This window comes from Mobula hypostoma, chromosome 14, assembly GCF_963921235.1.
Source record: "Mobula hypostoma chromosome 14, sMobHyp1.1, whole genome shotgun sequence".
NCBI classification, from domain to species: Eukaryota; Metazoa; Chordata; class Chondrichthyes; order Myliobatiformes; family Myliobatidae; genus Mobula; species Mobula hypostoma.
This window is the reverse complement of record NC_086110.1, coordinates 30,776,837-31,065,194: the sequence shown is the minus strand read 5'-3', so window position 1 is coordinate 31,065,194 and position 288,358 is coordinate 30,776,837. Positions and strand designations below refer to the sequence as shown.

Sequence of the window (288,358 nt, the reverse complement as noted above, 5' to 3'; positions counted from 1 at the left end):
AGTGTTTGAGAAGGGTATTGGTAAACTCAAAGGCATGAAGGACAGAATTTTACTGGATCACCAGCAACATCAAGATTCCATAAATTGTGTCCAGTGCCTTACGAATATCTCCTAAAGTGGATGCTGAACTTCAGAGTCTGGATGCGCCTGACATTCTCTCCAGGGTTGAGCAGATTGAGTTGGCCACGCCCATTGTCCCGGTGATCAAGAAAGGGAAGGCCGGAGCTGTTCGAGTATGTGTGGAGTTTAAAGTGAGCATCACTGCACTGCGTACTGTGCAGTATCCCCTGCCATGAATAGAAGACATTTTTGTGGCTTTGGCAGGTGGAGAGAGAGTTTCAAACATCAACTTGTCAGAAGCCTATCTGCAAAAAGGGATTGAGGAGTCAAGCAGGAAGTTCCTCACAATCAACAATAACAAGGGACTGTTCCAGTATAATTGTCTCGTCTTTGGCATCACATCAGCTCCAGCAGTTTGGCAAAGAGCAATGGACCAAGTGCTCCAAGATATCCCAGAAACACAATGTAATCTTGATGACATCATCATGACTGACATGATGAAGAGCACCTCGAGAACCTTGGTAAAGTGTTTACCAGACTGAGTGAGCGTGGTCTGGGTGCAAAGAGAGAGAAATGCGAGTTTTTCAAGAATGAAATCTCACATTGTGGATATGTCATCGACAAACAAGTCTTATATAAGTAGCAAGAGAAGACTGAAGCAGTGCTACAGGCACCCAAACTGAAAAATATGTCACAACTCAGGTCATACTTCGGCCTTGTAAACTATTACCACAGGATTCTCCCAAACATTGTAACAGTGCTGCACCCATTGAACGCATTGTTACAGACTGGAGCAAAATAGGAATGGTCAGAAAGATGGGAAAGAGCCTTCAAGGAAACAAAGAGACTAATAACGTCAGATGAACTGCTTGCCCATTATGACCCATCTCTGCCCATTAGAATGGCGTGCGAAGTGTCCCCTTATAGTATTGGTGCCATTTTGTCATACACTATGAAAAATGGATCTAAACATCCAGTTGCATTTGCTTAAAGGTCACTGATGAGTGCAGAATGGAACTACGCATAGATTGACCGAGAGACCCTTAGTCTAGTATGGGGAATAAAGAAGTTCTACCACAACCCCTATGGACAAAAGTTTACTCTAGTGACGGATCACCAGCCCCTTGTGTCCATTTTCAATTCCAGGAAGGGAATCCCAGTGAGGTCTGCTACCCGATTGTAACATTGGGCACTTTTCCTAGGAGCCCACTCTTATGACATAGAGTTCAAGGATACCAAACACACAGCAACACTGACAGCTTGTTACAGCTTTCACTGTTGACAACTAATGAAGAAAAGTCTTCATTCTGTGACCCAGCAGAGACGTTCCATGCAACATTGGTGGACCAGTTACTGGTAACAAATTCTGAAATATAAAGAGAAGCAAGGAATGACCCAACATTGTCAAAAGTCTACGACATCACCATGCAAGGATGGCCGGCTTATGGTAATCCTATGTTTCTCTGTGAGATGAGACCAATTGTCAAAGAACATCGATGTGTTGTTCTCATGTTGTGGTTCCCTCTAAACTGCATGCCAGAATGTTAGAGAACCTGCATGAAGGACACCTGGGTACAGTCAAGATGAAGAGTCTCACCCGGAGCTATGTGTGGTGGCTGGGAATAGATAAACAGATTGAAGACTTGAGAAAAAGCTGTTTGGGATGCCACAAAGTTCAAAATGCACCCCCACAGGTGCCTTTACACCTGTGGGAGTGACTGTCTTCACCACGACAAACAGTGCATATTGTTTTTGTTGGGCCATTCAGTTTCTGATTGCTGTAGATGCTCATTCGAAGTGGCCAGAGGTCATACGAATGAAGTAAACCACAGCAGAAAAGACTGAGTTTCCGCTCTGAGGACTACTTTCTCCAGAAATGAACTACCAGACAAATTGTGCGTGACAACAGACCACAATACACATCAGAAAGGTTCTGATTATTCATGAAGAAAAATGGCTTCAACAACTCCTCACCACCCAGCAACAAATGAGTTAGCTGAAAGGTTTGTTCAAACCTTCTAGAAGTCCATTAAAGTGATGGACAAGGAGGACATTTCTCTTCAGCACAAGGTGGACATCTTCCTTTTTGGGTATTGGAACTCTGTTCATGCGATGACAAAGCAAACATCTGCTACGTTGTTCATGAGGAGGAGTCTGAGACCTCGTACAGATGTCCTGAAACCAGATCTACGGAGGGAAGTGCAGAATAAACAATTCAGCCAGTTGCCAAGTGAATCAGCAAGGAGCTTCGAAGTTGGACAGCAAGCCCCAGCGCATGATTGCTGAGAAGACAAGTGGATACCCAGTAAGATAGCTACAAGAACTGGACCTCTGATGTATACAGTGGATGTTGGAGATCATACCCGGATACATCATGTGGGCTAGATACTGGATGCTCAGCCAAAGAACACACCTGGGTCATCTGTATGCAGCAAGACTGGCAAATTACATCCTCCAGACTCACTAACAGCAACGTGACAGCTGCAACTGAGGAAGTTGTCTTTGACAAGACACCTGTCAAGTCCTAGAGCCACTCCACAAGTCCAGAGGCGCTATCCTGAAAGAAACAGAGCACCACCAAAAAGACTGAATCTTTAATATAGTGAAGTTAGTTATAAATCATTGTTTAAAAAAATCAAAAAACAATGTTATTGTGAAAGCATAGGTTTAATCAAAAGAAGTAACAAAATATACTATCAATAAAGAGTAGCTAAGAACACTTAAAAAAACATATTGAAGCATACAACGCTCCCTCGGTTGACATCTTCCAGATAGCTCATGAAAATATCTTTTTTACCTCTTTTACAGCTGTTTTTCTGCCTTAAATGTGTTCTGGGACTCTTCAAGCTCGCGATTTACAGCTTGGAGATCATTTGAGCGATCCAGCGCTTTGCTGTCTCTGAGAAGATTCCAGAAGGTGAGGGCATACTTGGACGGCCTCGTGGTGAAGAAACTTTGAGATGGAGCATGAACTGATGTTCGACTCCATTTTGCCGTTTAAAGTGCCCATTAATTGCCGAGTAAAACATCAAGGAAGATTGCTGCGACCTGTGAGCGGCCTTTTTTTTGTGCGGTTTACTGCGGCAGGCGGGTAGGCCTCTCTGCCTCCTGTGCTGTCCCTCTCTTTCAATGAATGTCGATGATATTGTAGGATGGTATTGTGGTTCTGTGTTTACAAATTGCACTATCGCATTTATGGACTGTGGACTTTTTTCAGACTTATGGTTTTTATACTTTGTGTTCTTTTGTTGCCCGTTTGTTTTCCATATTGTTGTGCGAGGGGAGGGTGTTTGGGGGTTGATGTTTTGTTGTGTTCTGTTAGATCTTTGTGTTGGGAAGGAGTTGTTTTTTGGGAGTCGATGTTCCTGTTCCGCTTGTGCGTGGGGAGGGGGATTTTTGGGGGGGGTTGATGATCAGGATGTCATTCTTTTTTGTATGGGGATGGATGGGTCTGAGGCTCTCTCAGAATGACTTTCATATTCTTTCTTTGTTTCGTGGCTATCTGGAGAAGACAAATTTCAGAGTTGTATATGGATATATGCTTTGATAATAAATGAAACTTAGAACCTTTGAAATATTGTAAAATAATCTGGGAAATTAGAATTCTATAATACCTCTTCTACCATTGTCCTTAAAATGTAAGTGAGTGATTTGATACATTTGTGCACACAGTGGAGAGCATTGTCCACCAGTTCTATGGCACGGACATGCCAGTCCACTCCTGACCTGCCTCCATGATTTGATAGGCAGCTTATTTTGCTGAAAATGTTTAAGTTCTCAAATAACTCTTCTGAATAATACTGGTCTGCATGGGAATACACACATGCACATTTTAATTTTATAGGAGGCAGGCAAATATAGTTTTGCAATGTTTTATTTTAATCCTAATATTTTAGGGGTAACATGATAAAAAACAAAGTCTCAAAGTACAACAAAAGCATTATTGTAAATCTGTGTAAAAGTAAGTCCCATTAACAATATTTCTTTTCTTACTTTTCTGCTGTGATGCCAAATGTGTTATCCTGGTACCTTTAAGAAAATAAATCTATACAGTCATTGCTAGCTCCAGAACAAACATGTCAAAGGAAGGAAAAATGATTGATATTAAATTTTAAAAGTGGGAAGTAGGTATTATCCTCACTTAAAACAGAGCTGTGAATGTGATTAAATAGATTTGGTAAGTTCTTCCCGCATTCTGGGTCATTACTTAAAAGAAGAGGGATAAGATGCAGTACAGGAGCTTTATCGGCCAAAGTTGAGTGTACACAGACAAATGAGTCTCGTAGGCATTTTGCACATACCGGAGATTGCTTATCGATCCATATCAGAATATTCAGGCTTGCCCAAGGGAGAAGCCAGAGTATTTTCTGAGAGAGTTAATAACCTGACTGTGCTGCTGTCTTGTCCAATTCGCTGAAATGGAGCCCTAATCAGACTCAGATTTTTTATTTTGAGATTTCCTGCCATATATTGCTGATGCCCTCACTCAATCCTGCAGTAGTTGCACTCATTGGAATGGCTGTGGACAAAGAGAAATCAAATTGTTTTATCAGATAGAGTCAATATATATAGATTGTAACAACTGTCACTGTTATTCTACAAATGAGAGCAACCAACTGCTGGATTACTGACAATAGTATCTGCTTTGTTCTTAAATATACTTGTGATCAATTTTCAGAAATTTTCCATATACTATTTCCCAATTGTTTTGCGATAGAGCATGTGTGTGTAAGAAACACAGAGGTAAATGTGGATAATGCTGACTATTTTGTGTATGTATGATGATCCATATAAGGCTTCCAATATTTTCTTCATGAACAGACATCTCTAATATACAGAGCTGATCCATTATGCCCAATCGCATTTTCCAGTACCTGAACCAGCAGAGGCATGGATAGAAAACTCTTTTGAAAGAAAAAGTGTTAGAAATAGAAGCTGCCATAAGCCACTGCTAACAGCTCAGGCATAACACTCATTAAGGGGAAAGGTGGGACTTCCAGTTGATAGTTTTAGTGATGTTAGTTTTTAAAGAAGTGGTTGCAAATATTATCAACTACATGTCCCAAAGAAACAGGTGTAAACTCAGCTGAATTAGTATCCACAACAGAATGTTTTTATTGACATCAATATTGTACCCAGGTGTTCTGAAAATAGAATGCTTTTATCTCACAAATAAAATAAAATTAAATCAGAATCAGATTTAATATCACTGGCATATGTCGTGAAATTTGTTGTTTAGTGGCAACAGTACGTTGCAATACATAATAAAAAAATCTATAAATTACAGAAAGAAATATATATCTGTACACACACACACACACACACACACACACACACAATTAATTAAGTAATGCAAAAAAGAGCAAAGAAAAGTGAGGTTGTGTACATGAGTTCATTGTCCATTCAGAAATCTGGTAGAGGGGAAGAATTTGTTCCTAAAACATTAGCGTGTGTCTTCAGTATCCTGTACCAACTCTCTGATGGTGGCAATGAGAACAGATCATATGCTGGGTGGAGGGGCCCTTAATGATGGATGCTACCTTTTTGAGACATCGGCTTTTGAAGGTGTCCTCAGTACTGGCAGACCACGGCACGTGTGTCCGACAGAGTGATCAGCAGCACTGGGGCTCCACAGGGGGCTGTCTTGTCTCCCTTTCTCTTCACCATTTACACCTCGGACTTCAACTACTGTACAAAGTCTTGTCATCCTCAGAAGTATTCTGACGACTCTGCCATAGTTGGATGCATCAGCAAGGGAGAGGAGGCTGAGTACAGGGCTACGGTAGGAAACTTTGTCACATGGTGTGAGCAGAATTATCTGCAGCTTAATGTGAAAAAGACTAAGGAGCAGGTGGTGGACCTAAGGAGAGCTAAGACACCGGTGACCCCTGTTTCCATCCAGGGAACATGTGGACATGGTGGAGGATTACAAATACCTGGGGATACGAATTGACAATAAACTGGACTGGTCAAAGAACATTGAGGCTGTCTACAAGAAGGGTCAGAGCCGTCTCTATTTCCTGAAGAGACTGAGGTCCTTTAACATCTGTCGGACGATGCTGAGGATGTTCTACAAGTCTGTGATGGCCAGTGCTATCATGTTTGCTGTTGTGTGCTGGGGCAGCAGGCTGAGGGTAGCAGACACCAACAGAATCAACAAACTCATTCGTAAGGCCAGTGATGTGGTGGGGATGGAACTGGACTCTCTGACGGTGGTGTCTGAAAAGAGGATGCTGTCTAAGTTGCATGCCGTCTTGGACAATGTCTCCCATCCACTACATACTGTACTGGTTGGGCACAGGAGTACATTCAGCCAGAGACTCATTCCACCGAGATGCAACACTGAGCATCATAGGAAGTCATTCCTGCCTGTGGCCATCAAACTTTACAACTCCTCCCTTGTAGGGTCAGATACCCTGAGCCAATAGGCTGGTCCTGGACTTATTTCCTGGCATAATTTTACATATTACTATTTAATTAGTTATGGTTTTATATTGCTATATTTATACTCTATTCTTGGTTGGGGCAATTGTAACGAAAATCAATTTCCCTCGGGATCAATAAAGTATGACTATGACTACTATGACTGGCTATGTGATGGGCACCTATGATGGAGCTGGCTGAGTTTTGAAACCCTCTTCAGCTTGTTCCAATCTTATGCAAAGCTCCCTCTACACCAGACAGTGATGCTTCTACTTAGAGTGCTCAGCACGGTAAATATGTAGAAATTTGTTGACACACCAGATCTCATTACACTTTAAAACTTTTAGTGCCAATACTCGTTCTCCACAGAATCCTCAGTAGCTATTTACTTATTTACTGCTCATTCTGCCATTGGCATTTAGGGCAGCAATGAAGGTCCTCCATCTCTGGTGGTGCTCAGAGCTTCCTTCATTATGTCAGTAGCTCGGATTTTACTATTGTCAGTCACGCAAATTCCAGGTGGAGACTCAGGAATACTGTCGCACAACAGGTGTAGAAAGATTCTTCATTGCTGTTGCCCTAACAACTTTGTTTTAGCAGTCAGGGTTGTTAGGCTTGAGTTGAACACCCGAACCTGAAGGACCAGTGGACCACACTTATTCTGGCCTCGACCTTATGACCTGTTTGGCATTGGTGACCCTACCAGGAGCCAAAGCATAAAGCCCTGACTCCAGCCAGCATAGCTCTCATTGAGGCACACAAGCCTCCAAACCTCAACAAGGTTGTGATCCTCTTGGAGATCTGTAGATAGAATCAAATGAATCCCAAAATTTTCAAGGGAAACAAAAAATTAAAATACGTAGCTTCTGAGAAATATTCTTCACCTGATATCAACATTTTGGAATCTGCAATTAGTAGAAGCAACCATACACTTCAAATATTTCTTATATTTTCTGAGTAAAGACAGATTTGCAGGTTAATATGTATTAAAAATAAAATATCTATTCTAATCCACTGAGGAGCTGCTGCAATAACTCTAAGGATACTGCAAATAAAAAGAAATAACAAAGTACTGTGTACGTCATAATGTTTAGCTTTGAAAATTGATACAGTACCTGGTACAACAATGGTTAATATTTAATGTCTTTGACTAACAATGCAATAACCTCAATTTGATGTTAAAAAAAGATGTAATCTTGAAATAAATCACCCAGCTTTGTCAGTTATTCTACAAAACGTACTGGTTTTATTCTCAAATGAACTCATTACATTGGGTGCTTTACTCAATATTTTCACTTGAGGTTTTCTTTACTTTTCATGAGAAACCTGTCTGATACTTCATTAAGATTAATTTTATAATTTGCTTTACTTTATAATGCCATCTATACGTCTGCTGATGACACTACTGTTGTAGGCTGAATCAAAGGTGGTGAGGAATCGGTATCTAGAAAAGAGATTGAAAATCTGGCTGAATAGTGCCAAAACAACCTCCTACTCAATGTCAACAAGACCAAAGAGCCAATCAGGAGGAGCAAACCGGAGGTCCATGAGCCGATCCTCATCAGAGGACTGATGGAGAGGGTCGGCAATTTTAAATTCCTCGGTGTTATCATTTCAGAGGATCTGTCCCAGGTCCAGCATGTAGATGTCAAAATGAAGATAGCATGGCAGCACTTCTACTTTCTTCGAAGTTTGCGAAGATTCAGCATGTCATCTAAAACTCTGACAAATCTCTATAGATGTACGGTGGAGAGTATACTGACTGGCTGCATCATGACTTGGTATGAAAACACCAATGCCTTTGAGTGGAAGATCCTTCATAACTTAATGGATATGGCCCAGTCCATCACAGGTAACACCCCCTCCAACACTGAGCACATCTACAAGGCACGTAGTTGCAGGAAAGCAGCATCCATCATCAGGAATCCTCACCATCCAGGACATGCTCTCTTCTCACTGCTGCCAACCGGAAAGTGGTACAAGAGCTTCAGGACCCACACCACCAGGTTGAGGAACAACTATTACCTCTCAACCATCAGCTTCTTGAACCAGAAGAGATAACTTCACTCACCCCATCACTGAATTGTTCCCACACCTATGGACTCACATTGAAGTACTCTTTATCTCATGTTCTCGATATTTATTGCTTATTTCATTTGTTATTGTTTTTATTTTTCTCTTTTTGTATTTGCTCATTTTGTTGTCTTGTGCACATCGGTATTTGTCTGTCTTGTTCTGTGCAGTCTTTCAGTGATTCTCTTGCGTTTCTTTGTATTTATCGAGGACATCCACAAGAAAATGAATCTCAGGGCTGTATATAGTGACAGATACGTAACTTGATAATAAATTTACCTTGAACTTTGCCATTTGAGAAACTCTGTCTCAGCAAACTTGAACTTGTACCTTGTATGTGAGCCTCTGCACTACATAAGCTCACTCTTTTATTCTATTCAATCTATTGGCATTACCGGAAATTGGACAATTTGTGTTGTTAACAGACAATTAACAAGTTTCAAATTTGAGTTTCTAAGAAAAAAGTATCCCATAGTTATCCGATTTTATATTTGAACACCATTTGTTCAAATAAACATTACTAAAAGTGAGGGCAAGTTTCAAAAATCAAAATAAGCAGAGAACTGCAGATCTCATTGAAATCGTATGTTAGGTTTTATCATATGAAAGGTTGATAATTGCCACAAATCTACAAGATAATAATCATTAACATATTTGAAAATATGTTCAATATTTTGTTCACATATTTGAAAAATCAAAGAACTAACAGATGCTGAATATCTGAAACAAAACCAGAAAAGGCAGGAAGTAGCAGGTTGGACTGTCTCCATGGAAACAGAAACAGAGTTAAACTTTTAGATTGAAAAGCCTTCATCGTTATCATCTCTGGTGAGAAGGGTATTGTGGCATTCAAGAGCAAATAACTGATCAAGTAGGTTAAGTGGCCAATTAGTTTAAGAATTCTCACAGACAAGAAACCAGGAAGTTAAAAAAAAACATTATAATTCACCTTTAGTTTAAATAGGGAGAAAAATAGAATGGAACATGTTGGATAATAAAAAGCAGAAATAACTTAAAAATTTGTTAAAAATATCTGTTTTAAAATTTCTATATCATCAAGGGACTGGAGCAGTTGGAATGGTACTGAGTCCTGGTGGCAGGACGATGTCAAAGCTCAAATATAAAGGGCAGGAGAAGTTCACCAACTTCTAAACTACTTCATTAATGTGTTTCACCAAGTTCTTACTACCCCACCTGCGGCAAAATCTCTGGGTTGGACATTGACGTTATTAGAGCCCACCAAACAGAAGAGGAAGCAAGTCTGCCACAATCCTGAGGAGCAACTAAAGATGAAAAAGAATAGTACTACACACATAACGTTAGTATTTCAGGGCCTTAGAGATTACTTAGCAGGACGTATGAACTACTTACACCTAAGTCAACAGGGCTTGATTTAATATGGTGAATTGCACATAGAAAGTTGAAGAATGTGTTGTATCACTAATACTGTCTCTCAATCTATCTAGGCACCTTCTGATAGAATAGAAAATAGTTTCTGTATTTTTGGCTGTAACTATGGTAACTGCTCCGCCAGTCTGCAAGAAACTGCAGCAAGCTGCAGTCATACCTAAGCACGTCACAGAAACTTGCTTCTCTTACGTAGACTCAATGCTTTATACTTCTCATTACCTCAGTAAAGCAGCTAGCATAATCAAAAGCTCCATTCTCTTTTCTACCTTCTCCCATCGGGCAGAAGATTCAAAAACCTGAAAAAGTTCTGGTAAAATGGTAGCGCATGCCAACACAGTGACCTCTCGGGGACCAAAAAAAAGGTACTTTTTTCTCTGTAAAATTTCTTTATGATCCAAAGACAATTTTGTTCCAAGAACATCAGATAGTGCAGGGCAACTCCATGAGTGAGCTGCTCGTTGATCAGAGTAGCTGGACTGGTGTCGGTGGCAGAGCCAGCCGAGGTGTTGAAGGAACCGGTCGGGATATTGGAGGTTCACTCTGATCTGTTGGGGAAGCCGGTTTGCGCTTGGAGCAGCTGATCTGGGTGAAGACCGTGTTGCTGCCTGCTACTCAGAAGCATCAGAGTTGGTGCAGTTTAACTATGGGAGATTGTCTCGGACATTTCACTGCAATCGCAAGACTCTATTGGACAGTGATATTGTAAGTTCTCGCAGGTCTTTCACTCTTGTCTGGTGGAGAGACAGATGACATGGGAGCTGTGTAGCCTCAATTGTAGAGAGAACTGGTCCTCAAGCCTCGGGCTTGCCTGCTGCTGCAAACCAGGTGAGTAGACGCGGAAGCACTATAGTGTGGTTGAAATTGGTGCTGCACTCCTATGTTCGAGCGGTGAAATGACAGGCTGGATTGCACGTACACTGCCAGGAGTCTGTACCATCGATTACTGGATATTGTCGCTCAGGGTCTCGGACTACATATGTTTCCTTTGAGTGAATATGCTTCTCTGCTTATTATTTTGAATTATGTTACTTGCTATTTTTGAATGTTTGCTTGTTATTTTGGATGTTTTGCACCTTGGCCCCCCAAGAATGTTGTCTCGTTCAGCTGTTCTGTGTATGGTTGGAATGATAATTAAACTTGATTTGATTTGATTTAACAAACCACCAGGCTCAAGGACAGCTCTATCCCCCCATAGTAAAACCATTGAATGATTCCTTAGTACAATAAGATGAACTCTTGACTTCACAATGTACGTCGTTATGAGCTTGCACCTTATCGTCTACCTGCACTATTTCTGTAACTGTACAACCTTATTCTGCACTCTGTTACTGTTTTCCCTTGAACTAAACCACTGCACTGTTGCAATGGTATGCAAGACAAGTTCTTCACTGTACCTTGGTATGTGCAACAAAAGTAACCCTAGTTACCAACTCTCCATGCCAAATGTGATTGAAAGATTGACAAAGCAAGAAGAGAAAACCCAATTTCATCACCATTACATGTGTAAATTCTAGGTTACCCAGTTAACTCCAACAGATCATGAATAGCTCAAGTCTCCATTGGTCACATCATACCAATTTTTTTTTCCTTTTTAAATGTGCTGAAACAGCATTTAAATTTAAAGTGAACTATGCTATTTTTGCCAAGGTACTAAGTCAAACGTGTAGGATGTGCTGTCTGTAAACATTATTTAAACAGGAATCCCTGGGATTTCTTCTATGAGAATTTTTTTTTGTTATATTTGTTGTTTGTCATTTGTTTTCCACATCCAAGTTTATGTCAGCCAATGACTCTTCCTTCAGGGTTAACGGCCTAGGTTAAGTACCCCTGGGACTGTGCTAAGATGAAAAAAAATCTGCTATTTATAAAACATCTTCATTCTTATTAAGTGTTCCCACTGAAGTGTAAATTAGTTGGTGAAGGATAGTTTTATATTAGCACATGGTAGCAACAATATATTGACATTCTAACAAAGAAATGGTCACCTAGTTCTCCTCCTACCAAACGTTTCCATTCCATTTCATATATAAAGTGAAGCTACTCACATTCACTTATTCATGAGATATTATTTTGACTGACTAAATACCTTCCTTCTGGCTGCTGCAGCTACTCACATCTGTAAGAGTTTCTTCTAAACATACTAGAAAATAATTGATGAAATTTTAACATTTACCTCTAAATTCAGTGTTAATTGGACATCTTTTTTTTATCTCAAAGTTACATTAAAATTTCTATTTGTTCTTTAGAGTTGTGAGATATTTCAACATCTAATAATGGAGAAATCAAGCAATTTAACTGAAATTTTCTGTGCACTTATAGGTTTAATTCATAAGAAACTTGAAGTGACAATGAACTTAGCAATAATTAAGCGTACAATTCTGACACTATTTCTATTCACCGTCAAACCAATTTGATATTCTAAATAGAATAATTAGTTTGGAATAATATGACTGCATTGATTTTTATTTACTCTAGTCAGAATAGAGAATATTTAATCACTACTCATTCGGAACAACAAAGCCAAGGAAATGCCTTACATAAAACATTAGAATTTCTTTTTCTTTTAAGGCTGACCTCCTTCTACTTTTTATTTCCATGAGTCATGAATTTTATTTTAATATAGCCCCCCCATTTCTATCGTAAAACTCCTTCTAATACTTGATTTGATATGTTTCTTCTTAAAACAAAGGGTTTGGATGTGTATGATTTTCACGGGTAAATACTGTGCCGTAAATTAAATAAGAGAAAATCCAATCCCAATCCTAATAACTTGCAGGCAAGTTAAGAGAAATGTTAGATAAAATAAAAGTTTCACAGAATAGTCACATGGAGCTTAATTATTTTTTTAATATTACATCGAGCATAAGGAGGTACTCCCTTATCATAATTTTATTTGCTTATTGCAGTTCCTGAATGTGTACATGATAACATGTTACTGTATTTTGTCTAAAGTTGAATGTATTATATTATTTAATCCACTCAAAGAAAAGTCGAAATACTTCAACTGTAGTAGAAAGGCACTGTCAATTCATAAAGAACACACATCCATTAGTTCTTTCAGGGTTAATATTGATGCAGATATTACTACAATCCATTGTGCCATTTATTTGAAATATTATGATCAAGAGTAGTTACAGCAGTGAATCAACCCAATTGATAGAGCAGTTAGCCTCGAGTCATGGCTGACTTTACATTGCAGAGTGAGCATGAAATATTATGGAGATTGTTCTTTAAAGTGATCGCTTTATCATCATTTGTCTATGGTCGAGGCTATTTTATACTAGCTCACTTCCCTCTCCGGTTGCAGCTGTCATAACTCAATCAGCTAAATAATACCATTTAAGGCAACCTCTGCACCTACTATCGAACCTGTCAGCGGAAGTGGTGCAGGTTATGTTTATGTGTTTTGTCATGTACTAAACCTGCAGATATTTATATTAGATTCGGTATATGGCACGGTTTATCCAAATGTAATTATGACCTAGTTGAATATGATAGATATGGAGCGCCTGGAGCTCATTGTGGCTCAGTCATTGATTTCAATCATTTCAGATCACAGCAGACAAGGATATGACAAGCTCCATCACTCATCTGCTTCTATAAATATTCACAGTGTTATCCATGACATCAAGCTGTCAAATACATTTATGCAGCTAAGAAGAATGTACTGTAAATAAATGTCACAATGTATTGAAAGGACACTTGATGTGAATAGAGCACAAATGTCAAAAATAGCATACTTAGTATTAATTAAGAACATTTGGAAAGTAATTAATAAAACCCTGAATATTCAATATACCATTACAATTCTTCAAAAACAAACATGAAGCATTAAAAGAAATTCTTCACGTGTACAGTATCAGTACACCCTGTATAGCTTCAACAATGGAAGCAGAACAGGTCAATATCCTGTTCTAACATTTGTGTGGCACCCAAATTTCCAATGAACAATATGTGAATTGTAAATTATTATAATCAAAAAGCTTTTTAGTCATAGACTGATATATAAATACGGTCTCGCTTGCTTGAACTGTCAAGTACGCATTTTCAGCTAAACCTTCATCAGATTTTGAAAACCTGCACTAATGTATTTTGCGATTAAGTTCCTTCTTCCACACTGAAATTACTGGAATAAAGAACAAGGGATGAGAAAATGTAAGCAGTCTGATTAGTTATTTTAATGATAACACAAAAATCCGTGCCTGGCAAATTGTGAGAAAGGTTGCCAAAAGGATAACAAGGTATCAATTAGTTGGGAACTTGGGTGGAGAAATATTAAATGGAGTTTGATCCAGAGAAGAGCAAGACATTGCACTTTTGGAGGTTTACTGCAGGAGGGAACACATAGTAAATGGCAGGACCCTTAGAAGCACTGATGTCCGGAGAGATCTTGAGTGGCAGGTCCATAGCTTTCTAGAACTGTCTATGTAAGTGGATGTGGCATGCTTGCCTTCACCAGTTGGGGGGAACTGAGTATATAAGTTAACAAGTCATATTGAAGTTCAATAGAAGTTTGATAGGGACACATTTCTGAGTATTGTGTGCATTCTGTTTGCCATGTGGTAGGAAGGATGTGGAGGTTTTGGAAAGGGTGCAGAAGACGTCCACCAGGGTGTTACCTGTTTGGAGAGTAATAGATATATGAAGAGGTTGGGCAACCTTGAGGTTTCTCTGGAGGGCCAGAGGCTGAGGGAGCAATTTGATAGGTGTCTTTTTCTCTGGGTAGAAAGGTCAAATACTCGAGTATGTAGGCATAAATGAGAGGGAGGAAGTCTCAAGGAGGTTTGCTAAGATGTTTTTTACATGGAGAATGTTAGAGTCTAGAAAAGGAGTCCCCAACCTTTCTTGCACTGCGGACCAGTTTAATATTGACAATATTCTTGCGGACCAGCCGATCCGGGGGTGGGGGGGGGGGGTGGTGGTGTTCAAGTAGGGTTAAAATCACCTCAACATGTCTTTTACAGTTAGGGTTGCCAACTTTCTTACTCCCAAATAAGGGTCAAAAGTAGCAGTCAAATTCTGGGACACTTTACCCCAGGAAAGTCCACCATGACCATGAAGCTTTGTGCGGGCACCTGTTTGCGCATGCGTGACTGCGCATGTAATATCCGCATGCGCGTATGTGCTGATTTTTTTTATCCACAAATAGGTTCTGCCTTTATCTTCCCGACTACATTGTACATACATTATTTCTACTTTATATAGGCTGTGTATTTATCATATCATTCCTGCTTTTACTATACGTTAGTGTTATTTATTTTCGGTTTTATGTGTTATTTGGTATGATTTGTTAGGTTATTTTTTGGGTCTGGGAACGCTCAAAAATTTTTCCCATATAAATTAATGGTAATTGCTTCTTCACTTCATGCCATTTTGGCACGAAAGGTTTCATAGGAACACTCTACCTTAGCGGGGGAAATACAGGACAAACCAATTTAGCCCAATATACTGGATGTCCCGACAAATACGGGACAGTTGGCAACCCTATGTTCAAGTTCAACAGTGCGTGACAGGGAAAGAGGAAAGGTGCCGCTGACTCATATCGTTTCCTCACGGCCTGGTAGCACATGCTTTGCGGCCCCGTACCGGTCCGCGGCCCGGTGGTTGGGGACCGCCGGTCTAGAATGCTTTGCTAGGGAGGACGGTAAAAGCAGATATAAGAGCAATGCCTGAGGGATCGAGGTAGACACCGTGAACAAGTAGGGAATAGAAGGGTATGGACGACATACAGGCAGATGGGATTGGTTAGATTGGATCAATAATCAGCATAGACATAGTGAGCTGAAGGGCCTGTTGCTGTACTGAACTATTCTTTGTCCTATTTAACCATTAATATACCCAATGCTTTACAATAATGGTCTTGTTAAGAAGTAGCTGATCCTTCCTATCGAGCCACCCTCTGTGCTTTACCCAAGTAATTAGTTATACAGAAGTACAGGGGAGAGGATTTGCCTGAAGCTTGACATTGCTCCATTGTAATCAGAAATACTTCAGAACATCAAAAAAAAAGTGGTACATGGGTAAAAATTCTTTATGCTTATGAAACACATATGCAATAATGCTGCTTGCACGTTTGTCTAACAACTAAATTCAAACTATGCAGTACAAAGAAGTATACAGAAGTAAGCATAGCTGTTTAGAGAGGTTCACCACTTAATTACCAAGTGCAAACTGTGGGGCTGGATGTGCAGGTAGAACCAATTAAGAACTGAAGAAACTCAATACACACGGCTGTCAAAAATAGCTACTCTTTAAGAGATGACTGGATCCTGCCATAAACAGGTGACTTGCACATTTATTTCACTCATTTAGAATGGGATTGAATTCACTCTCCAAGTGTCACTGATTGACTATGGGTCATGACTGTTTGTCACTGGTTGGGACTGTCTGTTTATTACATAATGAGGGCTGCAGATTAACTAGCAGTTATCCTTAAAGCATCCTCTTAATTCTTGAACACGAATGCTGGAGTGACACGATTGGCTAACACTTCTGAGGTAAAAAACAAAAAACAGAACATCTGCAAATGCTGGAAATCCAAGCAACACACACAAAATGCTGGAGGAATTTAGCAGGCCAGGTAGCATCTATGGAAAAGAGTACAGACGACATTTTGGACCTAGACCCTTCATCGGGACTGGTAAGAAAAGTCAGGGTTAGAAAGTGGGAAAGTGGGGGGGGGGGGAGGGAGGAAGAACCACAAGGTGATAGGTGAGACTGGGGGTGGGGGGTGGTGGTGCAGTGAAGTAGAGAGCTAGGACGTTGATTGGTGAAAGAAATGCAGAGCTGGAGAAGGAGGGATCTGCTAGGAGAAGACAGAAGGCTGTGGAAGAAAGAGAAGGGAGAGGAGCATCAGAGGGAGGGAGGTGAATGGCTTTTAAGGAGATAAGGTGAGAGGGGAATGGGGAACGGTGAAGGGGGGTGGGGGTATTACTGGAAGTTCGAGAAATCGATGTTCATGCCATCTGGTTGGAGGCTACCCAGACAGAATATAAGGTGTTGCTCCTCCAACCAGAGTGTGGCCTCATCGCGACAGTAGAGGAGGCCATGGACTGACATGTTGGAATGGGAATGGAAAATGGAATTAAAATGGATGGCCACTGTGAGATCTCACTCTTTCTGGCGGATGGAGCATAGGTGCTTGGCGAAGTGGTCTCCCAATCTATGTTGGGTCTGATATATAGGAGGCCACACCAGGAGCACCGGGTACAGTAGATGACCCCGGTGAACAGGCTCACAGGTGAAGTGTGGCCTCACCTGGAAGGACTGTTTGGGGCCCTGAATGGCAGTGAGGGAGGAGGTGTAGGGGCAGGTGTAGCACTTGTTCTGCTTGCAAGGATAAGTGCCAGTAGAAGGGTTTCTGAAGTAAAAGTTCTTCCTAGCTGGAGAGAGAAACAGATTTAATACCTCAGCTTAATAACTTTCAACTGATAAGTCTTCAACCTGAAATGTCAACTTTGTTTCTCTCCCACACATGCTGCCTGTCTGTGAATACTTTTATCACTTTCTGTGTAAATTTCAGATTTCAAGCATCTGTAGTTATTTTTAGTTATTTTTGAAATCACAGCCAGTGTCTCCAGTATTTCCATCTGTCTCTTTTACCTTGTTCTGCTTTTGATAAGGCATTGACCAAAACACATTTCCATAGGCTGCATCTCTTTCCTGGCTTTGACTCGTTTCATGGGGACCGCTACTGAAATTTCACCCTCCATATTCCAGGTACACCCATAATCACAGCTATTTTGAGTCCATCAACTTTCTTTCCACCATTTGACATTTATCATCACCTTTAGGTCTTGGGTCACTTGCCGTCTTTGAAGGACAGAGTTACATAGATCATCAGCGAGAGATGAAAATCTGACTGTAACTCTTTGCAGAGATTACCACTTATGCTTGTAGAGGTCCTCAAGGAACAAGTCAGATTATTGGAGGTTAAAAGATGGGGGCCTCACAGGAGTTTGGAGTCAGAATTTTATCTCATTCAACCACACTCCATACATCACTCAATTGCACAAACCCAAGGTAAGTAAAAGTCACCAAATGCACAATGGAAGACTTAATCACTCTTTGCTTCATAGTCCAATTAATGTCTTTGACCCATTCTGAAGGCATGCAACAGGACAATATCAACTCCTCAGAAGAGTTTATTCAAACAGCTGTACCCCCTGACAGGACTCATGCCTATTAGTACAGACAACTGGTGAATCTGAAAATAACCTGGATGGGCTTTCACCTGCTGATTCAGACAATGTCTTTGTCCATGGAAAGGATGGTCACCTGCATGGAACATCAAAGGCAGGAGGTACCACACCAAGAGCTTGGATACAATCAATGGCACATGAGATTCCAGTCTTGGCTATTCATTACCCTACTGATCCATGGACCAAAATGATATGCTGTCCATTGCCAATGGAAAAGTTCAGCAGGGCCATGAGAGGAATGATGGTAAGAAGAATGTGGGGGCTTTGACCAAACTATTTTCACTCTTCAATTCCTGCTCTGCCACCTCACCAGCACCTAACTCCAATCACAGCTTAGTCCAGGGCCACATTTTCCCACATGGTTTTAAGTGGTGCAGTTAATGGTGGGGACCCCAAGGCCCCAACGCTCAGATGAAATTGGCCAAGAGCATTTCAGCTATCACAGCAAGGAAAAGGGTACATTGCCATTACCTCTGCTGATGCTACAGGGATTGCAACATAGAAGAGCAACAGTAAGGATATGCAACTACACATTGTTAACCAAATTGGTATTCCACTGAATGACTGTGTACAGGCACACCATGCATGATTGTTTAAAAGTCTGGATTGTATTGGTGTTAGGAGGCTGAAACACTGGCATTGTAGATAGAGTAAGTGAGCCTTGCATTAAAGATGTCACAAGGATTACCCTCGTTGATGTGCTTGCATCTTCTCTTTCCTTCTAGTGATCAATTACTCCTCTCCAGCCATAGCTTCTGTAGGTATAGCTTCCACTGCAGTATTCTAATGTATAGTGTTCCTTTACAAAAGGAAAATGGTGCAGATGCTGAAAATCCTAACTTGAAACAGAAAATGATAGAAACACTCAGCCAAACAGGCAGCACCTCTGGAGAGAGAAACAGTTTGACTGTGGGACTTTGACCTGCAACGTTAACTACTTCTGTTTCCACAGACGCTTCCTGACCCGCTGAGTGTTTCCAGTATTTCCTGTTTTTATTTTGCTCCTTTTTGGTAGGCTATTTTGTGGATCCTGTCTGCTGCATTTGGCTAGCTGCCTCCAGATCGGTTAAGGTAACTGAAAAGCAAGTTCAGCGAGATAAGCTGAATCAGACTTCTGGATCTGGAATCACCTTGAATGCTTTGCTCCTAGGTCATACTGGTGTAGTTGAAAGGTTGGAATGCAGCTGCACATAAAGATTATGACGTGTTTCCAAAAGAACATACATGTGCCTTCAGAATTGGGCTGCTGGACATTTTGCTACAATAGGGAAATGAACTGACAAATTGGGAAGTTCATGTATTCAAGTGGCATCAATGTGTGTAAATCCTCAGTAACAGTCCATACAGATGATCACTTTTCCAGTGCAGAGAGACATCATTATAAAGCCCCTGCATCAAATAGACACTTTTTTAATAGTTATATTTTCACGTTTGTCATCATACATAAGCTGAAGTGATACCAATTTCATCATGTATCTCAGCACTCACTTTACCTACTATGAAATAAAGTAGTTTATAAATCAAACTGACTTTCATTACACCCACTGTTATTTCAGTCCCCCTCTGAAAAGTATACAAACTGTGTAAACCAAGTCCAGAACACACAGAGACTTATGCCATATACTGGGTCCTGCTATTTTACGTTAGTGTTATTGGTGTCAAATTCCGTAAGATATAGATGACCTCAGCACTTAAGGACATTGGTGAAACCATTGATCTGGCATAAATATTTGCAACAGATCTTAATTTATTGCCTATCAAAGCCATAATTTCTATTTTTTTCCTTTTAATCATTAACCCCTTCCGTTTTTAAAACCATTATATGCTCTGCATTTTGCTAAATGTGTCCTTTCTTTGTGATGTTTGGAAGTTTCTCTAATGGCCCTTAAAGTATTGACTGCCGAGAAGGAGGGTGGAAGATGGATTATTTTGCAAAGGGGATACTTGCTGCTAATATCCTAAATTAGACTACAATGAGCACCAAAATAACGAAAAGAATTTCTGCCAAAATTTATTGGGAAAATAAATAAGCTTGATAGTGAATGGGAAACAGGAAGGTCAGTGGCTTATTCTTCTTGAAGATTCATTCTGACAGAAAAGCAGAGGACATCTGATCTGAAGATTTGTTTTCTTTCCCTAGATATTCTGACCTGGATTTTGAATTGTGCAGTAATTGTAGAGCCTAGCTGAAGCTTTCATTGGTGCATCCTTAATCTATGATCACTTGCCCACATCAGAGCTAATTTCAATGCATTACTGCCTGAACTCTTGCCTCATAGAGCTGCCTGTTTCCCGGTATATTGATTTATTTCTCAATGATCTTTCTGATCTTTAATCCATGATATAAAGCAAGTGGACTCCCCAGCTATCTGTGAGTAGCCTTAACTCTCTACTATAGTTAAGCCTTTCAGCTGATGTGATCCCATGGCAATAAACATCCTTGCAGAAACTCTGTTTAAATGTTTAGCTTGTTCATAGAATCTAACTTTTGAGATGGTGTTGAGGTGTGGCAAATACGCAAAGAATTTATCATTGTGGTCATATTTTCAAAACACACCCTGACCTTACAAAGATGTATAGCATCCAATAATTACTTCATAGTTAAATAAATCATTCCTTTCACTCATACTTCAAACCACTGTTTTGTTGCATTCTAACTGATAACTTGGTTGTTTTAACACAATAAGGTTAAGTTGGCATTAAAGATCTAACTGATTTCAGTTAGAACACCATATCTGAGACACTACCACTTAAAGTTGCAGTCCATTTCAAGCACTTTTATACATGTGAGTTGAATACTGGAGGACCCATAAGGCTATAAATTGATGAGCAATAAGGTTGCTGGTGACATCACTTTTGAGACTAGGTGGCAGCAGCGTGGATTCTAACATGAATCCTAGAAAACAGCAATCACCATTGTATTGAATGAAATGGTGGCGGGGGGAGTTAGAATTCGGTAAGGTAGGCTGGAGGACTTCTTACTTCTTTCAGTGCAAGGCACAAAAGGTTATGGGACATCATGGATTTGTGTAATTCCACTTCCCATTCTCATTCCGATATGTCCATCCATGGCCTCCTCCACCGTCATGATAAGGCCACATTTAGGTTGGAGGAACAGCACCCTATATTCCATTTGGGTAACCTCCAGCCGGATGGCATGACCATTGATTTATCAGACTTCTGGTAATACCCCTTATCCCACCTCCTTCACCATTTCCTATCCCCTTTTCCCTCTCTCATCTTATCTCTTTGCCTACCCTCTGGTGCTCCTCCCCTCTTTTCTTTCTTCCATGGCCTTCTGTCTCTTTCACCAATCAACTTCTCAGCTCTTTACTTCATCCTCCCCGCTGCAGGTTTCTCTCAGTATCATCTCACTATCATCTTGTGTTTCTCTCTCCCCTCCCTCCACATTTTAAATCTACTCCTCAGCTTTTTACTCTAGGCCTGTCGAAGGGTCTCGGCCCAAAACGTCAACTGTTTACTCTTTTCTTAGATGCTGCCTGGCCTGCTGAGTTCCTCCAGCATTATGTGTGTGTTTCTCTAATTCCCTTCCTGCATGGTTTCCCCCTTCAGTTCTACTTGGTTTGAAATTATAATGTCAGAAGTCCCTTGGAAAATCTGAGAAACTTGTTCATGTCATATGAAATGAATTGCATCAGCCTGCATGCAGTTGCCAGAGCACAGGATGTCACAATACAAAGTTAGTGCATTGACACAAGGATGCTCCAATGGGAATGATGAATTGTGCACAAATGTCTGGGAAGTGAAGTATGTTGCAGCATCGGGGATATAGGGAATGTTTTACTCTGCTTATTCCTAAATCAGACCTCATCTCTTGTCACTAATTAGTCCCATATTCCACAGCACTAATACTTTCACACTGAAAAAAACCTGAAAATCTTTCCATTAATAAAAATGCCATGATTGCACCTAAAGAAGAAAACAAAATCTATCAAAAACAATTTAGACAAAATATGAGAGTGGGCAATTACGTGACAAATGCTGTATAATGTGAATAAATGAGGTTATCTACTTCAATAGGGCAAACAGAAAAGCATAGTTTTATCTAAAATATAACAAGTTGGGAAGATTCAGGAAATTAAGGAGGCAAATGGTATGTTGACCTTCATTGCAAGACATTTTGAGTACAGGAGCAAGGGTGCCTTGACACAGTGTTAAGGAGCCTGGCTGAAATGACACTATAGTATTGTGTGCGTATTTGGTTTCCTGACTTAAGAAAAGATAGACTTGCTATAGAGGGAATGTTCACCAGACTGACTCTGGGACGACTGCCATATGAAGATTGATTTGGTTGATTAGTCATATATTCACCAGAGTTCAGAAGAATGAAAGGGGATCTCACTAAAATAGTCTAAGTTCTGAGAGCGCCAGACTGACTAAATGTATAGAGGACATTTCACCTTTACTTAGGAGGTCAAGACTAAATTTCTTTCCTCAGAAGGTAATGAAACTGTAGAATGCTTTACCACTGAAGATGGTGGAGACAGTGGGACTAAACAGATTGTGAAGCAAGGCAAGTAAACTCCGACTTTTGATGTTTCCAGTATGTTGTATTTGATTTCTTTAGAGATTCAGCACAGTGACAGACCTTTCCAGCTCAATGAGACCCCTTATGTCTTTGGGACATAATTAATAATGGGATACATTTCTTTTCAATACAATTGATATCATCGCAAGGGGAAAATGTGCATTTAAGCATGTGATAAGTAAAATCAGGAGCAGGCTAAGTGGTTCCTTGAGTATGTTCTGTTATTTTGGTCCAATATTGCAACTTTGCTTCTGTGCCTTGAATCCGAAACTCTTGATTCCTCATGTTTCTAAAAATGTACTAATCACAGTTACGAAAATACTCAATAGCAGCTTTGTGCTTAATTAATTCCCAAGGTGTACAACCTCAGAAAGAAGTTTCTCATCCCTGCCCTATTTTCCTGACTCCTCTTCCTGTGGCTGTGAACCTGGAACCTACACACTGACAAAATTGCCTGTCAGCACCTAACCTGACCACCTTCCTTTGTGTGTCTTAATGAGACCACGTCTCATTCTTCTAAATTCCATTGAGTATACACTAATTGAATTAAGCACACTCCACCCTGCAACTGGCATACAAATCTGAAGTTCAAAGCAGGAAGAGCAAATTCCAATGTTGAAGACTTACTTTTTATGTTATGTTTGGAGTAAAGTGAGAAACACATGGAAAATAGAGTCACATGGTGTAGAAATACAAATCTCAGACCATGTAGTTGATACTAAATTGGTTGTTGACTACATCTGCAATCACATATGCACACTGTCGTGGAGCTACAGCCAATTAATCAGATGAATCTACTCAGGTGAAAAATTAAATCCTACTTCAAATTACCTTGGCCATTGTATCAGTTACTCTGAAAGCAGGCCGACAGTTCTTGCCAGGTCTTTGCAGCCAATACATCAACCTGAGCAAAAAGTTTCACTACTGGTTTTGTATTCCTTTGAAGCTGAAACTGATGTGTATTTGGCTTTATAACTGTGTCAAATTCTTAGCTGAAACACTATCCACATCGACTTGCAGTGCAGAAAATAACATAGCATAACAAGAAATATGAAGAGCTCCTTTTAGCAAGTTAAAATATTTTCTATGAATTATTTTCAATATTTATCATACCCAGAGCAATTGTTAATGGTTTAATTCTTTTTACAAATAAGACAAACTGATATACTTAGCACATGGCAGCTACACTCTCTGCATTATCTAAAATTTATATTGTAAGCTGATGAGAAATGTGTGCCTTATCAGCAACAGACATCTATGGGACTTTGGAGCAAGATTAGTAGAGAGAGGCTAATTTTTATAGCTGAGGGCAAGGCATTTCATTGACCCTCAGTGACACATGCCAAAGACAGAGAGACAGACTTTTTAATCAGATTGTATTACTGCATCTTTCACCATATTAATGCTAAATAACTTGCTAACCCTATGCCTATGTTCTTAATTATGATAAACCTTTAGACAAAGGGCATCAGATAATTGCAATATCACGGCCAACACAAGATTTATAAGCTGGTATTCAAGGAGTAATTTGCTGCATCCATGGCTTTTGGTGGTGGTGATGATTCCAATGGAGCTACTTTAATATCCATTCAGTTCTCCAATGAAGCAATATCTGTCAAATGACTGTAGATCATGAGCACATTTACCCTGCAGTATCTTATGCTTATGAGTAAAATCTGTCCTGGGTAATAATAGCTTTATATTCCCCAGCTTAATGCTATTAATATTTTACACCAGTCCAATTGTCAGATTTGTGAATTTTCATATCATGAAATAATTACCTGTCGGTAATTGTGAACTTGTATCAATCATCAAACTACACCACAACTGATATTATTTAAATAAGAATCAAAGCTTAAGTTTACAAGGGATATGAACTGACATAATTATCGTCACCATTTCTCAATTAAGCATCTAAGAAGCTGGATTATTCTGGACCCGCCCTGCAGCCTGATTCACAATCAGCCTTCTTACCCGCACTTGATGGGAGGGCTAGGCGAGTTGACCCCCAGTACCCAGAGGAGCTCCAAGTGCCGTAATCCTGAAGCCTCATCCCCAAATGCTCAACAGTTTTTGAAGGCTGATAGGCAGCTAAAGGCTTTCTAACAGTGACTTTTGTTAACATATTTCATAGTCACAAGCATGTAAATACTACCGGAATAATGTAAAATATCATAATTTACAAAATACAATTAAATCAGTAGAAGACTTGCTCCTTTCTATATGGCAGAAATACTACTTGAATGGACAGGTTTTTTTTTTTGCTTGTCCTTCCTGGGATAAAGTGGATGGATGTTAACTACAGCTGGTAACTCTGATGTTAACTCTGTAGTGCTCAGTTAATGGCAAATCCAGAGGAAGGTGGATCATACAATGCACTAGCACCTGATTTTCAATACAGCTAGGACTTCCCCATCTGACCACACATGTTGAAATACAAGTTATTCTAATAGATGAATGCCTGATAACAAACTCTTTCTTCGAAATCTTGGGCTGTTAAACATAGAACATAGAATAGTACAGCACATTACAGGCCTTCGGCCCACAATGTTGTGCTGGCCCTTAAACCTTGCCTCCCATATAACCCCCCCCCAACCTTAAATTCCTCCATATACCTGTCCAGCAGTCTCTTAAACTTCACTAGTGTATCTGCCTCCACCACTGACTCAGGCAGTGCATTCCATGCACCAACCACTCTCTTAGTAAAAAACCTTCCTCTAATATCCCCCTTGAACTTCCCACCCCTTACCTTAAAGCCATGTCCTATTGTACTGAGCAGTAGTGACCTGGGGAAGAGGCGCTGGCTGTCCACTCTATCTATTCCTCTTAACATTCTTCTTAACATGATTCAGTCCATTACTTTAATGTTTTATTACCATCCTATATAAGAAAATCAAAACAAAATATAGAAGTGGAAGTGGGTCATTCTGCTTGTTCTGCCACGCAGTAAGATCATGGTCTCTCCTTGAACCCAGCAACACTTCCCTGCACTAACCCACACCCTGTGATTTTCTTCTCCGGCCATACCTCAAGGTCAAGGATAATATTCTGCCACTCTGTGGGTTCATTATGGGAACCAGAGATTCTTCCATCGATTTGGCAGATACTAAGGGACGGCTGGGTGGGGAACTGGTGAGTTGGGCCCCTCCTTTCATCACTTACACAGCGCACCATGTGTTTTCAAAGTATGTATTTCAGATTCTCAATACTATCCCAAATATTCATCTGTCCCTTTTTGAATGGAGATGTCAGAAATTTTTAAGGAGTCAGTGGGGATAGAGTAATAGAGTTACCTAGCATGGAAACAGACACTGTGGCCCAAATCCTCCATGCTGACCAAGGTGCCTTCCTGAACGAGTCACATGTGCCTCCCATATCCCACTAAAATGTTCCTATCCACATATCTTTTAAAATTGTAATTGTACCACTTCCTCTGACAGTTCGTTGCATCTACACACCATTCTCTGTATGAAAAACTAGCCCCTTAGATCCCCTTTAAATATTTTCCCTTTCCATGCCTTTTAGCTTTGGATTCCCCTGTCCTCGGTAAAACACTGTGACAATCTAACTCACCATTATTAATTAATCCTTTATATACAAGTCTAAACATATCCAACTCTTTCTCATAACTGAAGCCATCCAATCCTAGTAACATCTTTGTGAACATTTTCTGCTTCCTCTCCAGCTTAATCACATCCCTCTTAGAATATGGCAGCCATAACGGCCCACAATATGCTGGGCGCACTCTCACGAACATAGTGTACAGCTGCAGCATGACATACCAACCCTTGTACTCAGCATCCTGACTGATGAAAGGAAACATGCCCTAGGCCTTCTTCAGCAGCCTGTCTACCTGTGTTACTACTTTCAGGGAATTATGTACTTGTACCGCTCAGTCTTTCTGTGATACAATACTCTCTAGGGCCCAGCCATTATCTGTATGTTCTCACCTGGTTTAGTTTCCCAAAGTACATACTTTTGCACTTGTCAGAGTTAAATTCCATCTGCCATTGCTTTGCTTACTTTTCCAGTTGACCTAGATCCTGTTGCAAACTAAAAATCCTTCTTCAGTGTCTATTCCATCACCAGTGTTGATATCATCTGTTTACTAATCATGCCACCGGCATTACTATCTGGATTGTTAATATATAGGACAAACAGTGCGTACAGCACCAATCCCCGTGCACAGCAGTGGTCACAGGCCTCCTCCCTCTGACTTTGCCCACCAAGATAACTTTGACTAGATCACCCTTGCTCCCATTTATCTAACTTATGGACATTGCAGTTGATCAAAATGCTTTGAATATATCTTGGAAGTTAGCTCACAATTAGTGGTACAAGAAGAGATCTGCTTTATTTACATCTCAGAAACCTTTTTTTTATTGTCATCCTGGTAGTCACTTCCAATGAGAGTTGAAATAGGTTGTTCATTTCAGGAATCAGGAAGGGAAAGTTGGGAGCACACACACCAGTCCTCATTGAGGGGTTGGCAGTGCAGGCTCCTGGGCCTCAATATCTCAGATTTATCCGGGGGCACAACATGTTGATGCAATCATGAAGAAGGCACACCAGCGGTTCTGCTTTGTTAGGAGTTTGAGGAGATTTGGTATGTCGCCAATGACTTGACAAAATTTCTACAGATATGCATTGGGGAGCTTTTTGACTGGTTTCATCCCGGCTTGGTCTCTTGGCTTCAGTGCACAGGTTCGCAAGAGGCTGCAGAGGGCCATAGGCTCATTCAGCTCCATCATGGGCACATCCCTCCCTGGTATCAAAACATATTCAAGAGGCAGTGCTTCTAGAAGGAAGCAATGTCACGAAAGACCTTCAAATCCAGGGCATGCCCTCCTCTCCTTACTACCATTGGAGTGGCGATATAGGACCCTGAAGACCCAAACTCGTCCCTTCCACCATTTGATTTCTGAATGGTCCATGAATCCATGAACACTGCCTCTTCATCCCTCTTTTGCTTGGGCTATTTATTTATTTTGTAATTTACAGTAAGTTTTATGTCTTTGCATTGAACTGCTGCTGCAAAACAAATTTCACATATACTGTAAGTCAATAATAAGCCTAATTCTGCTTTCTCTTATAAAGCAATAAAAATTCCTGTTTCTTTCAACACCTAAAAGTTCAAAGTCAATTTATGTATGTCACCATATGCTACCCTGAGTTTCCTTTTCTTATAGGCATTCACAGTAGAATAAAGAAATAAAATAGGATCGATGAAAAACTGCACACATAAAGACTGATAAATGATGTGCAAGAGAAGACAAACTGGGTAAGTACAAAAGAAAAGAAAGAAAGAAACAAATAAATAAATAATACTGACAACTTGAGCTGTGGAGTCCTTGGAAGTGAGTCCATTGGCTGTGAAACCAGTTCAGTACCGGGCTGAGTGAAGTTATTCACTCTGGTTCAGAAGCCTGATGGCTGAAGGGTTCCTGTACTTGTAACTGTTCTCGTACCTTCTTCCCGATGGCAGCAGCAAGACAGCACGGTAAAGATCCTAGATGATGGATGCTGCTTTCGTTTTGTAGCGTTCCTTGTAGATGTGTTCAGTGGCGGGAAGGGTTTTTCCTGCGATGAACTGGGCTGCATCCACCATATTTTGTAGGCGTTTCCATCCTTGAGCATTGGTGTTTCCATACCAGGCTGTGATGCAACCAGTCAGGAGACCCTCTGCTGTGCATCAACAGAAGCTTGCCAAAGTTTTAGATGACATCCGAATCTGCGCAAAGTCCTAAGGAAGTAGAGGTGCTGCTGTGCCTTCTTTGAAAGGTCACTTTTGTGCAGATCCCATGATTTCTGTCATGCTCTCCCTGCCTTCTGTCTTTGTGGTTCCTGTGGGCATGTTTTCAACAGCTGTGGTCAGGTCTGGTGTGGCTGGCTGTTCCCTGTTAGGTACTCTGTATCTATAGGGTTACTGGGAACACGATCTCCTGCTCTGTCTGTGGGAGCAACAAGAAGGCGAGTCATTCCGTTAACCAGAGTCTGGTGTTTCCACTGGCTGCCTCACCAAGTCTGCACACAGACAGACCCAAATGTCACTTGTTAGGAGTAGTATCTGCGGCCCGATCCATCTGGAAGCAAACCGTGCCCCTTCAGGCAGCACCCTCACCGTGACCTGGTCGCCAGGCTGTGGGAGAACTACCTCCTTTCCCGCCGGCTCTCTCTGATCAGCAACGTGCTGCTGTTTTGCTCGGTCCTTCAACACTTTAAGTTGGTTACAAAGGTCTTCCACATACTGTGCCATTCTATTCCTGTATGCCCCAGGAGCCCTGAAACCCTTAATGACCCCATAATGAAGCCCCATCTATAATTCATAGGGGCTGAGACCCAGCATGCAGTTTGGGGTTGCTCGCAATATCATCAGGATTCCTGGTAACGCATCAACCCATGTCTTTCCTGTCTCAGCTATAGTTTTGGTTAAGGCATTCTTGATTGTTCGGTTCATCCTTTCTACCTTTCCTTTCCTGAACTTTGAGGTTGGCAGGGTACGTGGAACCCAGAAATATGCTGGAAGCTGCACTCCACTGATTTCGAGTATTTGCGACTCGCATTTTTCTGTTTTCACTGTTTTCCCTCTCACACCCATAATATAAATAGCCTCTCCAGTTGTTGGCAAGGGTAGGTCAATTATCAATACGGATAAAAATGTGTCAACTAAAACATTGCGTTGCTGGCCCCTATCAATGATGCTGTGGGCTCGATGTTTACATTCTGCATAATCCATGCTGTCTCATCGACTCTTTGAATGACTGCCATTATCGTTCCCCAGTTACTCTCACCTTACCCCCAGTCTCTGCCTCACATCCCCTTTAAAAAGAAGTAATCTTTCTTCATTGCTGGCATTCCCAGTAGTTGCCCATGTACTATCCCACACTCTCTGGCCCATATTGTCCCATATATTCCTTGGGCACTTCGCTCTTACCAACATGTGAATATATTTAGGCTGCATCTGGTGAATTTTAACCATTTCCTTGAGTTTGCACCAGAATTCCAAATTCCCACATGCAGCTTTAAGTGAGGGCAGCTCTTACAAAATGAATGGCTTATGAATGGTTGTAATCTGAGTCACTGGCTAACTCTGGTCATCAGGGTTCTTGGCCTGATGTTTCCTGACTTCAATAGGTGCCATCCTAACATATACGTCTCGGTAAAACCTCTCCCTGAAGTATCTCCGCACTAATTCCCACACTACGCAAAATATAAATGACGGATACCAGTTAAACAGCACACACTTAAAACCGCAGAGTATGTATTCCATAAACTGCCACTTTTGAGCACCTGAACTCACAATGCCTGCTGTATTCCTTTGCATCACACTTGCAAAATGTGGACGCTAAAATGCAGCTCACCGAACAAATATTAGGGTCCGAGTCCATAGGACACTCAAAGCTGCTGCACAGGTTTTCTTACAATGCACCGTAAGAAGGCATACAGTGCATTGGCCTTCATCAACCGTGGGATTGAGTTTAAGAGCCGGGAGGTAATGTTGCAGCTATATAGGACCCTGGTCAGACCCCACTTGGAGTACTGCGCTCAGTTCTGGTCGCCTCACTACAGGAAGGATGTGGAAACTATAGAAAGGGTGTAGAGGAGATCTACAAGAATGTTGCTTGGATTGGGGAGCATGCCTTATGAGAATAGGTTGAGCGAACTCGGCCTTTTCTCCTTGGAGTGACGGAGGATGAGAGGTGACCTGATAGAGGTGTACAAGGTGATGAGGGGCATTGATCGTGTGGATAGTCAGAGGCTATTTTCCAGGGCTGAAATGACTGGCATGAGAGGGCATAAGGTGCCTAAAGCAGGTACAGAGGAGATGTAAGGTTTTTTACACAGAGAGTGGTGAGTGTGTGGAATGGGCTGCCGGCGGCGTTGGTGGAGGCGGAAACGATAGGGTCTTTTAAGAGACTCCTAGATAGGTGGGGGTGTGTATATAGAAACATAGAAAAAAAACCTACTGCACAATACAGGCCCTTCGGCCTTCAAAGCTGTGCCGAACATGTCCTTACCTTAGAAATTACCTAGGCTTACCCATAGCCCTCTATTTTTCTAAGCTCCATATACCTATCTAGGAGTAACTGGTGGCTCAGTCTCACCAAATCAACACACAAAGTTTCCTCGGTTACATAAACACACATGCACGTACTCACACCACCTTCTTAAGTAACGGTTCAGCTCTCCATGCTTATGATACCTCGTGTTCCTGTGTACCACCAACCCGAAAAGATCCCAGTGTGAGTGCTAATATTTTAAAAAATACTCACCCACCAAAACCGTTAAGATCGTTGGCCACACGATGGGTCATGAAGGTCATCCCACCCCTGACAACAAATGTTGCGTGAATGAAGCCACCAGAGAAAATGACTGAAAATTACTGGTAGATACACAGCAGCTTCTTTATTCAACAAAACAAGGTTCAGCAGGCATCATATGGCATCTCCCAGTGGCCACACATTTTAATTCCACATCCCATTCCCATTCTGACATGTCTATCCACGGTCTCCTCTACTGTAAAGATGAAGCTACACTCAGGTTGGAGGAACAACACCTTATATTCCGTCTGGGAAGTCTCCAACCTGATGGCATGAACATCGACTTCTCTAACTTTTGCTAATGTCCCACCTCCCCCTCGTACCCCATTCGTTATTTATTTTTATACACACATTCTTTCTCTCACTCTCCCTTTTCTCCCTCTGTCCCTCTGACTATACCCCTTGCCCATCCTCTGTTTCCCCGCCCCCCTGTCTTTCTCCCTGGGCCTCCTGTCCCATGATCCTCTCATATCCCTTTTGCCAATCACCTGTCCAGCTCTTGGCTCCATCCCTCCCCCTCCTGTCTTCTCCTATCATTTTGGATCTCCCCCTCCCCCCCCCACTTTCCAATCTCTTACTAACTCTTCCTTCAGTTAGTCCTGACGAAGGGTCTCGGCCTGAAACGTCGACTGTTCCTCTTCCTAGAGATAATGCCTGGCCTGCTGCGTTCACCAGCAACTTTGATGTGTGTTGCTTGAATTTCCAGCATCTGCAGAATTCCTGTTGTTTGTAGGCATCATATGGAGATGTTTTCAGTTGAAAGGTTTCGCTGGCCCAACGTAGGGCATTTTATGTGCAAAACATCAAAGGACAATTCCGTATTTACAAAGTATGGAAGCAAGCAAGTCGAAGCAAGCAGCTGAGAAGGAGTGAAGAAATCAGGTAGAAAAAGTCATTTTTTTTGTTAAACACTGCTCGGGGAGAAGGGTCTGCACTGCGCAGGCGCGTGACGTAGCGCGCCAAGGTTTAAAAAGAGAAATTTTCAACGGTTCTTGTTTCAGTCGAAGCAAGCAGCTGAGGAGTGAAGAAATCGGGTAGAAAAAGTCGTTTTTTTTTAAACACTGCTCGGGGAGAAGGGTCTGCACTGAGCAGGCGCGTGACGTAGCGTGCCAAGGTTTAAAAAGCAGACCACCATATACAGCGGCCATCGTTGTAGCGGACTGAGTCAGAGTGGGACAGCTTTGGCTCAAACAGGCTTCGGCGAGAACAGGTAGAGGCCAGGGTAGGTTCCGGTAAGTTTTTTGTTCAGATTGTTTAGTGCAGTGAGAATGCCAGGCAGGATGTTGGAAGTCAGGGAGCCCTCCGGTGTCCCTGACAATGACACCTGTAAGAAGTGCATCCAGCTGCAGCTCCTGACAAACCGCGTTAGGGAACTGGAGCAGGAGCTGGATGACCTGCGGATCATTCGGGAGAATGAGGAGATTATAGATCGTAGCTACAGGGAGGTAGTTACGCCAAAGGAGCAGAGGACAGGAAATTGGGTCACTGTCAGGCGAGGGAAGAGGAAAGGGCAGGCAGAGCAGGGTTCCCCTGTGGCCATTCCCCTCAACAACAAGTATACCGCATTGGATACTGTTGGGGGGGATGACTTACCTGGGACAAGCTACAGTAGCCGGATCTCTGGCACTGAGTCTGGCTCTGCAGTGCAGAAGGGAGGGGGGAGAAAGAGGAGAGCGGTAGTGATAGGGGACTCGATAGTTAGAGGTGCAGATAGAAGGTTCTGTGGTTGTGACAGAGAATCCAGGATGGTTTGTTGCCTCCCAGGTGCCAGGGTCAAGGATGTCTCTGATCGATTGCATGACATTCTGAAGTGGGAGGGTGACCAGCCAGATGTCGTGGTGCACATCGGTACCAATGACATAGCAAGGAAGAGTGAAGAGGTCCTGGACAGTGAGTATAGAGAGCTTGGTAGGAAGTTGAAAAGCAGGACCTCAAGGGTGGTAATCTCAGGATTGCTACCTGTGCTAGGTGCCAGTGAGGGTAGGAATAGGATGCTCTGGAGGAGGAACAAGTGGCTGAGGAACTGGTGTAGGGGGCAGGGTTTCAGATTTCAGGATCATTGGGACCTCTTCTGGGGCAGGTGGGACCTGTACAAGAGAGACGGGTTACACTTGAACCACAGGGGGACCAATATCCTTTCAGGGAGGTTTGTTAGTGCTATTGGGGAGGCTTTAAACTAGATTTGCAGGGGGATGGGAACCAGAGTGCCAGAGCTGACAGTGTGGCTGGGGTGAAAATAAATGATGTTGAAAGTTTAAGCAAATCCGCTGATAGAAAGGTTGTGAGTGGTGGTAAAAATCTTCTGAGGTGTATATATTTCAATGCTAGGAGTATTGCGGGGAAGGCGGATGAGTTGAGGGCGTGGATTGACACGTGGAATTATGATGTTGTAGCAATTACTGAAACTTGGCTACAGGAGGGGCAGGACTGGCAGCTTAATATTCCAGGGTTCCGATGTTTCAGATGTGATCGAGGCAGAGGAATGAAAGGTGGGGGAGTAGCATTGCTTGTTAGAGAAAATATTACAGCAGTGCTCAGGCAGGACAGATTAGAGGGCTTGTCTACTGAGTCCTTATGGGTGGAGCTGAGAAACATGAAAGGTATGGCCACATTAGTGGGATTGTATTACAGACCACCCAATAGTCAACGAGACTTGGAAGAGCAAATCTGCAGAGAGATAGCAGGCAACTGCCAGAAACATAAAGTTGTGGCGGTAGGGGATTTTAATTTTCCATACATTGATTGGGACTCCCATACTGTTAGAGGTCTAGATGGTTTAGAGTTTGTAAAATGTTTTCAGGAAAGTTTTCTAAATCAATATATAGAGGGGCCAACTAGAGGGTATGCAGTATTGGATCTCCTGTTAGGTAACGAATTAGGGCAAGTGACAGAAGTCTGTGTAGGGGAGCACTTTGGTTCCAGTGATCATAACACCATTAGTTTCAATTTGACCATGGACAAGGATAGATCTGGTCCTAGGGTTGAGGTTCTGAACTGGAAGAAGGCCAAATTTGAAGAAATGAGAAAGGATCTAAAAAGCATGGATTGGGACAGGTTGTTCTCTGGCAAAGATGTAATTGGTAGGTGGGAAGCCTTTAAAGGGGAAATTTTGAGAGTGCAGAGTTTGTATGTTCCTGTCAGGATTAAAGGCAAATTGAATAGGAATAAGGAACTTTGGTTCTCAAGGGATATTGCAACTCTGATAAAGAAGAAGAGGGAGTTGTATGAAATGTATAGGAAACAGGGGGTAAATCAGGTGCTTGAGGAGTATAAGAAGTGCAAGAAAATACTTAAGAAAGAAATCAGGAGGGCAAAAAGAAGACATGAGGTTGCCTTGGCAGTCAAAGTGAAGGACAATCCAAAGAGCTTTTACAAGTATATTAAGAGCAAAAGGATTGTAAGGGATAAAATTGGTCCTCTTGAAGATCAGAGTGGTCGGCTTTGTGCGGAACCAAAGGAAATGGGGGAGATCTTAAATAGGTTTTTTGCGTCTGTATTTACTAAGGAAGCTGGCATGAAATCTATGGAATTGAGGGAATCAAGTAGTGAGACCATGGAAACTGTACAGATTGAAAAGGAGGAGGTGCTTGCTGTCTTGAGGAAAATTAAAGTGGATAAATCCCCGGGACCTGACAGAGTGTTCCCTCGGACCTTGAAGGAGACTAGTGTTGAAATTGCGGGGGCCCTGGCAGAAATATTTAAAATGTCGCTGTCTACGGGTGACGTGCCGGAGGATTGGAGAGTGGCTCATGTTGTTCCGTTGTTTAAAAAAGAATCGAAAAGTAATCCAGGAAATTATAGGCCGGTGAGTTTAACGTCAGTAGTAGGTAAGTTATTGGAGGGAGTACTAAGAGACAGAATCTACAAGCATTTGGATAGACAGGGGCTTATTAGGGAGAGTCAACATGGCTTTGTGCGTGGTAGGTCATGTTTGACCAATCTGTTGGAGTTTTTCGAGGAGGTTACCAGGAAAGTGGATGAAGGGAAGGCAGTGGATATTGTCTACATGGACTTCAGTAAGGCCTTTGACAAGGTCCCACATGGGAGGTTAGTTAGGAAAATAATTGGATTAGACATTGGCTCGATGGAAGAAGCCAGAGAGTGGTGGTAGAGAATTGCTTCTCTGAGTGGAGGCCTGTGACTAGTGGTGTGCCACAGGGATCAGTGCTGGGTCCATTGTTATTTGTCATCTATATCAATGATCTGGATGATAATGTGGTAAATTGGATCAGCAAGTTTGCTGATGATACAAAGATTGGAGGTGTAGTAGACAGTGAGGAAGGTTTTCAGAGCCTGCAGAGGGACTTGGACCAGCTGGAAAAATGGGCTGAAAAATGGCAGATGGAGTTTAATACTGACAAGTGTGAGGTATTGCATGTTGGAAGGACAAACCAATGTAGAACATACAGGGTTAATGGTAAGGCACTGAGGAGTGCAGTGGAACAGAGGGATCTGGGAATACAGATACAAAATTCCCTAAAAGTGTCGTCACAGGTAGATAGGGTTGTAAAGAGAGCTTTTGGTACATTGGCCTTTATTAATCGAAGTATTGAGTATAAGAGCTGGAATGTTATGATGAGGTTGTATAAGGCATTGGTGAGGCCGAATCTGGAGTATTGTGTTCAGTTTTGGTCACCAAATTACAGGAAGGATATAAATAAGGTTGAAAGAGTGCAGAGAAGGTTTACAAGGATGTTGCCTGGACTTGAGAAACTCAGTTACAGAGAAAGGTTGAATAGGTTAGGACTTTATTCCCTGGAGTGTAGAAGAATGAGGGGAGATTTGATAGAGGTATATAAAATTATGATGGGTATAGATAGAGTGAATGCAAGCAGGCTTTTTCCACTGAGGCAAGGGGAGAAAAAAACCAGAGGACATGGGTTGAGGGTGAGGGGGGAAAAGTTTAAAGGAAACATTAGCGGGGGCTTCTTCACACAGAGAGTGGTGGGAGTATGGAATGAGCTGCCAGACAAGGTGGTAAATGTGGGTTCTTTTTTAACATTTAAGAATAAATTGGACAGATACATGGATGGGAGGTGTATGGAGGGATATGGTCTGTGTGCAGGTCAGTGGGACTAGGCAGAAAATGGTTTGGCACCGCCAAGAAGGGCCAAAGGGCCTGTTTCTGTGCTGTAGTTTCTATGGTTTCTATCGTTTAATGCTTCCTTTGAAACTACACAGAAACTTCACACCTCCGTATTCGCGCATGCACCACAGACATCCAAATGAATTTTAATCAGCATTGTCTGGTCTGAGATTCACAGCCTTTAGGAACCCATTGTTCAGAGAGGCTCTCCCAGTTAAATCCAGAATACATATTCAGATGTGGTAGCCAAAATCATTTGCTAAAGGTAAATGTGTTAAACCCAAAAACTGTTCTAACATGAGCCATCATCATGAATTCAGTCACAATGGTGCAAATAATTTAGCCATGTTGCCTGGTTTGATGCAAGCCAATTAACACAAACCCATTGTTTTAACATTTGGCTGTTGCATATGCAATCTCTTACTCTGTGAAACCGCCTGTGTTTTTAACTTCATTTTACTGCTTGCAATTTACAAAAAAAACTGAAGGCTAATTGCAAACTTCCTGGACTTATTTACATTTACAGTAAGAACTGAACCATGGTTCCTGTTTGATTTAATGTCTGCTACATCCACATAACTCCAGAATACTCCCTAATACAGAGCCTCACTGCAGGATGTTCTTTCGGGATACTGTTGTCAGGCATGTGGATGATGTGGCCTTCCCAGTGACGTGTGATTAGATTCTTGAAATCGGGTACAAGCCATGGATAAAGATGCTGCCATTGATTTCCTTGTGCTGCCAAATAGATTGGCGGGAGGACTTTATTAGGATGGTTTAGGATTGAAATTTTTTTAGGTGCTTTGTGGTGTCTTCAAAGTGTACGAGAGGGCAGGCATCATGCTTGTTCAACAGACCACAGGCATGATGTAGGTTTGAGATATTGGCCTTTGATCATGCTTTACATTAGATGGCTTGTGCTGACAAATGGGAGGCTGCGATGAATATAATCAGCACGGAACTCCTCAACTAAGGGGAATCTCGTCATGGAATTGGACTGTTGAAGGGCACTGTTAGTGGATAAACAACTTGTTTGGATATTTAGTTCAAGGCCTGTCCCCATTGTTCACTTACGTGAAGAAACCCACAATAATTTGGAGCATAGCTTCTGAATATGTATATACTCATGCAAGTGTCACCTGAAAACTGTACAATCAATGAATGAGGCAGAGTAAACTTGGTTCCTGCATAAGGCAGCAAGAGCTTAATAGCTTCTTCTAACAGGAATTGTTAGAAGCCTTAGCTTACCTTAGCTAATGTGTTCAGTTCAATAATTTTTTCTTACAAATGAACTCAAATCTGTGCATAAGAGAAACTCACGACACACAGAATCATACAGCTTATTCAGCCCCTCATGTCTGTACTGACTCTTTGAGTTAGTCCCACACCTCTGCACTTTTCTCTATGGCCAATTTAAAAACAAAATCAAACTTGTGGCATAGGTAGCAGGTCATTCTCTTCAACCTTATTTCACTCATTGATAAATGACACATCCAGTAAAAGCTTTAAAAATTCCACTGAATAAAATTCTGGTAAAACATGGATCCTGACAATAGCATCATTCAAGTTTTCTGTGTTTATCTATTAGAGCATGAAAACTAAAGAAGATTAGCACAGCTGGGTTTGTGATCTGTTTGGTTCCAACACAGACCTGGCAAATTCTATTCTTCCATCACTGAATATTTCCTTTGTTACTACAACAAAAGCACAATGATCAGTATTTTAAAAATTCAAAGAAGATGCTGACTTGCAATTAGAAAACTCAATCAGCAGTCCAAAGTAATGTCTGTGATGTTTTAACTTGGGAAATAAACATATCTTTGGGACCCCATTTCAAACTGAGAGCATTATGGTCAGTTTATTGTTTAGATTGATTCATTTTTTGTCTAAAAATTATTTTAAAGGAGTATTAATTTGTTGATTGTTTAAATGAAAATATTGCCATTTTGGTTTAATCAGCTAAAATGTAACAATGTGAACTTTCTCCTCTTTATCCACAAATTTAAATGTGGAAAGCAAAGCTATATTTATTTCTAATGAGAACAAAACTCCAAAGCCTCCAAAGACATGTTTCTCTTTGGATGCTCATTTTGTTTATTAACCATTAGCATTGTATAAATAGCTTTATGATGCTTCATTAGAGTCAAACAAACTTTCCAGTCAAAGGATAATGTAGTTGTGAAATTTTGTATAGCCAGGCAGAAAAATGTGATGACTCCACAAACTGTGGTTATTACCTGCAGTCTGTTTTATCTCAGTCTACGCACTGGTTAGCTGCAGAACATCTATATTAGATTTCACTCTCAAAATGCAAAACCAGCCTCAAATGTAAACTTAATAATTTTGTAGTCACTGTTCAGTCACAGACAATTTTTCATTAGCTTTTTAAAGAGGAAAAAATTTCTAATGGAGTTTTTGTTCTGGTTGATCTCACGTGTTGCAGAGTGAAGTAAAGTGAGTACCAGAATCAACTTATAGACATGATCTTCCTTGCACTGGGATTCAGTCCATGACTTGGGTGCCAACAATCATGAGGGATCTACATTGTGCATTGAGTATCAGTACAGGAAACAGCTTTGAATGGGGTCAGCCTTGTTCCACCCAATGATAGGATACAAAGCTAGTGAAGGCAGATTTCATTTTAAGATAACAAATAGGAAAGGAAATTGTTGAAGGTCGTCACACTGAGCATTTTGTTTGTAGAGTTTCGTCCCCTGGATTCCGACTCTGGATCAGCCAGAACGCGTAGCAAGTATCTTACCTTTTCCAAAACAGAGCTTCCCATGCTCAAAATAAGCAGAGCAATATTAAATGTATGTGCTTGCTGCAAGACACTCATAGTTTATGTTTTTCTATTCCCTGGGCCATGGTTCAGATTTGTATATGCAGACACTTTCAGAAGGAATTGCCTCAGCAGCTTCTGTGAATTCAAACACGGACTGGCTCTGGACTGGTATGATTGCAGCCTAAAGGTTTCTGTGCCAGAACACACTGAATAATGCCAGCACTATTTATTTATTGAGATACAGCACAAAATAGCCCTTCCAGCCCTTCAAGCCACCCCGCCCAGCAATGCCCTGATTTAATCCGAGCCTAACCATGGGACAATCTATGATGGACAGTTAACCTACCAACCAATACATTTTTTGACTTTGGAAAAAACCAGAGCACCCAGAGGAAACGCAGATGGTCACGGGGAGAATTTACAAACTTATTATACAGGCAGTGGCAGGATCTGAGCCCGGGTCGCCTGTACAGCAAAGCGTTGTGCTAACCACTGCACTATTGTGCCACCATTCTGAATGCAAATGCCAACAATTAGCCAATGAAATGGCAACATGCCCAAGATCTCTAGATGTGCATCATCAAATGTGGAAGTCATGGACATACTGACACATTGAAATGATTAATGCATTAATTCAGTGTGCCACTAGAGTTCACAAGGAGTCCACAGGTGGATCTCCTTTCATTTTGCTGAGATTCCGCAGCATTTTTCTTTTTCTGACACTCATTATAGCTTGTGTGGTTATTATAGTCTCACGAGACCATGAATTTACGCAGGCCTGGGCAAGGTTGTATGGAAGACCGGCAGTTGCCCATGCTGCAAGTCTCCCCTTGCCACACCACTGATGTTGTCCAAGGGAAGGGCATTAGACCATAAGACCATAAGACAAAGAAGCAGAAGTCAGCCATTCGGCCCATCGAGTCTGCTCCGCCATTTTATCATGAGCTGATCCATTCTCCCATTTAGTCCCACTCCGCCTTCTCACCATAACCTTTGATGCCCTCGCTACTCAGATACCTATAAATCTCTGCCTTAAATACACCCAATGACTTGGCATCTACTGCTGCCCGTGGCAACAAATTCCATAGATTCACCACCCTCTGACTAAAAAAATTTCTTCGCATTTCTGTTCTGAATGGGCGCCCTTCAATCCTTAAATCATGCCCTCTCGTACTAGACTCCCCCATCATGGGAAACAACTTTGCCACATCCACTCTGTCTATGCCTTTCAACATTCAAAATGTTTCTATGAGGTCTCCCCTCATTCTTCTAAACTCCAAGGATTACAGTCCAAGAGCGGACAAACGGTCCTCATATGTTAACCCTCTCATTCCCGGAATCATTCTAGTGAATCTTCTCTGTACCCTCTCCAACGTCAGCACATCCTTTCTTAAATAAGGAGACCAAAACTGCCCACAGTACTCCAAGTGAGGTCTCACCAGCGCCTTATACAGCCTCAACATCACATCCCTGCTCCTATACTCTATTCCTCTAGAAATGAATGCCAACATTGCATTTGCTTTCTTCACTACCGACTCAACCTGGAGGTTAACTTTAAGGGTATCCTGTACGAGGGCTCCCAAGTCCCATTGCATCTCAGAACTTTGAATTCTTTCCCCATTAAAATAATAGCCTGCCCGTTTATTTTTTTCTGCCAAAGTGCATAACCATACACTTTCCAACATTGTACTTCATTTGCCACTTGTCTGCCCATTCTTCCAATCTATTCAAGTCTCTCTGCAGACTCTCCGTTTCCTCAGCACTACCGGCCCCTCCACCTATCTTCGTATCGTCAGCAAACTTAGCCACAAAGCCATCTATTCCATAATCCAAATCGTTGATGTACAATGTAAAAAGAAGCGGCCTCAACACGGACCCCTGTGGAACACCACTGGTAACCAGCAGCAAACCAGAATAGGATCCCTTTATTCCCACTCTGTTTCCTGCCAATCAGCCAATGCTCTATCCACGTATGTAACTTTCCCGTAATTCCATGGGCTCTTATCTTGGTAAGTAGCCTCACGTGTGGCACCTTGTCAAAGGCCTTCTGAAAATCCAAATATACAACATCCACTGCATCTCCCTTGTCTAGCCTACTGGTAATTTCCTCAAAAAATTGTAATAGGTTTGTCAGGCAGGATTTTCCTTTAAGGAATCCATGCTGAGTTCTGCCTATCTTGTCATATGCCTCCAGGTACTCTGTAACCTCATCCCTGACAATCAACTCCAACAACTTCCCAACCACCAATGTCAAGCTAACAGGTCTATAATTTCCTTTTTGCTTCCTTGCCCCCTTCTTAAACAGCGGACTGACATTTGCAATCTTCCAGTCCTCCGGAACCATGCCACAATCTATTGACTTTTGAAAGATCATTGCTAATGCCTCTGCAATCTCCACAGCTACTTCCTTCAGAACACGCGGGTGCATTCCATCTGGTCCAGGAGATTTATCTACCTTTAAACTATTCAGCTTCCTGAGTACTTTCTCTGTCGTAATTGTGACTGCGCACACTTCTCTTCCCTGCCACCCTTGAGTGTCCGGTATACTGCTGATGTCTTCCTCAGTGAAGACTGATGCAAAATACTCGTTCAGTTCCTCTGCCATCTCCTTATCTCCCATTACAATTTCTCCAGCATTATTTTCTATCGGTCCTATATCTACTCTCACCTGTCTTTTACTCTTTATATACTTGAAAAACCTTTTAGTATCCCCTTTGATATTATTTGCTAGCTTCCTTTCATAGTTAATCTTTTCCCTCTTGATGACCTTCTTGGTTTCCTTTTGTAAGGTTTTAAAAACTTCCCAATCCTCTGTCTTTCCACTAATTTTTGCTTCCTTGTATGTCCTCTCCTTTGCTTTAACTTTGGCTTTGACTTCTCTTGTCAACCACGGTGGCATCCTTTTTCTATTCAAAAATTTCTTCTTTTTTGGAATATACCTGTCTTGCACCTTCCTCACTTCTCGCATAAACTCCAGCCACTGCTGCTCTGCCGTCTTTCCCGCCAGTGTCCCTTTCCAGTCAACTTTGGCCAGTTCCTCTCTCATGTCACTGTAATTTCCTTTACTCCACTGAAATACTGACACTTCAGATTTCAGCTTCTCTTTTTCAAATTTCACAGTGAACTCAATCATGTTATGATCACTGCCTCCTAAGGGTTCCTTCACCTCAATCTCTCTAATCACCTCCGTTCATTACACAATACCCAATCCAGTACAGCTGGTCCCCTAGTGGGCTCAACAACAAGCTGTTCTAAAATGCCATCTCGCAGACATTCTACAAATTAGGACCCATACAGCTTGGCACCGGTGTCGTCGCAGAGCAATGTGTGGTTAAGTGCCTTGCTCAAGGACACACACGCTGCCTCAGCCAAGGCTCGAACTAGCGACCTTCAAATCACTAGACGAACGCCTTAACCATTTGGCCACACGCCAACACGTAGTTATATACGGCGGTGGATAACAAAGTAGGTAAATTAGATTTTTTAAAATATTTGTTTTAATTATCTACAGACAACTTTAGATGGTTTTGGTTTATACTTCATTGAAAAATGTTAATATTTTAAATTGTTTAATTTACTTTCAAAATATTTTAAATGCCCGGCAGTATTAATGACATTGGAAAGTTCTAAATTACCTAAGCTATCATTGTTGGTAACATACAAAGCAACTCTGCTGCTATCCAGATCAAACTAATGTAAATAACATCTGATTTAACTGGTAAGAAAACAACTTTAAATTTACTCAATTTGCTTCATTGTTAATCAAACTTAGTTATTAATCATTTTCCATAGTTTCTTTTTTAAATTTTATTGATTGGCATTCAGAAGCATCCAGAAGTATACAAAGCTTTTAATATTTTTGACCGCAGGCAGAGCCAGCTGCAAGTTTTCTCAGCTCTTGAGCTTCTCCAGCATTTTGTTTGTATTTGTGAGCAGTACATTCCCTGTTCTTCCTTCATCTCTTTCTCACCCTCATAATGGCCCACAAGTTTCTGCCAGTGCTCATGAATTCATCATGGAGGCCTGGCCTGATTTTGCAAGAAATTGATGCTGGGAGGGAGGGTCAATTACAATTAAATGTGTATTAATATGCATGTTGGTGGAGAGCAAAAGTTGTCCAAAGCTGGAAGAATATTTTAGGATTTTTTTCTTTAGTTTTTTTTATAATTAATGGTAAGTACCATCAAATGGAATGCTAAACTGAATGCTCTGTCCGCCAGAGAAAGCAGGATCTCCCAGTGGCCACACATTTTAATTCCACATCCCATTCCCATTCTGACATGTCTATCCACGGCTTCCTCTACTGTAAAGATGAAGCCACACTCAGGTTGGAGGAACAACACCTTATATTCCGTCTGGGTAGCCTCCAACCTGATGGCATGAACATTGACTTCTCTAACTTCCGCTAAGGCCCCCCTCCCCCTCGTACCCCATCTGTTACTCATTTTTATGCACACATTCTTTCTCTCACTCTCCTTTTTCTCCCTCTGTCCCTCTGAATATACCTCTTGCCCATCCTCTGGGTCACCCCCCACTTGTCTTTCTTCCCGGACCTCCTGTCCCATGATCCTCTCGTATCCCCTTTTGCCTATCACCTGTCCAGCTCTCGGCTCTATCCCTCCCCCTCCTGTCTTCTCCTATCATTTTGGATCTCCCCCTCCCCCTCCAACTTTCAAATCTCTTACTCACTCTTCCTTCAGTTAGTCCTGACGAAGGGTCTCGGCCTGAAACGTCGACTGCACCTCTTCCTAGAGATGCTGCCTGGCCTGCTGCGTTCACCAGCAACTTTGATGTATGTTGCTTGAATTTCCAGCATCTGCAGAATTCCTGTTGTTTGCAAATATCCAAAGATGTGTCTTAACTAAGACAAAGGAAATGGTGACGGACTTCAGGAACTCTAAGCCTGCACTGCTCCATTACTATTAATGGTGAGGACATGGATGTGGTGAGGGCCTAAAAGTACCTGGAGATGCACCTGGATGACAGACTTGAGTAGAGCACCAACACAGAGGCTGTGTACAAGAAGGGCCAGAGTCACCTCTACCTTCTGAGGGGATTGAGGTCCTTTGGAGTATGCAGGTCTCTCCTTCACACATTCTACCAGTTTGTGTGTGTTGCCAATACAATCTTCTATGTGATGGTATGCTGAGGCAATGACATCAATATGGGTGATGCCAACAGGCTCAAAAAACTGCTTAGAAAGGGTGGCTCTGTTATAGGAGTCAAACTGGACACACTGGAGGCTGTGGTAGAACGAAAGGCCCTACAGAAAATCCTGGCAATTCTGGACAATTTTTCCTCGCATGCCACCTTGGCTAAACAGAGGAGCACTTTTAGTAATAGACTACGACAACTGTGCTGCTCCAAAGAACGCTATATGTGGTTATTCTTACCCTCAGCCATTAGGCTCTATAATGAATCAACCTATAGATGGGGAAGTGATGACCCTCCTCCTGTTAGACTGTTTGATTTAACTTATTTTTATTCTTTCTTACTTCTCTTCTAATATTTGTATATCTGTGCACTTGTAATGCTGCTGTGACACTGTAATTTCTTTTGTGACCAATAAAATATCTACCTTTCTATTTAAGTGTCCAAATTGTGGCTGCTTATTTCAACTGTCTAAGATATTGCCTTTAAGTAACAGTGCAGCATCTCTTGGCTTCACTAAAGTAAGAAAATCAATATTATATGTTCATTCAGAATTCATAAACTATGAATGAAAACTGCATAAAAGATTGTCGAGTTTTCTTGTCTTTTAGATCCACGTTGAGAACTTATAAATCACACCACATCCTGATTAAATCAGTATAGAAATCTACCTAAGGCTGACCAACGATTCACTAAAGCTGATGTTTCTCTTAAATAGTAGAGAAAAACTAAAATAATTAATGTGGTAAAAGAAGTCCAAGTGACCACTGAGATTTTATAGATTAAACTGTTGGCATGGAGACACATCAGGATTTCTATCAACACCACACCCATACTTACCTTGGAAAGAGTGCAGCCTAGGTTTGCCAAAATAATACCCAGACCTTAAGGGTTAGATTTTGAGAAGAAAATACAGAAATTACAACTGCATGCATAGGAGGAGGATACTGGCGGGGATGACAGCAGAGCAGAGGTGGCTGAAGTTTCTGGGAATGGTTCACGAAGTGCGGGATAGATATGACCCACAGAGGAAGAATTTCTCAAATGGCAGGGCTAGGCAACCATGACTGACAAAGGAAGTTAATGACTTCATAAAAGCCAAGGAAAGGACTTATAAGATAGCAAAAGTGAGTGGCAAGTTGGATCATTGGGAAGCTTTTAAAATCCAGCAAAAGGCAACTGAAAAAAAAGCTATAAGAAGGGAAATGATGAAATATGATGTCAGACTAGCCAATAATATACAGCAGGATACCAAATGTTTTTCAGTTATATAAAGAGTAAATGGGAGGTGAGATTTGATATTGGACCACTGGAAAATGATACTGGTGAGGTAGTAATAAGGGACAAAAATGGCAGATGAACTTAAATATCTGCCATTTTGTTGATAATTGTTGGGAATTTTAACATGAAAGGGGATTGGGAAAACCAGGTCCGTACTGGACCTCAAGAGAGGCAATTTGTAGGATGTCTAAGGGATGGCTTTTTAGAACAGCTTGTTGATGAGCACATGAGGGGATTGGCTGTGCTGGATTGGGTGTGGTGCAATGATCCAGAGGTGATAAGTGAGCTTAAGGTTAAGTAACCCTGAGGGAACAGAGATCACAATATCATCGAGTCCACATTGAAATTTGAGAGGGAAGAAAATAAAGTCCAATGTATTGGTATTTAAGTGGAATAAAGCAAATTACAATGGCATGAGAGGGGAACTGGCCAAGGGTTGACTGGAAAGGGATACTAGCGGGAAGGACAGCAGAGCAGCAATGGCTGGAGTCTCTGTGAAAAATGAGGAGAATGCAAGACAGATATATTTCAAATAAGAAGAAATTTTCAAAGGGAAGAAGGACAAAGTAAAAGAAAAAGAGAGGGCATACAAGGAAGCCAGAGCTAGTGGGAAGATAGAGGATTGGGAAGCTTTCTAAAACTTGCAGAAGGAAACTAAGGTGGTCATTAGGAAGGAAAAGTTGAATTATGAAAGGAAGCTGGCGGCTAATATCAGAGAAGATACTAAAAGCTTTTTTAAGTATATAAAAGGTAAAAGAGAGCTGAGAGGAGGTATAGGACCAATACAAAATGATGCTGGAGATACTGTAATGAAAGATGCAGAGATGACAGAGGAACTGAATGCGTATTTTGCATCATTCTTCACAGTGGAAGATGTCTGCAGTATACCGGACATTCAAGAGTGTCAGGGAAGTGAAGTTTATGCATTGAAAGTTATGACTGTGAAAGTGCTCAGGAAGCTTAATGGTCTGAGGGTGGATAAGTCTCCTGGACCTGATGGAATGCACCCTTGGGTTCTAAAGGAAGTAGCTGGAAAGATTGCGGAGGCATTAACGATGATCTTTCAAGAATCGATAGATTCTGGCATTGTACCGGATGATTGGAAAATTGCAAATGTTACTCTGCTATTTAATAAGGGTGGGAGGCAGTCTGTAGGCTAACTATAGACCTGTTAGCCTGACATTAGTGGTTGGGAAGTTGTTGTTAGGGATGAGATTACGGAGTACCTGGAGGAACATGACAAGATTAGATTAGATTATGAGGACACTCAGTCCTCGTTTATTGACACTTAGAAATGCATGCATTAAAAAATAATACAATGTTCCTCCAGTATGATATCACAGAAACACAGGACAAACCAAGACTAAAACTGTCAAAACTACATAATTATAACATATAGTTACAACAGTGCAAAGCAATACCATAATTTGATAAAGAACAGACCATGGGCACGGTAAAAAAAAGTCTCAAGTCCCGATAGCCCCATCATCTCATGCAGACGGTAGAAGGGAGAAACTCTCCCTGCCATGAACCTCCAAGCGCCACCAACTTGCCGATGCATCACCATTGGAAGCACCCGACGGCAGCGGACTCTGAGTCCATCCGAAAACTTCAAGTCTCTGACCAGCCCTCCAACACCGAACACCAAGCAACATCCTCTGCTGAGTGCTTCGATCCCACCCTGGCCACCGAGCAACAAGCAAAGCCGAGGACTCGGGGCCTTCCCCTCTGGAGATTCTCGATCGCACAGTAGCAGCGGCAGTGAAGCAGGCATTTCAGAAGTTTCACCAGATGTTCCTCCATGCCCTCATGTCTGTCTCCATCAAATCAGCACTGTGCACGGCACCCTACTTGACAGATAACAGACATCACCACCGGAGTGGCCGCTGCGAGCAGCATCGTGCCGCCATCTTCTCCTCCCGCCACAGAAGATAGGCCAAAGCCAGCAGGGTTTCCTGAAAGGAAAATCCTGCCTGAAAAACCTACTGCAATTCTTTGAGGAAATTACAAGTAGGGTGGACAAAGGAGATGTAGTAGATGTGGTATACTTGGATTTTCAGAAGGCCTTTGACAAAGTGCTGCACATGAGGCTGCTTAGCAAGATAAGAGCCCGTGGAATTACAGGGAAACTACTAGCATGGGTGGAGCATTGGCTGGTTGGCAGAAAACAGAGAGTGGCTGGCTGCCGATTACCAGTGGAGCTCCACAGGGGTCCGTGTTGGGACCATTTTTTTTACAATGTATGTCAATGATTTGGACTACGGTATTAATGGATTTGTGGCTAACTTTGTCAATGATGCAAAGATAGATGGAGAAGCAGGTAGTGTTGAGGAAACAGAGAACCTGCAGAGAGACTTAGATAGTTTAGGGGAATGGGCAAAGAAGTGGCAAATGAGATACAATGTTGGAAAGTGTATGGTCATGCACTTTGCTGGAAGAAATAAATGGGCAGACTATTATTTAGATGGGGAGAAAATTCAAAATGCAGAGATGCAAAGGGACTTGGGAGTCCTTGTGCAAGATACCCTAAAGGGTAACCTCCAGGATGAGTTGATTGTGAAGAAGGCGAATGCGATGTTGGCATTCATTTCTAGAGGTATGGAATATAAGAGCAGGGAGGGATGTGATGTTGAGGCTCTATAAGGCACTTGTGAGACCACACTTGGAGTACTGTGTGCAGTTTTGGGCTTGTTCAGAGAAGATACACAGGAATGATTCCAGGAATGAAAGGGTTACCATATGAGAAAATCTGGCAGCTCTTGGGCTGTATTTTCTGAGTACAGGAGAATGAGGAGCATCTCTTAGAAATATTGTGAATGTTAAAAGGACTGAACAGATTAGATATGGCAAAGTTATTTCCCATGGCAGGGGATTCTAGGACAAGAGGTCACAACTTCAGGGTTGAAGGATGCCCATTTAGAACTGAGATGCGGAGAAATTACTTTAGTCAGAGTGTGGTAAATCTGTGGAATTTGTTGCCACGAGCAGCTGTGGAGGCCAAGTCACTGGGTGCATTTAAGACAGAGATAGATAGGTTCTTGATTAGCCAGGGCATCAAAGGCATGGGGTGAAGGCAGGGGAGTGGGGATGACTGGAAGAATTAGGTCAGCCCATGATTGAATGGTGGAGCAGACTCAATGGGCTGAATGGCCTACTGCTGCTCCTATAGCTTATGGTCTTATGAACTTAATGGGTATTTTGTATCTGTCTTCACTGTGGAAGACACTAGCAGTGTGCCAGATGTCCGTGATTGTTAGGGAGAAGGAGTGATTGCTATTACAAAGGAAAAATGTGCTAGACAAACTCAAAGGCTTTAAGGTGGATATGTCACCTAGGCCAGATGGACTACTTCCCAGAGTCCCAACAGAGGTTGTTGAAGAGATAATAGATGCATTGGTCATGACCTTTCAAGAATCACTTGATTCTGGCATGGTCCTAGAGGACTGGAAGATTGCAAATATCACTCCACTCTTTAAAAAGGCAAAAGAAAGGAAATTATAGGCCAGATAGCCTAACCTCAGTGGTTGGGAAAGTGTTGGAGTCTATTACCAAGGATGAGGTTTCAAGGTACTTGGAGACTAACGATAAAATTAAGTCAAAGTCAGCATGGTTTCTGTCAAGGGAAATCCTGCCTGACAAATCTGTTAGAGTTCTTCAAGGAAGTAGGGAACAAGCGGGGCGGACAAAGGAGCAGCAGCAGTAGATGTCATTTACTTGGATTTCTAGAAGGCAGTTGATAAAGTGCCACAGATGAGGCTGCTTAACAAGATCAAATCCTATGGCATTACAGGAAAGATACTACCGTGGATAGAGGAATGGCTGACAGGTAGGAGGCAGCGAATGGGAATAAAAGGGGCCTTTTCTGGTTGGCTGCCGGTGGCTAGTGGTGTTTCTCAGGGGTCAGTATTCGGACTGTTGGTTTCTTACATTGTTTGTCAATGACTTAGATAATGGAATTGATGGCTTTATAGCGAAGTTTGCGAATGATACGAAGATAGGTGGAGGGGTAGGTAGTGCTGAGGAAACAATGCGATTGCAGCAAGACTTAGACAAATTGGAAGAATGGGCAAAAAAGTAGCGGATGGAATACAGTGCTGGGAAATATACAACAATGCACTTTGGTAAAAGGAACAATAGTGCGGGCTATTATCTAAATGGGAAGAAGGTTCAGAGGTGCAGAGGAACTTAGGAGTCTTCATGCAAGACTCCCAGAAGGTTAACTTACAGGTTGAGTCTGTGGTAAAGAAGGCAAATGCAATGTTGTCATTTATTTCAAGGGGAATAGAATATAAAAGCAAGGAGATAATGATGAGCTTTTATATGACACTAGTCAGGCCACACTTAGCACATTGTCAACTGTTTTGGGCCCCATATCTCAAAGGACGTGTTGTCACTGGAAAGAGTCCAGAGCAGGTTTATGAGGGTGATTCCAAGAATGAAGGGGTCAACATATGAGGAGCATTTGGCAGCTTTGGGCCAGAACTCGCTGGAATTTAGAAGAACTCATATGGATCTCAATTAAACCTACCGAATATTGAAAGGAATAGATAGAGTCAATCTGGAGAGAATGTTTCCTCTAACAGGGGTATCCAGAACTAGAGGGCACAACCCTTCAGAACGGAGGTAAGGAGGAATTGTTTTCAGTCAGAGGGTATTAAGTCTGTGGAATACTCTAGCATAGACTGCGGTGGAGACAAAGTCCGTGGGTATATTTAAGGTGGAAGTTGATTGTTTCCTGATCGGTCAGGGCATCAAAGGATATGACAAGAAGGCAGGTGTATGGGGTTGAGTGGGATCTGGGATCCACCATGGAATGGCAGAACAGACTCGATGGACTGAATGGCCTAATTCTGCTCCTATGTCTTATGGTCTTATTTCTTAGAATGTAAAAGGTTAAAGGGGTGAAATGACTGAAAAGCTATTTTGGAGAGCTGTTGGTTAAACTGGGAAAAATTAAGATTGGGTCCATCAAGCCATAAATTAGGAAAGGTTCTCCATGCAAAGAGTGATAGGAGCTCACAAATGTCTTTCAGATCTGGCAGTTGTGGGAGAAAGGGAATGGGCACATACATGGGCACATACATGGTCACAGCTCAGCTTTGATTTCTTGAATGGCAGATCACGTTCAAGGAGATGAATATTCCATATTCATTCATAATCACATTTGTGTTCCATATTCCTTTATTGATACTGATGAGAAAAAAAATACCTTGAATACAAATATAAACGCAGCATACTCCCTGCTTTATGGCTATCATTCTAGAAAGCCATTTATATCCCGATTTTCAAAAACATGAACACTTAACAAAATTGACAATTTTTGTTGCTTCTTTCACATTTGGAATTTATTTAGTTATTTCCCCCTCCCCCCATCCTCACATAAATTCTGTAAGAGCAAGGTTTTTTATTTTTACGTACCTCAGATTTGTTGATTGCGATTTGTGAATTTCAAGGGGTGAATTTCCGTTATACAAAATGTCCTAACATCGGGAACATTCTATGGCAGGGGTTCCTAACCTGGGGTCCACAGTTCCTTGGTTAATGGTAGAGAACCCCTGCTCTATAGAAAGCATATAGCTGGTGTCGAAATTTTTCAAAAAAATAGTGGGCTTTAATTAATGTTCAGATTAATAAAGTGTTCCGGTTAATTTTAATAGGTTGAAATTTTACAACTGTTGCAAAAGAGAAACCAAAGCAGCATTTTGATTCCAACAAGACAAACGAACTGTCACTTCCTCAATGGATACTCTGACAAGGAACCCCATAAACCAACACAATGCCCAGTTTGATGCATGCATACTCTTTTTTTTAACCCATTTACAAAGATTAAGGCCAAGACTTTCCTGAGAAAAGTTGGCCTGTGCACATGTAAGTACTGACATCTCATTCCATATTCTTTACATTTTTGGGAAATGCAAGTCCTAAGACCCTTTACATCAGTGACTTTCCAATTGTACCCTGCTGGAAACCTGCCCTCAAGTCCAGAGTTAGACTGGCAGTAACTTCTGTGTTCCGAGCAGTTACACCAGTAAGTCTGCCAGGTATGATGCAGGTACAATGATACTATATGTTTCAATGGAGAAGATCAATTGTTTGGGTGAGAGGCAAACTTCAAGTAATGTACATTTATTTAAGTAAATAAAAATGCGTTTTTTTTTATTTATAAAGGCTTAATTTAAGTAAATTACCAGATACGAACATAAATTATTTATTAGCATGCTTAATTTTTAGAACATTTTTGAATGGTTATGAATTCAAAAACATTGAAGCTTGCTTACAGCCATTTAGTCAGGGGTTGAGGACCAACTGACTGTCTAAGCATTCCTGTTTAGTCTACAGGTAGGCGGACAAAGCTGCTTGGTCAGGATTCTGCCATTGAATGATCCATTGTAGAAAGGCACAGATCTTCCAGGTGGGGTGGGCCAAGCATGGGGAGCTTACAACTCCAAGTAAATTCGGGTTATTATAATCAACTAATGCTCCACCCTTTAATAAAGGATCTTCCCTCTCTTCTTGCTTTTAACCTCTTCTCTCACATGACCACCACCAGTCTTCATTGTCTGTTTACTTTGCTCTCTTTTCCACCCCATCTTCCCCCTCCTAATCAAATATATCTGGTACTTTTGCACCTCTTCAGCTCCGATCAAGGTAGCAAAACCCTTTCACTCTTCTAGCCTGGCAATTTTCATCCAGATCATACCACGCCTTGCTACTTTTCACGCTCTTTCTTCATTTGTAGCTTGGCACGTGCTCTTCCCACCTTCCTTCATTTAGTGTTGACATTTTCTTCTTTTTCCATTGCAGAACATCCTCTCTCCCCACCATATCATCAGCACCCATCCATCTTCTGCCTTTTTCGCTTTCATGTTCATTAATTCCTTTCACCTTCGTCCTATCCAATTCAACCGTGGTAAGATTACTGGTGCAACTGGATGCAGCAACCACTCAGTGTCCACCCAAAAGTGTAATTGTTCGTCCTTTATGTCTTTATTTTATGATTGCAAGGCATTGCAGGATATTAAGAACATCAAGCACTGCAGTTCTACACAAACAGCGAGCTGCTCGACGGTATTGTGTACCGTTGTGTTGTCACCTGGACTTGTTCCATAGTATTGTTGTGATCCATCAGTGTGAATTGCAAATGATTGTCTCGGATGTTTTTCTTGTGATCACAGGACCATGTTGGCCATTGGTAATGTCGAATACTGCAAGTCTGGTTCGCTGGTTCATTGACGCGACGGATGGCGGGGGAGCTGGGTTGCCTTGGGTGTGGTGTAGACTACACCCACGTGCTGTTGCAGTCACCCCGGAGAAAAGACACCAGAGGCAGAGTGGCAGTTAGAGAGATAGACTTGCTTTAAAAAAAAATCAACAAACATTCATGCACAGACTCAGCCCTTGAAACAGCAAGTCTGAATCATGCTCATTTCTATCCATTTTTTAAAAAAAAGAATCCAGAATACATCCTGTTGTTCCAGAATAACATTATTTCTTTCCTTCACCTTACGGTTGATTCTACATCTCTGCAGCTTATTGCCAGCCTCTTTCACAAGTGAACAACTCAGAGCAGGACGTACTAATTTTAAAATTGTATTGAGCCCATCATATTCTTTCTCCCATTTCTAAATAATAATTCTCCATATGGAGGTAACTTGTGCTTTTATGAAAGTCCATCAGACATCTGCTTACAATACGAGGTAACCTGTCTCAATAACATTCATAGAATAGTACTTACATCCACTGTGATGAAGTGCCTTGAGAGGATGGTGATGATACTCCTGCCTGAGAAGTGACTTGGATCTGCTCCAAGTTGCATTCACAACAGATCAACAGCAGATGCCATTTCATTGGCTCTTCACTCAACCCTGGAACATCTGGATAGCAAAGATACATACATTATTGACTACAGCTCGGCATTCAATATTATCATCCTCTCAAAGCTAATCAATAAGCTTCTAGTTCTAGGTCTCAATGCCTCTTTGTGCAATTGGATCCTCAATTTTCTGACTTGCAGACCCCAGACAGTTTGGGTTGGTGACAACATCTCTTCCACAATCTTCATCAGCACAGCTACACCACAAGGCCGTGTGCTTAGCCCCCTGCTCTACTCGCTTTGCACTTATGACTCTGAGACTAAGAATAGTTCCAATGCCATATTTAAGTTTGCTAATAACACCGCAGTCATTGGCCGAATACAAGGTGGTGAAGAATCAGCATACAAGGAGATGGAAAATCTGGCTAAATGGTGTCATAACAACAACCTCTTACTCAATGTCAGCAAGACCAAGGAGCTGATTATTGACTTCAGGAGGAGGAAACCAGAAATCCACAATCCGGTCCTTATCGGGGGTTCAGAGGTGGAGAGGGTCACTTGTTCGTTATGTGCCGTGTCATATGACACAAGTGATCATGGTCTTTCAGTGACCATTATTGATCTTGGCAATTTTTTTTCTGCAGAAGTGGTTTGCCATTGCTTCTTCTGGGCAGTATCTTTACAAGAAGGTGACCCCAGCCATTATCAATAATCTTCAGAGATTGTCTGCCTGGCGTCATAATCAGGACTTGTGATATGCACCAACTGCCCATACAACCATCCACCACCTGCTTCCATGGCTTCACACAACTCTGACGTGGGGGTTAAACAGATGTTACACCTTACCCGAGGGTTACCAGCAGGCCAGCGAGAGATGGAGTTCCTTGTACCTCCTTTGGTAGAGATTTATCTCCCTGTCACCCTAAGAGGGTCAGCAACTTTAAATTCGTCAGTGTTACCATTTCAGAGGATCTGTCCTGGGTCCAGCAAGTAGGTGCTATTACAGAGAAAGCACAGCAGCATCTCCACATTCTTAGAAGTTTGCAAAGATTTGACACATCATCTAAAGCTCTGACAAACTTCTATAGATGTGAGCTGGAGAGAATATTGGCTGTTTGCTCATGGACTGGTACAGAAACACCAATGCCCTTGAATAGAAAAGTCTCCAAATAGTGGTGGATACAACTCAATGCATCACGGATAAAGTCCTTCACACTTATTCAATCCACATCTCATTAATTGAGTATCCAGAACAGTCCTTATGTTAAACCTTTTTCTTTGCTTCTTAATGAGTGTGCCTTCAGTTTCCTTTTAAAAGAGATAGCTACACCAATATGACACAAAGGTATATAATCAGTTTCACTGTTCAACCTACTGTTCCTGTGGAAGATCTAATTCCAATCAATGTAGGTATTTGCCAGCCTGTGAATTGGTCTCCTCTCAGAGAGCATGACAACTCCCAGCACATTTCCTCTTTTTTCACCATTTTGCAGCACGATGCTACCATACTAATTCTACATTATGGTCTGCTCACTAATTCAATATGAGCTTCATGCCTGTGAACATAAATTTACTGTACTCAATTAATTTAAAAGCAGTTATGTTTCATTCATTCAGATGTGGCCATAACAATTATGGGTTCCTTGCCATTGATCATCTAATGACAAATAATATATTTTGTCACAAATCTAATTTGCAGTCGGGTGAAAAACAATGCTTTCAACAGCAACTTTGCAAACTTCCACTGCAGAATGAACTTTGAGTACTTGGCAAAATACTTCTGTATCTAAGCATGAGGAAGGGAAGAGTCGAATGAAAAGCAATCTTCACTCAATAGTCTTCATGAAAATGATCTGACGTGAAATTGTGTTCAGGATTAGAAATCTGCCAAAATTCTACTCCATTCTTGAACCATTGCTAAACTCTGATATTCATCAAACTTCTTAACGGACAGCTCCTTTGGATTGAGGATGACTTATTTTGTCTCCAGTTCTGAGATGATGAGGCTAATGCTGAACCCACAGAATTTGCCTCAGGTAGGATAGGGGGCGTGGGAATACGGTTTGGATGGGTATATAATTTAGGAGGTGATGTACTCCTTCTGATATTTACTTAGAGTTCTGATCCGTGGAGTGGAAGTTCCCAGTGTAAAGTAGAATGCTTCTTCACTTTGAGAGGCTATGCATTAGAAATTCCTCGAAGTCGGTGAGAATGAACAAAGCTTTGAGAAAATCCTTGAATCTTTTGATTTGTTTACTTAGCAACATCTTGACATGGCAGATTGTGGAATGGAACATCTGTTTCAGGAACTGCTGGCAAACAGGCGTAGAACATGGCCTTGTCTATCATAGCTAACCTGAATTGAGTTGCAGGAACAAAGATAACAGGTTGATTGTTGCATGAATTGACCATATTTGATCATCATTCCACAATCCAACAATCTGGTTCAAAACCAACAACAGTACCTTGCATTTGTTTAGCTAGGCAATTTCAAAATACTTGAAAGGCAACAAGGTTATTTTTGAAGTTTTATTTATAACTATCAAAAAAGACCTCTTACATACATTTTTAAAGTTATTTCCTTCGAGGCTGATATATCCTTTAGGTTAAAATTATTTTTATGGTTTCCCTTGTCACTCCCATAACATTTTTTGTAGTATTCTGAAATTAATGTTACCTCTGATCTTTTTCTCAATTAAATCAGAAAATGCTGTAAAATTAGCACATTAAGCAGCATTTCTGGACAGAGAGCATGATAAAATATTTCATTGAGATTTCAACAGAAGGTTCCATAATCATAACCACAAGTTATGATGCCAAGCTATTGATGTTACACATCCATTCTTCTTTCCTTTCCACAAATGTTGTCGGGCTAACTGATCATTTTAGCATATTCTATTTTAATTTGTGCTTCTACTTAAAATATTTCACCCAAGCAATTACCTATACAGAAAACAGTATTATATATTATTGCGTTCTGATGCTGTCAATAAAAACTTTAAAACTTGAGGAGAACTAATGTCTATTTCATGTGATACATTTTGAATTTCACCTTCCTCTGCAATTCAACCAATCTTATCCACTTTATTGTTCTCTCACCTACAGCAACACAGAATATTACCCGAGAAGTAGAATTAATCTGGTTAATATTTAATAGCCTGAGAAAATCCAGAGTAATTAACCTTAATGCTTAGAAGCTAGTAGAGGATAGACTAGTCAGAGGCTTAACTTCTGCAAGTATTCAGTGATTCATGTTTAGAAATCTGTGGTAAAGCCAAATTAAACAGCTGCTGCCCTCTGTGGTTGAAAAGCCAACACCCAACATATTGGTCTAACTATGAACAGAGGCTCACTGGGTGATGTACAAGACAACATCTAATGCCACTTAATGGAGGGCATAAAGTTAACCAACAAAGCCATTCAAGTGAAACAGAATGAGAAAAAACAACTCATCTTAAGTAAAATGACCTATAAAATTTTACCGTGTTAAAACTAGGTATCCATCCCCCCGTCTGATAAACATGGATTTGACTAATACCAGCAGTGGCTAACATTGAATCATTTCAATTGACTAAATGATCCTTTCCCCAAAATATTTTACAAACAGTACTTGTATGGCACACTAGTTTTCATAAATTTTTTATACCTTCATTTTACCTGTGCTTCGAAGGTCAGAAAGCAAAGTAACAACAATAAAAAAAAATCAATGACTAAATATTGGGTGTGCACTAATGTGATATTGATTACCTGGAAGTTTCTGATGCATGCCTTATGTAGATAAGTTATAACACTTAATCTGCCAGTCTTTTGCAATATATAAAGTTAATGAGCATGAAAAATAAACTCTACGTTTAATCAGTCGGTTTTCCATATGTACATTCATATAGGCTTTCTATATACTATTCACAAAATTGTCAAGGAAATCATAGAAATTGCAGGTTTTTGAAAAAGATAAATTACTTATTTCATATCTCATATCCTTCTTCAAATTATATTATCTTCATATCAGTCCTTTTAAGATTGATTATACTTCTATAACTTACATTCTCAGTACTTCTGTATAAATTTTTCACATCTTGGCAAGTTCTCTTCATCTGCTCCTTAGCTGTACTTAATCAAATACAATCAGCCAGATTCAGCAACATTCAACAAACAACATCAGCCTTGTGTTAGACCTGCAATTGATCACACACTTTACATGGCCTATTGCAGTGTTTCTTCCATTCAAATCCGGCCACCCCCTCGAAGGAGCAATGGGACATTGGTGAGGTAAGGGAACAACTGCAGATCTCATTGAACAACCTAATTAAATGAGCAATGCAGTGTTTGACCCAGTAAGAGTTACTCACCGTATTTAATTCAATGCTAAATCATGCACGGTGGGCACGTGGCCAAGTGGTTAAGGCATTGGACTAGCGACCTGAAGGTCGTGAGTTCGAGCCCCAGCCCAGGCAACATGTTGTGTCCTTGTGCAAGGCACTTAATCACACAATGCTCTGTGACGACACTGGTGCCAAGCTGTATGGGTCCTAATGCCCCTCCCTTGGCTAACATTGGTGCCATGGAAAGGGGAGACTTGCAGCATGGGCAACTGCTGGTCTTCCGTACAACCTTGCTCAGGCCTGTGCCCTGGAGAGTGAAGACTTTCCAGGCACAGGTCCATGGTCTCGCAAGACTAGCGGATGCCTTAAAAGTCATGCACGGAAAGCAAAATAAAAAATAGGAAAGAAAAATGAATTTAGAAAGAAAGAAAAACTAAATCTGAAAATAATTAAAATCCAAAATAATGGAATTTTACAATAGTAAAAGTAAATTTTCAATGCCAAATTGATCAGAAATAATTAAGACAGTATTCCATTAAAATGTTTTTGTGTGTGTTAAATTTAATTACTAGCTTTGAGGTAGGTAAGAAAATTTCACTCTGCTCAATATATTTCAATGGTTAGTTAAATGGCAAGATACTGTTTCCCACAGATTATGAAGGATCATGGAACTTCAAGCCACAAGTACTTGATTTCCTTTATGTATGTATGATCCAATTTTATGGCTGATGTTGGCCTTACCACAAAGTATAGCCCTTCGTGTGAATTTTGCTATCCTAAAATCATTGTATAGAATAAACACAAGAAAGTCTACAAATGCTGTTAATCCAAAGCAATACGCACACAATGCTGGAGGAAATCAGCAGGGCAGGCAGCATCTATGGAAATGAATAAACAGTTGATTTTTCAGGCCAAGGCCCTTCTTTAGGACTGAGAAGGAAGGATTGTATAGTGTTAACTATACCATTGGCATTATTGAAGCAAGACATTTATTAGTACATTTCTTTTATTCTAAGTGCCATTCGCTGATGAGTCATTCCCAGAATTTAGTGTAAAGTATCCCATTGAATTTTAGTTTTTAATTACTGAAAATATAAACAGGATACTTAATGGAATGCTACTGTGCAAAATTACCCTGATGTGTGAAGTCTAGATCATTGCTTCGTTTATACCAGTCTTTGTACTTAAAGTTTAAAGTGAAAATTCCACATTTAACAACCTACCAAGCAGAATCCACTTCAGCTCACTATTCATTTTACAATGAGCGAAAAATAATTTTTAGCAATACGTTACTAATTGTTACAATGTGTTATGGGTTTTCAGAAGATAAATGCAACTACAACCTATTGAGGCTGATCATGAGGAACTAATCATTTCCAACACATGGACAATCTGAAATTTAATGAGTAGATGTGTGTAGTGATTTCTATAATTTCCTTTGAAGTACTTTTGGGGAAGAGTGAAAACAGTCACTAGCTAGCCGTTGTGTTAATAAGACATTTCTACTGTTCGGTAATGCTTCTATCTTGCGAATGTGAAACAGATTCATGCCTGGAGTTGCTAAAACGGCCAGCTATACTTTTGGAACTTGTGTGCCAACTGGGAGTGATTTTTGACGACTTGCATTTTCAGCTTCCTTGCAAATACAGTCACTGAAGGTGTGGAGTACCCTCACCAGCAGACAATGTCACGAATCAGGATAAATCAAATACTTAGAGAAAAGATTCATGAGCTCTTGGACATCAGTGTCCCAAACACATTTCTTAATAGCTAAATCACCACAACCAGTATCCCAACCTCAACACATTGTCTCACTTCTAAACATTCAATAACATTCGCACTCAACTTACTAATTAGAATCAGAAGCAGTCATGAAATTTGTTGTTTTGTGCCAACAGTACAAATTGAGACATAAAGTTATATTGTAAGTTACAATAAAAAATAAAATCAATAAATAGTGCAAAAAAGGAATAGTGAGTTAGAGATCATGGGTCATATGCCTTTCAGAAATCTAATGGCGGAAGTGAAGAAGCTGTTCCTAAAACATTGAGTGTACATCTTCACGCTCCTATACCTCCTCCCTGATTGTAGTAATGAGAAGAGGGCGTGTGCCGGTTGGAGAGTCTCCTTGATGATGGAAGCCACTTTCTTGAAGCACCACCTCAATGACGGGGAGGCTTATGCCCCGAATGTAACTGCCTGAGTCTACAACCCTCAGCAGCTTCTTTCAATTCTGTGCATCGGAGCCTCCAGGCCAAGTGGTGGTGGAACCACTCAGAATGTTCTCCACAGTACATCTGCAGAAATTTGCTCGAGTCTTTGGTGACATTTGAAATCTCCTCAAATTCCTCATCAAATCTAGCCACTGGCATGCCTTATTTGTGACTGCATCAATATGGTGGGCCCAGAGAAAATCCACCGAGATGTTGTTGTCCAGGAACTTCAAGTTGCTCACACTTTCCATTGCTGACCACCCAATGAGGACTTGTGTGCGTTCCCCTGACTTGCCCCTCCTTAAGTCCACAATCAATTTCTTGATCTTGCTAATGTTGAGTATAACATTAGGAGGAGAAGATGGCGGCACGACGCAGCGCGCAACGGCCACTCCGGTGAATGACATCTATAATCTGTCAAGTAGGGTGCCATGCACAATCCTGATTTGATGGAGACAGACATGAGAGCATGGAGGAACATCTGAAGAAACTTCTGAAATGCCCGCTCCGCTGCCGCTGCTACTGTGTGATCCAGAATCTCCGGAGGTGAAGGCCCCGAGCCCTCGGCTTTGCTTGTTGCTTGGCGGCCGGGGCGGGGTCGAAGCACTTGGCAGAGGATGGTTCTCGGGAGGCTGTATTGGAGGCTCGAATTTTTCGGACGGACTCAGAGTCGGCTGTGGTCGGGTGCTTCCAATTCATCAGCAGTTGTCGGTGCCTGGAGGTTTATGGCAGGGAGAGTTTCTCCCTTTTGCTGCCTGCTATCGGGACTATCGGGAGTCGATCGGAACTTTGAGACTTTTTTTTAACCGTGCCCATGGTTTGCTCTTTATCAAATTATGGTATTGTTTTGCACTGCTGTAACTATATGTTATAATTATGTGGTCTTGTCAGCGTTAGTCTTTGGTTTGTCCTGTTTTTTTTGGTGATATCACCCTGGAGGAACATTGTATCATTTCTTGATGCATGCATTTCTAGATGGCAATAAACGAGGGCTGAGTGTCCTCATAATCTAAACTAATCTAAAGTTGTCGTTGTGACACTACTCAATGTATCTATGTTTCTTCGTCGCCGTCTTAGATTTTGCTATCAACATTAGTCATCCCTCATAGGCACTGCACACATAACTGACATAACCTACAGGTCTTAAAACCAAGTGAAGTATCACATATGCACAAACTCACCTGCCAATAATCTTATATGCAGTCACTAAACTTGCTGTTCCAGGAAAAGACAGCATGTAACAGGTAACAGAAGGGTGGGCATAGTATAACTGCAAGAGAACATTCATACTGAAGTAGTGGTCTAGAGAAAAGCACTAGATTCTATAGTCAGCGAACAAGCAGCGTGTGTAATGCCTGAATCTGCACACCATCCATTAGCAACCCCTCCTATTCCAACATCATTATCTGTCCATGAATGTTCCTGATTCCCAAACTCCAAATGTTCCCATCATCCTTTAACAGCAGCCAAGTGTGCTGCATATAGTCCTTTCAACTTTATATAGAAGATTCCCAGGATCAACATCTGTTAGACCAATTGTGCTTCCAATGGATGAGAAACGTGGAGCAGGATTTTACCAGGTAATCCAGATGACACCATTCCTGCTCCATACACTCTGCAAAAGCAGTGGGACCAAGACAACCTGGGGCCACTCAAAGGCATCACAGGAGGATATATGTACTGCCCTCTTTAGATTAACCACAGCATTCCTTCATATATCTTGTTGGCCAGCCAGGATGGATCAGAGTAGATAAAGACACTGAAAGTACAGCCATAGAAGTGATGATCACGGGTGAACAGTTAAATTTTTGTAATTAGTCATTCGACCACCATTTTTGGTGTCTTTTTTTGTACCCTAAGATAATATTTTTAAAAAGTCAAAAAAAAACACAGGGTGAGATGTTAATATCCCTTGTGCCAAAGGATCATAAGCACTTGCTTGAGGCTGCCTTAAAGTTGGGAGTGACGCAGGATTGACACGCAGGGGTTTTCAAGTGGGCACCCTCCTTCCTCGATGTTTCATTGAATATCCCACTACATCTCCAGAGGACTTGACGATGACTTCTGGCTTCCCAGAATGACACCCCTCCCCCACCTCACCCCGTTGTGTCTTCCCTCTCTTGATGCTATCTCGGAGCCCAGGAGAGGACTTTTCGCTTCTTTCTGCCACCTCTGATATGGTTCTGATGGTCTGCTGTACAGCCTGACTATGGATCCCTAGTTCCTTCAGCAATTTGGTGGTGGATGTGGCTACGAATCCCCTACAAGCCACTTCCACAGGACAAACTTTGGTTTTCCAGTCCCGTCACTGAGGTTCAGCTGCTCGATCTACATTGCACCGCCTCTTGTACTCATATCCTTCACCCAGTGAATCCTCCCATGGGACTGAGTTCCACAACGTAGGCGATCCGAAATGAACTGGACCAGAGGAACAAGTATGGACTAAGATTGGTGGCAGCAATTTCCAGTGGAAAGGTGAGTTATTTATTGGTATCTGCTAGCATTTTCCAGTCACGAGCCATGTTCATCTGCCCTGTTTTTGGCTTAGGAGGGAGATGAGTTGGTCTTTTCCCTCACTCCCAGACGAATGCTGATGGTGTCGGAGGGTTAGTTGTTCTAGGGGGCAAGAAGTAGGTTGCTATCCTCTTGGTCTCGATTGCCGCTGCCAGACTCTTCAAGACCTGATTGTGTCGCCACGTGTATCTGCCTTGTGCGGGGCTGGTTTTGCAGTTTGCCAGGATATACTTGAAGGTTGGCAGAATCGGGCACAGGGCACGGGTTGGGTCCTCACTGAACCATTGGTGGAGGTTTTTTTGTGAGGGAAGCACATCATATGTAGCTCTGTTCAGAAAACTAAACCTGTTTGGTTCCATCTCCCATATGTTCTTCCAGCTGATTTTACTCCTGTCGATGCTTTCCCACTGCATCTATTTCCCCTGCTTAACCAGGGATACAGCATTTACACTCCTTCTGACTTTTCTTGTCCCCGCACTTCCTTGACAACCATCTTACTTTGTTCTGAATTGTGGCCTTATGCCAGGTGGGTCCACTTGCAGCCAGACCAAAGCTGCCCCTGCCCTGTCAGACTTGCCCCACAATCTCCCTCTGCCTAAGGGCTGCTGTTGCTTGTTGCACAGCATCAGCTGGGGTCCATTTCTGCCCAGTTGATAAAGTCCGCGCAGTGTTACTGATAGTCTTGTCATGAGTGTCTTTGAGTGTCATCTGTAGGTTTACCTTAGAACACTTGAATTCCTCAGTAAGGTCAGTGAAATGTAGTTGCGGGAACTCCTTTACCAGAGAGACTGATGTTACTGATACACCTTGGGACACTGAGCCACTTCCTTACAAACAATGTGATGGTTCACTCGAGCTTCTTCACGGTTGTTAGTGGGATCTCATAGACAGTGAATGGCCACAACGCCCGGGGTAGGAGTCCAAACTCTAAGCACCAGTTCTTCAGTTTTCTGGGTAGCATGGGCTTGTCAATGTTAGTCTGGCTCTTGGCGATATGTTGCTTTCGTTGCTGCACCTGCCTTCTGTCCATGAGGCTGGCACTGTACCATCTACCCACGCTGTTCAGACACTGTTGGAATCAGGTCATCACCGATGAAGAACTTTATGTCTTTCAGCATTCCCTTGACTATGGAGATGCTTCTTGACTTGCTGGGTTTGATTTTCATTCTGGCCCACTTGATGATTTTCTGCAGCTTTCCAAGTAGTTGCTTGGTGTGATAATTAAGATAATATAATAATAGCAATAAGAAAGTTCCTTAAGAAATTCCTGCTTTAATTCTCATTGGGGAAGGACTAAAGGATTAAATTCTAAGTCACGGAAGAAAAGCAGTCTTGCTCCAAACTGTGATGATAGAAGGCACTTAAACGCAAACACTCTGACATTCTCTCTTCTCCCTTCTCCAATCGGATAGAAGGTAGAAGATACATGAAAATTACTGAAATGTCCCCTGGTACAATAAGATGATCACTTGACTTCACAATCTACCAAGTTGTGCTCTTGCACCTCATTGTCTGTGTGCACCCTCATTTCTTGTAACTATAACACTTCATTCTGAGCTCTGTTATCATTTTCCCTTGTAAAACCTCAATGTACTGTAGTAATGAAATGATCAGTATGTGTGGCATGCAAAACAAATTTTGTCACTGCACCTTCTGTCACATGACCATAATAAATCGATTTAGCAATTTTATTTCCCAAAAAGTCCTTAATCAAATGATGCAGATTGTCTATCCCTGAGGAAGGAATGACTTTGGAAGCCTTGGGTCCCTTGGTTGTCATTTTATTTTTATGGCATCTGACTGTATCCCTTTAAGACAATTGCAAGTTTTAAAGTTGGTCTATCAACATGATTAGTTCTGAGGTAGGTTCGCTGACTCAAAACATGGAGTTTTTTTCCCTTTTTGCAGTTACTGCTTAACTGGTTGAGTCCTTGCAGCATTTCTGTTTTTGTTCTATCATGATTGTCTGATTATGGAGCTAGCAATAAACACTGTAAGTTTACAGCACCTCCTGCCTTTCATCTTCATTACGTGGTGCTGCTCTTCCTGCTTCCATCTCCCTCAGGAAAGACAGCCCAGCAGCATCCTCGTTACCACCCAGACCCTTTCTCCCACTGACTCCTATGTGGCAAAGCAGCGTACACTCTCTTTGGGTGTTTTCTTTTTTGGAATAAATGTTGATCTTATTGCTGAAATTTTGATACAGTGTTGTAGAACATCTCCTGACTACAGAAGTCCTCAGCAAATACAATTTTGTCCATAGCTGAATGCGAATAGAGAAAACTTAAGTGATTACAATCTTCACCAATGACTTGTTAATTTCGGTTAAGCTTAATGGTTCACAGAACTATTAATTGCATAGCTTGCATCACTAGCCACCAACATATCACTCAGCGTCTCTGTTGTGCATTAGGTTCCAATCTAAACGATCATCGCAGACTTAATCTTCTTCTGGATGACTGAATCTGTCGTACGTTTAAATTCTTTTATAATATGGCACCTTATGCTAAAGATGGCCTAACCAATGTTCGCAGTTTAAAACCTTATCTTGGCCATGTTGGAGCTTTGTTAATTCCTACAGTATCAGGGAAAATACTCCTCAAATATGTTAAATTCAATATTGACTTTGCTTATCATTTAAACATTTGAAAACTCAGTTGCTACTTACAAGATTTAAAGCAAAAAGCATAAAGTTAACAAGGGAAAATCATTTCAACCAATTTATAGCAGAGAAATAAGGCAGATTTTAACCAAAGGAAGGGAACACAGTATGTTAATGGTATTTTGTGGTACTGTGAATGATTTTATTGTATTAGATTATTAAAATGCTCCATTTTTAACCATTGCAATATAACTCCCTTCAGATGTGTAGCTGAGTCAGATATTTGGTGTAGTTATATCAAATCACATTCTGGTTATAATTACACAGAAACAACGTACTATTGACAAGTTTGCTTTCCCATAATATCTATGCATTTGTTTTCTGGTCTATTGCTGCAATTTCCAAGGAGACTTCTACAGGGTCTTTTCAGATTTCCATCCATTTTCTGTTCTTTTACACTGTCATTCATTCCAGTTGATTGCCCATTTTATAATGCTAATTGTGGGTGTACGGTTTTAAGTTTCTCTACTGTCAGGTGGTCAGTGGGACTATGGGATATTTTTAATCGAATGTGACAGCTGATGGAACTGATCTCATTGAAAGGACACATGATATGGGCTATGAATGAATGTAGTGACCCTCAATGAACATATTAATGGACACTATTATTCAAACTCCAAGTGTTATTATGTAAAAAAAAGACAAGACTAAATCCAAACCTGCTTTAAATAATCATGTTTGCAGGAACTTTTGTACCAATATTATAAATAACAATAACTAGACACTCTGTTCATTCTAAAATGTTTGTACAATATCAAAATAAATTTCAAGTTAATGAAGTCACTTGATTTTTGTATTTATTGTAATAGTTTGTAATATAATATATAGCACACATACATTTCTGTATGATTATATAAATAAATGACACTGTCAAATTAGAACTAATTAAAGATAAATAATATTTTGAATGCATCTATCATTGGCAAGGTTTCCATTTTGATTTTACATTAACATAAATAGAGAACATCTAAGTGCAGAATTATCTATGAATCTTAAAATAAAATCTGAGCATGATTCTTCAGACTATCAAGTTTATCTATCAAAACCGCTGAAACGGTTCTATAGTGAAGAATAACCACAAATATTGGCCTTGTTGCACACCAGGGTTAATTTCTCTCCAAAGAAAATGTGATAACATGAGTTCCTCTTATGAAAAGAATATTTAGGATGTTTTTATACTGTAATTTTAGCTCTTCTAAGATTCCGTTAATTCACAGAAACAAAAATTCTGGACAACTAAAATCAGAGATCATATTGACCTTCAAACACAGTAATGAGAAGCACAGGAGGAGTCACTTTCACATCATTTAGCTCTGCCATTGCTGTATAATTCAACTGCTCTAGGGACCTTGAAGCTCTTCAAAATTTTGAGAACTGGTTAAGTTTTTGGATGCAACAGATACTCCTACTCCATATTCTTTGATAATTTAAATGTTACATTTGAAGAAATTCACATATAGATGCTCACATGGGCGGAAACACTCCAGATGGATCACAGGCAGTGTAAGTTAGCGAATGCATCAATGGAATTGACTCTGTAGCATTGTCAATCCAAAGAAGGCAGTATGAGTACCTCCACAAAGAAATTGAATATGAAAACAATACACAGTCACTGAGCCGAATGTTAAGGATCATAATTATTCTGTAATGCATTGGTTGTGCTTTTGTCATATATTTAGGCAAGATCAGTGTCACATGAGTACTATATTAAAACAATTAAGGACTCTTTTTAAAGGGAGCAACTTTAAGTAGCATAATAGAAACATGGACATAGAAAACCTACAGCACAATACAGGCCCTTCAACCCACAGAGTTGTGCCGAACATGTCCCTACCTTAGAAATTACTAGGCTTACCTACAGCCCTCTATTTTACTAAGCTCCATGTACCTATCTAAAAGTCTATTAAAAGACCCTATTGTATCCGCCTCCACCACCGTTGCTGGCAGCCCATTCCACGCACTCACCACTCGCTGAGTAAAAAACTTACCCCATGACATCTCCTCTGTACTACTCCCCAGCACCTTAAACCTGTGTCCTCTTGTGGCAACCATTTCAGCCCTGGGAAAAAGTCTGACTATCCACATGATCAATGCTTCTCATCCTCTTATCAGGTCACCTCTCATCCTCTGTCGCTCCAAGGAGAAAAGGCCGAGTTCACTCAACCTGTTTTCATAAGGCATGGTCCCCAATCCAGGCAACGTCCTTGTAAATCTCCTCTGCACTCTTTCTACGGCTTCCACGTCCTTCCTGTAGTGATGCGACCAGAACTGAGCACAGTACTCCAAGTGTGGTCTGACCAGGGTCATATATAATGCTTTGATATATTTTGTCCCAGACCTGCGCCTGTAGTATCAATGCAATTTTACCCTCTTTACCCTGTTTCCACTACAATGCTTTCTATCATTATAAAAGAACTTATTTCCTCATGTTGACAATCCAATAATATTAAGAGGAAAAATGAGCACCATGGGTAAAATGAATATTCTTCCAAATTTATTGTCCTAAGTCAATCAAACATTATAGGCAAAGTGAGATCAATATTAATTCACATTCATAATTCACAAGAAAGCCAGTGATTTCTACAGGTTATGTTTTTAGCAATATAAACATTATATCTGCTTGTTTCTGAAAGTGTGTGCCAAAATGAAGGTTCTCTCTTAATCCACCTTGGTTTCTTCATTTTCAAGATGTCAATTGATTCACACTGATGTAAAGTCCAATTCAGTTTAAAGGATGCTGTGCAAACAATGCTGAGTCCACTGCTCAGGCAGAGCTGCAGCTTATATTCAGTAAGTAAATGGGCTGCCAAAAATGGCAGTACTGTAACTTATCTAGGTTACAGATTTCTTTGGAAGCTTGTGATAAACAAATGCATTTAGATCCTATATTACAACATTAACTCTTTAATTCTTAGCATGCCTATTGCTAGCAATTATTCTTGTAGACATTTTTAGCGTAGAGTCAATATGATAGCAATGTACAATTCAATATATAACAATGACAGAATCTTTATAGTTCCGATGGACAGGCACATTACAAATACAGTAACAAGAAGATAGGTTACAAAAACTTTCCTCAAAAACATGTAAATATCTACAGCATGTTTCCAAAGAAAATATTCTGACCATTCTGTAGGATTGTAAGCTTACAAAATTCTCCACTGTGCAGATGAGCAATAATAATCCCGCAATGTGCAATATTTAGGCAACAACTAGAAAGTATTTTTATTATGCTGGGAATATTTCTGCAAGAACAGAAAACAATGTTACATACACTTTGGTAGAACATAAGATTGTAGCTAAGATTTCTTTTGATTTCTAAATATATCTCCAGTTGGTCATTCAAAACCCTTAGCTTTTCAGTAATCTTATTGATAGGGAACAATCTCGAACAATGAGGTGGTCTGAGACTGAATGGAAATGAAGGGATGGCTACAACAGCTTTCAACCAATTGGACTGTACCTTTGTTCTTACTCATGATCCCACATTTCTGTCTGAGGATTCAAACACACCAAATTTGACCACAGATTGCAAACGAATTGCTTCCCTCTTTCATGGCCTTCATGTAAATTTCCTTCCCAATAAGGTTTCTTCACTGACTCTGCTAAAGAATGATACAAGTAAAAAACTGGGGGAATCTCGGGGAGTGAACTTTCTCTCACATTACAAGAGTTTCTTTTTAGATTATTATGCCATACAGTCATGCACACTGATGTTTTGTTTCCATGAGCTTTTTGTTCAAAACACACAAATACATTTGCTGAATTTATTTTTAATTAATGTTAACAATTTGTTAATTTCCTACTGATTTTCAAAGAGCTATCTAAAAAATTCTATAATTTCTACTCAAGACATTTCTTGGCATTCTTTTACAGCTTAATTTTGTTTATGTTTCTCATTAATTGAATTAAATATTTTCATTTAGCCTCAAATAGTAAAATGTAGCTGTGACATTAATTATAAATAACTGCATGGATCCATATGACTTCAGAGCCCGGATATTAAATCTCCTGGGATTTCATCAAAAATAGCAGTATGCTTGTCCAAACTTTAATCAATGAAGACAAGAGGACCAGAATTTTGTTAACATCATTAAAAATTGGACAGCTAATTTTGTGAATGTTGGTTCCTCATATATCTGTATCAGCATCACACAGAGAGAGGGGCAAACGAAGAGCTGCTACACCACTGAAGCTACGCTATCTGTAGAGCTGACAAAATCATCTGCATGTAACAGATGACCTGGAGGTTTGTGGAGGTTAAATCAAGGAACTGAAGGAAATGAAGAACTGGCACAGAAGAGGAGATGAGTCCAGGGTTAGATCAACCATTATTATAGTAAATGACGGCACAGGGTTAAGAGGCTGAGTAGCCTACTCTTATTTTCCTATGTTTTTACATACTAGATCATTGCACGGAAGATTATATATAGGGTGACAAAATATTAGTCCCAGACAGTTGCAAAGTCTTCTTGATTTCCCAAAACAGAAATGTATGTATTTATTTATTTAGAGATACAGCACAGTACAGGCTCTCTGGCCCAATGAGGTGACATGGCCATTATAGAAAGGGGAGAGTCTGAGGTGATTGATGGACTGCGAAGTACAATGACAGAAAGGTAAGGGAGGAGAGCAGGGGTGGAATGGATTTGAAAGTCAGTGGGAGATGAATGATAGATGGACACCGACAAAGAGATAGAGAAACAGAAGGAAAAGGAAAAAAACCAGATGGGGCAAGATGGGGGGGAGGGGGAGTATGAACATTGGAAACAGCAGCTGGAGGGAGATAAGCTAAAATACAAAGGGTTACTAGTGCAGAATCCTGGTAAGTAAAGGATGTGAGAGTGGTAACTTTTAGCAAGAGAGATGAATGGTAGCTGGATCCAGAGCCAGATGGGGAGTGGGAGGACACATATCGGTGAACTGTGTGCGTAGTGGTGGAAGGGGAAGGGGATGAAAATGATTGATGGGGTGTATGAGGGAAAGGAGACCAAAACAAGAGTACCAGAGAAGGGTGAGGAATTTAGAGTCTTGTTTCTCCATGGATTTAGGCTAACTTACACAAAGTGGCCACTTTATTAGGTATCTCCTGTACCTAATAAAGGAGCCACTGAGTGTACGTTCATCATTTTCTTCTGCTGTAGCCTATCCACTTCAAAGTTCGACATGTTGCGTGTTCAAAGATACTCCTCTCAATATTATTGTTGTTACATGAGATTATCTGAATTACCTTTCTGTCATCTTGAATCGGTCTGGCCATTCACCACTGACCTCCCTCATTAACAAGGGATTTTTGCCCACAGAACTGCTACTCACTGAACATTTTTTTTAATTTTTGACATCATTCTCTGTAGCCTCCAAAGACAGTCGTGCATGAAAATCCCACGAGATCAGCAGTTTCTGAGATACTCAAAACACCCCGTCTGGCACCAACAATCATTCCACAGACAAAGTCAATTAAATTACATTTCTTCCCCGTTCTGATGTTTTGTCTGAACAAATGAACCTCATGACCATGTCTGCATTGACTTGCTGCCACATGATTGGCTGATTAGATATTTGCATTAACGAGCAGGTGTGCAGGTGTACTGTACCTAATCAACTGGCCACTGAATGTAGTTTATCCTTCACGTTACAGGAACATGTATTCCGGTGACATGTTCCCACATATTTGACTTGCTTTTTAGAATTAATAGCTACCGTATAATTTGTGTTTTATCAACACTATCAAATTGTTTGGTACAGAATAATAAAGATTAGAAATACATCATAAAATAGGGACCATGGACAATTCTGATTTGATGGAGAATGGACGTGAAAGCACAGAGGAACATCTGGAGAAATTTCTGAAACGCCCGTCCGCTGCTGTCGTTACTGTGTGGTCGGGAATCTTTCGGAGGGTAGCCCTCAAAATCCCCGGCCTTGCCTGCTTTTGGCGACCGAGAAGGAGGTCGAATCGCTCGGACAGAGATGGCGCTCAGTACTCGGTGTCGGACAGCTGATCAGAGCTCGAAGTTTTCGGATGACTCAGAGTTGGACTGTGGTCGGGTGTGGCAGGGAGAGTTTTTCTTCCTTCTCCCGTCTGCGTGAGATGTGGGACATTTGAGAAACTTTGAACTTTACTGTGCTCATGGACTTCTTCATCAAGTTATGGTATTGTTACATTGTTTGTAACTATACGTTACAATTATGTGGTTTTGTTAGTTTTTTCAGTCTTGGTTTGTCCTGTGTTTTGTGATATCACACCGGAGGAAATACTGTATCATTTCTTAATGCGTGCATTACTAAATGACAATAAAAGAGGACTACGTGTCTTCATAATCATCATCATAAAAGTCCCTGATCCAAAACCAGAATATATGGAATTAATAATGTTATCATTCTGCTCTATGTAATAATGACAGAAATTGGATTATTATGAACAAGTTTTTACCAGGGTTTTTAACTATTTCATAAATAATTTTCACACTGTGAGAAAGCTATTAGTTGATGTGCAGAAAAGGCAGTAAAAGAATTAATGCTTCTTTCAAAAATTACTGTAAATGGTTGCAACTTTGTTTACACCTTCACATTATTTTGAGTTCATGGACTAGTTAATAGTGCTAATCTGATCAATTTCAAATTAACATGCAAAGAATAGGCAACTCTGATCTTTGTGTATCAGGTAGAACAAAACCACTGTATTCCGTGGCTGTGTATAACTCAAAAACCAGAAGATGCCCTGTAACCATTTCTGCTCTGGTGTACAAGCTCATCCTGTTACCCAGATATTTCTACTGGATTACAGCATGTGGTCGGCAGACATGGACTGGTAAATGAAGATACTAAACGTGTCAATCACTCCACAATTATAATTATTCTCACAATTAATGTGTTCCCTGCAGATCAGGCAAGAACTTGCATCTGAGGAAAAGATGAGATTAGCCATGGTCTTCCTGAATGGCAGAGCAGACTCAAGAAGTTCCAATGTTTACTTGCGCTCTTATTTCTTACACTGTAATGGCCACCAGGTATCACTGAAATGGAAGGACCCACGACTCTATTAATTCACATGGCATAGTGGAAAGTTAGATTTCTGGCATTGAGGAAAGTCAGGTCTCCGGCACCTGTGACTGAAAGAGAAGTGGGGAGGGGAGTGGAGGCAAGCAGAAGTGATCGGGATTCATTGGTCAGGGGAACAGAAAGGAGATTCGGTGAACAAGAATGAACTTCCTGCATGGTATGTTGCCTCCCAGGTTCCAGGGTCAGGAGCATCTTGGATGAAGTCCACTACATTCTTAAGGGGGGGTGCGAATAGCCAGAGGTCATGGCCCACACCAGTACCAATGAAATAGATGGGAAGGAATCAGAATCAGGTTTATTATCACCGGCATGTGATGTTAAATTTGTTAACTTAGCAGCAGCCGTTCAAGGCAATACATAATATGAGGTCCTACAAACTGAGTTTAGGAGTTGAAGGACAGGACCTCCAGGGTTGTCATCTCAGTATTGCCACACCTGCTAGGTGCTAGTGAGGCCAGAAATAGGAAGACTATTAATACAGTTTAACGCATAACTAGGAGAAGGTGCAGGAGGGAGAGCTTCAGATTTTTGGATCATTAGGCTCTCTTCCAAGGACCTGTACAGATGGGATGGTTTGCACCTGAACTGGAGGGGGGCCAATATCCTTGCAGGAAAGTTTCCTTAAGTTGCACCACGGGTGGAGGGGGTGGTTTAAACTACTGCTCAGGGGAATGGGAACCAGCGTGCCACGGCAGACAGTGGAGTGCTTGTAAAGAAAGGTAATGTTAAGCCTAGGTATAAAGGAGTAGTGAAGGTAAGGTGGATGAACTTGGAGCATGAATCGGCATGTGGAATAATGAAATTGTAGCCATTCGTGCAGGAATGGCAGCTCAGTGTTCGGTTGTTAGAGACATGATGGAAGTGGGGAGTTCATTAAGGGGGGAAGGATCATAATACTAGTCAGAGAAAATGTCATGGCAGTGCCCACAGGACAGACTAGTGGGCTCGTCTACGGGGGCCTCCAGTACAGTTAGGAATAAGAAAGGGATAATCACATTAATGGGATTAGATGGTAGATCACCCAATAGTCAGCGGGACCTACAGTAGCAAATTTGTGGAGAGATAGCATACAGTTGCAAGAAAAATAAGCTTCTGATAATAGGTGATTTTAGCTTTCCGCATATTGATTGGGAATCCCATACTGTAAAAGGACTGGATGGGATGGAAGTTGTCCAATGTTTTCAAGAAAGCTTTCTTAATCAATATATAAATGTCCCAACTAGAGAGTGTGCAACACTGCATTTCCTTTAGGGAACAAGACAGATCAGATGACACAAGTGTGTATGCAGGAGCATTTTGGGTCTAATAATCACAGTTCCATTAGGTTCAGATAATTATGGAGAAGGATAGCACTGGTTCTTGGGCTGAGATTCAAAATCAGAGAAAGGCCAGTTTTGAGGGCATGAGGAAGGATCTGGCATCTGTGGATTGCGATAGGTTGTTTTCTGGCAAATGGATTCCTGGTGAGCAGGAGGCCTTCAAAACTGAAGTGCAGAGTTTATATCTTCCTGTTAGAGAATAAAAGGCACAGCTGGAAACATGGGCTGAACAAAGGCCGATGGCATTTAATTTAGACACTTGAGGTGTTGCACTGTGGGAGAACAAACCGCAGTAGGATTTACACAGTGAATAGTAGGGAACTGAGGATTGTGGTAGAACTGAAGTATCTGGAAATACAGATCAATAATTCTTTGACAGTGGTGTCACAGGTTGATAGGCACGTAAAAAAAGATTTTGGCATATTGGCTTTCATAAATCTAAGAATTCAGTACAGGAGTTGGGATGTTATGTTGAAGTTGTATACAACATTGGTGAGTCAAATATTTGCAGTATTTTGTGCAGTTCAGGCCGCCTGCCTACTGGAATGATATCAATAAGATGGGAAGAAAAAATTACAAGAATAGGACTTTATAATGAAGGGAGATTTGATAGAGGTATACAAAATTTTGAAGAGCATAGGTAAGGTTAATGCAAGCAGGTTTGTTTCCACCTGAGTTTGGATAAGACTAGAATTAGAGGTCATAGGTTAAGTGTGAAAGATGCAATATTTCAAGGGAACCTGAAGGGAAATTTTTTCTCCCAGAGGGTTGTGCGAATGAGGAACGATCTGCCAGTGGAAGTGCGGGATGCAGGTTCGATTACGACATTTCAGAGAAGTTTGGAGAAGTACGTGGATGGGAGGGAAATGGAAGGCTATGGTCCAGGTGTGGCTCGATGCCAACAGGCAGGGCAACAGGTTAGCATGGACAAGCTGGGCTGAAGTGCTCTGTGATTCTATATTATGCTTGAAACTTGAAATCATCTTCCTGATGACTGCCATCTTTGAGAGCATGTTAAGTATTTATTGCTTTATTTAGAGATACAGGGCATAACAGACCTTCGGGCCCAACAATCTGCTCCACCCAATAACCCACCTTTTTAACACTAGCATAATCACAGGACAACTTACAATGACCAATTCATCTACTAACTGGTATGTCTTTGGACAGTGGGAGGAAACCAGAGCACCCAGAGGAAACCCACAAGCTTGCAGAAAAAATGTAGAGGCTCCTTATTGACGGCGCCGGAATTTAACTCCACACTTCGTAACACCCTGAGCTGTAATAGCATTGTGCTAACTGTCATGTCTGCTGCAAATCTTAAAACAAACCAAAAATTGGTAGAAAGATTCAGATCAGGCAGCCTCTGTGGAGGGAAAAACAGAGTTGAAGTTTCAGCTCATTAATTTCTAACAGAAGATCACAGGATTGATCACAGGTTCACTTTGCTTCGCCATCCACAGATGTTTCCTGACCTGCTGTTTTTTATCATCAAATAAATTTACTTCTTTGTGGTGATATCACAAATACAGCAAAAAATAACCTGGAGCCTACTCAATCTAGCCATAATTCAGATTCCAACTGCAGGAAAATGTACCAAACCTCCAGCTGGTTTTAAGATAAAAGAACAAATCAAAAATGACCATCAGACGCATCCAGCATCAAAAGTTTATCGCTCAGTCAGAGCAGATCTCCAGCGGAATCTGTGATCGTCACACACTTTCTTTCATACTCTGACATGATACCTCAAAATAAACCTACTGGAAAAAAATTCTAGAAAGCTATAATTCTAAATTCTAAACCTATAAGAGTCTGCACGAATGCCTGGAAACTAAACTGTTTTGTTTTTCAGCAAGATGCATCAGAAGAATAATCATTTCTTTTCCTTCAATGAAATGCCGCAACAGTCATGTCCAGGGCATTTTGTATCATTTGTAATATTCAATGAGCAGTTCTTAGGTTACCTTTGAAATGAAACTACAGTTTTCACATCAGACAACCAAAGACTGTTTCTGACAGTCCACAGACAATAAAGTCTTAACAGCACCGCTCCCGATCAGAAGAGAATCAGGTTTATAACCACTGACTTATGTCATGAAATTCATTGTTTTGTGGCAGCAGTACAGTGCAAGACATAAAAATTATTAAAAGTTACAAAAATAAATAAATTGTGCAGAAGACAAGTAATGAAGTAGGATTCGCGGGTTCACAAACTGTTCAGAAATTGGATAGTGGAAGGGAGGAAGCTTTCTTTAAAATATTGAGTGTGGGTTTTTGGGGTCCAGAACCTCCTCCCTGATGGTAGAAATGTTACGAAGGCATGTCCTGGATGATGATGGTCTTTAATGATGGATACCACCTTCTTGGGCACATCTTGAAGATGCCCTCAATGGCGGAGAGCGTTGTGCCCACAACAGAACTGGCTGACATTACAGCCTTCTGCAGCCTCTTACAATTATGGGCATTGGATTCTCCATACTAGGCAGTGATGCAACCAGTCAGAATGCTCTCCATTGCAAATCTGTACGAGTTTTCAAGAGTCTTCGATCACATATCAAATCTCCTCAAACTCCCAATGAAGTAGATTCTTCTTCATTATTCCATCAATGTGCTAGGTTTCAGGATTGACCCTTGAGGTGTTGAAGCTGCTCATCCTTTCCACTGCTGACCCCTCAATAAGTACTGCTGTGTGTCCTCCTGAAGTCCATAATCAATTCCTTCTACTTGCTGATGTTGAGTGTTATTGTGACAACCAGCCGATCTTTCTCACTCCTGTTCGCTTTCTCATCGCCATCTGGGATTCTCTCAACAACAGTGTCATCAGTGAATATATACATGGCATTTGAATCGTGGTGAATGCAGAGGGAGCAGAGCAGTGGGCTAAGCATGCAACCTTGAGGTGCACCGGTGTTGAATGTCAGCAAGGAGATGTTATTACTAATCTGTACTGACTGTGGTCTCCTGATAAGGAAGTTAATGTTTTGCTGTTGTCTATGTGCTCCATAGTTGAGTGGAGAACCAGTGCCATTGCATCTGTGTAGACCTGTTGTGATGGTAGGCAAACTGCAGTGGATCCAGGTCTTTGCTCAGGCAGGATTTAATTCTAGCCATGACCAATCTCTCAAAACACTTCATCAAAGTCGGTGTAAATGCTACCAGACAGCTCACCCTGGGCACCAGCATGCTTGCTGCCTTTTTACAGGAGGTGGGAACCTCCCGTTAGGGATCATTATTTGGAGGGTGAATAGAATTGGATAGAATAATTATAGATAAACTAAAAAGAGAATGTCTTCAGGAAATAAAACCAATCATTCTGATTCTGTCCCACTGAAAAATCCATAGGGAAAGACAATAGATAAAAGTTGCTGCGATTAGTTTATTGTTAAAGGTGTATTCCAGCCACTTAATGTACAGGTCAAGGGAGATCTGTTTTGTCACTTAACTTCTGATTAGTTCTTTCTTCATAGAACTATTCCTCAATACTGTAACAAAAGGGCTATGCCAGAGACATGGATCTGTTTTCTATCTCGTTTGTATTCTGTGTTGTTGGATTTATTGTAACTAGTCACATGGGGGGGCATGGTAAAAGTGAAGGAAATAAGTTACTATAACAAAAGGGGCATGTTGGAGACATGTATCTGTTCTCTATCTGCTTTGTATTCTGTGTTGTGCATTTATTATGGCACATGGGGGGGGGGAGTGTGGTATAAGTCATGCTTATTTCATGGCAGTTTATAGCTTGGGACCACGGAGCTCATATCTTTGCTGACCACTGAGATAATGCTCAATAATACCTAACTGTATGTTTGCTAATTGCTAATAAAGGATTGGAATAGGGAATTCGCTCTTTGGAACGATCATTGGTGCTGTGGGCGTGTCACACAACTCCGTGGGGCCCCAGGCTGGTGGCAATTGTTTTGTTTTGATTTTGGATCAGTTTTGCCGCTACAATGTAGACCAGTAGAGCATGTTAACTGAAGGGAAGGTTTTGATTAGCCAAATTTACTGTTGGTGTGTGTAAATGGTGAACTCCCAGGAACTGCAAACCAGGAGGTCAAGTGTGTGAACTACTGGGGAAACTAGACCAGAGACAGAATGAGGAAGAGTAACTAACCCGGCAAAATGGCAAGATTAGCAGGACAATTAGCATTGCCAACCTGTTCTGTCACACCATTGATCCTGTTTACAATTTCTGTTCTATAGATTTGCTAAGCATGTCCGCAGAGAAAAAGAAACTCAGGGTTGTACGTGGTGACATATATGCAATCTGATAATAAATTTTATTTTGGCTTTGACTTACTTTGACAGTACTTATTATTCAGGGAGGATCAGCTGGGTGGGATGCTGTCATTGTAAATATGTAATTCTGTAAATTTACCCAACAATGTTCGAAATGTTAAAGTTAAGGAGGTGATTATGGTAATTGGGAGTGCAATTGATCACTTATTGTTATTTTTGTGTTGAAGAGGTATAAGACATCATGTCAGGAGACTGAAATTCTCTTGGACACTCTCTCCCTGGAGGCTCACTGTGTAAACTGGGACTTTTATATTTCCCAGTCACAGCTTCCATGTAGCTCGATTTTATTTTAGTCACAACATTTGGGGGTTTGCATGGGATACATTTGTGACCCAAATGGCCAGTGACCTCAGAGTCTAAGGGGATGAATACTTTTAGGAGCAGCACCCCACGCTAAGATCTGTTCACATCAATGACCAAAGCATCAAGAAGTATCAATGAACATGGTGAAGAACTGAATGGGTAGATAGAGAAGTGTGGTGGGTGTGCATGTGTGTCTACGTAATGGACCAGCTATCAGACTGCATTGGATAGTTTGGTGAGATAAGGCCAAGAGTTGCAAAAGATGGTTACCGACCAGAGGGGTGTGTGCATTGAATTGAATTGACATTATATTTCTTACATCCTCACATACGTGAGGAATAAAAATCATTATTCCTCATGTATGAATGTGCAATGTGCAAATTATAGTAATTTGTAATAAATAGTATGTACAGTAAGATATAAATCAGAACGGTCAATATAGCTTAGAAATACAATTGTGTCAGCGTGAATGAATCAGTCTGATGGCCTGGTGGAGGAACCTGTCCCGGAGCCCGTTGGTCCAGGCGCTTATGCTGCGGTACCGTTTCCCAGATGTTAGAAGCTGGAACAGTTTGTGGTTGGGGTGACTTGGGTCCCCAGTGATGCTTCGGACCCTTTTTACGCACCTGTTGCTGCAAATTTCCTGAATGTTCACATTCACAGACGCGTTGGGCTGGCTGCACCACTCTCTGCAGAGCCCTGCAATTGACCCAGGCAATAATACAGCAAGTCAGGATGCTCTCAATTGTGTCCCTATAGAAAGTCCTCAGGACTTGGGGACTCATGCCAAACTTCTTCAATCATCTGAGGTGAAAGAGGCACTGTTGTGCTTTTTTCACTACACAATCAGTATGTATAGATCAAGTGAGGTCCTTGGTGATGTGTATACAGAGGAACTTAAAGCTGTTCACCTTCTCAACTCCAGATCCATTGATATCAATAGGGGTGAGCCTGTGTCCATTCCTCCTGTAGTCCACAACCAGCTCCTTTGTTTTTGCAACATTGAAGGAGAGGTTGTTTTCTTGACACCACTGTGTCAGGGTGATGACTTCTTCTCTGTAGGCTGTCTCGCTATTATTTGAGATAAGGCCAATCAATGTAGTATCATCTGCTAATTTAATTAGCAGATTGGAGCTGTGGGTTGCGACACATTCATGGGTATACAGACAGTAAAGGAGGGGGGCTTAGGACACAGCCCAGAGGGGCATCTGTTTTGAGGGTCAGAGGGGCAGAGTTGAGGGAGCCCACTCTTACCATCTGCTGGCGATCTGATAGGAATTCCAGGATCCAGCTGCACAAGGCAGGGTCAAGGCTGAGGTCTCTGCGCTTCTTGTCAAGCCTGGAGGGAACTATGTGTTGAATGCTGAACTGCAGTCCAAGAACAGCATTCTCACATAAGCATCCCTCTTCTCCATGTCTGTAAGGGAGGCGTGTGGAACTGTGAATACTGCGTCATCTGTCGATCGGTTGTGTCCGTAGGCGAATTGTAGGGGGTCCAGTGTGTGTGGTAGCATGCTGCAAATATAGTCCTTGACCAGCCTCTCAAAGCATTTGCTTACTATTGAGGTGAGTGCGACAGGACGCCAGTTGGTCAGACATGTTACCTTGGTCTTTCTAGGTACAGAGACAATAGTGAATGTTTTGAAACAGGAGGGCACTCTACGCTGGGAAAGGGAGAGATTAAAAATGTCTGTGAACACGCCTGCCAGTTGTGCCACGCACGCTCTGAGTATCTGCCCTGGGATGCCGTCCTGTCCTGCAGCCTTGCAACTGCCCCCCAGTTGGAAACACCCGCGTACCCCAGCCTCAGAGATGACCAAGGTGCAGGTCACTTTGGTGGCTCTCCTCGGGGGCTCAGTGTTGGCGACATCAAACCAAGTGTGAAAAAGGTTTAGCTCATCTGGGAGAGAGGCAGTGATGTTGGCAGCACCACTGCACTTGACTTTGAAGTCTGCGATGGTGTGCGTGTGTTGTTGGTGGCTCTTGTCCCTGTATTGTTGTTTCGCTGCCTTGATGACTTTGCAAAGATCGTAGCTACATTTCTTGAATCCTTGGTGGTTATCGGCATTCTCATTCGGGAAAGTGTATAGGAAAATACATGTTTCTGAGTGTGTTGTCTCTGCAGCAGTGAGTAGTTGAAAATGTCCTTTAGTACCCCTGCTAGGTGGATAGCACTGGCTTTCAGTGGCCAGTCAGGTTTACTGTCAGGGCCTGATGCCTTGTGAGGGTTCACCATCTTGAAGGATGCTCTGACGTCAGCCTCTGAGACAGAGATTATAGGGTCACCACATGCTGTAGGCATTCACTCAGGCGAAGTGTACCTGTCGGCAAGTGAACGAGTACCTAAATCCCTTAGTTCCCGAACATTCCCAAGATGTCAAAGAGACTCCACACAACCTCATGGCAGCCCACCATCCAACACGTGCCTCCACTTTTGTGAACTGCATCCCAACCCTGACCCCACAGTTTATCTCCTGGCCACTGCTGCTCCATCAGACATTCCCGGCCCCTCAATCCCTCGTGCCAGAACATTTGCCATCACTTCCCCCATCCCCTTCATTTCTGGTGCCTTGAGATGGTTATACACTGAGACCTCCATCACGGTAGATACAAAAAATTCTGCAGATGTTGGAAATCTTCAGCAACACACACACACTGGAGGAACACAGCAGGTCAGGCAACATCTTTGGAGGGGAATAAACAGTTGACATCTTGGGCCAAGACCACTAGGTCCATAAAGGTAGATTCAGGCATGATGTATGTGTAAGCAAAATTTAATCCAGGCATCCTCAACCAGGTTTGAAATTGGTGGATTACTCCTGGCCCATTACTAGTATCAGTATCAGCCTTGGAATATTCATAGGATAGTAATATGTACTGCTGTCATTACACAATATCATGCCCAGGAACAGCCATACAGCGAAGCACACTTACTGGTTTACATGATGTACCTTCAATGTGTTGCACCGGCAAATACAATCTCATCACCAACAAAAGTACCAGCGGAATTGCAGCAGAAAATCACATACCTGATTAAAGGAGATTTTTATTGCCTATACGGGCCTTCTCCCATTCTATCTCATGTAATCCTTAGAGCACAAAAACTTGCCTCAAGAACCATCTGAATGAGAGTTTAATCAGTAACAAGAGTGACCTCTAGGACTTCCCAGCTTAATATTACCTTCATCCATACTGATTAGGGGCAGGACATTTAATCTTTCTCATACCAGAGAACACGGTTTTGGAGTTAGATTTTAAATATAAGTACAGTAATGGAGTGAAGATGAAATAAAAAAAAACTATAAAATGAAAAGCAGCAAACCTGGAAATGCAGAAGTTTTAAACAAAACAAAATAGTCTGAAATTACAACAGGCAGGTCAGTGTCTGCAAAGAAAAGAGACAAGTCAATGCATAAGATGCAAACTTTCTCAACATTTTCTACTTCCGTCTTTAAAAGGCAAAAAGCCTTATTTATGGCAGTTATTCTAGTTCTCCTCAGAGCCACATGGGGCCAGCAGATCCATTGTCAGCGAAGCCTGCATCATTGTCGGGCCAGTAAAAATGGAGCTCTTGTCACCAGCATCCAGATGCTAGCTGCATTTTAATGTTAACAAATAGCTGACAGGAGAGTCAGCCCCTTGCCAATAAAAAGATTTAAAAAACAGTTTAAAATGTCCCCAGGTGGTCTGATTAATTGCCTAGGGACCTTTTGAACTTTGCCTCATCTTGCCTGCAATGATACCCATATATATTTAAAAGCGGTACATATGGCGCACACTTCCTGTCCAACATCCTTATTTCCCATTGTCCTGAATTTTGATGAAGACCTCTTACAACAGCACTTCTTTTGGAAACTCCCTACATAAACATTTGTGGTGGCATTGCAGGCATGATAACACCTTAAGATGATGTGAAATCTACTTGCGTAATGTTGTGGCAGTCCTGCCATCACTGATAATGGAAAGTTTGCCAGCCATTTTATTGCCAAGTTACACCTCCAAGCACTTTGCACTGCGACATAAAACGTACATGTATTTTTCCCCTGATCTTCCTCGCTTTCTCATTTTGAAGTTTTTTCCCACTTTCCTTACTCTGTAGATGGACTCTACCCCTAAAACTCTTCTCCACTGACTCAGCTGAAATGTGGTCACTCCAGGTTTTACTTAAAATATTTTCCCAACTTAATCTAATTCTTCAAATTCATCTCCATTAATCTGTGATTTTAATTTTGCACAACTGCACACCTCTAACTCAGTCTACCCCCAATAGTACTTCCACTACCTTCTCTGATACCATTCTCTCTCACATATAATATATAAACATATGTATCACAACTTTATTTTTAAAATTATCACTTGGCATATGCAACATCCTTCTCCCTACTCTGAATCCATAGTGTAAACCACCCACGTTTCACAGTACATCAGTGATAAAAGATATTGTCTATCATTCCAACAATAAGAACATTAATTTTAATATAGAGAAATACCAGAAGCATCTTCACTTTGGCTTAATTTAAAATAAAACAGATGCTGAATAAAATGAGATATTGGAAGTCATAAAAACTTGAAACAGAAATGGGTTTTAAGGAAGGTTTAAGGGAAATGTAGGAGATCCAGAGATTATATTCCTGTTCACTTAATTTTGCCAATTTTATATGTTGCAATCAGACTTTATCTCCATGCCTTCTCTATTACTGTTTATTCTGCTGCCATCATCCCAGTTACTCAAAGTAAAATATTCTCTCTAGGCTTTGCAGGTTTTCCCTTTCATCTGCTTCCGTTGGTTTCCTTTCCCGGGATCTGACAACTGAACACAATTCCGTGTTGGTCATTGACATAACACTTATTGCTTTGTTGTCATCAACATTAATATTTTGCAATATAACAACCCTAAAACCTTCTCACCTCATGACCATGCCAATTTATTTGATACAAGCAATTGCCCTACAGTGAAGAGCTTCATTTAGCTTGGACACTGGGGTTAAAAAAAGGATACAATTATTAGAAATAACCTCTTGCCTACCTTTGATAGTTTTCTTTAGTAAACCAGAGGGAAGTAGAAACCAATTTGCAATAGATCTCTTTATTTTTCTCTAAATTAAAACATTCAATGAGAAGTAGATACCTTCGTTGCTCGCAGAATTTAAGATCATAGCAAACATAAATAATTAAAACTAAAAATCCTAGAAGTCCCCGTTGTGTTTCATCTTTCAAAATATAGAGCATTAATTGGTCACAATGATTAATATCCATAGATCTCAAAAAGGGCCAAATTAGATCAATAAGTTTTTTCTCAATGCCTTGTGAAAAAGAAAAAAAACAACAAAGAAACTTCATTACATGTTATCATTTGTCAAACCTTTAATAAGAATGTCATGGTTTGATCTTTAAGATTAAGCTGGTGGTGAACAATAGTCTGTCCTTTGAGTCCCTGTATTATGTTTGACCTAATAGCAGGAAGTAATTGCATAGCTCAAAGCAAAAATCACCCATGGTGTTTTGTTGATGCTTTGTATTGATTAAGGCACTTAGTTTTCAAGCTCAAAAAAGCTGCTGAGGTTGAAAAGACTAAAGCTGACAAGATACTGAGATGTATAATAAATTTTAAAATATCACCATTCTTGTTAGATATCTATGACGTAAGCATTATAAAGCATCATATAGATTTATTTTAGCACTTACAGTGCTCACAAATCCAATAGTTTTATTATGGCCAAATGAAAAAGTAGATATTTCAAGTTATGTAGCATTTTAGATTGCTTCCAACAGGAATGAAAAATAGTGTAGCTTTGACCTTTGAGCATTGACATTTGTTTCCTTAGATAACAAGTGCAGCTTCATATCAGATACAGGCTATTAATCTCTGTATGTGGCCACTCTACCAATTTATTTCATCTGTATCTACATAGTTAAAAGAACTTCAGTTCAACATCAGATATTGAAGTCAAGATGTATATCCCATATCCAGTTAAAAACTATTTTGTTAAAAATACTGTGAAATAAAATTCAAGAACTCAGTCTGATTCTCACAAATAAACACAATCGAGCTGCTTAAATTTTTTCCAATTTCTTCATTAAACAATTTAACAGCCTTCGCATGCACCCTTTGACTGTTCATTAAAGATCTGCCTGCAGCACCTTCAAATGAATGTCCGGTGCATCTCCAGTGGAGTCTTGTGAATTCAGGCCATGTGTTGTAATGTTGCACATATCACCTAATTTGAATGAGTCCTTCACAGTACACAGATCAAAAAGGAAAATCTGTCCAGTGAAGAACAAATGTTTTGCCAGCTGCACTATCTGAATAGAGAAATAAAACTATCAGCCAGTTTGTGCAGTGAGGTGTGACACTTCTTCTACTGAACATTATAAAAGCTTGCTGACATAGTCACAGCAGTTTATTCAACTGGTATCAGAAAGCTGAACAAATAACCAAAACTTCAAATATATTCAGTTGTTAGGGAGGTACCCAGATGAACCTTAAGTCTTCAAAATGCAGCAATGAGTGCCATGTTTTATGTTAAATGGATCCATTTCCCTTATCCAATTGTTTTTACAGTTATTACCAGGAGTCTTAATATTCAGAACATATTTTGTCCAAAGATGTGTTGATCAATTTTTAGACAATGTTAAACAACAGTAGAATCAACAGTTTAAAAGTGTTTTTATTACTTGACTGTAATGTAGATATTTACATGTGATTTTATAGATAGTTACCTTAATCTACCTTGAGCTCAAGAAGTATCTTTCCAACACACTTTTGACTGTTCACTAAAGACCACCTGCTACCACCCTGTTGTGAAGTGCTGTATATCTTCATTTGAGGCTAATGAGGTCCTGCCACATCTTCATATGCTGCATCTATAACCAAATATGAATTATGATTATGATTATGACACGCAGTCCCCTTTTATTGTCACTTAGTAATGCATGCATTAAGAAATGATAAAATGTTTTGCCAGAATGTTATCACGAAAAACACATGACAAACACATTGAATTAGTTGCATCTATAAATGTAAATCATCAAAAATAAGTAAATCATCATCAATAATAAGTACAAACTATCTCAATTATATTCCAAAATAGTAAATTTGGGAGAGTTGACTATGTGGGTGGGGGTGGGGGGGCGGCGGAGGGTATATAGCTGCTGATTGCCAGTAAGGTTTACACACCCCACCTTCCCAACCCTTAATATCATTAAACAAAAGCACGTGTGAAAATAATGGGAGAAGAAAGTGATTTGCAACACCAAATGCTATCAATAAAATTACATCAACTAGAAACTGGTAGAAAACTTTAACTTTCTCAGTTTCTTGTTATTCCTTTAATGTCAGTTTTACTGAAGCCCACAAAAAGACTTTCACTTTTTCTATTTCTTTACTGTACCCTTGACAAGCTCCAATGAAAAGAACAAATAGGGAACTAAACTATTCAAGTTACATAAACATTCTTCTTGAACCTATGTTTCACTTGTTTATTTCATTTTCCTCTGCATTTAAATATATTTCTGTGCCTCTGACTCTCCCTACATTATATCCATATTTATTTCTATTACTATTTTAAATACAAGTAATACATTTGTATTAAGTTTGTTTTGTCTACTACTCTGACACTTCAAATGATATTTTCTTTTGGTGTTTTAGGACAAGAAAAATCATTCCAGCTGCAGAGGAAAGGTTTATGCATGCAAAATTTTAAACAACTCTCAACACTCATCTGTGCATAACTATATTTTTATTTTGAATGAATAGAAATGTACAAGGGAAAAAATGCAATATCTCCAAAATTAAATTGCTTGAATTCAAATTCAATCCATTCATTTCAACAAATATAAAATAACTTAAGCAATCAACCTTTTCTCAGAAAAAGCACAAAACCTCTTAATGCATATAATATCAAACAATGCCCTGAAATAACCAGATAGGCATAGCTCAGGAGAGAGATTACAGCTCATTGAGTTATCCAGCGAGTAATATGCTTGTAGATTTCCCAGGTAACCTTTCCAAGCTTTCATTACAAGTCACAATGGTTGCTTTTGCATTGGATTTGAACCCACCACTTGATTTAAATAAAACAACTTTTATTACCCATATTCTGAACAACAGTAAAGGTGTTAGATAGTGCAAGTAAAGCTTTTAACCTGATTAGGACATTAATAGCACTGCTTCAATTTCCAAAAGACATACATAAATTACTAAACTGTTGTCAAAACATTTCTCAATCAATGCAATCTAAAACTATTGCAGGATGAAAGATTAGTCAAATGAGCAAGGCTTCCCAAGACCATTTATGAGTCTATTCGGAAATTGCTATGTGAATTGCTGTGTGCTCAAGATGTCAAGAAATGCAATGGCACTCACTTATCATCTGTAGATTGGCAACCTAATATTTTTTTCCCAGAAAAGTTAATCTAAATACAATTTATTTTAAAAGAGATGAACTCTTGTTCGTAGACCTTAATAATCCACAATGGTGCAGCTTTCTGAATTCTTATCTTATATTTAAAAGTACTTATTCTACTTCTACTTGTTATGTCTATTCTTTTTCCAGGTTTTCTGTTCAAGTGAGTAGTTTTATCTGAAAGGTCAATTCATTCAGCAGGGTACCAAACAGAATTGAATATAATTATCCCAATTTTAACTGTGTAGAATTCATGCTTGAATTCATTCAAAAAATAGGCTGCAATATAATTAACTCAGAGCTCAACCAAATCTATTGAGTCTGCCTCAGGTATCATACAGTTCTACTTACAATAGAACATTTTCATTTTAGGACATTGTACATATTAACCTAAGTCAGCATCCAATTACTTGGAATAAGTGAATTCTCTGTTTCAGGAATGTAATCTGAAAATGTTGTCATGCAATTTGAAGCAAAAGGGCTTTTTCATTAAGTTAACTCTCATGAAAGGGAAAACCTGTAGCTTATTTTAAAACCATTACCTTTAAACACAGGTGATTACAATTCCATTGTGCACCAAATTTTGTGAATACCGTCTGGTTTACTTTTAAATGTAATGTGAAGGGATGTGAGTTCTAAAAAACACTGAATTGTTGACTCTGAAATTAATGGACATACCAAAAGACATGCTATAGATGCGCTTGCTGGCAAAAAAAACAGGCACAAATTCCAGCTATACACCATAAAATGTAATATCGCCAAGAATTTAAAGATAATAAAAAATAGCAGTACAATAATGAGTAAAAATTTTACTAAATTTTATTTTACAAACCACCATAGACTATGATGTGTAAGAAAGATTTCTTCTTTACACTTTTAAATTTATAAAACAAATAGATTTGCCATTCAGAAACACTGAAAAAGTGATTACTTCACATTTTGAGGAAATTAATCAGCAGGTGCCAGACTTACCATGCGCTAAATACAAACAAGACAGAGTTCAGAAGCAGTGGAGGTGGTGGCCCTATTTGCTGAGGGAAAGGATGACTCTGTCATTGGCCATAGCAAACTGATGCATCAGGAGTGAAGTTGAAGTGGGCAGGGGCAAGTTAGATGATGGGAGCAATATTCTGTTCAAGTCCAAGTTCAATTGTCATTCAACCATACATGAATACAGCCAAATGAAACAGCATTCCTCTGGGTCCAAAGTGCCAACAGTCATACACAGCACAAGGCATATAGCACATATAATATTATCAGTTAACATACAGTAGCAAATAATAATCATCATCACACACGCAAGTCCCTGAGTGTCATGTCCTGTAGGTTGAAGGTGCATGGGGTGTTGTTGGCAAGAACAAGCCCCCAGCAGTCCGATCAGCAAGTGCCAGTGTAGCCGCAGATGAACACAATCCAGGAGCACACTTAGCAATCAAAACTAACAATGGGGTCTTTGATGGATCCCAATTCAGTTCAGTTGTGTGAAGACATTGTAATCCCAAGGAAAAGCTAAAGATAGTTACTCTCAGGATAACTTGTACTAATTTCCCTATAATGCTCTTAAAGGAATGTTACATAAGGAATGATGTCATCCTATATATAACTGACAAGGAAATTACTACAAGATTGCAAGAGTGAATCAAATTCCTGAAATGGTATGATTTGACCCAGGTAAGGTCCTAAGCACGTTGCACTCCATTGAGAACAAAATCTATTTTCAGATGCTCAACAATAAAAGGCAAATGAGCTATACATCTTGACTTCCAAGCCATGGTATACCATTTCATTAAGAAAGTGGATTTCCAAGGATTCACATGATATCTTGATTGAAATAAGACAGAAGGATTGGAATACAGTAGATTCCAATTAATTGGGCCACATCGGGAAAAGTACATTTTGGCCTAATTAAGTGGCTGTCCCAATTAGCCAAAGTTTCATGGATTTAGTTAGAAAGATATAAAAAAGACAAACAACCATTTAACTGAGTAACAAATTATGTATTTAAATGAAATATAAAACATATTAGAACACTATCAATACTATTACAGTGCTACAGAACTGTGTGTTAGTTTAGGATGGTGGTGAATATCGGTAGCTCAGGTTGAGGCATTTGATGTTGCAGTGTTCACTGAACTTGGCGATTAGCTTGCAGACGTTTCATCACCAGTCGAGGTGACATCCTCAGTGCACAGCTGCTGGTGTTTCTCTCCGGGATTGCTCCCGTTTGCTTGCTTCGGTCCCGACTGGCTACCCCTTCAGTTGACCTTTGAATTCTATTGGTTCGTGTTTCTTTGGCTTTTAGGGGTATGTAGATGGGGGTGTCTATTTTGAGAGACTTGTTTATGGAGTTATCAGAAGAGAACTTGTACTTAACCAAGCATAAATAAAGCAGAATTTTCTATATATACATACGCAGTTTCTGGGTTACACGAAGGTTCTGTTCCTAAGTCAGTATGTCAGGAAAATCTGTTTTCTGAAACAATCCACATCAAGTTGCTCTATATACATTAGCTTTAATTCTTTCATTTCTTTAAATAATTATCATTACATTACCCCTAATTAAACTAATAGAATATATACTATATCCAGCCATTAATGAATACCATGAAACATTGCATCATTATTATTATTATTAGCTTGAAAAATGCTTTAAAAATATATGGGAAAATTTGTGTAAAGTCAGATTTGTGTGAGGTAATTTGTAACTCGAGAAGCCCCTGTGGTAAATATGATACTTCTTTTAAAATGAATTTTGAATGTAAGAAATAAAAAACAAAGAAATGGTAGTCCAAAAATAATTCTTGCTAATGCAGACAGGGTGTCTCCTCAGAGAAAGATGCAAATAATTGAAATCACTAGGCTTCTTTGAAAAACTTGTTAGCAGTCTCCTGAGCAGCATAGCTAGCATCGTCCAGGGAAAAGTACATACATGCACATAAAGACTCGTGTTTTTTTAATTTTTATTTGTTCATTTGTACTAGCTAGACCTTATTATATTGTCCATCAGTAAATGCCCCTGAAATGAATTGCTCACTAGGTGATTTCAGAAGGCAATTGAGAATCAACCATATTGGTAGGCTTGATACATGAACTGGCCAGTCAGGGTATGGTTCACATCCCTGAAAATACCAGTGAACTGGATGAGGCCATAAGGCACTGATGCTTGACTCCACATGAGGACCTGGGTGTCATGTATGGTGCAACAGCACTCTGGGGAGCTACTGAGGTGCAGCAGGAAGATCAAGAGGTGAGACTGGAGACAAATCACTTAGAATGACAAGTCAAAAAGGAAACTTACAGCAAGGACAGCAGTATCTTAGACTCCTTGAAGCTGCCCAAGTAAGGTCATGCACTAACATCAAATCAGGTTTGGTTAAATTTGATTCCAGTATTTGAGACCTGAGCTATTCACAAGGTTCAAAGTAAATTTTATTATCAGAGTACATAAATGTCTCCACATACAACCCTAAGATTCATTTTCTTGCAGGCATACTCAGCAAATCTAGAGAACAGTAATTATAACAGGATCAATGAAAGATCAACCAGAAGACAACAAACTGTGTCAATGCAAATATAAATAAGTAGCAATAAATAATGATAACATGAAATAACAAGATAAAGAGTCCTTAAAGTGAGATCATAGACTGTGGGACACACTCATCTACAGCCATGGTAGTCTTCTGTGCAAACAGTGTCAGCCCAGTATTTCAAAGTGGTAAACATCAACATACATGACAAGAGGCCTAGATGCTTCCAATCGTAAAGAGGACCTGGAGCAAATATCTGAAAAATTATACATCATATGCACAAAATCCCCGACTGCCTTTAGCACTTTTGCTCTAAAAAAATAGCAGATAAAAACTTGCAACTGCAGGAAAATTTCTAGCCCAAGATCTTACATAATTAATATAAGCAAAGGGTAAATTTTAAAACTGGATTTATGGAAACAATTTTCATTAAAACGCATCAGAAATGTTCTCCACTCAAGAAATACCAAGAATAACTGAGGTTTAAAAGTTGGCCTCCTTTATTGTTTAATTTCAGAGAAGGCATTTTGCTTTTCCAGATGGGGAAGATAAATAAAAAAATATTTGGTGGCAAGACGGACTTAAAAGTTGAAAAGAAGTGTACCTTCTCTTTCCTATAATTTAATCAACACAAAAATTGAATGTATAGTCCCAATATTGACTTTTTTTTGCTTCATTGGTGCAAAAGGTACCAGCGGAAAATATCCTTAGTTATATTTTCTTTTTGCATACCTAAGCTTGAAATATTTCATGGCAAGCAATAAACTATGGAGATTTTATTATAAACTATGCACTTGTCTCCAATTACATACATACCTCAGACCAGTTCAGATTAAGGATACTAAATACCATTAATTTTGACGAAGAATAGTAGAGGAGATTTACTGACCTTGATGGGTGGCCTATTTGAAAGAAGGGGCTTTTCATTTACAGCGTAACATAAGATATCATCTTCCCATGTGTAAGAATGATCGTAGTATTAATACAATGTGTTTTTATTGCTTTTTAATTGAAATGCAAATTCTGGGAACACTGTGACCCAATTTACTTGTTGGAAAAAGGGCAGAATTCTCATTTTCCAGATATTTGAAATTTACTCCCAGTCATTATCATCCAACATTCTCGCAATAATGACAATGATAAAGAACTTTAAATGGTACTGGCATTTAGCAACGTGCTTGAGAAAGCTACATTCTATTTTACAAAGCACATTTTCACTGAGACATAAATTTCATCTTTCAAACAGTGCCTCTTGTTAATTAGCAAGAGGAAAATACCAGTACCCGAAAAGCTCTATAACATTCTCATTGCACATTGTTTTTAGAATTCAAAATGCAAGATCATTATTGGAAGGAACCTTTCATATTTTGGTTAGAGGTCTCTAATTTCCATGACCAAAAATAACTCTGTAGTACTATCACTAATCATAAATCATTTAAAATATATATGCCAGACTAGGTTTCTGGTAGACTAGGAATAATAACATACTTCGCGAACACGAGGAAATCTGCAGATGCTGGAATTTCAAGCAACACACATCAAAGTTGCTGGTGAGCGCAGCAGGCCAGGCAGCATCTCTAGGAAGCGATACAGTCGACGTTTCAGGCCGAGACCCGACGAAGGGTCTCAGCCCGAAACGTCGACTGTATCTCTTCCTAGAGATGCTGCCTGGCCTGCTGGGCTCATCAGCAACTTTTATGTGTGTTGCTTGATAATAATATACTTGTCTGTACTGATTTACCCAATACCAAAACATTTTGCAGAAATCAAGATAACTCAGTCTTCACGGATAAATCTGGACAGCAAAGTGATAACAGCATGTGCGAATATCATAATGGGTAACATTAAAAGGTTTACCAATTTAAAAGTGTGTGTCAATTAGGCAAGGTGGTATATCAATAATAGAACTGTATTCTGTGCAATCCATAATCTCATGATATGCGACATCCTTCTACCATTTACTGTGTCAATATCAATTCACATGACTAACCTTAGATTGATGTGGAGGAACAAAGTAGGAGTAGAAATGTGAAAAGCTAAAAATTTAGTGAAGTTACAAGACAGGGTTCCAATCATGCTGAACCACAAAAAAAGCATGCTATTGGCACAGTTAAAAGTAGATCTTTTGCTAAAAGTAGATGATCAATTCAAGGTCATGACTATAACTATTCAGCCAGTATTGTTTATTCTATCTGCTATTAAAACAGTGAAGTGTACAAAGCAACACACACAAAATGTTGGAGGAGCTCAGCAAGTCAGGCAACATCTATTGAAATGAATAAACAGTTGACGCCTCAGGCCAAGGCCCTGCATCGGGGAGCTTGGGCCTTTCTAAAGGTTTGGTCAAGACCAGTGTTCCAGAGATAATCAAGCTCTCTCTACCTGCTCCACAATAGATAGATTGCATGAATCTACCCAACAAAAGTAGAACATTCCTCAGGCAATAACTTGCAAAGTAAGTTCCACTTAATTGGTTTAACTAGGGCGATTCAGTTCCAAACTTTGTCTATGTGTAGCATTAAAAGCCTCCATTAGCTTAATTCTGGAACATTGCTGAAGTATATTCTCAGCACACCAGCACCCCAACATGCATATCAGAATCAGGATTATTATCACCGGCATGTGTCGTGAAATTTGTTAACTTAGCAGCAGCAGTTCAATGCAATGCATAATATAGAAGAAGAAGAAAAAGATTAATAAATAAGTAAATCAATTGTAAGACATGTATACTGAATAGATTAAAAATCATGCAAAAACAGAAATAATATATATTTTAAAAAGTGAGGTAGTGTTCACGGGGTCAATGTCCATTTAGGAATTGGACAGCAAAGGGGACGAGCTGTTCCTGAATCACTGAGTGTGTGCCTTCAGGCTTCTGTACCTCCTACCTGATGGTAACAGTGAAAGACGGGGATGTCCTGGGTGCTGGAGGTCCTTATTAATGGATGCTACCTTTCTGAGATACCGCTCCTTGAAGATGTCTTGGGTATTTTGTAGGCTAGTACCCAAGATGGAGCTGATTAGATTTACAATCTTCTGCAGCTTCTTTCGGTCCTGTGCAGTAGCCCCCCCCCACCCCACCAATATCAGACAATGATACAGTGTATCAGAATGCTCTCCATGGTACATCTGTAAAAGTTTTTGAGAGTTTTTGTTTACATTCCAAATCTCTTCAAACTCCAAGTGAAGTATAGTTGCTGTCTTGCCTTCTTTATAACTGCATTGATATGTTGGGACCAGGTTAGGTCCTCCGAGATCTTGACACCCAGGAACTTGAAACTGCTCACTCTTTCCACTTCTGATCCCTCTATGAGGATTGGTATGTGTTCCTTCATCTTACCCTTCCTGAAGTCCACAATCAGCTCTTTTGTCTTACCAACATTGAGTGCCAGGTTGTTGCTGCAGCACCATTCCACTAGTTGGCATATCTCACTCCCGTACACCTTCTCGTCACCATCCAAAATTCTACCAACAACGGTTATATCGTTAGCAAATTTATAGATGGTATTTGAGCTATGCCTAGTCACACAGTCATGGGTATAGACAGAGTAGAGCAGTGGGCTAAGCACACACCCTTGAGGTGCACCAGTGTTGATCGTCAGCTAGGAGGAGATATTATCACAAATCTGCACAGACTGTGGTCTTCCGGTTTGGAAGTTAAGGATCCAATTGCAGAGGAAGTACAGAGGCCCAGGTTCTGTAACTTGTCAATCAGGATTGTGGGAATAATGGTGTTAAATGCTGAGCTATAGTCAATGAACAGCATCCTGACATAGATGTTTGTATTGTCCAGGTGATCTAAGGCCGTGTGACGAGCCATTGAGATTGCATCTGTTGTTGACTTATTGTGGTGATAGGCAAATTGCAATGGGTCCAGGTCCTTGCTGAGGCAGGAGTTCAGTCTAGTCATGACCAACCTCTCTATAGGTCTGAGTGTAGGTGCTACTGGGCAATAGTCATTTAGGTAACTCATATTATTCTTTTTAGGCATTGGTATAATTGTTGCCTTTTTGAAGCAAGTGGGAACATCTGCCCGTAGCAGTGAGTGGTTGAAAATGTCCTTGAATACTCCCACCAGTTGGTTGGCACAAGTTTTCAGAGCCTTACCAGGTACTCCATCGGGACCTTCCACCTTGCGAGGATTCACCCTCTTTAAAGATATCCTAATATCGGCCTATGAGACACAGATCACAGGGTCACCGGGTGCAGCAGGGATCTTCACAGCTGTAGTTGTATTCTCCCTTTCAAAGCAGGCAAAGATGGTGTTGAGTTCATCTGGAAGTGAAGCATTGCTCATGAAGGTCATGAATGGTGGCCATTGAAAAGTTTATGAGGAATTTTTGAAAGTTGATCAGCAGCGCCTGTGGATAATCATATTTTACATTCTTGTTCAATGATCTACCATCAGAATGGGCCACTCAAATAGGGCCATGTGCAGAATATTTTAGCCCTACCTTTGTAAATCTATCTCTAACCAGGTCCCCAGTCATAGGCCTGCACCTAAACAAAATGAAAGCAGTTTGTTTGATATTCTCCACACATTTAATGTCTCATATTTCTATCAAGATGCTCACTATTATATCCGGACTGGATTACAACATAAAATCCACCCACCCAACTCCCTACAGCACCTGATCAAAATTGCCAATTCCAGACACATAACACTCAGGCATGAGTTGCCCTCTACACCATCCCAGACTAACGCTCCAACCCACCCGTCCCTCATTTCCCCACTACTCTGATGAAGAGGTCCTTACAATGCCAAAGACAAAGTAGCTCTGAAGTAGTTACAAGAGAAGGCAGTGTAGGATTTACTTTTGATGCAGAGGGTAGCAGACACCAGCAGAATCAACAAACTCATTCGTAAGGCCAGTGATGTTGTGGGGATGGCACTGGACTCTCTGACGGTGGTGTCATTCCTGCCTGCGGCCATCAAACTTTACAACTCCTCCCTTGGAGGGTCAGTCACCCTGAGCCAATAGGCTGGTCCTGGACTTATTTCCTGGCATAATTTATATATTATTATTTAATTATTTATGGTTTTATATTGCTGTATTTATACTCTACTCTTGGTTGGTGCAACTGTAACGAAACCCAATTTCCCTCGGGATCAATAAAGTATGACTATATGAAGAATGATGAGAGAAACTAATGAAAGATGTCTGATTACTGTTAGGTCACCAGGAGAAGATGGGATTGAAAGATATGCATCTGAGACAGTCATGGTGTGACGTAGATTTCTGAATCTCTGTGAGATCCTCTTGTGTAGTTGAAGATCAGTAGAGATGAAGAGTTTAAAGTGATAATCATGTATTTAAAAAAAAGCCTGAGATATCTCAGATTAGTGGGCAGATCTGGTAGAGGTTTGGGGCTTGATAAGATCCAATGTGTAGTTAGATCATTTACTCACAAATAACAGAATGGATGGGTAATTATAAAATTTGTGTTCCACTTCATCAATAAGCAGTGAATGTTATCTACATGAACTTCGGCAAGGCATTTGACAAGGTCCCAGGTGAGAGATTGGTCAAGAAGGTTCAATACTTGGCATTCAAGACGAGGTAGTAAACTGGACTAGATATTGGGTTTACAGGAGAAGCTGGAGAGTGATAATAGCTGGATGACTCTCTGACTGGAGGCCTGCGCTAGTGGTGTGCCACAGGGATTGGTGCTGGGTCCATTCCGGTTTGCCATCTATATCAACAATCTGGGTGATAATGTGGTTTATTGAATCAGCAAATTGGCATATGATACCAAGATCGCGGGTGTTGTGTACAGTGAGGAAGACTATCAAAGCTTGTAGCAGGATCTGGGTCAGCTGAAAAAAAATAGCAGATGGGACTTAATGCAGACAAGTGTGAAGTGGAGCACTTTGGGGGCGACCAACCAGGGTAGATCTTACACCATGAGTGGTAGGGCACTGAGGCATGCAGTAGAACAAAGGGATCTGGGAATACAAGTTCATAATTCATTGAATGTGTTGGCACCAGTAGATAGGGTCATAAAGAAAGCTTTTGGCATATTGGCCTTCACAGATCAAAGTCTTGAGTACAGGAGATGTGAATGTTGTGTTGAAGTTGTATAAGGCATTGATGAGGCCTAATTCAGAGGATTATGTACAGTTTTTTGTCACCTGTCTACAGGAAAGATGTAAATAAGTTTGAAAAGGTACAGAGAAAATTTACAAGGATGTTACTAGGACTGGAGGAACTGAATTGTAAGGAAAGATTTAATAGGTCAGAACTTTATTACCTAGAACATAGAGGATTGAGGGCAGATTTAATAGAAGCATGAAGGGTATAGACAGGATAAATACAAGCAAGCTTTTTCACTGAGGTTGGGTGAGACTATAACCAGAGGTCATGGGTTAAGGGGGAACGGTGAAATGTTTAAGTGGAACATGAGGGAAATAGTCTTCACTTAGAGGGTGGTGAGATTGTGGAATGAGTTGTGGTGGATGCGATTTTGATTTCAACGTTTAAGAGAAGTTTGGATAGGTACGTGTTTGCGAGGGGTATGGAGGGCTAAGTTCCGGGTGCAGTTCGAAGGGTCTAGGCAGGTTAAATTGTTCAGCATGGACTAGATAGGCTGAATTGCTTGTTTCTGTGCAGTAGTTTTCTATGACTCAATGACTAAGAACTCAAAGAAGACTGAATTTGGAAACTATAAATCCATTTCCCTTTAAACACGACAGGGGTGTAAACTGAACAGATGGTTCATAGAACATAATGTCATAGAGCACAGATTAAACAGAGATGTGAACATGTGATAACTGTAACAATTGAATTTATGAAGTGTGAAAATATACTCTTTAGTATAGTTTAAGGGCTGGAATGTTGATCAAAGTGAAAATGTCCAGTGCGTTAAACACACAGCGTCAAAAAGGGTGAAATAACTGTTGCTACAAACATGATTTTATCATTGATTAACCTCCAAGAAAACAAAATGAAATCACTGTGGGTATTAATGAACATAATGAAGCAATATTTATGAATGTAATGACCTGGCAAGTAGCCAGCATCAAGTCTACTTCATTTCATACATTTTAGCACTGACAAAGATAAAAACTAAAATGAGTAAATTATAATTAACGCTGTTTCTGAATTTACGAAAAAATTTTAACAATGCCTCAATTTATTCTGTTCCACTGCAAATAAAATATGCTGGGCTGCAAAACATATTATAATTTTGATTTTGATTTTATTTTGTTTCTGTCAAAGTGAACTGAAGGGCAAGACTTGAGTATAAAGTTTTCTGTTATTCTTCAGTCCTATTTCAGTGTCACGTTGTTTCTATGTATTATCGAATATCTTTAAATAAAGCTGAATATTAATCTGCATGTACAGAATAATGGCATCTCACAGAAATGTTAATGACCTAATAGGCAACCCAATCAAAATAATGCACAACTAACTGCACATACAATGTATTATGACAAATGTTCAATTTCAGAACAAACGTACTGCATTAGATAACAGGCTCACAATAACACCTTGACAACAATAATATCTACCTCAGGCTGCAGTTTATTGATTACAGTTCAACTTTCAATACCATCATACCCTCAGTACTAATCAACAAGCTCCAATACCTGGGCCTCTGTACCTCCCTCTGCAAATGGATCCTTGACCTCCTCATCGGAAGACCACAGTCAGAGTGGATCAGAAATAACATCTCCTCGCTGACTATCAACACTGGCACACCTCAAAGGTGTGTGCTTAGCCACTGCTCCACTCTCTCTACACCCACGACTATGTGGCTAAGTGTAGCTCAAACACTATAAATTTGCCAATGAAGACAACTGTTGTTGGCAGAATTTCAGATAGTGACGAGGAGACGTACAGGAGTGAGATAGATCAGCTGGTTGAGTGGTGTCACAGCAATAACCTTGCACTCAACATAAGTTAGAACAAGAAACTACTTGAGGATTTTAGGAAGGGGAAGTCGAGGGAGCACCGATCTTCATCCAACAATCAGCAGTGGAATGGGTGAGCAGTTTCATGCTCCTCGGTGTCAACATCTCTGAAGATTTATTCTGGGCCTAACATATTGATGCAATTACAAAGAAGGCACGACAGCAGTTATACTTCATTAGGAGTTTGAGGAGAGCTGGTATGTCACCAAAGACTCTTTCTTTCTTTTTCAATCTCTTTATTGATTTTAGAATATATAAACAAAACATAGCAATGATACAAATAATAGGAGATAAACTGTTACACTTACAAACAGTAATTGTAAAATCCAATATTAAAATTTGACAAAGCTCCCAATCATGTAAAACTAACAACGGATAAAACAGATCAAAAAAAAACTAAAAAAAAACATGAAAAAGAAAAAAAACCAAAACCAAAAAGAAAACCCCAACCCAAAAGAAAGACAAAATTAATCAACTAAACTAAAAGACTTGGGCAAATCTAAGAACTTAAAAATGAAAAAGAAGAAAACCTCAGTGCCAACGACTCCATCCCCCTCCAACAACAATACAGAGAAATAGAATAGGTTTGGAAATAAAGATATTACATTAAGTGAAAATGCTGAATGAATGGCCTCCAAGTTTTTTCAAACTTGATGGAAGGGTCATAAACTGCACTTCTAATTTTCTCCAAATTCAAACACAGCATAGTTTGTGAAAACCAATGAAATACTTTAGGAGGATTAATCTCTTTCCAATTCAATAAAACAGACCTTCTGGCCATTAAAGTAAGAAATGCAATCATTCTTCGTGATGAAGAGGTTAAATTATTTAAATCTATCATTGGTAGTCCAAAAATAGCAGTAATTGGATGCGGTTGTAAGTCTATATTTAGGACCGTTGAAATAATATCAAAAATATCTTTCAAAATATTTCTGCAACAGGGGACATGACCAAAACATGTGGGTTAGAGAAGCTATCTCGGAATGACATCTGTCACATATTGGATTAATATAAGAGTAATAACGAGATAGTTTATCTTTGGACATATGAGGCCTGTGCACTACTTTAAACTGTATCAACCTGTGTTTAGCACATACAGAGGATGAATTCACCAAATGGAGAATTTTGTCCCATTTTTCAGTCGGTATAGTAATCTCAAGTTCTCTTTCCCAGTCAGCTTTAATTTTTTTAGAAGCATCAGGACATAGATTCATAATTATATTATATATAATTGCTACAACACTTTTCTGAGAGAGATTTAAATCTAAAATTTTTTCCAAAATATCCGTTGGATATGGATGTGGGAAATTAGGGGAAACAGTAATTAAAAAGTTCCTAATCTGTAAATATCTGAAAAAATGAGATCTGGGTAAGTTATATTTATTAGAAAGTTGATCAAAAGACATAAAACAATTATCCATAAATAACTCGCGAAAAGATATTATACCTTTAATTTTCCAATCAGAGTAGGTTTGATCCATCATGGAAGGTTGAAAAAAAAGTTTGACAAGATAGGGCTTGCTAGGATAAATTGATTAAACCCAAAAAATCTTCGAAATTGAAACCATATACGTAAAGTATGCTTAACTATTGGGTTATTCATTTGTTTATATAATTTAAAAGAAATAAAAGGAAGTGAAGTTCCTAAAACCGAACCCAAGGAAAGCCCTTGTAATGAATTAGATTCAAGATTTACCCAGTTAGGGTTTAAAGATACATCCAGATCTCATAACCAAAATTTTAAATATCGAATATTAATTGCCCAATAATAGAATCTAAAATTCGGGAGGGCAAGCCCTCCCTCCTTTTTAGACTTCTGTAAATACCTTTTACCTAACCTAGGATTTTTATTCTGCCAAATATATGAGGAAATTTTTGAGTCTACATTATCAAAAAAAGATTTTGGGATGAAAATTGGGACTGATTGGAATATATACAAAAATTTAGACAAAATGATCATCTTAATAGCATTAATCCGACCAATCAAAGACAAAGAGATTGGCGACCATTTGGTAAATAACAGTTTAATCTGATCAATTAAAGGTAAAAAATTAGCTTTAAATAAATCTTTATACTTTTTCGTAATTGTTACCCCTAAATATATAAATGAATCATTAACCAGTTTAAATGGTAAAAATCGATAAATAGGTACATGCTTATTTAAAGGGAATAATTCACTCTTATTAAGATTCAATTTATAACCAGAGAAGTTACTAAATTGAGCTAACAAATCAAAAATAGCAGGAATTGACTTCTCCGGGTTAGAGATATATAGCAGCAAATCATCTGCATACAATGATAACTTATGTATTTCGTTCCCACGGGTAATACCAACAATATTTGGCGAGTTACGAATAGCAATTGCTAAAGGTTCAAGAGCAATATTAAATAGCAAAGGACTAAGGGGGCAACCTTGCCTAGTGCCACGAAAAAGACGAGAAAAGGGAGATCTATAATTATTTGTACAAACCGAGGCTACCGGGGAGTAATATAACAATTTAATCCAAGATATAAATGTCAAATTAAAATTAAATTTCTCAAGAACATTAAATAAATAAGGCCATTCGACTCTGTCAAAAGCTTTCTCAGCATCTAAAGAGATAATACATTCCGGGGTGGTAAATGAAGGGGTATAAACAATATTCATTAACCTCCTAATATTAAAGGATGAATAGTGATTCTTAATGAATCCAGTTTGATCCATAGAAATAATTTGAGGTAACACCTTCTCCAATCTAGTTGCTAGAATTTTTGAAAAAATTCTAGCAACTAGATTGGAGAAGGTGTCACCAAAGACTCTTGCAATTTTTTACAGATGTACTGTGGAGATCATTCTAACTGGTTGCATCACTGTCTGGAAAATCCTGCATCACGGACACAAGCCTCCTCAGAATCAAGGACATCTCCAAAAAGCAATACCTCAATAAGTCAGCATCCATCACTAAGGACCTTCATCACCCAGGACATGTCCTCTTCTCATTGCTACCATCAAGGAGGAGGTACAGGAGCCTGAAGACATATACTCAGCACTTAAGGAACAGCTTCTTTCCTCTACCATCAGATTTCTGAATGGGCAATGAACCCATGTACACTTCCTTCACTACTTTTTTGTATTTTTGCACAACTTATTTATTTTTGTATATATATTTCTTACCATAATTTATGTTTTTATTATATATTGTTATGAACTGCTGCTGCAAAGCAACGAAGTTTACAACATATGTTGGTGATATTCTGCTTCTGATTCTGAATAACCTTCAATTCTATAGGTTTCGCTAGAAATAAAAATAGCTGAGTATTTTTGAAATGAAGTGTAATGACATGAGGTGACATCAAGTATAAATAAAAGATTGTAGCACTTAATGACAAGTGTTTAAAAGTATTGATCTCATTCAATGGAGCTTTAAATCTGATAAAAATTTTGGTTGAGTCTTCTAAGTAAGTGCAATTAGAGAAAGTAGAGAAAAGATCATCATGATTAGTAAGTTTGCAGACAACATGAGAATTGGTGGAGATTTGGATAGTGAGGAAGGTTGTTAAATGAGACAGTAGGATTTTGATCAGTTGGAAATTTGGGTGGAGAAATGGAAGATGCAGTTTTTATCCAGACAAGTGGAAGGCATTTCATTTTGGGAGGTCAAACGAAGAGCAAAATATATAGTAAATAGCAGATGGGGAAGTGATGTTACAGCTGTATAAAATTTGAGCTTGTCCACACTTGGAGTATGTATTGTGTACAGGACTGTTTGCCCAATTTAGGAAGGATGTGGAGGTGTGGAGAGGGTGCAGAACAGGTTCACTGGATTGTTGCCTAGATTATACTGTAAAGTATTAGCTTAAGGACAGGTTGGATAAATTTGAATTGTTTTCACTGGAATGTTGGAGGCTGAATGGTGTTTAGAATCATGGGAGGCACAGATTGGGTAGATAAAAGTCTTTTTTCCCAGGATGAACAGGTCATCTATTAGAGTGCATAGATTTAAGATTTAAGATTTGAGGGGAAAGTATAAAGGAGATTTGTGAGGCAATTTGTTTTAATAGATTGCTAGATGCCTGCAATGTACTGCTAGGGGAAGTGGTGAAATGGGATATGACAGTGATGATTAAGAGATGATTAGACAGAGATTAGGGTATATGGACTTTGAGCAGGTGAACAGGATTAATTTAGATTGCCATTATAGTGAGCCGAAGGGCCTGTTCCCATGCTGTATTGTTCTATGTTATCAGTTTTGGCTAAATTGGCATTTTAACAGGGTGAAGTGAAAAAGCCTGGAAATGAAAAAGAAAGATAAATAAAGATTAGGTTTATTTGTCACACTTACATTGAAACATAGAGTGAAATGCATCACTTATGTCAAATCAAATCAGTGAGCATTGTGCTGGGCAGCCCGCATGTGTTGCCACACTTCCAGTGCCAACATAGCCTGCTCACAACTCACTAGCTCTAATGGTACATGTTTGGAATACGGGAGGAAACCAGATCACTTGGAGGAAACCGCGTGGTCATGGGGAGAATATACAAATGCTATACAGACAGTGGCAGGAACTAAACCCCGATCTTACACCTGAAGTTGTAACTGCATTGCACTAACTGCTACAGTACGTTACTGTACCATGCTAAATTACCTTCTCACGGAAAGCACAGAAAAGCTGCTTTCAAAAATATGTTAAATGAAGACATGGAAATTCTCAGCTGACTGGGTAGCCTCTGTGGAGAGAGAAAGTGAGTTAATTATTAATTTTTTGAACTGATTATCCTTTAACAGTCATCTTTCTGGCAGTAAAACTTACTGTCATCATCAGTGTAGATTTTGTATTGATCTGCTGCAGGTTCTCAGAACTGCTGACATGTAGCCTCACAGATGTGACCTGACCTGTGCAGCAAGCTCTTTAACAGGCATACAGTACTGTTAGTACACTGAACGTTTCTTCAAATACAGGAGAGTATTGCTACTGAATAACTTGGAAGGATTAATGAAGGAATGTGCTGCCAGGAAAATCAGAGAGATTTGACACATTGGTGTCCTGCAGGAAGAATGTTCTTTCTACATAGGTAACCTTCCAAGGCTACATCCAAGCACTCCTGACAGGGTGTTGCCATGAGTGTGGCATATGGATGCCTATGCGTTAGGGAAGCACAAAATGCAGCCAAATCCCCTTGCTCCTACAGACTGTAGAAAGTCTTCCTCTATGAATATCAAGTGTTAGTAACCTTTCTCAAGCTGCAGTAAGAAATGAACTGAGAAGTGGTGAAAATCAGTGGCAGCAAACTGGAATGATCCTGAATCCATGAACCTGAGTGATATGACCTTAATCCCCCTGGGCAAACAGTCCAGGCACATTTGAGGATGGATTTATGGTTGCACATTACAGTAACAAGATTACAATTTGAGTTCTGGTCCTTTAAAATTGCGTGTTTTTCCAAGAGAAACTGTAAAACCTGGTTGTTCTGTGATAAATAGACAGTGTTATTTTTTGCATCAGTGAATTTCATAATTCACACAAACACATTTTGCTTGCTGCATAAGTGTTGACACTATTTGAAATTACTGTTGGTGATGGGGGGGCGCATTGAAAAGAAAAGATATTAGGGTCAAATGAATATCTGGCATAAAGTCAGAAGCTGAATTTCCCAATAGGCACGAAGACACCCAGAAACGTGTGCAATATTACTTTTCAAGTTAAGCTAGGCTTTAACTACACAACACCTGTGTTTTTGAAGTTGTGCAAAAGAATTTCTTCTCAAAAGTTTGCATTTACCCATCCAACTCTGGTTGATCATTTCCATAGTTTATAAACTAAGGAATGTTGTTTCAATTTGTTCACTTAATGAAGGAATGTGCTGCCAGGAAAATCAGAGAGATTTGACACATTGGTGTCCTGGGAATATTTTTTATTTGTGTTGATCATTCCCATAACTATGGCAAGCTTGTGCAGTGCACTTCATAAACCCAGGTATGAAAGTCAAATTTTCTCTAATAAACTCAAAGCCAATAATAATCTCTCTAAGTTAACAATGCAGCCCATCATATAAAATCTAGAAACTCACTGTGTTATATTTGTAGTAAAAAGTCTCTTGAAGTACTTATGTCTTACATTTACTTACAGTTTAAACACACCATTTATTTCCATTTCCAAAAGACATTCCTGCAAAAATAAAGTCAAGTTTAGCCAACTCTGCGACAAGCAAACAATGCACGAACCTTGAAATAATAATAAATAGTAGTAGCTAGGAAATTACTATTATAATCTGCAAATTGTTTTCCAGTCATCAGTCCGGCGAAACAATATTTTGTTTTTGCTAGAACGCCTTTTAAAAATAGGAATGATACAATCAAGCTAACTTATCATTATTCTTTGGCAAATTTTACTGCTAACATGCAAGCCTGACATTTCACTTCTGTCAATGTAGGTAACAGTATAAACAAAGTGATTGTACTCCTAAATTTCTCATCTTACTTAATGCTTATTCTAACCTATAATAATTAGACTTGCATTGCTTTGGTGTTCAATGCACAAGATGAATTATTGTTCAGCATTATAACAGAAAATATAACAAAATATATGCCCTACACAATCAGCAGGGTAGCTGTAGAATTCAAAGAGTGAAATACTTTAGATATTTTCTTATAATATTGGATGATGTTTATAATACTCAGAGACTGATACTTCTATGAGCATGCGTTAAACACAATTCTCTGGTTTACTTTACCAGTAATTAAAACTAAAATAGCTGAATTATGGCACCATCAAAGCAGAACATTGAAAATATTCCCCAAATTATTTCTTTCAAAAAATTATATTCTTTTGCAGTAAGGATCAGGAACTGAGAAATTGTTCTATGGAATGCAAGAATATGGCTTCACATCTGCGATGTACAACAAAGTGAATGTTTGTATCTCCTCATCAAGAGTAAAATAGCTCCAACAGTGAGGATGAAAGCAACAAACTAAACACTGCAAGTTATTATATATTTGGGGCCTGCAGCAGTCCCTCAGTTTGCACTCCTATTTGGGATATATTTTAACAATGAAATGTGAAATAGGAAAGAAAGGACTATCTTATCTTAAAAGGGACAATTTCAAGTAGATGAAGGTTATTTTTCTGTCACAATACAAAATAAATTAATCAACCCAAAACAATTCTCATTAAGCTTTTTTATAATACGGCATCCTTTATCAACAATAAACAGTAATTTAATCTAAAGTAGCTATTTAAGAATTACAGGCAGATTTGGAAGTTTGGTTGATTGCCGAGCTTGACAAAATGTTTGCAGAAGTTTTGGCTCCAATTGACAAGCCATCATCAGTGCGCAGTTGAAGATGTTGTTTCCTTAGAATTCCGGCTTATATACTCCTCTGGGGTCCGAGTGGATATTGATTAGATGGCATGATCTGGTTGGCTGATTCACAACACTGTGAACAGTTTAGTAGTAGGAGATTCTGATTGGCTAGCTTCGAGGGAGGTCCGTTGGCGAGTCGTTGATTGTTGACGACGTTGTTTCTCCGTAAGCGTTCATATACTGGATCTATGTCGATGCGTTTGTTGAAGGAACCACGCTTTGAGAAATTCTCGTCCCTTTCTTGTTCTTGCTTGAGACAAGACTCTGGCTGTCATCTAGTTGAAATGATGATACTAGTGAGAGTGCCTCGTGCCTTCTGCTCACTAGCTGATGCTTGTGATGCCTGGTCGATAGTTTTCTTTCTGTTGGACCAACGTAGTACTCGTCACAGTCACTATACTGGATTTTGTACAGACATAATAATAAAAAATGTCTGAATCATAGACAAGATGATAAGAATTATAAAATATTCTGACAATCCAGATATATCTGATAAAACATACCATTTACAATTTAATAAATATATTAACATATGTGACATAATATAATCAGATTCAGATTTATTATAACTGGCATATATTGTGCAATTTGTTAATTTTATGGCCGCAGTGCAATGAAATAGATGATAAATAAAAAGAGAAAATAAACCTGAGTCACATTAAGTGTATATATGTCTATTAAATAGTTGTTAAAATAAGTAGCGAAAAAAAGAAATAAAAAAGTAGTGAGGTAGTGTTCACAGGTTCAATGTTCACTTAGAAACTGGATGGTAGAGGGAAGAAGCTAGTTCCTGAATCACTGAGGGCGTAGCTTCGGTGTTCTGTACCTCGTTCCTGACAGTAACAGTGAGAAGACAGCATGTTCTGGCTGGTAGGAATCCCTAATGATGGACACCACCTTCCTAAGGTACCGCTCCTTGAAGATATCTTGGATGCTATGGAGGCTGGTACCCAAGATGGAGCCGGCTGAGTTTCCAAGTTTCTGCAACTTATTTCGATCCAAATCAGAATGTAATGTTCTCTGATTTCAAAGAATGAAGTGGTGCTCAATCTTTTTAAGGTTGAATGGTAGGAAGGGAACAAAGTTAAAAAGGAAACTGCCAGAGGACTTCTGGTAAAGGTGAGAGGAGAAAAGTTTAGAAGAGATGTCAGAGGCAGTTTTCTTTTTGCATGGAGCGTGCTGGTTATCTGGGAAACACTGCCGGGGAGGAGGTGGGGTCACGGTGGGAGGGGTTAGCAGAGGCTAATACAATAGGGGCATTTAAAAGTCTCTTGGAGATGCACATGGATGTAAGAAAAAGGAGGGATATGGGTTGTGACAGAAGGAAGGGTGATCGTGACGTATGATTATATACTGTAGGCCAGCACAATGTGGGCCAAAGCACCTATAGTGTGCTATACTGTTCTACGTTCTAATAAATAAAATTCATTTAAAATAACATTAAAAATGTGATAATAAAAAGAAATTGTTGATTATTAAAGGTCCAGACGTTAAATATTCTGGACTAGGTAAAATAATCGAAGGAACAACAAAACTCTGTTGTGACTGATAGAATTCTCAGCAAGCTTCAAAATCCGTATCACATGAATTAAATGCCATAATCAAATTGTTTGTACAACCATTTAGCATCTTATTTCCTAACCCTGCAAGCTGAGACAGGGAATCACTTTCCGATACTACAAGTAAGAATCACAGCCATAACGAAGGATTAAGAGAATATTGATAGCTCATGACAAGCTGCTTCCTGAAAAATGTTAGCTGGTCAAGTAGCATCAGTCATTAAAATATATGAGTGCTATTCAATTTAATCTGGTGCCTTTTGTGCATTCATTTAGTAAAGTCACAGCATAAATGTGTAATTAATGCATTTTGTTGCAGATGTGTTTTTAGCTAGATTTTGTTTTAAATTAAACAATTGGAGATGGTGTACATGGAGTATTACAACAGAAATGCTCATGAAATGCAAACACAATGTGACAACAAAAATAACTATAAAAGGGATAAAGTTACATTCTGCTATTCAATTGAACAAAATATTACTGCAAGTTTCTGTACTGAAACTTCCCATCACTTTGCTCATATTGAATGATATGAAAATTAGTTGGTGCTGCCTTTGAGGAAATTGGCCAATAACTGCAAACTGGCCATGAGTAAATGCACTGTGTTCTCATTGCTAAATTCATTTTTATTCTATTTGTCAGTACTTGGATATCGATCGGTATCTAGTTTTATCACTAACGACACACAACAGTCAGGGGCAAAAAAGCTCACCCACAAACATTGTCAGATGCAAAAGAAACAAAATGGACTAATAATGACATTACATTTATTCAACATATTTGTTTTGATATCTCTTGCATAAGCAGTTTTTAATGATGGTGATTTTAATAGATTTTTAAAACAATCATTTAAAATATTTAAAAAATACTAATCACTGTTCCACATTTTGTACCCAAATGCATATCAAATTTAATGTTAAATAATGCTAATTTTTCTTTAGTTATTCCATTCTCCAGGTGCAGTAGTGTATATTGTGTTTAGTGAGACCAGAAAGAATAGTCTTGCAACTAAATTATGGATTTACACACAAAGCAGTAGCCTTCTTATAGCAACTTGATGTGTACCCATTTCAGTAGCACCTGTTGAGAAAAACCTTTATTAAAAGCAATGCATTCATGTAAAAAGATCTGGTTGAATTAATTTTGATTGCTCCACAAAACTCCTGCTCTGAATTACAAATGAGGGTCTCTGATGTGGCCTGGAACTATCAGGGGAAAAGCTGGTCTGAATGAAGATTTGATTCTACGGGAGTAATATAATCTCTGCAGTGACATTAAAACACAGCACTGGTCACACTGGTCTAGATCTCCCTGCTGAACAGATTGCATTGCATTGGTTTAAATTACCAGGTGTTTTTTTTTATTTCCAAGAGGGAAAGGACAATTATCTTGGTTAAAAATCTCGAATAAAATAAAGAAGAGTTTTGTTAAAAAAAGGAACATGATATTTTTCATTTGGAAAGCATGGATATATTGTATTTTCTCTGTCTACTTTTTCTTATTGGTTATAAATTACAGAATGTGATGAAAGGTCAACATTGCTAGATGTCAACAAATGCAATACAAAGGATAAGTGGAATTCTGCTATAAACAGTTTGCAACTTTATCATTACTTCTGTAAAAAACACAAAAATACTCTATGTTTGAATATCAGTAAGAATTATTTTGTTACGCTTTAATTTTTTAAATCATTACTTCCAGTGCTTAGTTCATGAAAAACTTCAAATAGTAATAATTCTTCATAAGACTTCAAAACCCTAATGCATGAAGTCTAGGGGGTTACTTCAAAATACAGTACGTGTATTTTATTTTTCGGCTATATTTCTGTGAATCAATCTGTTTATTAATTTCTTTATATTATAATTCTATTCTATTAAAATATAATGTTTCAGTTTATAATTATGAATTACTTGATTAATAGATATACTAAAATTAGCTGGGAAAACTGAATAACCTTGATAAAGTGATTATACATTCTACTCAGAAAGTCAGAATTTTACAGTAATTTCTGAGTTAAGTCCATTCTTATTTATAAAATTAACTTGGGCAAAACAAGCATACAACACAATTATCATGTTCCAAATGGCTAGTGTGGGATGTTAGTATAGTTCTGTTATGATTTTCAGAAAGAGGCAATGTGCCAACAAACCTGAGCTTTGCTTCTGAGATTTTCCAAGGGAATAAGCTTTCTCCTGCTTGACCTCTGAATACAAGTTAATTTTAAATGCCAAGAGAATGAAGAATTCTCCATCAATTCTGCGTTAAAATTAAAAAGACTTCGAAGAAATTTTATGCCGAAAGAGTTTATCGAGTGAGTTGAGATTTTTTTTATTCAATCTGCAGTCTGTGCTAAGCTACAGTAACTGATCTGTCCTGTGCTATCAATGTATTTCAAGATCCCGGGCAAGGGCGTGGGGAGAAATTGGGAAGTTTCCATATCTGTGGCTCTACTTTTGGAGATGTATGTGGATGTAAAAAGAGAAAGCTTGACTATATTATCAATCAAGGTCTGTGTAGGTGCAAATATTTAGAACAATCCTAATGCATGAATGTGCAGCTAGAGAATGCCATGCATGACCACACATGCAGTTGTATCACTGTATGGATCCAACATCAGGAAAAGTACAGAGATAAAAATAATAGATGAATTACAAACTTAGTGTCAGATCTTTTAAACTCAGCTTTGCCTGTACTGGAGTGGCTGGAAATCAATTTGGTTAAAGATTACCTGTTTATAGTGGTTTCATATTACTCTCCTAACTTGGATTTGGGTCTCCTGGCACAACAATTACAATGTAGTTTTCAGCCATTCACTGATGGAGTCTCTTTACGTCACTGCAAACTATTCAGTTTAACTGACACACCAGGGACCAGGAAGAGACTACATATGACTACAAGTGAAAGGACGTATTTAAAATAGTCTTTTTTCCCTCAATGCTATTTCATGTATTTGTTGAGAATGGGTATCTCAATAAAGCATTCACAAGTGCTACCAGTCTATCCTTCAAGATAAAATCTGAAGCTAAGCTTACCCATCTGTTTTAAACTTTTATGGAACATTGCATGAAGGCCACAGAAGTATTTTCTTTGAATACTTTGCAAGATGATCCCCATATCCTTACTTTTTGAAGCTTTTAACTATTTAAGCTATTAAGTAGAAATTACCCATGTTCAACAAAACAAACACTGTTAACAAAGTTTTTTGGGAGGTAAGGCAGATTCACTATGATACTTCTTCCTCAACTTTCAAATCAGACAACGCTTTTTCTTCTACCTCATTCAGCACATGTTCTCATCACAATACTTACAAGCATACAGATTACGTGTAGAAGGCCACTCGGCCCCTTCAGCCTTCCCTGCCATTGAATGAGATCACAGCTGATCTGATTGCAACTTTAATTAGGCATTCCTATCTAAGTACAGAAAACTTTTACTCCTTTCCTTATCACTCAATAGCTTACATATGCCTTAATCAAAGACTGATCTCACCCCTAGTTGAGCCAAAAATTTCCTAACAGTCATGACTTAGTGTGAAGATTTGCTTGGCAGGTTTAAACTAATCTGGGGGTGCAATCAGTGTGGTAGACGAGGAAGTTATGGCCAATAAAAAAGTTAAAGCAAGTAAGTCTAGTAGGCAGGGGCAGCACAAGGAGTGAAGAAATTGTGATAAACTAAATTGCTTTTATTTTAATACAAAAGACCTGACAGACAAGGGAGATGAGCTCAGGGAAGGATAGGCACATGGACTATGATATTATACAATAGCTATTATATGTTTGAATGATGGGTAGGACTGACAGTTCCAGGGTAGCAATTGTTAGGGAGTATACTGGAGTTAGGTTATACAGCAAAATATTAACTTCAGCAACCAATCTTTAGACCTGAACATGGACTGTAGATTAAATTTAAAATGCACCCGTGTGTTTCGTGGAGCTGTAGACACCAGTTATTGAAAACCAGACAATGCTGATTAACATTCATTTTGAGTGTCTGAAGTGTGGGTGCAAAGAAGATGGTGTGAAAATTATATGTAATTCAAAGGAAGCATTGTAGATATGTTGTAACTATGGAATTGTCCTTTGATCTTTAGCATATAAAATGTCATGTAATATTGAGCTGAAGAGGCCTCTTCCTCCTAAACATTCATCAAGCAATTGTCTAAACACAAAGTGACAAAGCGAAACAAGTAAGATACCATTATCTTTTTTAGTTCTGACTTTATTAGTTGACTTTAGTCAAACTAGTGGTTTTGGTGATGCTGATGTTAAACGATCTTTTACATTCTTCTTTAAAGTTGGAGGCAACCTAATTCCTAGCCTTCCAAAGGATGGCTGGCCTTTGACTCTCCTAACAGTAGTATTGTATTTATACACATTCCATGCTTTTGATGGATTTTCAGGACTGCTTTCCTGTACTGAAGTGCTTAGAAGTGCCTGCCTGCGATCTGTGCATTGGATTCGCAAATCAATCAATCCATCCATCCATTATAAAATCCAGTTTTCTATTGGCCTTCAATTTAATTTCCATCCTTACGTTTGTAATACTCTTTGAACTACCTTGTTCAGAAGATGATAACAGTACGTGCTGAAGATACAAATCATGTCAGGCAGTATCAGTGGAGAGAGGTATAGTTAGCTCTTCATGTTGACAATTAAAATTAATATTCAGATATTGATCATTTGTATATGTTTTCTTCGACAGTACCAGTTACTCCTTCACAGATGTGTGCTTTGATTTTCACCCCTCCCCTTCTCTGAACACAACAATATTAGAATACAGAAGCAGGAGGAGGCCACCAAGCCCTCAACCTTGTTCCACCAATCAATATGATCATAACTGATCTGTGCTGGCCTCTTTGTGCCAGTTCCCTATAACCCTCATATCCTCAATCTTTCAAAACTTATCTATATCCACCTTAAATATATCTAACGATTTGGCCTTCACCACTGTTGGGGGCAGAAAATTCCAAAGTTTCACAACCAGCTCAGAGAATAGATTTCTACACGAGTCAGTTTTAAATCATTGGTCACTTATTTTGTCACCTTGTCACCTTATTTGTGACCCACCCCAACTAAGGAGAGCACCTCAGGAATATTTGTGGTGTTCTCCACAATGTAAAATAAAATAGATTTAGTAAATCTACTATTTCTTTGCTTGCTGATGATTTAATTCACCAATCTTATTCTCCAGAGTACCATATACAAAATGATGGAGGATCACAGCAGGTGAGGCAGCATCTATGAAAGCACTAAAGAGCTGACGCTTGGGCCAAGACCCTTCGTCCAGCATTTTGTATGTGTTACTCTGGGTGTTCAGCATCTGCAGAATCATTCACTCTTCATTCTCTTGAAGTCTTAGTTACTTTCTTTCTACTTTCCCTTCTTGTGAGCATTTAGTCTTTCTCTGAAATACCAGTCCTCCAGACTACCATTTGCCCTTGCCACTTATTTTGTCCTGCTTTCCAATTTAACAGCATCCTTTGCTCCTTTGTTGACCCTACTCAGTGTCTCTTTCTCATGGTATCCCTCTTTTCTAATTGAGATAAATTCCTGTTGAGTGTTAAGGACCATTTGTTTGAATATCTGTCTTTGTTCTATTACAGAACTGTCTCATAGCTTACTTTTGCAGTCCATCACAGACAAGACCACCTTCAAACCATTATTATTGCCCTTATTTAAGGTGAAGACAGTGCCTTTGGTTGTGTAATGTTTCTGGCCACTGCTTCCTAGGGGATCTTTAAACCACAAGATCTCTTATTAACCCTTCATTATTACTCATGACCAAATGAACGTGTAGGGGAGTAGCTGGTGCAGGGGAGAGAGAGATTCAGTTCTTGGACTAATTTGGTTTCTTCTGGGGCGCAGGAAGGATAGGCAGAGACAGGATAATCTGATTGGATAAACTGCATTTATTATAATGCAAGAGACCTGACAGGTAAAATGAATTGTGATATTACAGCAATGACAGAAACATGATCATTGGATAGGCAGTATTGGTAGCTCCAAGGCACAGACGCTACTGGTGTAATGGGGGCGGAGGTAAGAGAAGAATTGGATTTGCAGTATTGATTTGGGAAAACATTATGGCAGTACTTAGAAAGGATATTTGTGAGGGAACATCAGTAATATTCAGTAACTATTTTGGAACTAATAGAATTATGGACCCAGGTCCCATACATTGTTTACCAGGTGTAGGTTAGGTGTTGGCTTGTAAGACCATCAACATATTGCTAAATAAAACTTTCCTGGACACACTAATCCCTTAGCATTACGGAAGTTCCAGTCAATATTAGAGAAGTTCAAATCAGCTACTATTAGAATCCTGCTATTTCCACAGCTTCCTGAGATTTCTCTACCTATGTGTTCCTCTGATTCCCACTGAACTTTGGGGGGCCTGTAGTACAATTCCATCAAAGTTTCACCCCTTCTGATTCCAAAGTGCTACCCACACAATCTCGTTGAGTTTCCCCCTAAATATTTACTGAATATCTCAAAATGTTCATAGTATATTTATTATCAAAATATGTATACCAACTACCGGGCCGCAAAGCATGTGCTACCAGACGTGAGGAAACGATATGAGTCAGCTGCACCTTTCCTCATTCCCTGTCATGCACTGCTGAACTTGAACATAGGGTTGCCAACTGTCCTGTATTTGCCGGGACATCCCGTATATTGGGCTAAATTGGTTTGTCCCGTATTTCCCCCACTAAGGTACAGCGTTCCTATGAAACCTTTCGTGCCGAAGTGGCGTGAAGCAAAGCAGCAATTACCATTAATTTATATGGGAAAAATTTTTCAGTGTTCCCAGACCCAAAAAATAACTTAACAAATCATACCAAATAACACATAAAACCCAAAATAAATAACACTAACATATAGTAAAAGCAGGAATGATATGATAAATACACAGCCTATATAAAGTAGAAATAATGTATGCACAGTATAGTCGGGAAGATGAAGGCAAAACCGATTTGTGGGGAAAAAATTGGCACGTACGCGCATGCGCACGCAGGTGCCCGCGCAAGGCTTCATGGTTATGGTAGCCTTTCCTGGGGTAAAGTGTCCCGGGATTTGACTGCTACTTTTGTCCCTTTTTTGGGAGTGAAAAAGTTGGCAACCCTAACTGTAAAAGACATGTTGACGTGAGTTTAACCCTACTTGAACACCGGCCCCCCCCCCGCCCGGTCGGCTAGTCCGCAAGAGTATTGTCAATATTAACCGGTCTGTGGTGCAAAAAGGGTTGGGGATCCCTGATGTATACTATAATAAAACCGTGAGATTTGACATCTTACAAGACTTCTTAAAGAAACCCAACAGAACCCATTAAAAAAGAAGACTGTCAAACACTTAATGTGCACTTCACTCAAACCTGGAAGAGCTAGTCAGTGAAGATACTTACATCAGTGGGGTCTTTATTGACTACAGCTCAGCAGTCAATAGCATCTCCCCCTCAAAACTAATCAATAAGCTTCAAGACCTTGGCCTCAATACCTCCTTATGCCAGTGGTCCTGTATTTTCTCACTTGTAGACCCCAGTTTGGATTGGCAACAACATCTCCTCCGTGATCTTCATCAGCACAGGTACACCACTGTGTGCTTAGTCCCTGACTCTACTCGCTTTACACTTGTGACTGTGTGGCTGAGCACAGCTCCAATGCCATATTCAAGTTTGCCGACGCCACCACTACCGTAGGTTGAATCAAAGATGGTGACGACTAAGCATATAGGAGGGAGATTGAAAATCTGGCTGAGTGGTACCACAACAACAACCTCTTACTCAATGTCAACAAGACCAAGGAGCTGATTATTGACTTCGGGAGGAAGAAATGAGAGGTCCATGAGCCCAGTCTTCATCAAACGATCAGAGGTGGAGAGGGTCAGCAACTTTAAATTCCTCGGTGTTATTATTTTGGAGGACCTGCCCTGGGCTCAGCACACAAGTGCAATTACAAAGAAAACACGCCAGTGCCTCAACTTTGCAAAGATTCGGCATGACATCTAAAACTTCGACAAACTTCTATAGATGTGTAGTGGAGAGTACAATGACTGGCTGTATCACAACTTGGTATAAAACACCAAAGCTCTTGAACAGAAAATCCTACAAAAGGTAGTGGATACAGTCCATTCCATCACAGGTAAAGGCCTCCCAACTATTAAGCGCATCGACATGAAACATTGTTGCAGGAAAGCAGCATCCATCATCAGGGACCCCTACCACCCAGGTCATGCTCTCTCCTTGCTACTGCCATCGGGAAGAAGGAACAGAAGCCTCAAGACTCACACCACCAGGTTCAGGAACAGTTACTACCCCTCACCTCCGATGGACTTACTTTCCAGAATTCTTCATCTCATGTTCTCAATATTTATTGCTTATTTATTTATTATTATTACTCCTTTTTCTATTTGTACAGTTTGTTACCATCTGCACTCTGGCTGAATACCCAAGTTGATTCTGTTATGGTTATTATTCTACTGGTTAATTGAGTATGCCCACAAGAAAATTAATTTCAGGGTTGTACATGGTGACATATTATGTATTTTGATAATAAAGTTACTTTGAACTTTGATCTGTATGAACATTATGCAAAAGAAACTTTTCACTGCATCTTGATACATTTGACAATAATAATCCAACAGCAATATAGAGTGTATATTTTAGTTTATGTTATATTTTATACCAGAGCTTCCCAATAACTTACAGGAATGCTCCACTCATCCGACACCGATGTGACTGACATCCAAGTTGTGATCAATGCTGCTTTACTCAGGATCATGAGGAAGTCACTTCCTTTGCTGTTTTTGAATTATGTTTGATATTCTCATTTTCACCATTTTCTCATTTCTCACTTTTAGCTCTGCTACTCTCTCCCTCAGGACAATTTTAGTACAATCACTATACTCAAGCAATGACAGACAGAACACACCTATCCAATGAAAATGACCAAACCAATTTGGTGGTCAAGGCATTGTTGTTATTTCAATGGCAAACTGCCAAGTCATTGAATTATTTTACAATGACGTTCTGGAAGCTTTAGCAAGGTTTGCAAAACAATAAACACTGCACTACAGGGTTCCAAGGCTTTATCAGATCTAGCTAGAAGGCATTTAAAGCACATCAGGATTTTAACTTTTGCATGTACTTCATGGAACTCCAATTCTTCAAATGAAGTAGGGTGGGTGAGGAGGAGTTAATCCCCGGGCAGAGGCACAGAAGGCTGAAGAAGTTATCTGGAGGCAGAGAAGTTTTTGCTAAGAAACATACCTGTCCCATTTTTAGAGCTGCCTCCATTGGTCTCTTTAAGGATAACCGGTATAAGCATGTTTCGAGCAGTACAATTTGGCAGAACAGGCACAGCATGTGGTCTGCTGGTACCTGAAAACTAATCATGGTCCAAATTATACTACAAAAGCACTCATTTGCATTGTATAATTAGATTGTTAACTGTATCCCTGAAGGATCTTTGAAAGCAAAGCTGAAGCCCCAGTCAAAATGGCAGAAGGTAGAACAAAAGTCAGAATGATAATCAGGCGTTTTTTTAATCACTGTCGTATATAATGTGAAATTTGTAGTTTTGCAGCAGCAGGATAGTGTGAGAACATTAAATTACAAAATAAATAAATAGTGCAAAGTAGAGAAATAATGGAAACCCGATGAAGGAGGGCAAGAGCTTAAGGTAATGACAGGAGGGTAGAGGTCTTTAGTGGTGAACATCACCTTCCTGAAGCGTAGTTTCTTACAGAGGTCCTCAGTGTTGGGGAGGGTTGTGCCTGAGATGAAGCTGAATGAGTCTACAACCTTCTGCTGGCTCTGGTGATCCTGTGCACTAGAGCCTCCACACCAGACTGTGCTGCAACCAGTCAGAAAGCTCTCCAACGTACATTTATAGAAATTGACAAGAATACACATCTCAAACTCCTAACAAAACCATCACCTTCATCGTGATTAATTCACAGTGTCAGGCCCAAGTCAGATTCTGAGTAACAGGATCTGTGTTTGAGAATGCAAATGCAACTGATTTATGACAAAAACAGGCATTAAAGCATAGTCATAGAATCATAGAAAATACTTTATACTTTATTGTCACCAAACAATTGATACTAGAATGTACAATCATCACAGTGATATTTGATTCTGCATTTCCTGCTCCCTGGATTACAAATATTAAATACTAAAAATATTTTAAAATAGTAAAAATTAGTAGATATTAAAAATTTAAATTATAAATCATAAATAGAAAATAGAAAAATGGAAAGTAAGATAGTGCAAAAAAACCGAGAGGCAGGTCCAGATATTTGGAGGGTACGGCCCAGATCCGGGTCAGGATCCGTTCAGCAGTCTTATCACAGTTGGAAAGAAGCTGTTCCCAAATCTGGCCGTACGAGTCTTCAAGCTCCTGAGCCTTCTCCCGGAGCGAAGAGGGACAAAAAGTGTGTTGGCTGGGTGGATCGTGTCCTTGATTATTCTGGCAGCACTGCTCCGACAGCGTGCAGTGTAAAGTGAGTCCAAGGATGGAAGATTGGTTTGTGTGATGTGCTGCGCCGTGTTCACGATCTTCTGCAGCTTCTTTTGGTCTTGGACAAGACAACTTCCATACTAGGTTGTGATGCACCCTTGAAGAATGCTTTCTACAGTGCATGTATAAAAATTAGTGAGGGTTTTAGGGGACAGGCCAAATTTCTTTAGTTTTCTCAGGAAGTAAAGGCACTGGTGGGCCTTCTTGGCAGTGGACTCTGCTTGGTTGGACCAAGTCAGGTCATTTGTGATATCGACCCCGAGGAACTTAAAGCTTTTGACCTGTTCCACTTGCGCACCATCGATGTAAATTGGGTCGTGCGGTCCGCTACTCCTTCTGAACTCAACAACCAATTCCTTCATCTTGCTGACGTTGAGGGATAGGTTATTGTCTTCGCACCATGCCACCAGGTTCTTAATTTCCTCTCTGTACACAAACTCATCATTACCCTAGATACGGCCTACAATTGTTGTCTCATCAGCAAACTTATGTATTGAGTTTGATGGAAACTTGGCTACACAATCATTGGTGTACAGTGAGTACAGCAGGGGGCTGAGTACACAGCCTTGTGGGGCACCGGTGCTCAGTGTGATTGTAGAGGAGAGCTTGTCCCTATACAGCACAGAAACAGGCCTGCTTGTGCATCTAGTTCATGGTGGAACATTTAACCTGCCTAGTCCCATTATCCTGCACCGGGACCATAGCCCTGTTATTCATGTACTTATCCAAACTTCTCTTAAACGTTGAAATCGAGCTTGCATGCACCACTTGCACTGGCAGCTCTCACAATCTACGCTCTCACAATCCTCTGAGTGAAGAGATTTCCCCTAATGTTCCACTTAAAACAATTCACTTTTCACCTTTAACCCATGACCTCTAGTTGTAGTTTCACCCAAGCTCAGTGGAAAAAGCCTGCTTGCACTTACCCCATCTATGCCCCTCATAATTCCGTATACCTCAATCAAATTTCCTCTCAATCTTCTACATTCCAAGGAATAAAGTCCTAATCTATTCAATCTTTCTTTATAACCCAGGTCCTCCAGTCCCAGCAACTTCCTTGTAAATTTTACTCTTTCACCCTTACTTACATCTTTTCTGTAGGTAGCTGACAAAAGTGCACACAATGCTCCAAATTAGGCCTTACCAATGTTATATACAACTTTACCATAACATCATATCTCCTGTACTCAATACTTTGTTTTTTTGAAGGCCAATGTACCAAAAGCTTTCTTTATGACCCTAGCTACCTGTGCTTTCACTTTCAATGAATATATGGACCTGTATTCCCAGACTCCTTTGTTCTACCACACCCCACAATGCCCAACCGCTCACAGTGTGAGACCTACCCTGTCTGTTCTTACTGAAGTGCAACATCTCACACTTGACTGCATTAAATTCCATCTGCCATTTTCCAGCCCATTTTTCCTGCTAGTCCAGATCCCTCTGCAAGTTCTGATGGCTTTCCTCGCTGCCCAATACACCTCCAATCTTGGTATCATCCACAAATTTGCTGATCCAGTTAACCACATTATCTGTGATATAGATGTCAAACAACAATTAGATTAGATTAGAATAGATTAGATTATGAGGACATGCAGTCCTCTTTTATTGTCATTTAGTAATGCATGCATTAAGAAATGATACACTATTCCTCCGGTGTGATATCACAGAAACACAGGACAGACCAAGACTGAAAAACTAACAAAAACCACATAATTATAACCTATAGTTACAACAGTGCAACAATACCATAACTTGATGAAGAACAGGCCATGGGCACAGTCAAAAAAGTTCAAAGTCTCTCGCAAGTCCCACATCTCACGCAGACGGGAGAAGGAAGAAAACTCTCCCTGCCATGCCCGACCACAGTCTGACTCTGAGTCGTCCGAAAACTTCGAGCCTCCGACTAGCCCTCCGACACTGAGTACTGAGCACTATGTCTGCTGAATGCTTCGACCCCAGCCTCAGTCGCCAGCAGTAGGCAAAGCCGGGGATCTTGGGGCCTTCCCTCCAGAGATTCTCGATCACACAGTAGCAGCGGCAGCGAACCGGGCATTTCAGAAATTTCTCCAATGTTCCTCTGTGCTTCTCACGTCTGTCTCCTTCAAATCAGAAATGTGCACGGCATCCTACTTGCAAATACGACATCATTTCACCGGAGAGCTGCGTATGCTGCGTCGCGCCGCCATCTTCTCCTCCCACTCGGTGCTTGGTCCCAACAATGGACCAAGCACCGATACCTGCAGCACTCCATTAGTCACAGGCCTCCAGTGAGTGATGCAACCATCTACTACCACTCTCTGGCTTCTCCTGCGAAGCCAATGTTTAATCCAATTTACTACCTCATCTTGTATGCCAAGCAACAGAACCTTCCTGACATACCTCCCATGTGGGATCTTGTCAAATGCCTTGCTAAAGTCCATGTAGGACACATCCACTGCCTTTCTTTCATCAGCTTTTGTGGTAAATTACTCGAAAAACTCTATAAATTAGACATGATCTAGCATGCACTAAACCATGTTGACTATCCCTAATCAGTCTAGGACTATCCAAATACTCATACATCGGTTTCCTTACAATACCTCCCATTAACTTTCCCACTACTGATGTCAGGCTCACCGGCCTATAATTTCCTGGTTTATATTTAGAGCCTTTCAGAAACGGCAAAACAATATTAGCTGTCCTCCAATCTTCCAGTACCTCACCTGTCGTTAAGGATGATTTAAATACCTCTGCAATTCCTGCGATATCTTTTTTGATACCATCCAGAATGGCCTTTTCCCAGCTTAGAATCTCAACCCACAGAACAGACCTATCCTTTTGCATATTTACTTTGAAATTAATGGCTTTATGATCACTAAATGGAAAGTATTCCACTACATAAACTTCTGTCACCTGTCCTGTCTCATTCCCTAATAGCAGAACAAGAATCACACACTCATTGGGAGTACTGCATACTGATTAAGGAAACTTTCCTGAATACATTTCATGAACTCTATCCCATCTAGTCCTTTTACAGTATGGGAGTTCCAGTCAATATGTGGAAAGTTAAATTCACCTACCATAACAACCATAAGTTTCTTGCAACAGTCTGTGATCTCTCTACAAATTTGTTTCTCTAAATCCCACGGATTGTTGGGTGGTCTATAATATAGCCCCATTAAAGTGGTCATACCTATCTTAGACCTCAGTTCCACCCATGAGGCCTCACTAGATGAGTTCCCTAATCTATACTGACTGAGCACTACCGTGACATTCTCCCTGACTAGTAACGCCAGTGCTGCCACTTTAATCCCTCCCACTCTGTCGCAACTAATACAACAGAAGCCTGGAATATTGAGCTGCCAGTCTTGGCCCCCCAGCAACCAAGTCTCACTATTGGCTACAACATCACAATTCCATGTGTTGATCCATGCCCTGAACTCATCTGCAAAGAATCCTACAAGAGGAAATTGGAGTACAGCTCCAGCAGAATAGCACAGGAATGTGTGGTCGGGCATGAGGCAGATCACTGGCTTCAAGGTTAAGGAAAGGAAGATCAAGGGCTGCCTAGAAAGGGCCAATGAATTGAAAGTTTTTCAACAGCTACAGCACGGGACCTCCTACTGTCCCCTCCCCCACTTGCCCAGACTACACACTCTCCCTACCCTGAAGCCTTCCTCCTCCCACCCCTCTGGTAAGTTCTTGTGTTCCAAACCCCCTCAACTTTGGAGTATCCTGCCTCCATGGGGATGACCATCCTCCCTCAGCTGACCATGACTGCAGGTCAGGTAAGGAGACAGCTGGAGAGACTACATCAAGGCAAGGTTGCAGGACTGAATGATATCAGCCCTAGGGTACTGAAGGCCTGTGCGAGCCAGCTGTCTGGAATTTTGCAGCACCTTTACAATCTGAGTCTGAGTCACGAAAAGATACTGGTGCTATGGAAGACTTCCTGCTTGGTTCCTGTACCCAAGAAGGCAACTCCATCTGAACTCAATGACTACAGACCAATTGCCCTCACATCTCATGTGATGAAGGTGCTGGAGAGGCTGGTCCTGACTTAACTTGGACTGCAGGTGAAATCTTCGTTGGACCCTCTACGGTTTGCCTACCAACCAACCTTATGGCCTTATGTGGGTGTGAATGATGCCATCATCTACCTGTTGCAGAGAGATGATGCTGCTGGTATTGTGAGAATCACATTTTTTGATTTCTCTAGTGCCTTCAATATAATCCAGCTACCTCTTCTGAGTGAGAAGCTGCAAAAGATGGGCGGCGTAGATAAATCCACTATCTCCTGATTACTGACTACCCGACAGACCCCAGTTTGTGTGGCTGGGTAGTTCTCTGTCTGAGATGGTGGTGAGTGGCACTGGAGCGCCACAAGAGACTGTCCTGTCTCCGTTTCTGTTCACACTGTACACCTCAGACTTTCAGTACACATCTGAGTCTTGTCACTTGCAGAAGTTCTCTGATGACTGTGTGGTGCATCAGAGATGGACAGGAGTCAGAGCAGAGTACAGAGGACTGGTGGACAAGTTTGTGGAGCGGTGCAGGAGCAATCACCTGCTCCTGCATGTGGCCAAAACAAGGGTTTTATGAGGAAGAGGAATATGACGAGTCCTGTATACATTCTGGGAGAAGAAGTTGTGGTGGTGGAGGAGAACAAATACTTGGGTGTTCACCTCGACATCAGACTTAACTGAAAAACCAACACCAAGGCTGTTTACAAGAAGAGAATGAGCAGATTCTGTTTTCTAACGAAGCTGAGATCCTTCAATCTGTGCAGCAGGATGTTGGAGAGCTTTTACCAGTCTTTTGTAGCAAGTGCAGTCTTTTTTGAGGCTTTATGTTGGGGGAAGCAGAGTCGGTTCTGATGATGCAAAACAAGTAAATAAACTCATCAAAAAGGTTGGATCCATCCTCATCTACAACCCAGAATCTTTTGAGTTAGTGGTGGAGAGGAGGTCACAAAACAAACTGTTATCCATTGTGGACAATCTGGCACATCCTCTCCATGACCATGAGTGCGTATGTGCCGGTCGTGCATGCAGCCTGTTACAGCCATTCTGATCAATATTCTTACTTTTTTCTTCTTACTTTTTAACTTACGTTATTTTTTGTATTTTTTTTTCACGGTAACACGTCGAAGCTGCACCCTCTCTAGCATGCTGGTAGACAGAGTTTTATTTGGGTTTTTAGCACTGGAAATAGTTGCATTCCGACACGTCTCATTAGCGGGACAGAAGCATGGTCGCATTGTCTATTCCAGGGACCAGCTGATTGAGCTTATGCCGGCCGGTTTAGCGAGCAGAGCGGCGGACACCCCTGTTGAAATCTGGAGGAAAACACACAAAGGATGCAGAGGGGGATCACAAAGGCGAGGAAAGAGGACCGGATCAAGACAACAGAGACTTATGGAGAAGAGGAGTTCGGTGGGTAATAAAATGGACAAGTTCACGGCGCTAGCCAGGCGTCAGAGAACATTTCGGGAGTGCAGTGTTATGTGTTTCACTGGAACGGGGCTGCACGAGGACATACCCGATCAAAACTTTTCCATGGACGGCTTCCAGACCGTTCAGGCTGACCGGAAGTGCACTGAGCGCGGTAAGCGTAAGGAGTTGGGTGCTTACTGTTCTGGTTAACAACAGATGGTGCAATCCGGGTCATATTACGATCAAGGAACGTGTTTGTAGACTGGATATTGAACTTTTTGTGTGGGACTCCGGCCACATTCCACCGAGATACAACACTGGGCGGCACGGGAGGTCGTTCCTGCCTGTGGCCATCGAACTTGCAGCTCCTCCTGTGGAGGGTCAGACACCCTGAGCCAATAGGCTGGTCCTGGACTTATTTCCATCAGGCATAGTTTGCATTTTGTTGTTTGATTGTTTGTGGTTTTTGTATTGCTATATTTATGCTCTATTTTTGGTTGGTGCGGCTGTAACGAAACCCAGTTTCCCTCGGGATCAATAAAGTATATCTATCTATCTATCTATGACCTACTGAATAAGCAGTGGAGCACCTTTTTGAACACCCTCATTCAGCTCTGCTGTCATAAGGATTGTTACAGAAAAACTTTCTGACCAAATGCGATAATCATATACAACAGTTCATCTCTGTGTGACAGGAGAACACACATCATAGCACAATAGTCTCTGTTTTATTATTTCATAAATTACTGTTGCATATTATTGCATATTGGCAAATTATTATTCTGTACTTTATTATTAATTAAGTCTGTACACTGCTATGTGTGTTTTTAAATGTTTCTGCTGTAACGAAAGAATTTCCCACTTAGGATCAATAAAGTATTTATTATTATCATTATTATTATTATGTTAAGAATGTTGAGGACTCGATCTGAGATGTCCTGGACCCTGGCATCTGGGAAGCAACTGGGAATTTCGTTCTCATCCACAGAACCTCCTTTCTGTTTGCCTAACTAACAAATCCCCTATCATCACAGCTCACCCCTGTTCCCTCCCAACCATGGTGACTTTCCTCTGCTAGGTCATTCTTCCCCCAACAGAATACAAAATGGTATACCTGTTGTTGCGGAGAATGGCCACAGCAGCACTCTATACTGGTTGTTTAACCCTTTGCCCTGCCTAACTGTTACCCAGTCTCCTGTACCTTGGGTGTAACTACCTGTAACTACCTCCCTATATGTCCTATCTATCACCCCCTCAGTGAACCTACATCAGTACCCATTTATTCAGCTATTCTCCACTTGTCGCTCGAGGTGTTGAGACCAGTTGTATTAGGAATTATAATTCTGAAGAACAATGATTTTGAAAAAAAATTAGATTTCAGTTTGCTACATCTTGCCATTGAGAAAATGAGTATTTGCAGTAAATAATTTACATTTGAAAAGCCCCTTTTGGTTAAACAACTAAATTGAAGGTATAAGCTCATGGCTAAAAAAAAGGATTTTTTTAAACAACTGCATTTCTAGTGTCCCTCAAGAATACACATTCAATTATGCTTATTTTAAAAATTCAATGTTTCTTTTGTTAATTCTCTCTCTGTCTATCTTTGTGTGTGTGTGTGTGTATATATAATGGATTTTTTTGCTGTTGTTGCTTGTGTTGTTCTGTGAACAGTATGGGTGTATTATGTGGAATGGAATGTGTGGTAATACTTGTGCGCATCCTTAGGTTGTGTTAGTTGTTAACACAAATGACACATTTCTCTTTATGTTTCAGTATACATGTGACAAATAGATGAATCTGAACCGTAGTGGCTCTCATTCATCCTCACTTCATATTTAATCAATTACTCTTTTCAACTATATTTCTCTCCCATCCCACTTTTAACTCCTTTACTATCACCAATTAAATATACTTACACAAGTCTCAAGGACTTGATTGCAGACAAGTTACATAAGTCATTGAGCAATTATGAACGATTCGATTAAGAGCTGTATTTGTAACTCTTGGAAATAAAATATTCTCCTCTGATGCTGCTTCAGTTGGTTCAAGTTGGTTCACACAACAAAGTTGCTGCAGGCCAGGCAGCATTCCTAGGAAGAGGTACAGTCAACGTTTCGGGCCGAGACCCTTCGTCAAGAAGGGTCTTGGCCCGAAACGTCAAATGTACCTCTTCCTAGAGATGCTGCCTGCCTGCTGCGTTCACCAGCAACTTTGTTGTGTGTTGCTTGAATTTCCAGCATCTGCAGATTTCCTCATGTTCAAGTTGGTTCAGTTGAGCTTACCTTGAAATTATTGAATATTTGTTTCAAAACACAAAAGCTTAGACATTATTCTCCTACTTTTGAATGGCGCTGCACCATTCTACATCACCCTATTTAGAAGTTCCATAAATTTTGTAACCTTCTTTCACAAGGTTCATCAAATAGCATTGTTGGGTTTCCCTGAGGAGGCATGCTGTCATTTTCAGTGCATTGTATTCACTTGATCTATCACTGACTCTCAGAGCTGTGATCTTGGAAGGAACATAGTCACAATTCCAGCTACTGCAGAGTGCTGCTTTTTAAAATAATGGATACAATAGTAATAATGGTGTTAGAAGGACAGACAGACAAGTGGAGATCCTCACCCACAGGAGGCAAGTTCTCCGTGCAAGGGTCCCACAGAAATCCTCCAGGAATTTTGCTAATCTCTTGTGTCAGCAACTGGCCAGGGAAATGTGTGGAAAGATTTGAGTGCAGACACGGAGTAACCTGTACTCTGAGAAGCTTGCAGTTCCCATGCTTGCTCTGTTTTGCATTTGTGGGCTGAAGGAAAAGTGGATGAAAGCTTGCTTCTTTGAGAATAGAGGTCAGGTGACTTTCCAAATGCACCAAACTGTAAAATATGGGAAAGATCAGAAGCATCCATTTAGAATGATCCCGAGACGTAAAAGGCAAAAGTATCCTGATCTTGGCTTCTATGGCTATAACAGGTTGCAGTTTGGCAAATCTAACTTACACTGACAGTATTTCTCAGAGAAATCTGGGTATAAGCAGTTTCTGGTATTGAGCACATCTATGCCTTGTTGTACATGGATCTTGAGGCTGCTTGCAATATCTCTAAAATCTGTAGTCTATCACTATACCATCCACCAACTAAAGGGTTGGCTGCAGATGAACCCCCACTGGAAGTCAGTTTGGATGCAGAAGAATAATTCAAGAGGGTTAGTGTTAAAATCATGCTCTGTGTAGAGTAAGAAATTGGACACAGAACAAACCAACAGGAAAATGTAGTTTTTGTGTTGGTTCTTTAAATAGTCCTTTCTGAAAGAAAACAGAGTGAGTGAAAGCTGGCTATTCTGTGACTAATTAAGAAATACAGTTGTTCAGAATTGTGCAGTCAAAAAAAATCATGCAGGAAGTGCTAATAAAACAATTATTGGTAAATCGGGCTGAATTTCTCACTGGATACCAAAAAGGCATGCAAATGGGTGCAATTTGCTCTCCTGCAGCTTAAGCTGAATTTCAAGCAGGCAGCTTTGTTTCAAATTTGTTAAAATGAGGTTTTTTTTAGACACATTTCTATAAAATGTGTTATAATTCATATTATCCACATACATTCTGTCAATAAAATGACAGCATAATCTGTGTTTGGCATAATTTTGTTCAATTTCTGTCATTAAAATTCCTTGGTCACCCCATCTACCATGGGGGACCAACTATATGGCAACTATGTTGTTGTACTTTCTGCTGGAATTGGCACCCTACTGCCTCATTTTGGCTCTTTTGTTCTTCTGTCTGCACAGCTTCAGGCAACTCCTCTAAGCTTTTCAAGGTTTTCCAAATGTTATATGAACTATTAATAACAAAATTAAATTTAAGAAATATAGAAAAGATACAGGCATAATTTTTGACTTTAAATTAGGTTTAGAACTGTCTTCTACCCATTTATTCCTGGTTGCAAAACCCATATTACCTGAGAACAATGCCTGATCTTCATTGCTCAAATGCTTTGTTAAGACAGGTTATTGAAATATACTTTGACTTTGCAAATGTTTATCCATTCCAGTAATTCCACATAAATACCAACAGATTCCTGACTGCTGTATAACATTTGTTCAAATATATCAATTCATATTCAAACCTTAATAGTCATAGTCATAGTCATACTTTATTAATCCCGGGGGAAATTGTTTTTTGTTACAGTTGCTCCATAAATAATAAATAGTAATAGAACCATCAATAGTTAAATAGTAATATGTAAATTACGCCAATAAATTATGAAATAAGTCCAGGACCAGCCTATTGGCTCAGGGTGTCTGACCCTCCAAGGGAGGAGTTGTAAAGTTTGATGGCCACAGGCAGGAATGACTTCCTATGATGCTCTGTGTTGCATCTCGGTGGAATGAGTCTCTGGCTGAATGTACTCCTGTGCCCACCCAGTACATTATGTAGTGGATGGGAGACATTGACCAAGATGGCATGCAACTTAGACAGCATCCTCTTTTCAGACACCACCGTCAGAGAGTCCAGTTCCATCCCCACAATATCACTGGCCTTACGAATGAGTTTGTTGATTCTGTTGGTGTCTGCCACCCTCAGCCTGCTGCCCCAGCACACAACAGCAAACAGGATAGCACTGGCCACCACAGACTCGTAGAACATCCTCAGCATTGTCCGGCAGATGTTAAAGGACCTTAGTCTCCTCAGGAAATAGAGATGGCTCTGACCCTTCTTGTAGACAGCCTCAGTGTTCTTTGACCAGTCCAGTTTATTATCAATTCGTATCCCCAGGTATTTGTAGTCCTCCACCATGTCCACACTGACCCCCTGGATGGAAACAGGGGTCACCCTCCTTAGCTCTCCTCAGGTCTACCACTAGCTCCTTAGGCTTTTTCACATTAAGCTGCAGATAATTCTGCTCACACCATGTGACAAAGTTTCCTACCGTAGCCTTGTACTCAGCCTCATCTCCCTTGCTGATGCATCCAACTATGGCAGAGTCGTCAGAAAACTTCTGAAGACGACAAGACTCTGTGCAGTAGTTGAAGTCCAAGATGTAAATGGTGAAGAGAAAGGGAGACAAGACAGTCCCTTGTGGAGCCCCAGTGCTGCTGATTACTCTGTCGGACACACAGTGTTGCAAGCACACGTACTTGCATTTATATTGTACCTTTAACGTCACAAAATGTGTCAGTACATTTCACAGAAGCATCAGCAAACATAATTTCACACCAAGCCATTGGAGATACGGGGCTAGCTGTTCAAACATTTGGCTAAAAATGTCAAAAAGAAAGGACAGAAATCAAAAGGAGAAGCCAAAGATTGAGTTTTCTGCAGCTGGAAGTATGATGGAAGTCAATGGTGGAGTAACTAAATTCAAGGTTGATCAAGTGAGCAGAACGGGAAGAACCCTGATATCTTGGAGGGATGTAGGATAAGATATGGAAACAAGAAAGGATCAGGCGCAATTTATTGCTCAATTTTAAGCCAAATATCCAGTCTCTAATTCTACTGTATATCGCATTTAGAGTTGATGTTATGTACAATATTAAAACTCATTTAACTGACAACCAATATGTATTAGCAAGTTCAGGAATATTGAATGAGTACTGCATTATAGATAGATACTTTATTGATCCCAAAGGAAATTACAGTGTCACAGTAGCATTGCAAGTGCACAGATATATAAAGATACAAATATTAGAACAGAAGTAAGAAAGAATAAAAAATAAGTTACTTCAAACAGTCTAACAGGAGGGAGTCATCACTTCTCCAGCTATAGGTTGACTCATTATGGCGCCTAACGGCCAAGGGTAAGAATGACCTCATATAGCGCTCGTTGTCTCAGTCTATTACTAGAAGTGCTCTTCTGTTCAACCAAGGGGGCATGCAGAGGGTGAGAAACATTGTCCAGAATTGCCAGGATTTACTGTAGCGTCCTTTGTTCTACCACAGCCTCCTGAGTATGTCCAGTTTGACTCCTATAACAGAGCCAGCCTTTCTAATCAGTTTATTGAGCCTGTTGGCATCACCTGTGTTGATTCCATTGCCCCAACACACCACTGCATGGAAGATTTTACTGGCAACAACAAACTGGTAGAACATGTGAAGGAGAGGCATGCATACTCCAAACAACCCCAGTCTCCTCAGGAAATAGAGGCGATTCTGGCCCTTCTTGTACATAACCTTTGCATTAGTGCTCCACTTAAGTCTGTCATACAGATGCATCCCCAGGTACTAGCAGGATTGAAAATGCACTGGAGAACTCCACACAGCTGCTCAGCATACTCCTTCATGACCTTGGGGTTCACAGCATCTGGTCCCAATGCTTTGCCGTACATGTTAGGATTATAAATAAGAATAACGAAGAATACCAATTTTTATCCAAAATGTTTCCAGAGTATGCTAGTCTCTGTGACTGTTTGGCATTAGTGCAACCACTGTAGCTTGTAAAATTACAGTCTGAATTTACCACTCCTGAATAAACAAAATACATGCCTTTTATATACTTTGTATTCTGACAAAAGGGCCTTGTGTAATGCACAAAATGTATTAAGGTGAATAACTAAAACATCCAACCACTGAAACATTTTGTTTATAATTTAAAATAGTCCTAAATGTGCATTTTTGTACTTTGGATTTTGGTACAAAAATCCTCTGTTAAACGTGGATCTTAAGTTTTTCCTTTCTTTATATTCCCTATGAAGCCAGCTTGCCAGACTACTAATTGGCAACAATTCTGTAAATCCACAGGTGCCCCATTCAGGGAATCAAAAACTGGGAAGTCCTGACCAAGCATCAGTTGAAAAGCTCTCCATGTCACGGTCCTCCTGCTTCATCAATTCAAATCATGTATTATTTGAATCATCTGCTACATCAGTGGTGCTATTCGTGTGCAGAAATTGCTGAGGCAACATTGACATTTCACCGTTCTGCAGGTGTTGCTGTGTGCTGGTAGAAACCTCAAAGTGTTGTTCCTCATAGGCAATTTGAACACAGACACAAAGAGCGCATAGCAATCAGATCTCCCGTAAGCTAAGAGAGTTAAGGGCAACCAAAAGGCCACAGCAGGAATGGTTGATTAATCCATAATATTTACCTCAATTGCAATTCCTTTTAAAACTCATAAAGCCTTATAGCTCATAACACAATAGCGTCAAAACAGTTTTCTGAAACCACAAAAATCAATAAGTATGTTTGAAAGGGTATGAACAAACACGTTCAAGTTATCTTCAATTGGGATTTATCAATCATACCATTTTAAACACAAGCTGTGCTTCTCAATACAGATTTTACATGGGGCAAGTCTATTAATTTCATAATTTAGCGGGTATTATGTAGGACTATTTCATAAAGTATTTCCTTTTTCAACGTCATCATTATAAAGAACACCGAGGTTCAGCAAGAGATCAATTGAACATATATTTGCTGTTTGTGCTTCAGCTTCTGCTGTATTACTTTACACTACAATCAATATTCAACCTCTTAAGTGCATAGTCAAAAACCCACATCATCATCATTAGTTGAAGTCAGTGTTGGTTTATTACACATCTAACAGCTTGCTGTGGAGTTTCTCAGCATTACTAATTGCACACAAAAAATTCATACACTTCAGTGATATTTTCCACTGACATTACTAAGAGTGTACTATGGCTGTCTGTTAAATTGTCATTTATTTATCTTTCACACCAGCCCCACCATGAGGGATTTTGTCTTCTGTAAATGCATAGATTTCTCTGTAGTGACTTCTGATGTCAATTCACAGTCAATAGAAAAATGCATCATGTCAGATTTTTCTGGATTTTTCACTAGTTTTCAAATGGGAAAACTAAAATCCTGACTAATACTTTCCATAGTAAGGAACTAAACAGTAACTAATCCTGTAACTTCATCTGAGAATTCCAAAATACTGTGAGTCATCTTTGTTGTACTTTAATAATAACTTCCATAAACTATCCTGAGGGGACTTTTGACCACCAATGTTTTATGCCATAGTTCTGAGGATATTCTTCTGAATTAATAGCAGAAATTAAAACTTCTTAACATTGTAAGTATGATCCCTTTAACTAAGCCTCTATTATATATTTGAATATCTGAAATGACAAGATAATGTTGTGTCTACTTAGGATTCATGACTAATTGAATATTATGGTAAAATTCCTGCAGTGATCTTGACATTTGTTAGATTCTGACTCCTGACTAGCTGTGGGGAGATTGCACGTTCCCTCTGTGACTGCATGGGTTTCTCCACATGGTACAATTTTCTCCCATGTGCCAAAGATGTGCAGGTTAGTAACTTAATTGCCCACTGTAAATAGAACCTAAAGTATTGATGAGTGATAGAAAGTAGGGGAAATGGTAGATCAGAAAAACGTCACAAATATATCTGGAAGAATTACAGTCCAGCAGTTTGGATTGATAAATTACATAAGGGGTCTTGACAGACTGACAATGGAAAGAATATTTCCTCTTATAGGAGAACGTTGAACTAAGGTTCACGATTTTAAAAGTTGTGATGAACTGATGATCCTTCTCTCACATCATGAATTGCTGGAATGCTCTTCCTCAAAAGGTGAGGGAACATGAGGCTTTGAATATTCTTAAAACAAGGGAAATTGCATTCATGAGAAGTAAGGAGCTAAAAGGATACTGGGATGTGTAAAAGGGTGAGATTACATTATATCAGCCATAATCTTATGGAATTGAGGAACAGGTTTGAGAAGCCTGAGGGGTCGACTCTTGTTCATAAATTGGACATGCAAATCATCAATTATCTTCTTTTTCTCTGAATGTAGCTTTCTACAGTAATTTAAACTACAACCACAGAACCAAAATAAGTGCTGTAAAATGAGTGTGATTTCTGTGGGATGGTGCTGGTGGTTGAACCACACAAGGGTCTTCTTGGATCAAAAATTGTTGCATTCCTAGATTACTAGTAATCCAGGCCATGTCCTGATGAAGACTCAGCCCAAAATGTTGACTAGTCCCCTCCATTGATGTTGCCTGAACTGCTGAGTTCCTCCAAGATTTTGTGTGTGGTGCGTAGAGAGGTGAAGGTAAGGAGAGGAGCAAGAGCTGCCAAGCAACAGATGGACCCAGGTAAGGAGAGGTGAGTTCTCAAGAGAGATTGGATAGGCTGTAACAGTTTCCCCGGAACAGAGGAGGTTGAAGGATGAACTAATAGAGATTTTATACATTATGAGGGTCACTGATAGACATGGTCATTTCCCCAAGTCAGAAGGCATAGGTTTAAAGTGGGATATAAAAGATTAAAAGGGAATCTGAAGAGTACGTTTTTTTAAATAGAGGGTGGTGGATATATAAAGAGGCTGCCAGAGGAGATAGTAAAGGTGGGCACAGTAGCACAGTTTGAAAGACATTTGGACAGGTACATGGATGGAAAAGGTTTAGTGGAATATGGGCCAAATGTAGGCAAATGACATCCGTGCACAAAGCATCTTAGGCAGCAAGGATGAGTTGGACCAAAGAGCCTGTTTCCATGCAGTATAATTTTATAAATCCATGAAACAAAACTTCAACAAGGCAAACTTAATGAAAACTATGAATGAGTACAGATACTAATGAAACAAATGCTAGCTTTCTGAAGGTGAAAGTGGTTAAAAGTAACCAGTTACACAATTTTCTAGGACATTTCCTGTCAGTGTTATGGGACAACACCGGGAGATTCGTGAGATGATCCTGCGAACAGTCAGGTCAAAAACTCGTGTTTGCATTTTTAAACTCTTTAGACACAGTTTTGACGTTTTAAACCATTAAAAATCACCTTTGTTTTCGTTTGTATAACCATCCCCATTCAGACCAGGATTAATTATTAGAATCAGATAGGTAAATGTAAAATGTTGTGGCATGCACAAAACACAGATTTTTAAATTGCTGAAGGAAGAATGCATAATATTTCAAACTGCTTTGTGACTTCATTCAAAAAACTATCCCCCTGTTCAGCATTACAATACTTTCATCTAACAGTACGAGTTATCCTCTTAGTTAGTCTCCACTCTTCACAGATAATGTCTGCTGCAAAAGTAGTTGTGCCCGTCAAGACACAGTAATTTATAAATCCTCAGCATTAACAACCAACAAAGCAGTTTTCACACCTAAATAAAACTGAGCATCAAAACTGCTTGAGTTTTAGTGCTCAATGAGGTGAGAATGACTCTAAAACAATGACAAAATTGACTCTTTTGCAGCAGAACAATGCTCACCAGAAAAAATTCAAAATTTGCAAAACATTTAATTCCTTTAAATTATGCACTATATTGTCACTGCTTGACACTGGTAATGGCAGGAAGCCTCCGTTATTCTCTGAGTTATTTTCCTTAATCAATTATTTGAATGGAAATGACTAGATTATTTAATAGAATTTGAATGTACATTTTGAAGCATAAAGCAACTCTGAAGATTTTTCATTTAGTAATCAAAGACTAAAGCATATTTAGACTCACAAACCTCTTCAAATTTGCTCAAAGTTAGGGAGAAATCTGATTAATCTGACATTTTGTTGATATCACAAAACTTTCCCCTCAGACAGGGAAAGTTTAGCCAACATGCTATCATCTACAGGGGGGAAAAAAATCTTAAATTATCCATTCATGACTCCCATTGCAAAGCAAGATCAAGAGAAGCTAATTACTAAGAAAAATATTTGCCTTGTTCATCCTTATAAATAGTCACTTGCCCTTGGTATCACTGATTATTGGATGGTACCCATCTGCTACAGAGCAGATGGTTCTGCATAGTAGACCTGGAGTAAAATTACTGCTAAACTTTCCATTATGAAGTTGCCAATTCCACACATACACCCTTCAAGGCTCCATTTAATGTGGTTACACTTGTCTGGTTGCATCCTATATATTGACCTGTAGCTATAGTAAAATTCTTACTACTTCAACACCATTCTCTGTGGAATTCCCCATGGATCTATCTATGGCCCATTTCCTACTTCACATCTACTTGCTATCTTTTGACGTACACAAATAAAAACATAGCATCAACATCTATATGCTAAAGCTGACACCCTGTTCAAACTTATCACCACTTCTCACCATCTGTCTCTAAATTGCCACACTGCTCCTCCAACTTACACAACTAAACATTTGGATGCCTTAAACCATTGTTAGCAAAGTTCTGGCACAAACTGCATTCCCTATTGGGTGAATTTCAGAGGCTAAACCAGGGGTGTTTGCAACCATGGTCTAATTTTGGAACTAAATTTCTCCATCTCGCTGTCTCTCTTCTCCCCTCTTTAACACCCCTAAGTACCTTTAAAAAAAGTACAGGTCCAAATAACCCCTAAAGTAGGATTTTAACCTAAAGCTTAAACATTTCCTTTCCCACCACAGAGGATGTTCAACCCACTGAGCTCCTCCAGCAGATCGTTTTTTGCTCCAGATTCCACTATTTGCATTCTCATGTGGCACTGATTAGCTCCTTAAATACTCCTTAACAAATCTTAAAATCTTGCCTTTCACAAGGCACGGCCCAAAGCAATACATATAAGTAATAAAATAACTTAGGGTTAAAGATTGGCCACCTACATCTCTTAGAAATAGCATCATGGGATTTTTTTTGCATTCAAAGAGTCTAGTCAGAGCCTTGGTTTGTCACCTCATCAAAATTAACAGTACACTAGTTCTACATTCCCATCATATACACTCAGGTTCACTGATTATGTGTACACAAGGCATTGATTCAATAAGTTTCAATTGAAACCTATTGATATTCACTCAGGTTCACTGATTGCGTACATAAGGCATCGATTCTGGTGTTTTGAGTAGTGGCCATTGTTCAAGCAGACTTTGTTGGAGAGGACTGTGTTAGAGTGGTTGTTTGAAGCTTTAGCTCTTCGAGGCTTCAGCGCAGAGAGGCTTGTGTGAGAGAAGGTGAAAAGCTGTAGGTAGATTATTCCACCCCAGTTTATTTATTGTTTTCCTTCTTTATATCTTCACAGTTAGAACAGTAGGGATGTCTGGCAAGATAGTTGAATGCTCCTCCTGCGGGATGTGGGAAAGCAGGGAGAACTCAAAGTGTCCCTGATGTCTACAACTGCGAGAAGTGGATTCAGCTGCAGGTACTAACACTCTGCATTAAGATGTTGGAGCTGGAACTGGGTAAACTTGGGATCATTCAGAAGGTGGGGGGGGGTGATGGATAGGACATATTGAGAGGTAGTTACATGCAAGGTGCAGGACACAGGGGTCTGGGTGACAGTCAGGAGAAGGAAAGGAGTTAAACAGCCAGTGCAGAGTACCCTGCAGCCATCCCCCTTGACAACAGATGTACCACTTTGGATACCACTGGGGGGGGCGGGGAGTTGACCTAGCAGAGGGAAGTCACAGCAGTCAGGTCTCCGGCACTGAATCTGATACTGTGACTCAGAAGGGAAGGGGGCGGGGGAGAAGAGGCAAGTTGTGGTGATAGGAAATTCGTTCGTTAGGGGACCAGAAACGAGGTTCTGTAGACAAGAATGAGATTAATGGATGGTATGTTGCCTCCTGGGTTCCAGGCTACAGGGCATCTCAGATCAAGTCCTCAGCATTCTTAAGTGGGAGAGTGAGCAGCCAACTGTTGTGGTCCATGTAGGTACCAATGACATAAGTAGGAAGAGAGACGAGGTTCTGCAAAGTGAGATTATGGAGTTAGGTGATAAATTAAAGGACAGGACATCCAGGTTGTGATCTCAGGATAGCTAGGTGTACCATGTGCTAGTCAGACCAGAAATAGGAAGATCGTACACAAGAAAAAATCTGCAGATGCTGTAAATCCAAGCAACACACACAAAATGCTAGAGGAACACAGCAGGCCAGACAGCAGCTATGGAAAAGAGTATACAGTTAACATTTTGGGCTGAGACCCTTCATCAGGACTGGACAAAAAAGATGAGAAGGTAGGGGGAGGGGAGGAAGAAGCACAAGGTAGTAGGTGATGGGTGAAACCAGGAGTGAGGGAGGGGCGAAGTAAAGTGCTGGGAAGTCAACTAGTGAAAGAGATAAAGGACTGGAGAAGGGGGAATCTGATGATACAGTTTTACACATAGCTAAGGAGCTGGTGTAGGAGAGAGGATGTCAGATGTTTGGATCATTGGGCTCTCCTCCAGGGAAGGTGGGACCTTACAGAAAAGATGATTTGCTGCAGAATGGAGGGGAACTAGTATCCTAGCAAGAAAATTTGCCAGTGCTGCATGTGGAGGCAGTGGGGGGGGGGGGGGGTAAACTTGAGCTGCCAGAACAGATAGTGGAGAGATAGTGAACATAGATGTTGATAAGATCTCAGACAAAGTCAGGAATCAAAAGGTTGAACATAGTGCGACTAATGTTCTGAGCTGCGTATACAGTATTTCAATGCAAGTGGTGTTCTAGGAAGGGCAGATGAGCTCAGGGCATGGATCAATACATGGATTTATGACATTGTACATTACAGAGACTTGCTTGCGTGAGGGGCAGGACTGTCAGCTCAATATTGTGGGGTTCCGTTGTCTTAGACATGTCAGAGCAGGAGGGACTAAAGGGGGAGGGGTGATGTTACTCATCAGGGAAAATGTCAGGATGGTGCTCGGTCAGGACAGACTGAGAACTCATCCAGTGAGGCTTTATGGGTGGAACTGAGGAATAAGAAAGATATGATCACATTAATGGTGCTATATTTTAGACCACCCAACAGTCCGTGGGATTTAGAGGAACAAATCTGTAGAGAGATTGTAGAGTGTTGCAAGAAACATAAAGTTGCTATAGTAGGTGATCTTAACTTTCCACATGTTAAATCGGACTCCCATATTGTAACAAGACTACATGGGATAGAGTTTGTCAAATGTGTTCAGGAAAGTTTCTTTAATCAATGCATAGCAGTCCCAATGAGGGAGCGTGCGATACTTGAATGAGACAGGGCAGATGACAAAGGTTTGTGTAGGGGAACACTTTGCATCCAATAATCATAATGCCAATAGTTTCAAAGTAAAAATGGAAAAAGATAGATCTGGTCTGTGGGTTGAGATTCTATAGCGGAGAAAGGCCAATCTGGCAAGTGTGGATTGGGACAGGCTGCTTTCTGGCCACGGTGTATTTGGTAAGTGGGAGACTTTGAAAAGTGAAATTTTGAGAGTACAAAACTTGTATGTGCCTGTCAGAATAAAAGGTGAAGATAACAGGTCACAAACAAGAGAAAATCTGCAGATGTTGGAAATCCGAGCAACACACACAAAATGCTGGAGGAACTCAGCAGGCCAGACAGCATCAATGGGAAAAAAGCACAGTCAACATTTTGGGCCGAAACAGATTTAGGGATTCTTGGTTTTCAAGAGATATTGAGGCCCTGGTTAAGTGAAAAAGGAGGTGCATAACACGTATAGGTAGGTAGGAAGGAACAAATGAGGTACATATGGAGTATAAGAAATGCAAGAGAACACTTAAAGAAATCAGGAGGGCTGAAAGAAGGCATGAGGTTGCCCTAGTAGACAAGGTGAAAGAGAATCCCAAGACTTCTACAGATATGTTAAGAGCAAAAGGATTGTTAGGGACAAATTTGGTCCTCTGGAAGATCAGAATGGTAATCTACAGTATGTGTGGAGCCAAAAAAGATGGGGAAGATCTTAAATAGGTTTTTTGCATCTGCATTAACTCAGGAGATGGACACAGAGTCTATAGAAGTGAGGCAAAACAGCAAGGTCATGGACCCTATACAGATTACAGAGGAGAAGATGTTTGCTGTCTTGAGGCAAATTAGGGTCGATAAACCCCCAGGGCCTGACAAAATATTCCCTCGGACCCTATGGGAACAAGTGCAGAAATTGCAGGGGCTTAGCAGAGATATTTAAATCATCCATAGTGAGAGGTATGGTACTGGAGGATTGGAAGATAGCTAATGTTGTTCCTCTGTTTAAGAAGGCTCTAAAAATAAACCGGAAAATTATAAAATCAGAATTAGGTTTAATATCACCAGCATATGTTGTGAAATTTGTTAACTTAGTGACAGCAGTACAATGCAATACATGATAAATAAAGAAAAATAATAAATAAATGAATTACAGTAAGTATATATGTATATTAAACAGTTAAGTTAAAAAACTGTGAAAACAGAAATAATAAAAAAGTGAAGTAATGTTCATCGGTTCAATGTCCATTTGGAAATCAGACGGCAGAGGGGTGAAGGTGTTCCTGAATTCCTGAGTGTGTGCCTTCAGGCTTCTGTACCTCTCTCCTGACAGTAACAACGAAAAAAGGGCATGTCCTGGGTGATGTGAAGTCCTTAATAATGGTGCCGCTTTTCTGAGGCGCTACTCCTTAAAGATGCCTTGGATACTACAGAGGGTAGTACCCATGATGGAGCTACTGGCTGGTGAGCTTGACATCAGTAGTGGGATAGTTATTGGAAGGTATTCTAATCAACCAGATATATGAGTACTTGATGGACGTGGACAGATTATGGATAGTCAGCATTGCTTTGTGCGTGGTAGATCGTGTCTAAACAATTTTGTAGAATTTTTTGAGGATGTCACCAGGAAAGTTGATGAAGGCAAGGCAGGGAATGCTGTCTACATGGACTTTAGCAAGGAATTTGACAAGGTACTGTATGGGAGGTTGGTCAGGAAGGCTCGGTTGCTTGGCACTCAGGATGAGGTAGTAAATTGGATTAGACATTGGATTTGTGGTTGTCTCTCAGACTGGAGGCCTGTGACTAGTAGAGTGCCGCAGGGATCAGTGCTGGGTTCATTGTTCTTTATCACCTATATCAATGAGCTGGATGGTAATATGGTTAACTGGAGCAGCAAATTTGTGAATGAAACCAAGATTGGTGGTGTAGTGGACAGCAAGGAAGACTATCAGAGCTCACAGCGGGATCTGAAACAGCTGGTAAAATGGGCTGGAAAATGGCATATGGAATATAATGCAGACAGGTGTGAGGTGTTGCACTTTGGTAGGACCAACCAGGGTAGGCCTTACACAGTGAAACAGAAGGGCACTGAGGAATGTGATAGAACAAAGTGATCTGGGAATACAGGTCCATAATTAATTGAAAATGGCAGCACAGGTAGATCGGGTCATAAAGAAAACTTTTGGCACATTGGCCTTCATAAATCTAAGTACTGAGTACAGGAGTGGGATGTTATCTTGAAGTTGTATAAGATGTTGGTGAGGCCTAATATGGAGTAATGTGTTCATTTTTATTCACCTACCTACAGGAAAGACGTAAATAAGGTTGAAAGAGTACAGAGAAAATTTACAAGGATATTGATGGGTCTGGAGGATCTGTGTTGTAAGAAAAGATTAAACATGTTAGGATTTTATTCCTTGGAACATAAAAGACTGAGGGAAGATTTGATGGAGGTATCCAAAATTATGAGGGGTATAGATAGGGTAAATGCAAGCAGGCTCTTTACACAGAGGTTGGGTGGAACCACAGCTAGAGGTCATGGGTCAAGGGGGAAAGGTGAAATGCTTAAGCGGAACATGAGGGCAGTCTCTTTCATTCAGATGGTCATGAGAGTATTGCACGAGCTGGCAGCACAAGTGGTGCATGTGAGCTCAATTTCAAAGTTTAAGAGAAATTTGGATAGCTACATGTAAGACATGGGTATGGAGAGTTATGCTCTGCACGCAGGTTGAGAGGATGAGGCAGCTTAATTTGATCAGCATGGACTAGATGGGCCGACTGGCCTGTTTCTTTACTGTACTCTTCTCTGAATCTATATTCATATTACTGGAGTGGAACTGGAACATAAACCACCTGATTCAAGACAAGGATGCCAGCCATGGAGTGTAACGGATGAAGTGCTCAGGGAGTGCTTTGATACATCTCGCAAAGTTAAAGGTTATTTACAATGCACGTCAATGATTTGGACTACAGTATTAATGGATTTGTGGCTAAATTTGCCGATGATACAAAGATAGGTGTTGAGGAAACAGAGAGCCTGCAGAGAGACTTAGATAGTTTAGGGGAATGGGCAAAGAAGTGGCAAATGAGATACAATGTTGGAAAGTGTATGGTCATGCACTTTGATGAAAAAAATAAACAGGTAGACTATTATTTAGAATTCAAAAAGCAGAGATGCAAAGGGACTTGAGAGTCGTTGTGCAAGATTCCCTAGGTTAACCTCCAGGTTGAGTCAGTTGTGAAGAAGGAGAATGCAATGTTGGCATTCATTTCTAGAGGTATAGAATATGAGAGCAGGGATGTGATGTTGAGGCACTCGTGAGACCACACTTGGAGTATTGTGTGCAGTTTTGGGCTCCTTATTTTAGAAAGGATATACTGACAGATTCACGAGAATGATTCCAGGAATGAAAGGTTTACCATATGAGGAACATCTGGCAGCTCTTGGGCTGTATTCCCTGGAGTTCAGGAGAATGAGGGGGGATCTCATAGAAACATTCCAAATGTTAAAAGGACTGAACAGATTAGATAAGGCAAAGTTATTTCCCGTGGTAGGGGATTCTACGACAAGAGGGCACAACTTCAGGATTGAAGGACGTCCTTTTAGAACTGAGATGTGGAGAAATTACTTTAGTCAGAGGGTGGTAAATCTGTGGAATTTGTTGCCATGAATGGCTGTGGAGGCCAAGTCATTGGGCGTATTTAAGGCAGAGATAGATAGGCTCTTGATTAGCCAGGGCATCAAAGGGTATAGGGTGAAAGCAGGGGAGTGGGGATGACTGAAAGAATTAGATCAGCCCATGATTGAATGGCAAAGCAGACTTGATGGACCAAATGGCCTACTTCTGCTCCTATAGAGTATCTTACGGTTTTATGAATACAAGTTTGTGTGATTGCAGAAGTGTCTGTATCCATGCCACAGTAGTGTAGTGGTTAGTGCGATGCTACTACAGCTCGGGGTGATCTGGAGATCAGAGTTCAATTCCTGGGCCGTTCTCTAAGGAGTCTCCATACATCCTCCCTGAGGAGTGCGTGGGTTTTTTCAAGCTCCTCCAGTTTCCTCCCACAATACAAAGACATACCAGACAGGTTAACTGGTCATTGTAAATTGTCCCACGAGCTGAGGTGGCGTGGCTCAGAGGGCTGGAAGGGCCTACTTTGTACTGTGTCGCTAAATAAGTAAATAGAATAAAATTTTGGAAAATCGAAAACTGTGTTGCAAACTGAACTCTACAAGATATTTCTGGATAACAGACAGACAACTTAAGCAGAGAACGAAGTGTTCTTCCTGCTCTATTATTACTGCTTCACTAGAAATGAGTCCAAGTGGCAAGTGGTTGAGTGTTGACAGGTACATAGGAACCATTTTATGTATGAGAGAAAGAGATTTACTCAAAAAAAAACTCAGCAATTATTTAAGTCTTAAATTAATGCCATAATTAATTTAATTGAACCTATAGCCACACAAAATTGAAAGTCTATCAATGTACTACAGTCAACTTCAGATTGAACACAATACCAATGTTCACAAAGTCCATGTACATTCTGCATGGAAGTCTTTTACATCCATGCCCACTTTTTCTGCAACTCCATGTATAATGTTTGAATTGGGTTTCCACCCCTGCTGCAGTAGAGAATTAATCCTACCTAGTCATAAATGCTATCCAATATTTTTAATGTCTCTCCCCACTCTTGTCAGCAGCTTTGTAATCACGGTTGATTATTCTGCGTATTGTGTAATATCCAGCACAAGATTAGATGATTTTTTTTTCCCCAAAGTAAACATTTGGAAAAATGGGCATTATCTTAACACTAGTCTATTTTGTAGCCATGGAAATTATTTCCTTCTCTGGCTACTGTCTTATGCCAAATTAGACAAAATTAAAAACAAAATCTTGATCTTTCTTCTGGATGTGGCTAAAGCCAGTACATTTACCAGCCAAGCTGATGAAAAGACTACCTCATATGCCCAAAGGACATTTGAGGAGCAATATCTCGTCAACAGATCTAGAGCACTGCAACCTTCATTTCTCAGCAATGAGTTCTACAAATTCCACAATAAGCAGCTTTTCCAGTTTGGACTATATCCAATTTTTCTGATTCTTTTTGGATGCACTCACTTCAACAATCTGTTATGTTTTGTAACTCCAAAACATAAAACTAATTGAAAGAAAGACAAGGGAGCCCGAGGGATGTATGCCTTCTTTAGTTTTGTTTTTATTTTTAGTAGGGACACATACATATGATGTGGTGCTGTAATGGTGTATGGTATTCATATAACCCATAATGAATTATATAAGCAATAAAGGATGCTTAATCAGACAATATATTTACAATATTACTCAAACACAACACAATCACACAAACTTATGGAACACCTATCCAGTTTGGCTGACTAAGGTATAAAAGTATGTCATGCTGGGGGTGTCCTATTTACCCTTCCTCCAAACAGATTAGTTGTCATAAACAAGCCTTCAGGACCCTCTCCTAGCTAGCTGACACCAATCTATGTCATATATCTTCCTATGCTCACCCTGTTACTTTATTTTCTTCATTCCTCTCCCTTTTCTGCAAGACTAAACATGCCTTTTTCCTAAAATTTTCACGTTCTTTATAAAGCTCATTTGGCTGAAACGTTAACTCTTTTTCCTATCGTTTCTTGCTCAGTGTTTCTAGCATTTTCTTTCATTATTAATGAGAAAGTTAGCCATTCCCATTTTCCCTTAGATTATATCAGCCAGTAATTGAGGATAACATAATCAGAAGGGAAAATGTTGGGTGCTGTGCCTAAAGAGAGCGCCCCTCAGCTTTCGAGCATACGACGTATGTACTTTCTTCAAAACTATGAAGAAAGTAACAACTATTTTCTGCATGCAAATGAAACAGGATCATCTGAAGAATCTATTTCAGATAGCTTCATTCAAGATTATCAAACTGTTTAAAAATAGGTATTGTTAGATCAGAATGGCTTCCTTCATTTTTCTGCAATGTTTTTGATACCATACGAGCATGTGCGTATCTAAATACCAAGTTTAGAGAATTTCAAATCAAGTTTGGGAAAATCTTTTAAATTTGTGCTATTCATTTACTACACATTTCAATTAATAATCTGCATCAGAAATTCCTGATGAAGGCTCATCTCATCTGGCACAGCTGCTATGCACCATGCTGAACAGAATTGGACCCCTGAGGAAAAGAAACACCAGGCAGTCCCCATCTGTGGCTTTATTTACTAGAAATCTACTGGAAATCCTATTTAATAGTTTTGTACTACTTTAAACAGGGCATCAAGACAGAATAATACCGTGATACTTTCAATCAACCTTGCAATATTTCATTTGCACTTTAAAAATAGTATTGTCTTATATTCTGTAATACACATTGTTTAAATCAGTCTGCATTTTTAATTACTATATAATTTAAACATTCACCTTCTAATGTTCAGCACCAGAAAATTAACGTCAGATCGGCGAATAAAAATTCAAATTTGTAATGTACAAGTCTTTTTTGAAGGGGGAAATTATTTAATCAAATATTGAAATCTTGAAGTCAAAAATCCTCATTTTTGGAAGCAATGCCGATTTCATGTATAAACAATTAAATGAAAGCATGCTTTGTGGTTAAATTTACTGAAATGTGTGTTACCTTGGTAATGGGCAATAAGGAAGTTCAATCCAAAGATGAAGTGGTAAATTGGATATCAATTGTATGTAAGAGTGCTAGAGCAAGCTCGAATGGAGCACTCAGCTGGATTGTTATGGACACATTCTTTTCTACAAGGACCCCCTTCACTGTGACAGCAGCAAGATTAATGCACAGAAGCGGAGAAATGTTATGGCTAACTACCCATGAAATAAAGGGAATAAAGGGTTTGCACCTTCATTCTAAACTGGCCTTAGCCCAGCTTCAACCACCCATTCTTAGAGTGCTCATGAAATCAAATGGGAAGATCACACACAGTGATTAATCAATCAAATCATAAATATATTGTAAAATACCCAAGAAAAGTGGATACTGCTGTGTGAAAAAATGCCAACAGTACCTTCCCTGCTACTTTCTCAAATTTAGAAATGCTTTTTTTTGATATATTGAATATTGGTTCTCATATACAATTAAATAGATAGTTCATCCTAAAAACAGGTCTAGTAAAAGAGGGAATGAAACTGAGTCATTGTCTCCAAGGTCATTGACCTGAAATATTTGTCCTAGGTTTTGCTGAATGGGGTTACCATCCCATACCCGCTACTCAGTTACTGACTGTAATGTAATAACAAAACATCAAACTTGCCATGTGGAGAATTATAAGGATTTTAAAAGCACTTTAAAAAGTAGTTCATAGTTTGCATCAAATATATTTCCCTTTAAGGAACAAATGCTCTAGAAGTGGTCTGCAGCTAACCATATACATTAAATTTAAAGATAAATTAGATCACAGGTAAAAGCATATAGTATTGAGATCTGGGAAACTTCAGACTTGAGCAAAGAAATTGACAGGAAAGGGAAAATAGAATTTTATCCGCTGGTTTAAGTTGCCTCTTCCATTCTTCCAACAGACAAGTAAAATCTTGCATTAGCTATGTTAAAGTTCATCTGTAATAGAATGTTAGTGCAGTGGGGAGTTAGAAAGCACAGAGGTGTGTGTGGTGAGTGAAGGCAGATTCAATCATGGCATTCACAGGTAACTATTAAAGTACTTGAAAAGATAAAATCTAGGGGTGTGAGTGAGGAAAGGACAAGTGAGTGGAATTAACTGGATTACTCTTCAATGGAACCAGCAGAAAGCAAGGGTCAAATGGTCTGCTTCTGTGTTACAGTGACTGCATGTTTGGCATGAGGGTTGATTAACCAACAGAAAATTAAATATAGGGACATCGTCAAGTCGGCAGGTTTGGATAGTTAGACACTGGGGTCTTAACTTTTTACAATTTAGAGTGATGACATTGAAGGAGGTGCAGAGCGTATTGTCGTTAAGCCTGCTGACAATACTATGAAAATGGGCAAATGCTTGGTGAGAAGAATATAAACATTTTCCAAAGGAATATAAGCAGGGTAAGAGAGTGAAGGAGGCCAGATGGGAGATTGGAGACACAAGAGTCTGAAGGTGTTCGAATCAGCAGCCGAATATAAGGTTTCAACCTAAAATGTCAACAGTTCCTTTCTTCCCATAGATGCTGCTCAAACCATTGAGCAGATCCAGCAGATTATTTGTTACTCCAGATCATGATATGGTGGAATATCAGGTTTTCCAATTTGATATGTAGGATTTTATTTAAATAGCATGAGTATAATGAGTGCTGGCGCTCGGTGTCGTTGTATATGAAGTTTCCAAGTTAGTATATAGCTACAAGTACCTAGGAAGGCAAATAGAAAGCTGGGCCCTTATTACAAGCTGGGCAGAGTTCAGAAGTCAGTATAAGTGTTCAAGGTTTTAGTGAAGCCACCTGGGGCAGCAAAGCAGCACCAGTGAAGTTCCAGAACTCTGGAAACCCAGGCATCCTGAACTCAAATGGTGTCTGTATTGAGTAACCTAGTTGACCACCAAATTAACTAACTCACAAAGATCGTGAACACTGTGCAGCACATCACACAAACCAATCTTCCGTCCTTGGACTCACTTTACACCGCACGCTGTCGGAGCAGTGCTGCCAGGATAATCAAGGACACGACCCACCCAGCCAACACACTTTTCGTCCATCTTCCCTCTGGGAGAAGGCTCAGGAGCTTGAAGACTCGTACGGCCAGATTTGGAAACAGCTTCTTTCCAACTGTGATAAGACTGCTGAACGGATCCTGACCCAGATCTGGGCCGTACCCTCCAAATATCCGGACCTGCCTCTCGGTTTTTTGGCACTACCTTACTTTCCATTTTTCTATTTTCTATTTATGATTTATAATTTAAATATTTAATATTTACTATCGATTTGTAATCAAGGGAGCGGAAAGCGCAGAATCAAATAGCGCTGTGATGATTGTACGTTCTAGTATCAATTGTTTGGCAACAATAAAGTATAAAGTAAAGATGTGTGAGTGAGTTAATTAACACCATGAAATGGCCCCTACTGTACAGGCAGCAGAATCTGGGGGTGGGGGGAGTTGAGAGGTTTGCAAGAGTCTTCGAAGACCTACTGAATCTCCTCAAGCTCCTAACAAAGTAGAGCTTTTGGCGCGCCCTCTACACAATTGCATCAATATGTAGGGACCACAATGGATTCTCGGAAAGGTTGACATCCAAGAATTTGAAGCTGCTCACACTTCCTCCCCCTGACTGCTCAATGACGACTGGTGCATATTCTCGCGTCTTCCCCTTCCTGAAGTCCACAATGAATCCCTTGGTCTTGCAAATGTTGAGTGTGAGGTTGTTGCTGTGACAACACTCAACCAGCCAATCTATCTCACTTCTGTGCAGCTCCTCACCACTACTTGAGATTTAATCAATAACAGCGGTGTGTGAACTATGCTTAGTGTAGAGCGAGTAGAGCAGTGGGCTTGAGATGTGCCTATGTTAATGGTCAGTGAGGAGGAGATGTGGTCTCCCAATAAGAAAGTTGAGAATCCAGTTGCAGAAGGACATACAGAGGCCCAGGTTTAAAAGCTTGGTGATTAATACCGATGGGGTGATGGTGTTGAGCTGAGCTGGAATTGATAAACAGCACCCTAACTTGTGTTTTGTTGTTCTCTCGGAGCTCCAAAGCAGAATGGAGAGCTAGTGAGATTGTGTCACTGTCGATCTGTTGTGGCAGTAGGCAAATTACAGCAGGGCCAGGTCCTTGCTCAGCAGAAGTTAACTCTCGTCAGAACCAACCTCTCAAAGCACTTCACTATGATAGGTTCAGTGCTACTGGTCGACAATCGTTCAGAAAGCTCACCTTGCTCTTCTTGGGCACCAGTATGACTGATGCCCTTCTGAAGCAACTGAGAACCTCAGGCCACAGCAACAAGAAGTTGAAGATGTCCAAGAACACTCCAGCCAGTTGGTCAGCACAGATTTTCTGTACCTGGTCAGGTACATAGTTGGGGCTCGAAGAATGTTCTGACATTAGACTCCAAGACAGAGACAACAAGGTTACTAGATGCTGAGGAGATTCACACAGGTGTAGTTCTATTCTCCCTTTCAAGGTCTGCATAAAAGGCGTTGAGCTCACTGAGGAGTAAAGCATCACTGCCATTTATGATGTTTGATTTTGCCTTATGGGAAGTAATAGCATGTGAACCCTGCCACAGCTCTGTCCATAATTTCACATGGAATTGTCACCAAGTCCCTGTCTTTTCCAGTCTCTTTCTTAAAAACTCCAGGCCTGGCAATATCCTTGTGAATCTTTTCTGTACCCTCTCTAGCTCAATCAGATCTTTCATTCTAAAATAACATATGACACTCAGATTGGTAGTTAAATGGGCCCCTATGCTTCACATTGTTTCAGAATTGTCTTATATTTTATTAAGCACAGTGTATCTTGGTACAGCTTCTGGGTTTCAATTTAGCAGCTGTAAGCAAATGGAATATTGAAAATATTGATCTATTTTGAAGAAAAATTTAAGAATTTAAATTGTTTTTCATGTGCCTATCAATGCAACCAATTGTCATAATCAAATTAAAAATACCAAATTCATTTTTTGGCATAAATTGATAAACAAAGCTACTCTAATTTTTTTTCTGTTCTATTTACTCATGTTCAGAGCTTAATACCATATCAAATTAATATCAATGAGTGGTTAATTATTTTTATAAGTCTTTTCATTATAGCTTAGAGATAGCTTGTCATGAAGAACGTTTGGCATGAAATATTCAGAAATTGTTAGTGAATGCATGACAATGAATTTTCATCTGTGAATGAGAATAACTGTGTATCACCATGCTAGATGAAAGCATGGATATTCTTAACAGTTTAGATTGGTTTGATATATCACCATAATTACTTGCTTCCCCACCAGGATGATGATACCCTTCAGAACATAACAAACCATTTGATTAGATGATGGTATTTCAACGTGAATTGCTGTTTATAAACATTTGGAGTAAAAGTTCAGTGTAAGGGAATTGTCCACTGAACCCTCAAAATGACAAGCCACAACATTTGTAATGCCCTCACATTCAATAGAGATAAATATGGCTTTCCCTGCCTAAATATAGGCTCTTCCCAAACTGCACCACTAGACATCCAACAGGACGTATGCCTCATTCCATTTATGAGACATACAGATTAATATGCTACATCTTTAAACCGTTTCTCAGAACAAATATCTGCAACAAGTAAGACATTAAGTTTGCTCTATAATAACTAGTGATAAAGCTGGTGCAGTGAATGAGAGGTATATTATTTCAGATGTGTTGGGACAGACAGTATTCAGGCGAAGATATAAACTTTCCACAAGAAAAATAATAAGATGCAATACAGTGGGCCATAAATGTAACTAGTTGTTGGAACACTTCAAACCCGTGGGCTTATTCAATAGAGGCATGAAGCATCTCCAACTTCTCTTCAGTCCCAGATATTAGAGCAAAACATTATTAAATGGAAAAGGCTAGAAAAAGACCCTTAAACGCAAGAGATTTACAGATGTTGGGAGATCTTCATCAACAGATACAAAGGTCAGGCATCATCTATGGACAGAAATGAACAGTCGATGTTTCAGACTGAGACTCTGCATCAGGGAATGGGAAGTTGAATTGAGATGGGTGGCCACTGGGAAATCCCATCTTTTGTTGTGGATGTAGCAAAGGTGCTTAATGAAGTGGTTCCCAATCTACGTAAGGTCTCACCAATGTACAGGAGGCCAGACCACAGCAGATGACCTTGACAGATTCGCAGATGAAATGTTGCCTCATTTGAAAGGACTGCTTGGGGCTCCAAATGGTGTTGAAGGAGAAGGTAGAGTAATAGGTGTAGCAATCGTCCCGCTTGCAGGGATAAGTGCTGTGGGAAGATCAGAGGGGAGGATAGAAAGAGACTCTACAGTTGTGTGATCAGGATGTTGTAATCAGTTGACTTTTTATAAATCAGTTATCCTGTTGGATCATGGAGTTAATGCCACTTTTCAAACATTGTTCTGCCAATAATGGAAAAACAAAGGGAAGAGGATAAACAAGTGTCAGACAATCCAAGTTCATTATGAGTATCTTTCCAGTACAAACAAAATAGTCCTTGGTTTCAGAGAACCCAATAGGCTGCAGTACTAAGTACAGTACAGGATATATCTCTAAATTAATAAATATAAAAAATTTGCAAGATGATCTGTACCTAAATTAGCAGTTTCCTTCATTTTCTTCTGAATGTGCCTTTGAAGCATAATTTTATCTGCTGGCATAAGTAAAATAATTCACTCTGTTTCTACATATCAGGAAGATGGATCTGTCTCATTCATATCTGCTTCAATGCAACATTCAAGCCTACCATCATAACAGACCTATTTGATCTGATTTGTTTTCGTGTGATGATGATTGATCTCCAACAACTGCAATCATCTTCCTAGTGTGAGGTATGTTTCTGAATGCTGAAGTGATTTTTTTTCACTGATGCTCAGTGACTCCGCTTTCACTAGAGCTTCTTAAATAGCTCTCTCTCAGTCAAGTGTTAGCTTAATGTCAAGTGTAGTCACTTTCACCTCACTTACGGAACTCAGCTCTTTGGTTGTTGTATAGATGAGACTAGGATGAGGTTTGGAGCACAGTGGTCCTTCCAGGACCCAAACTGGACATTGTTCCCATGTTATTGATAAGTAAGTGCCTTTTGATTGATTTGTCAATGAAAACCTCATCAGTCCTTAGACTTCACATGCTGGGCCCTACCATCTCTGAGAATAGAAAACATCTCAGTGTCTCTTCCTGCCATTAGCTACTTAATTGTCCACCACCATTCACTGTGACTTTGAATGTAACAGACAATACTGTACTGGTTGTGGCTGTGGATTTCAACAGGATGAGAAATTCCTTCAGCTACAAGAAGTCCTTTGAAATTATTTAAACATTAAAAAAAACAACAAAATATTAGCAAATTGTCTCCCACAGCCTTCCAGTCTTTCACCTGACAACAGCTGAAGAGCACTTTAACTAATGTTGGAATTATGACCAAGTAGTAGTAAAACACAGAGATTAGAATGGCAATAGAAGTCTTGACCAGTCAACTAGATCCCAGTTTCCATTTCTTCAATAGTCATCACCTGTTCTAAAATGAATCTGAAAAACCAGAAAGAGACTACACATAAGTATCAATGATCCCATTTCCTACTCAACACTTGTCCTAGTTTGAAGAGGTAATAGCATGCTAGTACACAAAATTCACATCCTATACTGAAGTCTTAATGCCCTTCCTAAAAACGGGAATTAAGATGACAAATTATCAAAGTAAAATTTGTTCCCTGTTAGACTGAGACAAATGATGTTCCATGCTTGTTCATACACTTTGAACTTAAGATAGATAAATTAAAGAGTTTCTAAATAATGTGATGAAATGAGAGATTTAGTGGTCCAAATAGAGAAATGTGAAAAGCAAAAAGATGGGCCAAAAAAAAACCCAAAGAGCTACTTAAGGTTAGTCTTTAGGTGAAGGAGACAGATAGAAATTATGTTGCAATTATAGAACATTTTAGTTAAATCAGATGTCTGTTCACTCTCTGAATCTGTGCTTCCTAAACTTCATGAGTTCCCATTTCAACATTTTAACTTTAAGATATTCATCTTGTACTTGCCCATTCCACTTCTGCAACCCCTTCCAGCCCAACAAGACTTTTAAGATTGTTTTCATTCAGGACTCATGCATAATCTGATCTTCAATCACTCAATTAGCATACCTTCAGCTGCCATGAGCCTGGAACTCATACCCCCAATATTCTCCTTTAAGACACTTTTTAAAACCTATCTTTGCCCAGCTTTTGGTCATCTACCTTTCCATAACTCAGTAATAAATTCCATGAAGTTTTGTTTGGATGCTCATGTTGAGTGCTTTAAACATCCTTTTGTATCTGAGGTGCCAAATAAATGAAAGACTTGCTCTTGTTGACACTGGGATGAGCAAGATGTAAGAAGATCCAAATAAATATATTTTTGGTATTGCAATTCACTATCGTAAGTTAGTATGCTCATCCATTGCAATGTCAGAAAAGAATTTGCACAATTAGAGGAGGAAGCTTGAAATTTCTCAAAATTTTGTGAAGTTAGGTCATTTGAATATTTAAAACATTAGTTTACTAGATATTTTTAAGAATATTAAGAATTATGGAATTAAGATACAGATCAATTATATTCTAGTTACATAACAGAACTGCTTCAAAAAGCTGGATGGTCCATTTTTATGTATACAGTCTATTCCTAAGGTCTTTAAAAAAAACAAAATTAGTGCCTGAGAGTGCAAAATTGCTTCAAAAACTGCTGAATCTGCAACCCTCTATCTAGCAAGTAATCACTGCACTAAAGACACACAGACTCTAAAAGTATGAGCAAGAATATATTCTTATCTCCCTGGAAAAACACAATAATTGCCATTATACCAGCATACCAGCAGTTATGGTCGAAATGACAATAAAAAGTGATTTGACTTGACTTGACTTGATGTCTGCATAAAAACAGTAACAAAACACAATCTCAAGCTGATCAGTGAGTAATTAACAATTGCCTCTTCATAGACCTTTTCTCTTAAGCTGCCAACAAACATAATTCAACCATTCCAAATTTTATATGAAAATCTTTTTTCTGATTTATTTGTACCCTCAATCTCATCTTCCACCAAAGAAATTTTGTTACAATAAGCTGACACCAGAACAAATCAACCTGCATGAATAACAGAATGAATCAAATTGCAACTCCAAGAATGGAAAGTTAAGGGTAGAAAGCAGCCACTCAAAATTGGGTTATCTTTTGTATGGAGTGGCAAGATCAAAGTTTAATTAGTTATAAATTGAGCTTCAAAATTTGTGGACAACAGCTAGATTGATTAAGTAGTTGGATTCAGTCCCTCCGTTATATGTAGCTTCAGTGCAGGAACTTGAAATGTAACCCACATCATGTACGTAGTCAATAACTCATTCAGGATTCAATTGTTTAAAATAGTGGTCGCGAACCTTTTTAAGCCCAAGATCCCCTACCTCGGCCTTAGTGAAATGCAAGATTGACCTACTAAATCGTTTAGTCACACGCATGTGCACTGGGCAGAAAAGACCGGAAGTAAAACCCCGCAACCCGGAAACAATCTCTCTTTACAAACAGCTTTCCATAGCGGGAGTATTGCTATATTACCATTATCTCAATTAGTATTACTTATTTTTATAATACTCACATTACAACACCTTTAAGTCTGTGTTTCATTATTTAGTTTTATTTCAACACGAAAAATAAATGAATAAAAATTGACTGTTGCACTCAGTGTGATGACTGGGGCTAAATACTTTCTGCTAGTTCCCTGAAATTTGGCTCATAACTACAGACAGCCAGTCTGAGACAGTCTGTGAGGTGTCTGTCAGTAAGACAGCTCCTGTACTTAGATTTCATAACGTTCATCTGTTGCAGCATAGCGCCCTCGCAAACCTCCTAACAAATTGAATATTTGAAAGGACAGTTTTCTTTGTTAGACTGAACGTTTTTCAGGTGTTTTGTATTGGTAAGCTGTTACTGAGACACTAGCAAAAGGAATTCTGCAGATGCTGGAAATTCAAGCAACACACATCAAAGTTGCTGATGAACGCAGCAGGCCAGGCAGCATCTCTAGAAAGAGGTGCAGTCGACGTTTCAGGCCGAGACCCTTCGTCAGGACTAACTGAAGGAAGAGTTAGTAAGAGATTTGAAAGTGGGAGGGGGAGGGGGAGATCCAAAATGATAGGAGAAGACAGGAGGGGGAGGGATGGAGCCAACAGCTGGACAGGTGATTGGCAAAGGGAATACGAGAGGATCATGGGACAGGAGGCCCAGGGAGAAAGACAAGGGGGGGGGGACCCAGAGGATGGGCAAAGGGTATAGTCAGAGGGACAGAGGGAGAAAAAGGAGAGTGAGAGAAAGAATGTGTGTATAAAAATAAATAACGGATGGGGTACGGGGGGGTGGGGGCATTAGCAGAAGTTAGAGAAGTCGATGTTCATGCCATCAGGTTGGAGGCTACCCAGACAGAATATAAGGTGTTGTTCCTCCAACCTGAGTGTGGCTTCATCTTTACAGTAGAGGAGGCCGTGCATAGACATGTCAGAATGGGAATGGGATGTGGAATTAAAATGTGTGGCCACTAAGAGATCCTGCTTTCTCTGGCGGACAGAGCATAGGTGTTCAGCAAAGCGGTCTCATAGCGCACCCTTCTCACACTCTTAAACTTTTCGATGATTTTAAGTTCCCTGGCCTCCACTGCTTTATTTTCACCATGGATGTCCAGTCCCTATATACTTCCATCCCCCATCAGGAAGGTCTCAAAGCTCTCCGCTTCTTTTTGGATTCCAGACCTAATCAGTACCCCTCTACCACCACTTTGCTCCATCTAGCAGAATTAGTCCTTACTCTTAATAATTTATCCTTTGGCTCCTCCCACTTCCTCCAAACTAAAGGTGTAGCTATGGGCACCCGTATGGGTCCTAGCTATGCCTGCCTTTTTGTTGGCTTTGTGGAACAACCTATGTTCCTTGCCTATTCTGATATCTGTCCCCACTTTTCCTTCGCTACATTGACGACTGCATTAGCACTGCTTCCTGCAGGCATGCTGAGCTTGTTGACTTTATTAACTTTGCCTCCAACATTCACCCTGCCCTCAAGTTTACCTGGTCCATTTCCGACACCTCCCTCCCCTTTCTAGATCTTTCTGTCTCTATCTCTGGAGACAGCTTGTCCACTGACATCTACTATAAGCCTACTGACTCTCACAGCTATCTGGACTATTCCTCTTCTCACTCTGTCTCTTGCAAAAATGCCATCCCCTTCTCGCAATTCCTCTGTCTCCACCGCATCTACTCTCAGGATGAGGCTTTTCATTCCAGGACGAGGGAGGTGTCTTCCTTTTTTAAAGAAAGGGGCTTCCCTTCCTCCACTGTCAACTCGGCTCTCGAACGCATCTCCCCCATTTCACGTACATCTGCTCTCACTCCATCCTCCCACCACCCCACTAGGAATAGGGTTCCCCTGGTCCTCACCTACCACCCCACCAGCCTCCAGGTCCAACATATTATTCTCTGTAACTTCCGCCACCTCCAACGGGATCCCACCACTAAGCACATCTTTCCCTCCCCTCCCTCTGCTTTCTGCAGGGTTCTCTCCCTACGCGACTCCCTTGTCCATTCGTCCCCCCAATCCCTCCCCACTGATCTCCCTCCTGGCACTTATCCTTGTAAGCAGAACAAGTGCTACACATGCCCTTACACTTCCTCCCTTACCACCATTCAGGGCCCCAGACAGTCCTTCCAGTTGAGGCGACACTTCACCTGTGAGTTGACTGGGGTGATATACGGTGTCCGGTGCTCCCGATGTGGCCTTCTATATATTGGCGAGACCCAACGCAGACTGGGAGACCGCTTTGCTGAACACCTACGCTCTGTCCGCCAGAGAAAGGAGGATCTCCCAGTGGCCACACATTTTAATTCCACAATCCATTCCCATTCTGACATGTCTATCCACGGCCTCCTCTACTGTAAAGATGAATCCACACTCAGGTTGGAGGAACAACACCTTATATTCCGTCTGGGTAGCCTCCAACCTGATGGCATGAACATTGACTTCTCTAACTTCCGCTAATGCTCCACCTCCCCCTCGTACCCCATCCGTTATTTATTTTTATACACACATTCTTTCTCTCACTCTCCTTTTTCTCCCTCTGTCCCTCTGACTATACCCCTTGCCCATCCTCTGGGTCCCCCCCCCCTTGTCTTTCTCCTTGGACCTCCTCTCCCATGATCTTCTCATATCCCCTTTGCCAATCACCTGTTCAGCTCTTGGCTCCATCCCTCCCCCTCCTGTCTTCTCCTATCATTTTGGATCTCCCCCTCCCCCTCCCACTTTCAAAGCTCTTACTAACTCTTCCTTCAGTTAGACCTGACGAAGGGTCTCGGCCTGAAACGTTGACTGTACCTCTTCCTAGAGATGCTGCCTGGCCTGCTGCGTTCACCAGCAACTTTGACGTCTGTTGACTGAGACACTAGTATAAGTTTCAGAGGTACGCAAGATAATGACACCACTGTTTTTTTGTTTCCCAGTTACTTACATTTCGGAAATGTTGGAATTTAAAGGGGGAGAAGTGTTGTAATGTGAGCATTTTAACGATAAGTTAATACAAATTAGGATAATGGTAATATAGCAATACTCCCGCTATGGAAAGCTGTTTGTAAAGAGAGGTTGCTTCCGGGTTGCGGGGTTTTACTTTCGGTCTTTTCTACCACAGCACATGGCGGGGAGCTATACACACATGTGCACTGGGCAGAAAGAATGGAACTAAAACCCCGCAACCCAGAAACAATCTCTCTTTACAAACAGCTTTCAGTCGCGGGAGTATTCCTATATTACCATTATCCTAACTAGTATTACTTATTTTTATAATGCTCACATTACAACAGTACTTGTGTATTCATTTTTCATTTTTTTCGGGATCTACTGGGAAAGTCTCAAAGATTGACCGGTTGGCAACCACTAGTTTAAAATGTAAGAACACATCAATTGTCTTGTGTAAATGAAGTTCAGCATAGTCCAATAACATTAGTTTACAGGTGCATATACCCTGAAGCTTGATGTTAGAATTTTCAGCCAATTTTTTTTTATTGGATATTGTTGCTACAGATCAAATTTTCTGGCAATGGCCTTCAGCATTCAGAATGTCAGTAAAAATCAGAGCATGGATGACCAGAAAGCAATGCCAAAAAAACAAATTGGGAAAGGGTTAATGAGTTAAATTTCCTTTTAATTTTATTGAAAAAGGACAGCACACTGCAAGAGAAATTTCCCATTCTAATAATGCCATTGTTTTCATTTATTTTTAGAAATAAGATCAATATGAAAGGAATAAATGAACGTGCACATCTAAGTAATTGTATCTTTCAAGATCCCAGCAACCTCCAAATTACTTTATAGCCAGTGAAGTGAGTCTGAAGATTTACCCTGACTGAAAGAACACTGGAAAGACTACAGGGTGAAGACTCCATTTAAGGCCTTGATTTCCTTTGGTATGTGCATAAGTAACCAGAGAACAACCTGGGCACCAAGAACCAGCCTGAGCATTAGGTCCTGGACATGGACAGGTATCTCATTGAAACTATCAGCAATTTTATTTTTTAATAACTTGTTACAAGAACTATGAACTGGCAGATCCCTGTCTAATTTCACTCACAGAGTTACTCTTGCCAGAGTCCAGAGATGGGAACATGCATGTAAAATTTAATAATTCATAGATAAAGCTGATGCTCAAATGACCATGGTTTTGAACATCGATAGGGTCAAGGGTTAACAGACTGACCTTCTGAGATTAAAAAGGTGGACTGCTAACTTGGTGATCGAGAGAAATTTGGCTGCATGGATTCAGAATTGGCTTGCCCACAGAAGGCAGAGAGGGGGAATAGCAGATGTGTATTCTGTCCAGTCTATTATTACTGGTATCCCGCAAAGATCTGTTCTGGGACCCTTGGTCTTTGTGATTTTTATACATGACTTCGATGAGGAAGTGGTAGGGTAGGTTAGTAAGGTTGGTTAGATCGCTGAATATCTAACCTGGTCCCAACATATCGATGCCGCTATAAAGAAGGTAAGACCGTGGCTATACTGTATTTCGTTAGAAGTTTAAAGAGATTTTGTTTTTCACCTAAAACACTTGAAAACTTCTACAGGTGTATGATGGAGAGCATTCTGACAGGCTACATCACTGTCTGGTATGGCGGATGGGGGGTGGTGCTACTACACAGGACTGAAAGAAACTACAGAAATTTGTAAAATCCAAAGTATCCAAGACATCTTCAAAGTGCGGTCCTCAGAAAGGTGGCCATTATTAAAGACACCCATTACCCAGGACATGCCCTCTTCTCATTGTTATTGCCAGGAAGGGGGTACAGAAGCCTGAAGGCACACACTCAGCAAGATTGGTGCAAACTATATATTCAATTCATCCACCATTTCCTTAGTCCCCATTACGACCTCTCCAGCATCATTTTCCAGTGGTCCGATATCCACTCTGGCCTCTCTTTTACACTTCACGTATCTGAAGAAACTTTTGGAATTCTCTTTAATATTATTGGCTAGCTTAATTTTGTAATCCATCTTTACCTTCTTAATGACTTTTCTAGATGCCTTCTGTTGGCATTTAAAAGCTTCCCAATCCTCTAACTTCCCACTAATTTTTACTCTATTATACGCCCTCTCTTTGGCTTTTATGTTGCCTTTGACTTCCCTTGCCAACTACGGATGTGTCATCTTGCCTTCTGCTTTGGGATGTATACATCCTGTGCCTTCCGAAATGCTTCCAGAAATTCCAGCTATTGCTGCTCTGCTGTCATCCCTGCCAGTGTTCTTTTCCAATCAATTTTGGCCAACTCCTCTCTTATGCCTCTGTAATTTCCTTTACCCACTCTAAAACTGATATATCTGAGTTTAGCTTCTCTTCAAATCTCAGGGTGAATTTGATCATATTAAGGGTTCTTCTACCTTAAGCTCTCTAATCAATTCCAGTTCATTGCACAAGACCCAATCCAGAATAACTGATCCCCTAGTTGGTTCAAACACTAGCTGCTCTACAAGGCCATCTTGTAGGCCTTCTGGAAATTCCACCTCTTGGAATCCAGCACTAACCTGATTTTCTCAATCTACCTGCACATTGAAATTCCCAGTGACTATTGCAACATTGCCCTTTTGGCATGCATTTCTATCTCCTGTTTTAACTTGTAAACCACAAACTTACTACTGTTTGGGGGTCCGTATATAACTTCCATCAGGGTCTTTTTACCCTTGCAGTTCCTTAGCCTCTATCCACAATTATTCCGCACCTACTGACCCCGTGTCATTTCGTTCCAATGATTTAATTTCATTTTTTACCAACAGAGCCCCACCACTCCCTCTGCCTTCCTGCCTACCCTTTTGATACAATGTGTATCTTTGAACATTAAGCTCCCTACTACAATCTTCTTTCAGCCATGATTCAGTGACGCCTACATCATACTTGCCAATCTGAAACTGTGCTACAAGTTCATCAACCTTATTCCACATACTGTGTATATTAACAAAACACACCTTTAGTCCTGTATTCAACCTTTTCGATTTTGTCTGCCTTTTACATTGCAGCACATCCTGTTGAATGTAAATCTGCCCTATCAGCAGACTTTCCTTGTGAGGAATCTCTCTGCACATTGCCTCTGTTTGTAACCCAACTACTTCATCTTCAGCACTATCACTCCAGATCCCATTCCCCGGCCAAATTAGTTTAAACGCATCCGAAGAACTGCAGCCAACCTGCCCACAAGGATATTGTACAAGTCATACATTGAGATCCCACTGATCCATAAATCTGAACCCCTGCACCTTGCACCAGTTCCTCAGCCACATATTCACCTGCCAAATCATCCTATTCTTACCCTTACTAGCACGTGGCACAGGCAGCAATCCAGGGATTACTGCCCTGGAGGTCCTTTTTCTTAGTTTTTTATCTACAAACATAGTTCCCTAAAATCTCTCTTCAGGACATCCTCACCTTGCCTACCTATGTCATTGGTGCCAATACGTACCTAGACTGCTGGCTGTTCACCCGCCCTTAAGAATGCCATGGACATGATCCGAGACATCCCTGATCCTGGCACCAGGGAGGCAACATACCATCTGGGTGTCTCTATCACACCCATAGAATCTTGTCTCTGTTCCTCTGACTAAAGAATTTCCTATCACCACTGCAGTCCTCTTCACCCCTCTGTTCTTCTGAGCCACAGCACCGGATTCATTGCCAGGGACTTGGTTACTGTGGCTCCCCTCTGGTAGTTTGTCCCCTTCAATAGTATCTAAAATTATATATTTATTATTGAGGGGAACGGCCACAGTGTGCTGTGCACTGACTGTGCATTTCCCCTCCTTCTCCAGACAGTCATCCAGGTACCTGTCTCCTGCGACCTAGGGCTGACTACCTCTCTGTAGCTCCTGGCTATACCTCCTCATTCTCCCTTATGAGTTGAAGGTCATCAAGCTGCAGCTTCGTTTCCTTAATCTATTCTCTCAGAAAAATTGCCGTGAAACTCTTGCTTTTGAAAACTCGATTGCCACCCTGTTCAAAAAGTAACTCTTCTTCTGCACTCCTGGTGTGGGTTGCCCAACTCCAAGGTTTAACTTTGAGGAGAGGTGTTGTCATGATGGACTTCAACTACCCCAATAAAAACTGAGACTTGCTGAGTGCAAAAGGTTTAGATAGGGCAGAATTTCTTAAGTGCATTCAGTAGAGCTTCTTAAATCAATATGCAGATAGTCCAACAAGAGGAGGGGCTGTGCTGGACCTGGTGTTGGGTAATGCACCTGGCCAGGTGACCAACCTTTCGGTGGGTGAGTAGTTGAGGAACAGTGACTACAACTCCTTAAACTGTAAGATAGCTATAGATATTGTTGTTGCGTGAATGAAATCACTGGAGAGAGTGTCACTGGTAGATACAAAGCAGCTTCTTTATTTGACAAAACAAGGTACAGCAGGAATCATACAGAGACGCTTTCAGTGGAAATGTCTGCTGGCCCAGTGTGGGGCTTGATATTTATTTGCTACACAGAAAGGGCAATCCATATTTACAAAGTATAGACAATGCTTTCTTTTGAAGCTACATACAAACTTCACACCTTCTGATTACATCCATCCCACTGGTGCCAGCAGCATCTGGACTGGGATCCACAGCTTTAAGGAAAAGCATTGTTCCAAATTAAATCCACAATACATTATCAAGGAACAGAAGATTGGTAGCCAAAACCATTTGTTAAATGTAAATGACCTAAACCCAAAAATCACTCTAACAGATATGGATAAGCATGGACTTTGTGGGAGAGTATTAAATTGGAGCAGGGCAAATTACTAGACCATTAGGCAGAAACTAAGGAGAGTTAATTGGAACAGCTGTTTTTGGGTAAATCCACATCCGACATCCAGAGGGAGTTTAAAGACCAACTACACTGAGTACAAGATCAGAATGTTCCAGTCAGAAGGAAGGACAAGGAAAGCAAGGAAAGTAAACTTTGGATGTTGAGAGAGCTAATGAACTTAGTCACGCAGAAAAAAGAAAAGTATGTAAAGTTAGGCATCTAGAATCAAACAGAGCCCTTGAGCATTATAAGGAAGACAGAAAAGAACTCAAGAAATGAATTAGGACAACCAGGAGAGCCCACAAAATGTCCTTGCCAAGTAGGATTAAAGAGAATCCCAAGGCATTCTATACATATATCAAGAACAATAGAATAATTGGAGAGAGGGTAAGGCTACTCAAGGATGTTGGGGGGGGGGATGTGGGTGAGGTCCTTAATGAGTACTTTGCATCAGTATTTACCAAGGAGAGGGATGTGGAGGATAGGGAAATTAGTGCCAAGCGTATCAACATGCTAGGGCATTTTGAGGTAAAGGCAGTTGGGTCTCTTAAAGAGCATTAAGCTGCTAAATTCCCAGGGTCTGATAGGACATTCCCCAGGTTATTGAGAAAGGCAAGAGAAGAGTAATATCATTGTCTCCTCTCTAGCTACAGGTGAGGTCCTGGAGTACTGGCAAGTACCTCATATTGTTCTATTATTCAAGAAGGAAACCAGGGATTATCCTGGAAACCTCAGTGGTAGAGAAGTCACTGGAGATTATCCTTAGAGATAGGATTTATGAGCATTTGGAAAATCATGCCTTAATTATGAAGAACAAGTATGGCTTTGTGTGGGGCAAATTGAGACTTACTAACTTGACTGACTATTTTGGCGAGACGATGAGGGTGACTGATGAAGGTGGAATTGCAGAAGTTGTCTACCTGGATTCTTGTAGGGTGTTTGACAAGGTCCCTCCTGGGCAGCTCATCCCAATTAAGATGCATGGAATCCATGGTGAATTGGCTATTTGGATTCAGAACTGGCTTGTCTATAGGAGGCAGGGGGCATGGTCAAATAGACCTATTCCAAATGGAAGTCTGTGGTTCGTGCTGTTCCACAAAGATCTATACTGGGACCTCTACTGTTTGTGATGTATGTAAATGAACTGGATGAAAATAGAGATGAGTAGGTTACTAAGTTTACAGATTGATGGTGCTGTGGATAGCATGGAAGTCTGACAAAGAATACTGTGGGATATAGATCAGTTGCAGATAAGGGCGGAGAAACGGCGGATGGAGTTTAACCTGGCCAAGTGTGAAATACTGCACCTTGGTAGTTTATGTAAAGAGAAAGTACATTGTTTAGGGCAAGTCCCTTAACAGTGTTGATGAGCCCAGGGATCTTAGGGTCCAATTTCTTAGGTCGCTGAAAGTGGCTACACAGGCTGATAGTATGGTTAAGAAGGCATATGGCATGCTTGCCTTAATAAATCGAGGCACTGAGTTCAAAAGTCAGGAAGTTATGTTACATCTTAATACAACTCTGGTTAGGCCTCATTTGAAGTATTGCATACAGTCCTGGTTGCCCCATTATATGACTACAAGACCTCACAGCAGAAGCAAGCCATTCAGCCCATTGAGTCTATTCCGCCATTCCAATGATTTATTACCCCTCTGAACCCCATTCTCCTGCCTTCTGCCTGTCTCTGATGTTCCTATTAATCAAAAGCATATCAACCTGCACCTTAAATGTACCCAATGACTTGGCCTGCACAGCTGTCTGTGGCAAACAATTCCAGAGACGCACCACACTATCCTCTGTCTAAAGAAATATTTCCTCAGCTCTGTTTTAAATGGATGTCCCTCAGTTCTGAGACTTTTCCCTCTGGTCCTAGACTCCCCCAGTATAGTAAACATCTGTTCCACATTCACTCTATCTAGACCTTTCAATATTCGATAGGTTTCAATGAGATTCCCCCTCATTCTTCTGACCTCCAGCGAGTATGGGCCTGGAGCCACCAAATACTCCACATATGTTAACCCTTTCATTCCTGGGATCATTCTCATGAACTTCTTCCGGACTCTCTCCAATGCCAGCATATCCTTTCTTAGAAAAGGGGTCCAAATCCGTTCACAACACTTGAAGTGCACCCTGACCAATGCCTTATAAAGCCTCAGCATTACAACCTTGCTTTTGTATTATAATCCTCTCAAAATGAAGGTTAATATTGCATTTGCTTTCCATACTGCCAACTCAGACTGCAAGTTAACCTTTATGGAATCCTGCACAAGTACTCCCAAGTCCCTCTGCACCTCTGATTTTTGAATTTTCACCCCGTTTACAAAATAGTCCACACCTTATTCCTTCTGCCAAAGTGCATAACCACACACTTCCCTACATTTTATTCTATCTGCCACTTCTTTGCCCATTCCCTTAAACTGTCTAAGTCACTCTGCAGCCTCCCTGCTTCCTCAACACTACCTGCCCCTCCACCTATCTTCGTATCATCCACAAACTTGCCACAAAGCCAACAAATCCTTCATTCAAATCATTAATGTACAATGTGAAAAGAAACAGTCCCAACACCAATCCCTGTAGCACACCACTGGTCACCGGGAGCCAACCAGAAAAGACCCCCTTTATTCCCACTCACTGCATGCTGTTAGTCAGCCAATCTTCTGTCCATTCTAGTACTTATCCCATAATTCCATGAGCTCACATTTTGTTAAGCAGCTCATGTGCAACACCTTTTCAAAGGCCTCCTGAAAATCCAAATAAACAACATTCACTGACTCTCCTTTGTCTATCCTGCCTCTTATTTCCTCAAAGAATTCCAATCGATATGTCAGGTAAGATTTCCTGCTTAGAAAATCATGCTATTTTATGCTAAATCATGCTAAATTGGCCTATTTTATGATGTGATCATTTATCATTATAGGAAGGATGTCAAGTCTTTGGAGAGAGTGGAGAAGAGGTTTACCGCGATGCTGGACAAACTTAGGTTTTGTTCTCTGGAGTGGCAGAGGCTAAGGGGAGATCTGACTGAGGTTTATAAGATTACAAGAGGCATAGATAAGGGTATACAGACAGCATCTTTTTCCCAGGGTTGAAATGTCTAATACCACAGGACATGTATTTATGGTGAGAGAGGATAATTTCAAAGGAGATGTGAGCGGCATTTATTTTTCAAAGAGTGTTTGTGCTGGGAATGTGTTGCCTGGGGTGGCGGGAGAGACAGAAACATAGGGGACTTTTAAGAGACATTTATATAGGCATATGGATGTGAAGAAAATGGAAGGATATGGACATTGTGTGAGCAGAGTTCAGTTAGCCATTTGATTATTAATTTAATTGGTTCCGCACAACATTATGGGCTGAAGGGCCTGTTCCTGCACCTGTGATAGAGTGAGTAAGACAGCAGATGGTATATTGGCCTTCAACAGTCAGGGGATTAAGTTCCTGAGCTGTGAGCAGCTCTATAAAACTCTGGTTAGACCACACTTAGAGCTCGGGTGTTCAGCTCTGGTCGGCTCATTATAGGAAGGATTTGGAAGCTTTTGAGAGGTTGCAGAAGAGATTTACCAGGATGCTGCCTGGATTAGAGAACATGCTTTATGAAAAAGCTTCAGTGAGCTAGTGCTTTTCTCTTTGGAGTGAAGGAAGATGAGAGGTGACTTAATAGAGGTGAATAATGTGATAAGAGGCTTGAGTAGAGAGCAGCACCTTTTTCCCAGGATAGAAAAGGCAAATGCAAAAAGGACATAATTTTAATGTGATTAGAGGAAAGTATAGGGAGGATGTCAGCAGTATGTTTTTTTCACACAGAGTAAGGGTGTGTGGAACACTGCCAGATGTGATAATAGAGGCAGATACATTGAGGACATTTGAGACTCTTTGCTAGGCACAAGAGTAAAAGGAAAATGGAGAGCTATGCAGGAGGGAAGCATTAAAGGTTAAAAGGCTGGCATAATATTGTGGGTAGAGGGGCCTGTACTGTGCTGTTCTGTTCTATGATTTATGTTCTATGTTTATTTGCCATCATCCAATCTTCCGGCACTACTTCTGTAGCCAGCAAGGACACAAAGACCGTTGCCAATGGCACAGCAATCTCTTCCTTCAATTTCCATAATAGCCCTGGAGACTTAACTAGCCCAATGTTTTACAAAACATCCAACACTGCCCCTTTCTTAACTGTGACATATTCTAGCACAATGGCCTGTTCCACACTGACCTCACATTCTTCCAGGTCCCACTCAATGGTGATTATCAAAGCTAAGTATACTTTAAGGACTTTCCCTACCTCCTCCGACTTCCGCCACATGTCTCCTCTTTTTATCCATAATTGGTCCTACCCTCACCGTAGTGATCCTCCTGTTATTCAAATACATTTAGAATATCTTGGGGTTTTCCCTAATTCTACTTACCAAGGCCTTTTCTTGTCCACGTCTAGATCTCTGAACTTCTTTCTTGGCTAGCTTCTTCTCGGTTCCCTTATTACTATCAAGAGCCCAGTCTGATCTTTGCTTCCTAATCTAGAGGTATGCTTCCTTCTTCCTCTTGACTAAATATTTCACCTCTTGTCAACCACCCTGCCATCCTTGCCCTGCCTCATTGGGACAAAACTATCCTGAACCACTCCATATTTCCCTGAGAACATCTGTTCCCAATTTACACTCCCAAGTTTCTGTCTAATTTATTCAGGTTTCATTATACCACTGGTAAGTTAAAATGTCACATCCAAAATTACGAAGTATGTACCTCATTTTCTTAATGTCTAACGTACAACATTGTGATTTTTCCAGACTAGATATTTTAATCAGACATTGGTAAAATTCATGATCACTAACAGAGAAAACAAAATTCTGCATTTGTATAGAATTTAGTATGACTATAGATCAACCAAAATAAAGAACTAACAATTAACCTGATGCATTGTTATTGTTGCAGTTTAGGAAATCCAACAGCCTAATTATGAATAACTAACTCATCATACATTATCATAGTAATCAGTTAATTTAACATTTTCTATCACCTTCATTGAGGGGTATATGATGCACAGGACATGCGGGATAACTCTCCTGGTCTTTTTCAAATAGCGTGATGAGTTTCTATTTCTCATCCATCTGATAGTAGTCGAGCCCTGGTTTAATGAATAATTTGATTACCTCTATAGTACAATATTGAACGCAAACACGAGGAATTCTGCAGATGCTGGAAATTCAAGCAACACACATCAAAGTTGCTGGTGAACGCAGCAGGCCAGGCAGCATCTCTAGGAAGAGGTACAGTCGACGCTTCGGGCCGAGACCCTTCATCAGGACTAACTGACGAAGGGTCTCGGCCCGAAACATCGACTGTATCTCTTCCTAGAGATGCTGCCTGGCCTGCTGCATTCACCAGCAACTTTGATATGTGTTGCTTGTACAATATTGAAGTTTGGTCTAACTCAACTCAATGAAAGAGGCCTTTTTCCCCTTTATTAAAATAAAATCATTCTCCCATTGAGAGAACCACCAATTATAGAGGAGGGAATATATGGTTGAGGAAAAAGGAAATCCTGCCAGAGTTACTTGGGGTAGAAAGTAGGGTTTTCCGAACTAATGCAATGAAGATGGAGAAACAAGAACAGAAATAAGTCTTTACAGAAAGCAGGCAAAAGGAAATGTGGTTAGGGCCAATGTTGGGAGTCCATGAATTTATAGTGAATATTTATTGAAAACCTAAATGGAGAAAGGCAAGTCAACAAAATGAGTCAGAAATGTACAGTAAAAGGGGAGCAAGGGAGATCAGTTTTACAATCCACCTTCAGGCACCATAGCTTGTATCACTCAATCTCCTTTTATTTTCTCCCCATGCATCACTTTTTTTTGAAGTTTTGTGCAGACAAAAGATTGTTGGCCTCAAATGCTAAACAAAAGTAAAAAAAAAGCTCAGCTTGTGTGGAAAGAGAAACAAAGTTAATGTTTCAAATTAACGACCTTTCATCAAAACCTGAAACATCAACTCGTTTCCATCCACATACGCGCCCTGACCTGCTGAGTATATCCTACATTCTCCCATCTTATTTCAGATTTCCAATATCTGCAATATTTTGCTTGAGGGAAAGTATTATTGAGAATGACATCATTATTTTCACACCCTGAATAACAAAAATTATTTAAGTTTATAATTAGTCACACTATAATCTAACTGAATTTAAAATGGTAGTTCAGTGTGGTAAATCTAATATGCTCACCAAGTTCTAATAATTCTGAATACAATGTCTATTTTATAGACACATGTATGAACTGGTGCAAAGTACTATTTTCCTAAACACTAAAGCCTGATGCAAATCCAGATCCTAATTTTCAATAAGCCCCATGAAATCTTGAGTAACTGCCACAATAATGTTATTTCCCCAAGAAGACTATAAACCAATTTAGCCAATGACCCAAATAACTTACAGTTTAATGTAAAAGTGTAAAAGTTAACAAAATATGGGGGAAAAAAGGCTTTAGAAAGCTGGGAAACAATTTCAAGAGCATAATTAAATCCAATGTTTTCATTTCTGCATCACAACACTCCAAAAATAACATCTCAATCAGGTTCTCTTCCACTACTAAAGCAAAGTAGTGTGCGACCGCACAGAGAAAGATCATTTCACTTCGTTTTTGCTTAGTATCAAGTATAGAGTAATCACAGCACAATGTTTTGGCAAGGTCGATCAGACTAATTTATAAATTTAAACAGAACTTATTTAAACATTTCGAGAGTGTGGGTCCTCTCCCTATTTAAATCTGTGCCAGGAGTGGAAGCTTGCAACAAGGAACCAAAGACCTCTCTCCTGGCCAGGAAATTCCAATTTCACAGCCAGGCAGAACAAACAAAATGTTACCTGCCAAACTGCAAATTGATTGATTCTACAGCTATTGATTTAGGTTGTACTAGGTTCTACCGACCATTTCAGAGCTTGAAACTATTTTTTTCTTCAGGGTTCTCAGTTTTATTTAGTTATTCTACGATCAGAATGCAGCTCTGCATTTTTGAAGTGATGTACCGACAGTTAGCTCAACACCCTATCTTTCACACTAACCTTCACTTCAGCAAGGGGCCAAAGTGATTCCACTTCCTCCAGTCGGCGGCCTCTCAGAAGCGTGGCGTGTGGCGTCAAGGGACGAGGACGAGCTTGGCGCGCGTGCTACAACCGCAGCGGGAACGCGCCGAGGTCTTGGTACGCGCAAGGCCGGGAGCTGCGCTGGCCAGAGTTGTGAGTTCCGGAGCAGCCAGCATAAATCTAAGAAAGCATTGATAAACCTGCCGTTGGGTATTTCTTTCTTTAAAAAATTACCTGCAAACGTGCATTGAAATGAGCGAATGGACAACAAGGGTGTGTTGTCATCCTGCCCACTCGCCGCAGAGCGAATGCGGATCCAGGAAGGGCCAGCACGGGCTCCCTGAAGGTCGGCAGCTGCGGAACAGAGACACGGAGCCGGGCTCCTGGTGCATCCTGTCAGCAACACTTGTACCAAAGTGTAGAAAGTCAGATTTCTACTATGTGATCAGAAAGTAAATTGGTGCAAAGTATTAGTGTCCCTCGTTTTAGGGTTTGAATCGGGCATCTTCCGATATTAGCGTTTACCAGATACTGGCGATTCCTGGTTTTATAGATGACTGTCAGATGTTTTAAAAAGGAATGAAAAAAGAAAAGATGAATGGAGGCAGAACTATTGATACATTAGGCAACATCCCAGATTTCTGTAAATATTTGACAGCGCTTTATTGGCTTTTGTTGGTGTTTTGTTTTGAGGATTGTGCACTGCACTGCAGTTGTGATCTTCGAGTTCGGTAATCCTCAAGGATTTGTCTTAGGGTCAGATAAGTATCAATTCAAATCAAGAGGATTACTGAAGAATCCAGAACGGAGAACAATGAATGAGCAAGATCTCTTTGTCACCCGACCTGAATTTTATACTTAGAAGAAACAAATCTATTTAGCCAAATTTTAAATAACAACTTACGCTCTAACTAAAGTTTTCGTTTTTTTAAAATAAACACATTGAGGATATATAACAAATAATTGTTCCACAACATTTGAGATACTTATCATGGGCTGGTTAAAGGCCCAGTAATATTTATAGTATCCATACGTTGCTTCCTTGGATATTAGGCTGGCCACTATTTCCGGGAGTTACGCTTTCCACCGTTTAAGGGCTTTGTTGTTAGAAGATGACACGATATATGACATTTCCATCTTTAGAGCAACATCGCTGGAGGAAATATTTTTGCATAGATCAATGATAGTTATTATATTTCTTACACTTTTGTAAGTTGTAATATGATGTAACACCAGATATGAATTCGTATTTCAAACGAATCAAACAGGTAGAGCGGGACAAAATTATTAACAAACCGAAATATAAGATCCATACCACAATTAAGTTCTATTTGTATGTGAAAAAATAATCAAACACGTCGAATTTTGTTCAGGTACGCATCTTATTAAGGTTTCACCTTGTTGTATTGGTGCAGTGCAGATCCCTCAGCTTTTATTAAGGATAAAAATTCCGCAGTCTGGTGCTTAAATGTGTTCATCTTTTTTTTTAAATGAAGTGGATAAATATTACGATCCTGCGTTATGATCGTCACTTTTGAAAAACAAAGATATCACAGCAGAAACAAGCAACAATGCACGTTTTACTTACCAGCATTAAAATGCGATTCGCTCAATTACGGAGGACTTAAACACTGTAATTAAATGATTTAAAAAATTAAAGGTCAGTGTATGGATGGCCATAGGGAATTGGCTGTGCAAATAAATGCCAAACGGAAGAACTTTTCAGAACAATTTACACTTAAGCCGTGTCATTTTTTTTCTGAGCGAACACCGCAGGCGACGAAATAATTCGTATTTAAATTTCAAGTGAGGTGAAATTTCAGATGAAATTTAAATAACGCTGAAAATAGATAACAAATGATTAAATGTGATGTGATAGACGCTATGAAACATGTCTAATCATTATAAAGTTAAATTAGTATTCCGATTCAACAACGGACGATACGGAATTAGTTGGGAATTACAGCGATAGCATGAGCATCCGTGGGGTTTTTAAAAGATTTAAATACACTACAGATATTGAAGGTGAAACGTGTCGATATTATTTATCGTGATATTTTGCTAGATTGTATACGTCTCAGATAAGTACGTTACACGTAAACAGGGTCGCTTTCATTAGAATTTTTTATAATGAAGACTACTCCGTGTTTACTGATTTGCATGTAAATGGACACGATGAAAACCCGCAAAGCCTGTTTTTTATCATCGCTTAGTAGAATGCATTAATTTATTTCTCATAGTTCTTATAAAGTAGTCCAGAAAACGGGCATATGAAACGAAACGACATGGTAACAACTTTCGGACGGATAACTTAAAAATGATTCTTTTACTTGGCAATTTTCTTCGTTTGTTTTCTTTAACAAAAGATTCAGATCGCTGCACTTGCATTGAATATCGTCACGCTGGAAAATTATTTTGTTCTTTAAATTTGTTGAAATATACGATGGCCCAATGAATGCTAAATTGCGTTGGCTACGATGGGAAATTTAGCAAGAACTTGAAAAACTAGTTTGATTAGTGGCTTTGTTTGACTTTAAAACTAAGTAAAGGAATATTTCCTTCACCTATCGTTACGCGTTTGGACAAGGAAAATTAATCGTCTTGCAGTGAGAGGGGACAGATCAGAAGTAATGTTTTAACAATACATAAATAATGCCTTCGCTGACAGTTTATCTGCAGATAAACATGCCGGAAGCTGATGCTTCACGGACAAACAAAGTGTTCAATTCAATCTCCTTTGAATACCAGGAGGACAAAAAGGCAAAGTGAATACCCCAGAACATTTGCAAGGATCATTTAGCGTCTAGTCCCGAAAATATTGGGGAATTTGGCTTGTTGAGGATGCCGTGCTCGAATTAACAGTTCCTGCATTGCAGGAAGTGCAACGATGTGTAAAATTAAATGCAGCTGTCGAAAGGGGGGGGCGGGGGGGTAGAGAAGATCACTTCAATAAAAGAAATGCACTGTTCAAGGCAAATACCTGCGGTTTCATTAGTATAAAGGCTTTGCGATCTTTACTGGGATTCGTAGATCTTAAGTTCCAAAAGGGGCCGAAGCAGTCTTTCATGGAAATGTAGTAAAGTAAAAAGCATTATTGGAACAGGGCTTTTGTGTTTATTTCACCCGATGTCCCTGCAAGTGATTGGCCTTGGTAATAGGAAAGCAAACATGAAAATGTGGTATAGATTTTTAGCCTCATTAAGGAAGCGCTCACCATTTAGCGTCAGTCAATCAATTATAATCAAGAGCGAAGACACAAGGCATTACTATAAGAGCACTCAGCCGGTGTTGCTATACTGTAAGGAAGATTCGACTGCGGTACGCAACTCACTTGCGGAGAATAGTCTTTTAAAATCTACTTTCCCTTTTAGCAAAAGTTGGCTGGGAAAATGACTCAACAGGAGAGTTCCCATTGCACACGTAGCAACCGCACTCAATTCCGTAACGATAAAATGAAGTTTTATTTTGGTAATTTAATGCCATATTCCACCGCTAGATAACCAAATTTCTTTTAAACTGCGGATGTTTTGTATTTTCGGATTGTATGGAACAACTTGCATTTTAAATTATTCAAACACACACGCATTTGTTAAGATTTCACCGAGGCATTTTTTCCTCTGGCAAGTAGGAATCGCCTGCCACGTAAGATTATGTGATGGGGTGGAAGACGAATCTAGATAACCAATTTTTGGTTAAAAAACATGAACTCCATTAAATATTGGGATTAAATTATAAACATGCAGTTAATCGTAATGTCTTCATTTCCTTTTTCGTTCCACCAACGATTGCAATTGGAAAACGGTAACCCTCACTTCTGCACAACGGTTTGATCGCAGTTCAAAGGTGACTGGCACCTCCACTGAGTTTACTATCACAAACGTGCAAAGCGTCCACAATCAGACGCACCCCTGTAAATACCCGTGTTCCCTTTCAACTTCGTACTATTGTCGCTGAAGCATGAACACTGCTTTTGTTGCTCTTAATGATAAGCGCAGAAGATATTCCACATTCCAAAGCACCGACGATTACCCATCTCAGTGTAGTTAATTTGAGCCAAATGGTTGCATTCAATAGGAAACTATTTATACTGTGGAGGGGAGGGGGAAGAGAAGCAAGACATTCTGGATTTAAGAAAACAAGGGTTCAAAAGGCATCGTGGCAAAAATAAACTGCACAATCGACATTACATCAAAATTAATTTCATTTTAGTAAAATTCCAATCCCAAAATGAGTTACAATTGTCAGCAGACTTTTCCCCCGATTGCAGCATATTTGACTTGCACGACTTTAAACATACTGTACACTTGCTGAAAGGTGACTGCCTTCTACATTCCGCACATAGATAGTGGCCAAGGCGCGATAACTAATTTCAGAGATAACAGAAAACAAATATCCAGCACCAAAGCAATTACTAGGGCCAAAGCGCAGCTCCTCCCATCGATAGTGACTGAAGGACGGAAGGAGCCTGATCTAATCAATACTGTAATTAAAGATCCTATGAAGCGACCACAGAGTGAGGAGCACGTGAGGAATTTATAATCCTGTCCCTGTGAGCACTTTATGAAGGGAAATCATTGGGAAAAGCTCTCACTGTCTCCTTCGATGTCAATACTGTGCGAATAGCAAGTAGGAGACAGCTCGAAAAGTCTTGTCAATAAGATCGCGCTTCTTTTATAGAAACAGCAACAAGAAGTATTTCCAGCGGAAAGGGGGCGTTTTGGCAAAGAGTCGGTCCAATCCCCCCCCCCCCCACCACCATGATTCCCAAATAGCAGACGGCAGCGAAAATACCTCAATCAATTGGGTCAATATTAAAACGCAGTTTGATTAAGTTGCCAAACATTCTACACAATCTACAAGGCTTGGGGAGGAATCTCTTTAACAAAGAGGCTGACACTTTGCTTTCAAGTATTCATACTACATTAATCCATAAAATATAAACGTACCATATTTAAATTAGGCACTTGGTGGGGCTCTTTATACATGAAGCGGGAATAAGCAGCAGGATCAGATCTCTTGGGTCAAATTGTACATCCAACAGTTTGTCAACAGTACTTTTCTTAACTACCCAGTTTACTAAAAAAACGTGTAACAGATTTCATTTGATGTGTTATTGAAATATTTTACTTCCATTTATCATTGCTGAAATATGGTCCTATCTGACGCCTAGTCTTTGGAAATGTGCTCACTCAGTTACCGTGGTCTTCACATAGGTCAGACAATACACGAGTGTCCTTATCCAATTTTCTAAAAAAGATACTAATCACATTTTGCATTTTCTCAAAAACTTCTACAATGGAATTTGTCATATTGGTAGATATTTAAACACAACATTGCACAACTTTAGTTTTAAAAACCTTTTACAAATAGAGACTTACCAAAGTTAATTGCATTATAAAAATTGCATAGGAACACTAAAGAAAGTATTCAGAGAAAGCAAAAATACACACGCTTCAAGAATGGCTGTTGCAAAACTCATGTATTTGATTAAATGAGTAGGAATTACAGTACCTCAGCTGTTAGTAGGTATTAAATTTTAGTGAAACTGGAATGGCCCTTCCAGCTTTCCAAGAAAGTGCATATATCAGTCACAAGGGTTTTTTCATACCTAATACAAAATTATTACACAATAAAACACTATCTTTCGGTCGGTGAAGATGAAGCTTCGTCTTAAGCAATGTACCAGTACAGTATATACATTAATGATTTTCCCAAGACATGTCATTATGATATATAAATATATAATATATATATATTTATACACACACAAGACATAACCTATAATAGCTTCATATTACTCCCTTCAAAGTTGTTCAAAAGATGCATTTACGTAGCAGCAATGTGAAAGTCCAGCACATTTTTCTTCTATACTAAATATACCTATGGGGCAAAAATCTTTATTTTATTTAAAGGTACAATAACAGGAGTTTCCTACGATGACCATCGTGCTTGTTACTTCACTGAAACTCATCAACATTTAGGATGGTGTAAGTGAAAAGCACAATACAAAGAACCATTTTGAACAGAAATTGTGTAACCTACAAAAAAAATTGCAATTTCACTTGATGTTAAAACAGTAAAGAGTAAACTGCTTACAGAGTGACAGCATCAACATTTAGTTTGAAGTCTGCAATTTACAGTTATTTTGTTAATGGAAGGTATGACTGAACAATGAACTGATTGTGAATACTCCAGCAGACTACCAAAACTTTACATTATATATACAGACCTTTCTTAGTGAGGAATGGTCTTTTGAGGCATTGCCACCAATGCCAGTCATGTTAAAACTAGATTACTCACAAATCATAAAATAAGTTAATGCAAAGGGCAAAATTCACCTAACAGAATAGATCTGCAAATGCTAGGAAACTTACATGTTTAAAACACTCTAGTCCATTAGTATAGACGGCAAGATGCTGAAGACCAGTAGTTTACATTTGCAACTTGTTTGCAAAGCAAAGTTATTATCACTAATAAATAAGTCTTTTTTTTCATACAACACTAAAAGTTAGGCATTGTACAAAAGGTGTTCTCACAACACTTTGGTCCATTGGCCTGAAAGATGCCCCAGATTACTTCCATTGTTGGAATGTTGACTATCACTTTAGCTTGATACAATTTCTTTGTTGTCTTCCACTAAGTGGGTGAATCTGTGGTTTGTCCCGTTTTCAGTGGCTGATATTTTCTCCAGACCAGCTAGAGGTGCAGTGGGATCAGCACTATGAAGCTTCTCCATGTTCCCTGTTAAACCACTTATGGGCGAGCTGCCACCATTGCCCAGACTAGCAGGGTTTGGGGGAAGACCACCATTCTGAATCACTGAAATCTCATTGGTCTTCATTGCTAGGCCATTTGTTAGTGCTGCTGCATACTGATTCCAAAATGAAGATGGGTCTCCATCGCGAGCCCTAACAGCCAAATCCTTTTGAAGCATTTCAGTGAATTTAATAGGATTGCCACCAAGGAATGCCATTGGACCATCCACTGAAAGGCGCCTCCCTCTTCTCGCAGGGGCACTGTTCCACATATGTGTCCCCATATGAACCTGTAAAGATGGTATAAAGTTAGACCATACAACTACAGCCACATTGGATACAAATGAAGGCCTTGCCATACACATCCATGCAGCTTTACGACTTTTGGTCTGGATGTCACTTAAGGTAATGAAAGCCATCTGGTCCTGCAGTTGATTAATTCAGTAGGATTAAGTTTCGTTTTGCAATAACTCTATTATGTCTGATATCACTCACCTTATGAATACACATTCTCATAAACTAATTTATGCTTGGCAATCTAACTACTTTTCAGAGTGAAGCAATTTAAGGTTGCTATTCCTCAAACATTACATGGGATATCTCACAAGAAATAATTGAAGTGGTAAAAATTAGCAGAGCTTTGTACTTCAAGTATTATCTTATGGAAGGCCTTTAAGTATACCAAGCTCAATCTCTGTACGTGATCAGCTGATCATCAGCATACACAATGCTTCAAATTTTATCAAGTATGTAAAAGTTCATCAATTCACAAATCACAAACAAATCAGCAACCAGAAGCTTCCATGTGCTTTAGTTATAAATTATACTTTATCATTTTGACCCAAGGCCATTTTTTCTTACTTCTGCCTTTTTAAACAGCACAGGTTACCGAAATTTACAATGATACTGATATCATTACTTTCCTCTTCAGCTAAACCCACAGTCTTGCCAGCCTTTAAAGTCAAACCACAAATGCTTAAGAGTTTGACCAAACCGCATTCGTCAGGGGTGAGTGATAACACTGGTATTCAATCTCAGGATCCCCATCCAAACCAGACTTCAATGTTGAGACCTCCTCTTTTTAATTTTCCAATCACATTGCAAACAAATTGTCTGTCATTTGGTTAGAAAGATTATATAAAAATGATGAGCAACTACAGCACAAGGTCCCAAACTGAGCAGTTCTTTGATAGGTAAAAAGAATCCTAAAATAATCTGTACATAAATGAACCACAATGTTCAGTAACCAGTTAATAATTACTGTGGATTTCAACAAGTTATATCATTTAAATTTATCCTAACTACTTGCATCATCCAACTTGGACAAGCTGTAAATATATTATTGTACAGATTTATATTATTTAACCAAGAAATACTATTTTTTCTTTTCATCACTAAGCTGGGTATTATTTCAATTTGTCTCCCCTCTGCCCACCCCCATACATATAAAGCTGGACAGTGGCACTAAATGACTTGTACAATTTGACCATATTTAGTAATAAACTGCAGTAAAATACCTTCAGATTGCCTTTGGTGGTAAAAGCTCTTCCACATATAGTACAGGCAAATGGTTTTTCTCCTGTATGTGTTCTCTCATGTATTTGGAGAGCGCTGGATGAGGAGAATGTTTTCCCACATGCTGTGCAGTAATGTTGTTTTGGAGTTCTTCTTTGCTGTGCTGGCAGGACAGGTGAGATAGCAGATGCAGACAGAGGCCCTGATGAAATAAGGCTAGCAGGTGGATCTTTGCAGTCCTGGGAACACCCATGCACGAAACCATTGACCTCAGTTTTGATTAGGGATGTCAAACTGTTGGCAGCCACATTTGAAGAGCTCTGATTAGAACCCATATTGGAGTTGTTGGGTTCAAACAGTTGAGATGGAAGATCCCGCATCTGATGTGTCAACATGTGCTGCTTCAAATTACCCTTAGTGGAAAAACCACGATTGCATACTGTGCAAATATATGGACGCTCTTTGGTATGGCTTCTGTAATGAATGTCCAAGGCACTCTGACAAGCAAATGCTTTGCCACAGATATCACAAGACGTATTCCTCAACTTCCCACGGTCTCGACTGGGAAACAGCAAGTTTAAAGTATCATCTTTAATCACTCGTTCTGCATTACTGGAAGTCAGGTCCAAGGCACCACCATTCGTAGTTGCTGGAGACACTGAATTAGATAAATCAGATAGTAAAGTTCTGTGCTGTCTCTCTTCACAGCCTGGTGACTTTGACCTACGACTATCTGTGTTGCTGTTAGTAGGGGATGGAGCCTGCATGGAAGAGGTAGATTCTGAAATGGCAGGACTTCCAACACTTTGGCTCTCTATATCCCCAATTATTGAGAAAGAGTCACTAGTCATTTGGTCTCCATCAGCTGATCCATTCTCACCTGACCTGAGGCTTGCTTGGAGTTGCTCAACAAGACCAGTATTAATCATTTTCATTTGATTCTCAAGAGCTGCAATACTGGACATTTCTGATGGCAATGGAGATGGAGATAAACTGCCTTGAGAAACCTCAGCAGATTTGGGTGTATCTGGGACACTACTATCTGGACAATCTTCCATATTCTCATCAGAGTAGTCATCTATATCATCAAAATTTTTGTCTTCAAATGATGCTGTGTCAGATTCCATAGATTCAGGATAGTTGTCCACAACAGGAGTATTAGGAATCTGGCCTCCCATATGCATTCTGATGTGCTGTTGCAATACAACAGCATTTGTGAATTTCTTCTGGCAGATTGGACAAGAATGTTGAACTCTCAGTGGTGGCATGGCACGATGAACACCATAATGGGTCTTCAGGTTTCCCTTGGTGGTAAATGCACGACCACAGACTTTGCATTTGAAGGGCCTCTCACCAGTATGTGTACGATAATGCATCTTCAGTGCACTATGGCAACTAAGAACTCGGTGGCAAATCACACACTGGTTGGGATCAGTCACTTTTCTGTCAATATTTTCTACTAGCTGCTGCAATTTTGATGTTTCAGATGTCTGTAAAGAATCTAAAAGACCTCCAAATGGAAACTTTGACTTAAATTGGTCTGACATAAGTGGTATAAGTGGCGTTGTAAAAGCAGAAGTAGTATTTAGACCTGAATCAGATGCACTTGAGCTGACGGGAACAGCCAAGCTGGTGACAGAATTAATAGATTGTGTGTTTTCATCTAGTTTACCATTTGAGGTAGGTGAAGCACTTTCTTCCACTTCATCCAAATCATTAGCATTTTTCATGGATGGCTCTGTTGCCGCCATATCACTCTTAACCGATCCAGGAGGACTGCAAGAAGACTGATTAATTGAGATAGGCGGACATTCCTCTGACTTAATGATAGCAGACAAACCTGATATAGTTGATGGGAGTGGCAGCCCAACAGATGTGGTCAGTGTAGGTAATACCGGCTTACTATCCAGCCAACTTGTTATTGGTTTCTCAGGTGGTACGGACATTCCATATGGAATACCTGTATTTGTTGGAACACTGTCTAAGTGTTCTGGAACTGGATAGGGGTTCATATGAATGTGGGGATATTTCTCTCTATGCCTCTGGAAGTGAACCTTCAAATTTCCTTTTGTGGAGAATCTGTTACCACAAATGTTGCATTTATAAGGTCGCTCACCAGTATGAGAGCGCAAGTGAATCTGCAAGGCACTGTCACTTCCAAACACCTTAGCACAGAACCTACATTTATGTTTAAAGAAAGCCTCATCAGAACTGCTTTTAGTCTCAAATACCACCACATTCGGCGGCTTGCCTTTCCTCTGATTTGCCAGGGCTGTCAATGAACCAAGGTTTCCTGAAGTTGTTTCAATGCTCGAGAGGGGGTTGGAAAACACGGAAGTGGATGTGGAGGATTGAGGTAGCAGTGAGTTGGACAAACTGGATGCAGGACTTAGTAAACTGCTGATTCCAAGAGCTGGTGTGGACACTGTTGACACTGAAGGACTGATTAACTGAGAGCCACCAAGTGTACTTGTGGACATGCTTTCAGAGGACTGTATAGTACTAGGCAATGAGGATGTGTTTACTTTTGGAGAACTACTGCTAGGCTGAACTATGGTGCTTCCAGGGCTGCTCTGAGGTAGATGAAGTTGCTTTCCACCATTTATGCTGGCAGATTGGCTGGCAAGGCTCTGTGCTAGCCCAGCTGCAGCAGCAAGTTGCTGAGATAGGTGTGAACTAAGTGTAGTTAATGGATTAACAGCAGTTCCTAAATTACCTTGGGAATTGTTGACTGATGGAACTTCTGCATTTTGGGAAGCCAGTAAGATTATCTGGTGACGGATTTGTTCAATAAGCTGTAACTGATGGATCTGTTGTTGCTGCAAAGCCAGTAGTTGTTCCATAAGCGCTGGAACAGCAATTTTACTATTCGACGAATTATTAGATCTTGTTTCCTGGGAGAACTGGGCTACTGCCACTTTTGTACTTCGAAGATTTTCAATGATCACATTACTATTTAACATTGAGAAATTTCCCAGAGCTGTTAGATCACCTATGTGAGGTAGAGGTGTTGTGACAGCTGAGGTACCCATTGTGGGATAATTACTGCTTGTACTACTGTGGTTATTACTGTTAGAACTGCTAACATTACTGTTGCTAGTGATGCTGGAAGTGTCCACCTCCATGGATTCTTCCTGGTCAACTTTTTTATGTTCTACAAGGTCACTGCAGTCCGCTTGACTCGCATTCTCAGTCTTGTCATTTACTTCTTCAATAGGATTATCAGGAGATTGTGGAGAGGAGGTTTCCGAAGGAGAATTTTCATTTACAATCAGAACCAATTGTTTCTTAGTGCAATTTTTTTTGTGATGAAGGAAATCGGGCAGTTCAAAGAACTCAGCACAACATCGGCCACAGACATGAGCATCCCCATTCTTAGTGACTCGCTCTTCTTGTCCTCCTCGTGAAGTTCCTAAAACAATCCAAAGGGATAGGAAATTAGTCGTCCATCAAGGTGATGCAAAGTTTCTCATCAAACATAGGACAAGTACTCTACAGAAGCAATAGAAAGGGTTGGGGGTAGGTTGGAATCAACACTTCTACATTGTAGATTTCACTGGGAATGAAAACCTCTGAGGGCTTCATTTGGATCCAATCATTCACCAAATCCCAGCGAATCTTGTATTTTAGACAATTCATCAAAATATAGAATTCTCAAAATTATAGACATTGGGGCTTAATGAAATTCCATAGAAAGTATTGATTTCCAATATTTCATACACATCATCATATCCCTTGTCCACTGGATGAAAATCAAACACTTGAGGACTCGTTAGACTCTCTAGCAACTGTCAGCTTCCTTCATTTCCAGCAGAATAAGATGGGTCTTTGACAGTTCACTCCCTGTCACTAAACCAATTTGTAATCATTCAGATCCCAATCGCCATTTGATAGGTGAAAGAGGCCAGTCAAATCACTGTAGACAAGAGATACTGGGGTATATTAACAGTTTCATCAATTTCCTGAATTATACAGGTCTCAAGCTTTTAGAGGCAAAGCAAAATGATACAGTAAACTAATTTTGCTATGATGACTAAATGCAATTAAATGTCAAAGTATTTGACTATTATATACACATATTTGCCTGATTAAAAAATATCATTTGACTATTCTAAATGGGGCATTACATTTATAGCTTTACAAAAAGGTCTGCTGGTGCTTGTGCTAACTTCAGTAAGTATTAAGGTTAACTTTTTCCTCAATCTTTCAGAGGTATTGCTTTATATCATATTTTGAAGGAAACTTAATTAAACTAAATTAGACGATTATGTAGTTATTTTGCTACGTTAGTAGCTGAACATAATTGATGGACACTTTGGGTATCCGACTGTAAAATTACAATATTTAAATTGTGTGGACCTCTTGACCTTTGCAATTTAACAATCCAGGTGCTAAGAAGGGACACCAGCATTGCAATTTACTCACCACGTTGGTACCCTTGATTTCTTGTAGGGATGCAAAGTAATCAAAGGCTCTCTTTACAACCAAAGGCAGTTACAAAACTGAAACAATGCCCCATATTTTAGAAATAGAATGCAGGAAGATACTGGGAATAAACATAATGATGTCATTAGGATTCAAGTTATAATGCGTCATGTATTAAGATCAGTTTATTTTCACTGTATTGAAGATTTAGGGATTTCTGCCAGTGTACCACAAACGAAAGATTTTTTTAATGATTTAATAGTTCAGTGTATTATTTCAGAAGTTGATATAAATGAGAAAATAATGCACATCCTATTAGAAATGATTTAAAAAAACATGTATTTACTTAGTCTCCTCCATGACCTCAGGAGCCCCCAAATATCTTTGAATAATAGTTAATCCTGTAACGATGTTACACAACTGTTTTAGACTTTCCAAAGAATTGCACCAATTTTAAGGAGTCTTACTAAACATTATTATCCAACGTGATGATGATTCATATTCAAGTGCCAAACTTGTGATGACAAGAGTAGTGAAATGCTGATTAATTCTCCTGGTATTGCTAACATCAGTCATAACAGCAAGGTCATGCCGTGATCAAGATAGGTATCAACAACCGAACAATGACAAAAACCAGCAATAAAACTCTCTCTCACGTGGCCGCATAATGAAGTCACTGAGAAACAAAACAGGAGAATGTACCCTTCTGTTCCAAATCAGTACTGTATCCATAAGCAACAGAATGGTATACTTATCCTTTATTTCCACTAATATAGACACTATGTGCTCAAGTAAAGCAAATATTGTTTCCCCTTTCTCAAAAGAATGAGGTACACCTAGCCAACAGGCCAAGTAAAAGCTGACACATTGATAAAGGAACGGTATACCCAGCAGACATTAAATCCTCCTCTAATACAGTATGTCACAATTTCCCAAACTCAGAAAAGAACCACTGTACCAATATTACTTTTTTAAAAAAAGATCCCAAGTGGTTGTCCATATGGCTTTTCATTCAATGCCAATTTGTTAGCAAGTGGCTCACGCCTACTGGGCAAGAGCGGCAAAATATTTTATACAAAACCAATTCAGCTAAGGCAGAGAGTAATCCAGTCCATTCTAAGGTCCAATATCATTGCGGATGCCAAGACAATAACCAGGTTACTACTGTGTCAGCTGTCTCCCTAACCAAATTACATCTGATAAGATTCAGAAAACTGAATAATCTGTTGGATTATAGTTAACTATCAAAAACACAAACATGTACATGAATAAAAACAAAGTTGCAATGTTATTTTCAGTTCAAAACCATTTAATGTTTGCAATTTGTTCATCAAATTCCAAAGCAATTATAAATTTGCGTCACTTACTAAATATAAAAGAATTTAATGTGAGAGGGAAATATATTATACATTGATTGTGGTATATAAACAAGCTATCTGGAAGGAATCCCTTTAAAAGTTGAGTATGCAGCAAATACAATAAAAAAATGTTATACTCTGCAATGACTGACAATTTTGTGTATTAGTTAAACTGATTCCAAGCTTTGGAGGTAATGGTAAATGGTACATGGCAAATTCAGGAATAATTTTTTGATAAACACAGAGGCTGCACAGTAGGAAATATTTGTCAATTTGGAACATTTAGTTCCAAAACCTGATTTATTGATAAGCAAATTGTTCCCATTCAGGCCATTCACTGGAAAAATTCTTTTACTTCCTTTCTCATTCGCACTGGTTGCTTGCATTTCTCATCAGACTGCGGATTAATTTGCAAATCAAACAAAAAATTTCAGCACTCTAACCCACTTCATCCTTTTCAAGGACAGGATGACTCCCTATTGTTTGCTCAGCATGAGGACAGCAACTTCTGTCTCACAATGGTGTGTGGTCATGAGGGAAGGCACAGAAAGCTGATCTTGTTTAATTCAGGGATTATCTCCCTGCATGTTTCCCTTTACTACAGCATTAGATAATAAAAAGTTGCCATGACATCAGAATCCAAGTCCATAGCAGAGCACAGGGACAATTAATTTCAGATATTGGGGAGATCATCTGAAATAATGTGATTCAATTGCCATACTGCCCAAGTGTCCTGGGATACATTCAGAACAATGGCCATTAATGTCATCTCCTGGAGTACATTCAATTTAATATGTACGAAGTTGTAATTCTGTGACCTGCTGCACTCTCATCTTTTAAGCACAGTTTTAGAAGTTATTTGTGCATTGTTACACAGATATATTCAAAAACCATTGTTTATTTTTAAGATGCAAGAAGAATTGCACAAAAAAAAGATTTCTATAGCATTTTGAAAACATGGGTAAGCTTTTAGGAAGGAAATCAGAACAAAATTACTCAAGGAACACCAAAACATCAATAAATCACCTAGTTGGCATCAGACTCAGTTTTGAAAGTAAAGGGCCAAAGTATAACACTGAGGATACATTTTACTGAATTACTTGGTTCACAGATTTCATGTTACACACAAATGTTCATTTGACAAACTAATAGTTGTGAAAGAATGACAAATTCCTCTAATACTCATGTTATGCTCTCATTATAAAATAATTTTTCCAAAGGGAACTATGGGCAAATCTGAGAATTTAACGGAACTTCTAAATGTATGATCACTATAAAGTTGTAATGTTCTACCTCAGTTTTAGCAAGATTCCTTGTACACATAGATTTTCTTTTCAACTTGATCACATTTATGAAAACAAAGAATCTAGAAACTGGTTTGCTTGGTCAGCTGTGCTTAAACAAATAATTACTAATGCAAACTAAATAACTACTGTGGGAAATAACAAAACCCACTTTTTCAGTTCTGTAATACATCGTGAAAAAAAACTGAAGTACAGACCCACAATCTTCACGTGGAGTGAACCTATCTGTAAAATTATTCAATACTGGAATGTCAAATCGAGCGGAAGCCAATCTAATTCCATTTTTTAAAAAAACATGCAAAAACAAAACAATTTATATCTGATATTAAAGCCAACGTCAGAGCCTAGTTACCAGCTACAATCGACAAAATAAAGCCTCTAATTATCTTGTGTCCCTTCACATTTTATGGATTAAAACAATACAATTAAGTCTCTAAAGTTCTTATACAAAACAAAATATTAACTAATGACAGTTTATTTTTTAACTATTAATTTTATAACATATTCATACCAATGGTTTTTAAATCTTGCTGCAAAGCACAGTTTGTATTAAGTATTTATTGTCAAAGGTTTGAAACTAATTAATGACTTTATAAGAAATGAAAGCCATCAAGACCATAAAGACACCATATACTTGGTGTGTTGCAGTTATTCTGTACATTAAATTATATACTTATTGCACATAGAATTATTAAATTTAGCAATTAATAAGCATAATTGATAACGGTTCAAAAGATCATTACCCAAAAGACAAATCACTTTTAGTTACTTCAAATTTGTTACGCATCTTTTCGTTATCTCCAATGATTTAAAACAATTAAGTCAGGAATATCCCTGAACATATACAGTACTTCAAATTTACGCCGAAACTGCGGTGATTTGCCAGTTATGAGAGAAACTCGATTATGAAATAATCCCAGCAGTCAGATGGAAACATGGGTACCTCCGAATGAACACTAGATGGGGTACCGGTTGCAACACTAAGTGAGAAAAACTTAAAGTCCCACTGTCCCACTCACACGTAAAGTATTTCTGCTTTGGGCTACATACAAGCTTTGACTGCATAAATATTGGCAATGTGACAAGAAACTAAATCCCTGTTGTAGGTTAAGGTAAAACTGCCGTGGGAACCAGCCGTCAATCACCTCATCAGGGGTCTGGCATTTAAGGGGAAAGGGGAAAAGGCTTAGTGGTCGGTGTAGCACTGATAAGGTTAAAGCTGAAACAAACTACTGATATCCTGCTAGGCTGGCTGAGGAACAGAGTTCTGGGGTCAATTCAAAGGTACTGAAGTACATCTTGTATTATGAACTCTTGTCACCTTAGGATGGAGGGAGGCCGGCAAAGGTTAAAACAGCAGAACACTAAAGTACTTCGTCGCTTCCACTATTAGGAATTGCACAAGATACCACTATTTACTACAGCGCCGGGATACTACGGGCAGTACTGTTATCTTTACAGCACTGAGATTAAAATCATTTATAAACCCTTAGTCTTCTTACTAAACCGTTTATCAAATAATCTACAAAGTAACCACTTTACAACAGCAAATATTTGTTTCATCAATAAAACCAGAACTACTTCCAAAACCAATTTTTCCCCCCCAAAAAATAATTCTAGACAACCAATCCACTAAAGTATGGATCTTTAAATTACATAAGGAAAATACATACTTACTGCAAAGTGACTTCAGATGCAACAACTTGAGAGCGCAAAAGGCTCTTGTTTATTTAGCTGTTCTAATGAAGCCCACTGCAGTATACATACAAGCTTACATTGCGCGAGGAAATAAAAAAGCAACATAGCCTAAAAGTATTTTCATCCAAATGGTGTTTGTGCAGTTTACGTGACAATACGGCATTTAAAAACAATGAAAAGTATTTCAGCTCAAGACAAAACTAATCTAAAAAGTACAAAGCAAAAAAAAACATTTCTAACAGCAAGTTACAAAACCAACAAACTATGATTACAAAAAAAATGGAGGCTGAGTTCTTCAGATTACGTGGTGACCGAAGTGCTAGCTCGTTCGCTCAATATCTTTGGAAAAACTCAATCCCCCAAAAAATCGCTTTTTTTCTTGCAATTCTCCTATGAAGTAGGTCAGATGCAATAATATAGCTTGAAAAAACATTTCAATTGCCAAAGTGTCATCGATTAACTTAACATTTTTCGATAAGGCGTCTTATCTTCAATCAGTATTCACACGCATTGATGCGCTTTATATATACACACACATAACCTGAAACTATTGCAACGCATATCTGATAAACATAGTATTTGCAAATAGTGAACAAAAAAACTTCTAAATAATATAGAAGCCTCTTCATTTTAATGTCTGAATTACATCACTTAGCACCTCAACTGGATTTGAAAAGCGCCTTAAGTTCCAACAGAGCAATGCAAGTATATTTTGTTTCTACCTGTGAAACTACACGCAGCAAATCTATCCTTACATGGCCAATAATCCATAAGTATAACTGGCCTTCCACTATCTCAACATTTAAGTTTATAAAGGAGATGTGAAATCTCCCCTTACTTGTCATTAAATACAACACAATTTTTGAAAGGTTTTGAGGAAAATAGTTACAATTTATGCAATATTAATTGCCTTTAAACAATGATAATTTTGTGGAAAAGTGAAAATACATACCCATGTTCAGTTTTGTAGTGATAGCAGTGTTTAATGAATAACCCTGGTTGAGTGTTGTTGGACTGGTTTAATAGTAAATCTCTGGCTGATCCAGGAGGCTGACTGCACTGTGCGCTCTATTCACAGATCAGGATGAGTCACACACATCCGAACTGGCACGTCAGCTCCTGCAAATTCCCTAATAGTGCAATTTGTTGTTTTTTGTAACGGGGTGAGCAATCGTGGAGTTTGCATAGCGGACTTGTTATCGCCCAAAAATCGTCCTATGTGTCTGGAAACAAAGTCAAAGGTGCTTCCTAAACCCGGGGCTACGAAATATAACCAGGCTCCTCCGAAACGACACGAATGGCAATTGCGAACAAAATCATTTTCTATTTATCTGTTTTTTTTAAAACAGCCCGGCCTTTTCTTTCTAGTGAAAAACCAGATAATAAATATTTAGCAACTCAACAACGTACAGATATAAAGTTAGTTAATTGTCGTATTTTAAACAAATGGTCCAAAGCTTTACATTTATCGCCAATGTAAACAGTTTTTCAAAAAGGAATAAGAAAGAGGCTTGTACAAGTCGACTAATTATTTTCAAGATTGTCACAAATGACTCGTACTCAAAAGAAAATTCCGCACCTAAGTACAATGCTGAGACTATTAACAAGATGTTAAAATACTCAGAACTATCTCGCACAGATTCGGTGGTTTTTGTGAAAATACCGTAAACTACCCATATTCTACATGAAAAGGGCCAGATAAACAACAGGGTCACGTTTGAGTATCCCCCTCGAAATCCTGTTGCCTCGAGCCCTCAGCAAACGCTCCTTATTTTTGCTCTTGCTTGTTTTTATCCAATTTCTGCGCTGAGTTCCTTCGTCTTTTAACCCACAAAGTCGCGTTCTGGCTTTCCTTGCATACTCACAGTAACCGAGCGAACTTTTCCCCCCCAAACAAGGTGTTCGGCTCCCAGTGACTGAAGTCACATTGGGACACACACAACGCTGCCATCATTAGAGGCAGGTTATTTTTAAACCTAGCCTACGGTCGCGGGCTCCTTTCCATCAAAACATTCAGCGTTATTTCAGCTGAATACTGCCATTTAAATCCACCAGCGAACCTAGAGGGAGACTTTGGAAGACGTGATACTTGGATTCCACATGTGCTGTGCTGGACCAGCTTCCTTCCACGCTCCCACAAAGGTACGAAATTAAACTTTTTGGGGGGGGGTTAAGTGGGGGAGGAGGGAAAAGAGAAAAGAAAATACAGCCAAAGGCTCAGTCACATTAAGTGGTTTCCCCCCATCTCTACTCATCTCTGTGTATATCAGTCTAGTTGCAAGCAGATCGTGACTTCTGTACAATTAGTATCAGAGGCTCCAAACAAGAGGCAGCGTGCTAATTACTAAATAGTGTTAATTTCAAGCCGCCTAACTCCAGAAATCTCCCCTTTTCAAACTTTGGGAGATTTTACTCACAGTCAGACTCACCATTCTCTGCGGATAATGCTGTATCCTGGTCCGACTTGATGTGTTGCGGCTTCGCCTGCTTCCGACGCGACATGGTGGTTGATACATCAGCAAGCGAATAAAAAATTACAAATTCTGGAGTTGCAAAATTACGGAAATTGACCCTGCCGTCTTCAGTGCGCATGTGTGGGGTATAATTATGATTATCAATAATGCATTGCGATTAATCATCCGCTTCTTGAAAGCCGATTGGCACGTTTCCAGGCGCGGCTTAAAGACTATTCAAATTACTCGACTTAATCAATTAGCTTGTGATTTGCTGGCGCGCTCTGGCTCTGGGTCCCGGTCTCCGGGCTCTCGCCCAATGAGTGGCTGCGCGTCAATGTGGAAGAGCGGGGCCCCGGCCCCTGGATACTGCAGCCCTTAGCAACACACTCACAGCCACATTGCCTTTGCACGCGCCTCGTTGCTAGGGCTACTTTAAATCTATAATGCTCGCCTCAAATGTATTTACAGTTGTATTAAAGTTTAATGCATTTAACGAACATGGCTTCCCCTAATTCCTTCTCACTTCTGTCACTACGGTTTACAGTACTTGCAATAGATGTATGGTGCAGATTAGGAACAAATCGTTGCTTTCGTTTTCTTTCAAACTAATGAATCATCGCAATTGACAAGAGCTGGTAGAGGACGGGCTGCCACTCTACCCGAAGTGCGAGCAGCATCGGGGACGGAGCCGCTGATCACGGCGCAAAGGCGGGGACATGTGCACTGCCTGCCTTTTCACACCATGCCGCCAGTCCGGGGACCGGCCCGACGCTGCGATTCATGAACAGGCCAGACGGCGCTTGCTGCGCGTTGTAGTGGGCCACTCTGCTGGGAATTGTGCTTGCGCCCGGCTTTACTCTGATCTTTGAGTTAGGTATTCTGCGGTGCGTTTCGATTTAAATACATCGAGTAGCATTCGCCCTTCTGAGAAACAAATATAACTTTTTAGCGATCAAAGTCGTCCACAGAGAAAACTTTTTTAAAAAAGCTGCGGCTAACTTTCACTCCGAGTTGAAAGTTAAACAATTGTCACAGGCTTGATCCTGCCCCGAAGGTCCGCCCGCACACCGGAGCCACACTGCCCTTCGCTCTGCGCATTGGCTACTCGCAGTCACTGACGATCGCCACAGGATGCGCCACTTATTGGCACTTCCAACTGTCAGTCAGGGGTCGCCCAGGGAGTCAGTAGTTACTTGAGCTCAGTCGTGCAGTCCCGCGGTTACTATTAATGTAGCAGGGGAGACGCCGTCGCCATGGCTAGAACTCACCAGCTTTCGGAGTTCAGCCACGGACGATCACTTTTTTTAAAAACGAAACGTGCCTTCTACCTGTATTGATAACGTGTGTGTGGGGTGGGGGTGCTTTCACGACCACGTTCTACTGGTGGAATATCTCGCACCGACTGTGCGATCGTATGAACGAATTGATATATTCCCGCGAGTGGAGATGTGTTAGGCTGCAACAAAGTACATTATTGATCAGAGCGAGACATCAATGGAGCTTTTAGAATTTCTCGCACAGTAATTTATACCCAATTAGTGCTGTGGATACGTTGCTGGGGAATTATGACCATGTCAAATACCCATGTTTGTCTAATGTTCACATAACATACTGTTAGCTTTTTCTTAAACATTGCAACCTATCTAAATATTACCTGAATTCGTTTTCCCCACATTTGTTTAATTACTGTAAAGGAGTAATGATAGTTATTGAATGGACTTTAAAAAAGGAGCAGCCTTCAAAGCTTCGATAGTATGTTCCCCCTCCTTAAATACTTAATGAAATGAGCAATACCACGAAATCGTGGTTAACCGAGCCGAGTCATCAGCATTCAATATTTAGAAAACTTTCAGACATTCCGCTCTTTTGTTGATGTGTCGCCTCCAACTCGTAGGATCTGACAGATTTCAAAATTTCTAAGTGCAACACGTTAAGGTGTGCGTTCCGTGAATTCAATCGAACTAGTAAAATTCATTTAACGTAGGAATCTTGCATTATTAACAATTAGTTTTCCCACTTTAATCGATAACCGACAAACTGTAGATAATAGTTATTTGATAATATAAAGACTTATTAGAAATATGCCGATAAACAAACACAGGAAAGAGATTACGCGGAGAATGCTCCGGGATTTCAAAGAAAGGGCTATTTTGAATAATTAATTATATATCTTAGCTTGTTTAAAGTAATGTCATTTTTAAACGCATCTTTCAGCCGTGGTTATTTCTTCCTTAATAAGACGATTTTTCTGTAACGTTTATGGAGTTCATTTTACTGGTAAGACAAACGAAGCTATCACGGAGAGATGATTTTGAAAAATGAAGATAATAATGTGGTTAGCTGCTTCTGGAGTTGCCGTTATTTTTCACGGAATATTTAACTAGGCACTTGGTCAGTGATGGATATTCTAGAGTCCTTGGTTCCATTTTTAATCGCATCATCCTCAAAGCCATGCAATAAAATATTTGTTTAAGACTTCTGTATATATTTTAAATTAGATTTGTTAATAAAGCTCTCATATTAATATTTATGTTTCCTATCATAAACTAATACTGCGGTTTGACATATAAACTACTATTTCTGATATGCAAGATCCCGTTTTGGCAAAATCAATGTTGAGTTAATTGATGTGACTGTAAACAGGGTGTGATCTTCACGTGAAAGATGACCAAAATTTAATTCCCCTAGGCTAGATTTTTAAACCGCACAATCTAAGTACAATTAGCTTCATAATAGTAACTGGGTTTACAGACGTATGTGAAAAACACAATTAATAAATAAACTCACCAAGTATCCAGAGCAGCTAATGTATTCTAATTGACTTTTATTTGAGAAACCATCTTTTCCTTGGACCTTTGTTGACTTCGGTGGTCATATTGGTGAACAAATAAGATGCGTGTTTCACATTTAACAAGTAAAACAAAACTGCATTAAAACGATAACTAGAAAGTCGTGGAATAATCGGTTATGTGGTATCCTAAACAGGTTTAGAATGTGAAAAGGATTCTTTAGAAATAGTTTTTAAAAATGCTAAGTTATTTAGTCAAGGAACTTATTTTTCTGCAGTGTTACTTGTGATGGGAAATAAAAGCAGGTCATTCTGATCGATGACAACCTCTTTGATTTCTGAGGTTCAAACTGTCCAGTGTGGTCTGACGGGGGCACTACAACGTGGAGTATCAACCATCACCCCACATAGTGATTTATTTACTAATAATCGATACAAGGAGGGAACACAATTGAATCACCCTTGATTATTGCTGACATTGTATAATTGATCATTGTTCATGAACAGAGGTTCTCACCGCATAATTGAATCATCAGCAATATGGGTCAGCGAAGGGCGCCAACTTAATACTGCAGCAGCCAAAAAATGATCCTGATTTTTCAGAATGTCCGGAGGGTATTAGGGGCGAATCTAGTGAAATCTGCTAACCTTGTAACCAGATGAGGTGAAACGTTTTAACTCGATTTGTTTCTTAACACATTTGATGGCTTTTGTTTGACCTGTTTGTCAGCAATCCACTCGTGCTGTCCTTTTAACACATTGATAGACATACTTTAAGATGATTAACTACAGATTTACAGTTGACAACCCACCTGTAACACATTCACCTTTATGGAAACGCTATGTTATATTTCAGATGACAGCTTGTCACTATTTATAAATGCATATGTTAATTGAAAACGGACCACATAAAACAGGCTGTCCACATTTCCATATTTCCTGTCGCTAGCGATTCAATTGCAGCTGCCTTACTTGCACTTTGAGCGGTTAATCTTTTAACTACAAGCAGCAAATATGTTTCATTTTTTGTGTATTGGGAAATGACAGCAGAAGCTTACACATGAAATAGTGATCAGAGGTCAAAGCTTTTCAAACGTTTTATTTGTCGCAGACTTGGGCACAAGATGTTTATCTACAGCCACCAGACACATACCCAGGACAGAGTACCTTAATTCTGTCTGAGACAGGCTGTTATTGTTATTGATAGTTAGCATCAACGTCCAGGGTGAGAAATGGAGCCGCTGCAGGGAACTTCATGCAAGACATGGTATTGATCTACCTCCCTGAAGCTAGGTAGAAAGAACAGAAGATATGCACGCTTTATTCAGTTCCTATATCAACTATTATCAGTTTTGGAACATATTGTCAATGACAGAGACGATATTTTACCATTCAGCACCTCCACAGGCTAGGGTGGGGAGTTTTAAAAATATCATACAAAGCCTTAACACAAATTGTGCATTGAAGTGCAGCGGGGTCGTCGACGAATGCATTCTCTTGTCAATGAAGACCCACGCAGGGGGAATGAAGAATTAATCAGACTACACATACCTAACATAGCTGCTATCGATTGTTCAGCTAAATCAGCCTCCGAAGTGTAAGCATTGTTTCACTGGCTTACCAAAACTTAACTATGACCTCAAAAAAAAAGTAAAATACCGGGGTTCCACGCGAACGAACTGTCGCTAACTCCGACAACTTCTCCACGTGTGCACAACAAATTTCTGCATTTTATTTTTGCACACAAGATGATAACAATTACTGCAGTTCAGTTTCAGAATTTATTAACTATTGATTTCCTTCAGCATTACGGTTTGTTTTGCTTTGCTTTTTAAAGCTGTCATTTATCGGCTTATGTAAGGTTCTCGTATAATGAATGAAAATATTTGCGTTTAGGCCATTCCTATTAAAGTCTGAACGCATTTATAACAGACGCCTCTCCAGTGAGTTTAAATACTGGTTCTGCTTAAGTGTTTTACCACATGGGGATCATATAGAATGTTGTTACTTCTTAGGTTGTAATAATAAAATAGAAAACACTAAAACATTCTTATGTAAATATTTGCATCTTACCTTGACTATCTCAAAAGCAGACAAGTAAAACATTAAGTATTCAAAAATAATACATGTAACACATGGTAATTATAGATATACAGTCAGCCTTTTGACATAGAACAACGTGCATTATGTGTTTATTTTGCAACGCCGTTAACCACCAATGCAAACAAACTTAGCGATAGGTGATGCTGTGTAAATTTCGTTGCGAAGTTACTCCAGAGAAGCTCCGGTGATTATCTTGCTGCGGTGAAGTTGAAACTATTTTCGCGCTTTTTAGCGCGCGATTTCCCACGAATCTTCCACATATTATCAAATCTATTCTTTGATACAAACACAATTAGGTGTAATGGTTTGGAATGTACAAACAAGGGAAGACACATTTGTCGGCTTTAAATTATTCTAATTAAATTAAAAAGAAACATTAAGTGGAAGTACGCAGGAATGGAAAATCAAGCTAGGTTATAGAATCTCTGTCATTTTAATAATATTGCGACGTTAACTCATTTAGTCTCTCACTCATACGTCACCTAATTTCTTGTGTTACTATTGTAGTTGTTCGTATAACATCGCGGAACTAAATCCAAACGATGAGAAATTATTCTGACTTCTGAACCTAAATTAAAACAAATTCAGATCCACAAATAAAATCTCTTTGCAGTTAGATCAATATCTAACTAAACCGAAAGCATGGGGAAAATACTGTAAGTGACATCACTCCATCAGATGTACTGCAGCAGCCTCTTTGAAACAAACCCCTTGTAAGCAAAGTATTAAAGAGGACCAGAAATTAAGGTAAACCCTATAAAGTATGTTTTTTAAGAGTTAAACTAAATACTAAACATGCAGGTAATTATAATTGATCACTGTAATTCTAAATCATACCAGTTGTGTTAATGGGCTGATTGTATCATTTGTCTCCAAGAACAAAGAACTTCCATAACTGAAAAACCACACATAAATACGCAATCTGTTGACTTTGGACAAAGAGAAATTTGGATGCTATGATTATTTTTGTGAGCATTTACAACACAAATGATTATTGTACTTCAAATCCCCAAACACAAAGCATTTCCTTCTCAGGAAGATTTCATTTAATGCCAGAAGTTGTTCAGCCCTCAGTGTTGTTTGGCTGAATTTATCTGGAAACTGTGAAATGTAGAATTTTTAATTGTCTGAAATACACATTCAAAGGTGTAAGGAGATATGTTCAAGTATTTGCGCCAATTCCTTCGAGTAACTGCGACTTTATATCTTAGTTATTTATTTTCTTTTTTATTTTAAAATATATACAAGCTTTTCTACAATTCCTAATCATAATTTTAGTAATCTCAGAGACAGTGGAGAAAATGAGGCAATCTTAAGCATATGCTTGTACATCCTTGCATCCATATGTGGAGCTTGAATTTAATTCCAGATTTTATCTGGCAAAAAAACTGCCCAAATTATTTTTTGTATATTTGGCACAGGCATGAATCCATAAATGAGGCACCCTCATCCTCTGCTACTTTTAGCAGCACTTATGTTCAGGATCTTTGAAGAATTTTTTTTAGGGGAGAGGGAATTGTGTCTAATTAAATTGTCCCTGTCATTGGGATGGCTGGCAGTCAAGGACTAAATCATTTGAAATCAGAGTAGCTGTGAGCTAATGTTGAGAGATAAATGTGGAATGACACAAAACTGAGGGAAATGTATCATTTACACTGAAATAATGGAAAGATCAGGCATTAACAATTAAGATGCTAAGGACAACAAAGGATGATTATTTTAACTGTAGGGTTTCTTTTACAGATTATAGTATCTGTAAGAAATGAATTTTGATTATTTCCTTACGCCAAATATTGAATACAGAATAAACACGGAAATTCACACGACTTTCCCGGGGTAGCAGACAACCTTCAAAGAGAAAAAAATATGTGAGCATTCTGGAAAAGAACAGAAAAAGGTAAATATATTCTAGTTTTGAAATTTTTAATGCTTCCAGTCCTGCATCCCATGAACACAGTGAAGTAGTGAAATAGCATTATTTATGAATAATTTGTATAAATGTTGAATTATGACAATTCTATGAACATGCCTAGAGTGCAATTAGATTTGTGCCTGCAGTATTCATAATGCTGCTGCAATGAAATCCAATGTACTCGGTAATTGAAAACTCATTTCCAAGGTTCACTTCAGCCTGCTATCACTGTTGTGTGTGTGTGTGTGTGTGTGTGTGTGTGCACCAAGTTTGAGGAAGCCCCACACTGATTTCTAAGCCTGTATCCCAGCTTTACCATCTATCACATCCTCTTTCCTCCAGCTATCTAGCATTCTTGCTGCCACCATGAGAAGATCATTAAGGCTTTCCTTTTCCCACAGTTGTAAGAAGGAAAACAAAGTTAATCATCATAAATGTAGATAAAAGAAATGATGCAGTTTTTAATGTATATTTACATGTCTATCTAAAAAACCATTAAACACCACTATCATATCCATTTTTAAAAAATCTCTAACTAAAAGAAATACATGCACAATTTCTTCAAAATAAGTTTTAATGCTTTAGGCCCTGGCATAACAGAAAAACAAAATTTGGAGGAAAATTGAAAGATTCAGAAGTAAAAACAGAAAATTTTAGAAATACTCAGTCTGTCTGGTAGCATATATAGAAAGAGGAATAGATTTAATGCTTCATGTAATGACCTTTTATCACATTACTCTTCATCTCTCAGCTTCTTTCCTGGCCTCTGTCTAAGGCTGGACCACAATGTTTACAGTCATGGTACCCTATTTGACCCCAAAGTGAGCTTCGAACCCTCTATACGCTCAATCACCAAACATATTAGTTTCTACCTCATCAATATAATGCATTTCCACCTCTGCCTCTGATTTCATTATTTTCATCTGTTTCATTGGATATGGACAGTACTGGCAAGGCTGACATTCAAAAGAAACCTTTAATTAGGTTAAATTGCTGGGCACATGGAAGGTGTGTTAGTGGTTCAACATGAACTTTAAGATATAATTTCCATTTCAAGATTCAAGATTGTTCAATGCCATTTCCAGTACACAAGTGTAAAGGAGAACAAAGTAATTGTTACCCCGATCTGATTAAGCACAAAATAAACAGAGTAAGATAAAGAACACAATAATAAAACAACCCACAATAAATAAATGCATAATACAGCTTATATACATAGATCGATTGTATGTACATAAAGAGATGCTAGGTACTGGAACGTCTGTACATAGTGTGACTCTGACAGGACGTGATAATGTAATGGTGGTGGGGGTGTAGTGGGGTGAGTTTGTTGGTGGAGGAGTTGATCAGCCTTACTGCTTGGGAAAAGTAACTGAAGTGTGGTGGTCCTGCCATTTGTACTTAAGCGGAAATATTTGAATAAATCTTACGAAAGTATGGTGATATTATTTAATCAAATTAAAATTAAGAGCATTTTGTTATCTCCAGGATGGACTCTTCTGTTCTCTCCCCCGCCCCCCCCCCAGCTTCCTCTTCCCATATACCTAACCTCATTCTGAAACTTTAATGTTCAAAGTAAATGCATAACCAAAGTGCATATACCATATACAAACCTGAGATTCATTTTCTTGTAGGAACTCACAGGAAAACAAAGAAATGCAATAGAATCCACTTCAAACCACACACAACAAGACCGACAAACATCCAATGTGCAAAAGGGGACAATTTTGATCAAATAATAAAAAGTAAACAAATAATACTTAGAACATGAGCTGTGACATCCCCAAAAGTGAATCCACAGGTTGTGGAGTCTGTCTGGTACTGAGGCAAGTGAAGCTAGTCCAGGTTGATTCTGAATCTGGTGGTGTCGAACCCAAGACTCCTGCCCCTTACATGCGATGGTAGTAGTGAGAAGAGAGGGAGATGGGTAAAACACAGGCAGTGTGGCTGCTCAGGTAGGGGACTTTGGCTGGTATGAAGTTGTGGGGGTGAACATAGGTTCATTTTCTGTGCGTGGTCCTTAATGCTTTATTCCGCCCCTGGAATGGCTGACCTTCTTCCCCAGGGAACCATACTTGCATTCCTGAGAGTCAAGTCTGCCGAATCCTTCAGAAGATCATAAAATCGCTTGTTCATTTAGATCAGGGGTCCCCAATGTTCTTTATGCATGGACCCCTACCATTGACCGAGGGGCCCATGGACCTCAGGTTGCGAGTCCCTGGTTTAGATGGTTCAAAAGTACATTTCTTAAAGGGAAACTACAAGCTGTTGTTTGCAGTGATTGTAGTTCAGAAGTATATCTAGGGGAATACATTGTATTTTTGTGAGCTGCCTGCAAAATGTCATCATATATCTCCCGCACCATCTTGGGTTCCAACTCAGAGTGTTCCAATCACCCACTTTATTTCCATTCTTAATCAGTTCTTTGGGATTAAAAATGATCTACTTCAAATACAGTTCTACTCCAGTGATTAATGAACCCTTGTGCGGGATTTAAAGGCTATGCCACGTGGTTAAATTTTCCTGGCTGTGTCTCTCTCTTCTTCTTTGCTGAATCTTTTTGGTCACCTGTCCTAATATATATACCTTGGAGTCAATTTTTGTCTGATTTTTAACAAAACAGGATTTATTTAGGATAATTGATTATTTTGAAGACAATGCAATATTTATGGAGTAAACTAGCAACAGTGAAAGAGTGCACTTCATTTTTCATTAAAATGTTTTCTTGTTCCTTCTAATCCTAGTCTATCTCAGAGAAATTTTTACAGCTCTCTTTCTTTCACTTTTCATTAACCCACTTAAAATTCCCCAACAGTCGTCTTAAAGGTAATTAACATTGTGAACACATTATGACTTTTGAAAAAGATGATGCACACTTTTTTTTAAAACAACTGTTCCTTAACTTTTCTTTAACTTTCCATCTTTGATACCTCCTTTCACTAACGATGCAAAAGTCTCTAGATGGTTGCTATGCACGAATGCTCCGGATGGCTCTTGATGTGAGTTGGCAACAGTACATGACGAACGTTGAGCTCTATAACAACCTACCGACGCTCTCCACTAAAATCGAGGCGAGAAGACTGCAACTAGCGGAACACTGTCTACGCCACCCCGAGCTACCTGCCAGCCTAGTCATCATATGGGAGCCCAAGCACGGGAGGATGAACCCTGGGCGCCCTCCCAAGACTATGGTCAACATGCTCCGAGAAGACAGCGGCGCGGCTAATGTAGATGAACTGAACACACTGATGAGGGAGAGGGAGAAGTGGAAAGTCTATCATCGTGCCCGACGCTGGCCCCCTAGGCCTGAGTTGACGTAGTAGTAGTTCATTAACCCATTGTTGCAATTCCCATTTGGGTGGCATCCTTCAATACGGTGCCCAAGCAATCTTTTTTTTATGTGGAAAGTTGAACAATTGATGATGGGCTCTTCAACTGAGGTAATTGTAATTGAGCCCAATCCTGTTTCAGCCAGTGTCCTTATGGATGTACGTGCAGAGCAATCAAGATCAAAAACCAAGGCAAATAGAGTCAAGCATAATGTCTCCATTACTGCTGAAAGACATCATATTCTAAAATCAGAACTTAAATAAGTATAATTGACGGTGGAAAAATAAATAGTGAATTTTCATTTATTATAAATAACAAAACTTTTAGAATGTATTTATGACAGCACACATAATTCATAAATTGTTTGAGTTTTGCTGCTGTTTGTCATTTCATCTATGCATATTATGGTTTCATTGAGCTGTTTTCCATCAGATGACCTACTCTGTGTTCTTAATTTTTAGTCGGTGGTACTTGGGTCTTTTTGATTAGGATGTACCTCTGTAAAACTTGTGTAATATTGTGATGTTTTACTATTTCTCCTGCTTATGCAGGCCTCTGTGTGCTGCCAGTGCAAACTCAATATCATCTTGAATGCCCTTTCTCAATTTTGAGTGGTCCTGGGGTGAGAGGTTCCAAGGAGCATCTCTTCAAGGAGGCTTTGAGCACATTGTTGACGTTTTTTTTCTCTCTGTCCACCTGGTAATCTGCTTCCATGACTGAGATCAGACTTGTGTGTCTACTTTGGATCTTTGATGTCAGGTAAGCAAAGTTCATAACCAGCCAACGCAGCTGACTGAGAATTAATTGGGTCTCAATGCTGCAGATGTTGACCTGGGAGAGGATGCTGATGTTGGCTTGTTTATCCTTCCAGTGAATTTGGTGGTATTTACAGAGGCAGCATTAGTATTATCTTTGCCATATCTGCTCTAGGTAGTGCAGGTTTCAGAATATAACTGATGCCCAGTGGACCATAAAGTTCCTGTCAGATCTGAGGTCTTGACTTTCACATACCCCTTACCCGACTTGATAAAGATTCTGCAGGCACATTGAATATGTTGGTGAATTTAATCAATGGTGCTTACTTTCTCAGAGAGATATTTCCCTAGATATGTGACATGGTCCATGTTTTTCAGGGTCCCAACATGAACTACTATTGTCAACATGTTCCTGGAACTTTGACAACTGGTACGTGCGATATTCAGTGAGTTTTGGCCAGGCTGCAAGTCCATACTGTAACACTGAAGGTCTCCGTGATATTTCAAGCTCTAAGATTAGATGACATTTTAAGCATCCATGCATATCTTTCTTTCAAGTCAAGTCAAGTCACTTTTTATTGTCATTGTTGTGGCGTGGATGAAATCACCAGAGAGACAGAGTCACTGGGAGATACAAAGCAGCTTCTTTATTCGTCACAACAAGGTACAGCAGGCATCATACGGACAAAGACGTTTTCGGTAGAAGGGTCTGCTAGCCCAAGGTGGGCTCGATATTTATATGCTAAACACAAAAGGCAATCGCTACTTACAAAGTTATAGACAATGCATAGACAATGCTTCCTTTTGAAGCTACATACAGAACTTCACACCTTCTGCCTTCATCCTTTCCTCCTGATGTCCGCATGTCTGGGTTGGTACTCACAGCCTTTAGGAGTGCAAGTCAAATCCACAATACATTTATTTGGTATCTTATACGCTAACATAGAGGACAGTTAATATTATAAAATATAGATAATACTGTCTTCCAAACTACCTGTAAACTTCACACTTCCATCCGCAGCGTCTGGCTAGTATCCCGATATTCACAGCTTTTAGGAAATGCATTGTTGTGAACTCAATCCACAGTACTTTGTCAAACAGAAGACTGGTGGCCAGAGTCATTTAAGTGTAAATGAATCATCTACCCAAAAACTCACTCTAACAGTCATTTCGACCATAACTGCTGGTACAGTACACAGAAAAAACGAGGAAATGTTTTTCAGGACCATGGTGCCACATGGAACAATACAAAAACTACACTGAACTACGTAAAACAACACAAAAACTACACTAGACTACAGACCTACCCAGGACTGCATAAAGTGCACAAAACAGTGCAGGCATTACAATAGTGGTGTAGATGTCTGTAATGGTGGGAAGAGAGACCCCGATGATCTTCTCTGCAGGTCTTGCGATCCGGGATGGTGCAATTTCTGAACGAGACAATGATGCAGCTGCTCAGGATGCTCTCAATACAACCTCTGTAGAATGTGGTGAGGATGGGGAGTGGGAGATGGACTTCTCTCAGCCTTCGCAGAAAGTAGAGACGCTGTTGGGCTTTCTTTGCTATGGAACTGGTGTTGAGGGACCAGGTGAGATTCTCTGCCAGGTGAACACCAAGAAATTTGGTGCTCTTAACGATCTCTATGGAGAAGTTGTCGATGTTCAGCAGAGAGTGGTCGCTCCGTGTCCTCCTGAAGTCAACAACCATCTCTTTTGTTTTGTTCACATTCAGAGACAGGTTGTTGGCTCTGCACCAGTCCGTTAGCCGCTGCACCTCTCCTCTGTGTGCTGACTCATCGTTCTTGCTGATGAGACCCACCATGGTCGTGTCATTGGTGAACTTGATGATGTGGTTCGAGCTGTGTGTTGCAGCAGTTGTGGGTCAGCAGAGTGAACAGCAGTGGGCTGAGCACACAGCCCTGGGGGGCCCCCGTGCTCAGCGTGATGGTGTTGGAGATGCTGCTCCCGATCCGGACTGATTGAGGTCTCCCAGTCAGGAAGTCTAGGATCCAGTTGCAGAGGGAGGTGTTCAGGCCCAGTAGGCTCAGCTTTCCAATCATTTTGTTTATTGTAGATTTGGACTACCTAAGTTAAGAAAGAGCTTCATTCCTTGTGAATGGCTGAAAATGACTTGAGGGTTTGGAGTGCATGTCTACCAGCAATCACCATAGCCTGCTTAACTCTTTATTCTCTTATGGTCATCCAGTGACAATGTTATTCCAAGAAACAGCATTTCCTTTGGTTGGTGTTTTATGATTTGCTTTGCTCTTTATATTCTCCAGAATTCATGTTATCATTTGTTTGATATGGTTGACATCAGTCCAGGAAGTAATTAGAAATTGTTGGAAAAACTCAACAGCATTGTGAACACAAGTGATTATGCAGATGCTGGAAAGTTTGATCAACACACACAAAATACTAGAGGAACTCAGCAAATCAGACAGCATCTATGGAGGGAAATAAACAGTCAAAGTGTTGGGGTTTTATGTGTGTTGATCAACAACATTGTGACCTTGCATTGAATTACAACTTGATCTCTTATCATCTCTTCAGAGGTACTGCTGGGCCTGCAGAATATTTCCAGCAATTTCAGGTTTTATTTCAGATTTCCAGCATACTCAGGTAGTCCTGGATTTCTCACTTTTGTTTGTGGGGGTGGGGGGGTTCTCCTCAGCATTTAGAAGGTTATTTAAAAGCAATATGCTCAGGTTGGAGCTATAATTGGATCCGTTGATCCACCTGAAGGTTTACAGTTTCAATGACGAACTAGAAAATCCCCTGGAAGTTTTTTTCTTACAGGAGTTCAGCCTCACACCTCCAACAACCCAGGTTCAATCCTAACCTTTGGTGCTGTGTGTGAGGAGTTTCCTTGTTGTCTCTGTTACTATATAGGTGTTCCAACAACATATCAAAAACAGGCAACACACACAAAATGCTGGAGGAACTCAGCAGCTCAAGCAGCATCGATGGAAGAGAGTATGGTCAATGTTTCAGGCCAAGACCCTCCATCAGAACAGAAGAAAAAATGATGAGGAATCAGAGTTCAAATGTTGGTAGGTGAATTGTTTCCAGTATATTGCTGTCAGTGTCTCGGTGAGTGGTAAAGTCGAGGGCAAATTGATGACGATATGGGGAGAATATGTTACAAGAAAAAATATTGGTGGAATAGGATTGCCATGGCCTCAGTGGGCTGAAATTGTTTCATTCTATGTGATAAAGAAGTAGAAAATAAACCTCATATACTAGTTTCATGGAATGCACACACAGCCTTGATTTGGAGAAACAGTGATGTTAATTTCTTCATAAGGTTATACATCTTAAAAGAATAAAATTGTAGTGATTTCACATTGTCTCACAGTGATCAGTGTCTTACTGCTCAAACATTAGGGAAATATCAAAGGGCCAGTATTACTTTCTTTAACTGTATTTGTTTTGTATTCCTAAAGTAAAACTGCATTAACAGATGCTGTGTATATAAGTCAAACAGTGAAAAAAGACAAGCATTTATATAGCAACTTGAAGGTCATCAGAGAATTTGAAATGTATTTTAAAACTACCCAATTGCTTTTAAAGGAGTCACAGGTGTTTAGAAGGAAATGGAGCAGTTAATCCATGTGTTGCAAGGTCCCACCGAAACAATATTAAGACTAGTTATTCTGTTTTGATGGTGTCAGCTGGGGATTGAAAGTGGCTAAAAAAAGCTGGAGAACCGACTTAACCATCTAATACATTCAGCTTGAACAGGTAACCAGGACACACAACCTTACACCAGTAAGACTGTAGCTTCAGCAATGGAATTTTTCTTAGCTCTGTATTGTACTGTTAGCTGAGATTACATGCTCATGCCCTAGTGTACAATTTCATCTGCAAGATTTTGACACAGAGGCTAGGGTGCTACCATCCAGCCATATTGAAACACAGGCAGTAAAAACGCATTTATCAATATCATTCTTTATAATGAGTGTCTGAAAAATAACTGGAATGAGGTTTAAACAATTGTAGCAAGTGCCAAAGTTGCCCTCAGCATCCATGACTTTTGGAAGGTAAAATAAAAGCAAATACTAAATATTTGATGATTGTCAACTGATTTTTTTTTATTTCAAAATATACTTTATTCAAAAATAAATATATACAATAAACCATTCAATAACTTTTCATCCTTTACATACGTTTCCATTATACACAGTACATATCCGTATTTATAGCCACCCACGTGGCACTCCAGAAGTTCAGCTTACCATATCATTTCATTGTTGAGGGGTATACTCCCCGCCCTCCGACCCCTCCCACTCCCACGGGTGGAGAAACCTATACTGTGGTCCTTCCCCACCGGGCCCTTGCGGTGGCTGCACCGACCTTCAGTGCGTCCCTCAGCACGTACTCCTGCAGCCGAGAATGTGCCAGTCGGCAGCATTCTCCCACGGACATCTCCATGTGCTGGTAGATCATCAAGTTTCGGGCTGACCAAAGAGCGTCTTTCACCGAGTTGATGATCTGCCAGCAGCACCGGACGTTAGTCTCCGTGTGCGTCCCCAGGAACAGCCCGTAGATCAGAGAGTCCTCTGTTACGCAGCTGCTGGGGATAAACCGTGACACTAGCCTGTCCATCCTCCTCCACACCCTCTTTGCGAACTGGCAGTGTGCAAAGAGGTGGGTCACAGATTCCTCCTCACTGCAGTCCACTGATGCCTAATGCACGGTGCTCATGTGTAACAATAAGGTGAGAGGAAGTAAGCATCAAGGCTCAACCTTGACAAAATGGCAAATGGGGGTGGGGAGGGGATCAAGAGTTTTACTACCAGTAGGAGGCTTGCACATGAGTCAGCAGTGAATTAGTAAACAAAAAAAAATGTCTGAAACCAAGATTATCTCAAATACGACTTTCTTTTATCGTATGAAATTGGTTTCACACAATGCTGGAAACCAAAGAGAAAACCTTATTTTCAAATGCAGCTCACAAGTGAAAATATAAAGTACTGTATATACAAAAACCTTGGTGACAGAATGTAGCAAACTTTATTTCAAGGATCAGAAGCAAATAATGTTGATGATTCGATTTGACTAGTCTTGTGTATAACTGCTTTCAGAATTGCATATATTCAGTATATTCAGTCTATTTGTTCCCTATACACAGCTTAACCCTTTGATCAGTGGATAACTCATTCAGCTGGTATGTGTAAACAGCATGATAAAAGGCTACAAGAGAATCAAAATACCAGACAACAAGCAATAAAATCTAACTGAACATTGTTTTTGAAGATATGTACTAATGGAATGTTTTACTGCTTCCTGTTTTCAACTTTGAAGTAAATTAGTAATAAAAACCACTATTTTTAAAGCAACAAACATCTCAAGTTAGAGGGAATAAACGGTGAAATGACATTTTACTATCAAAAAGGCTCATTTCCCCCTTTATTTTACAAAACAATATTACTTGGTTATTAGCCCTGAATTTTACGTAATCTTTACTGATGTCCCATAGCTAGCATTTTTCAAGGAGCCATTTTCCCCCAGCTCTCTTTCAGCAGCAATTTCTAGATTCATTTATTAAAGCACTGAAACACACAATTGAGTGATTAAAATTTAAAGCTAGCTGGGTGGAATTGGTTACACAAGATGATATCAGCCAAGTTTTCAAACTCACAGTTCTGTTCAACAAATACAATTTGCAACTGTGATTTTCCCTAAAGAGGCATTTGAATCTTTTTAACTAAAGAACACCTGGATAGCTTTAACAAATACCGATCATCAACATATCTAAGCTGTTTTGCCCATCTTAATGTCCATATGCAATGAGATTCTTAACAATATAAATTGCAATTTTCAATGATTGGGATTCTGGAATAAATCATGACTGGGGCGGGGGTTGTTGTTTAGTTTTGGTAATTGCAAGCTCTTTATTAAATTTAAAACTAACAGGTCGATTAAAGTGAGATTCCAGAGGTGTGACATTAACTTGCAGAGAGAACAAATACATTACAATGAAATCAATGCATGAGGTTTCCTTGGACAACAATAAGCATGTGCAAATAGGAGCTCTTCCAAGAAAGAAATGAAATGAGGATCATATTACACCATTTATACCTTTATCTAAAATGTTATCTCTGATCTATGGTTCATTTTATAACACTGCCAGTACATTTAAAAATGCACAAGATAAGGGTCTCAATCTCAAGGATTAATCTAGCTAGTTTCTGCAACAATTTGACCTCACATGACTTTGGATAGTATTACTTGTTTGAGTCTTCAAACAATTATCAAGGGACTGTTAGAAAAAAACGGTTCGTTAATGGTGCAAACTGCAATTGCTTGTTGCAACAAAAGACTAAATGTTGACCCTTGAGATTTTAAAACTCTGGAAAAATACTGTCACAATGCTGATGCTGCTCTGACGACAGATAGGAAGTGAAGTCACTGAAATGAATTAAACAAAAGGGAAAATAGCCACTAACAAACAAATACACAAAACGAGAGAATGGAATGCATTGTGCCAAGAGTCTGCTTTCTTTAAGAGTTTAGAGTTTAGACCATCTGTTTTATTAAATGGCATGCTGTTACCATTATGTCAAAAATAGGTTTAATGAAAAAAAACACCCAAACGGTACCAAATTGGAACAAAGAAGGGAAAAAGAATTTGCCAATGTAATGACTGGCACTTTTTTGTTACATGCATATTAGTTTTAAATTCAAAGGCAGAGATAGCAGCAAGAGAGAGAAGACACCAATAGAACACAATTTCTCTTTGTTATCAAGTGAAATGACTCAACAAATATGACAATAAATCACTGTAGAAATCAATCTGAGTGTAGGCAACTGCTCTGGGCTGATAATGCATCAATCAATATTTAATGTTTACACTTTAATTAATCCACATTCAGGAAGCATTCTTTCAGTGACAAAATAGTGATTTGGAATAAAGCACCTTTTATATCAAATGCATACAAGTTGCTGGCTATCTATTACTCTTTGATTTGACCGCCAATTGATCATCATGCCCTTTCAAATTTCATGAGTATACAGAATGACAAAAGCTGGTATATTGCCATAAATACAGTTATTGAAACCCCATTTTTTAAATAATAAAATCTGGCTAAAGCTGATTATAACATAAGGATAAAAAAAAGGCAGCCTGTAGACAACTGCAAAATGCAAAAGTGTTTATAACCAGAGTTGCTACCCAGTGTGAAGGCGGTTGATATTCTGATGACTAAAAGAGTGGAGCTTCTGAAAGAAATCATAAATATCAGTGAACCTACACACCCACGCCAAAAATTCCTCATTTAAGTGATTGTTTTAAAAGTAACCATTGACATATGATAATTTTTGCTTTAAATAAAAATAATGTTAATAATATAATACAATGGTTTGTTGTTAAGTAGTTATTGTTATATGGAAGATATTCACAAATTATCTTTGCTAATGCTCTGGACTGTAGAATTCCCAGTGTGATTTATCTGAAGAAAGTTGCGATCTTTCCCATGGTGTGTGTGTGTCGATTTATAAACTCAATCAAGTATCTGAAGAATTTTACAATGAGAATCACTCTTGCACTAACCTGACAGCACAAATGGATAAAATCACAGTCTGATGCATGCTTTAGTAGGCTACATTGACACAAAAACAAGAGTTTGATTCTGAATCCATTTAATCTATATAATCAGAAACATGGGGATAGATGCTTTTATTCTCAGATTACATCAGAGTAAATCTCTACTAATTTTCATTAACCATTATAATTTTGAACAGTAGCACAGTCTGAGGCAACGGTAGGAACATCAGAATAGGAGCCATCAGCTCTTTACATTATTCGGTGAGATTATTGTTCTGCTGCAACAAAACAACAAATTTCACATCGTATAAATCAAAGACAATAAATCTGATTCCAATTCTGATTCTGATCTGAAACCTGACACCGTTCAGCCAGTTTTGCCCTGTACACCTTAATATCTTTGACAAATAAACATTTGTCACTATCAGAGCTAAAATTAACAAATGACCCAGCATCAATTGACAAGTTTTGGAGTGAGTTCCAATCCTCTACCATCTTTTTAATATCCTGTATTTTCATATTGGGAAAAACGTTCCCCAAATTATGGGCAACAACCCTTGGTCCTAGATTCCTCAATCGATGATTATCTTTCTTCATAATTGTCCTACTTATTCTTAATATCTTGAAATCTTTGATGAAATCATTTCCCCCTCCAAGTAACATCAGGTTAGTTCATTTTGACAAGTGGAGTGTCACAGGATTAATGCTGGCCCATCAGTTGTTCACAATTTATATCAATACCTTTTTGGGGCAGTATGATTTCATGGTGGTTAACGTAATCCTATAACAGTGCCAACAACCCTGGTTCAATCCCTGCCACCTTCTGTAGGAAGTTTCTCCTGCTGACTGTGTGGGTTTCCTCTGGGTGCTTCGGTTACCTCCCACATTCCAAAGACATATGAGTTAATAGGTTTTTTAAAATGCAAACAACAGGAATTCTGCAGATGCTGGAAATTCAAGCAACACACATCAAAGTTGCTGGTGAACGCAGCAGGCCAGGCAGCGTCTCTAGGAAGAGGTACAGTTGACGCTTCAGGCCGAAACCCTTCGTCAGGACTAACTGAAGGAAGAGTTAGTAAGAGATTTGAAAATGGGAGGGGGAGGGGGAGATCCAAAATGATAGGAGAAGACAGGAGGGGGAGGGATGGAGCCAAGAGCTGGACAGGTGATTGGCAAAGGGGATATGAGAGGATCATGGGACAAGAGGCCCGGGGAGAAAGACATGGGGGGGGGAACCCAGAGGATGGGCAAGGTGTATAGTCAGAGGGACAGAGGGAGAAAAAGGAGAGTGAGAGAAAGAATGTGTGTATAAAAATAAATAATGGATGGGGTACGAGGGGGAGGTGGGGCATTAGCGGAAGTTAGAGAAGTCAATGTTCATGCCATCAGGTTGGAGGCTACCCAGACGGAATATAAGGTGTTGTTCCTCCAACCTGAGTGTGGCTTCATCTTTACAGTAGAAGAGGCTGTGGATAGACGTCAGAATGGGAATGGGATGTGGAATTAAAATGTGTGGCCACTGGGAGATCCTGCTTTCTCTGGCGGACAGAGCGTAGGTGTTCAGTAAAGCAGTCTCCCAGTCTGCGTCGGGTCTCACCAATATATAGAAGGCCACACTCTTCTTCCGCCGTCTCCGTCTCCGAGCCTACTTCTTCGGCAAGGACTCTTCCACCCCCACCGATGACCCCTTATCCCATCTTCAACCCTCCTCTTCTTCATGGACACCCCACTCTGGTCTTCTGCCTGCTCTGGATCTCTTTATTGCCAACTGCCGACGGGACATCAACCGTCTCGACTTCACCACACCTTGTTCCCATTCCAACCTCACTCCTTCGGAACGCTCTGCTCTCCACTCGCTCCGCACTAATCCTAACCTTACTATTAAACCCGCCGATAAGGGGGGTGCTGTTGTAGTCTGGCGTACTGACCTCTACCTTACGGAGGCACAGTGACAACTCGCGGATACCTCCTCTTATTTACCCCTCGATCGTGACCCCACTAAAGAGCACCAGGCCATTGTCTCCCACACCATCACCGACTTTATCCGCTCAGGGGATCTCCCATCCACTGCTACCAACCTTATAGTTCCCACACCTCGCACTTCCCGTTTCTACCTCCCACCCAAGATCCACAAACCTGCCTGTCCTGGCAGACCTACTGTCTCAGCTTGCTCCTGCCCCATCGAACTTGTTTCTGCATACCTTGACATGCCTCACGCTCTTAAACTTTTCGATGATTTTAAGTTCTCTGGCCCGCTTTATTTTCACCATGGATGTCCGGTACCTATATACTTCCATCCCCCATCAGGAAGGTCTCAAAGCTCTCCGCTTCTTTTTGGATTCCAGACCTAATCAGTTCCCTTCTACCACCACTCTACTCCGTCTAGTGGAATTCGTCCTTACTCCTAATAATTTCTCCTTTAGCTCCTCCGACTTCCTCCAAACTAAAGGTGTAGCTATGGGCACCCGTATGGGTCCTAGCTATGCCTGCCTATTTGTTGGCTTTGTGGAACAATCTATGTTCCGTACCTATTCTGGTATCTGTCCCCCACTTTTCCTTCGCTACATCGACGACTGCATTGGCGCTGCTTCCTGCACGCATGCTGAGATCGTTGACTTTATTAACTTTGCCTCCAAATTTCACTCTGCCCTCAACTTTACCTGGTCCATTTCCGACACCTCCCTCCCCTTTCTAGATTTTTCTGTCTCTATCTCTGGAGACAGCTTATCTACTGATGTCTACTGTAAGCCTACTGACTCTTACAGCTATCTGAAGTATTCCTCTTCTCACCCTGTCTCTTGCAAAAACGCCATCCCCTTCTCGCAATTCCTCCGTCTCCGCCGCATCTGCTCTCAGGATGAGGCTTTTCATTCCAGGACGAGGGAGATGTCCTCCTTTTTTAAAGAAAGGGGCTTCCCTTCCTCCACCATCAACTCTGCTCTCAAAGGCATCTCCCCCATTTCACACACATCTGCTCTCACTCCATCCTCCCACCACCCCACTAGGAATAGGATTCCCCTGGTCCTCACCTACCACCCCACCAGCCTCCGTGTCCAACATATTAATCTCTGTAACTTCCGCCACCTCCAACGGGATCCCATCACTAAGCACGTCTTTCCTTCCCCCCCCGCCCCCACCCGGCTTTCCGCAGTGATCGTTCCCTACGCGACTCCCTTGTCCATTCGTCCCCCCCATCCCTTCCCACTGATCTCCCTCCTGGCACTTACCCTTGTAAGCGGAACAAGTGCGACACATGCCCTTACATTTCCTCCCTTACCACCATTCAGGGCCCCAGACAGTCCTTCCAGGTGAGGCAACACTTCACCTGTGAGTCGGCTGGGTTGATATACTGCGTCCAGTGCTCCCGATGTGGCCTTCTATATATTGGCGTGACTCGACGCAGGCTGGGAGACTGCTTTGCTGAACACCTACGCTCTGTCTGCCAGAGAAAGCAGGATCTCCCAGTGACCACACATTTTTATTCCACATCCCATTCCCATTCTGACATGTCTACCCACGGCCTCCTCTACTGTAAAGATGAAGCCACACTCAGGTTGGAGGAACAACACCTTATATTCTGTCTGGGTAGCCTCCAACCTGATGGCATGAACATTGACTTCTCTAACTTCCGCTAATGCCCCACCTCCCCCTCATACCCCATCCGTTATTTATTTTTGTATACACATTCTTTCTCTCACTCTCCTTTTTCTCCCTCTGTCCCTCTGACTATACCCCTTGCCCATCCTCTGGGTTCCCCCCAACCTTGTCTTTCTCCCCGGACCTCCTGTCCCATGATCCTCTCATATACCCTTTGCCAATCACCTGTCCAGCTCTTGGCTCCATCCCTCCCCCTCCTGTCTTCTCCTATCAATTTGGATCTCCCCCTCCCCCTTCCACTGTCAAATCTCTTACTAACTCTTCCTTCAGTTCGTCCTGACGAAGGGTCTCAGCCTGAAACGTCGACTGTACCTCTTCCTAGAGATGCTGCCTGGCCTGCTGCGTTCACCAGCAACTTTGATGAGCGTTGCTTGAGTTAATAGGTTAACTGGTTACAGGCTCATTGGGCCATAAGGACCTTTTAAAGTGCTAGATCTCCAAATAAAAATGAATAAGTAACTTCAATGCTTTACTTCTTTTTTTTATTTATATCTACTTCAGATTTTCTTCTGTATACCCCAAACCCAGACCTCTCTACTTCAGTTACAATCATTAATTAAGTCAAAGTCTGTCCCGAGCCGTGTGGCACATCAGGCCGGTGCTTATGCTGGTTTCTGTGGCGTGAAGCGACTGAGAGTATGAGACTCCCCCCGCCCCCCCCCCCGGATAGGATGCCAGTCTAACGCGAAGTTAACCCCCATTTTCAGCTGGGTGGACTGGAGCAGTGTGTGGTTAAGTGCCTTGCTCAAAGGCTCGAACCCACGACCTTCAGACCGTGAGCCCAATGCCCTAACCACTTGGCCATGCGCCACACAATCATTAATTAAAACTATTTGTTTTTATGATCACATTGTTGTCGCGTGAACAAAGTCACCAGAAAGAAGTACAGGTAGATATGAAGTAGTCTCTTTATTGGATAAAATGAGACAGAGCAGGCATTAGATTGAGACCCCTTTCAGAGAAAGAGGCCTCCTCGACCAAATGCTACATGACATTTTATGTGCTAAAGATCAGAGGACAATTCCATATTTACAATGCGACCACAATGTTTCCTTTGAACTACACACAGTCGTCACACCTCCCAGTTTGCACCCACACCACAACACCCAAATGAATTTTAAGCAGCATTGCCCGGTCTTCCCGTTAACTGTGATTCCCAGCTCTTAGTTCAGAGCTTCATTTAAAATTTAATCTACAGCCCATATTCAGATTTGAAGATTGGTGGCTGAAGTTAGTTGCTGAACTGAGTGAGCAAATGAGTTGCCGTAAGAATTGAAAGAACCTTCTAAAGAAATAAACACTGGTTAGGTGATTGAACAGGAGTTCAATAGATGGTTTCACCATAAGAAGCTGGAAGATTATTCATTTTAACAAGAAAGGTAGAAAAAAAAGAAAATGTATGGTAAATAATGGAAATTAATAAATATTAGTATGCAAAAAGTAAATATATTAAGTAGAGCAAGAAAAAAGATATGCAAATTGTATGTTGGACTTATTGTTCAGGAGAGATGAAGTACAAAAGCTAGGAAGTCTTACTGCAGTAATTTGGGGTTTACCTGAGACTACATCAGGGAGTATTGCTTGGAGTTCTAGGCTCTACTTTGAGCAATCGCATGCCAAAGATTCCCAGGCGTCAGCAGGGCTGATGCATTTCTTCAAGAAAGCCTTGAACATATCCCGAATCACATCCTTTGTTTGCCTAGTAATCTCTTTCAGTGATAGAGTCAAGCCTGATTTATACTTCTGCATTAACTCGACGCCGTAATCTACGCAAGTGACTGACGTGTGTTGTGAGCATTTATACTTTGCATTGGTGTGACTGCATTGGTCTGCAATTTGCGCACATCACACATGCGCACACACCTGCCCGTGCAAGGCTTCGTGGTCATGGTAGTCTTTCTTAGGGTAGAAGCGAGCGTCTTTTTTCGTAAAAGCGAAATATGTCCTCCATAATTTCGGAGGTCTGTAAAGCTTTATGGAAAGCATTGCAGCCAGAGTTCCTTCCCTGTCCTTCAGTTGCCCAATGGGAAGCTATTGCAGCGTAGGATGAAATGTGATTTTACCAAGCGGACCAATCACAGCTGTTGCGATCTGCATTGCCGCGACGCGCGGTTACATTTTGGGAGAGGTGCGCGTCGCAGCAACGCAGGCTCTGGCGTAGGGTCCGCGTCAGCTTTGCGTAGGGTTTGCGGCGACACAGTACTTATGGCGTTGTGTTGATGCAGAAGTATAAATCAGTCTGTTTTGGGAGTCCGGTATCAGACATGTGAAGAGCAGGACATGAAATACTAGCCTTGCCATAATACCTGCTTGCCATGAATGAATGAAAGATAATCCGGGAAATTTTATAAATCAAGTTAATTTTTCAGGTCGATTACTTTACATATGAAAAGAGATTTTGATGAAAGGTATTTGATATTCTTGGTATTCTTCTGTATATATATATGGCCAGATATGCTGATTATTTCCAGTATTTTCTGCTTCATACTTCCTGCATTATCTCATCTTAGTATTTCACAATTTTGCTTTGATGTCTAGGGAATATAATCTTAGTTTGAGTGATCTTTCCTCATAATATTAATCCATGGTCCAGTATCACCCTAGCACACCTATCCTTCCTAATGCATCCAGTACTCCAGTTATGGTCTAACTAGAGCTTTAGATAGCTATAACATTATCTGCTGCCTGTTTGTATCTAGCTAAAGGTCAGAACTCATTCAGAATTTCTGTTTGTTTCCTGTAGCATCTTATGGCATTTCAGAAATTTGTGTACAATGACTACTTCAAGCTTTTTTTGTTTTCAGTCTATCGCTGTTCTTGTCATTTTGAGCCTTCATTTAATGCTTCAATATACACTCAGTCGCACTTCATTAGGTAAAGTAGACACTGAGTGTATGGTTTAGGTCTCCTGCTGCTTTAGCCCAACCACTTCAGGGTTCGACGGGTTGGCCATTCAGAGATGCTCTTCTGCACACCACTGTTGCAACGTATGGTTATTTGAGTTACTGTTGCCTTCCTGTCAGCTTGAACCATTCTGGCCATTCTCCTCTGACCTCCCTCATTAATAGAAACATAGAAACATAGAAAATAGGTGCAGGAGTAGGCCATTCGGCCTTTCGAGCCTGCACCGCCATTTATTATGATCATGGCTGATTATCAAACTCAGAACCCCGCCCCAGCCTTCCCTCCATACCCCCTGACCCCTGTAGCCACAAGGGCCATATCTAACTCCCTCTTAAACATAGCCAATGAACTGGCCTCAACAGTTTCCTGTGGCAGAGAATTCCACAGATTCACCACTCTCTGTGTGAAGAAGTTTTTCCTAATCTCGGTCCTAAAAGGCTTCCCCTCTATCCTCAAACTGTGACCCCTCGTTCTGGACTTCCCCAACATCGGGAACAATCTTCCTGCATCTAGCCTGTCCAATCCCTTTAGGATCTTATACGTTTCAATCAGATACCCCCTCAATCTTCTAAATTCCAACGAGTACAAGCCCAGTTCATCCAGTCTTTCTTCATATAAAAGTCCTGCCATCCCAGGAATCAATCTGGTGAACCTTCTTTGTACTCCCTGTATGGCAAAGATGTCTTTCCTCAGATTAGCGGACCAAAACTGCACACAATACTCCAGGTGTGGTCTCACCAAGGCCTTGTACAACTGCAGTAGTACCTCCCTGCTCCTGTACTCGAATCCTCTCGCTATAAATGCCAGCATACCATTCGCCTTTTTCACCGCCTGCTGTACCTGCATGCCCACTTTCAATGACTGGTGTATAATGACACCCAGGTCTCGTTGCACCTCCCCTTTTCCTAATCGGCCACCATTCAGATAATAATCTGTTTTCCTATTTTTGCCACCAAAGTGGATAACTTCACATTTATCCACATTAAATTGCATCTTCCATGAGTTTGCCCACTCACCCAACCTATCCAAGTCACCCTGTATCCTCTTAGCATCCTCCTCACAGCTAACACTGCCACCCAGCTTCGTGTCATCCGCAAACTTGGAGATGCTGCATTTAATTCCCTCATCCAAGTCATTAATATATATTGTAAACAACTGGGGTCCCAGCACTGAGCCTTGCGGTACCCCACTAGTCACCGCCTGCCATTCTGAAAAGGTCCCGTTTATTCCCACTCTTTGCTTCCTGTCTGCTAACCAATTCTCCACCCACACCAATACCTTACCCCCAATACCGTGTGCTTTAAGTTTGCACACTAATCTCCTGTGTGGGACCTTGTCAAAAGCCTTTTGAAAATCCAAATATACCACATCCACTGGTTCTCCCCTATCCACTCTACTAGTTACATCCTCAAAAAATTCTATGAGATTCGTCAGACATGATTTTCCTTTCACAAATCCATGCTGACTTTGTCCGATCATTTCACTGCTTTCCAAATGTGCTGTTATCACATCCTTGATAACTGACTCCAGCAGTTTCCCCACCACCGACGTTAGGCTGACCGGTCTATAATTCCCCGGTTTCTCTCTCCCTCCTTTTTTAAAAAGTGGGGTTACATTAGCCACCCTCCAATCCTCAGGAACTAGTCCAGAATCTAACGAGTTTTGAAAAATTATCATTAATGCATCCACTATTTCTTGGGCTACTTCCTTAAGCACTCTAGGATGCAGACCATCTGGCCCTGGGGATTTATCTGCCTTCAATCCCTTCAATTTACCTAACACCACTTCCCTACTAACATGTATTTCACTCAGTTCCTCCATCTCACTGGACCCTCTGTCCCTTACTATTTCTGGAAGATTATTTATGTCCTCCTTAGTGAAGACAGAACCAAAGTAATTATTCAATTGGTCTGCCATGTCCTTGCTCCCCATAATCAATTCACCTGTTTCTGTCTGCAGGGGACCTACATTTGTCTTTACCAGTCTTTTCCTTTTTACATATCTATAAAAGCTTTTACAGTCCGTTTTTATGTTCCCTGCCAGTTTTCTCTCATAATCTTTTTTCCCCTTCCTAATTAAGCCCTTTGTCCTCCTCTGCTGAACTCTGAATTTCTCCCAGTCCTCAGGTGAGCCACTTTCTCTGGCTAATTTGTATGCTACTTCTTTGGAATTGATACTATCCCTAATTTCTCTTGTCAGCCACAGGTGCACTACCTTCCTTGATTTATTCTTTTGCCAAACTGGGATGAACAATTGTTGTAGTTCATCCATGCAACCTTTAAATGCTTGCCATTGCATATCCACCGTCAATCCTTTAAGTGTCATTTGCCAGTCTATCTTAGCTAATTCACATCTCATACCTTCAAAGTTACCCCTCTTTAAGTTCAGAACCTTTGTTTCTGAATTAACTATGTCACTCTCCATATTAATGAAGAATTCCACCATATTATGGTCACTCTTTCCCAAGGGGCCTCTCATGACAAGATCGCTAATTAACCCTTCCTCATTGCTCAAAACCCAGTCCAGAATAGCCTGCTGTCTAGTTGGTTCCTCGACATGTTGGTTCAAAAAACCATCCCGCATACATTCCAAGAAATCCTCTTCCTCAGCACCTTTACCAATTTGGTTCACCCAGTCTACACGTAGATTGAAGTCACCCATTATAACTGCTGTTCCTTTATTGCACACATTTCTAATTTCCTGTTTAATACCATCTCCGACCTCACTACTACTGTTAGGTGGCCTGTACACAACTCCCACCAGCGTCTTCTGCCCCTTAGTGTTACGCAGCTCTACCCATATCGATTCCACATCTTCCCGGTTTATGTCCTTCCTTTCTGTTGCGTTAATCTCTTCTGTAAAGCACTTATTCTCACAGAACTGCTGCTCACTGTGGCTTAGAGACTGTTGTGCATGAAAATCCCACAAGATCAGCGGTTTCTGAGATACTTTAGATAGATAAGTAGATACTTGATTGATACCAAAAGAAATTACAGTGTCTCAATAGCATTACAAGTGCACAGATATAAATATTAGAAGAGAAGTAGAAAGAATAATAAATAAGTTACCACAAACAGTCTAACAGGAGGGGGTTATTACTTCCTATAAGTTGACTTATTATAGAGCCTAATGGCCGAGGGCTGAGGGTAAGAATGACATCATATAGCACTCTCTGGAGCAGCGCAGTTGTCTTAGTCTATGACTAAAAGTGCTCCTCTGTTCAGCCAAGGTGGCATGCAGAGAGTGAGAAACATTATCCAGAATTGCCAGGATTTTCCGTAGGGTCCTTTGTTCTGCCACAGCCTCCAGTGTATCCAGTTTGACTCCTATGATAGAGCCAGCCTTTCTAATCAGCTTACTAAGCCTGTTGGTATCACCCATGTTGATGCCATTGCCCCAGCACACCACCGCATAGAAATTGTACTGGTGACAACAGACTGGTAGAACATGTGAAGGAGAGGCCTGCGTATTCCAAACGACTCCAAACCACTTCATCTGGCACCAAAGAACATTCCACAGTCAAAGTCACTTACTGCAGATCATATTTCTTCCCCATTTTGATATTTGGTCTGAATATCAACTGAACCTGTATCATATCTGCATGCCTGATTAGATATTTGCATTAACAAGCAGGTATACCAAATAAAGTGGCCTCTGAGTATAATTTCCTGGTTTTATCTGGACTATTTGCCTTACTGCATTTAAAGATTTGATTATTTGTGGCTTCCTCTTCCATTACAGTAATTGCTTACAAATACGGTGAACAGTTGGGAGCATGGGTCATTGTTTTCGTCCACTCTTAAAATGCTGCCATTCTGAGAACCTTCCAAGTATTTCTATATCTCAATTTCTTTTCACTCTTGAATTTCATAACAAGATGAATAACTTGTTTTTATTTCACAGAGCTTCACCTTCAGCCATGATCTTCTATGCAATTTAATCAAATGTCTGTGGAAGTCCATAAAAAAACTTAATTAGATATTCCCAAATCCACTTCAGAACCTTCAATCAAGTTTCTAAGGCATGATTTACTCTTTATAACGCCATGCTGGCTCTCTCCCTGTAAAGTTTCAACACATTCCTTAATGATTGATTGATAGAACTTCCCTTCCATAAATATGACGCTAACTATTTAATTTATTGGTTCTGTCTTGTAATGAGTGGGGTGACACACGTGAGTTTTAATCTGAGGAAGATTTACTGAATCAAAAGAACTTTTGATCTTGACTTGTAATCCTTTTCTGAACCAGCCCATATCCCTTAGTTCCCTTTGTATCCAAACAACTGTCAGTCTGTGCCTTGAATATACTCAACTGCTGAAACTTTATGATCCTTTTGGATAGAGAATTCCACAGATTCACCCACCCTCTAGGTGAAGGGTATTTTTCTTATCTCAGTCTTGAATAGCCACCTCCTTATTTTGCAGTTCGGATCACTGGTTCTAGACAGTGGTAGAAACATCATCCTGTCAAGCTCTGTAAGAATTTTAAATATTGAAATGTGATCACCTCAACCCCTTCTTACCTCAAGTGTGTATAGGCACAGTCTGCTTAATCTCTCCTTCCAGGACAAACTACCCCTCCCATTCCTAAACAACAAAACAATCTGATGGATGTTCATTGTGCTCCATCTATCTAATTATATCCTTCATTCTTCTCCATCTATCATAATTATATCCTTCCTTAGGTGGGAAGACCAGATCTGTCACAATATTCCAGGTACAGTTCCACAAAGACCATATATAATTACAGCAAGACATCTTGTACTTAAATCCTTTTTTTGCAATAAACAGCATCATTTGGTTTGTCTTCCTAATTGCTTCAACATTAAGTTTCAATGATTCATGTTCAAGGTCCCTCTGAAGATTAACACTCTTTAATCTCTCACTACTTTAAAAATACTTCACCTTTCTGTTTTATCTACAAAAGAGTTCATCTCAATTTTTTCCATTTTATATTCCAGCCGCCCATTCATTTAGAAAGTTTGCAATTTCTTTCAGTCTTTTCACAATCCACTGGATTGGTGCTTGCAATCAAGCACCAATCCCAATGGAATCCCTTTAGTTATGGCCTCAGTCTCTGAAAATAACCCATTTATTTCTTCTCTATTTTTGTTCATCACTCAATCATCAATCCATGCCACTACAGTACGTCGTCTCATTATGCTTGAAAATATTTTCATTTATATCCCATTGAAGGTCATCTGAAAGTTGGAATACACACTTATACTTGTTCCTCCTCATACATTCTGTTACTGCAATTTCAAAAACAGCCCTGAATCATAATTTCCTTTCATAAGTTCATGTTGACTTTGTTCAATTCAATTGTTATCTCCCAATAACTTATTATCACATCCGTGCAAATAATTGCAGCATTTACTTTTTCACTGATGTCAAGATAACTAGTTTGTTGTTTCATGTTTTCTGTCTCCTTCCTTTCTTAAATAATAAGGTTACATTTGCTAATTTCCAAACTGTGTGAACTATACTAAGATCTATGATATTTTCGAAGATGAGAACCATTATCACCATAGTCAACTACTTCAAAAGTATGGGATGGAGGTTATCAGGTCCTGGGAATTTATTGGGGTTAAATCCCATTAATTTCTCCAATATTATATTTTCACTAATGCCAATTTCTTTCTGCTCTTTATTCACACTTGAACTGTTGTTTTCTACTATTTCCAGGTTTCCTCTGTCATCTTTTGAGGGGTGCAAAATAATTGTTTAATTTCTCTGTCTATTAACGTATCGGTAGAACCTTTGCCATTCTTGCAGATTACTCTCACATTCTGCTTGACACTTACTTATCAATTTCTTTACTCTTATTTGCTGAACTGTCTTTTGTTCCTTGGATTTCACAATCTTTTACATATTCACAATATTACATGTTCATGTTCTTCTAACTTCAACCTCCTGTTAGCCATGGCAAGACTGCCTGTCCTCTTGGGTTTTGTGCCTTAAAAATGATTGTTTAAAATTGTAAATAAAAGAGTCACCCTTTAAATGTTATCCATTTCGCAACTAATTCGATGTCTTGTAATGTAGGTTCCTGATCTACCTATGGTCAACTCGTGCTTCATGCATTTGTAATTTGGCTTGTTTAGATTTAAGAGCTTGCCTTCAGATTGAACTAATCTACTTTCCTTCCTCATTTAAAATTTAACCCTATTATGATCATTCCATAATTTCATTTACAAAATTCTTATAGTAGGTTTTCTGGAAATCAATATTATTCCTGTCCCTTCTCTTTTTCTTCACATAATTGTAATAATATGTTACATTAATTTTAATATCCCTTGCAAGATTATTTGCATTCTCTCTTTTGTTAGCCATCATATGTACTTTTAGGCATGATTTGGTATTGGTTTATTATTATCACATATACTAAGATGCAGAGAAAAGCTTTTGTTTGCATGCCAAAGAGACAGATCATTTCATAAATAAGTACATCTAGGAAGTAAAAAGGAAAACAGTGTATTAAAATTTTGGATATAAATTGTCCTTATCAGTCAATTCTTTTGTGGATTGCTCCTATATATCTTCTATCATGTTATTCATTTATTCTTTAATGATAATATAGGTGATCTGATTAGTAAGTTTGTGGATAACATGAAGACTGGTGGAGTCGTAGACAATGAGAAGATTGTCCAAGGATACAATGGGACATAGATCAACTCGAACATGGTCTAATATTCATGTAGTTATACGTGGTGCATTTTCAATCATGACCATCTTGGACAGTGGAAGTTACAGTTTCATATGCTCCTTATCTGATGCTTATTTTGCTTCATCAACTGTATTCCGTCTATCCTCTCCAATGTTAAACTCATTTGTGCCAAGATGTTCAGCAGTGATCCATTGTAACTTTATGTTAGTGCCAGGAATGACTTTCCTGTCATGAGTCAGAGTGGAATCTGTGCTAAACAGGATTTTAATTCAACATCTGGAATGTAGTTATGAAACCTGTAAATATCATTCACAGGATGATAACATCTATTCCTTCTTTAAGGATTGCTATCACCCATGTAGAAGAAGTTATTTGTAGGAGGTATCTCAAAATCAGAAATAGTTTTGAATGACAGATATTTCAGTAATCAGAGGGCACAGGTGTCAGATAATTGGCGTAAGAGCCAGAGGCAGCACTGAAATTATTTTTACACAGAAGGTTGTTTTCTGGCCATGCAACCCCTGAAATAGCATGGAAAGCAGATTGTATTTAAAAGGGGCAAATTTTGAAGAAAAAAATATTGCACCATTGGTGGAAGAGAGCAGGAAAGTAGATTAAAAATATATTTTTGAAATTAGATATGGCACAGACTTCTTGGAAAAATGAACTCACTGTTCAGTTTCATTCCAAGTTGCATTAAGATAACGGACAGATTGTATTCTTATTTCTGCTTCAAGAAGCTATTTAAAATCAATACATTTCTAGTGATTTATGGTGCTATACAGTGCAGAAATTGTCCAAGTTCAGTTCCAAGTCATTGTCATGTTAACTACTCCAAACGATCAAGTGGTTCAGATTCTAGAACTGCTTTACCAGGTAAAGCACTTCTAGCACCTGAAACACTTGATCTTTTGCCTATTGCAACTTTTTCAATCCCACTTCATCAAAAAGGGGAAGAAATAGTCAGAGATTTCTGTCCTGGTAATCACTCTGCAAAAAACTGCCCATATGGAGGAAGATTAAATTACGTTACATGACCCTCATTGTCTTGTTCCATGTGTGAACTGGGTTCCAGCCTGTGATTTAAAAGGGTTACACAATCTATCAAACAGCATCCCAGCATGAAAGGAGGGAAGCAAAAAGGTAGAAAAATTAGCTATACTGGTATCTGTCCCCCACTTTTCCTTCGCTACATCGATGACTGCATTGGCGCTGCTTCCTGCATGCATGCTGAGCTCATTGACTTCATTAACTTTGTCTCCAACTTTCAACCTGCCCTCAAGTTTACCTGGTCCATTTCCGACACCTCCCTCCCCTTTGTAGATCTTTCTGTCTCTATCTCCGGAGACAGCTTATCTACTGATGTCTACTATAAGCATACGGACTCTCACAGCTATCTGGACTATTCCCCTTCTCACCCTGTCTCTTGCAAAAATGCCATCCCCTTCTCGCAATTCCTCTGTCTCCGCCGCATCAGCTCTCAGGATGAGGCTTTTCATTCCAGGACGAAGGAGATGTCCTCCTTTTTTAAAGAAAGGGGCTTCTCTTCCTCCACCATCAACTCTGGCTCAAATGCATCTCTCCAATTTCACGCACATCTGCTCTCACCCCATCCTCCCGCCACCCCACTAGGAATAGGGCTCCCTTTGTCCTCACCTACCACCCTACCAGCCTCCGGGTCCAACATATAATTCTCCGTAACTTCCGCCACCTCCAACGGGATCCCACCACTAAGCACATCTTTCCCTCCCTCCCCCCTGCTTTCCGCAGGGATTGCTCCCTACGCAACTCCCTTGTCCATTCGTTCCCCCCCATCCCTCCCCACCGTTCTCCCTCCCGGCACTTATCCTTGTAAGCGGAACAAGTGCTACACATGCCCTTACACTTCCTCCCTCACTACTATTCAGGGCTGCAGACAGTCCTTCCAGGTGAGGCAACACTTCACCTGTGAGTCGGCTGGGGTGATATACTGAGTCTGGTGTTCCTGATGCGGCCTTCTATATATTGGTGAGACCCGACGCAGACTGGGAGACCGCTTTGCTGAACACCTACGCTCTGTCTGCCAGAGAAAGCAGGATCTCCCAGTGGCCACACATTTTAATTCCACGTCCCATTCCCATTCTGACATGTCTATCCACGGGCTCCTCTACTGTAAAGATGAAGCCACACTCAGGTTGGAGGAACAACACCTTATATTCTGTCTGGGTAGCCTCCAACCTGCTGGCATGAACACTGACTTCTCTAACTTCCATTAATGCCCCACCTCCCCCTCGTACCCCATCCGTTATTGCCCATCCTCTGGGCTTCCCCCCTCCCCCTTTTCTTTCTCCCTAGGCCTCCCGTCCCATGATCCTCTCATATCCCTTTTGCCAATCAACTGTCCATCTCTTGTCTCCATCCCTCCCCTTCCTGTCTTCTCCTATCATTTTGGATCTCCCCCTCCCCCTCCAACTTTCAAATCTCTTACTAGCTCTTCTGTCAGTTAGTCCTGACGAAAGGTCTCGGCGCGAAATATCGACTGTACCGCTTCCTAGAGATGCTGCCTGGACTGCTGCGTTCACCAGCAACTTCTATGTGTGTTGCTTGAAATTCCAGCATCTGCAGATTTCCTCGTGTTGAAGAATTACATCACTGTTATATAACATTTACCATGTTAGTATCAACAAAAGAATTAATTCATTACAAACTTGACAAAATGTAAATTTCTTATGCAGAATGAGTAAAGGTAGACTCAGAAGTTCTGTAGAGTTCTTCCACATCTCTGATGGAATTCTCATTGGAACCATAAATGTCTGAGCAAGCTACCTGTGCCCTCTCCCAGCCTGCCTCCTGCTGCAGTTACAGCAGGAGACTGGATGAATTCCATAAAGTTTTGTGATCATACATTTCATTATGAAGATGTAGATTCTATCAAAGCCAAGTTTCTATTCCCAAGTTTGCCACATCCAACAGTAACCTGTGTTGGAATGATGCTTGACAAGTCATTCACCTTTTCTTGCTATCTGGAGGTCATAATCAAGACTGAAGTACAAATTAATAAAATTCACAAACTACCTGGGATTTCAGCAGAGGGATACAATGGTCCTCTGCCTTCGCACTTGCGTTCTGTACTCTAAACTTCAGTCTAATCATTGAGCTGCCATACAAAATCCCTTTGACATGCAGCTGAACTCAGCCATGACAACAGTCACCAGAATCTCACAGTTGATACCAATGGCTTTTAGTTCTTTCTAATACCACCTTGCCTCACATCTGAGAAATTCACATAATCTTCAGGAACCTACATCTAAAAATCCACTGAGACCACGCTGACCCCCTAACTCACTACACAATTTAGAGGAATCCTTTATGTTCCTTCCACCCTTATCTTGGCATTTTGATCAGCAATTAAGGAAGCCTAGATAAAAAGCATAGTCCTAAACAAGGAACTAGTTCAAAGCTGAACAAATGTTCTCAGGTGCCAACAGTCTTCAAGGACATGGACATTTCTAATCATGATCCAAAGAGGACATGAGCAACGTGGACACTTCATGGTTAAGTTTGAAATCAAACCTTGAATAATATAACCCCAATCAAACTATAAATCATATCATCACATTGTTCCCTTGATACAAATTCTGTGGGGATACCTTTGAAATATAATCTCTCACTGAAAAAGGGCAGGCAATGGATTACAAACCTCAAGCTAAATTTCTAAATGTTGCACCAGCCATCGATAAGAAGAGGAGAAGATTTAAAATCGTACGTCACGTGTTGTTTGGCAACTCATTCATGAAAACGTGAAACTTCCATGCCTGCACAATAGTGTTTTAAATGTCTTGAGATTGTCAGTGATATTAATAATATCAATGTTGTAGAGAAGGATTGAAAAGGTACAAAATATTTCCAAACATAATTGAATAACTTTGAGCCAGAAATTTGACATCAGAATCATCTATCTTGTGTGGGATTGTACAAAGAAGGAAAGGTGGTCTGATGATTCATAATCACATTACAACAATTTAGTTCATTAACTGTGGCTCAGTTATGTCCAGAGACTTGAGTACCATTATACATTTTGATAAACCAATGCTGTACTGGGGGCTGCTGCACTGTCACAAGTACTATCTTCCAGATCATAACTGTATTTCTAGTCAATTGGATGTAAAATATTTTGTGGAAGCATTTCAAAGAAAATTAAGAAAGTTATCCATGGTCTTCGAGCAAAGATGTAGCCCTCATCAACATAATTTTTTTTAAAAATGACTATTACAAGGTTGTTTGTGGGATTATGCTGGAATGAAATTGGCAGCTGTTTTCCCCACATTACATTGGTAACACATTTCAAAATTACTTTGTGGCTGTAAAGCATGTTGGAATATCTGGAAGTTGTTTTTGGCACTATATAAATGCAAGATTTTTCTTACCAAGTACCATTTCACACATCCTCTGCAACTATTCATTTCTATATTTGTGCCTCAGTTTTCATTATTCCTATATCTATTGAATTGCCTTCAACAAATCTGAGATAATCCCTGTAAATTTCTTGGTTAAAAAGTCCAGCCACTTTTCTTTATTTCTCTTCACCCTTCAACACCTCCTCCAATCCACCTCTTGCCTTCCACTTCCCAACTAACTTTTCTGCTAATTTTTGCTTGATATCTGAGATTTCCCTCCTCTTTTGTGTGAAACACCTGAAAATATTTGCAACATTGAAGCTACTGCAAAGGTATACTTTGCCAAGTAAGCAGTTGTTAAAAATAACTGTACGATTACCTCAAATAACTCTGAAAGTATACATGGAAAACTTCTTTTAAAAGTAGGTGCCAAAAAGTTATCAAGTTTACTGTCAGCCACCTTGAAGATGATGCCTCTGTGGAATGCTTAGCTCACTGGACATAACAAGTCTACCCTTTTTGTTGAGATTTCCACTTTTAATCCTTCAATGTGGTAACCATTGACTTTTATAAATGAATGATTAGCTATTCACAGACCATCAGAGAGTTACACATTCCTTACTTATAAAACTCTCTAGGAACATTCTACAGAAAATAGTTTTAAACAAATTGGTATGACTTTCCTCAGATGACTGTTATGATGCCAAAAATAAGACCTGAAGTTTATAGTTTCTATGAAAGTGTCACTGAGCAAGTTAAAGATACAACTATGAACTTTATGAACCTTACATTCTGCAGTGTACAATTTTTTCTTAGATGCCAATAAACATTTATGGACAGACTGTCTCATCACCTAATTAAAGATTATTTTTCAATTATTATTGTAAAATTCAGAAATTCCCTCAGATGTAGATAGATTCCATTCATGCAAAGGATTCGGATTCCTGGTTGTAGCCATTGCCACATAATCCTATGTATTTTTGGTTTGAAAGCAGATGCAAGTTTAATATACTTTGGGAAATACTAAACAGTGAAAATGACAGAGAAACAATATGGTATGGAGTTTTCTACACTTAAACAGTGTTTTTGATGTGATTCCTTGATAACGTTTTTATAATTTTTTTCAGATTCTGAATATCATGGCAAAACAAGCATTTATTGCTCATCCCCAAGTTCCTCTGAGAAGTCACGGCCTTGAATCACTGACACACAAGATTCTACAGAAGTCCTGATGAAGGGTATTGGCCCAAAATATTGACTGGTTATTCTTGAATTGAATTGAATTGACTTTATTTCTTACATTCTTCATATACATGAAGAGTAAAAATCTTTACGTTACGTCCCTGTCTAAATGTGCAACGTGCAAATTATAGTAATTTATAATAAATAGTATGTACACAGGACAGTCAATACAACATAGAAATATAGTTGTATTGGCATGAATTAATCAGTCTGATTGCCTGGTGGAAGAAGCTATCCTGGAGTCTGTTGGTTCAGGCTTTTATGCTGCGGTACCATTTCCCGGATGGTAGCAACTGGAACAGTTTGTATTTGGGGTGACTTGGGTCCCCAATGATCCTTCAGGCCCTTTTTACACACCTGTCTTTGTAAATGTCCTGAATAGTGGGAAGTTCACATCTACAGATGCGCCAGCTGTCCGAACCACTCTCTGCACAGTTCTGCGATTAAGGGAGGTGCAGTTCCCATACCAGGCTGTGATGCAGCCAGTCAGGATGCTCTCAGTTGTGCCCCTGTAGAAAGTTCTTAGGATTTGGGGGCCCATACCAAACTTCCTCAACTGTCTGAGGTGAAAGAGGCACTGTTGTGCTTTTTTCACCACACAGCCAGTATGTACAGACCACGTGAGATCCTCGGTGATGTGTATGCCGAGGAACTTAAAGCTGTTCACCCCCTCAACCCCAGATTCATTGATGTCTATAGGGGTTAGCCTGTCTCCATTCCTCCTCTAGTCTACAGCCAGCTCCTTTGATTTCTGCAACATTGAGGGAGAGGTTGTTTTCTTGACACCACTGTGTCAGAGTGATGACTTCTTCTTCGTAGGCTACCTCATTATTATTTGAGATTGGGCCAATCAGTGTAGTGTCATTGGCAAATTTAATTAGCAGATTGGAGCTGTGGGTGGTGATACAGTCATGGGTATACAGAGAGTAAAGGAGGGGGCTTAGGACACAGTCCTGAGGGGCACCTGTGTTGAGGGTCAGAGGGGCAGAGATGAGGGAGCCCACTCTTACCACTTGCTGGCTATCTGACAGGACATACCCCTCTATAGATGCTGCCTAACTTGCTGAGTTCCTCCAGCACTTTGTGTGTGTGGCTCAAGATTTTCTGTCCTGATGAAGGTTTTGGCCAGAAACATTGATTGTTTATTTCCCTCACCCCGCAAAAACAAAAAATGATTATTAACTTGCTGAGTTTCTCCAGAACTTTGTGTGTGTTGTCTTGAACCACTGCTGTCCACCTTGCTTAACAGTGAACATGCTGGAAGCAGCTATCTGACCAGAGTTTTTACAATTTTCAGAATGGATTGAAGCTCGAATTCCGGTAAGAAAATAGGTGGCGGTGTATGCTTTTTAGTTAATTCTCGTTGGTGCCTGGATGTTGGGATATGTCAACTTCTTGTACCCCTGACTTCGAACAATTAACGTTTAAATGTAGACTATTCTACTTGCCTCAGGAGTTATCAACTGCGATCCTGACCACAGTTTACATACCGCCAGTGGCCTATTATAAGCCAGCACTCACAAAACTGCACGATGCAGTCTGTAAACAAGAGACGGCCTGTCCCGATGAATTTCAAATTATAGTCAGCAACTTTAATCAGATTTATTTGAAGAAAACCTTGCCCAATTATCACCAGCACGTAACACACCAGATCACTGATACGCTACGATAAGGAATGTCTATCTTTCCTTCCCGGGACCGGATTTTGGCAAGTCCAATCATTTGGCTGTACTTCTACTACCTGCAGGCAGACAGAGCCAAAAGAGCAAGACTCCAGAGACCAAGACAACTAAGAGGTGGTTGTGAGAGGCAGAGGAACGGTTACAGTATTGCTTTGAGTCAGTGGACTGGGCTGTGATCAAGAAATCATCTGAGGACTTGAATGTCTATACCAAGGTCGTTACAGACTTTATTAAAACAGCAGTTTTAAAAATTGTTTAGGGTTTTCCCCCATCAGAAGCCCTGGATAAACAACGAAATCTGGAACCTACTGACAGCCAGATGATCAGAGGCACTTAAGTCTGGAGATCAAGAATGCTACAAGAGGTGCAGGTATGATCTCTGGAAAGCCACCTCTTGGGCGAAGTGGAGATTCCAGACTAGACTGGAATCAGTGAGGGATGCTTGGCAGCTGTGGCAGGGTTTCAATGCCATAACCTCCTACAAAGCAAAAACTTGCAACGTAGGGGACAGCAGAGCTTTGCTCCCAGGTAAACTCAATGCCTTCTATACTTGCTTTGACAACCAGAACAGGGAGGAACCATTGTGCACCCCCATGTCTCCCAATGATCCTTTGGTCTCAGTACCTGAAGATGATGTGTGGACTGCCTACAAGAGAGTGAATCCAAGGAAAGCATCTGGTCCGGATGGTGTAACTGGCCACGTACTGAAGACCTGTGCCGACCAACTGGCTGGTGTATTCACGGATATCTTCAATCTCTCACTCTGGCAGCATGTGGTACCCACCTGTTTCAAGCAGGCTTCAATCGTACTGGTGCCCAAGAAGAGTGTGGTAACCTGTCTGAATGACTATCGCCCAATAGCACTCACACTCACACTCACACTGATGAAGTGTTCTGAGAGGCTGGTGTTGAAGCATATCAGCTCCTGTCTGAGTGGCATTTTGGATCTGCTCCAATTCGCCTACTGAAGCAACAGGTCTCCAGCAGACACCATCTCATTGGCTCTTCACACAACCCTGGAACATCTGGACAGCAAAGGTGCGTACATCAGGATGCTCTTTATCAACTACTGATCAGCTTTTAACATCACTATCCCCTCAAGACAAATCAGTAAACTCCAAGACCTGCGCCTCAGTACCGCCTTGTGCAATTGGGTCCTGGATTTCCTCGCTTGTAGTCCCTAGTTAGTTCAGATTGGCAAAAGACATCTCCTCCACAATCTCCATCAGCACAGGAGCACCACAGAGAAGTGTACTTAGCCCCCTGCTCTATTCGCTTCACACCTGTGACTGTGTGGCTAAGTACAGCTCCAACACCGTATACAAGTTTGCTGGTCACCACTGTTGTGGGCTGTATCAAAGGGGGAGATTGAAAACTTGGCTGAGTGATGTAATAAAAACAACATCTCACTCAATGTCAATAAGACAAAGGAACTTATTGTAGACTTCAGGAGAGGTAAACTAGAGGTCCATGAGCCAGTGATCATCAGACAATCGGAGGTTGAGAGGGTCAGTGACTTTAAATTCCTGGATGTCACTGTATCAGAGGACTTGTCCTGGACCTGTCATATAAATATTATTACAAAGAAAGCACGACAGCTAGCAAAAATCCACCAACTTGCAATCAAACACAATTCAGGAGTCTGCAGAGGTTCGGCAAGTCATCAAAAAGTCATCAAACTTCTATAGATGCGTGCTGGAAAGTGTGCTGACTGACTGTATTAGGGCCTGGTGTGGGAACACTAATGCCTTTGAGCACAAAATCCTACAAAAGGTAGTGGATTCAGCCCAGTACGCCATGGGTGAAACCTTCCCAACCGTTGAGCACATCTACATCATAAAACATTGCTGTAGAAAAGCAGCATCCATCATCAAAGATTCTCACCACCCAGCCCATGCTCTTTTCTCACTGCTGCCATCAGGTAAAAGGTACAGGGGCCTCAGGACTCACATCACCACAGTTACTACATCTCAACCATCATGCTCTTGAACAAAAGGGGATAACTGGACTCTGTTATATTGTTATTCCATGATCGTTATTTATTGCTACTTATTCCTATCTACATTTTCACAGATGTTTACAGTTTACAGTTACTGTTCCATAGACTTGTTAAGTATAACCGTCGAAAAAGAATCTCAGGATTGTATGTGGTGATGTGCATTTACCCTGATAATAAATTTGCTTTGAACTTTGAAGAAAGTCCAACAGTGGGACTGGTAAGGATGGACTGTTATGAGTGCGACTGGTAAGCAGGGACTGTTATGGGTGTGACTGGTAAGGAGACACTGTTATGAGTCCGACTGGTAAGGAGGGACTATGTGGGTGGGACTGGTAAGGAGGGAAGTTATGGGTGCGACTGGAAAGGAGACTCTGTTATGGGTGTGACCGATAAGGAGGGACTGTTATACGTGTGACTGGTAAGGAGGGACTGTTATGGGTGTAACTGGTAAGGAGGGACTGTTATGAGTGTGACCGGTAAGCAGGGATTGTTATGGGTGTGACTGGTAAGGAGGGACTGTTATGGCTGTGACTGGTAAGCAGGGACTGTTATGGGTGTGACTGGTAAGGAGGGACTGTTATGAGTGTGACCGGTAAGCAGGGATTGTTATGGGTGTGACTGGTAAGGAGGGACTGTTATGGCTGTGACTGGTAAGCAGGGACTGTTATGGGTGTGACTGGTAAGGAGGGACTCTTATGGGTGTGACTGGTAAGGAGGGACTGTTATGGGTGTGACTGGTAAGGAGGGACTGTTATGAGTGGGACTGGTAAGGAGGGACTGTCATGACTGTGACTGGTAAACAGGGATTGTTATGGGTGTGACTGGTAAGGAGGGACTGTTATGGGTGTGACTGGTAAGGAGGGACTCTTATGGGTGCGACTGGTAAGGAGGGACTGTTATGAGTGGGACTGGTAAGGAGGGACTGTCATGACTGTGACTGGTAAGCAGGGATTGTTATGGGTGTGACTGGTAAGGAGGGACTGTTATGGGTGTGACTGGTAAGGAGGGACTCTTATGGGTGCGACTGGTAAGGAGGGACTGTTATGAGTGGGACTGGTAAGGAGGGACTGTCATGACTGTGACTGGTAAGGAGACACTGTTATGGGTGTGACTGGTAAGGAGGGACTCTTATGGGTGCGACTGGTAAGGAGACACTGTTATGGGTGGGACTGGTAAGGAGGGACTGTTATAGGTGTGACTGGTAAGAAGGGACTCTTAAGGATGCGACTGGTAAGGAGGGACTGTTATGGGTGTGACTGGTAAGGAGACTCCGTTATGGGTGTGACTGGTAAGGAGGGACTGTTATAGGTGTGACTGGTAAGGAGGGACACTTATGGGTGCGACTGGTAAGGAGGGACTGTTATGAGTGTGACTTGTAAGGAGGGACTGTTATGGCTGTGACTGGTAAGCAGGGATTGTTATGGGTGTGACTGGTAAGGAGAGACTGTTATGGCTGTGACTGGTAAGCACGGATTGTTATGGGTGTGACTGGTAAGGAGAGACTGTTATGGGTGTGACTGGTAAGGAGGGATTATTATGGGTGGGACTGGTAAGGAGGGACTGTTATGGGTGCGACTGGAAAGGAGACTCTGTTATGGGTGTGACCGGTAAGGAGGGACTGTTATGAGTGTGACCGGTAAGCAGGGATTGTTACGGGTGCGACTGGTAAGGAGGGACTCTTATGGGTGTGACTGGTAAGGAGACTCTGTTATGGCTGCGACTACTAAGGAGGGACTGTTATAGGTGGGACTGGTAAGGAGGGGCTGTTATGAGTGTGACTGGTAAGGAGGGACTGTTATGGGTGTGACTGGTAAGGAGGGACTCTTATGGGTGCGACTGGTAAGGAGGGACTGTTATGAGTGGGACTGGTAAGGAGGGACTGTCATGACTGTGACTGGTAAGCAGGGATTGTTATGGGTGTGACTGGTAAGGAGGGACTCTTATGGGTGTGACTGGTAAGGAGACTCTTTTATGGGTGCGACTGGTAAGGAGGGACTGTTATGAGTGGGACTGGTAAGGAGGGACTGTCATGACTGTGACTGGTAAGGAGACACTGTTATGGGTGTGACTGGTAAGGAGGGACTCTTATGGGTGCGACTGGTAAGGAGACACTGTTATGGGTGGGACTGGTAAGGAGGGACTGTTATAGGTGTGACTGGTAAGAAGGGACTCTTAAGGATGCGACTGGTAAGGAGGGACTGTTATGAGTGGGACTGGTAAGAAGGGACTGTTATGGGTGTGACTGGTAAGGAGACTCCGTTATGGGTGTGACTGGTAAGGAGGGACTGTTATAGGTGTGACTGGTAAGGAGGGACACTTATGGGTGCGACTGGTAAGGAGGGACTGTTATGAGTGTGACTTGTAAGGAGGGACTGTTATGGCTGTGACTGGTAAGCACGGATTGTTATGGGTGTGACTGGTAAGGAGGGATTATTATGGGTGGGACTGGTAAGGAGGGACTGTTATGGGTGCGACTGGAAAGGAGACTCTGTTATGGGTGTGACCGGTAAGGAGGGACTGTTATGAGTGTGACCGGTAAGCAGGGATTGTTACGGGTGCGACTGGTAAGGAGGGACTCTTATGGGTGTGACTGGTAAGGAGACTCTGTTATGGGTGCGACTACTAAGGAGGGACTGTTATAGGTGGGACTGGTAAGGAGGGGCTGTTATGAGTGTGACTGGTAAGGAGGGACTGTTATGGGTGTGACTGGTAAGGAGGGACTGTTATGGGTGCGACTGGTAAGGAGGGACTGTTATGAGTGGGACTGGTAAGGAGGGACTGTTATGGCTGTGACTGGTAAGCAGGGATTGTTATGGGTGTGACTGGTAAGGAGGGACTGTTATGCGTGGGACTGGTAAGGAGGGACTCTTGTGGGTGTGACTAGTAAGGAGACTCTGTTATGTGTGCGACTGCTAAGGAGGGACTGTTATAGATGGGACTGGTAAGGAGGGGCTGTTAAGAGTGTGACTGGGAAGGAGGGACTCTTATGGGTGCGACTGGTAAGGAGGGACTGTTATGAGTGGGACTGGTAAGGAGGGACTGTTATGGGTGCAACTGGTAAGGAGACACTGTTATGGGTGCGACTGGTAAGGAGGGACTGTTATGGGTGCGACTGGTAAGGAGACACAGTTATGGGTGCGACTGGTAAGGAGACACTGTTATGGGTGCGACTGGTAAGGAGACACTGTTATGGGTGCGACTGGTAAGGAGGGACTGTTATGGGTGCGACTGGTAAGGAGACTCTGTTATGGGTGTGACTGGTAAGGAGGGACTGTTATGGGTGTGACTGGTAAGGAGGGACTGTTATGGGTGCGACTGGTAAGGAGGGACTGTTATGAGTGTGACTGGTAAGGAGGGACTGTTATGGCTGTGACTGATAAGTAGGGATTGTTATGGGTGTGACTGGTAAGGAGGGACTGTTATGGGTGTGACTGGTAAGGAGACTCTGTTATGGGTGTGACTGGTAAGGAGGGACTGTTATGGCTGCGGCTGGTAAGGAGGGACTGTTATGGGTGTGACTGGTAAGGAGGGACTGTTATAGGTGTGACTGGTAAGGAGGGACTGTTATGGGTGTGACTGGTAAGGAGGGACTGTTATGGGTGTGACTGGTAAGAAGGGATTGTTTTGGGTGTGACTGGTAAGGAGGGACTGTTATGGGTGTGACTGGTAAGGAGGGACTGTTATGGGTGCGACTGGTAAGGAGGGACTGTTATGGGTGTGACTGGTAAGGAGGGACTGTTATGGGTGCGACTGGTAAGGAGACACTGTTATGGGTGTGACTGGTAAGGAGGGACTGTTATGGGTGTGACTGGTAAGGAGGGACTGTTATGGGTGCGACTGGTAAGGAGACTCCGTTATGGGTGTGACTGGTAAGGAGGGACTGTCATAGGTGCGACTGGTAAGGGGGGACTGTTATGGGTGCGACTGGTAAGGGGGAACTGTTATGGGTGCGACTGGTAAGGAGGGACTGTTATGAGTGGGACTGGTAAGCAGGGACTGTTATGGGTGTGACTGGTAAGGAGGGACTGTTATGGGTGTGACTGGTAAGGAGGGACTGTTATGGGTGCGACTGGTAAGGAGGGACTGTTATGGGTGTGACTGGTAAGGAGGGACTGTTATAGGTGTGACTGGTAAGGAGGGACTGTTATGGGTGTGACTGGTAAGGAGGGACTGGGTGTGACTGGTAAGGAGGGACTGTTATGGTGTGACTGTTAAGCAGGGATTGTTATGGGTGCGACTGGTAAGGAGGGACTGTTATGAGTGTGACTGGTAAGGAGGGACTGTTATGGGCGCGACTGGTAAGCAGTGACTGTTATGGGTGTGACTGGTAAGGAAGGACTGTTATAGGTGTGACTGGTAAGGAGGGACTGTTATGGGTGCGACTGGTAAGGAGACTCCGTTATGGGTGTGACTGGTAAGGAGGGACTGTCATAGGTGCGACTGGTAAGGGGGGACTGTTATGGGTGCGACTGGTAAGGGGGAACTGTTATGGGTGCGACTGGTAAGGAGGGACTGTTATGAGTGGGACTGGTAAGCAGGGATTGTTATGGGTGCGACTGGTAAGGAGGGACTGTTATGAGTGTGACTGGTAAGGAGGGATTGTTATGGGCGCGACTGGTAAGCAGTGACTGTTATGGGTATGACTGGTAAGGAGACTCTGTTATGGGTGCGACTCGTAAGGAGGGACTATATGGGTGGGACTGGTAAGCAGGGACTGTTATGGGTGCGACTGGTAAGGAGGTACTGTTATGGGTGTGACAAGTAAGGAGACTCTGTTATGGGTGCGACTCGTAAGGAGGGACTATATGGGTGGGACTGGTAAGGAGGGAGTGTTATGGGTGGGACTGGTAAGGAGGGACTGTTATGGGTGTGACTGGTAAGGAGACTCTTATGGGTGCGACTGGTAAGGAGAGACTGTTATAGGTGTGACTGGTAAGGAGGGACTGTTATGGGTTTGACTGGTAAGGAGGCACTGTTATGGGTGTGACTGGTAAGGAGGGACTGTTATAGGTGCGACTGGTAAGGGGGGACTGTTATGGGTGTGACTGGTAAGGGGGAACTGTTATGGGTGCGACTGGTAAGGAGGGACTGTTATGAGTGGCACTGGTAAACAGGGATTGTTATGGGTGCGACTGGTAAGGAGGGACTGTTATGAGTGTGACTGGTAAGGAGGGATTGTTATGGGCGCGACTGGTAAGCAGTGACTGTTATGGGTATGACTGGTAAGGAGACTCTGTTATGGGTGCGACTCGTAAGGAGGGACTATATGGGTGGGACTGGTAAGCAGGGACTGTTATGGGTGCGACTGGTAAGGAGGTACTGTTATGGGTGTGACAAGTAAGGAGACTCTGTTATGGGTGCGACTCGTAAGGAGGGACTATATGGGTGAGCCTGGTAAGGAGGGAGTGTTATGGGTGGGACTGGTAAGGAGGGACTGTTATGGGTGTGACTGGTAAGGAGGGACTGTTATGGGTTTGACTGGTAAGGAGGCACTGTTATGGGTGCGACTGGTAAGGAGATTCCGTTATGGGTGTGACTGGTAAGGAGGGACTGTTATATGTGCGACTGGTAAGGGGGGACTGTTATGGGTGCGACTGGTAAGGGGGGACTGTTATGGGTGCGACTGGTAAGGAGGGACTGTTATGGGTGTGACTGGTAAGGGGGGACTGTTATGGGTGCGACTGGTAAGGAGGGACTGTTATGGGTGTGACTGGTAAGGAGGGACTCTTATGGGTGCGACTGGTAAGGAGGGACTGTTATGAGTGGGACTGGTATGCAGGGATTGTTATGGGTGCGACTGGTAAGGAGGGACTGTTATGAGTGTGACTGGTAAGGAGGGATTGTTATGGGCGCGACTGGTAAGCAGTGACTGTTATGGGTATGACTGGTAAGGAGGGACTGTTATGGGTGCGACTGGTAAGGAGGGACTTTTATGGGCGCGACTGGTAAGGAGGGACTGTTATGGGTGTGACTGGTAAGAAGGGACTCTTAAGGATGCGACTGGTAAGGAGGGACTGTTATGAGTGGGACTGGTAAGAAGGGACTGTTATGGGTGTGACTGGTAAGGAGACTCCGTTATGGGTGTGACTGGTAAGGAGGGACTGTTATAGGTGTGACTGGTAAGGAGGGACACTTATGGGTGCGACTGGTAAGGAGGGACTGTTATGAGTGTGACTTGTAAGGAGGGACTGTTATGGCTGTGACTGGTAAGCACGGATTGTTATGGGTGTGACTGGTAAGGAGGGATTATTATGGGTGGGACTGGTAAGGAGGGACTGTTATGGGTGCGACTGGAAAGGAGACTCTGTTATGGGTGTGACCGGTAAGGAGGGACTGTTATGAGTGTGACCGGTAAGCAGGGATTGTTACGGGTGCGACTGGTAAGGAGGGACTCTTATGGGTGTGACTGGTAAGGAGACTCTGTTATGGGTGCGACTACTAAGGAGGGACTGTTATAGGTGGGACTGGTAAGGAGGGGCTGTTATGAGTGTGACTGGTAAGGAGGGACTGTTATGGGTGTGACTGGTAAGGCGGGACTGTTATGGGTGCGACTGGTAAGGAGGGACTGTTATGAGTGGGACTGGTAAGGAGGGACTGTTATGGCTGTGACTGGTAAGCAGGGATTGTTATGGGTGTGACTGGTAAGGAGGGACTGTTATGCGTGGGACTGGTAAGGAGGGACTCTTGTGGGTGTGACTAGTAAGGAGACTCTGTTATGTGTGCGACTGCTAAGGAGGGACTGTTATAGATGGGACTGGTAAGGAGGGGCTGTTAAGAGTGTGACTGGGAAGGAGGGACTCTTATGGGTGCGACTGGTAAGGAGGGACTGTTATGAGTGGGACTGGTAAGGAGGGACTGTTATGGGTGCAACTGGTAAGGAGACACTGTTATGGGTGCGACTGGTAAGGAGGGACTGTTATGGGTGCGACTGGTAAGGAGACACAGTTATGGGTGCGACTGGTAAGGAGACACTGTTATGGGTGCGACTGGTAAGGAGACACTGTTATGGGTGCGACTGGTAAGGAGGGACTGTTATGGGTGCGACTGGTAAGTAGACTCTGTTATGGGTGTGACTGGTAAGTAGGGACTGTTATAGGTGTGACTGGTAAGGAGGGACTCTTAAGGGTGCGACTGATAAGGAGGGACTGTTATGAGTGTGACTGGTAAGGAGGGACTGTTATGGCTGTGACTGATAAGTAGGGATTGTTATGGGTGTGACTGGTAAGGAGGGACTGTTATGGGTGTGACTGGTAAGGAGACTCTGTTATGGGTGTGACTGGTAAGGAGGGACTGTTATGGCTGCGGCTGGGAAGGAGGGTCTGTTATGGGTGTGACTGGTAAGGAGGGACTGTTATAGGTGTGACTGGTAAGGAGGGACTGTTATGGGTGTGACTGGTAAGGAGGGACTGTTATGGGTGTGACTGGTAAGAAGGGATTGTTTTGGGTGTGACTGGTAAGGAGGGACTGTTATGGCTGTGACTGTTAAGCAGGGATTGTTATGGGTGCGACTGGTAAGGAGGGACTGTTATGAGTGTGACTGGTAAGGAGGGATTGTTATGGGCGCGACTGGTAAGCAGTGACTGTTATGGGTGTGACTGGTAAGGAAGGACTGTTATAGGTGTGACTGGTAAGGAGGGACTGTTATGGGTGCGACTGGTAAGGAGACTCCGTTATGGGTGTGACTGGTAAGGAGGGACTGTTATAGGTGCGACTGGTAAGGGGGGACTGTTATGGGTGCGACTGGTAAGGGGGAACTGTTATGGGTGCGACTGGTAAGGAGGGACTGTTATGAGTGGGACTGGTAAGCAGGGATTGTTATGGGTGTGACTGGTAAGGAGGGACTGTTATAGGTGCGACTGGTAAGGGGGGACTGTTATGGGTGCGACTGGTAAGGGGGAACTGTTATGGGTGCGACTGGTAAGGAGGGACTGTTATGAGTGTGACCGGTAAGCAGGGATTGTTACGGGTGCGACTGGTAAGGAGGGACTCTTATGGGTGTGACTGGTAAGGAGACTCTGTTATGGGTGCGACTACTAAGGAGGGACTGTTATAGGTGGGACTGGTAAGGAGGGGCTGTTATGAGTGTGACTGGTAAGGAGGGACTGTTATGGGTGTGACTGGTAAGGCGGGACTGTTATGGGTGCGACTGGTAAGGAGGGACTGTTATGAGTGGGACTGGTAAGGAGGGACTGTTATGGCTGTGACTGGTAAGCAGGGATTGTTATGGGTGTGACTGGTAAGGAGGGACTGTTATGCGTGGGACTGGTAAGGAGGGACTCTTGTGGGTGTGACTAGTAAGGAGACTCTGTTATGTGTGCGACTGCTAAGGAGGGACTGTTATAGATGGGACTGGTAAGGAGGGGCTGTTAAGAGTGTGACTGGGAAGGAGGGACTCTTATGGGTGCGACTGGTAAGGAGGGACTGTTATGAGTGGGACTGGTAAGGAGGGACTGTTATGGGTGCAACTGGTAAGGAGACACTGTTATGGGTGCGACTGGTAAGGAGGGACTGTTATGGGTGCGACTGGTAAGGAGACACAGTTATGGGTGCGACTGGTAAGGAGACACTGTTATGGGTGCGACTGGTAAGGAGACACTGTTATGGGTGCGACTGGTAAGGAGGGACTGTTATGGGTGCGACTGGTAAGTAGACTCTGTTATGGGTGTGACTGGTAAGTAGGGACTGTTATAGGTGTGACTGGTAAGGAGGGACTCTTAAGGGTGCGACTGATAAGGAGGGACTGTTATGAGTGTGACTGGTAAGGAGGGACTGTTATGGCTGTGACTGATAAGTAGGGATTGTTATGGGTGTGACTGGTAAGGAGGGACTGTTATGGGTGTGACTGGTAAGGAGACTCTGTTATGGGTGTGACTGGTAAGGAGGGACTGTTATGGCTGCGGCTGGGAAGGAGGGTCTGTTATGGGTGTGACTGGTAAGGAGGGACTGTTATAGGTGTGACTGGTAAGGAGGGACTGTTATGGGTGTGACTGGTAAGGAGGGACTGTTATGGGTGTGACTGGTAAGAAGGGATTGTTTTGGGTGTGACTGGTAAGGAGGGACTGTTATGGCTGTGACTGTTAAGCAGGGATTGTTATGGGTGCGACTGGTAAGGAGGGACTGTTATGAGTGTGACTGGTAAGGAGGGATTGTTATGGGCGCGACTGGTAAGCAGTGACTGTTATGGGTGTGACTGGTAAGGAAGGACTGTTATAGGTGTGACTGGTAAGGAGGGACTGTTATGGGTGCGACTGGTAAGGAGACTCCGTTATGGGCGTGACTGGTAAGGAGGGACTGTTATAGGTGCGACTGGTAAGGGGGGACTGTTATGGGTGCGACTGGTAAGGGGGAACTGTTATGGGTGCGACTGGTAAGGAGGGACTGTTATGAGTGGGACTGGTAAGCAGGGATTGTTATGGGTGCGACTGGTAAAGAGGGACTGTTATGAGTGTGACTGGTAAGGAGGGATTGTTATGGGCGCGACTGGTAAGCAGTGACTGTTATGGGTATGACTGGTAAGGAGACTCTGTTATGGGTGCGACTCGTAAGGAGGGACTATATGGGTGGGACTGGTAAGCAGGGACTGTTATGGGTGCGACTGGTAAGGAGGTACTGTTATGGGTGTGACAAGTAAGGAGACTCTGTTATGGGTGCGACTCGTAAGGAGGGACTATATGGGTGGGACTGGTAAGGAGGGAGTGTTATGGGTGGGACTGGTAAGGAGGGACTGTTATGGGTGTGACTGGTAAGGAGACTCTTATGGGTGCGACTGGTAAGGAGAGACTGTTATAGGTGTGACTGGTAAGGAGGGACTGTTATGGGTTTGACTGGTAAGGAGGCACTGTTATGGGTGTGACTGGTAAGGAGGGACTGTTATAGGTGCGACTGGTAAGGGGGGACTGTTATGGGTGCGACTGGTAAGGGGGAACTGTTATGGGTGCGACTGGTAAGGAGGGACTGTTATGAGTGGCACTGGTAAGCAGGGATTGTTATGGGTGCGACTGGTAAGGAGGGACTGTTATGAGTGTGACTGGTAAGGAGGGATTGTTATGGGCGCGACTGGTAAGCAGTGACTGTTATGGGCGCGACTGGTAAGGAGGGACTATATGGGTGGGACTGGTAAGGAGGGAGTGTTATGGGTGGGACTGGTAATGAGGGACTGTTATGGGTGCAACTGGTAAGGAGGGACTGTTATGGGTGCGACTGGAAACGAGGGAGTGTTATGGGTGCAACTGGTAAGGAGGGACTGTTATGGGTGTGACTGCTAGGGAGACTCTGTTATGGGTGTGACTGGTAAGGAGGGACTGTTATGGGTGTCACTGGTAAGGATGGACTGTTATGGGTGCGGCTGGTAAGGAGGGACTGTTATGAGTGTGACTGGTAAGGAGGGATTGTTATGGGCGCGACTGGTAAGCAGTGACTGTTATGGGTATGACTGGTAAGGAGACTCTGTTATGGGTGCGACACGTAAGGAGGGACTATATGGGTGGGACTGGTAAAGAGGGAGTGTTATGGGTGGGACGGATAAGGAGGGACTGTTATGGGTGCGACTGGTAAGGAGGGACTTTTATGGGCGCGACTGGTAAGCAGGGACTGTTATGGGTGTGACTGGTAAGGAGACTCTGTTATGGGTGCGACTCATAAGGAGGGACTATATGGGTGGGACTGGTAAGGAGGGAGTGTTATGGGTGTGACTGGTAAGGAGGGACTGTTATGGGTGTGACTGGTAAGGAGACTCTGTTATGGGTGTGACTGGTAAGGAGGGACTGTTATGGCTGCGGCTGGGAAGGAGGGTCTGTTATGGGTGTGACTGGTAAGGAGGGACTGTTATAGGTGTGACTGGTAAGGAGGGACTGTTATGGGTGTGACTGGTAAGGAGGGACTGTTATGGGTGTGACTGGTAAGAAGGGATTGTTTTGGGTGTGACTGGTAAGGAGGGACTGTTATGGCTGTGACTGTTAAGCAGGGATTGTTATGGGTGCGACTGGTAAGGAGGGACTGTTATGAGTGTGACTGGTAAGGAGGGATTGTTATGGGCGCGACTGGTAAGCAGTGACTGTTATGGGTGTGACTGGTAAGGAAGGACTGTTATAGGTGTGACTGGTAAGGAGGGACTGTTATGGGTGCGACTGGTAAGGAGACTCCGTTATGGGTGTGACTGGTAAGGAGGGACTGTTATAGGTGCGACTGGTAAGGGGGGACTGTTATGGGTGCGACTGGTAAGGGGGAACTGTTATGGGTGCGACTGGTAAGGAGGGACTGTTATGAGTGGGACTGGTAAGCAGGGATTGTTATGGGTGCGACTGGTAAGGAGGGACTGTTATGAGTGTGACTGGTAAGGAGGGATGGTTATGGGCGCGACTGGTAAGCAGTGACTGTTATGGGTATGACTGGTAAGGAGACTCTGTTATGGGTGCGACTCATAAGGAGGGACTATATGGGTGGGACTGGTAAGCAGGGACTGTTATGGGTGCGACTGGTAAGGAGGTACTGTTATGGGTGTGACAAGTAAGGAGACTCTGTTATGGGTGCGACTCGTAAGGAGGGACTATATGGGTGGGACTGGTAAGGAGGGAGTGTTATGGGTGGGACTGGTAAGGAGGGACTGTTATGGGTGCGACTGGTAAGGAGACTCCGTTATGGGTGTGACTGGTAAGGAGGGACTGTTATAGGTGCGACTGGTAAGGGGGGACTGTTATGGGTGCGACTGGTAAGGGGGAACTGTTATGGGTGCGACTGGTAAGGAGGGACTGTTATGAGTGGGACTGGTAAGCAGGGATTGTTATGGGTGCGACTGGTAAGGAGGGACTGTTATGCGTGGGACTGGTAAGGAGGGACTCTTGTGGGTGTGACTAGTAAGGAGACTCTGTTATGTGTGCGACTGCTAAGGAGGGACTGTTATAGATGGGACTGGTAAGGAGGGGCTGTTAAGAGTGTGACTGGGAAGGAGGGACTCTTATGGGTGCGACTGGTAAGGAGGGACTGTTATGAGTGGGACTGGTAAGGAGGGACTGTTATGGGTGCAACTGGTAAGGAGACACTGTTATGGGTGCGACTGGTAAGGAGGGACTGTTATGGGTGCGACTGGTAAGGAGACACAGTTATGGGTGCGACTGGTAAGGAGACACTGTTATGGGTGCGACTGGTAAGGAGACACTGTTATGGGTGCGACTGGTAAGGAGGGACTGTTATGGGTGCGACTGGTAAGTAGACTCTGTTATGGGTGTGACTGGTAAGTAGGGACTGTTATAGGTGTGACTGGTAAGGAGGGACTCTTAAGGGTGCGACTGATAAGGAGGGACTGTTATGAGTGTGACTGGTAAGGAGGGACTGTTATGGCTGTGACTGATAAGTAGGGATTGTTATGGGTGTGACTGGTAAGGAGGGACTGTTATGGGTGTGACTGGTAAGGAGACTCTGTTATGGGTGTGACTGGTAAGGAGGGACTGTTATGGCTGCGGCTGGGAAGGAGGGTCTGTTATGGGTGTGACTGGTAAGGAGGGACTGTTATAGGTGTGACTGGTAAGGAGGGACTGTTATGGGTGTGACTGGTAAGGAGGGACTGTTATGGGTGTGACTGGTAAGAAGGGATTGTTTTGGGTGTGACTGGTAAGGAGGGACTGTTATGGCTGTGACTGTTAAGCAGGGATTGTTATGGGTGCGACTGGTAAGGAGGGACTGTTATGAGTGTGACTGGTAAGGAGGGATTGTTATGGGCGCGACTGGTAAGCAGTGACTGTTATGGGTGTGACTGGTAAGGAAGGACTGTTATAGGTGTGACTGGTAAGGAGGGACTGTTATGGGTGCGACTGGTAAGGAGACTCCGTTATGGGTGTGACTGGTAAGGAGGGACTGTTATAGGTGCGACTGGTAAGGCGGGACTGTTATGGGTGCGACTGGTAAGGTGGAACTGTTATGGGTGCGACTGGTAAGGAGGGACTGTTATGTGTGGGACTGGTAAGCAGGGATTGTTATGGGTGCGACTGGTAAGGAGGGACTGTTATGAGTGTGACTGGTAAGGAGGGATTGTTATGGGCGCGACTGGTAAGCAGTGACTGTTATGGGTATGACTGGTAAGGAGACTCTGTTATGGGTGCGACTCGTAAGGAGGGACTATATGGGTGGGACTGGTAAGCAGGGACTGTTATGGGTGCGACTGGTAAGGAGGTACTGTTATGGGTGTGACAAGTAAGGAGACTCTGTTATGGGTGCGACTCGTAAGGAGGGACTATATGGGTGGGACTGGTAAGGAGGGAGTGTTATGGGTGGGACTGGTAAGGAGGGACTGTTATGGGTGTGACTGGTAAGGAGACTCTTATGGGTGCGACTGGTAAGGAGAGACTGTTATAGGTGTGACTGGTAAGGAGGGACTGTTATGGGTTTGACTGGTAAGGAGGCACTGTTATGGGTGTGACTGGTAAGGAGGGACTGTTATAGGTGCGACTGGTAAGGGGGGACTGTTATGGGTGCGACTGGTAAGGGGGAACTGTTATGGGTGCGACTGGTAAGGAGGGACTGTTATGAGTGGCACTGGTAAGCAGGGATTGTTATGGGTGCGACTGGTAAGGAGGGACTGTTATGAGTGTGACTGGTAAGGAGGGATTGTTATGGGCGCGACTGGTAAGCAGTGACTGTTATGGGCGCGACTGGTAAGGAGGGACTATATGGGTGGGACTGGTAAGGAGGGAGTGTTATGGGTGGGACTGGTAATGAGGGACTGTTATGGGTGCAACTGGTAAGGAGGGACTGTTATGGGTGCGACTGGAAACGAGGGAGTGTTATGGGTGCAACTGGTAAGGAGGGACTGTTATGGGTGTGACTGCTAGGGAGACTCTGTTATGGGTGTGACTGGTAAGGAGGGACTGTTATGGGTGTCACTGGTAAGGATGGACTGTTATGGGTGCGGCTGGTAAGGAGGGACTGTTATGAGTGTGACTGGTAAGGAGGGATTGTTATGGGCGCGACTGGTAAGCAGTGACTGTTATGGGTATGACTGGTAAGGAGACTCTGTTATGGGTGCGACACGTAAGGAGGGACTATATGGGTGGGACTGGTAAAGAGGGAGTGTTATGGGTGGGACGGATAAGGAGGGACTGTTATGGGTGCGACTGGTAAGGAGGGACTTTTATGGGCGCGACTGGTAAGCAGGGACTGTTATGGGTGTGACTGGTAAGGAGACTCTGTTATGGGTGCGACTCATAAGGAGGGACTATATGGGTGGGACTGGTAAGGAGGGAGTGTTATGGGTGGGACTGGTAAGGAGGGACTGTTATGGGTATGACTGGTAAGGAGACTCTGTTATGGGTGCGACTCGTAAGGAGGGACTATATGGGTGGGACTGGTAAAGAGGGACTGTTCTGGGTGTGACTGGTAAGGATGGACTGTTATGGGTGCGGCTGGTAGGAAGGAATGTTATGAGTGCGACTGGTAAGGAGGGACTATATGGGTGTGACTGGTACGGAGGGACTGTTATGGGTGTGACTGGTAAGGAGGGACTGTTATGGGTGTGACTGGTAAGGAGGCACTGTTATAGGTGTGACTGGTAAGGAGACTCCGTTATGGGTGTGACCGGTAAGGAGGGACTGTTATGGGTGGGACTGGTAAGGAGACTCTGTTATGGATGTGACTGGTAAGGTGACTCTGTTATGCGTGCGACTGGTAAGCAGGGACTGTTATGGGCGCGACTGGTAAGCAGGGACTGTTATGGGTGTGACTGGTAAGGAGACTCTGTTATGGGTGCGACTCGTAAGGAGAGACTATATGGGTGCGACTGGTAAGGAGGGACTGTTATGGGTGTGACTGGTAAGGAGACTGTTATGGGTGCGACTCGTAAGGAGGGACTATATGGGTGGGACTGGTAAGGAGGGAGTGTTATGGGTGGGACTGGTAAGGAGGGACTGTTATGGGTGCGACTGGTAAGGAGGGACTGTTATGGGTGCGATTGGTAACGAGGGAGTGTTATGGGTGCAACTGCTAAGGAGGGACTGTTATGGGTGTGACTGCTTGGGAGACTCTGTTATGGGTGTGACTGGTAAGGAGGGACTGTTCTGGGTGTGACTGGTAAGGATGGACTGTTATGGGTGCGGCTGGTAAGGAGGGACTGTTATGAGTGCGACTGGTAAGGAGGGACTATATGGGTGGGACTGGTAAGGAGGGACTGTTATGGGTGTGACTGGTAAGGAGGGACTGTTATGGGTGTGACGGGTAAGGAGGGACTGTTATAGGTGTGACTGGTAAGGAGACTCTGTTATGGGTGCAACTCGTAAGGAGGGACTGTTATGGGTGGGACTGGTAAGGAGGGATTGTTATGAGTGTGACTGGTAAGGAGGGACTGTTATGGGTGTGACTGGTAAGGAGGGACTGTTATAGGTGTGACTGGTAAGGAGACACTGTTATGGGTGCGACTGGTAAGGAGGGACTGTTATGAGTGTGACTTGTATGGAGACTCTGTTATGGGTGCGACTGGTAACGAGGGACTCTTATGGGTTTGACTGGTAAGGAGGGACTGTTATGGGTGTGACTGGTAAGGAGGGACTGTTATGGGTGCGACTGGTAAGGAGACACTGTTATGGGTGTGACTGGTAAGGAGACACTGTTATGGGTGGGACTGGTAAGGAGGGACTGTTATGGGTGGGACTGGTAAGGAGACTCTGTTATGGGTGCGACTGGTAAGCAGGGAGTGTTATGGGTGCGACTGGTAAGGAGACACTGTTATGGGTGGGACTGGTAAGGAGGGATTGTTATGGGTGTAACTGGTAAGGAGACTCTGTTATGGGTGTGACTGGTAAGGAGGGACTGTTATAGGTGTGACTGGTAAGGTGACTCTGTTATGGGTGTGACTGGTAAGGAGGGACTGTTATAGGTGTGACTGGTAAGGAGACTCTGTTATGGGTGCGACTCGTAAGGAGAGACTGTTTTGGGTGCGACTGGTAAGGAGACACTGTTATGGGTGTGACTCGTAAGGAGGTACTGTTATAGGTGTGACTGGTAACGAGGGACTCTTATGGGTTTGACTGGTAAGGAGGGACTGTTATGGGTGTGACTGGTAAGGAGGGACTGTTATGGGTGCGACTGGTAAGGAGACACTGTTATGGGTGTGACTGGTAAGGAGGGACTGTTATGGGTTTGACTGGTAAGGAGGGACTGTTATGGGTGTGACTGGTAAGGAGACACTGTTATGGGTGTGACTGGTAAGGAGGGATTGTTATGGGTGCGACTGGTAAGGAGACACTGTTATGGGTGGGACTGGTAAGGAGACACTGTTATGGGTGGGACTGGTAAGGAGGGACTGTTATGGGTGCGACTGCTAAGGAGACACTGTTATGGGTGGGACTGGTAAGGAGGGAGTGTTATGGGTGCGACTGGTAAGGAGGGAGTGTTATGGGTGCGACTGGTAAGGAGGGAGTGTTATGTGTTTGACTGGTAAGGAGGGACTGTTATGGGTGTGATTGGTAAGGAGACACTGTTATGGGTGTGACTCGTAAGGAGGTACTGTTATAGGTGTGACTGGTAACGAGGGACTGTTATGGGTGTGACTGGTAAGGAGACACTGTTATGGGTGTGACTGGTAAGGAGGGATTGTTATGGGTGCGACTGGTAAGGAGACACTGTTATGGGTGGGACTGGTAAGGAGGGAGTGTTATGGGTGCGACTCGTAAGGAGGGAGTGTTATGTGTTTGACTGGTAAGGAGGGACTGTTATGGGTGTGATTGGTAAGGAGACACTGTTATGGGTGTGACTCGTAAGGAGGTACTGTTATACGTGTGACTGGTAACGAGGGACTGTTATGGGTGTGACTGGTAAGGAGGGACTGTTATGGGTGTGACTGGTAAGGAGAGATTTTTATGCAGTAGTGGGAGCTAACATAGATCCACAGGGCTCCATCACCTCTTCTAGCACTGTGGTGAATAAAAGTTCCAGGAGGATGTTGAAATAGTTATAGCTGCTCAAGTCAGAATGGTGCACAATTAGAAGATGGCATGGCTGTTGTCCTTATCCTCCATGGTGGTAGAGATAGAGAATTGGGAGGTACTCTGGATGTTGGTATTGGTGTATTATTGTCCTATAAAATCCGACAAAAAGTAATGGATTCGGCCGGTACATCACGACTAAAATCCTCCCAGCCATTGAGCACATCTACATGAAATGCTGTCGCAGGAATGCAGCATCCATCATTACAGATCCCCACCACCCAGGCTCCCATCTCGCTGCTGCCATCACGTAGAAGGCACAAGAACTTCAGTTCTCGCACTGCCACGTTTGAGAACAGTTACTACCTCTCAACCATCAGTCCCTTGAAAAGAAGGGGATAACTACACACACTTGTCCAGTCATCAAAATGTTCCTAAAACCAAGGATCTCACTTTAAGGACTCTATCTCATTATCTCATGCTCTCATTATATATTGCTATTTATTTTTATTTGCATTTTTTGCAGAGTTTGTTGTCTTCTGCACTCTGCCTGATTGTTGATTGATCCCGTTATAGTTACTATTCTACAGATTTGCTGAATATGCCGACAGAAAAATGAATCCTAGGCTGTCTATGGTGACATATATGTAATTTGATAATAAAATTTACCTTGAACTTTGAGCATGCACCTGGATACAGTGAAAACCTTGTCTTGCATACTATTCATAAAAGTTGCTGGTGAACGCAGCAGGCCAGGCAGCATCTCTAGGAAGAGGTACAGTCGACGTTTCTGGCTGAGACCCTTCATCAGGACCAACTGAAAGAAGAGATAGTAAGTGATTTGAAAGTGGGAGGGGGAGATCTGAAATTATAGGAGAAGACAGGAAGGGGAGGGATGGAGCCAAGAGCTGGACAGTTGACTGGACAGCAAGTTTTATGTGTGTTGCTTGAAATTCCAGCATCTGCATATTTCCTCGTGCTTGCATGCTATTCACACAGATTGAGTTATTACACAGTGCAGTGAGTTAGCAGTAACAATGCAGAGTAAAGTGTAAAGTCTGTTGAAGAACTACAGTACAGGTAAATGATAAAGTGCAAGCGCCTCACAAGGTATATTGAGAGGCCAAGAGTCCATCTTATTGTTAGGGAGTATTATGAAGCTATGTGGATATGGCAGCTATTAATGTAAACAAAAAACATTTTTTATTGCAAATGTAAATAAGTTCAGGTTGCTTGCAATTAACCTTTGGGTGCGTGAGTCTCAACCCAGAGTGTCGCCAGAGTGATAGCTGCTTGTTGTGACAAATGAAGATTTCTATATCACCAAATTCAGTGTCTCTCCAGTGACTTTGATCACAGTCACTGATTGGGAGTCAATAAGCAACAGACTGATGTAGGTGTCCTTACCGTTCAGATGTTTCGGTGATGCGTGTAGAGCCAGGGAGATGCTATTTATTGTAGACCTGTTTCGGAGGTGGGCAGATTGCAGTGGGATCTCAGAGCCATTAAGAAATCAGAATCAAACAGAATCAGGTTTAATATCACTGGCATATGTCATGAAATTTGTTGTCTTTGCAGGAGCAGTACTTAATAATAGAAAAAAGGCTCTGAATTACAGTACGTATATATATATATAATAGTTACATTAAATAAGTATTATTAGTATAATAAAGTTGAAATAAAAAAAGTAATGAGGTAGTTCATGAGCTCAATGTCCATTCCGAAATCTGATGGCAGAGGGGAAGAAACTGTTCCTGAATTACTGAGTGTGTGCCTTTGGGCTTCTGTACCTCCTTCCTGGTGGTAGTAATGAGAACAAAGCATGACCTGGGTGATAAGGATCCTTAATGATGGACGCTGCCTTTTTGAGGCATCCCTCCCTGAAGATGCCTTGGATACTATAGAGGCTAGTACCCATGATTGAAGCTGACTACGTTTACAACTTTCTGCAGGTTATTTCGATCCTGTGCAGTAGCCCCATTCTGCCGCCCCCGCCCCATACCAGATGGTGATGCAACCAGTTAGAAGATATGTCGTCTGTTTTATCTTGAACATTGGGATGATACCGGTCTCCCTATAGCAGGAGGGAACCACAGAGTGAAGCAGGGAGATGTTAAAAATGTCCGCTAAAATAGCTGACACTTGGGGGCATAGTTTTAAGGTGCTTGGAGGTAGGTACAAGCGGGATGTCAGAGGTAAGTTTTTCACACAGAGAGTGGTGGATATGTGGAATTCACTGCCAGCAACGGTAGTAGAGGCAGATACAATCGGATCTTTTAAGGGACTCTTAGATAGGTACATGGAGTTTAGAAAAGTAGAGGGTTATGTGGTAGGGAAATTCTAGGCAGTTTTTAGAGTAGGTTACATGGTCGGCACAACATTGTGGGCCAAAGGGCCTGTGATATGCTGTAGATTTCGATTTCTATGTCTATGTCTAATAATCCTGCCAAATGTCACACACAGGATCGAAGGACAGTATCTGAGCCCAATACATTTGATGGACTCAGCCTCTGAAACAATGATATTACTTCCACGACGGTGACTGTAGCTTCACGTGCATGGAGACCGTCAGGTTGGGTGGTGACATATCCATTCCCTTCTGTTCAAAATATGCATAGACTGCTAAACTAGAACTCTTGTCATTTGTATCTGCTCCTTAGCAATCATCTCTGCCTTCCTCCTTAGATTCGAAAAGTAATTCAAGGAAGTTCCCCTACTATAGTGTTTGCATTATGCATGATCTGACAAGCAATAAAGCAGTCAATTATGAATTCCTTAGGTCCTGGGGAGCACCTGGGAAAATCTCAAGAGAAAAGGAGGTTACATTATCTATTTTCTGGGTGGGATGGCTTCTAACAGATATAAAGTACCACTTCTGCCTTAACTCCAAATTACAGCTTTATCCCCCAAAATTAATTTTCTTTAAGTTTCTACTTCAGTAGGCTGCTGATGGTCAACAGGTGACTTATCATCCACACCCCACAGGGGTGGAAAATTTCAAAGGTTCTCAATCTTTTGAGAGAGAAAGTTTATTTTCATTTCAATGAGTGATCCTTAATGCTGTGATTTCAGAATCCACAGCCAGGAGAATCAACTACTCAGCATCAGAATCAGAATCAGAATTATTAAAACTACCTTATACGGTGTGAAGTGTATTGTTTTATTAAATTACGTAGTAAATGAATAAATAGTTCAAAATAAAAGGAGTAAAGAAGTAGTGGTCATGGGTTCATGGACCATTCAGATATCAATGGAGGAGGGGAAGAAGTTGTTTCTGAATCATTGAGTGTGAATTATCAGGCTCTTGTACCTCTTCCCTGATGGTAATAAAAGAAGAGTGCATGTCCTGGATGGCGAGGGTCCTTAATGATGGATGCTGCAATCTTGAGCACCACCTTTTTGAAGTTGTTCTTGATGGGGGGGTTGGATGTGTGTGTGATAGGGCTTCCGAGTCTACAACCTTCTGTAGCCTTTTGCAATCCTCTGCATTGGATTCTCTACACCAGGCTGTGATGCAACCAGTCAGAATGTTCTCCACTGTACATCTATAGAAATTTGCAAGTGTCTTTGATGACGTACCAGATCTCTTCAAAAACCTAATGAACTAGAACCACCAATGTGCTTTATTTGTGATTGTATCAAAATGTTGGGGCCCAGGATAGATCCTCTGACATGCTAATATGCAGGAACTTATAGCTGCTCATCCTTTCCACCACTCACCCTTCAATGAGGACTGGCATGTGTTCTGCATAAACAATTACTTGCTCTTGCTGACATTAAGTTTAAGTGCCAAGCTATGGTTGTAATACCCTTAACTAGCTGACCTATCTTACTCCTGTATGCCTCCTCATCTGCATATGAGATTTTACAAACAATAGTGTTGTGACTATGATCAAGGTCACTGGAGAGACACTGAAGCTGATGATAATAGAAATTTTTATTCAGCACAGCAAGCAGGCATCATTCTGGAGACACTCTCAGCAGAGGCTCACAAACCCAAAGGCACATCACATTTTTGAACTAAGATGAAAGGTAACAGTAGTAATGGCCCACTGCTCTCCACAGATAGAGTTTTTAATGGTGAAGTGCAGGTCCTTCTACTTGTTGAGGGAGCTCACTTCTGTTGTGATTATTGATGCTTACATCACCCCAGTGTGGGCATGTGGCCACTGGACTGGCGACCTGAAGGTCGTGAGTTCAAGCCCCAGCCGAGGGAACGTGTTGTGTCCTTGAGCAAGGCACTTAATCACACGTTGCTCTGCGACGACACTGGTGCCAAGCTGTAAGGGTCCTAATGCCCTTCCCTTGGACAATATTGGTGTCGTGGAGAGGGGAGACTTGCAGCATGGGCAACTGCTGGTCTTCCATATAACCTTGCCCAGGCCTGCGCCCTGGAGAGTGAAGACTTTCCAGGTGCAGATCCATGGTCTCAGAAGACTAACGGATGCCTCCACATCATCCTTATCCTGGTGGTGGGGAAGTGCTGTAGGAGCTCTATGGCACAATTTGCACACTCAAAGCCACTCACCCCGAAGGTGCCTTCATTGTTGTTGGTGATTTCAATCACGCCAACTTAAAAAAGAACAGTCCTGCCAGAGTACTACCGGCAGGTCAACTTTGCATCCAGAGGAGAGAATACATTGGACCTAGTTAGTACAATGTTCGTGGAGCCTAAAAGGCCATTCCCCCTCAACCCCCGCTCTCATCTCAAATACTCAGACCACATATTCAGTTTGCTAATCCCTGCATACAGAACACTGATTAAACAAGTCAAACCAGTTCACAGGGAGATCAGAACCTGGCCAGAAGAGACTACCTCAGCGCTGCAGGACTGCTTCAAAAACACGGACCGGAGAACATCCAGGGGTGCGGCTACCTATGTTCATCACGCCAACATTGATGAACATGCAGGGTCGGTGACTGGCTACGTAGGAAAATACATTGATGACGGTACTGCAATTAAGCACCACACTGTCACGACGAACCAGAAACCATAGTTGACTGCAAAGGTTCGTGCACTGCTTAGGGATCAGGATGCTGTCTTCAGGTCAGGAGTCAGGATGACTGTAAGGTCAGCAAGAGCTGCACTCTGCCATGCCACCAGAAAGGCAAAGCATGAAATCCACGGATACCCTTGTGACACCAGGGACACACGACCCATGTGGCCAGGTATACAAACAGAACTGATTACAAGACCTCCCTGCGTGTCAGTGACATTGATGACCACCCCCCCCCCCACAACCTTCCTGATAGGCTAAGTGCTTTCTATGCACGGTTTGACCAATTGAATGATGTGACATCAAGGAAAGCCCTTTCACATTCTGAGGAACAGGCACCCTAACGGGCCGCAGCCGAGGTATGGAGGACCGTAGCCAGGGTAAGCCCAATCCAAACTACAAGTTTGGATCACTTACTTCTGCCTGGTCAGGTGTCTGCGGCCCAGCTAACAGAAGTCCAAATGGATATTAAGTGTAGAAGTAGTGAAATGGATTCAGCAGTGGCTGGATGGGAGGTGCCAGAGAGTAGTGGTGGATAACTGTTTCTCAGATTGGAGGTCAGTGACCAGTGGTGTGCCTCAGGGATCTGTACTGGGTCCAATGTTGTTTCTCATATACATTAATGATCTGGATGGTGGGGTGGTAAATTGGATTAGTAAGTATGCATATGATACTAAGATAGGTGGCGTTGTGGATAATGAAGTAGGTTTTCAAAGCTTGCAGAGAGATTTAGGCCAGTTAGAAGAGTGGGCAGAAAGATGGCAGATGGAGTTTAATGCTGATAAATGTGAGGTGCTACATTTTGGTATGACTAATCAAAATAGGACATACATGGTAAATGATAGGGCACTGAACAATGCAGTAGAACAAAGGGATCTAGGAATAATGGTGCATAGTTCCCTGAAGATGAAATCTCATGTGGATAGGGTGGTGAAGAAAGCTTTTGGTATGCTGGTCTTTAGAAATCAGAGCATTGAGTAGAGGAGTTGGGATGTAATGTTAAAATTGTACAAGGCATTGGTAAGGCCAAATTTGGAGTATTAATTACAGTTCTGGTCACCGAATTATAGGAAAGATGTCAACAAAATAGAGAGAGTACAGAGAAGATTTACTAGAATGTTACCTAGATTTCAGCACCTAAGTTACAGAGAAAGGTTGAACAAGTTGGGTCTTTATTCTTTGGAGTGTAGAAGGTTGAGGGGGGACTTAATAGAGGTATTTAAAATTATGAGGGGGATAGATAGAGTTGACATGAATAGGCTTTTTTCCATTGAGAGTAGGTGGGATTCAAACAAGAGGACATGAGTTGAGAGTTAGGGGGCAAAAGTTTAGGGGTAACATGAGGGGGAACTTCTTTACTCAGAGAGTGGTAGCTGTGTGGAACGAGCTTCCAGCAGAAGTGGTAAAGGGAGGTTCGATATTGTCATTTAAAGTAAAATTGAATAGCTATACGGACAGGAAAGGAATGGAGGGTTATGGGCTAAGTGCAGGTCAATGGGACTAGGTGAGAGTAAGCATTTGGCATGGACTAGAAGGGCCGAGATGGCCTGTTTCCATGCTGTAATTGTTATATATATGGTTATATGGTTAATATTAAACTCTTAAAAATCTCTCTGAAAAAGTCCACTTACCCTGCGGGTTTCAAAGCAGCCACCATTATTCTGGTACCCAAGAGAACACAGTAACTGGCCTAAATGATTACTGCCCAGTGACACTGACTTCAGCAGTCATGAAGTGCTATAATTGGTGGTAATGGATCATACAAAATTCCACCTTCCAGCTACATTGAGCCCTTACCAGTTTGCCTACTGCTCAAACTGATTCACTGATGACGCCATAGCCTCAGCCCTCTACTCCGTCGTATCTCACCAAGAAAACAATGCCTTGTATGCCAGGATGTTGTTCATTGACTTCAGCTTGGTGTTTAACACAAACATCCCTCAGAGGCTGATGAGTAAGTAAACGCTCCTAGTTAGGGCTCAACACCCCTCTCTGTAACTGGATCTTGGAATTTTTGACAGAATGACCCCGGTCAGTCCAAGTTTTTATTCAACACCTCAAGCTCCATCATGCCAAACTCTGGTGCCCCCCAGGGTCGTGTGCTCAGTCCATTGCCGAAACCGTGTCAGCAAGTTCACTGATGATACTACAGTGACTGCCTCATCAGAAGCAATGATGAGTCAGCATACAGAGAGTAAGTAGAGAGGTTTGTCAAATTGTATGATAACAGTAACCTGAGTCTCAACATCAACAAGGCAAAAGAGATGATTGTGGACTTCAGGAAGCTACATGTTGACCACTCTCCATTGCACATCAATGGCTCTGCCATGGAGAGAGTGAAGAACACAAAGTTCCTTGCTGTGCACACAACAGACCATCTAACCTGGACTCACATCAACCCCTCACTAGTCAAAAAGCTACAGCACAGTCTACGTGTTCTGAGGAGACTGAGGTGTGCAAGGCTCCCGGCCGCCATTCTAACAGCTTTCTATAGGAGCACCATCAAGAATGTCCTGTCTGGCTGCATCATTGTCTGGTACGGAATCTGTGAGGCATCAGACTGCAAGACCCTGGGGAGGACTGAAAAAACCAGCGAGAGGATCACCGGGGTCTCCCTCCCCCCATTTGTGACATTGACCAGAAGTGTGGCAGATGAAGCGGCCAAAGCATTGTTGAGGATCTCTACCACCCACCCCACAATCTCTTTGACCTACTACCAGCAGGAAGGAAGCACAGGAGCATCAGGACTAGGACTGCCAGTCTGGGTAACAGCTTCATCCCTCAGGCTGTGAGACTAACGAATACCCTGCTACCACTGAGGTCTCTCACTGTCAACCAAGCTGTTTACTGTTTACCATTTACCTGTGCCAAACTTTATTACATGCATTTTGAATTATATTTTATTAACTTATTTACAATATAATATTTTGGTCATGCGCTGTGTGTGATACATGTTGTATGAGTTCATCGTGGTCCAGAAGAATATTATTTTGTTAGATTCTACATATGTACAGTCTGATGACAATAAACATGAACTCCAACAGTAGCTGATACAATTTCAATAGTTACAATGAAATTGTTTCCTGCAGTATTCAGCCATCATGATGCTTGCTTAGAATTACATATCTACAGTGACAGACACTGACTGTTCAAACACCTTTGTCACAAAGTGATTCACTCAAATAGTCTAAAAGTTTCCAGGGGCAGAAATCCCAGGCACTAAAAATCAATGTTGTCAGGGCTGTTTCTGACTACACAAATATCACAAGTGCACAAAAACGTCAATAGTTACAATGACATTGTTTACTTCAATACTTTGTGTTAACAAAAGGTTTCTTTGAGATGCATAATGGAAGTATATTGTAATTGATAAACTACTTCAAGGTCTAAATGCCTTTTAGAGAAACATAAATATTCTAAAGACTGTTGATGACAAAGAATCAGACATCCGGAATTAATGTTGTCAGAGATGTCTCTGAGTACACAAATATTGTAAGTGGTTGCCTATATCTGTGACCAAGCTTGATATGCTAAGTGACAACATCAGTCTGCTCTTCCATCTTGAATTCAGTCGTGATGGTGCAAATAACTGAGCTATGTTGCCTGGATTGATGCGGGCCAATTAACACAGCCCCATTGTTTTACTGTTTGGCTCTTGCATATGCAATCTCTTAGTCTATGGAACATCCTGTACTCTCACCCAGCTAACACACTTTTCGTCCCTCTTCCCTGGGGGAGAACGCTCAGGAGCTTGAAGACTCGTACGGCCAGATTTGGCAACAGCTTCTTTCCAACTGTGATAAGACTGCTGAACAGATCCTGACCCTGTTCTGGGCCGTACCCTCCAAATATCCGGACCTGCCTCCCAGTTTTTTTTTTGCACTACCTTACTTTCCCTTTTCTATTTTCTATTTATGATTTATAATTTAAATTTTTACTATTTACTATCGATTTGTAATCCAGGGAGCGCAAAGCGCAGAATCAAATACTGCTGTGATGATTGTACGCTCTAGCATCAATTGTTTGGCGACAATAAAGTAAAGTAAAGTAAAGTAATTTACTGCTTGCAATTTATGAAAAAAACTGGAGGTTAATTGCAAGCTTTCTGAACTTATTCACATTTACAATAAGAACTGAAGCCTGGTTCTTGTTTGAATTAATATCTGCTATGTCCATAAAACTCCAGAATACTCCCTAATAAATAGTGTCATCTGTGAATTTATAAATGGCATTGAGCTGTGCTTAGCTGCAGAGTCATGTAGAGCAGTGGGCTAAGCATGCATCCTTGAGGTGCACCTGTTTTGATTGTCAGTGAGGAGGAGACAGCTGATCCATAACGGCTCTGGTCTCAATAGACAATAGACAATAGGTGCAGGAATAGGCCATTCAGCCCTTTGAGCCAACACCACCATTCACTGTGATCATGGCTGATCATCCACAATCAGTACCCTTTTCCTGCCTTCTCCCCATATCCCTTCACTCCGCTATCTTTAAGAGCTCTATCTAACTCTTTCTTGAAAGAATCCAGAGCATTGGCCTCCACTGCCTTCTGAGGCAGAGCATTCCACAGAACCACAACCCTCTGTGTGAAAAAGTTTTTCCTCAACTCTGTTTTGAATTGTCTACACCTTATTCGTAAAGTGTGGCCTCTGGTTCTGGACTCCCCCAACATCGGGAACATGTTTCATAGAACCATAGAAACTACAGCACAGAAACAGGCCTTTTGGCCCTTCTTGGCTGTGCCGAACCATTTTCTGCCTTGTCCCACTGACCTGCACACGGACCATATCCCTCCATACACCTCCCATCCATGTATCTGTCCAATTTATTCTTAAATGTTAAAAAAGAACCCGCATTTACCACCTCGTCTGGCAGCTCATTCCATACTCCCACCACTCTCTGTGTGAAGAAGCCCCCGCTAACGTTCCCTTTAAACTTTTCCCCCCTCACCCCTAACCCATGTCCTCTGGTTTTTTTCTCCCCCTGCCTCAGTGGAAAAAGCCTGCTTGCATTCACTCTATCTATACCCATCATAATTTTATATACCTCTATCAAATCTCCCCTCATTCTTCTACGCTCCAGGGAATAAAGTCCTAACCTATTCAACCTTTCTCTGTAACTGAGTTTCTCAAGTCCTGGCAACATCCTTGTAAACCTTCTCTGCACTCTTTTCAACCTTATTTATATCCTTCCTGTAATTTGGTGACCAAAACTGAACACAATACTCCAGATTCGGCCTCACCAATGCCTTATACAACCTCATCATAAAATTCCAGCTCTTATACTCAATATGATTAATAAAGGCCAATGTACCAAAAGCTCTCTTTACGACCCTATCTACCTGTGACGCCACTTTTAGGGAATTTTGTATCTGTATTCCCAGATCCCTCTGTTCCACTGCACTCCTCAGTGCCTTACCATTAACCCTGTATGTTCTACCTTGGTTTGTCCTTCCAACATGCAATACCTCACACTTCTCTGTATTAAACTCCATCTGCCATTTTTCAGCCCATTTTTCCAGCTGGTCCAAGTCCCTCTGCAGGCTCTGAAAACCTTCCTCGCTGTCTACTACACCTCCAATCTTTGTATCATCAGCAAACTTGCTGATCCAATTTACCACATTATCATCCAGATCATTGATATAGATGACAAATAACAATGGACCCAGCACTGATCCCTGTGGCACACCACTCGGAGAAGCAATTCTCTACTACCACTCTTTGGCTTCTTCCATTGAGCCAATGTCTGATCCAATTTACCACCTCTCCATGTATACCAAGCGACTGAATTTTTCTAACTAACCTCCCATGCAGGACCTTGTCAAAGGCCTTACTGAAGTCCATGTAGACAATATCCACTGCCTTCCCTTCATCCACTTTCCTGGTAACCTCCTCGAAAAACTCCAATAGATTGGTCAAACATGACCTGCCACGCACAAAGCCATGTTGACTCTCCCTAATAAGTCCCGGTCTATCCAAATGCTTGTAGATTCTGTCTCTTCGTACTCCCTCCAATAACTTTCCTACTACCGACGTTAAACTTATTGGCCTATAATTTCCTGGATTACTTTTCGAACCTTTTTTAAACAACGGAACAACATGAGCCACTCTCCAATCCTCCGGCACCTCACCCGTAGACAGTGACATTTTAAATATTTCTGCCAGGGCCCCTGCAATTTCAACACTAGTCTCCTTCAAGGTCCGAGGGAACACCCTGTCAGGTCCCGGGGATTTATCCACTTTAATTTTCCTCAAGACAGCAAGGACCTCCTCCTTTTCAATCTGTACAGTTTCCATGATCTCACTACTTGTTTCCCCTAATTCCATAGACTTCATGCCAGTTTCCTTAGTAAATACAGATGCAAAAAACCTATTTAAGATCTCCCCCATTTCCTTTGGTTCCGCACATAGGCAACCACTCTGATCTTCAAGAGGACCAATTTTATCCCTTACAATCCTTTTGCTCTTAATATACCTGTAAAAGCTCTTTGGATTATCCTTCACTTTGACTGCCAAGGCAACCTCATGTCTCCTTTTAGCACTCCTGCCTCTGGTGTGTCCAATCCCTTAATAATCTGATACGTTTCGATCAGATCCCCTCCTGATGAGAAAGTTAAATCTCTAGTGAGGTATGGATTTACAGGTTTAGAAGCATGGTGATTAACACTGAGGGGATGACAGGAGTGAACACTGAGCTGCAGTCGATGAACAGCTGACTGATGTATATTTTGTTGTTGTCTAGGTACTCCAAAGCAGAATGGAGAACCAATGAGATTGTGCCATTGCAGATCTATTATTATGGTGATAGGAAACTTGCAGTGGGTGCTGGTCTTTGCTCAGGGAGGTGTTAATTCTAGCCATAAATATCTCTCAAAGCACTTCATTATGATCGATGTGTGTGCTACCAGTCAATGGTTGAGGCAGCTCACCCAGCTCTTCCTGGGGCACTGGCATGACCACTGTCCTTTTGAAGCAGGTAGGAACCTTTGATCGCAGCAGTGAGAGGTCAAAGATGTCATGGTGGCCCCAGCGAGGTGGTTGGCACAGATTTTCAATACACGTCTAAGTACGTCAACAGGGCCGGATGCATTGTGAACATTTACTCTCCTGAAGGATATTCTGACATCAGACTTTGAGACAGAGATTACAGGCCCACTTGATACAATAGGAATTTCCACAGGTATAGTGTTATTCTTCCTTTTAAAACATGCATATAAGGTGTTGAGCTCATCAGGGAGAGAACCATCACTGCGATTTATGCTCTTGTGTTCACCGTATAAGAAGTAATGGCTTACAAACCCTGTCACAATTGGAGTGCATTTTTTTTGTCTCTAACTTCATACAAATTGCCTTTCGGCTCTCATGACAAATCTGGACTTCTTGTCTGGTTCTGGATCACCAGTCTTAAGCACCAATCAGCAGTCTGTGAATCTCCGAGTTCATCCTCGTCGAATGGTTTGGGAAAACTTGGTATGTTCTCTAAGGCACACACATATCCACTCAGATCTTTATGAAGTCAATGACAGCTGTAGCATATTCATTCAGCTCAGAAAATGCATCCATGAATGTGGTCCAGTCCTGTCCACTGATTCAGAGGAGCACATCTTTTTTTTTAATGAGTCACCTCTCTGTCTTGCAAACTCTAAATAATAGGGGTCAAACCTGCTCAATCTCAGAGATGCCTGGAGAGAGGAGTTGGGCATTGAATTATCTGAAGCTGCCTGGGATAAGTGTTTGTCTATGATACAGGCTTGCTCTATTAACAGCAGGCACCAACTGATCCAGTTTAAAGTTGTTCACCGTCTCCATTACTCTAAACTTAGATTGCACAGGATTTACCCTTCTGTCTCACCAATGTGTGATAGGCGCCAAGGGATGGAAGCCACGTTGTCACACACCTTTTGGTTTTGCCCATTACTGACTGGATTTTGGTCCAAAATTTTCGACTGGCACTCAAATGCCTATAATGATCCTTCCCCTTGGAAGCTGGTCTCGCTATATTTGGCTGCTCGCAATCTACTATTTGTCTCCCTGCAGCCATACAACAGTCTCTGATGCTGGGGATGATTGTTGTCAAAACACTTATCTTGAGGGAATCGAAATCACCTTCTCCCCCTTCCTTTCGGAAATGGATGGCTGATATGATCTCAGTCATACAGATGGAGAAACTTAGGTTCTTGAGAACCAATTCAATTAAAACATTTTCGTCTATCTGGGATCCATTTCTTGCCTACTTGGATGAGTCCGGGGGTGGATGAACAATTTCCCCCCAGCTGATTTCTCATGGCCCTCATTTGAGATTTAATATTTAGTATTTTTGAGCACTTTGTACAATAGGCATCCCTCCAATGTTATGTCTTTTTTGCTTATTTCTTTTTTATACATGTCTGAGTTGGTATGTTTTTGTTGATTTCATTGCTTTTTTTTGAAAATTTTGGAAATAAAAGACCTGTTCAATCTCTCCTCACTGGCAATCTTTTTGAGACAACTAGACCCATCTTAAGAAAGAAAGCTAACACTGACAACAATATGTTGGCCATGATATCATCAATGCTGTATATAAAAGTACAATATACTCTCAGCCCTCCAATATCCATGAAGAATAGGAGTAGTATTGTTGGGAGTGTGGAGGAGGAATGGATACCAGTTGCTTTGAAATTGCTAAAAAAAATTACCCTCCATCACACACTAGCATTCTGTGCAAATCAATTGCTGAACAATTTGTCATCTCCTTATCCTTTTAAATAACAATGCTGTACATTGCTCCTCTATTCTAGGCATCTGTTAGTCTCATGAGACCATGGATTTGCACCTTGGAAGGTTTCCAGGGCGCAAGCCTGGGCAAGGTTGTATGGAAGACAGGCAGTTGCCCATGCTGCAAGTCTCCCCTCTCCACGCCACCGATGTTGTCCAAGGGAAGGGCACTAGGGCTGATATAGCTCGGCACTGGTGTTGTCGCAGAGCAGTGTGTGGTTAAGTGCCTTGCTCAAGGTCGCAAAACGCTGCCTCAGCTGAGGCTCAAGATAGTGACCTTCAGATCACTAGACTGAAGCCTTAACCACTTGGCCATGCACTAACAATATTGCTCCTCCATATTCTAGGGCTAAATGATATTAATGTAAAGTACAGCTAGAATACGTCAATATGAAGGACTGTACTCACCATCACACCAAGTGCCAAATCTTCAAGACAGCTACAGCTGCTCTGCCCTTATACACAAGCAGAAAGTACGACCATCTTTTCATACTGATTTTGCAAGACTTTTTTGCCAGATAAACAAAAAAATTACTGTAATTTGACATATTTACTGTTTCTTGAAGAAAACATTTATAAGAAAGACCTCTTTATACTGTCCTTATGAAGATCACCAGAATCTGGAGGAACAGTAACTTATCTTTTGATTATGCCTTTTACTGCCTTTCAAGTCAAAACAGAGCTCTGGGTGGATTTCATTATCAATGTCTCCACTTTATTCTCAGCAGCTGTTCTGATGTATACCAACTCTAACCCCATTCTTTCTATTACTCATCCCATTACTATTGTCTTTTGCCCTGAATCATCATTCCTTTTGTCACTTAATTACTCTTGTCATCTATCGTAAAACTGACTTTCCTAAGTCAATCCTCTTCCATTTTCTTGTCTCTACCTATTTAAGATATCCAAGTTTTTTTCCGCATATGTTGAAAATATGTTAAGTAACTCGCTTTCTTCACAAGTGAGAGAAAATCAGATGCTGGAAATGCAAGCAACACACACAAAATGCTGGAGGAACTCAACAGGCCAGGCAGCATCTATGGAAAAGAGTAAACAGTTGATGTTTTGGGCTGGGACTCTTCATCGGGACTGGGAAAAAAGATGAGAAGTCAGAGTAAGAAGGTGGGGGGAGGGGAGGAAGAAGTATAAGGTGATAGGTGAAACCAGGAGAGGGGGAGGGGTGAAGTAAAGAACTGGGAAGTTGATAGGTGAAAGGGCTGGAGAGGGGGGAATCTGATAGGAGAAGGTAGAAGACTATGGATGAAAGGAAAGGGGGAGAAGCACCAGAGGGAGGTGATGGGCAAGTAAGGCGATAAGGTGAGAGAGGGAAAAGGGAATGGGGAATGTTGAAGGGCAGGGGTAATTTTCTTTCTTTGCAGATGCTGTCTGACAATGGAAACTTCATGTGTTTCCTGGTTTTATTGTAGATTTATCACCTGCTTAAGCAGAACATAAAAATTGTGGTAGTCTGCACAACCTTTGGGATCCTTTAGAGAGAATGAAACTAACAATTTTTGTGTGACTTATGAATAATAACAATTACAAAATTACACTCATGAGAGAGGTGTTTATATTTAGTTTGTGATTCTAGGCGATATGTTCAATACTATTTCCTTCACAGGTTCTCTTTAGCCAACCATTTAAAAATCACTATGTAATTAATATGATTTCATAAATAGCTTTCTGCATCAATGAAATGGCTAAATGATCATGTTCTATGTTAGCAACATCAGTTATCCATTCTTTAATTCACTTAACAGACCCATTTCAGCTAATAGGTCTTGCACCAGATAAACAGCGAACCATTTACACAATTTTAACATCCCATTGTTCTTTTATCACCTTGGATATTAATAAGGTTATTTCCCAGTGGGATTGTGTGTTTCTGAGATGTGGGTAAAACACATCAAAGGCTACAACATTAATTGTGTTTACAGAGAGCTCTTTCATTTTGATTCATATCATTTACTGTGACTTTGCTTAATCGTCTAAGTCTCAGTTAATCACGGGAACTCAGACTTGCAGCAGCAGCATTCAAATATACAATGCAGAGGAATTCATTCTCATTGTGTGCAATGTGACTTCATGCTGTTTTCAAATATTTCTTAATTTCTTTAAATTGACTCTTCAATCCAAGCACAGTTTATGTTGCAGCACTTGCACTTAATTTGCATCAGAGGCTTGCTGGCAACCAAAACTCACTAATGCCAACAGCCATCTCCCCAGTAACAATGTTCGCCATTACGTTTTGTGATCCTGAAACCTTTCTCCAGTGGCATACTGTTCCCAGTAGCAACTAATACAAAAGAAAGACAGACAAAATGCAGGAGGAACTCAGCAAGTCAGGCAGGTTTCGATGGCGGGTCTCAGCCTGAAATTTTGACTGTTTATTTCCCTCCATAGATGCTGCCTGACTTGCTGAGCTCCTCCAGCATTTTATGTGCGTGTAGTTTAAGATTCCCGTCATCTGCAGGATCTCTTGTGTCTCTGAGTTTTAGAACTTGTTTTCATATTGGAAAGTGTGGTTTTGCTTACTCTGAGGTAAGGTTGGAGGTTTCCTCTGCCTTACCCCATGGCTGAGATTTTCGGTGTCCAGTACACTGACTATGCATGTCAATCAGAGAACAGGCAGATTTTCCTGTTACTTAACTTCATCATCACAACTATCAGCCCAACACCATTTTACCATGTTGTCATTAATAAGCAAAAGAGTTAATGAGAAAATAACAGACATTTCACGAGATTTCTTTCCGCTTGTTTGCAGCATTTAAGGATCTTTAATGCTGGTAGCCTACAAATCCATTCTGGTACACTGCTGCTGCTAAGTCAAGTGCAGTCATACAACATTGACATCCTTAGCAATGTGGAATTTACCAACTTCTGGGAAAATTTAAATGCCAGCAAAACAAGTCACTCTGCTGTGACTATGATATTGCGCAAACAAACTAGATTATATTTTCCCTACTCTGAAGTTACTGGCAAGATTTCCTTCTGAGGTAGTATTTCACCACTAAAAATATCCGGAGCTAAAATTGTCTTGCCGATTGTTGTCCAGGGAAAACCAGCAACAATCCACCAACTTGCAATCTGAGACAGTTCAGGAGTCTGCAGAGGTTCACAACATGATCGAATACCTGGGCAAACTTCTATAGATGTGTGGTGGAAAGTGTGCTGACTGGCTGCATTGCAGCTTGGTATGGGAACACCAGTGCCTTTAAGCGGACAATCCTACAAAAGGTGTTGGATTCGGTCCAGTACATCACAAGAAAACCCTCCCTACCATTGACCACAGCTACATGAAATGTTGCCATAGAAAAACAGCAACCATCATCAAAGATCCTCACCACCTAGGCCATGCTCTTTTCTCACTGCAAACATCAGGTAGAAGGTACAGGAGCCTCAGGACTCACACCACCAGGTTCAAGAACAGTTATTATCCCTCAACCATCAGGCTCTTGAACAAAAAGGGATAGCTACACTTATCTTCTATATTGTTATTTCATGCTTGTTGTTTATTGCTAGTTATTTATGTCTGCATTTGCACAGTTAGTTTACAGTTCCTGATGTTTACAGTTTACATTTACTGTTCTATAGATTCACTAAATATGCCCGCAGAAAAAGAATCTCAGGGCTGTATGTAATGATATGTATGTACTTTGATAATAAATTTTACTTTGCACTTTCAACTTTTCATTTTAAACAGCTGGTTGTGGCAATTCCACTTTGAAGTGTACGTGTCAGTTAGTGTATTCTGGTCCGCCATAGCACACGGCAGAACTATGCTTATTGAGTACCTTTCCAACAAAGCTTGTGCAGATAGAAACCAGTAAAAGGTGATTCTACTGAGCATCACAATGAATAGAGTTTCTTGTACTGTATCTATCACTCACAGGTAGTTGCAGTTGCGTATAACATCAATAGATTTAGAGGGGAACTGGATATGCTCACCAAGGAACTAGAGTAGAAGGAATAAAAACAGAAAGAACTGGAAACTCAGCAGCTCAGGATAGAGAAGCAGATCAAAGACCACTCAACAGAGTGTTACAAGATCTTTCTGTTTTTATTTCAGATTTCCAGCATGTGATCTTTCTAAGTTTCTAAGATGGGAAGGATATGCTAATTGGTGCAGATAAAGAGGGGGAGGGAGAAAAGGCATTTTGATCAAACTTGAGTTGAAGGTAGTCCATCAAGGCTTAGAAGCATACAGGAGAGCACAGACCACTGTTGCTTGGTGGACCATGAACTTTTTTTTTGCAAAGTCTGAGGTCTTGATTTCCACATATCCTTCTCCTAATATAACCAGAGGTCATGCTGGCATCTTGAAGGTGGTGCTGAACTTCATCATGTGGATATCTATCTTTGCTGAGAACTGGATCCTGAATTATGGGAAGTTTTCTATGTTTTCCAGGGTCTCGCTGTGAACTCGGCTGCTGCCTCTGTTGCTGCTGTCGTTGGTGTTGCTTGTGTTGTCCTGCTGAACACCGTGGGCACGCTACGTTGGTGCTGGAATGTGCGGTAACACTTGCGGGCTGCCCCCAGCACGTTACTCCGGTCATATTGGTTGTTAATGCAAATGATGCATTTCGCTATACGTTTTGATGTATGTGTAATAAATAAGTTAATCTGAAAATGTTTCGTTTGATGCTTTTTCTTGCTTACATTGTGACCATTTTCTCGTGGACATACAGCACAAGGCTTATCGCTCATATGTGTTAATGAAAGTGTCAGTGATGACAGAACTCAGTCTCCCACTGTGTGCAAATGCTGGTTGGTGAAGTCTATACACTGCTGTCCCGCTGTTGGACTTGGGTAACCTTGGTGCAGTTGTGATATTGTGATATGCTGAATAGCTTTCCATAGTTGGAGATGAGATAGAATAATACCTCAACAAATAAAAATATTGGGGCAAGGACACAGATTTGTTTGACATGCATCTTCACTGGTTACGGTTCAGTCAATTGGTTAGTACCGCGGCTTACATGACATCTTACAGAAAACATGGGATGGAGACAACATTTTTGTGAGCAGCCACATTTGAGGAGGGTTTTCCACCATCACGACTGATTGATGACTCAAGGATTAAATGAAACCATATCTTACTTGAGGAAACATTACGGACCCATTGATTTCTGGATACCTTTTTTTTATGGCCCCCACAAAATGCAGGATGTTTGGGAGTATCTGAAGGCCATAAATATTATACTCATTTTCCTACAATATTGAAGCAAACCTTTGAATTCAGGTCTCAGAGCCATACTAAGAATCCCATTCCCCAACCAATTTCTCTGTAACTAACTCTCTCAACTTGTACATTGTCATATCTACGATTTTCCCACTACAACCTACAATAGTATAAAAGAAATAATTTGCAGTATGAATTAACCTAAAAACAAGCACATCTTTGGAAGTTGGAAGAAAGTTGAGGCATTCAAGAGAAAAACCCGGCAGGAGGAGAAGGTGGCGGCGCGACGCAGCGCGCACAGCTCTCCAGTGAAACAATATTGTATTTGTTAAATAGGGTACTGTGCACAATTCTGATTTGATGGAGACAGCCGTGAGAAGCACGGAGGAACATCTGGAGAAACTTCTGAAATGCCCGGTTTGCTGCCACTGCTACTGTGCGATGGAGAATCTCCGGAGGGAAGGCCCCAAAATCCTTGGCTTTACCTGCTGCTGGCGGCCGGGGCTGGGGTCGAAGCGCTCGGCAGAGATGGTGCTCGGTGCTCAGTGTTGGAGGCTCGAAGTTTTCGGACGACTCAGAGTCGGACTGTGGTTGGGCATGGCAGGAAGAGTTTTCTTCTTTCTCACGTCTGCGTGAATTGTGGGACTTTCGAGAGGCTTTGAACTTTTTTTTACCATGCCCATGGCCTGTTCTTCATCAAGTTATGGTATTGCTTGCATTGCTGTAACTATATGTTATAATTATGTGGTTTTTGTTAGTTTTTCAGTCATGGTCTGTCCTGTGTTTCTGTGATATCACACCGGAGGAATATTGTATCATTTCTTAATGCATGCATTACTAAATGACAATAAAAGAGGACTGCGTGTCCTCATAATCTAATCTAATCTAAACCCCTCAGTCACAGGGAGAACATGCAGACTTCATAGAGACTGCACCTGAGGTCAGAATTTGGCCCAGATCACTGGAGGACTACCTCAAACACCACTCTGCTGCTCTTCATTAGGAGCGCACAAATGCCTCACATTAATTGCAGTAGGAGCATACCACCTCAGAAACGACCCAACCACATGCCCCATCTGTGGATGAATCCAGTGACTGCACATTGGGCTCATTAACCACCTCAGAACCCATGGAACTGGAGTGGACAGGAGTCAATCTCAAGTCCTGTGGGACTGACTAAAAAGAATAGTATGCTACTCACAGTCACTGTGAAGGAACTGAGGGATGGAGGTGATTTATGTCCTTGACAGAACAAATTATCAATCTCAGTTGGTATCACTTTTGAAATCTGTGTTGCATTCCATGTGATGACCTGCAGGGAGCCTTCTCTCTAATTTTCTTCAGGAAGTGACATCATTCAAACTCCAAGACAAGAAGATGTATTGTGTCAAAAGACTGAGATTTTTTAATCTTTCAAATGCATTTTATGTTGATCAATAATACAACATTGCAATATTTGGCAAGGTAATTGAAGTCCTTTTGCTGTCAATTTGTGATCAATATGGAAATGGGGAAAATGTGGAACTGTTTATACAATATGATGCCTGGAAGAGAAAGCCTCCACTGCTTTATCACAATATTGTTTTGGGTTTTTAGGCTAGGAAATGCATATCGATTTGGTCTCTTGCCCATTTTCTACTATGAGGAATTGGCATATGTGTTACACAGGTCATTTGATAACTCTTATTTCACTGACAACCCAGTGATGCTTCAACCATAAACTCCGGTTTGGCATTTTTAGGTTGGGTCAAACTTATGCAAACTGATTGCAATCTTTATAGAGTTGTAAAAGCATAAAAAGGATTAAATTTGTATGCCTCCATCAGGCACTTCATTACTATAAGTACAGGTTAGTACTGTACATATATAGAAAAAAGAAACTGGAAAAAGCCAATAATATCATGAAGGATCCCACCCACCCTGCTCATGGACTGTATGACCAGCTCCCATCAGGACAGAGGATACACAGCATCCACACCAAGACCAGTAGACTCAAAAACAGTAACTTTCCCCAAACCGTCAGGCTGATCAAAATCGCCACCCATTAACCCACCCCACTACGACTACTTTATCATTTTCTGTCAGTCACCTTATGTGCTCCTGGACCTAGCATCACTTTACGTATATGCAATCTGTCTGTATATCTTATGTATTTATATATATTGTATTTTATTGTGTTTTTAAGCTTATTGTGTTTTCTTGTGCTGCATCGCATCTAGAATACCAATTACTTTGTTTTCCTCTACACTTGTACACTGACAAATGCCAATGATAATAAATAATCCTGAATATTGAATTGTGAATGAAATACCACAAAACTATGACTTTCAACAACACCTTCTGATTGACGCTGACATGAACATATTTCCAAAGAAGGACATTAGAGAAAAAGGCAGGTAAGAGGGCCAGGAAAATATATTAGGCGGGGCAGAGCTTCCTTGAGCTTGTTCGAAGATGTAGGAGAGAAATTGAAAGAGGGAAGTGGAAACGTAACATGCTTAAGGAATAATTTCAGAACCAAGAGTCCTGAGTATATAATTCAATGATAGAGCAAAAGGGAAGGAAATATCTAAACGAAAGACTGTTCTGCAGGAAGTTAGCTAGATAGATTGCTTGTTGCTACTAGATTGGAGATGTTAGGCTATTACATAAGTACGTAGTCAAAAGGGGCAAGACTAGTAGGTGAATAGGGTTCTCAGTAATAGAGATGCAGAGGCTTCAGTGAAGAAGTTCAGAAGAGGTTCATCAAGATGCTGCCTGAATTAGAGAGTATTAGCTGAAAGGAAAGGTTGGGCAAACTTGGTTAGTTTTCTCTGGAGTAGATGGGAGACCAGACAGAGATTGAAATAAATTAAGAGAGGCAAGGATGAGGTAGATAGTCAGAATCCAATTCACAAGACTACGACCTCAATTACTTGAGGTCATAGCTTTAAGGTGACGTGGGGGATGGGGGAAGTTGAAATGAGATGTCTTGGGCAATTTTTTTACTATTGAGAATGCTGGGTGCCTGAACCATGCTGACAGGGATAGAGGTGGAAGCAGACATGATTGTGGTATTTAGTAGAATTGAGACAGGCACATCAACAAGCAGGAGATGGGGGGATAGGGATCGTGTGCAGCCAGATTGGTTTAGTTTAATATGGCATCATGGTCGGTACAGAAGGTGAGGCTCTAAGGGCCTGTTCCTGCTGTTCCTGCTGTTGTACTGTTCTGTGTTCGAATACAGGCAGCTGGATTTTGGTTAATACAACATTTCAGGGGGGTAGGGGATGTGAGGACGGACAGGAACAGTTGAATTTGGAGGTGAGAAGGATAGATGTGAAGGTTTCAGCAGCAGCACAAATGAGACAGAAGGGTGGACAATGTCATGTATGGCACAAGGCAAGGCTATAAACTTGTGATACGGAATCAGTTATAATATTTTTGGAGATCACAGTGTTGAACTAGGGCACATGGTGGTAAGTGGTTAAATCTAAATCCAGACCATCAATCTGGAGATGTGAATTCAAATCGCACCATAGCTGCTGTAGAATTTAAAGCTACAATAACCTAGAATTATATAAAAGAAATAGTCAATAGTAGTAGTTGTTGATTGTTGTGTAAAAACCCACCCGATTCACTAAAGCCCTTTAGGAGTAAAACACCCCCACTTGCGTAACTACAGACCTATGCTTATGTGATTGACTTTGAAATGGCCTAGTAACCCAAGGGCAATTAGGGATAGGCAACCAATGCTGTTCTTGACAATTCAAGTTTTTTTATTCTGTCATTGTTCATCAATAACATTTGATTCATAACCCTAACCCTAACTCTAATCCATTACACTTTATAAATGCCTTAAACAATTAATCAGAATAAAAAATTATTCAGGAATAAATTACTGCTTTGCAATTTTTCTGGTTTAATTAATGATATAAAGTAGAATGACTTAACATTGTTTGTCTCTCATTTTTATCCTCCTGAGTTGTGCATATTGAAACAATGGTGTAAAATCAACAAATTAGTAATGAATTCCACTTAGTGCCATGGCGACCTTCATGGTATATGGCCATTCTGCTCAGCAGAAAAGAAACTAGTGCTTTAAATTCTATTTACTTAAGTTTAATCTCACATTTAGTAAAGTAAGAGGTCAAGCTGACAGTTGTGTCATACTCCAGTAAGTTCTTCAAAACTTTAATGCTTTTATATTGTGCTAGGAAATATAAACAGATTTAGAGGGTGGTGTTGTTTTTAGGAATTCTCACACTTGGAACGTCTGCTCTGAAAACACAATTTGCGTTATCTGCTGGCTACAAGCCTATGTTTTGCTAAAGAATTTTTTGCTTTGCTTTGATTCAAAAGTTTTAAAAGTACATAGTGGCTATGTGATCAGTGGAGCTTCATTACTTCATCATCTAATCCTCTGTTTACAGGCCTAATAAAATATATTTTATCAGCAGCCAATGCTTTTATAAAGTGAAAAAATATGCTCCCTCCCCCAGAGTGATCTGAAGCAGTTTGTAAATTGAATGCAGTTTTTTCAAAAGCAAATAGGCTGCCAGGACCTAACATTAACTGACTTGAATGTGCAGGGCGCTAAAAGAACGTTTACATCGGTATTTTTACAAATACGACATCTGAATTGTAATGGTGTGCCTGGTTTACCTGTATAGGGTCGTGACTTTGCAAAGGTAACTTACTTTAATGCTTGTTATCACAGAAAAACTTAACTGTAATTGTTGTAGCATGGATGGAATCACTGGAGAGACAGAGTCACTGGTAGATACATAGTAGCTTCTTTATTCGACACAAGAAGGTACAGCAGGCATCATACGGATGGAGACGATTTCTGTAGAAAGGTCTGCTAGCTCAATGTGGGCTCTATATTTATATGCTAAACACAAAGGCAATCGCTACTTTAAAAGTTACAGACAATGCATAGACAATGCTTCCTACTGAAGCTACATACAAAATATCACACCATCCTTTCCTTCCGACGCCAACATGTCTGGGTTGGTCTCCACAGCCTTTAGGAATTACTTGGTATTTTACGTGCTGACATAGAAGACAATTAATATTTATAATGTATAGATAATACTGTCTTCGAAGCTACATCATCAGGTCAAACTACAGCGCCAGAAGCATCTGGTATTCACACCTTTTTAGGAAGTGCATTGTTGTGGACTCAATCCGTAGTACTTTGTCAAATAGAAGTATGGTGGCCAAAGTCATTTAAGTGTAAACAAATCATCTACCCAAAAAATTCACTCTAATAGTAATAATTGTTTATCTTCCGTAAAACATTTAAAAAATTAGCTTTTTTGACACATGTACATTGAATTGCATTGTTTGCATCAACAATCAACACAGACTATGGATATGCTGGAGGCAGCCCATAAGTGTCACCATGCTTCTGGCGCTGATTTAGCATGCCCGCACTTACAAATCCTAAACTGTGCATGTTGGAATGTGGGAGGAAACCAGAGCAGCCAGAGAAAATCCACATGGTCACAGGAGAATGTACAAACTCCTTACAGACACTGCCGTGTATTGAACTTCAGTTGCTGGTCACTGACACTTGCCTGAACTGCTAATTTGCTGTGCTGTCCCAAAAAAGTTAGATATAAAATTGCTCTGGAATGAAACTGCAAGAATAGTGAGGAATACACAGTAGTTCAATGTTCAAAGTAAATTTATTATCCAAGTACTATACATATATGTCACTATTTACAACCCTGGGATTCATTTTCTTGTGGGCATACTCCATACATCCAATAACCATAAGAGAATCAATGAAAAACTGCAATAAAATGGTGGACAACCAGTGTGCAAAATACAGCAAATTGCGCAAATACAAAAAGAAAGAAAAAAAAGAAATAATAGTAATGGCAATGTAGGTGGTTAACACAAAATGTTATCAAAATACATAATAAAAGACCAACAAATTCAAGACAATAAATGCAGAAAATGTCAAGAGAAACCAGAAACAATTCGACACATTATAGGATCCTGCTGCAGTTTAACTCAATATGATAAAAACAGACACAATCAAGTGACAAACATCATTCACCAAAATCTTGCTTTAAAATCTCCGGAAAGCCTCAATACTAAAGAGCACTAGAATAGTCCAGAAGTTCCTACCAATTGAGAAACAAGTGTGCTTGGCTTTGGCTGTACTTCAGATTTTAAAATTAGATTAGATTAGATTATGAGAACACTTAGTCCTCTTTTATTGTCATTTAGAAATGCATACCTGCATTAAGAAATGACACAATGTTTCTCCAGAATGATATCACAGAAAACAGGACAAACTAAAGACTAACACTGACAGAACCACATAATTATAACATATAGTTACAGCAGTGCAAAGCAATACCATAATTTGATGAAGAACAAACCATGAGCACGGTAAAAAAAGTCTCAAAGTCCCCGAGTCGATCGACTCCCGAGTCCCCAATAGCAGCGGCAAAAGGGAGAAACTCCCTGCCATAAACTTCCAGGCACCGTCAACTTGCCGATGCCTTGGAAGCAGCTGACCACAGCCGACACTGAGTCCGTCCGTCCAAAAACTTCTAGCCTCCGACCAGTCCCTCCGATACAGCCTCCCGAGTACCATCCTCTGCCAAGCGCCTTTGACCTCGCCCCGGCCGCTGAAGCAAGCAAAGCCGAGGATTCGGGGCCTTCTGCTAAGATAAGAAAAAATTAACATATAATAATAATAATAATGTTTCAGCACTCAACATGAGCATATGCAATTCTGGTAAGAAGTACACACCATTAAACTTAAATGAAAGCACAACTCAAAAAAATGAAGAAATTATCACTATAGAAGAATAAGTTAGTCAGCAGAAGAGCATGACCTTCCATCATGGAAGACATCTCCACTGTCTGAGTCGACTAGATGTCAACAAGGAAGAATCGAACGCCTGCCTTAATGTTGGAGACCTCTTCCCAGAAACAGAGGGGTTCCTTGTGGCAGTGCAGGACCAGGTGGTTAACATAATAAAGTATCACAAGTACATAATAAAAGACCAACAAATTCAAGATGATAAAAGCAGAAAATGTCAAGGAAAACCAAAAACAATTCAACACATCACAGGATCCTGCAGAAGTTTAACATAATCTTATTACTTACACAGGCACAATCAAGTAGCAAACATCGTTTACCAAAATCTTGCTTTAAAATACAAATTCATAAAAAACACCATACCTTACTATAAATACAAGGCTGAACGAGTTTTAGATACAGAGGCCTCAAATTATATCATGACTGATCTATTATTACAGATTGCATAATCCATAATAACCATCTGGATATAATATTACATGATAAACAAGCAAAAACAACTTACTTAATAATTTTTTTATATAGGCATACGTTAGTCTCATGAGACCATGGATTTGCGCCTTGGAAGGTTTCCAGGGCACAGGCCTGGGCAAGGTTGTATGGAAGACCAGCAGTTGCTCATGCTGCAAGTCTCCCCTCTCCACGCCACCGATGTTGTCCAAGGGAAGGGCACTAGGGCTGATACAGCTTGGCACTGGTGTTATCTCAGAGCAATGTGTGGTTAAGTGTCTTGCTCAAGGGCACAATACGCTGCCTCAGCTGAGGTTCCAACTAGCAACCTTCAGATCACTAGACCGACACCTTAACCACTTGGCCACACGCCAGCACAGTAAATACTTAATAAATATTGCCATTCCAAACATAACATAACATATAGAAATCAATAAGTGAAAAACACCAGAAATATGCTGAATTAAAAGAGGAAACTAAAAGACTATGGAACATGAACAGGGTATACATTGTCCTAATAGTAAAATCTACAACTGGTATCGTCCCAAAGTCACTACACAATAGCATTAACCAATTAGGCCTACACAGCAATAGTTATGTAAATCTCCAGAAAGCCACAATAATAAACACCTCTAGAATAGTCCGAAAGTTCCTTGAAATTGAGAAATGAGTGTGCTTGGCTGTGCCTGTACCTCAGGTTTTACCAGTCCCAAATGTGAAAAAAATAAAAATGGTACAATAATAATAATAAATTAGCAATAAATATTGACAACATGAGATGAAGACTCCTTGAAAGTGAGCCCATAGGTTGTGGGAACAATTCAGCGATGGAGCAAGTGAAGGTGAGTGAAGTTATCCCCTCTGGTTGATGGTTAAGAGTAATAACTGTTTTTGACCTGGTGGGTGAGTCCTAAGGCTCCTGTACTGTCTTCCTGATGGCAGCTGCGAGAAGAGAGTATGAACTGGGTGGTGGGGGTCCTGACGGTGGGATTGTGCATTAATTAAAGTTAAGCAAGTTAGTATGTTAATCCCATTTTAATTATAAAATTTGTTGCTGAAGTTCAACATCTTCTGAAGCACTGGAGGATATATTTGACTCTAGGCATTGGGTCCGTGTCTTTGCTTTTTGTTGCTTGACATTCACATTTGAGTGTACACAGAAGTGGGCAAATCCAGCCAAAAAGATCTACTTGCAAAGGAAAAACATTTTGGTTTTGTCTGAGGAATATCCCTCATGGCGATTTCATCCCATTCACTTATACGTAGATTCAACATGATTTGGCACATGTTAAGAAAATCTGAAATCTATCTCAGATCGGGTTAGTACTGTCATGGTCCGGATCGGGTTCCCTTTAAATTTACCTTGTTTATGTTACGATCCGGATCGTTGATTCCCTGTTTTCCCATGTCCCTCGACTTTGGTGATAAGAGGCAATTAATGCTCGGCTGAACCGGTAGTTTATAGTCTCTGGCTTTCAGCTGTTCAGCGCAGGTGCATCTGCAAAGTCATCCAAGGTACGATGTGCCGATGTCATCTGGCCGGAGCAAGCCTAGTCTCTGCCGAAGCAAGTGTCGGTAATTCGCCTCTCCTCACCGGAGCAACCCTGTCCAGTTACCTTGCCAAAGCGAGCCTGCAATGTTTCCTCACTGAGGTGGGTCCATCAGTTAACCCGCCGGAGGGAATCAAGAACCGCTGTCTACTGTTCTCGGGCCGAGTCGAGAGCTCGCCACTACCCGGAGGCTCCAAGTCAAGTCCTGGCTCCGGGGGCATTCAAGTACCAAGTCATGTCCTGACCCTGGCGGCATTCAAGTACCAAGTCGAGTCCGGGCCCTGGCGGCATTCTAGCACCGTCAATTCCTGGCCCTGGCGGCATTCAAGCACCAAGTCAAGTCCTGGTCCTGGCAGCTTCCCAGTTCTGAGTCAAGTCCTGGCCCCGGTGGTCTGTGATTCCTGTTCCAACCCCTTCTCTGAATCCCTTCTCTGCCCCTCTTGCCTCTAGCCCGCATCTGCAGCCCCCGCCTGCACTTTGGTCTAGTTCCATCACCGGAACTAGATAGGTACTGTCTGGTGTTCATTCGTGTTGGCCTTGTCTTGCCTTGTCCTCGCCTCCGTGGGGTAAGTCAGGCCGTCTTGCCATTGCCCCGCGGAGGGTCATGAGTCCTGGCCCTATGTCCTGTACCCAAGGAGGGGTCCCGGCTCTCTGTTCTATGTGTGAGTCCCGGCCCTATGTCCTGTTTCCAAGGAGGGGTCCCGACTCTGTGTTCTGTGTATGTGTCCATGGTTCCATGTACCTGCTCTCCTGAGACCGAGGCTCTGTTTTCCATGTTCCTCCTCTCCCTAGCCCATGTCATGTCCTTGCCTGGTTCTGGAGTCTGAGCCCGAGGCAAGACCCAGATACTGGGTCCTTGCCCAGTCTCTGGCTCGGAGTCCATGCCCTAACCTCTTCATGTCTCCTCCAGTTCTGGGAGCCGATTCCGTGTCCTAGCCCAGACCCTTGGTCCCAGCCTAGTCGTGGTCTTCAGTCCTTGTCTAGTTCGCTATTCCTACTCCTGCCTTGCTCTCCGGGTTTCGAGCAATAAACTAAATTTAAGTAACCTCACAAGATGTGTCTCGCATTAGGGTCCACCCTTGCTCCCAATGTCCCCGCCAGTGTGACAAGTACTAAAAGTCATGGTGCAATGATCTACCCTTCCTGAGTCCCAAAAGAATCATAATGTATTGCACAAGCCGTGATGGCTTTGATGTTACTCAGATGAGAATGATTCACCTACTTTCTGAAAGTCCCTGAAAAACAGCTAACACTCTCTTTGGGTAGCTTTCTAAGAGTGGTGGAACTGGTGGATCAACATGTGCTAAGACATCACCATCTACTTACTCTCCCAATGAGACAGCAAGTTCGGTGATTCTCAGAACAAACTGACAAATAATTTTTGACTTTCAATTCTCAGTCTATGTTGACTTGAATTTATCTCGACTAGGATGGTAATTAAAGCATTAAAATAGCTTCAGTTTACCTTAGTTGGAAAGTGGAAAATATTTCATTATAAACTTGGCATAAGTTAGTGTGGGTGTGTAATAAGGCAGAGAGCCAGTCAGTTGTTATTATCAAGTGACCCAAACCTCCAGGGAATGTATTCTGGGAATATTGTGTTGCATCCTGGACTGATAATGGAAACACCAATGCACTTGGGCAGAAAAGCCTACAAAGAGTAATGGATACAGCCCAATCCATCAGAAGTAAAGCCCTCCTCACCATTGAGCATATCCACAAGTAGCACTGTCGCAGGAAAGCAGCATCCATCATTAAGGACCCCCACTATCCAGGCCATGCTCTCTTCATGCTGCTGGCATCAGGAAGGAAGTTCAGGAACCTCAAGTCCCACACCGCCAGGTTCAGGAACAGTTGTTACTCCTCAGCCACTCGGGCTCTTGAACCAGAGGGGATAATTTCACTCACCCTAACACTGAACTGTTTCCATAACCTCTGCGCTCACTTTTAAGGACTTTACAACTCATATTCTCGGTATCTAATGCTTATTCATTTATTATTATTATTATTATTATTATTTTTTGTATTTGCAGTTTGTTAACTTGTGCACATTGATTGTTTTCCATCTTTGTCGTGTGTGATTTACCATTGATTCTATTGTGCTTCTTTGTAGTTACAGTGAATGCCCACTTCATCTTGGGCCCCCAGATAAACTGAAGGACACCCTGTGTGATTACTGCGGCAGGCGAGTGGGCTATGGGATACAGCTGTGCCAAGTACAGCAGCCATGACAGCACCTGGCACCTGATAGTCAAGTACTTCCTAGTTATTGACAGAGAACACCATCCCACAGACCTAGTTTTTCTTTTAACATCTCGATCCACTTCAGCCAATTTTTGGTACATACCTCAACCTCTTCAAACTAGATTATCAGCAGGTTCAGGAAGACAGACCTGATGATTGGATCATTTGGCCAAGTTACTGAAAAGCCTGGAATTCATTCTTCCTCCTGTAACTCTGGCTCTTGATGAAAATTTATACTGGTGCCAGATTCTGATCAATCTGTGAACTGACCATGAGCAGAAGACGGTGACATTGCCCATGTACAGAGAGGTTTTGATTCATATGCCTCCAATGCCTGGCAATATCACCTCTCTTATTTTCTTGGCCTTCCTAATGGATTCAGCAAAGTGTTCTATACAGCACACAACCAAGAGAGGGGAGAATGGACAAGCCTGGCCAACTCCAGACAATGGGAAGCCTCCTATTTTTCACTCTTTGTACTGCTCATAGATGATGGCATCCCTGAGATGTGCAAGGCCACCAGAGATTTTGAACTTCTGGACTTTTAAACTTTAAAATAGCCTGAAAATCAGAGTTGGGTTTGTGATGTGTAGTTAACTTTCACCCCTCCAATTTGATATATGAGATGTGTCAAGTTTGTATCATGATATCTGCAAAGAGTAACTACACTATTTGCTGACTTGGTGGGCAACATTGCTGCAATACTTAAGGGAAGCTGCATGGAATAAAGTTAGTAAGTCTCTCTTATTTCTGTCTATGACACTTGCAAGTTATTAACAGGATTTATATTTCAGGATGTACTGTAGTTCTATTTGTAGTTGGTGGCCAAATGCGAATTGAGAGAACATTTTATGGAAAACCTTCACCTGATCACAAGTGTGACTTATGGTCATTAATAACATCAATTCCCCCTCCTGCACATACACCGACTCTACTATCCTTGGACTCTGATCAATGTGAGCTCATGAAACACATTTTAATGTCTGTGTGGGGTTCTTATTTTAAACGTATGTAGTGCCAAGAATATAATGAACCACTAAGAGATATGGAGATCTGCTAAAAAACAGTTGCATTTTGCTTATTCCAGTCTCTCCTATTACACTGCACATTTGTCATACAAATATATGCCATATATTTACATAACTTTGCTCCTTTCCCCTTTTTGAACTTAAAGTGTGATTTGCATATTTACAGATTTAAACTCACTGCATGTTTTTTGAGTTTTTTTTTAATATTCCCAAAAGGAACTTATGATTTGATTTGAGGAATTAGTCACCTCTTAACTCAATTTAGTAGAATCTGGCGTTTTTTCTTTCAAAGTATCCACTAGATAAACTTCTGAAATCCACTCATGATTATAACTCTTTGATGGTCTCTTCTACATTTCCTACAGGATTTAGTGATTTAGTTGGGCACATTGAATTATGCTTGCTCTTTATGCAAGATATCTTTTTGTACTGAATATTTCAACTACCTAAAATATGTTTCTGGTATCAAATTTGTTAGGGGTTAATACAATTTCATAACTTGTTTTGAGACTCAACTATGGTTTTTCAATATCCTTCAAGAATCGGCTGATCTATTTTGATCTTTTTTCCTTTGTGTTTTCTGCACATAAGCAATTCAGCATAGTGATATTGTTTTCTAGCTGTGCAAATAGTTAGTGAATCAACATATACTTGTAAAACTAAATTCCAGAGTAAATCTGCTTCCTTAGAATCGGAATCAGGTTTAATAACACCGGCATATATCATGAATGTTGTTAACTTTGTGGCAGCAGTAAATTGCAATACATGATAATATAGAAAAGAACTGAATTACTGTAAGAGGATATATTAAATAGTTACATTAACTAAGTAGTGCAAAAGCAGAATGGCAGAGGGGAAGAAGCTGTTCCTGAATTGCTGAGTGTGTGCCTTCAGGCTTCTGTACCTCTGTCTTGTTAGTAAAATTGAAAAGAGGGCATGTCCTAGGTGATGGGGATCCTTAATGAGGGACACTGCCTTATTGAGGTAATTCTCCTTGAAGATGACTTGGATACTACGGAGGCTGATGCCCATGATGGAGTTGACTAATTTTACAACTCTCTGCAGTTTACTTCGATCATGTGCAGAGCCCCCAATCCCTCCCCCACCCCACCAGACAGTGATGCAGCCAATTAGATTGCTCTCTATAGTACACCCCCGAAATTTATGAGCGTTTTAGGTGACATGCCAAATCTCCTCAGACTCCTGATGAAATATAGCTGCTGCCTTGCCTTCTTTATAGCTGCATAGTTATGTTAGGTCCAGGTTAGGTCCTCAGAGATATTAACACTCAGGAACTTGAAAATGCTCATTCTTCCCACTTCTGATTCCTGTTTGAAGACTGGTGTGTATTCACTTGTATTACCCTTTCTGAAGTCCCAATCAGCTCTTTGGTCTTACTGGTATACCGCGCTCTTGTATGCCTTCTCGTCATCATCTGAGATTCTGCTACAAAGGTTTTATCATCAGTAAAGTTACAGACAGCACTTGAGCTGTGCCTAGCCACACAGTCATAGATGTAAAGAGAGCAGGGCAGTGGGCTAAGCACACACCCTTGAGGTGTGCCACTGTTGACTGTCGGCAAGATGGAGATGTTATTTCCAATCCACACAGTTTGTGCTCTTCTGGTTAGGAAGTTGAGGATCCATTTGTAGAGGGAGGTACAGAGGCCAAGATTCCATGGATTTGCAATCAGGACTGCAGGAATGATGGTGGTGAATGCTGAGCTGTAGTCAAGACATTGATATTTGTATTTTGTCCGGGTGAGCCAAGGCTGTATGGAGAGCTAATGAGTGCTTCCCTGATCTCTGTGCTACATCAGATGATACTGGCATGTGGTGAAAGAAGTGTGCACTTAGTATCATTTTGTTTCATAAAGCACTTCAATAGAAATTAAATAAACTGGAGGATTATTATTCAAGACTAACTTTTCTTGTAAACTCTTTCATGAGAAAATAGACCACATCTCTTCAATAGAATGTAGAATAGGATCCAAAATATCTTACTTCAATTTATTTTAAGTTCAGAAGCCTCAGGACTCACACCACCAGGTTCAGGAAGAGTTATTACCCCTTCACCATAAAGCTCTAGAACCTTTAGTTTCACTTGTCCCATCACTGAACTCTTCCAACAACTTATGGACTTACTTTCAAGGATGTTTCATCTCATGTTCTTGATATTTATTTATTGAGTATTCTTTATACTTTATTATCGCCAAACAATTGATACTAGAGCGTACAATCATCACAGCGATATTTGATTCTGCTCTTCGTGCTCCCTGGAGTACAAATCGATAGTAAATATTAAAAACAAATTATAAATCATAAATAGAAAATAGAAAAGGGAAAGTAAGGTAGTGCAAAAAAACGGAGAGGCTGGTCCGGATATTTGCAGGGTACGGCCCAGATCCGGGTCAGGATCCGTTCAGCAGTCTTATCACAGTTGGAAAGAAGCTGTTCCCAAATCTGGCTGTACGAGTCTTCAAGCTCCTGAGCGTACTCCCAGAGGGAAGGGGGATGAAAGGTGTGTTGGCTGGGTGGGTCCTGTCTTTGATTATCCTGGCAGCACTGCTCCGACAGCGTGCGGTGGAGTATGCTCGCAAGAAAACAAATTTCAGGGTTACATATGATGACATATACTGTACATAATTTGGTAATAAATTTACTTTGTGCTTTGATTACCTACAAGATCTAAGGGACAGATTATTTTGTAGTATCAATGATGACTGGATGAAGAAGCCATTGTTCTCAGGGTGATTTTGTCTTTAGAAGACTTACTGAGAATTGTCCAAACAGTGGAACTGGCAGGTAAAATTATGTAGGACTTGCAAGTGAAACCATTCAATACTGCATGGGGAACAAGTGGCAAAATGTACTCATAAAGAAATATGAATATTATTTTAAGAAAGGTAAAGAAAGTTTATGGAGTTGCTGTGGAGTAAGAGGTATGCACATCAGAATGCTGGCTCAGTTCAGAAAAGAATCACAAATATACTTTCAACAAAATCATTTGTTGGAATCAGCATCAAGTTCAACAAGCATAATGAAAGTAAGAAATTAAAGGAAGGTTCTGATTTTTTTTTCTTTTTCCATTTTTCTCAATGTGCAAAGGAAGGAAGTTGAGGCTATTAAACCGAGGATGTGTTCACAATATTCATTGAAAAAGGGAATGGCTCAACACAAGTAGAGCCTCTGGCAGGTGCCATGAAAATGAATGGCAGAGACATGACGTTTGAGCTTGACACAGGGTGCAGTGTAACACTGATGGACCAGACTGAATATGAGGCCAGTTGGTAAGTAAACACTGTACTTACAAAAAGCAGAGTTAAGTCCTAAAACTGACACAGGTGAAAGCACTGCAGTTATGGTAGTGAAATGCCAAAGACAAATTAAAACCTTGCCATTTGTAGTTGCAAACTCCAGACCAAATCTATTGGGAAGAAGCTTACTAAAATAGAATTGCCTAGATTGGAGAAATACTAAGATGCATGATGCCTGGAACATTTTAGGAGGTACTAAACTGATATGAAGAGGTTTTCAAAGATGACTGGGCACTTAAGCCAAAATTTATGATCCTTGACAGGGCATATTCTGGACAGGGTGTATAGCAGAGTATTAACTTCAGCAACCAATCTTTATACCTGAATGTGGACTGTAGATTAAATTTCAAATGCAGTTCTGGGCAATAGGTCCTAGAGCTGTGAACTACAGTTAATTGAAAAATCAAACAATGCTGATTTAACATTCATTATGGGTGTCTGGAGTGTGGGTGCAAAGGAGGAGATGTGAAAGTTATATGTAATTCAAAGAAAGCATTTTAGATACTTTGTAAATATTTCTATATTTCTATATTTACAATGTATCTAAAATGCTTTCTTTGAATTACATATAACTTTCACATCTCCTCCTTCGTACATTGTAAATATAGAATCTCCTACGAAATCCTACCTTGGCACCTCACCGTGGTGTAGGAGAACATCAGCAAAGTACCGCGGAGATTCGTTCTCTGGCAGGTCTAACTTAACCATGAAGGTGATGTTCCATCTGTATACTACTAGACTAGATCTAGTAGTAGGATTGTGGCTAGCTAAGTCAAGGAGGTAAGCATATCTTTGCTACTTTGTAGGTTATGCCTCTTCTGGCAAAGGCTGCACCCAACAAGGACACCGGCAGCAGGGCGTCTGATGGTGTCTATGGCAGATGAATCCAAAAGGGTCAATGGTACCTTGGTGGCATGCGGAGGAACCAGAGTGCTGGTCAACAGACGACATCACTAGACTAGTTAGTTGTCACTGCTGGGCAGCTTCCTTATCTGCTAAGTCTGTTACACTCCTGTGTACCACTTAGCATCAGATTTGGAAGCCCAGAGAGATTGTATGGTGGGGGCATGACACCATCTGTCTTATTACTGTGCAAGGCGTGAAACAGTCAACATCGAAATCGATGGACAGCCGGAGAAGAAGAAATATAGAATAGTCCTTTGATCTTTAGCATATAAAATGTTATCTAATATTGGGTCGAACAGGCCTCTTTCTTCAGGGAGTGTCTCATTTTTGTCGAATAAATGACTACTGCATATCAATCAGCTGTATTTTTCCGGTGACTTTATTCACAATGCAGCATTAGGGGCTTTGTCCAGGGAATGTTTGTAACCCATTGTGTGGCCAGTGATCTCAGCACTCGAAGTGGGTGAGTATTTTCAAAATTAGCACTCACACTTGGACCTGTTTGGGTTAGTGGTTATGGGATTGTGAGGTACCACGAACATGGTGGAGAGCTGAACTGGTAGACATAAAAGTAGTGTGTGTGCATGAGTGTTTATGTAAGAGACTAAACATTTGTGTGTTAATTTAGTGAGGCAGGGCCACCAGTTGTGAAGGGAGGTTACCAACGGTTCGAGACATCAGAGTGGGGGCGTGCATACTCATTCTGGGAACTGTAATTTGGCAGACGCGTTTGCGAGTGTGGGTGTATTTTAACAATATGTCTGTATCCTTAGTGTAACAGTTTTAAATGCAAAGGAATACAACAGGCATTATGAGTTCAGATGCACATAAGTGGCAGACTGCGGAGTATATACTGTGGTGTCATGTGTGTACTGTTTATTTTTTTACCATCGTTTATATTTTGCATAGAGTGGGAATTAGTGTGGAAATATTTGAGGGAGAGGTTATCCCCAGATATATCTGTCAGGTCAAGCAATGTCAGGTCAAGCAACATCAGGTCGAGAACGCTGGTGACCCGAGCCAGCCTTTGACTTTGATTATGACTATCCGTAAATTTGGGAATAACGGTGGGATTGACCTAATCATGAAAATGTCATGGGCCAGTGAGATAGACCAGAGGAGGGGGAAGTGAAACCATAAAGTGGTTGCAGTGAATGTAGCTGCTGTGACATCAGAGAACTTACTTTGTGTACCAGAAGCTGGGGCACGTGGCAAGGAACTGCTGGAATAGACACGAGAGGGTAAAAGGAATGATTTGTTACAGCTGTGGCTTCTCGGGCCATGGTTGGAGGCAGTGTCCTGAAAAGAAGGGGAAGTGTGAACATCGCTCACCAAAACAGGATGAATCCACAGCAGTGCCACTATTCCAGTTTGGCTGCTGACCAGATTATAGAGCTAGTGAGATCAGATAAACAGCTGGCAGCCTCTATTGCTAGTGGTGGTCATTCATGGATATACACAAGAGATTTATTAGGGGACCAGCATTGTGAAATGTTTGTGGACACAGGGTCATTACTATCAATAACTGATCTACCATTGCCCATGCCTGGGGAGCCGACTTACAAACATATGTACATTACCAGTGCAGGAGGTGAAACAATAAGAATGGAGAGAAGTCAGCCCCAGGCACTTGAGACTGAGGGAGCACAGCTTCCTGTAGATTTTTGGGTGTGCCCAGACAATGAAGGTACTATCCTGGAGAGAGACACACTGAGTAAGGCAGGTGCTATCATAGACTCAGTAAAAGGAGAACTAACGTGGACAAGACAGGGACAGTGAACATGTGTGACCCACACAGCAGCTAACATGGCCCACTGAAAGACAGCCGCAAGCGGGGAGGAGAGACAGGGCGATGCATTGAATCGTGTCAAGGGGAGGGGCCGAACACAGTCAGGAGCTGTTAAAGGTAATGCAGCTCCCTGAGGAGGTAGCAGTGATTAACGGCTCACCAGAAAGTGGATAATAAGGAGTAGAAAGGGAACAGGCGGGCAGGCATCAGTGTGAGGAGGCCAGCGGAAGGACAAGAATAAACTACAACTGCCCATTTAGTAAGATTACATGGAGAAGTGAAGGACCTTTGTAACTGACTTGGAAAGTGTTGAAGGATGAGCAAATCAGCAGCAGCTCATTGTTGATCAGAGTGAACTGAAGGGAAAGGGAGGTAGTCCTCCCAAGTCATGGTGAGCGTGCCGCCTGAAAAGGCAGAGTTAGCTCCCAGATGGGTATGACAACAGATGGTACTTCTGACAAATGGCACTTGTTTCTGTGTGCAGTCTCAGCAAGGTAGCCAGTGGAAACATTGGACTCAGGTTAAAGGATACAACTCACCCCCTCGTTGCCCAATAACAGTTGTCATTGCAGGACGCCCAAGTGATGAACACCAGCCAGCTACATCAGATCTGACCTCACCCTGAGGGAAGCAGACCCACAGCAAACATGAAGGCGGAGGACACCGAGAGAGCACGACAGCGAGCCGTGAGTAGCATGTTAAAGCATTACAGTAGTGGTACGTTGTAGTGAAGGCTGGTTGTTGAAGGCGGATGATTAGTTTTACAGTGTAGAATAGATGGAAGGGATCCAAATTACAGCAGAGACATCAGGTTCCACAACTTCAGTGGCGTGGCAAACTGAGAAAGAGAAACTGCACACGGCATCTGAAAGCAGTCAGCCCAGCCTGACTGGGGAGGGAATACAAATGAGCTGGGCCCTTTCTGTGATTGGGCCAGTGATCGACTGGACAATCCGAAAGGGGGTGCCACTGGGGTGAGGTACTTGCAGTCATTGAAATAGAGACCACCCCAACCCTGCCTGTGAGCCTGAAGCAATTACCTTGCTAGTGCCCCTGGAGAGAGAGTAACCATTGGTAGCCACAGCAGAATTTTAGCTATCAGAGACTGAAAGGGTGAAGATAAAGAATGTGATTAAACTGCAATCGGTCAGCAGGGAAGGGATTAACACCATATGAATGACAAAGCTGCATTTTACAGACTGTTGGTCAAATTTCTGGAACAATCTCCCTGCTTAGTGTCTTGCAGATAGCCATTTGGGATTATAGTGTAGATGGAGATGCCCACCGACGCAGACTGGGAGACCGCTTTGCTGAACACCTACGCTCTGTCCGCCAGAGAAAGCAGGATCTCCCAGTGGCCACACATTTTATGAGACCCAATGCAGACTGGGAGACCGCTTTGCTGAACGCCTAAGCTCTGTCCGTCAGAAAAAGCATGATCTCCCAGTGGCCACACATTTTAATTCCATATCCCATTCCCATTCTGACATGTCTATCCACGGCCTCCTCTACTGTAAAGATGAAGCCACACTCAGGTTGGAGGAACAACACCTTATATTCCGTCTGGGTAGCCTCCAACCTGATGGCATAAACATTGACTTCTCTAACTTCCGCTAATGCCCCACCTCCCCCTCATACCCCATCCGTTATTTATTTTTGTATACACATTCTTTCTCTCACTCTCCTTTTTCTCCCTCTGTCCCTCTGACTATACCCCTTGCCCATCCTCTGTCCCCCCCCCCTTGTCTTTCTCCCCAGGCCTCCTGTCCCATGATCCTCTCATGTCCCCTTTGCCAATCACCTGTCCAGCTCTTGGCTCCATCCCTCCCCCTCCTGTCTTCTCCTATCATTTTGGATCTCCCCCTCCCCCTCCCACTTTCAAAGCTCTTACTAACTCTTCCTTCAGTTAGTCCTGACGAAGGGTCTCGGCCTGAAACGTCGACTGTACCTCTTCCTACAGATGCTGCCTGGCCTGCTGCGTTCACCAGCAAATTTGATGTGTGTTCATCGAAAATTGGGAGAGGTTCAATAGCAGGGCATTTCTGATGCCCTATTTGAGTAGGTCCTCCTTAAGGTTGGTCTTCCCTGGTACAAATTTATTTTCGTTCAGGAGAGCCAAGAGCAGGGACTGTTGGGCATATTATGGACACAAGGCGTATAGCAAAATATTAACTTCAATAACCAGTCTTTCGTCCTGAATGTGGACTGTAGATTACGTTTAAAATGCAGCTCTGGACAATCAGTTCCTAGAGCTATAAACAGCAGTTAATTGAAAAAAACAGACAATACCGATTTAAAACAAGAGAAAATCTACAGATGCTGGAAATCCGAGCAACAGACACAAATGCTCTAGGAACTCAGCAGGCTAGGCAGCATCTATGGAAAAGAGTATAGTCGACAATTTGGGCAGAGAGTCTTTATCAGGACTGCATTTTAGGTGTCTGGAGTGTGGGTGGGAAGGAGGTGTGAAAGTTTCATGTAATTCAAAGGATGCATTGTAGACACACTGTAAATATAGAATTGCCCTTTGATCTTTACCATATAAAATGTCATATAATATTGGGTCAAACAGGCATCTTCCATCAAAGTATCTCATTTTTGTCAAATAAAAGATTACTTCATATATATCAGACACATCTCTCTGGTGACTCTTCACACTACAACAATCCTGACATGTCATCTTAGTCCTTCAAAGCCAAGCTTAGTGCCTCATGCAATGAACCAAAATCGGAGAAAAAGTGACAGGCTTCTGAAGAAAATATTGAACTCAGTAAAATCTCTGAGTGGGCAGTACTCATTGACTGAGCATCAAGGCATGGTGGATCCATCATGATTTGTGGAGTTTACAAACTGATTGTTAATCCAAGTTCAACCCTGGAACAGTATCCCATTCCTGGAACAGAATGCAGATTTACTGCTTTGTCTGGAGGGCAAGCAGTTCACTAAGTTGGATACAACTCATGGTTATCAATAGGTTGTGTGGGAGGATCTGTCGAAGGAGTGTTTGACTGTCACAGAAGGACTGTTTCGCTTATAACTATCTGTCAGAACTTGACTGCACCTGCTTACAGTCAGAGAACCAGAGAGGTTGCTGCAGAGCACTCCCTGGTCTCTGTGTACTTGGATGATATTCTGGTTGTAGAATCCTTGAGAGAGGAACACCTGCAGAATCTGGAAGAAGCAGAAAATGTAGCTTACATTGAAAAAGTTGTGAGTGCACTTTCTTGGCAAGTGAAATACAGCACTGGCACATCAAGTGAATGTGAAGTGGAGGTGGACTGAAATTCACGAGAAGCCTTTTCTACTTTCCAAAGAGTTGCTACAGCAGGCTAATGTACTGGTCCACTACTCACAGGCAGAATTAATCTTTTTTTGTGTGTGAAAGCCCCATTTCTAGCTGTATAGTTCCATAACTCTAAACTCAGCCTCCACCTTATTTGTACATTAACATACTATAGTAGACCGGACCTTCAAGAGAACATTGTACTCAAATCTTTCACTTGAATTTTGATCCCTAATTCCAGATTTTTAGTTCTACACAGTTTATGATTGTTTAAGATTGAAATAATCAGTTAACTTTTACAGCACTTCACTAAAATAAATACCTTTGCCTTTTAATTTCATTAGAAAATTTGTGAATTACTGTATGCTTCTGTGCACATTGCGAAGAATTAAATAACCTTTCATATGATACTACTTTTTGAAATGCATCACAAGTAATCAGCACCATTAATTTCCATGATCTAATTTTCCTATGAAATATTTCTAGATATTCTACGTGAAACACTCTGGTTTCCTCAGCTGCATGAGTCTAGGGGACACAATCTCTGGCCCCGCCAAACGTGTGAGATTGAGGTGCAAGCCCACCCCAAACCCCGTTTGTGTGGATGCTGAGTAACAGGGTAACGAATTACAAATGATTGCCAGAAATAAGAGACAGTACACAGCATTCAATTAAAAGATTTACCTTTATAGTTCTTAATTTGACTAAAGGGCTCGTAAAGAAAAGAACCAAACAAAAAGGGGCCCAGTTTAATGGAACAGTCTAATGTGGACAAGTTGGAGCTCACAGTTTCCCCAAGTCCCCGATCCTCAATCGAGTTCACCCCAGGCTTTGTTGAACCACGGTCCCACTCCAGGTCGGATTCTACAACTTCTTCGCTCTTCATCTCCCTCGAACCACACAAAAAACAACCCCAAGCCCAACCTTAGTGTCCCTCACCAGAGAAACCTCCCCTTCGATTCAACCATCTTAATTTGATGGCAGACATGTCTCCTCATCTCTTATTTCCATAAGCTGAAAACAAGCAGCTCACACAGAACAGCACAAATTGAAACACATACAGACTAACAGTAAAATAATATGAACCAGGGCATTAGATGTGCATGAACTGAAAGCCTCAGATGGGAAATCCTATCTCTTTTGGCTGTCAAGGTAATCAACCTGAGTCTGAGTAACTATTTTAGGCTTTTCTTTTTCTGATGGTCTACCTGCAAAAAATTGATGATGTCATTCAAGAACACATAATACTTCCTACCATTTCAGTGCTTATTTGAATTAACAGGCAACACTTTGACATCAGACCCAATGGTCAGACTGTGTCTCTGCAGATCTTACACGTCTCTAAAAGAACAGTGTCAGTCGTTTTCCAAAGTACTCATTCAGGAGCCACTCAGCCTCCTGCTCCTCCTCCCCATACAGTAATTGACCGGTGCACTCTCTCCTGCTCACCCTCATTCAGGGTTAGTCATTACTGTGTTGAGCAATAGCATTCATGCCTCAGATTGTGGTGGACACCAATCCTGCAAATCTCCACTTTGACACAAAGTTTGTTTTCTTCACTTGACATCTGTTGCCAGCTTGTCACTTGTATAGTTTCTCCTTCTAACTACATGCAATACCAGGAATATAATGAATCACTATGTAATTGCTAGAACAGATGTATTTTGCTTATTCAATGCCTTCCACCTTCACTAGCCATTTGCACATACGTCATATATGTCACACGTTTACTTTTGCTGCGATTCCTTCCTCTTTTAATTAGACACAATATTCCATACTGTCTTGAGTTCAGTTTCGGATAATAGCTATTTCAATTTAGGTCAGTGGACTGACATTTTCCTTGTCCATTCCCACGCCATCATTCCTGTGGTTCTTTAATCTCTCCTCTGTCCCAACCTATCACCAATCTTCTTCTTTGATCTCCTTCTTCTCCTCCACTTTCTCTACACCTTCGAACATTGTACATCTCCCTTTTATCATTTTTGATGAAACATTGACATCAACGTTATTCCTCTCCCCACAGATGCAGCTGGATTTCCCAACTATTTCTAGAATGTTCTGTTCTTATTTCGCATTTCCTACATGATCAATATTTGCTGTATAATTTTGGGCATCTATTTAAGGGAAATGCCAAGACAAGGAGGAAAGGAGAAAGCTTAACTGAAATAATACTATTGATAGAAGCTTGAAACATGAAGAAAATCTGCTCTTTTTTTTTGTTTGAATGCTACATATTCAAGAAAAGTTTTGCAGAGGGATTCGTTTTTATGCAGTGTTTGCAATAGAATGCAAGGAAGAACGTTAGGATCAATTACATTGTGGTTTTAGGGTCAATGGCTTAACACAATTTATTGCTGAAGTCAAAAAGAGTACAGAAATGTTAGCAGACTGTTTCTGCAGAGCATTAAAAGAGCATGAAAATACTTACTAGCAATAGGAATGGAGGCTGAATCCATAGGAGTACTTAAAAGTGGAAGTAATTAATTATTTGCAAAACCTGTTTTTGAAGGTTTTTAGCAAAAGTCAGGATGAAGGAAGGTGGTTAGCTTTTCTGAGAACATTTTGCATGATGAGCCCAATACTCCTCTGCTGAGATCCCAAAAATGTTTTACTTCTGAATGTTGAGTATAATGTTAACTGCTATAATGTTAACCAGATTAAATTGTTTATTACTTTAAGTGACGCTTGCTAGAAACACCAGTTCTTCCAGGGATTCCACCAAGAAGAATATCAACTTCTATTTGTATAGCACCTTTAATGGGGACAAACGTTATGAAGTGCTTTGCAGGCGTTTTATCAAACCAGGTTTGACACCAGCCCACACAAGACCTGGCACAGAATTTGTGAATCCTACTGATCCAAATTGCACCTTTCACCAGCGGTCTGGAAGAGAACTGCTGCTCAAGAGCTCTATACACATTGATACAATTATAACATACGACTTGTATTATTTAGTTATTTATTGAATTGCATTGCGGAATAGGCACCTCCAGCCCTTCAAGCCACACTGAGCATCTCCTGGTTTAACCCTAACCAAATTGCGGGACAATATTGGATGAACAATTAGCCTACTAACCAGTACATCTTTGGACTGTGGGAGGATATCAGAGAAAACGCTTGCATGGACTCTTGCTGTGTCACTGGACTCAGCACCATACATAGGGTCTGAGCAGAAATAACCTAAATCGAGATACAAGATTCACTTCACATCTGACCCCTCAGCCACATGTTAGTCAGGGCTGGCTCATGTAACATGTCATAACTTATTCAAATGGGGTCATTGCTCTGGATGGAAAAGGTAGTGAAGGCAAGTGATTTTTAATTTTACTTAGCATTCATGTTTTAAATTAATCTAAACCAGTCAAGTAAATTTTATATTTTTAAAATTATTTATTTAAGTTTTCCTAAGTTGCCCTAGTCTCTGATGAAAAAGGCTACTGTCAGCACAACAGATCACCAGTGCAATGTGGGGACAGAACCTGGGGTCTGTTGGCAACTTTTGAACTGCTCTGCTTCACAGGAAGGCTGCAGCAGCATAGCCTTGAACTTGATTAGGCAGGTTTGAAGAAGAGGTGGACAACACTAGAAGAGAGGGAACTCTAATAAGAACAGGTATACAGCAAGATCATGTTCATAGCAAGCGGTTGGGTAAAAGGAAATTGGTCATATGGACCAGAAGATACTAGACAACAATGCAGGTTTGGAGACAAATATGGGGCTATTTTGTTGTCAAAGGTGTCTAGTAGCAAGGGCAGTAGGTGACAGTCTCATTCTTAGGAACACAGGGGTGAAACCTCCATGCAAGTTGTTGAAAGAGGAGGAGTTGAGGCACTGGAGGAGATTTTATGTTGAAGAAAATAGACTGCAGACCATCTTTTCTTTATCCATATTTGTAAAGTCAGCAGAAAGACATAAGTGTAACTTGGATTTCTCCTAGGACGGATGTTCCTTCCCCAATAGATAAGATAATCCATTTAAGGTTTGTTCTCTTATTTTGCAAATTAATTTCCTGGAGAAAATTGGAAGTTAAATCAGGAAAGTGTGAAACACTTGGCTGAGGTGTTCCCATTAATTTCTTTGTAATGAGGGTGGGTTATTTATGTCCCCACTCTTTCTGGTATCTTTTTCCAAACTGACATATTCAAATGACCCTCATTGATCAGAGTTGAATGGGCTGGTCGGCTAGTGCTCACAGACTGACTGAGTTCAAG

The 288,358-nt window shown here is 41.1% G+C and overlaps 1 protein-coding gene and 2 long non-coding RNA genes across 5 annotated transcripts; 1 reads left to right on the top strand and 2 right to left on the bottom strand.

The window, feature by feature from the left end:
• Nucleotides 1–53,104: 53,104 nt before the first annotated feature.
• Nucleotides 53,105–166,476, bottom strand: LOC134356178 (uncharacterized). The gene is made up of 3 exons (XR_010020299.1): nt 166,417–166,476; nt 84,568–84,711; nt 53,105–53,214 (listed from the first exon to the last, which is right to left on the bottom strand). It is a non-coding gene; the product is annotated as an uncharacterized LOC134356178 (long non-coding RNA).
• A 4,743-nt stretch (nt 166,477–171,219) lies between these two features.
• Nucleotides 171,220–186,373, bottom strand: sall1a (spalt-like transcription factor 1a). 2 transcript variants are annotated; one of them, XM_063066884.1, is made up of 4 exons: nt 185,922–186,004; nt 184,445–184,856; nt 174,710–178,119; nt 171,220–173,482 (listed from the first exon to the last, which is right to left on the bottom strand). In XM_063066884.1, exons 2-4 carry the CDS (start codon nt 184,446–184,448, stop codon nt 173,042–173,044), a joined length of 3,855 nt encoding a protein of 1,284 aa, XP_062922954.1. In that variant the 5' UTR covers nt 184,449–184,856; nt 185,922–186,004; the 3' UTR covers nt 171,220–173,041. The 2 variants fall into 2 exon arrangements, with proteins under 2 accessions (XP_062922954.1, XP_062922953.1); XM_063066883.1 differs by lacking the exon at nt 184,445–184,856 and having other exon boundaries at nt 185,922–186,373.
• On the top strand, nt 185,383–262,182 carry LOC134356177 (uncharacterized). 2 transcript variants are annotated; one of them, XR_010020297.1, is made up of 6 exons: nt 185,383–185,634; nt 192,643–192,736; nt 196,633–196,840; nt 199,732–199,892; nt 223,121–223,231; nt 261,982–262,182. It is a non-coding gene; the product is annotated as an uncharacterized LOC134356177 (long non-coding RNA). The 2 variants fall into 2 exon arrangements; XR_010020298.1 differs by having other exon boundaries at nt 195,706–196,840.
• Nucleotides 262,183–288,358: the final 26,176 nt, after the last annotated feature.

Excerpts from the sequence above, each read along its gene's own strand:
- sall1a (XM_063066883.1), bottom strand. The coding sequence starts at position 186,084 with ATGCGCACTGAAGACGGCAGGGTCAATTTCCGTAATTTTGCAACTCCA. Across the intron at positions 178,120-185,921 it reads AGCATTATCCGCAGAGAATG|GAACTTCACGAGGAGGACAA; the intron begins GTGAGTCTGACT and ends GGATTGTTTTAG. Across the intron at positions 173,483-174,709 it reads CCACCAAAGGCAATCTGAAG|GTTCATATGGGGACACATAT; the intron begins GTATTTTACTGC and ends CCATCTTTACAG.